A 279,741-nucleotide genomic window follows, 5' to 3' on the forward strand; every position below is an offset into this window, starting at 1 on the left:
AAGTATTTGGTCGATATCAAATGTTCATCTCAATATTTTGTCATTACCAACAAAGGATATATAACAGAGGTCAAACGTTTTCTGTAAGTCTTCAGAAGGTTGTCACACACTGTTGCTGGTATATTGGCCCATTCCTCCATGCAGATCTCCTCTAGAGCAGTGATGTTTTGGGGCTGTCGCAGGGCAACACAGACTTTCAACTCCCTCCAAAGGTTTTCTATGGGGTTGAGATCTGGAGACTGGCTAGGCCACTCCAGGACCTTGAAATGCTTCTTACGAAGCGACTCCTTCGTTGTCCGGGCAGTGTGTTTGGGATCCTTGTCATGTTGAAAGACCCAGCCACGTTTCATCTTCAATGCCCTTGCTGATGGGAGGAGGTTTGCACTCAAAATCTCACGATACATGGCCCCATTCATTATTTCATGTACACAGATCAGTCGTCCTGTTCCCTTTGCAGAGAAACAGCCCCAAAGCATGATGTTGCCACCCCCATGCTTCACAGTAGGTATGGTGTTCTTTGGTTGCAACTCAGCATTTTCCTCCAAACACCACAAGTTGTGTTTCTACCAAACAGTTCTACTTTGGATGATCCAGAAGAGGATTGGGAGAATGTCATATGGTCAGATGAAACCAAATGCTCTCTAGCAAACCTCAGATGGGCCAGAACATGTACTGGCTTAAGCAGGGGGACACGTCTGGCACTGCAGGATCTGAGTCCCTGGCGGTGTAGTGTGTTACTGATGGTAGCCTTTGTTACGTTGGTCCCAGCTCTCTGCAGGTCATTCACTAGGTCCCCCCGTGTGGTTCTTGGATTTTTGCCCACCGTTCTTGTGATCATTTTGACCCCACGGGGTGAGATCTTGGATGGAGCCCCAGATCGAGGGAGATTATCAGTGGTCTTGTATGTCTTCCATTTTTTAATTATTGCTCCCAGTTTATTTCTTCACACCAAGCTGCTTGCCTAGTGCAGATTCAGTCTTCCCAGCCTGGTGCAGGTCTACAATTTTGTTTCTGGTGTCCTTCGACAGCTCTTTGGTCTTCACCATAGTGGAGTTTGGAGTGTGACTGTTTGAGGTTGTGGACAGGTGTCTTTTATACTGATAACAAGTTCAAACAGGTGCCATTAATACAGGTAATGAGTGGAGGACAGAGGAGCATCTTAAAGAAGAAGATACAGGTCTGTGAGAGCTAGAAATCTTGCTTGTTTGTAGGTGACCAAATACTTATTTTCCACCATAATTTGCAAATAAATTCTTTCAAAAATCAGACAACGTGATTGTCTGGATTTGTTTCCACATTTTGTCTGTCATCATAGGTATACCTCAACTATGAGAATTACAGGCCTCTCTCATCTTTTTGAGTGAGAGAACTTGCACAATTGGTGGCTGACTAAATACTTTTTTGCCCCACTGTATATTCATATTTATACTTTTTAATATACCTGGATCCATGTAACTAAAAAATTCTATGCAACCCTGTCATTTTGTAATAACATCTGTCACCAATTCTTCTTGTTTCCAAAAAGGCTCTGCCTTACAATCAAGTGCATCAAATCCATACATGGAATATAATTTCCGTTTACCAAGTATGATTCTGAATCTGAGCGTCGCCCGGCACACAAAGCGCCCGGGCTATGCAACCCGTGGCGGCTTACGGTGTGGGAACAGTCACTATACAGTCTGTGACTGTTCCTCACATTGCGACCCCAGCGGACATGCACAGTCCGCTGGGGAAGCTTGCTGTGTCGGCGGGTGAAGTGGGCTTATGGTGTGGGAACAGTCACTATACAGTCTGTGACTGTTCCTCACATTGCGACCCCAGCGGACATGCACAGTCCGCTGGGGAAGCTTGCTGTGTCGGCGGGTGAAGTGGGCGGCCCCGCTCTGACATGTGTGCGGGCTCGCGCAGGCGCGTCATGGAGGAGGCGGCGCGCACTTAGCCTGGGGGGCCATACATGCCAAAATCCTGCATCCTCTCCCTCCCACACCATCAGCTGTTGCAATTAGCAGCAACAGCTGATTGGTGGGAAGAGGATTTTTATACTGATAGCCCAGCATGCTGGATGTCTATCACACACTGCTGTATGACACCGGTCTGTGCTGTTAGAAGTTTGCTCATCTTTGGAACATTCAGGTAAGACATCTCCTTTGTCTTTTGACTGTTACCACTTCACTTTTGTGCTACTTTAATGTCATACTAAAACACTATCTAAAATTAAAACAATGCTGTTATCCTATTTTGGTAAACTGAAGTAATTTAAAGTATCATTAAGAGTATTCTACCAGGGCTCAGTGCTTTTTTCATTTCCCAGTAAATGGTAACAAATTATAATAAACAAATCTACCTTGTTTCTAAAGGTTACAACTAAACAATAAACATGTTAGTGCATCTGTGATGTCTATATACAAGATTTAAAAATTTTAAAAATTACCAATTAACAGGTGATTTTTCATTTGTTGCTTTTATAGTTACTCCCAATATACTAACAACATCAGTAGCCGGGCCGCTAAATAACTCTCAGGTATGATTTATCGTCTGCACACAAATAAATTACCTTTATTAAAATAAAAACTATAATAAAATAAATAAAAATAGTGTTTGTAATTTCCAGAAAATATGACATTTTTTCTATTATGCCTTTTTTTGCAGTATTTGCCTCTCGGCCTCAGTGTATTCTCAGAAATACTATATCCTTACACCCCCTACTGGCCTCCCTTCCTCTTTTTTTGTTGGAAGGCCAAGGGAGGATCTAACCCCTCTCCCTCACCAAAGATATTTTCGAATTAATTTTTTCATCTCAATTCTCTCCTAATACGGATACCAAACAAGTTTCTAACAACTGAAAATCATTGCTTCCTCTTGGAACCAAGAACTTCTATGGTTGATAGACCGTGTCCCTGCTGTTGTTTTTAATTTTCAACTATATGGAATGCTAAGTCAGCAACACACTACAATAATGTAAGTGTAAAAATACATGGAGATTAAACCATAATTCTATACCCATATATATGTTTGAATGTTGACATATATTTCTATTTTTTCTTATATACCCTTTTTTAGAATAAAAATGTCTCCAAATTACACTCACCCCTGAGGAAGGTGGTATATTTACTCCGAAACGCGTCGGATGCAAGAGTACTTCTGAAACTGTGTACATACATGTAAAAATGTCTGTTATGCATTCCGTGTGGTATTTGTTATACTATTATTGTTTTTAATGTTGAAATTTAATAAATTACATTGGTATTAATATTTTGTAATATTTTCTTCAAGTGCCTTAAAAGTCCACCATTAGGGGGTCCATTGTTTTATTGTTTAGCTTATTACTGGATGTGGCACAAAAATATACAGTAAGCTGCCGTTCCACAACAGTCTCCCCATCCAAGTTCCAAAATAAAATACAAAAAAAACACAAAGGATAAGGACAACTCTCACTTGGTCTCACCAGATTATAAGTAGAAGCAGTCACACTGCTTTGACCATACAGCCACATTTATGGAAGGGTTAGGTCTTTTTGCTCTCACTAGCAGCAGTACTTGATGCACTACATTACCTTCAGGACACTCTCTAGCATCGCCTTTACTGACACCCGTCCACTGACTCTTCTAGCTGAAGGGGACGGCCCTCACTCAACAGCTCCCAAAGACACTGATCTGTACTCACAGTACGCAGAATCAGATCCTTCCTGGTGTCTCCCTTGCAGTCAGCTCTGCAGGACCTCTGGGTTCAGCTTCTCTCTCACTCTCTCTTTAGGCCCCTGGGTCGACCACCCAGGGCCGCATGGCCTCCTCTGCGGAGAGGGCAGCTGCCCCCTCCCTCCTGGACTCTGTTCCCCCGGCTTACTAACTCAACTAGCTCAGTATCCCAACATGCAATGCAGCACTTTTCCTCTGCCAATTGCCAGGGCTGTAACAAAGCCTGTACACTCACTGTCCAATATGCCTCCCTATTGGACCAGTGAGGGACAGTCAGAACAAGCTGAGCTGCACCTGAATACAATGAGCAGACCTAGTGAAAAAATGAAAAAAATCAATGCACCGCGCTATGTGATAAAAGATTAATAAACAAAATTCATAACATTAAATAATAATATTGCAACCATGCTTGTAACAGTCCAAATTGATGTGAAGAACAGTGCTCGTGCTCAGAAATAATAGATCCGTGCTGCTTGGTGCTCAAACAAGGTGCCCCCACATGGATGTAAACTCACCCTTCCGTATGGACCAACTATCACTAGTATGGAAAACAGGCGCGTGGGGAGACCCCTGGAGATATCTTTATGCTGACAATTCCTTGAGTGGATGAACATTATGCAAATGGATATGAAGAAAAGGACCTCATTGCGCAATATTGTTTGATTTTAATGTTTTAAATAAATCTTTAAAGTAATAGAACTCACATGCATGGGTGCCTGTAGCCTGGCACCCGGTGTGAATAGCAGGTGATTTTTAGGGGAAATCGGCCCACATATGATGGAATACTGCTGCTCGATTCCCGGAAGTAAATTGCAGGCGGAAGTATGTCGAAACGACGCGATCAAGCCTCAACGCATTTCAGCCAATCAGTGGGCCATCAGGAAGCTCTGATTCTGCCATCTTGGATGAGGGCATATATACCCTTTACTAGTGGTCACATGATGTGAATTGATCCTATAGTAATTAGTTACCTGCTATTTACTCAAGGGTGCTTACACTCTAAAAATGTATTTGGTAAAGGTGTTCTATTGTTAACATTAAATACATATAAAATCGAAGGAAAGGATATATTATAAATCTTTGCTAAAGATTCTCTTTAGTAAAGTAAATCTTTAATAAATACTTTTTCTATCGGACTTTAATATAGAGAGATGTTTTAATGAATAAATGAATATAATTATGGGGCCATCTAGTGGCTACTAGTGAGAATGGCAAAATAAGTATTAATTAATTCCCACATAGTGGTTCAGTTGCTTGAAAGGAACCAAACCTATCTCTAACCCGGTGGTTTTATGTGTCAAATGTAGCACACCTTAGTGAACCTATGTAAATTGGTTAGAATTATGAGTATACCAGTGTCAGGAAATTAGTATATAAAAAAAAAAAAAAAAAAAAAGGGGTAGATGTGACTCATCCACACTATTTTATCTGAACACTAATACACGGCCCAACAAGAATTCTCTTGCCTTTGTGGCTGTGTGTGAATAAAGAGATGAGCTCAGGCCTATTATTTGGATGTACTGTATTTATTGGTGTATACCTTCACTTTAAGAGGGAAGATTCAGGAAAAAATCTTAAATTTTAAATAAAGAACTGTAAAGCAAAATAAGGGTCAGTGCCCATCAATGCAGCCTCACAAGTGCCATAAATGCAGGACCCCCTTGTCCTGAATGCAGCACACCCCCCTGTCCTGAATGCAGCACCCCCCCCTTGCCCTGAATGCAGCACCCCCATTGCCCTGAATGCAGCACCCCCTTTGCCCTGAATGCAGCACACCCTTGTCCTGAATGCAACACCCCCGTTGTCCTGAATGCAGCACCCCCCTTACCCTGAATGCAGTACCCCCCTTGCCCTGAATGCAGCACCCCCCTTGCCCTGAATGCAGCACCCCTATTGACATAAATGCAGACTCACCATTGCTATCAGTGCAGCCTGATTCATGCACAGTCATCTGCAGCCTTGGAGGAGACAGGGAGGGGGCGGGACGAGCACCCACAGACATACAGGAGAAAATCCTGTTTTATCGGCGGCCTCTTTAATAGAAAGTCCCGCCTCCTGTGATGGACAGAACAGTCATCCAATGGCAACGCAAGAGATGGGACTTCCTTTTACAGAGGTCGCCATGTAAACAGGAAATACTCCTATACGGCACTCGTCCCGCCCCCTCCATGTCCCCTCCAAGGCAGCCATCATGTACATCTTTTGTGGCCCCCGGCGCTCGGGGATTCATTGGGGGCCACAAAAGATATACATGTCAAAATGACCAGGCGGGCCGTACGAAAGCAGAACACGGGCTGGACTTTTAACATACCTGCCTTAAAGCAACTGAACCACTATGTGGAAATAAAACTTTTTTTGCCATTCTCACTAGTAGCCCTCATAATTATGTTCATTAATTCATTAAAACGCCGCTCTATATTAAGGTCTGATTAATAAAGAGAATCTTTAGCAAATACTTTTTATAAGATTCATTTTACTAAAGATTTATGATATATCCTCTCCTTCGATTTTATTTTTATTTAAAAATGTATTTGGTAAAGGTGTTCTATTGTTAACATTAGAGTGTAAGCACCCCCCCCCCCACCCCGAGTAAATAGTAGGTAACTAATTACTATTGGATCAATCCACATCATGTGACCACTAGTAAAGGGTATATATACCCTCATCCAAGATGGCAGAATCAGAGCTTCCTGATGGCCCATTGATTGGCTGAAAGGCATCGAGGCTTGATCGCGTCATCACCACACACTTCTGCCCGCAATTTACTTCCGGGAATCGAGCAGATCAGCGGTATACCATCGTATATGGGCCGATTTCCCCTAAAAATCAAATGCAATTCACACCGGGTGCCAGGTTACAGGCATCCATACGTGTGAGTTCTATAACTTTGTTTTTAATGTTTTAAATAAATCTTTAAAACGATATTGCGCAATGAGGTCCTTTTCTTCATATCCATTTGCATGAGGTTCACCCACTCAAGGAACTGCCAGCATAAAGATATCTCCAGGGGTCTCCCCACACGCCTGTTTGACCAAACTAGTGATAGTTGGTCCATACGGAAGGGTGAGTTTACATCCATGTGCGGGCACCTTGTTTGAGCACCAAGCAGCACGGATCTATTATTTCTGAGCACAAGCACTGTTCTTCACGTCAATTGGGACTCTTACAAGTGTGGTCGCAATAATATTATTTAATGTTATGAATTTTGTTTATTAATCTTTTATCACATAGCGCGGTGCAGTGATTTCTCATTTTTTCACTAGTACTATTGCACAGCAAGGTTGTCACTGCAGCTGATTATTGTTATTAGTTTTTATCTCTGGCGCTTTGGTTTTTTTAATGAGCAGACCTAACCAATATATCCTGCTTGCTAGTAGGCAGAGAACACTCTAAATTTTACCTGACCATCCTCCTGGTAAGCAGAAAGACCAAAAACTATACTCTCTTCTAACACCTACCTAGGAGGGTGGTACAATAACACAACAGGAAAGGCTAGAAACATTTAAAATGCATCTGACCATTCACAATTAAACATTCTGTTAGGGTGCATTAATGCATCTTAATGTGCATAGGGTTAATGAAGCCCTTTTGTGGTGCATTAGTAGCCCCTTCATCATAAAAGAATGAAAAAATGTAACACACCAAAACTCACAGTATACTGTATGCATTGCAGTGCGCTGTGATGTAATGGGTTTTCAGTCTTCACAGTGGTATGTGAGTATTTCTTTAACTGTATCCAGCCACTATTGCTGTTGGCCTTTTCTTCTTCTTCTTCTTCTTCTTCTTCTTCTTTCCCCTTTGACTTCCACCTATACAGTAACTGTCTCATATGTTCAAAACAAGGCAGCTTCAGGTTTGTCATCTGGACCTCTAGTGAAAGGTTGGACTTTATTTGTTGTAGGATCCATTTGTTTGCCTATGATATTCTTGTTCTGCGATCAACTCAACTCCTCGACACTACAGATCAAAGACATCAACACTTTTCCTATCCTACCTCTTAATCATCCACTTTTATCATCTGTAGACAGACAAAACAAAACCATAGCCTAGATCAGACATTCTCAACCAGATTTCCATGCAACCATGGGCGTCCGCATGGGGGAGCAAGAGGCGAGGCATGTCACCCCCCCCTCCCAGGGCAAGCTGTCTGCGCACAGACACCCAGGGTGGTTCCTGGGCGAGTGCCCAGGGTGCACCGTGCCCAGGGGCCGCAAGCAGCCACAAAGGGGGGGGGGGGGCGCAGAAGCTGTGGCAGTCACTTACTGTTACATGCAGCAGCAGCTGCACCACCCCAACTCCCTAGACTCTCTTATTGCACCGTCCACTGGCCTCTCTGCTGCCCGCTGCACTGGTTGCTAGACTGGCCTGCTGCCTGGTGTCTAGCAACCAGTGACATCATGTAATGAGGCCCAGGTGAGGCCCCAGCATTCAGAGCGCAGGAGAAACTTCTTCCTCCTTCGCGCCTGGTCAATTTTGGCTCCACTCACCTCCTCCATCTTCTCCAGGCAGCGTGCCTCAGAGCCTGAGGTAAGTAAGAGAGCACACCTGAAGAGCTGAATGTAAACTGTCCACCTGTACCAGCACCTGCCTGAGGTGTCCATGTTTTTGAGCTCATCTAACAGCATTACTTGTATAATTGCGGTCAAGGTGTTAAATGAATTATTTCATGATAGATATGTGGGAAATATCATTGCTAACCTTGTAAAAATGCTCTTTACCTGGCTGTAATGCTGACCCATGGGTTTGAATGCTTTCTAAGCCAGAGACTGTATGCACATCAGAAAAGTTTAAGGAAAATTAAAAATTCTTATCTGCATACCTCCTTCAGGTTAATGAATATAAATATTGGAACAACAGAGCCGTAGTGCTGGCATTTTTTTAGAAAGAAAAGTCAGTAGTGGAAACCTCTGTAAACATAAAAACAGATTAGAAATTGCTAATCAGACAATGGCAGCTCGATCCCTCTACTATACTTTTGCATCAGGTTTCTCAAACCTTTGCATGCCTGCGCTTTATGTGATAATGACTAAGCCCCTACCCTCCATGACCTTGTCAAAAAAAGGGCGGCATGGGTGACCTTAAAATTTTGCTCCCCCTCTGAAAAAAGTTCTGCGGACACCCATGCATGGAACCCTAGAGTTTCTTCAGAGGTTGCTAGAGGTTCCTTGAGCTGTGACTAATTGACCTCCCATCTGAAGTTGCCCTAATAGTTCCGGGGTCGACACCACTTGGAAGAACCAGTGGCACAGCACCAATAATCTTTCTGATAAGCCATTCCCAACCAAGCTTCCATGGAATCCTAGAATCCCTCCAGGTTGCTAGCTGTCCCTTGAGCTGTGGCTGATTTACCTCCCATTTGATGGTGCTTTCATAGTTCTGGGGCCATGACCACTTGGCAGAGCTAACTACCTAATATTAACAATCTACAGTTGTGCTCATAAGTTTACATACCCGGGTAGAATTTAATGATTTATTAACCATTTTTTTAGAGAATATGAATGATAACACAAAAACATTTCTTTCACTCATGGTTAGTTTTTGGCTGAAGCCATTTATTATCAATAACTGTGTTTACCCTTTTTAAATCATAATGGCAACAGAAACTACCCAAATGACCCTAATCAAAAGTTTACATAACCTGGTGATTTTGGCCTGATAACATGCACACAAGTTGAAACAAAGGGGTTTGAATGGCTATTAAAAGGTAACCATCCTCACCTGTGATCTGTTTTCTTGTAATTAGTGTGTGTATAAAAGGTCAATTCGTTTCTGAACTCCTGACAGACCCTTGCATCTTTTATCCAGTTCTACACTGACATTTCTGCACTCTGAGTCACGTGGAAAACAAAAGAATTGTCAAAGGATCTACAGGGAAAGGTAGTTAAACTGTATAAAACAGGAAAGGGATATGAAAAGATATCCAAGGAATTGAGAATACCAATCAGCGGTGTTCAAACTCTAATCAAGTAGTGGAAAATGAGGGGTTCTGTTAAAACCAAACCACGGTCAGGTAGACCAACTAGGGTTTCAGCCACAACTGCCAGGAAAATTGTTTGGGATGCAAAGACCAACCCACAAATAACTTGTGAAATACAGGATTCTCTGAAAACATGTGGTGTGGCTGTTTCAAGATGCACAGTAAGGAGGCACTTGAAGAAAGATGGGCTGCATGGTCGAGTCGCCAGAAGAAAGCCATTACTGTGCAAATGCCACAAAGTATCCCGCTTACAATATGCCAAACAGCACAGAGACAAGCCTCAAACCTTCTGCCACAAAGTCATTTGGAGTGATGAGACCAAAATTGAGCTTTTTGGCCACAACCATAAAAGCTACATTTGGAAAGGAGTTAACAAGGCCTATGATGAAAGGTGCGGAGGTGGATCGCTGACATTTTTGGCTACAAAGGCACAGGACATTTGGTCAAAATTGTTGGCAAGATGAATGCAGTATGTTATCAAAAAATACTGGAGGAAAATTTGCATTCATCAGCCAGGAAGCTGCGCATGGGACGTACTTGGACATTCCAACATGATAATGATCCAAAACACAAGGCCAAGTCGACCTGTCATTGGCTACAGCAGAATAAAGTGAAGGTTCTGGAGTGGCCATCTCAGTCTCCTGACCTCAATATCATTGAGCCACTCTGGGGAGATCTCAAAACGTGCAGTTCATGCAAGACAGCTCAAGAATTTACTGGAACTGGAGGCCAAGAGGAATGGGCAGCTTTAGCTTCTGAGAAGATAAAGAGCCTCATCCACAAATACCACAAAAGACTTCAAGCTGTCATTGACGTTAAAGGGGGCAATACACGGTATTAAGAACTGGGGTATGTAAACTTTTGATTAGGGCCATTTGGGTTGTTTCTGTTGCCATTATGATTTAAAAAGAGTATACACGGTTGATTGATAATAAATGGCTTCAGCCAAACACTAACCATGAGTGAAAGCAGTTTTTGTGTTATCATTAATATTCTCTGAAAAATGGCCAAGAAATCTGCCAGGGTGTGTAAAATTATGAGCACAACTGTATATGGGTAGTATTCTGATGAACACTGTAAGGGGAGACATTCTTCTCAGTAGCCACAAATGTAAGGACCCTTTTTCCCCACTGACCTCCAATGAATTGGTTTTAGCAAGGGTTCCCCTAGACCTGAAAATTATTTTAAGGTTTCCTCTGGAGTATAAAGGTTTAGAAACAGCCTAGATAATTATGGTTCTCCAGAGCAGTGTTGTTGATAAGAGCACTGTGTCAGTCCACTGGAGACCCAGTGCAATGTCCTCCATATGGAAACAGCGGTCTAGCTCTCCAGTGTGCTGTTGACACAGAGCAGCCTTAACAGTTGTAAGCACACAAAATTAAAAGTGATACGAAACAGAGAAGTGTTAATTGCCATAATTCATTCACATAAATAATATATACGCATATAATGCCACTGTATTTTTTATATTATTTTTTTTTAATCCTCTAAGTACCTTATTCTTTTAACGCTGTTGTGTGGTCACATGATCTCTCCCTGTTCTTTGAAATCTGCAGGGAAATCTTTGGGAGGGACTTCTATTTCGCACTGTAGAGAGCATATTTCAGTAGAGTATCTGTGTCTGGCCAGCCCTGAATTATGTTGTGCCAGTCACATGACAAAAAAAATGAGAAGCACGATTCAAATTAAAAAACAAATATAATAAATCTAGCATTTTTACAGCTCCTAATAAATCTTTATTAAACATCAAATGTGTTTCTGCAGCGTTTTCTTGGCTTTACCAAATATTATCAGAAGTTTATTCATAACTTCTAGTCTCTGGTCAAGCCCCTGACTGATTGTCCCCGTTTATGGCAAACTATGGTTTCCAACCTTCCATGTTGCCTGGCTCATTTGTTCCGCAGAGTATTCCTGCATTAGAGGAGCATCTCCGTTCCACTTGGGCACAAGTCCAGGAGGCTTTACAACATGCTAATGATCAGTACAGACTCCATGCTGACCGCAGACGCCTGCCTGTGCTTTTCTACCAGGTTGGGGACAGGGTCTGGCTGCCGTCTCGCAACCTCCAACTTCGTGTTCCCTCTCTCAAGTTCGCACCTCGGTTTATTGGGCCTTTCCGTATTCTTCGCAGGATTAACCCAGTGGCTTACGCATTAAACCTTCCTTCTAATATGCGCATCTCGAAAGTATTTCATGTCTGATTATTAAAACCTTTGGTCTGCAACCGCTTTACCACCTTGGTACCTCGTCCTCACCCAGTACAGGTTGAGAACCATGAGGAGTATGAAGTACAGTCCATTGTTGACTCCCGTAGGTTTGGTGGGCACATACAGTACCTGGTGCATTGGAAAGGGTACGGTCCGGAGGAACGCTCTTGGGTCTCATGCTCAGACGTACATGCCCCTGTCCTCCTCCGTGATTTCCATAGACGTTTTCCCCTCAAGCCTGGTGGTCCTCTGAGAGGGTTGGTCATTGAGGAGCGAGTATTGTCAGGGCTGGGCTCAGCCCTTCCTTCTCAAAGCTGGCCGTTCAGCTTTCGGCTAATTGCCAGCTCCTATCTCTCCACAATGACTTACCTGTTGATGATATCCTGCTCGTCAGTCCTGCTTACTTAAGCTGTCCAGCCCAGATGATCTCTGTCTTCGCCCTGGTCACATCTCTAGAGACGTTCTCCTGTGTTCCTGTTAAAGACTTGCTTGGCTGACATTCCTTCTGGCTCCAGATCCTGCTTGCTGTTCTACTACGCTCATCTCTGGCTCCCTGATGTTTTGGCTTGTCTGACTATCCGTCCTGAACTCTGGCTATGTTTTGACTACGTTTACCTTTTTATTTTTATTAAACAAGTGTGAATTAACTTTACTTCTGTCTCAGTCTGATTCATGGTTTCTGACAACCAGCTGGTCTACACAATCTCAACCAGCAATGGGGACAGCGAGAATAATGGAGGGACAGCTTAAGGCAAAATCAACCAGGTATATTTCATTCTACACAAAACAAATGCTTAAGTGGCTTTGTGAGTATGCACACTCTGTTATAGAGCATGTAATGAGAGTTGTTCATAGTCTGGGTCAAATGACAATTTAATTAAAAAATATCTAACAAACAGATTCTTCCTTATAGGTTTTTTTCTGGGATTCTATTATTCTGTACTGTGCTGCCACCTAGCGGCCTTTAAAGGAAACTACTTTTCAAGGAAGTCCTGTTAATGCAAGAGGATGGTAAAATATTGTGCAATAGGAATTGAACAAGTCTAACAGGCAATACAACTATTGCAGTGTCAATTTATCCTTCCTTCACCTAGTCAACTCCAGTTGGCACCTGGCTGTTTTTCTGGTTAATCAATTGGCTTATACCTGAATACTTCCGTGTATCTCCATATTGACCAGGAAGTGTTTCTACCTGAAAGTAGAAGAAAGAAGTATATAAAAGTCCCTCCAAAGAAGCCACTACCAGAAAGTCTCCAACTTGTCAGACATCATCCTATTACAATGCTGGGAGAAAAAGAACAAACTGCACGCCGCAGGCTCCGTCTGCTCACAGGTAATAATTGAAGCATGTTTAGACATATACAGGTTTTGTTGAAAATCAAGTTGCAGCACATCTCCTATTTCTACCAGAGATGTACAAAACTGACTTTGTCATGGGCTATTTAGTACTCTGGTATAGCTCAGGTTGATTGTATAATTTCAATATAGGCAAATATAGCTATTACAGCAACTAAAAGCTCCAATGTCCGTTGAATTGTTAGCTTTGGGTCGGGACTCTGATCTTGGTCTGAGCTACATACTTTGGTTGGTTTTAGTAGGACACACAGAGTTATTATTTAATAAAACTATTCAATGTAATAAATACTATTTATAGCAGTATTAGGCAATCTGTTGCTGAAACTCGAGCTGATGCCCTGAGGACGAATGACAAGGAATGTACGCCAAACCGGGTTGTTTGTTTTAATACTCTAACGACACCCGGATCTGGCAGTAGAACGTGCAGGTATTTCATCTACAGTATGTGGTGCTTATAGAATCCATTTCTATAGAATTCATGAGAACTGTCTTCATAGCTGTTGTGGCTCTGCATGACCCTAAATGCTCTTCAAGCCTCCTGACCAGATCACACCCTGATCTGTATACAGTAGGATTATGCAGTGTGTGGGTCATTGTTATGAGATACTAGACACAACTCACTAAGCGATCCGAATATGCGGTAAAATAATGTACAACGTTTTGAAAAAAAAAATGTGTAATTCACAAAGAAACTCTCCTTAAAATCTTGCATGTGTTATATTCCAGAATTAGGCTTTAAATACTGCATGAAAAAATGCGGAAAGTTATCTTAAGCATCTCACAAATAGAGATGGGCCAAACACCGCCCCCCTGTTTGGTTCGCTGCATCTGTAGCATGCATAGAACTTCAAAACTGACATTTCTAAAGGAAAAAAAAAAAAAAAAAAAAAAGTCAAATCCAATTTAAAATGACTAGCGGTTTCAATAAAAGGGAGGACAGACCATATTGGCCCCATAAAGAATGAGGAAGGACATCTGGTTACAAAGGATGGAGAGATGGCAAAGGTATTGAATTTATTCTTCTCTTCAGTCTTCACTTCCTGTGACACATCACAGGAAGTACCTCCATGGTTAACATAGGACAGAATTAAAATTCGACTTGGGAAACTTAACATTAATATGTAGCACTAACCCCCGAAGGAGCTACTGATTTATATCGGGCTGTTACCGTCACCTATTTACCTGCAGTTTCACCAATACAAGAACTTAGAGTCCACGTTGTGCTTTGTATCTGACAATGTAGGCACCAGTCACTTTAGTACTTTTCAATGCTTTAATAAGAGATAACTTGAAGAAGTAGCAGAAAAGAGGTAGAAGACGAGTTGCAGGAAAGTTCAAATTCCTTTTCTTTAGGTCACTGAGGAATTGAAATCTCGTGGACGAATGTACCTTCAGTCCAAGATTAAATCTTTGCCCGCCCGGATAGATCTCTCTCACTGACCTAGCAGCCGGAACGTAGCATGAACATAAAGTCTCTGCCACAGACTTGAGAAGAACAATTTAGCTGTACGATCCTCTGCCACAGGACGTAGTAGTTTTAGAAGTTTTAGATGAACAGCAACACAGTACCAGAACCTTTAAGCCGACCCGGCAGTACTTGTGCGGTAGGTTAAATTAAGATGCGTCCTCCAATCGAGTCACCAGGCCCCTCTTAAGACCAGCCTTCCGCATGGTCCCTTTCAAGATGGGTCCTCCCCTGGGTCGTCTCAATTGTTCGGCTTCTTCCCGCAGGACAGAGAGCACAGGACCATCCCAGCAGTAGTAGGTCCCAGACAGACTTCTGGGCCTACTTGCACGGCTGCAGAGTCGCAGCCCTCCAGCCTGGAGGGCCACGAGGTAGAACTGACCCTCACATACCTTTAGGCCAGGAGGGCCAGCAGGTGAAAGAGAAAGAGAAATGGCGTCTGCCCCTTAAGTACTCTCTCCCAGAATGCATAGCAGCGGACCACCTCCGTTGAGTCACCTCTGGGAAAGAAGAGCACTCAATATACTTCAGCTTGTTGCTTTTCCAACACTGACCTATGGTGACAACGACACCCACAGGCAACAGTGTAGAACTACATGCAACACAGCCAATGCTGGAACAGAGGCTAATTTAGCTATAGACTGAATTTGAACTATGTACAGAACAGATGACCCACTAAATTTACATACAAGCGGTAGATTAGAAATCTACCAGCCCTACAAATAAATCACCGGTACCAGATGGCTTGCATCCGAGGGTACTTAGGGAACTCAGTCAAGTAATTACCAGACCATTGTTCCTAATTTTTAATGACAGTCTACTGACTGGAATGGTACCAGCTGATTGGAGAAAAGCCAATGTAGCACCAATATTTAAAAAGGGCCCAAAATACATCCCTGGGAATTACAGACCAGTTAGCCTAACATCAATATTATGCAAGCTCTTGGAGGGGATGATAAGGTACTATATACAAGATTTTAGTAAAGAGAACGGTATCTTTGGCAGTAATCAGCATGGATTCATGAAGAATCGTTCTTGCCAAACCAATCTTTTAACCTTCTATGAGGAGGTGAATTGCCATCCAGATAAAGGAAGGCCCGTAGATGTGGTGTATCTGGATTTTGCAAAAGCATTTGACACAGTTCCCTATAAATGTTTACTGTACAAAAAGAGGTCCGTTGGCATGGACCATAGGGTGAGTACACGGATTCAAAACTGGCTACAAGGTCGAGTTCAGAGGGTGGTGATAAATGGGGAGTACTCAGAATGGTCAGAGGTGGATAGTGGGGTCCCCCAGGGTTCTGTGCTGGGACCAATCTTATTTATTTTGTTCATAAACGACTTGGAGGATGGGATAAACAGTTCAATCTCTGTATTTGCGGACGATACTAAGCTAAGCAGGGCAAAAACTTCTCAGCAGGATGTGGAAACCTTGCAAAAAGATCTGAACAAATTAATGGGGTGGGCAACTACATGGCAAATGAGGTTTAACCACTGGGCACTTAAACCCCCTTAATAACCAGACCAATTTTCAGCTTTCGGTGCTCTCACACTTTGAATGACAATTACTCAGTCATGCAACACTGTACCCAAATGATTTTTTGTCCTTTTTTTCACACAAAGAGAGCTTTCTTTTGGTGGTATTTAATCACCGCTGAGTTCTTTATTTTTTGCGCTATAAAAGAAAAAAGACCGAAAATTCTGTAAAAAAAAAAATGCATTTTTCTTCGTTTCTGTTACAAAATTTTGCAAATTAGTAATTTTTTCTTCATATATTTTGGCCAAAATGTATACCGCTACATATCTGTTTGTGTAAACAGATGAACACAGAGTCTGGGCAGTGAGCATCTTAAAGTGGTCGGATCCAGGCTAACCTAAGACACCTACCTACTGCATCAGAACAAGACGGACAGTTCGTTTTACCTGGAGCACATTTATATTTCCATAAAGAAAGAAGGTGGGCAACCCCCTTTGTCCCTACATCTCACAGGTACTGCTAAGCAGAGGGATCGCTACAGCACCAGAGAAGTCCCATTTCTACACCATTATACTACTAAGAACAGAGAACCTGGTTTAGATGCCCTTAACAAATTTATCTAAGGTGAGAGTCTAGAGAGCCCGGTGCTACCGGATCACAAAATTCAAGATCATTTTCACTTTTTCACCCTTATCATATGACCCCAGTGGAACAGCACAACAAAGACTCTTAATATTGATTCACAATATGAACTTTTGATTTATTTTTATCGATTTGTATTTGATGCACATAGCACTTTGATGAATTTTTCGAACACGTTTTGTTTGAAAAAAAAAAACAGTTTTGTGCTTTCAAAAAAAACAAAACAGTAAAGTTAGCCCAATGTTTTTACATAATGTGAATAATGAAGTTATGCCGAGTAAATAGATACCTGTCACCCTTCAAAATTGCACACGCTCGTGGAATTGCGCCAAACTTCGCTACTTAAAAATCCCCATAGGAGACGCTTTAAAAAATTTTACTGGTTACATGTTGTGAGTTACAGAGGAGGTCTAGGGCCAAAATTATTGCTCTCGCTCTACCGATCGCAGCGATACCTCACATGTGTGGTTTGAACACCATTTTCATATGTGGGAGCAACTTACGTATGCGTTCGCTTCTGACTGCGAGCACACGGGGACATTGTTCATTTTACTTTATTTATTTTAGTTTGAGGCTTTTTTCCAAAAAATAAATTTTTTGATCACTTTTATTTCTATTACAAGGAATGTAAACATCCCCTGTAATAGGAATATGGCATGACAGGTCCTCTTTACAGTGAGATATGGGGTCAATAAGACCTCACATCTCACCTCTAGGCTGGGAAGCCTGAAATAAAAAAAAAAAAAAAGATCCTGGCTTCGATCGTAGCGGTGAGTCGGTAGAAGCACCTGAGGGCGGCGAGAGGGGGGGTGTCCCCTCTCGCCTCCCGTAAGAATGATCAAGCAGTGGAACAGCCGCTATGATCATTCTTATGGTGTAGGGAATCGCCGGCTGAAAAAGATGATATCTGAATGATGCCTGTAGCTGCACTCATCATTCAGATATCCCCGCACAAAGTCAAGGACGTCGTATGACGGAAGGCGGGCAGAAGTGGTTAAAACACATTTTTTTAACACAAAGTTGTCCATTTATACAATATTTCTAACACATAGCATGTACATACCAAAAATGACACCCCAAAATAGATTCTCCTACTCCTCCTGAGTATGGCGATACCCCATGTGTGAGACTTCCACAGCCTGGCCACATACAGAGGCCGAGTACAGCCGAGCATGGCAGTGTATAGCCGAGTATGGCTGAGCATGGCAAAGTATGGCGGAGTATGGCGGAGCATTGCACAGGGTTGCACAGGATCATTGCAGAGTATTGCACAGGATCATTGCAGAGTATTGCACAGGGTTGCAGAGTATTGCACAGGGTTGCACAGGATCATTGCAGAGTATTGCACAGGGTTGCAGAGTATTGCACAGGGTTGCACAGGATCATTGCAGAGTATTGCACAGGGTTGCAGAGTATTGCACAGGGTTGCAGAGTATTGCACAGGGTTGCACAGGGTTGCAGAGTATTGCACAGGGTTGCACAGGGTCATTGCAGAGCATGGGGGGGGGATGGCTGAGCATGGATGGATGGATGTGACTGTACATGTCACTGAGCTGCGCTGTGGGCACTACACATCCAGCCCACAGCGCGGCTCCCATCCGATCCCTCCCCCTCTCCCCTCGCACTGTACCGATCGGTACAGAGAGGGGAGGGAGGAACCGGCGTCATGACATGGTTTGTTTACATGTGATCGCTCCGTCATTTGACGGAGCGATCACATGGTAAACGGCCGCAATTAGCGGCCGTTTACTGTGATCCGTGATGCGCCGGGTCTGGACCCGGCGGTCACGGATGTTCCCGTGTGCGCGCCGTTTTCTGGAATCACATCATATGACGTGATACCAGAGTTATCCAGTCGCCCTGCAGCCGTCATTTGGCTATGGGGCGGTTGGCAAGTGGTTAATGTAGAAAAATGTAAAATAATGCATTTGGGTGGCAAAAACATGAATGAAATCTATACACTGGGGGGAGAACCTCTGGGGGAATCTAGGATGGAAAAGGACCTGGGGGTCCTAGTATATGACTATATATATATATATATATATATATATATATATATATATATATATATATATATATATATATATATATATATATATATTTTGCAATGGCTGCTGCTAACAAAGCAAATAGAATATTGGCATGCATTAAAAAGGAGATCAACTTCAGAGATAAAATGATAATTCTCCCGTTCTACAAGACTCTGGTCCGGCCGCACCTAGAGTATGCTGTCCAGTTCTGGGCACCAGTCCTCAGGAAGGATGTACTGGAAATGGAACGAGTACAAAGAAGGGCAACAAAGCTAATAAAGGGTCTGGAGGATATTAGATATGAGGAAAGGTTGCAAGCACTGATTTTATTCTCTCTGGAGAAGAGACACTTGAGAGGGGATATGATTTCAATTTACAAATATCAAACTGGTGACCACAAAATAGGGATAACACTTTTTTGCTGAAGGGAGTTTAACAAGACACGTGGCCACTCATTAAAATTAGAAGAAAAGAAGTTTAACCTTAAACTACGTAGAGGGTTCTTTACTGTAAGAGCGGCAAGGATGTGGAATTCCCTTCCATAGGCGGTGGTCTCAGCGGGGAGCATCGATAGTTTTAAAAACTATTAGAATTTAACTGTCACAAATGTCAAGTCTACCTCAATGCAGGTGGTCAGACGCTATAGCTAGCTACTGTGTGCTTCACTTATAGCAGCCCCCCTTCCCTTAAAGCAGAGTTCCACCCATTTAAAAGTCATCAGCTACAAAAATTGTAACTGCTGACTTTTAATAATCGAACACTCACCAATCCCGTGGTCCAGCGATGCTGGCGAACTAAGCCCCGCTCCTCTCTCCCTCCTCTCTCTGCGGCTCCGGCATCACTACTGTGGGCCCTGGCTGCAAGCTTTGATTGGCCGGGCAAACTTCTGTGGCCTGTGACGTGTCCCAGAAGATTGCCGGGAGGGAGGGGGGAAGAGGTGAACTTCCTTCTGGCACCGCAGAGCCGTGAGAGGAAGTGGGAGCTGGATGCCTCTAAAAAGAGGGTATCCTCTCCCCCCCCCCAAAAAAAATGACATGCCAAATGTGGCATGTCAGGGGTTCACCGTCACTTAAAGCAGAAGTTCCATTTTTGGGTGGAACTCTGCTTTAAGACAAGCAGGCCTACCAGTACTTGGTTGCCCCCAGGACTTATACACGATGCTATAGTGCCTGGCCACCACACCAGGGCAAACACGAACAGAGCAAACTGCTAAACTGCAAGTAGTCTGACAGATAGCCTGCCTTATTTCCTGGACCGTCTTAGAACCACGCTGAGTTCAGGGAATAGTCCAATATCCGATCCAATGACAGTCTAGGTGAAATGCAGGCTGAGTTCAGGGAATAGTCCAATATCCGACCCGGGTCATACACACGGAAATCCAACAGCAAAGCAACGCAGACAAACGGGAGGCTTGATCAGGAACAATGAAGGTGATACATAAATTTATGACTCTGAGGATCGGGTGTGTCATTGCCATCATCCCTTATAACTTCAAAAAAACAATATATACCTCAGTTTGGGATTTTTAGGGCAATGCAATGATCAGAAAATTGAATTAAACATTATTTAATTTTATTGGTACAAAAAAGATAATAAGTAGAATACAATACAAGTGAACATATAATTGAATATCTTTAAATGATAAGTGTTTTTTAAAAACCAGGATATCAGATACATAAGAGCAAGTGATGCATCCTACTGCTAAATACAAACACCACCCCAGTTGATACGATGGCGTCCGATAGCAGATTTCAAATCTGCTATCGGACGCCATTGTATCAACTGGGGTGGTGTTTGTATTTAGCAGTAGGATGCATCACTTGCTCTTATGTATCTGATATCCTGGTTTTAAAAAACACTTATCATTTAAAGATATTCAATTATATGCAGGTGGTAAAACACTGTATTGTATTCTACTTATTATCTTTTTTGTACCAATAAAATTAAATAATTTTTAATTCAATTTTCTGATCATTGCATTGCCCTAAAAATCCCAAACTGAGGTATATATTGTTTTTTCGAGGAACAATGCAGGTAAACTGTCTCTATCACAAGCAAGGGAGTGTTCAGTTTGCTTATATCAGGTGACTGATCAGATCAATCACCTTGCAGGTGAACACAGATAGGGGAAAAGCAACAGCCAACCAACACCTGGGGTGCTAGAATGAGGAACAGAGGCACTAAGTGATCATGACATTAACTTTCATATTATCTGATAATGTCCGTTAAAGCTGAACTCCAGGAAACTGCAAAACTACCCCTGCAGTGGGGCTCCCTCTGCTCTACAACAATTAAATGCTGTTTTTTGTCTAGGGTACTGTTAAAAAGCAGTTTTACTTCCAATGCTTTCCTTTTCCCTCTGACACTCCAGGTTGTGGGGTGGGGGGGGCTTTGGCATTCTCACTTTCAATGCAGGATTGCTGGTCCTACACAGTACGTGATGATGTCAGACTGCGACCAAAATTTGGAGATTATCCCTGCTGCAGTTAAAGTGTATGTGTAGGCAAATTTCCTAAAGTACAGCAAATTATCCTCTTAGACAGTAGTCAGTGAACAGGTGTTTTCATTTTAAAGTTTCCCCTCACTTATGTTATGTAACAACTTAAAAATATTGGATTTCTCATTACATCCTGTTTCAGTGACAATGATTACCAGTACAAAATGATTTCCCCAACGGGGAAAATAAACAGCAATTAAAAACTTGGTAGAAGGCATAACCCTTCCCCACTCTACTGAACCCCGGCCCCCCACCCCCCACCCCCCCAAAAAAAACTGAAAAAAAAAAAAAACCCATTGCATTTACATACACTTTAACCTCTTTCCGGGCTCGCTATAGGCAAATGAAGGCTACAGAGTGGCTGGCTAGTTCTGGGAGGCCGTCATAACCAGTGTAAAAGGTACATGTGCACTGATCATCAGTGCAGTCCCAACAGTGCTGCCAATCAATGTTCATCAGTGCCACCTATCAGTGCAGCCTATCAGTGCATATCAGTGAAGGAGAAAAATTACCTGTTTAAAAACTTTAATACTTTTATAAAATTTTGCAGTTTTTTCAAAATGTTTGAACTTTACTTGTTTATTTAGCAAAAAATCAAAAACCCAGTGGTGATTAAATACCACCAAAATAAACTATTTGTGTGAAAAACAATGATAAAAAATTTGTTTGGGTACAGTGTAGCATGACTGCACAAAAGTCATTCAAAATGCGACAGCGCTGAAAGCTGAAAATTGGCCTGGGCAGGAAGGGGGTAAAGTGCCCAATAGGCAAGTGGTTAAAGTGGTCGTAAACCTGTGAAATCTGAACAAAGCACATCATTGTATTTGTCTCTATCCAAAGCACTGAATGTTTTTCTCTCTGATGCCTTCTTCCTCTGTTATCTGAGTCACTTCTGACAGTTTTTCCTGACCCAAGATAATTGGTGATGGTGGAAGGAGCTCCAGCACACAGCCTGTAATTGACAGCCACAACTGTGCACCCCCCCCCCCCCCCCAAAAAAAAAAAAAATAGGGATATTTGCTTTTATATTTATTTTAATTTTTGTATCTATTTTTATATTGCTTTTTGTGCCCCAAAATTACCTGTGGGTATTTTTTACTGAAAATTTGCACTTAATAAATGGTTGTGCTCATATTGTGTGACATAAAATATTGGAACTACTGCCATTTTATTCTCCATGGTCTCTGTTATTTAAAAAAAAAAAAAAAAAAAAAGTGTGATTGTAATGGTTTGTTTAAGACCCCCAAAATATTACATTTTAGAAAGCAAACATATCATACTTACCTCCACTGTGCAGCTCCTTTTGCATAGAATGGCCCCGAACCTTGTCTTCTAGGGTCCCCCGGCGGCTCTCGCAGCTCCTCACATCAGATAACCCCCTAGGAGGAGCGCTCTCTCGGGGGGTTACCTTGCGGGCAAGCTCCCGAGTCCATAATATGGCGCCCATAGCTGCCAAATGTATGACTCGGCCCCGCCCTCCGCGTCACTGGATTTGATTGAGCCAATGGCTGTGCTGCTATCAATCTATCCAATCAGGACACGAGACACCGGCCGGAGCTGGTGTGCTCATTCCTGTTGTGCAAATTTCGGGCTCAGGTAAGTTTAAGGGGGGCTCGGGGGCGCTGTTTTTCACCTTGATGCAAAGAATGCATTATGGTGAAAAATGGTGAGGGTTTACAACCCCTTTAAGAAATCTTCAGGCCTCTGTAGTGATATAGTATAGTGGATAGATAATTAATTAGTAGTTATTATCAGGGCTTTTTTTCCTCAAACAATAGGTGCTGGAACTCAACCACGACCCCCCAAAATCCCTCCCCCCACACACACCCTCCAAATCACATCAAATAGTGGGTGTGGTCATATTTTGAATGGTCCTAAAGGGGCATTAAATATCAGGATTGCATTACAGAGTGCAGAGTTCAGGGGGGTTACACACAGAGTGCAGAGCTGTCACTTGTAAACACAGAAACCAGACTTCTGTGTTTTCAAGTGATTGTGGTGAGCAGGCACCAAAGGGTCTGAGCCAGAGGTGGTGGAACTGAGTTCCACCAAGTTCCCCCTGAAAAAAAGCCCTGGTTATTATAATCTTGATGTAAGTACTCCTCTGCAGCAACCGAATTCTTTATTGATGCACTTTATTGACTTCCAACACAGAACAAAGTCCACAGATGACAAAAATCCAACAGAGTAAAAATAACTTAGAGTCCCATTTTTCCTAGATCTGCGGCTTCATAGTCACACACAGACAAGACTGACTGCCAGCTTGAATAGTCCCCCCTGAAATACTAGTACACTAGGAGGGAGTTTCTGCTAGGTCAACCCAAAATACTCTTTGATCTTATTGTTACCCCCTCAAGTCTAATTACCATCAATAAATATTTCTTCTATGGTCCTTTAAACAATGTATCCTTTGAAATGTTCAATTAGGTTAACAGGCCATACGTGCATAAGATCAACATATTGAAGAGTCATCAGCTGTTCCTTTGATATGTTAAAATTGAGTTGGCTCGAACAACTCAACCATTGTCAAGTGAATTCTGGCCTGGTCAATATTGTACTGTATGTGTACATATATATAATAATATAATATCCCACATAAATCGGCGAACATATTACAACAGCCTCAAATGATTTTTTAGAAATGTGAGCAAAAAAATAAATACATACATAAAATATGCAAAAAATGGTTCTTGAAAAACTTTAGAATGAGGGTGGAGGCAAAGGGTGACAAATGCCACCCACAGGGACATGGGAGGGGTGAATGCCAGCAAGCTTTTACTACGTGTCCCCAGTAGGAAGCACAACATCTAGGCTGAATTGGAATAAAAATTTACAGGAATGAGTCAGGTCTCTGTGCCATAGCATTAAGTGATTAAGAAGACAATAGGCTCAATTCATTCACTGAAGGGAATGGTATTTGACAAGAAAATCCTTACTTTCAGCCAGGTGAGTTATTTTTTTTAATCTCGATGGTTGTTTATTTTCATAACTAAAGTTGGCACAGCTAATCATAACCTTTAGGCCAGGTTTATACTGGTGCTCTGCGGTATGGGTGCAGCGCGATTAATGTGTGTTTTAGGTGCGCTCCCATTGACTTTTCTTAGGCCTTGTGTTTTCTTGAAAGCTCATGACTGAAGTATAGCTGATGTTGCGGCTGCCACAACCTACCTCTACTACCCTTATACCAACCCTAATCCTAAATAATGACGCAACACATTTCTTTGATTTAAATGGCCATAGCAGCCCTTTATTAATAACCATAAATAACATCATAAAACTTGTATTCCATTTTACTTAAACAAGAACTTTACAACCCAAATGTATCAGACTGAATATATGTCTCAGGCAGGGCCATCTTTAATATTGATTGAACCCTGGGCAAACATTTTCTTGGGCCCCCCATTCTGAGGCATACAAAAAAAATAGCAGGTAGACTTAAAATCAGTTTACTGCAGCAGTGATTCATGCAGTGATTGAAATTGGTTGCCAGAGGTCACAGCCTATCATTATCGCTCACTGACTGATTGCTAGAGGTTACAACACATCATTTCTGCTTGATGATTGGTTGATAGAGGTTGCAGCACATCATTACTGCTAACTGATTGGTTGCTAGAGATTACAGCAGATCACTATTGTTCACCGATATGTTGCTAGTGGTTACAGCACATCATTACAACTCACTGATTGGTTGCTAGAGGTTACAGCACATCATTACTGCTCACTGATTGGTTGTTACAAGTTACTGCACATCATTACTGCTCACTGATTGGTTGTTACAAGTTACTGCACATCATTACCACTCACTGAGCAATAGAGCAATCACAAATAATTGAGCAAGTAAAGAAGCACAATAATACACTTACTACAGGAGACGTTCAGAGACTGCAGACATACTACAGCAGATGGTCAGAGACTGCAGACATACTAAAGCAGATGCTCAGATACCTTTCAGAAATGACCAGCTTTGATGTTGTACAACAGCTCGGGGTTTAGGATAGCATTCAGGCAGTCTATGGGGGGGGGGGACATACTTGGCCAGCTGGGCTCATCATGCACTTTTAGAGGTCCGGGGGCGGGGCTCCCACTCAAATCTCCCTCTCTCCTTTTACAGTCGCTCCTTCCCCAGTACGCAGACTGCATGGGGCGGGGTCAGAGCATCAGTGGAGCTTCTGCCCCCACCCCTTCTTTCTGCTGGCTGGGGAATACAGAGGTCTGGGGGCTCTCAGCTCCTACAACGCCCCCCCCCCGAGTACACAGAGTGTCAGTGGCACACCCAGCCCTGCCCCCTCTCTGCTGGCTAATACAGCTCTGTAACCCCTGTCCCCGGTGCGCTCTGCAGTGCCATCATCGGTGCCCCAGTTTGCACACAGCACAGGGAAAACAGGGCAGCTGCTGTGGACCCTCCAACAAAGACAAGGCCCTATGCAGTTGCCCCGTTTGCCCCGCATTAAAGACGGCCCTGAAGTACCACTGAATGAATCTGGAACAATCCCCAGGTAGAGGGTTCCACTGGTAAATACTGATACAGGCTGGACTGATGTAAGTAGAAGCTTTCCAAAAAAACATGGAGGCAGCAGCAAACAGGTGCGGGGATTCCAGGCACTTTGATTCTGTTACCAATTTCTGATATTACCTGCTATTATCCTGAGAGATGACAGGTTGTGTGGTCAGGTGGGCTGAAAGGCAGAAGGCAGGTAGAAGAGAGAACAAACCCAAAGAGAAGCCAGATCAGGTGGGCAGCTGATCAGATAAAGTTCAGTTCAAGATGCAAACTCTAGTCACAGAGTACATATAATCAGGCAATGAACTGGAGGTGAGAAAATAGAGATAGATGTGAAATACACACCTTCTTTCTGCAGTCTAGTACATACAATGCACAAAGTATCCAGCAGATGGCATCATTACAGTGGAAAGGCAAACAGACTGCCCTAAAGGGAGCTATCCACAAGAGGGCGCATTGCCAGGTTTTAGTTTCAAATGATTTGATGAGAATGTTTTAGTGCAGGAAAATGTAGAGTTGTTAACAGACTCTGACTGGATGAAATATTGATTACTAAGGTTTAATACATTGAAGGCTGTAAATGAACAGAATATGGTTATGCTGTAGGAGATGGGCAAAGCTGGTAAGGTAATTCTTTTGGTCCACCCTATAATAATGATTAAATATTTTGCATTGCTTCAATTTTTTTTTCTAGGCTGCATATTTACTTACTTATATAACTGGGAATTATCAGGGTTTTTTTCTGTTTTTATTCTGTAGCAATAACTCACGGTGGAGCTGCTGGTTTAAGCGGGCCTGTCCTCTTTGCTCTACACCCTTCTTAAATTGTTCACTCCCCTTGACACAACTGTAGTGCAGTGTTGAAACAATATGAGCATTAACTTTAACCCACAATATACGCTTACAATTAGGATTACCTCTACCTGGGTGCTGGTAGCTCCACCTGTAGGAGAAATGGCAACACTACACACAAACTTCAATAATGACCAAAAATAACTTCTTTCTTTGAGTAAGTAATATATTTATATAAAGAGTTATTTCAATGAATATACTATCACACCAACATAGTGTGATAGTATAAGAAATGATTATGACAATCAATAACAATCACAGAAATGTATATGTATATATTGGTATGAATCTATACCCGGGAGCTCCCCCTGCTCTAGACCTTAAAGTCACTATACTAAAATGCAGGGCCCTGCATATGAAAAAGAAAAGGTAATCCAGATGTCTTCAGTCTTCACTAGCTTTTATAATTGTAATCCGCAAAGGGTTCCTCCTGGGTGTTGCGCAGTGTAGTATAACACACTAAAATAATTGTAATCCAACAGAGTGACTAGGTGTCTTTATATGAAGAAACAAACATCTAACATCCGCTCTTGAAAACTGAAGTCTATTTGGATGTAAGGCTCTCCGACTTAACTTGTTCCGTGGGAATATCAGTCCCAGCAACACGCTGTACAATTCTAAAGATGTGTGTGTAATACTCAAATAAACTTCTGGGTGTCAACCCTCTCACCACACGGGATCCAGGCAGGTGGATGTCTCCGGTTCAGCAGTTCTCAGTTCCGTATAGAGGCACCACCACGCCATCACACTGTTCCGTTCACAAACGACCGGGAGTCCTTGGTTATCTCCCCACGGGTCTTCCAGAACAATCACGTTTCTTGTTCAGCTCACTGCGATGCGATCGCAGGACACTACAGCTGCTCTGCTCCTTCGCCAGGTAGGCCGCAACCCTGTGGGACACACACACCCACAGAGTTCTGCTGGCAGGCCACGCGTCCCAGGAACAAGAGGCCTAAAATGGCCGCTGCTTGCCCTTTTATATCCTCCCACAATGCAGTTCAGTTCTGACTTTGTCCAGGAGCATTGTGGGTGGGTCAGAGCTACAGTTCAAAAGTAAACAATGCATCACTTCCGTGTCACTAAATCCTGAGACATAAACTTATTGTACTTTATCAATTGTCCACAAGATGGCACTAACATGACTATTGTACTGAATAATACACATAGAGCTAGAAACAACAGTTATCAGCACTACATTCTATACAGAGCCATGGAAGCAAGTCCAGCTAGTTATAGAATGGACTTTCTCCACTTTTTCCCCATGGGGAATGCTTGTTTTTTTTTTTTTTTTGTCTTTTTTTCCCCCCAAGTTATTAACTGCCAGGTGGCATTGGTATGCTCATGCCAGGTGGCCTGTCTACCTGGCTTTTTGGTATGGGCATACGTATTATATTTTTAATTTTCATTATGTTTTATTTTTTTTTCTTAACCTTACAGCTAAATATGTTGACCTCTTATAGGCTTTTTTGCTTTTTCTTTTGTTTTTGTTGTCTTGTTTTTCTCTCCTTTTTTTTCTTCTTTATTTTTTGTATTGTTTAATTTTTCAGGTATTTTTTAGGTCAAATTTTTTCCCAAATGATCAACAACTCAGTATTAAAAATATATGTATACAACATTCCGAGTTTCTATACGATTCAGATACTGCGGCCCAACATGTGGTGGGTCTCCTCTCTTTTCATTTATTACTTGTCTACTTGGTTTGTGTGCATGGACATATGCATGGATATGTACACTAAATTAGCAAAAGTATTGGAACGCCTACCTTTACACGCACATGAACTGTAGCCTCCCTGGCGGTTTTTCCGAGTGTGGCTCGGGGTTAAATTTCAGCACCATTAGCGGTAACCCCGAGCCACGCTCCAGATTGCATCTCAGGATTCTGGTGCGTATACTTACCTTGTCCTCAGGATCCTGCGATGTCCCCCCGCTGTGTCCGTGGGCTCTGTCCTTTTCCAGAAGCCTCTCTGTACCGGGCTCCGTTCCCTGCGAGCGTCGCGACGCACGGGGGCGGAGCCTGGCGGCAAATTCAAAAAAGTGAAAATGCATAACACATACAGTACACTGTAATCTTACAGATTACAGTACTGTATGAAATCATTTCACATCCCTTTTGTCCCCAGTGCTTTGTCCAATGCCCTGCATGCAGTTTTATATGATATATACTGTTTTTTCTGCCTGGAAACTGGAGATTGTCCATAGCAACCAAAAAGTGTCCCTTTACGTCAAAATTGGTTTTAGACCAGCTAGAAAACAGCGAAAGTAAATTAGAACACTTGCAGAATTGAGCGATAGTGAATCGCGGGGATTTTTTTTTTTATTATTATTATTTTTTACAATTATTTATTTATTATATTATAATTTTGTGTTTCAAACTTTATCATACCCGGGATATCTACTAGACTCTTGGTGGACAGATTTAAGTGTGTTATTGTTAAGAATTACAAACCTACAATATAAAAACGTCAAATTTCTATGCAAAATAATTGTACCGCTTTGAGACGCAAAAATCTGAAATAATCATACCTCCAGGGAGGTTAATGACATCCCAGTCTTAGTCCGTAGGGTTCAGCATTGAGTTGGCCCACCCTTCTCAGCTTTAACAAACTTCAACTCTTCTGGGAAGACTGTCCACAAGATTCAGGAGTGTGTCTATTGGAATGTTTGAGCATTCTTCGAGAAGCGCATTTGTGAGGTCAGGCACTGATGTGGAAGAGAAGGCCTGGCTCACAGTCTATGCTCTAATTCATCCCAAAGGTGTTCTATCGGGTTGAGGTCAGGGCTCTTCTGCAGGCCACGCAGTCATGTCGGAACAGGAAGAGGCCATCCCAAACCGTTGCCACAAAGTTGGGAGCATGAAATTGTCCAAAATGTCTTGGTATGCTGACGCCTTAATAGTTCTTTTTACTGGAACTAAGGGGCCAAGCCCAATCCCTGAAAAACAACCCCACACCCTAATCCCCCCTCCACCAAATGATTTGGACCAGTGCACACAGCAAGGTCCATAAAGACATGGATGAGTGAGTTTGGGGTGGAGGAACTTGACTGGCCTGCAATTCAACCCGATAGAACACCTTTGGGATGAATTAGAGTGGAGACTGCGAGCCAGGCCTTCTTGTCCACATCAGTGCCTGACCTCACAAATGCGCTTCTGGGAGAAAGGTCAAACATTCCCAAAGACACACTTCTAAACCTTGTGGACAGCCTTTCTAGAAGAGCTGAGGCTGTTATAGCTGCAAAGGGTGGGCCAACTCAATATTGAAACTTACAGACTAATGCCGCGTACACACGATCGGACTTTCTGGCATACTTGGTCTGGCACACTTTGCGCCGGACTTTAAAACGGACGGACTTGCCCACACACGACCGGACTTTCCGGCGGGCTAAATCCGCCCGCCTTTCCGACGGACTTCGCCGGAGTTACGGCGGGCTTTCACAAACATGGACAAGTCCGTTCATTTTGAACGTGACTCAGGTACGACGGGACTAGAAAAGGAAGTCAATCTTGCCGATTTTATCAGCGAGATTGACACCTTGCGAGCCCCATCGTGGGGCATACCAGGCCCTTAAGTCTGGTATGGATTATAAAGGGAACCCCCTACGCCGAAAAAATGGCATGGGGTCCCCCCTAAAATCCATACCAGACCCCGATCCGAGCATGCAGCCCGGCCGGTCAGGAAAGGGGGTAGGGACGAGCGAGTGGCCCCCCCCTCCTGAACCATACCAGGCCATATGCCATCAACATGGGGGGGTTCCTTGGGGGGGTTCCTTGGGGGGGCCCCCCCACCCCAAAGCACCTTGTCCCCATGTTGATGAGGACAAGGGCCTCTTCCCGACAACCCTGGCCGTTGGTTGTCGGGGTCTGCGGGCGGGGGGCTTATCGGAATCCGGGAGCTCCCTATAATAAGAGGGCCCCCAGATCCCGACCCCCACCCTATGTGAATGAGTATGGGGTACATGGTACCCCTACCCATTCAGACAGGGAAAAAGCGTCAATAATAAAACACACTACACAAGTTGTTAAAATAATTTATTAAACAGCTCCGGGGGGGTCTTCCTCTGGCTTCGGGGGTCTTCTTCCGGCTTCGGGGGTCCCTCCAGTTCCTCTTCTCCCGGCGTCCGGTTGGTTCTTCTCCGCTCCCTCCGGCCTCTTCTCCCGGTGTTCCAGTTCTTCAGCCGGCTCCTCCGCTGTCTTCAGGCCGCTCTTTTGCCAGCGGAGGTCCGGACTTCTGGGCTTCTTGTCTTATTCCCTCTTCTCTTCTCCAGATGTTGACACGATGCTCTCTCCGGCTGGACTGCTCTCTGAGCGCTCCGTTGTGACTTATATAGGCGGAGACCCCGCCCCCTTATGATGTCACAGTCCCTGGGCATGCTGGGACTGTGACGTTTTAGGGGGCGTGGTCACCGGGTGATGTTGACGTTTTTTCAGCGTAGGGGGTTCCCTTTATAATCCATACCAGACCTAAGGGCCTGGTATGCCCCGCGCTCGCTGCAATAGGAAAATTTGTTTTTCCTATTGTCGCGAGCGCGAAATGCAATACCCTGTCCTTGTGTCGTATCTGGTCCGTTGGACCAGCATACAGATGAGCGGGCTTTCCGTCGGACCAGCACACAGACGAGCAGACTTTCCGCCAGAAACTGAGTCCGACGGAAAGATTTAAAACATGTTTCAAATCTAGGTCCGGCGGGCTTTTGGGAAAAAGTCCGCCGGAAAAGTCAGCCGGAGCCTACACACGGTCGGATTGTCCGGCGGACCAGAGTCCGCCGGACCAAGTATGCCGGAAGGTCCAACCGTGTGTACGCGGCATAAGACTGGGATGCCATTAAAGTTCATGTGCCCCAAATACTTTTGATAATATAGTGTATGTGTATGCACATATGGGCACATACCCCAGCTAACCGTTGTACTCATATTCACATATGACTAGTTGATGAAGATTGTTTCTTGGAATGTAAGAGGAACTAATATTTCCCTAACTAATAGACTGGCGTTTTAGGGAACTATTTTTGCAGGAGACGCCCGCCACTCCAGAAATGGTTTGGTTCCTGGAACGCCATGGTGTAAACAAAGCATATCATTCTACATATGCTAGAGGTGTATCTATCGTGGTATACGATGTTGGCGGCTTCTCCTGTGAACGTGCAGAAATAGATAGATATGGGAGATACGTATTAATGCATTGTAGACTTCATGACAAGTGTTTAGTGATTGCCAATGTGTATATACCCAGGCCCGGATTTACTCCCTTTGCCGCCCCAAGGCCGGGCCCTTCAATGCCGCCCGCCCACCCCCCCCCCCCCCCCACACACACACACACACACACACACACACACACACACACACACACACACACCCACCACCAGAAAGAGCCCCCAGACATGATACGGTCAAAGACTGCAGACATGATACAAGAGATGGTCAGAGACTGCAATCATAGTACAGGAGATGGTCAGAGATTGCAGACATGATACAGGAGACGGTCAGAGACTGCAGTTCCTATGGACATTAGTAGATAATGGCCGATAGGCCCTCTCACCGGACCCAGCGATACAGCAACGGTTCCCTCTGATCAGGAGTCGGCTCACTCTGAATTGCCCGTGGCGACTTCGCTGGGTAGCACCCAGATCTGTATTCCTGCAATGACTCCATTCCTTTCTCCACCAGGGATGGCGCCAGGCTGAGTGGCTTTCCCTCTGGTGGCGCAGGGCAGCAGGGTTCTCTCTCTGATGGTGTTCCCTCAGCACTGCCCTCTCCCTCTGGAGTCCTGGGTGTACTTTCCTGGGTGTAGACCCCCCCCCAGGACAAACCACCCCCCTCCATTAGTACAGACCCCCCCCCAGGACAAACCCCCATCCATTAGTACAGACCCCCACCAGGACAAACCCCCCTCCCTTCATTAGTACAGACCCCCCCAGGACAAACGCCCCTCCATTAGTACAAACCCCCCAGGACAACCCCCCCTCCATTAGTACAACCCCCCCCAGGTCAACCCCCCCCTCCATTAGTACAAACCCCCCCAGGACAACCCCCCCTCCATTAGTACAAACCCCCCCCAGGACAACCCCCCCTCCATTAGTACAAACCCCCCCCAGGACAACCCCCTCTCCATTAGTACAAACCCCCCCAGGTCAACCCCCACCCCCTCCATTAGCACAGACCCCCCCAGGACAAACCCCCCTCCCTTCATTAGTACAGACCCCCTCAGGACAAACCCCCCCCTCCATTAGTACAGACCCCCAGGACAACCCCCCCCCAGACAAACCCCCCCCTTCACTAGTACAGAGCCCCAGGACAACCCCCCCCCCCTTCACTAGTACAGAGCCCCAGGACAACCCCCCCCCCAGGACAACTCCCCCTCCATAAGTGAACAGATGGAGACAGGCTTGGGCGGGAGTGAGAGACACAAAAGAACACGCGCCCCCCCGCCCCCCGCACAGAGACCAGCCCCCCCCAATCTCCGGCGGCTGCTCTCCTTCTCTGACAGGAGGAGGAAGGGGGGACGGGCTGAAGCCTCGAAAAAAACAGCAGCGGCGGCGGTGGGAGCGGAGGGAGCCGCATCTGGACACAGAGAGTAGGAGGAGGGAGAGGAGCACTCTAGCGCTTCAGCGCCCCCACCTCTCTGGTGCCCGGGTGCGCTGCATGCTGCTAGGTTAGTGTGGGGGGCGGCCGAGAAGTCATTGCAGGAGCGGCGCCGGGCCGCCCCTGTACCACTGCCGCCCCGAGGCCTGGCCTCGGTGGCCTTGTGGGAAATCCGGCCCTGTATATACCACCTCCATATTCATGTGAGGTACTCCAACTGTTTGTAAAATTTATAGCTGACGTACTACCCCTTCCAGTTTTGTTGATGGGTGACTTTAACAATGTTTTTAGTAAAATACAGGACAGGCTCTCTGCATCTAACCAAGCCAGCGTAGATGGAGTGACCCCCATGGGTAAGTTATGTGGAGAGATGAGTCTGCATTATCTTTGGCGTAAATTGCATCCTGTGGAGGATCAGTATACATGCTTCTCAAGGACCCATAATTCTCTTTCTCATATTGATTTAATGCTGGGTACTTTTGAAATATTTAGGTATATTGTCTTCATTGACATTATGGCTAGGGACATGTCAGAACACTCTCCTCTGCTGGCTACCCTGGTATCTCAACGTGAGCAAGTCGGGCCTTGTGGAAACTTAATCCGTTTTGGCTCTAGATAATTAATACCTATGAATCTATACAACATGCTTTGACCTCTTTTCTGGAAATTAACGTAAATACTGCTTCTTTTATGATGGTGTGGGACACTATGAAGGACTACTTGAGAGGTCTCCTTATCAAAGAAATTAGTCAGGTTAAATCTGACAGCAGGAGGGAGATAAATCAAGTAAATGAAAGAGTGATTGCGGCTAAGACCACCTATGTTTTAGATCCAACTCCTGCATATTGTTCATCTTGGGTAGAAGCACAATCTCATATTCCTCCCACTAACACCAATGATGGGGCACTATTCCTCTCACTTACACCAATGATGGGGTACTATTCCTTTCACTGACACAAATGATGGGGCACTATTCCTCCCACTGACAACAATGATGGGGCACTATTCCCTTGGAATGTTTACATTTTAATGTGTTTTTGGTACACAAACATTGTGCCTTTTATGCTAACCCAGGACATCAGTGCTACAGAACCACGGTTACCGCTTAGACACAGATTGATTCGCCAAATGACACTGTACATTTTACACTGAAAAATATGTAAAATAAACTATCCAAAAAAATCCTTTTTAAATTTTGTGTTGTAGTACTGCTCGATATATTCGTTGCCTCAGCAAATGGAATTGAAACAGAAGTTATTCCTCGCAACCCATTGGAAGGTTACCCTGTTATTATTAATATCATTGGCATCACAGAAGACATACGATTCTCTGAGTGGTACCTTGGAAACAACACATCTGCTGAAAATCAGATTATAAGGTACAACAATGGAGATGGTTCTCAAAATAATGGAACAAAATACTTTACTGGAACCAACATCTATCCTAATGGCTCGTTGGAGATTCAGAAAGTACAAAAGGCATTTGAGGGTAATTACACTGTTTTTATCCAGGGGAAGTCTAATCCATTTCAACAGACTGGTAAGTAAGCAGTTCTTTCACATTTTTTGAAAAAAAATGATTTTAATAAAAGATCCGTTGTGACTTATATAGGCGGAGACCCCGCCCCCTTATGATGTCACAGTCCCTGGGCATGCTGGGACTGTGACGTTTTAGGGGGCGTGGTCACCGGGTGATGTTGACGTTTTTTCAGCGTAGGGGGTTCCCTTTATAATCCATACCAGACCTAAGGGCCTGGTATGCCCCGCGCTCGCTGCAATAGGAAAATTTGTTTTTCCTATTGTCGCGAGCGCGAAATGCAATACCCTGTCCTTGTGTCGTATCTGGTCCGTTGGACCAGCATACAGATGAGCGGGCTTTCCGTCGGACCAGCACACAGACGAGCAGACTTTCCGCCAGAAACTGAGTCCGACGGAAAGATTTAAAACATGTTTCAAATCTAGGTCCGGCGGGCTTTTGGGAAAAAGTCCGCCGGAAAAGTCAGCCGGAGCCTACACACGGTCGGATTGTCCGGCGGACTCTGGTCCGTCGGACCAAGTATGCCGGAAGGTCCAACCGTGTGTACGCGGCATAAGACTGGGATGCCATTAAAGTTCATGTGCCCCAAATACTTTTGATAATATAGTGTATGTGTATGCACATATGGGCACATACCCCAGCTAACCGTTGTACTCATATTCACATATGACTAGTTGATGAAGATTGTTTCTTGGAATGTAAGAGGAACTAATATTTCCCTAACTAATAAACTGGCGTTTTAGGGAACTATTTTTGCAGGAGACGCCCGCCACTCCAGAAATGGTTTGGTTCCTGGAACGCCATGGTGTAAACAAAGCATATCATTCTACATATGCTAGAGGTGTATCTATCGTGGTATACGATGTTGGCGGCTTCTCCTGTGAACGTGCAGAAATAGATAGATATGGGAGATACGTATTAATGCATTGTAGACTTCATGACAAGTGTTTAGTGATTGCCAATGTGTATATACCCAGGCCCGGATTTACTCCCTTTGCCGCCCCAAGGCCGTGCCCTTCAATGCCGCCCCCCCACACACACACACACACACCACCAGAAAGAGCCCCCAGACATGATACGGTCAAAGACTGCAGACATGATACAAGAGATGGTCAGAGTCTGCAATCATAGTACAGGAGATGGTCAGAGATTGCAGACATGATACAGGAGACGGTCAGAGACTGCAGTTCCTATGGACATTAGTAGATAATGGCCGATAGGCCCTCTCACCTGACCCAGCGATACAGCAACGGTTCCCTCTGATCAGGAGTCAGCTCACTCTGAATTGCCCGTGGCGACTCCGCTGGGTAGCACCCAGATCTGTATTCCTGCAATGACTCCATTCCTTTCTCCGCCAGGGATGGCGCCAGGCTGTGTGGCTTTCCCTCTGGTGGCGCAGGGCAGCAGGGTTCTCTCTCTGATGGTGTTCCCTCAGCACTGCCCTCTCCCTCTGGAGTCCTGGGTGTACTTTCCTGGGTGTAGACCCCCCCCCAGGACAAACCACCCCCCTCCATTAGTACAGACCCCCCCCAGGACAAACCCCCATCCATTAGTACAGACCCCCACCAGGCCAAACCCCCCTCCCTTTATTAGTACAGACCCCCCCAGGACAAACGCCCCTCCATTAGTACAAACCCCCCAGGACAACCCCCCTCCATTAGTACATACCCCCCAGGACAACCCCCCCTCCATTAGTACATACCCCCCAGGACAACCCCCCTCCATTAGTACAACCCCCCCCAGGTCAACCCCCCCCTCCATTAGTACAAACCCCCCCCAGGACAACCCCCCCTCCATTAGTACAAACCCCCCCCCAGGACAACCCCCTCTCCATTAGTAGAAACCCCCCCAGGTCAACCCCCACCCCCTCCATTAGCACAGACCCCCCCAGGACAAACCCCCCTCCCTTCATTAGTACAGATCCCCCCCCAGGACAAACCCCCCTCCCTTCATTAGTACAGACCCCCCCCCAGGACAAACCCCCCTCCCTTCATTAGTACAGACCCCCCCCCAGGACAAACCCCCCTCCCTTCATTAGTACAGACCCCCCAGGACAAACGCCCCTCCATTAGTACAAACCCCCAGGACAACCCCCCTCCATTAGTACATACCCCCCAGGATAACCCCCCCTCCATTAGTACAAACCCCCCCCAGGTCAACCCCCTCTCCATTAGTACAAACCCCCCCAGGTCAACCCCCACCCCCTCCATTAGCACAGACCCCCCCAGAACAAACCACCCCTCCCTTCATTAGTACAGACCCCCCCAGGACAAACCACCCCTCCCTTCATTAGTACAGACCCCCCCAGGACAAACCCCCCCTCCATTAGTACAGACCCCCAGGACAACCCCCCCAGACAAACCCCCCCTTCACTAGTACAGAGCCCCAGGACAACCCCCCCTCCCAGGACAACTCCCCCTCCATAAGTGAACAGATGGAGACAGGCTTGGGCGGGAGTGAGAGACACAAAAGAACACGCGCCCCCCCGCCCCCCGCACAGAGACCAGCCCCCCCCAATCTCCGGCGGCTGCTCTCCTTCTCTGACAGGAGGAGGAAGGGGGGACGGGCTGAAGCCTCGAAAAAAACAGCAGCGGCGGCGGTGGGAGCGGAGGGAGCCGCATCTGGACACAGAGAGTAGGAGGAGGGAGAGGAGCACTCTAGCGCTTCAGCGCCCCCACCTCTCTGGTGCCCGGGTGCGCTGCATGCTGCTAGGTTAGTGTGGGGGGCGGCCGAGAAGTCATTGCAGGAGCGGCGCCGGGCCGCCCCTGTACCACTGCCGCCCCGAGGCCTGGCCTCGGTGGCCTTGTGGGAAATCCGGCCCTGTATATACCACCTCCATATTCATGTGAGGTACTCCAACTGTTTGTAAAATTTATAGCTGACGTACTACCCCTTCCAGTTTTGTTGATGGGTGACTTTAACAATGTTTTTAGTAAAATACAGGACAGGCTCTCTGCATCTAACCAAGCCAGCGTAGATGGAGTGACCCCCATGGGTAAGTTATGTGGAGAGATGAGTCTGCATTATCTTTGGCGTAAATTGCATCCTGTGGAGGATCAGTATACATGCTTCTCAAGGACCCATAATTCTCTTTCTCATATTGATTTAATGCTGGGTACTTTTGAAATATTTAGGTATATTGTCTTCATTGACATTATGGCTAGGGACATGTCAGAACACTCTCCTCTGCTGGCTACCCTGGTATCTCAACGTGAGCAAGTCGGGCCTTGTGGAAACTTAATCCGTTTTGGCTCTAGATAATTAATACCTATGAATCTATACAACATGCTTTGACCTCTTTTCTGGAAATTAACGTAAATACTGCTTCTTTTATGATGGTGTGGGACACTATGAAGGACTACTTGAGAGGTCTCCTTATCAAAGAAATTAGTCAGGTTAAATCTGACAGCAGGAGGGAGATAAATCAAGTAAATGAAAGAGTGATTGCGGCTAAGACCACCTATGTTTTAGATCCAACTCCTGCATATTGTTCATCTTGGGTAGAAGCACAATCTCATATTCCTCCCACTAACACCAATGATGGGGCACTATTCCTCTCACTTACACCAATGATGGGGCACTATTCCTCCCACTGACAACAATGATGGGGCACTATTCCCTTGGAATGTTTACATTTTAATGTGTTTTTGGTACACAAACATTGTGCCTTTTATGCTAACCCAGGACATCAGTGCTACAGAACCACGGTTACCGCTTAGACACAGATTGATTCGCCAAATGACACTGTACATTTTACACTGAAAAATATGTAAAATAAACTATCCAAAAAAATCCTTTTTAAATTTTGTGTTGTAGTACTGCTCGGTATATTCGTTGCCTCAGCCAATGGAATTGAAACAGAAGTTATTCCTCGCAACCCATTGGAAGGTTACCCTGTTATTATTAATATCATTGGCATCACAGAAGACATACGATTCTCTGAGTGGTACCTTGGAAACAACATATCTGCTAAAAATCAGATTATAAGGTACAACAATGGAGATGGTTCTCAAAATAATGGAACAAAATACTTTACTGGAACCAACATCTATCCTAATGGCTCGTTGGAGATTCAGAAAGTACAAAAGGCATTTGAGGGTAATTACACTGTTTTTATCCAGGGGAAGTCTAATCCATTTCAACAGACTGGTAAGTAAGCAGTTCTTTCACATTTTTTGAAAAAAAATGATTTTAATAAAAGATCCTTCGATCAACTTTCCTCTTGATGGTGCCTGTACAGTTCAATCATTCCACCAATGAAGTTCTTTGCTGACTACCAATGTAAGGGTGCAGTGTGCACTACACTGTCCACCAACGTATGGCCAATTTTGTCCACTGACCAACGAAAGGGGACTCTTCACTAATAACCACTCATGCAAGGGGTAATTTCTTCTTCCACTGACCACCAATTTGAGGAAGTCCATCTCTGCTGACTACTGCCATGTAAGGTGACTATTCTTGATTGAACAGCACCAATTCTAAATAGCCCTTCTTGACTGACAATCTCCATGTAAGCTGATTCTTCTGCACTGACCAGCACCCCAATGTAAGGGAGCCTCTTCCACTGACCACCACTATGTAAGGTAACTCTTCTCCACTGACTACTACCTTTGTAAGGAGGAACCTTTTAATTTACCACTACAGGTCTTGTCTAACCAATATTATTCCATTTGTTTAATAATATGGTACTTGGAATTATGAGGGGGGGGGGGTGTGTTAAACATACTAGGTACCCCAAATTTCCTAATTTTAGTTCTAAAAGTATATCTACAACTTTTTGATCACACTAATGTACCATAAGCTGTAGATATCATCATTTTTTTTGACTGGGTGTTTCCTGAGAGCTAAAAGATAAAAGGTAGAAGGCTGATATAGATATTGCAAGAGTTTTGACATGTTAACGGTATGTTTTGCCATTGCACTTATGCCGCGTACACACGAGCGGACTTTACGGCAGACTTTGCCCGGCGGACTTTTCGATGGACTTTTCGATGTACTTTACGACGGACTTTCTGAATGAACGGACTTGCCTACACACAATCCACCAAAGTCCGTCGAATTCGTACGTGATGATGTACGACCGGACTAAAACAAGGAAGTTCATAGCCAGTAGCCAATAGCTGCCCTAGCGTGGCTTTTTGTCCGTCGAACTAGCATACAGACGGCGGACTTTTCGACCGGACTCGATTTCAACAGATTCATTTAAAACATGTTTCAAATCTAAGTCCGTCCAACTTTTGAGAAAACAAAGTCCGCTGGAGCCCACACACGATCGAATTGTCCGACCAAATCCCGTCCGCCGGGCAAAGTCTGCCGTAAAGTCTGCTCGTGTGTACGCGGCATTAGAGACAGTTGGTTGACCCAGAGTTAAGTTACTATCCCTCAGTTTTTATTATGTTACTTTAAAACACCATATAAGCTTGGCCCAAAAAAAAAAAAAAAAAAAAAAAGCTTGGCCCCAGTTTTTGTCGATTGAGAGATAAACATTCAACTGATGGGCACCACAGTTATGAAGAGGTGATCCAAACTCTTCCCAAAAAAATGTGACTATGAGGAAGGGATCCCTGTAGTAATGCAGAAGTTCTGCCCTTTGTTGAATGATTTTTCATAAGTTAAATCAGAACTCCAGGTATGATCTTAACTGTGATTGGAGGTCACTGACCCTCCTCTAAGCTTTCTTCAGTTGGAGAACACCTTGTATTCACTGAATCTGTATCTGGGGGGAAATTACTGCTGCAGTTTAAAAACCTGTTTTAGAACAGAATGAGCAGACCATAACTTGACTCGCCTAGGTTAGAAAGTAAGGTTTAATGCAAAACTATGCTAGAACCTAAAATGTAAACAGCTATGCTATACCAAATAGCAGCTAGCCTAAGCTGTTAGGTCAGACCTTATATTTTACCATCTTTCTAGCATTGTCCATAGCCAATCCAATGTGGCAATCACATAATCATTGCAGAGAATAGAAACACCACTCATTTCACAACGAAATGCTTGGTGCCTGAACAACCAATCTCCATAGGCCTTTTGGGGCTTTGAACTGTATTGAAGGAACAGAGTACTTTACAGAAAAGACGTATTCATCTATGCTGCTTGGTCTACCAGTAAAGCTGTACATTGAGTTTTTTTTTTACAAGTTCACTTCAAAACAACATGTAAGCAAGTGGTAAAAGGAGGTAACTGAGTTTCCTTCGTAAAGATGGGCCATATGGCTGTCAAGAAGAGATCTCTCTGATAAAACTAAAACTCTGATCCTTTAGTTGGGTAAAGTTAAAAAAAAAAAAAAAAAAAATCAAGGTGTTCCCTCGAAAAGGTTCCATTTCCACATTTCCATACGTTCTTTGCTTCCACGTTGTATACCGTTGTGTGAAAAAGTATTTGCCCCCTTTCTGTTTTTTTTTTTGCATATTTGTCACACTTAAGTGACTCAGATCATCAAACAAATGTTATTGTACTCAGAGTCAACCTGTGATAGTGAAGGAAAAAACAAAGAGACAATAAAGAACATTGACCTGAGGTGTGCCGGGTTCACGTGGTCAGTATGCCTAAAAGGGGGCATACCCAAGTATGAAATGAAATGAAAAGCATGGAATGAAAAGTAAAAGAAAAAAAGGAATGGGTGGGTGGGATACCAGAGCCTACGACCACAAGGGAAGGAGGCAGAGGCGGGCCGGCTTTATGCAGCCTGACTCCGCCTACAAAAACAGGCTAAGCTGCGGTCAGCCTTATACTTATTACACAAAGATAACCTGAGTAAATCCAAAATGCAGTTTTTAAATTATGGTTTCATTTATTAAGGCAAAAAAGCTGTCCAAACTTGCCTGGCTTTATGTGAAAAAGTAATTGTCCCTAAACCTAATAACTGGCTGTGCCACAACTGCAATCAACTACTTGATTGCAACAACTGCAATCAAGCATTTGCGATAACTGGCAATGAGTCTTTCACATTGCTGTGGAGCAATTTTGGCCCACTCTTCTTTGCAGAATTGTTTTAATTCAGCCACATTGGAGGGTTTTCCAGCATGAACGGTCCGTGTAAGTTCACGATACAGCATCTCAATTCGATTTAAGTCAGGGCTTTGACTAGGCCACTCCAAAACCTAAATTTTGCTTTGTTTGAACCATTTGGAGGTGGACTTGCTGTCGGATCATTGTCTTGCTGCATAACCCAAGTGCACTTGAGCTTGAGGTCACAAACTGATGGCCGGACGTTCTCATTTAGGATTTTCTAGTAGAGCTCACAATTCATGGTTCCATCAATTATAGTAAGTCAACCAGGTCCTGAAGCTGCAAAGCAGCCCCAGACTATCACGCTTCCACCACAATGTCTGTCTGTTGGTATGATGTTCTCGTTATGAAATGCTGTATTAGTTTTATGCCAGATGTAACTTGACTCACACTTTCCAAAAAGTTACAATTTTGTCTCATCAGTCCTCAGATTATTTGCCTAAAAGTCTTGGGGATAATCAAGCTGTTTTTTGGTAAATGTGAGATGAGCCTTTGTGTTCTTTTTGGTCAGCAGTGGCTTTGGCCTTGGAACCCCTCCATGGATGCCATTTTTGCCCAGTCTCTTTCTTATTGTTGAATCATGAACACCGATCTTACCTGAGGCAAGTGAGGCCTGCAGTTCTTTAGATGTTGTTCTGGGTTCTTTTATGACCTCCTAGATGAGTCGTCATCATGCTCTTGGAGTAATTTTTGAAGGCCAGCCACTCCTGGTAAGGTTCACCACTGTTCCAAGTTATCTCCATTTGTGGATAATGGATCTCCCTATGGTTCAGTGGAGTTCCAAGGCCTTAATAATGGCTTTGAAACCCTTCCTAGACTGATACATGAACATTACTTTGTTTCTAATCTGTTCTTGAATTTGTTTAGATTGTGGCATGATGTGTGGCTTTTTGTGATCTGTTAGCGAGCTTCACTTTGGCAGACAGCTTCTATTTATGTGATTTCTTGATTCAACAGGTCTGGCGGTAATCAGGTCCGGGTGTGGCAAGTGAAATTTAACTCAGCTTTCCAAAAAATTGTGGTTAATCACAGTTCATTCATGATTCAGCATGGGAGGGGGCAATTAATTTTTCACATAGGACCAGGCAGGTTTGAACAGCATTTTTTTCCCCCTTAATAAATTAAATAATAATTTAAAAACTGCATCTTGGATTTACTCGGGTTATCTTTGTGTAATATTAAAATTTGTTTGATGATCTGTCACATTTAAGACCCCTTTTACACTGAGCCACCCTGGGCATCGGCGGTAAAGCGGCGCTAAAAATACCGTCCTTTTAGCGGAGCTATTCGCTGCAGCGGCGTTTTGCCGGCGGTATGGCGGCGCTGCCCCATTGTTTTCGATGGGTAGGAGCAGTGTATTCACCGCTCCTACACCGCGGCAAAGAAGCTGCTGGCAGGACTTTTTGTAAGGCCCTGCCAGCGCAGCGCACCAATGTGAAAGCACTCTGGCTTTCACACTGGGTTTGCAGCTAAAGCTATTTTCAGGTGCTATTTTTAGCGCTGTAGCGCCTGAAACATGCCTCAGTGTGAAAGGGGTCTAAGTGTAAGAAATTAAGCAAAAAAAAAAATTATAATCAGGAAGGGGGCAAATATTTTTTCACACGAATGTAAATTTTATTCTTGGCTTGCTTCAGGTTTGCACACCGAGCCACTGACAGTTTGTATGTATCTTCTAAAAATGAAGGAAAAAAATCTGTAAGCTGTATTTTCATAGACAGTACCGTAGTCCCAGGCAACGTTCTGAGATGACAGTATCACCCTTTTTTTGAGTTACTCAGTGACTCAAAAACAGGTATTACCTGAGAAGATTGGGCAGTTCCCAAATAATTAGGAGTAGGACTGACCAAAAAACCACATTGAAAGTGGGCAGGATTAAAGTAGAACTATGAGTAAGACTGGGTTCACACCTATATGAATTGCACGCATCCAATTCACAAAGCAGGAGATTGTGCCTGGCTCTCTATGAAGCTGGTTCACACGTCTCTGCAGCGGCTTGCACAGGAGCCCTTTGCGTCTTTTGGTCCGTTTCAGGTCAGCCTAAAACCCAGCCTAAAACTTTTTTCATTTTGAAAGGGAGGGTTATAGCCCTTGTTTTCGCCATCTGTGTCTCATTGCAGAGATTTCCCTTCACTTCCTGTCCCATAGCCAAACAGGAAGTGAGAGGAAACCCCTGCACATTAAAGGAATTCCTTGGGGACCACCAGGTCACCAGAACTAGTGTCCCCATTGGAAAATTTCTCTTCTATTTCTTTTCTGGGACCAACCCAAAATTTGGGATTTTCTTTTACTTTCACTTTCAATGATAATGACAAACAGGACAAATAAAGAGGGTAAATCTTCCTAGCGGGGGCACAGACAACACAAAGGTAAAAAATAAGAAAAAAGCTGCTGCGCCAACCAAACAAACAAATATAAGTAAATGTAAAAAATGAAAAATGTAGTGGAAAAGGTAAGCAGCCAACACCACCAATTAGACTAATTGTGACAATGAATATAAAAACAAAAAGTGTAGCGCTATAATATTTCGGTCAGCAGCATTGGAATATGCTGAGTGACCAACAGTGTATATCAAAGATTAGATTATATTAGACCACAAATAAAAGAACAATGAACCAGTGAGAAATCTAATATTCCAAAGAAAACCACTATTATCATGTCCTTTGTGAGAAAAACGATGTGAATCAAAGTGTGCGTCACACAAGTTAAACCCAAATCCTTATAACAAAACACAGGCATATAGGGGTGGGGATGAGTGGTAAGTCCCTGAGGTGAGGACAGTTCATTTAGTCAGACGGAGACCTCTTGGAGCATGGACATATATCCAATAACAATGTTGTTATTAGTGGACTCCTCCAAAAATCAGCCCAGTGCAAAAGTAACGTAAAATGCCCTTACCGGACGCGGTGGACTCACAGGCCATACAGCGGTGAGTCATACGAGCTTAAACCGTGTGACACGGTAGGGTTATAGCCAGGGCCGTTTTTAAGGCAGGACAAAAGGGGCAGCTGCCCAGGGCCCTGTCAATATTGTGGGGCCCAAAGCACCTGCCTCATACTTGCCAACTATCCTGGTTTAAATTCCCTCGTCCCTTGAGGTTTTAGTCCTGTACTGTTTCCCAATATCTCAGTGTGAAGTGCTGCTACTAATGCTGCCCAGCTCTGCCCTTTTGTTATGTGCAGACGACTCACCTGCAAACCCTGTGTTTACATGTAAATTACATTCATATGTAAATAGCGGCGGCATTCATATGTAAATAGCGGCGGCTGTATATCATGCCCCCTAAGGTCATATTCACAGTTATCTCTAGCAGCCAATCAACAAGCAGAAATCATGTGCTGTAAACTCTAGCAACTAATCAGTGAGCCGTAATGTGTGCTGTAACCTCTAGCAACCAATCAGTGAGCAGTAATGATACACTGTAATCTCTGGCAACCAATCGCAATAGCTGCCTGATCTGATACAGTAAACTGATTTTGAGTCTAGCTGCTATTTATTGTATGTCTCAGAGCAGGTGGAGAGCGAAACTGCATGGGGGGGGCCCAAGAAAAGTTTTGCCCAGGGTCTAATAAATATTAAAGACAGCCCTGGTTATAGCTGGTCTGCAATTGAATGATCTTGAGAAGAACTCCAATCATGAACAGTCTCCCGATTCATCCTCCAGCACTCACTGGTCTGTGTATCAGCCATATTCCAATGCTGCTGACCGAAATATTATAGCGCTACACTTTTTGTTTTTATATACAGACAATACAAAAACAAAAAAAAAAAACTGACAGGGGTTTGAATCCCTCTCCAACAGTTTTGCCTTTAGTTATACTTTCAGTGTAGGTCATGGGTGACAGGTCCCAGGAACTTCTCAATATTCCAAATTGGAATAATTTAATCACAATTTCCTGGAAACAAGGCTCGGCAGCAGTGGGTGCTGCAGCGACTACCAGCTCAACACTGGCTTTATCACAGATCACATATTCGCCAGTACAGCATGGATCATCAAATATTGTCCAAAATTTTTATTGCAGAGACAACCTTCAATGCATATTTCAACCTTCAAAACATAAATAGAAACTTTAACAGTATTGATGTCGGTGGAGAAAAATTCCACTTGGTTTACCCATTTGGCATACGGCTTGTGTCTGGTACACACAGAATGGAACACCAGAGAGTGAGGTTTTGGCTTGGCTCCAGTGGTGACCCATCCATTAGGGGCGCTGCCCCCCTACCTATGGGTCCGTCCCCATAATCTGCATGCAGGGAGCCGGACGCATGGATTACATTTTTTTTTTTTTAAGCACGTGATTAGAGCCAAAGGTTCCAGTAGGCTTCAAAAGGGGGTGGGCTATCAATTCCTGGTGAAGCTTGTAGGAGGAGTTTTCATACTACACTGAGCTGTCCTATGAGGCTGCAGAGCTCCTGACCCTCTGTCTAGACAGTGCTGATTGGCCCTGTGCTGATCACATGCACTCTCCCAAGAAAAAATTAAGATCTCTCTAGCAATACACACCAAACTGAGCATGTGCAGCCTGACTCCAAAGGCCAAATTTTGAGCACCAGCCGCCACTGCTTGGCAAATACTCAGAAAGTACATTTTTAATACTTGAAAATACCTAAAACCCTGGTACACAGCCTTCAGCACACATGTAGGCAGGTGCAGTCTGTGCTCTCTGTTGTAGGTGGCTCTTTGCTATAGTGGGTATACCGTAGGGGAAGGAAGCTGTGGGGGACCTATATGATTTCTTGTGGTCACCTGGTAGCAGCTGTCCGATTGGACCCTGTGACCCCCGCAGCCATCTTGGGCACATGTCTCAGCAAATGTGAGAGAGTCCCAGAGCAACCGAGGCTCTCGTGCACATCGCTGGATCAAGAAGGAGCTCAGATAAGTATTGGGGGGACTATGGGTGGAGCCTGTAGAACCATTAACAAACTAGGAAATTTTAAGGAACACTTTAAACAATTTCAAATATTCTATTGTATTATCCAATTACAGACAGATAGTAAACCTTTCCTTACATAATAAAATATAAGGTGCAGTGAATTAGCAGCCACAATACTTAAAGCGGAGTTCAACTCATTTATAAGTCAGCAGCTACAAAAAGTGTAGCTGCTGACTTTTAATAAATGGACACTCTGTCTCAGGGTCCAGCGATGTGGGTGCACAAAGCCTCGCTCCTCTCCCCCTTCTCTCCCCGGTGCCTGACATTGTAACTGTGAGCGCCCAGGTGTGGCTTCACAGCCAGGCGCGAGCAGCGCGTTTTGAATGGCCGTGCAATCTTCTGGGACCTGTGATGTGTCCCAGAAGATTGCAGGGAGGGAGGGGGGAGAGGTGGACTTCCTTCTGGCGCCGCGGCTCCAGGAGAGGAAGTGGGAGCTGGGTGCCTGTCAAAACTGGATGTAGCGCCCTGGGGTTTAGTCAGGGAGTTTCTCACAATTTTACTTGCCAGGAGTAGTTACCCTGGTCAATTGCTAGAGATCCATTGATTTCTCCCTAAGTTTGGCCTTGTTGCACTGTTCTTTTCTATCGCTAGGTGGCCCGGTACTTGGTGGTACTAGATACGAGAAGGGCAACCCAAGGTCAGGTTATGGGTATTTGGGTTATCTCAGCCAAGATAGGTCGAAGGTAGAAGGAAAGCTGTCATCACTAAGGGACCAACCACCTTTACCAGGGACCACAGTGAGTAACTGAAGCAAGTACCGGAGCAGCATTGTCACCACACAGGCACAATGGAGAATCTGGGAACTTCAGGCAGTGATCAGGTTAGGGACCCAGCCAGCGGAGGTGACGCTTGCAGAGCAGCCTTGTGAGTCAAGCCAAGGACTGAACAGGTTGACAGGGGTAAAACTTAAGAAACATCTGGAGTGCGAAGCTAGGGACCCAGCAGTGAAGCGTGATTGACGCTTTAGGGAGATACCACCTCAAAGCTCCAGGAATTCAGAGTCAGTGAATCAGAGGGTCCAGTGAGAGACCAGGAGCTCAAGGGGCTGAAGAACTGCAAGTAGAAGTTGTAGTGAAGCAAAGAGGACTGTAACGATTTGTGTTAGGAACTGTTAAAGACTGTTGCCATAGGAGACAGCAATCCTGCACGTGAAGATGTGGTGCCTTTCTCGGAATCTGCCAATTGAAATTGCAACTGCTTAAGGGTGTCCTGGCCCTAACCCTTTTTCCCCTCAAAATGTAAAAAGGACTGTTAAGAGACATAAAATCTCTTTTACATCCAAGAAGTGTCTGGCGCCCAATAACTTTACCACCTTGCACCCACAATGCCTCACAACCCACCACATACAGAAGGATGTCAGCTATCTTTGGCCCTGAAGGTTCTCATTAGACTGGGGGAGGCTAGAGAGTTTGCTACATGAGTACCCGTCCCCCCCCCCCCAAAAAAAAAAATAAAAATTATATGCCAAATGTGGCATGTCAGGGGGTCACCGGTACTTAAAGCGGAAGTTCCATTTTTGGGTGAAACTCCGCTTTAAGACAGTCTTGATAAATGTCCTTTGTAGCTGCAGACTGCTGGCCAGTGGAAAAAGGATCCCCTTATATTGGTGGTCAGTGGGAGAAGGGCCTCGTTAATTGGTCGTCAGTGAGAGGAATTTACCATACATTGGGGTTTCCTTACATTGGCACGTTCCATAGACGTGTGTTTTTATGTGCATTTAATTGCTATGCATTTTTCAGGTTGTTTTTCTTCCTCACTCTTTTACGAGGCAGGAGACAGAAAGAGACAGAGACAAACATATTTTTGTTTTTGGAGAATCAGTGGCAGATGGGGTGTCTAGAAGCATAGAGACAACTGACCGGCCAGCTTTCCACTACACACTCTTTTTATCCCCTTCATATGAGTCCATGTAAAAGGACAAAATAATAAAAATCACCCCCACCCCGGTATGTTGCTGCACCTCAAGTGGTTATACCAGAATGATGCCGGCAGCTGCCGGCATCATCCCAGTATTGCTTTCTACAGCCGACGGTCAGCTCTCTTGTAAAAGTAATCCTAGTGGCTAACTAGCCACTGGATTGCTTTTACAAGCAGTGGGATGGGATGTCCCCCCCCCCACACTGCCGCCTTCCGCAGCTTTTCCGCGATCGCCTGTTGCGCTCGACCAGCCAGCGCATCATTGACTGGGTTGGCTCTGTGCGCCTCTATGATACAGGAACACGGAAGCGTACATCGCTTCTGGGTTTCTCCGGCTGTAAATTGCTCCATTTTTAAAAATGGAAAGCATTTGATCACACTGATCCTACAGCGGTTAGGTGGTTAGCACTTCCACCTGGCAGCACTAGGGTCGTTGGTTCAATATCCAAACCATGGGACCACCTGCATGGAGTTTGCATGTTCTCCCTGTGCCTGTGTGGGTTTCCCACACTCCAAAGACATACTGGTAGGTTATTGGCTGCTGTGTAAATTGGCTCAAGTATGTGTATGTATGAATGTGAATTAGGAACCTTAGATTGTAAGCTCCTTGAGTTCAGGGACTTTCTATACAATATATATGTTATGTGCTGCGTAAATTGACTACGCTATATAAGCACCTGAAAAAATTAAATCTCGGAGTGATCAAAGGGCAGAGGAGGAATCTGGCGTATTGTACACCCCAGATCTCTTCATAAATAGGACCTGTTACTGCCTATTGGTATGGATATTTATATCTCCTTTGATGATAATAAAAGCGATAAAAAATCTTTAAAAAATCTTGTGAAAAATGTAAAAAAAATTTTTTTTTTAAAGCACCCCGTCCCCGTGTGCAAAGGCGATCGCACTCATCGGTCCTGCACACACACAAACAGCGATCGTCCCGCGCATGTGAGGTATCACCGCAAATGTTAGATCATGAATGGTAATTCTAGCACCAGACCTCCTGAGTAAATCTAAAGCGGTAACCTGTAAAAACATTTAAAGCATCGCCTATAGAGATTTTTAAGTGCCATTCCACAAGCGTGCGCAATTTTAAAGCATAACATGCTTGGTATCCATTTACTCAACAGAACATCACCTTTTAAATTTTACCAAACAATTGGGTATTATATAGTATTTTTGTGCATTAATCACTTGACGTCCGTGTAATAGCCTAAAGATGGCAACAGCAGACGGCTACAGCGCGGACCTTAAATGCCGGGAGGGCGTCCATGTATGTCCTCCTGTTCTTGCCTTCAGACTCGGCTGATCACAGAGCAGGGTAAAGGGCCAATCACAGAGTGCTCTTCACCACATAATCAGCTGTCAGCCAATGACAGCTGATCATGGAAGTAAACAGAATGCAGTTACTGGATTTTTTTTCTTCCCGCTGTTAGCATGAAGAAAATAATAAAGCCGGTAACCATCTTTTGTTAGAGGGACATCGGTCCCCTAAGTGCCAACCAGTACTGCAAATCTGTTCCCACCAGTGCCATCTATCAGTGCCCATCAGTACCCACCAGCAGTGACCATTAGTGCCACCCATCAGTGCAGCCTCATCAATGTCCGTCAGTACTGCCTATCAGTGCCCATCAGTACCGCATCATCAGTGCAGCCTATCAGTGCCCATCAGTACTGCCTATCGGTGCCACCTATCAGTGCCCATCAGTACCGCATCATCAGTGCAGTAAAAAAAAAAATATATTAATAAAAATGCCATAAAACGATCCCCTATTTTGTAGATGCTATAACTTTTGCACAAACCAATCAATAAACGCTTATTGCGATTTTTTTTTTTTACCAAAAATATGTAGAAGAATACGTATAAACTGAGGAAAAAAATGTTTTTTAAAATATTTTTTGGGGATATTTATTATAGCAAAAAGTAAAAAAAAATGCATTTTTTTTCAAAATTGTCGCTATTTTTTTGTTTATAGTGCAAAAAATAAAAATTGCAGAGGTGATCAAATACCACCAAAAGAAAGCTCTATTTGTGGGAAAAAAAAGACATCAATTTTGTTTGCGGAGACACGTTGCACGACCGCGCAATTGTCAGTTAAAGCGACGCAGTGCCAAATCGCAAAAAAAACACACTGGTCAGGAAGGGGGTAAATTCTTCCGGAGCTGAAGTGGTTAAGGACTGGTAAGCTGCAATATATTACATTTTTGTTTTTTGTGTTGGCGAAGTAAAAACACATTTGTTATGGTGGCTGTGCCCAGACTTCACGTAGACTAATTATTATACAGGATTTATATAGGCCTCATGCCTAATCTATGTCCTGGTTGCCTGGATACGGAGGCGGATTAGAAACATAAGAGCTCTGGTAGTTAGCTGATCATACAGTATGAAATCCATAGTGACCAGGAAGTGCCATTTGTACAAAGTGAAAGTAAGAGAGAATAAAGGAAGTGGAGTTCAGAGCCACTCCCAGGATTTATACAACCATGCAGAAGAAGACGCTGATCCCCGGGTGTGCAGGGCTGCGTATTCTGGCAGGTAATGCTGACATTACACCACAATGGGCACCCCGGTGACACTGACCCCCACTTAGATCAGCGTGTGACTGTACAGTGTTATACATTAGATTTCCCACACTGGGCTGACCTGTTATTATTCTACAGATCAGCAGATTCTAGTAGTCACCATACACGTTACAATCTGACCGTACAGCTTTATTTTACAATGGGAAAACAATTAATACACTCCTAATCTATCCAATCAGGCAATGCATAGTTGTAAGACGATCTGATCATTATATTCTGATGGGGAGGGAATACAAAAGCACAGTCATTGTCTGCAAGTGCTGATGAAATGCTGGTCGTTAGACTGGCTTCCGTTTAGCAGACACATTATTATTATACAGGATTTATATAGCGCCCACAGTTTACGCAGCGCTTTACAATATAAAAAGGAGACCATACAGTTATAATACAAGAGGATTAAGAGGGCCCTGCTCAGAAGAGCTTACAATCTAACAGACACATCTACTAAAAGTCAGCCAACTCCTGCTGAACCAGCCGACTTTTGGTTACATGTGTATCGGGCTTAAGCCTAGGTCCACATTGCTGCGGGTTAGAAATCATCTGAACTCGCACGATTTCTGCCCGGCAATGCAGTCCGACTTCGGGGGGCGATTTGACAGATCTCTCTGAGGGTCCTTGCATGGATGTCTATACAAATTGCCTCCCGAAGTCGCCAGTACAGGAACTACTTTCGGGAATCGGTGTGGCGCCGCACCGATTCGGATGGTGCAATAGCCGCCGGCATGCCTAATCATACCAATGTGAACCTAGGCTAAAAGAGATTGTACAATTAGATTGCAACATGTGCGTTGAGGTTCAGGATTGCACAGCTCCAGCCACTGCTGAACTACAAATCCCAGCAGATGCTGCTCTGTTGTCCTGTACAGGATGGGTTGTGTGCTGTGCGATCTGATGTGTACTGGAGTTGAGAAACATTGATTTACAGAACAAACAGTACCAACTCAGGATTCTGTGCTGGGATTTATAGTTCTGTATCTACATTCTTATTATGTAGATGATGGTGAACTACAAATCCCAGCAGATGCTGCTCTGTTCTCCTGTACAGGATGGGTTGTGTGCTGTGCGATCCGATGTGTGCTGGAGCTGAGAAACATTGATTTACAGAACAAACAGTACCGACTCAGGATTCTGTGCTGGGATTTATAGTTCTGTATCTACATTCTTATTATGTAGATGATGATGAATTATAAAGCCCAGCTGATGCTGCTGTGTTGTCCTGTACAGCAGTGGTCATCAACCCTGTCCTCAGGATCCACCAACAGGCCAGGTTTACAAGATAACTGAAATACATCACAGGTGATATCATTTCCTGCTCAGTGATTGCAGTATTCTAGTCTGCATCTGCCCAAGGTAATACATAAAACCTGGCATGTTAGTGGGCCCTAAGGACAGGGTTCATGACCACTGCTGTACAGGATGGGTTGTGTGCTGTGTATACAGGCCAATCTTAATACTGGGCAACTACAAGCTCCAGCATGCCCTGTGTGGGCTTCCTCCAGGGATAAGCTTGTTCATCACGTACACCGGACTGTCATTTCATCATCGTTCAGATTTCCTTTATTAGGCAACAGCCACAAATTTGAATCCAGGGTGGGGGTGAGGTACGCGGATATGGGTTATTTGTTTGCTTTTTATAGTCTGTTCACCATCCTCTACAGAAAAAAGCAAACAAATAACCCATATCTGCGTACATCACCCCCACCCTGGATTCAAATTTGTGGCTGTTGCCTAATAAAGGAAATCTGAACGATTATGAAATGACAGTCCGGTGTACGTGATTATCAAGCTGTTTCCTGGAGGAAGCCCATACAGGGCATGCTGGGACTTGTGTATACAGATAAATCTTCTGGGCAACTACATCAGATCACCCAGCACACAGCCCATCCTGTACAGGACAACCCAGCATCATAAAACATAGATACAGAACTACAAATCCCAGCACAGAATCCTGACTCCTTGTTCTGTAGATTAATGTTTCTCAACTCCAGTCCTCAAGTACCCCCAACAGGTCATGTTTTCAGGATTTCCCTCAAATGAAACGGCTGTGGTAATTACTAAGGCAAATCACCTGTGCAAAATAATGGAGAGCATGAAAACATGACCTGTTGGGGGTACTTGAGAAACCTTGATGTAGATCATAGTATCATGGTGGACTACTAATCCCAGCACAGGCTCCTGGATCCTATGATGGTACTATTGGTTATAATATAGATCAGGGGTCTCCAAACTTTCTAAACAAAGGGCCAATTTATTGTCCAGACTTTGAGGGGACCGAGCTGTGGCCAGTGTTAGTTGAAAATGCCCCATCATCTGTGTCAGTGGGAGGAATAGTGTCCCATCATTGGTGTCAGTGGGAGGAATAGTGTCCCATCATTGGTGTCAGTGGGAGGAATAGTGTCCCATCATTGGTGTCAGTGGGAGGAATAGTGTCCCATCATTGGTGTCAGTGGGAGGAATAGTGTCCCATCATTGGTGTCAGTGGGAGGAATAGTGTCCCATCATCGGCGTCAGTGGGAGGAATAGTGTCCCATCATTGGTGTCAGTGGGAGGAATAGTGTCCCATCATCGGCGTCAGTGGGAGGAATAGTGTCCCATCATTGGTATTAGTGGGAGGAATAGTGTCCCATCATCGGCGTCAGTGGGAGGAATAGTGTCCCATCATCGGCGTCAGTGGGAGGAATAGTGTCCCATCATCGGCGTCAGTGGGAGGAATAGTACGCCATCATCGGCATCAGTGGGAGGAATAGTGCCCCATCGTCACTGTCAGTGGGAGGAATAGTGCCCCATCATCGGCGTCAGTGGGAGGAATAGTGTCCCATCATCGGCGTCAGTGGGAGGAATAGTGTCCCATCATCGACGTTAGTGGGAGGAATAGTGTCCCATCATCGGCGTCAGTGGGAGGAATAGTGCCCCATCGTCTGTGTCAGTGGGAGGAATAGTGCCCCATCGTCTGTGTCAGTGGAAGGAATAATGCCCCATCGTCGGTGTCAGTGGGAGGAATAGTGCCCCATCGTTGGTGTCAGTAGGAGGAATAGTGCCCCATCGTCGGTGTCAGTGGGAGGAATAGTGCCCCATCGTTGGTGTCAGTGGGAGGAATAGTGCCCCATCGTTGGTGTCAGTGGGAGGAATAGTGCCCCATCGTTGGTGTCAGTGGGAGGAATAGTGCCCCACCGTTGGTGTCAGTGGGAGGAATAGTGCCCCATCGTTGGCATCAGGAAAAGGAATAGTGCCCTGCAATTGGGGTCAGTGGGAGAAATGGTACCCCATCATTGGTGTCAGTGAAAGAAATAATTGCTGCCACTGGCACCAATGACAGGGCACTATGTCCCATTGTTGGTGTCAATAGAAGGAATAGTGCTTTGTTTCTGTGGGAGGAATTGTGCCCCAAGGGCCGGATCGTGGCAACGGCCCCCAGGCCGCAGTTTGAAGACCACTGATATAGATCGTGGCAGACTTCAGATCCCAGCACAGACTCCTGATCCCCATGTTGGAACTATTTATTATAATATACTGTAGATCATGGTGGACTACAAATTTCAGCAGACTCCTGAATCCTGTGTTGGTACTATTTGTTATGTAGATCATGGTATTGTGGTGAACTACAGATCCCAGCAGACTCCCAATCCCTGTGATGGTTTTATTTATTATATTATAGATTGTGGTGGACTACGAATTCCAGCACATGCACCTGAATTTTGTGACGGTGCTGTTTATTATGCAGATCACATCACAGTGGACTACAAATCCCAGCGCAGGCTCCCGATCTCTATGATGGTGATAATAATTATAATATAGATCACAGTGGACTACAAATCCCAGTAAACATCCGATCCCCGTGATGGTACCAATACATATAATATAGATCATGGTGGACTATAAATCCCAGCACAGCTTACTGAATCCTGTGATGGTGCTAATAATTATGTAGATCATGGTGGATAACAAATCCCAGCAAACATCTGATCCCCATGATACCATTTACTATAACATAAATCATGGTGGACTACAAATCCCAGCAGACTCCTAATCCCTGTGAAGGTACCAATAATTATAATATAGATTGTGGTGGACTACAAATCCCAGCACAGGCTCCTGAGTTGTCTTCTGCTCATTTGATCACACTGAGTAAAATCAGTTTTATGTAGGGGGATTTTTTTATTCTGTATACTTCCTCTCTGAGATGAGAAAGTGGTTCTCCTTATATTACAATGTAGGCAGAATTAGGCTCAATTCACCCAACTGCAATGCGATTTTTATATTCATTTTTTATTTTTCTTGGTTGCGTTTTAGACATGGTTTGCATTATTTGTGGGCCCAATTGCACTGTTAATGGCACCAAACTAGTACAGGAACGTTTTCCAAAATCATTGCATTGATAAGAATGGGCACTATTGAAATACAATGCGATTTCCCTTGTCTGTGCGACTGAAATCGCATAGGAGATCACAGTAGTGTAAACCAGGCCTTGAAGTATAACTAAAGTCAAACCTTTTTGAATAGAATGATATGGGGTTGTAACCTCTGTCAGGTTTTTATTGCTGTCTGTGATTCGATTTCTTATGTCCTGATCATGTCAAAGGAAATGGAAGTAATGGGAAATCTACAATTGTGAGTTGCCACCAGAACAGGAATAGAGGGATATCTTCCAATGGGGACACCTGTCTAATGGTAGCCATATACAACTCAATTTTCGCTTGTCCAGCCCGTACGAAGGCGGAGCCGATAACTTTCCGTCAGCTCAGCTCAATCAATTTTTTAATCGCTTTATGTTGAGTCAGGTGGTGCCTGTAGGGGTAAATCAGCAGTAGTTGCTTGCGGGCATCAGAGCAGAACTAAGCCCTCGTTCACATTGAATGCAGCTTTGAAATTGTGCAACTTCATCTGAAATCGCACGATTTCAAAGCCACATGCCAGTGTGACTTCAGGTGTGACTTTGAAGACATCTCTGCGGCTTCATGTATAGATGTCTAGGTAAGTCGCACCCGAAATCGCCAAAAGTAGTGCAGGAACTACCTTTTTCTAATCGATGCGGCGCTGCAAAGTCAGCGTCACATTGATTTGAACATGGCCATTGCTAACAATGATGGGTCAAATCGCATTACAAGTCGCTCCAATGTGAAGGAGGGCGAACTCCTAGTCTTTATATCCAAGGAAGCTGCTATCTTCCCTTCTGATCTGCAGTTGCTATGGTGTTGCATATGTCCTCAGTTATGACTTGATGGCTTGACAGTTCAGTTGTTGCACAAGCAACTGTGACCGTTACGTTCAAGGCATGCTGTGAATGATAACTGTTATGGGGAACAGTTAAAGCGGAATTAAAATCCTCAATACTTACCTCTCCTTCAGCAGTCTGAGGTCCCTCACCGGTGCCGTCATCTTCTACACAGGCTTCTTCTGGGTACCCGGAGTGCAATCATCTCCATTTGCCAACTCAGATTGACGTCACTTCTGTGCATGCGCAGGATATTCGTTATCCCGGTATATAGGATCTGTCCCAGAATTTAATCCAAGCTGCGCATGCACAGCTCAGTATACATTCTAAAGAAGACTGCAAGCCGGTAGGTAGGTTTATTGTATTGCACGTCTTTGAGCAAGCAGACTCTTGCAGAAGTTTTTTGTAGTTTAAAACTTAAGTTATTTAAATTGATGGATTTAGTTCTGCATTAAGAGAGGATTTCCGTTACGTTGGAAAGATATCTCATTGTTGGGTTTATAGGACAGGAAGTGAAATCTCTCTAATGGGACACGTATGGCAAAAAACTGACAATGGTTTTAACCCCTCCCCCTATTCTAGCCAAAATTGGAAAAAAAAAAGTTTTAGCTTTAGATCATCTTTAATACCGAAAACCCACAAACCCTTCTCCTACGCTGGGTTCAAAATAACAAATGCATTTGCAGATGAATTAAAGATTACGCATAGTATAACCCGTTTGGTAGTTACATAGTACATTTCCTTTCATAGAGGTGTAATCATCAGACCAGAAAAATAGATGACTAAGGGTTCATTCACACAGGTAGCTGAGAAGACTAAATGCCGCGTACACATGATCAGACTTTTCGACCGGACTGGTCCGACGGACTTTTGATGAACTTCCAACGGACTTTCTGAACAAACGGACTTGCCTACACACGATCACACCAAAGTCCGATGGATTTGTACGTGATGACATACGACCGGACTAAAATAAGGAAGTTTATAGCCAGTAGCCAATAGCTGCCCTAGTGTCGGTTTTCGTCCGTTGGACTAGCATACAGACGAGCGGACTTTTCGATAGGAACTGGGTCCGGCGGAGTTCCGACGTAAAGATTTGAAACATGTTCCAAATCTAAAGTCTGTCAGATTTTCGACCGAAAAAGTCCGCTGCAGGTCCGATGAAGCCCACACACGGTCGAATTGTCCGTCGGACCAGTCCGGTCGAAAAGTCCGCCCGTGTGTACGCAGTATAAGAAGGAAAAATACATTTTGGTCCAAAACGGGGATAGTTGGGACCAAAATCTTTTAAAATATTATCATGATGGACATGCTGGGGGAGTATGCGATGTTCTTATCTGATCACACTTTGATCTGAGTAAAACAGACCTACAGTATATGGTACATATGGCTTGTTGACCTATATGGTGCTCATGGCTAGGAAACCTACATAGTGACATGTACTGTATATAGTGCACATGGCTAGCAGACCTATACAGTGACATGGGTTGTACACATCTATGGTGCACATGGCTAGGAAACCTACAGTATGTGGTGCACATGGCCTGTAGAGCTTTATGATTGACTTAGCTTGTAGACCAGGGGTCTTCAAACTATGTCCCTCTAGTTGTTCAGGAACTACAATTCCCATCATGCCTAGTCATGTCTGTGAATGTCAGAGTTTTACAATGCCTCATGGGATGTGTAGTTCTGCAACAGCTGGAGGGCCGTAGTTTGAGGATCCCTGTTGTAGACCTATATTGTGCCCAACATTTGTAGATCTACATGGTGCATATGGTTTGAAGACCTATATGGTGCACGTGGCGTGTAGAGCTGTATGGTACACATGGCTTGTTGACCTATATGATGCACATAGCTAGCAATCACTATATGGTGCACATGGGTTACAGATGTATATGGTACGCATGACTTGTAGACCTATACAGTGTGCATGGGTTGTAGACCTACATATATGGTGCACATGGCTTGAAGACCTATATGTTGAAACAGGGATGGAGACCTATATGATGTACATGGCTAGGTATCCTATATTGTGCACATGGCTTATAGACCCATACTGTATGGTGCCCATAATTTGTAGACCTAAATATTGCGCATGGCTTGTAGACCTATAAGGTGCACATGGGTTGTCTCTAACTGCTTCACCCCCTTCCTGACCAGAGCACTTTTTGCGATTCGGCACTGCATCATTTTAACTGACAATTGCGCGGTCGTGCGACGTTGCACACAAACAAAATATGATGTCCTTTTTTTACCCCACAAATAGAGCTTTCTTTTGGGGGTATTTGATCACCTCTGCAGTTTTATTTTTTGTGCTATAAACAAAAAAAACGCATTATTTTTTACTATTTGCTATAATAAATATCCCCCAAAATATATAAAAAAAATATTATTTTCCTCAGTTTAGGCCGATTTCTATTCTTCTACATATTTTTTGTAAAAAAAAAAAAAAAAAAGAAAATTGCAATAAGTGTATATTGATTGGTTTGCGCAAAAGTTATAGCGTCTACAAAATAGGGGATAGTTTTATTGCATTTTTATTAATTTTTTTTTTTTACTAGTAATGGCGCTGATCTGCGATTTTTATCGGGACTGCGACATTATGGCGGACACGTTGGACAATTTTGACACATTTTTGGGACCATTGGCATTAATACAGTGGCAGTGAAGGGGTTAACACTAGGGGGGCGATCAAGGGGTTAATGTGTTCCCTAGTACGTGTTCTAACTGAAGAGGGGAGGGGACTGTGCAGGGGAGATGACAGATCGCTGTTCATACTCTGTATGAACAGACGATCTGTCTGTTCTCCCTTCAGAGAACCGGAAATTGTGTGTTTACACGCACAGATCTCGGTTCTCCGTGTGTCAGCAGCGATCACGGGAGCCCGGCGGTGATCGTTACGGGGGGGTGTGCGTGCGCGCCCCCCAGTGGCCATAGGGCGAAGTGATGTTACATAACGTCGTACAACTGTGGCGGATGGTCGGCAAGTGGTTAACATAACTGACATTTAGGATACTTACAGTACACAGTAGACTCGTGTCTCTACAGCACTACAAGACCCAGAATGATCTGCCAGATTCTGGTGTTGTCTCCTGATCTGAGCTCACCCTAATCCTTTATAGACTCTTTTTTTTTGCAGTAAACACAAGATCATTGATTAGTGTTTGAAAACCAAAAATGCAGATATAAAAAGAGGAACTATGGCAAAACTTCCTGCGTACAATGCATTGTTATCAGATTACTCAGTTCACCTCTGTGCACTACAGAACATTATGTTGTGGAGGAGAGGAAGGGTGTTCTGTAGTCCCAACACCCTTTTCACCCTAACATGGCAACACTTCTCCACATATGCATTAAGTGTGTTATCACCTATGGGCAGAGAGTGTGTTACCAGCATGATCACCCAAATTGAAAAAAGCCTAAAAAAAATAAAACTAATGCAGCCATCACATCTAAAGACTGGTAAGGTGCAAAATAATAAAGTGTTTGTTCTTGGGTTTAGATCTAGTTCAAAAGGAGAATTTCAGATATGGACAGTTTTATATTTACCATACTTGTGGGATCCCTCTGGAAATCGCTGTAGCAGATCTCCACTAGCTTCTGGGGTTCCATGCTCTGTGGCTGCCTTGCTGTATTCTGAACACAGTTTTCAATTTTCTCAATGAATGCAAAGCGTTCTCTGTCTGGACAAAGTGAAAAGTTAGGGCAGTGACAGCACGTTCTCCACCTCATCCAATCAGAGAATGCCTTGCATTTAATTGAGAAAATGCAAAGCATTCTTCAAATGGTGCTGCAGCTGCTTGGCAAGGTACCCTGGAAGCTAATGGGGACCACTCTAGTTGATGTGTCTACTACAGTGATTTCCAGCTTCTAGAGCATTGGTCTGCAAACTGATGCCCTTTGTTTGCCTTTAGGTGGCCCACGGGGGAACTATTTTTCCCACTGATTTAGGGCCCTGTTCCTCCAAGTGACACCAACAATGGGGCTAGGGTTGCCACCTTTTCTTTACGTCAAACCTGAATACTTTAGCAGCGCACAGCAATTTTCTTTTATAGTATAAACTATACATATATTTTGCTATTAAATAACATTTCTAATCATATGAAGTTAATAACAAGAGTCCCCCTTTACATCAGAGTCCACAGAGTTCCCCTTTTACATCTGAACTCACAAAGTTCCCTTTCACTCTAAGGAGAGACTCTGCAGACTCTGATGTAAGGGAGAACTGTGGGGACTCTGACATAAGGGATGCTCTGGGAACCCTGATCTAAGGGGGAACACTGAGAACTCTAATGTATGGAGAAGACTTTGATGTAAGGGGGAACACTGTGCCATTTGGTGTAAAGGGGAACTCTGATCTAAGAGGTGCTCTGAGAACCCTGATTTACCTTAGTGTACTCTCAGAGGCAGGGGAGAGAAGGGGGGAGACTTCAGTTAGAGACCGGGATGGATGGTGAGCTCACTCACCCCCTGGCAGTCAGCACCTCTCATCCAGATGTATCTGAGGCTGCTGGACTTCATTCCCCGGCGCTGTGCCTCAGCGGGGGCTGGAAATTTGGAGTGTGGGTAGACACAGAGGGGTAGGAGTGGGAGTAAGAGGTGCAGATCGAGCCCTTTCTCCTCTCCCATCTGTATGTGTGTTTGGGGGGGGATTGTTAGTGTTGGCTTTGGGCAGTGTGAAAGAGAGTGTAACAGACATCCTCAGCTTAGACAACTGCAGCCAGCAACCCTGTTGGGAAGTCATAGTCCAGTCTGAATAATGTGTCCGGGTTTCAGGCAGTCTGAAACCCAGACGCATGGTTCCAAACCCGAACTGTCCAGGGGAATCCCGGACAGGTGGCAACCCTAAGGCCGGTTTCACACTGGGGCGGTGGGTGCGTCGGTGGTAAAACGCCGCTATTTTTAGCAGCGGTATTCGGCCGCTAGCAGGGTGGTTTCAACCCCCGCTAGCGGCCGAAAAGGGGTTAAAACTGCCCGCAAAGTGCCGCTGCAGCAGCGCGCTGCCCCACTGATTTTAATGGGCAGGAGCAGTGTACACACCGCTCCAAAGATGCTGCTAGCAGGACTTTTTTCAGCGTCCTGCCAGCGCACCGCTCCAGTGTGAAATCCCTTGGGGCTTTCACATTGGAGACACAGCAGCGGCTGTTTCAGGTCGGTTTGCAGGTGCTTTTTAGCGCAATAGCTCCTGCAAAACGATCCAGTGTGAAAGGGGCCCTAATGGGGCTCATCAGTACATACTCATGCATCCAATCTTTGCAGGACAGGCTCATGATGCTCAAAAAAAAGAGAAGACTGTTACGCAATTCCAACTGTTTGGACAGATTGGGCAACAGTCTAATGTCTGTGTGTAACTCCAAGCCCTGTTGGTTGTTGTTGGAGACCGTTATTAGCCTAACTATGGACTAGGGACTCGATCCACCACCAATCATCCAATACCTGGATATCGTAACGAATATCATGGAAAAAACATTTAAAAACAAAAAAATCAATATTTATTATCGTACAAGGAATTAAAAACACTGTTTATCAAATGAATAGTAACAATATATAACAAAAAAAAGCAAAAAAAAAATTATATATATTATAATACACACATACAAATCCTTTCAGTATTGAAAAAAGTGATTGTACACAGACACAACTCCTAAACCACCAGCAATGTTTTTAAAAAAAAATAGGATACAATCCTCAAAAACATAAACAGACGCAAACAGGGGACCAGCAGGTTGATAATAACTTTTAAATTATAAATCAATGAGGGTATGGGTGTCCAACTCCTCATTTAACCCATGGGGCGAGAGAGAATTTAATTTGTATATCCACACGGTTTCCCTTTTGCATAATAACGAGAATCTCTCGTTATCTGTAAGGGTCCCATTGGGGATATGTTCAATCGCTAGAACTGTCATGGTCTTGAAATCTCTTGCATGATGTTGAGAGAAATGTCTTGGCACACTATGTTAGAACAGGCCTTTTTGTATAAATCTGCGATGTCCGCCTACCCTAGTGCACAACATGCGTATGGTCCGGCCTACATATAACAGATTACATGACAATCCCTTCTCAGAGCAAATCGTCTTCTATGGTCGATATATATAGACTATGTGCTTCTGATTTGGGATTGTCCTCAAGATCTTTTTCTGTCCTTTGTGGAGCATTGTAACGCGAACGATCTGGGTCTCAGCTTCACATATGTTGTTGACCCAGACCAATTGATTTTTCTGGACCTAGAATTGTTCCATGATGCCGGGTCGATCTATACCAAGAACCATTACAAGCCGGTGGCAGGCAACTCTTGCCTTCGTTTAGAGAGTTGCCACCACCCGGCCTGGAAAAGAAACATACCTAAGGGCCAATTTCTCAGATTGAAGAGAAATTGCTCTAAACCTGAGTACTACACATCCCTGAGCCAAATCATAACCAAAAAATTATTGGAAAAGGGGTATCCTCGGGATCTTCTTTCAGAGGCCTTTACATCCTGTGCGGATGGTTCTCCCAAACGTGAACACAATAACACTCCGTCCAAACAGAGTGCTAGATTTATCACAGTGTTTAATAGCAACTATAGAAACATCACTAAGGTCATGAACAAACATTGGCATATTCTCCAAGCTGATCTGAATTTGGGTCCTCTTCTCCCAAAGGTACCCCAAGTTGTATTTAGAGGGGCACGTAATTTGAAAAAAATGGAGCATCTCCAAATCTCGGTGTGACAAACTGACCGATATTAGAGGATATTTCAACAGTAGTGTTGGTATTTTCCAATGTAAAAAGAGGGGGTGTCTAACCTGTCAGTACATCCTCCATGGACACCCTTCCATTACAATTAGGGCGGAAAAGAATATGTCATTTAGACAGTTTATCACTTGTTCAACTCAGTTTGAAGCCTATGTGCTCAAATGTTCATTCAACTGTTTATATGTAGGCCGGACCACACGCATGTTGCGCACTAGGGTAGGCAGACATCGCAGATTTATACAAAAAGGCCTGGTCCAACACAGTGTGCCGAGGCATTTCTCTCAACATCATGCGAGAGATTTCAAGGCCATTACAGTTCTAGAGATAGAACATATCCCCAAGGGGTCCCTTACAGATAACATTGAGTCTCGTTATTATGCAGAAGGGAAACCATGTGGATATACAAATTAAATTCTCTCTCGCCCCATGGGTTAAATGAGGCGTTGGACACCCATACCTTCATTCATTCATAATTTATACGTTACAGGCATACCCCATTTTTAAGTACACACAGGGGTTTATTTACTAAAGATGGAAAGTGCAAAATCAGGCTCACTTCTGCATAGAAGCCAATGAGTTTCCAGGTTTTACCAAAGCTGAGGTTAGAAGCTCATTGGTTTCTATGCAGAAATGAGCCTGATTTTGCACTTTCCAACTTTAGTAAATGAACCCCATTGTGTACTTAAAAGTGGGGTATGCCTGTATTATCAACCTGCTGGTCCCCTGTTTGCGTCTGTTTCTGTTTTTGAGGATTGTATCATATTTCTTTTAAAATATTGCTGGTAGTTTATGAGTTGTGCCTGTGTATATGTGTTCAATCACTTTTTTCAATACTGAATGGGTGTGTGTATGTGTAGGTAGATAGAAGAAAAAAAAAATAGTATAAAGAAAGACATACACACACATACATCTGTTAGTATTTATTCGATAAACAGTGTTTTCAATTCCTTGTAAGATAATGAATTAACATTAATATTTTTGTTTTAAATGTTTTTTCCATGATATTCATTATGATCCAGGTATTGGATGATTGGTGGTGGATCGATTGGTTGTCCCGCCTCGTGACTAGAAAATCCCTGTTCTATGCTGGATCTTGAGTTTGTTACCTGAGGAAGGGGTTAAACCCTGAAACATGTAATCGTATACCGCTCAAGCTCCAGCATCTGCTGTGATACTCATCACATCCCCTGCTCTGATCCATTTGATCCATCAGGCTTTGCTGATGTCTGCCTGCGGTCGGAGCGTGTGACGCGGCCGCGGTGGAGTACTGTGGTATCCGGACACCTTGCAGCTTAGCTTCTTTCTCGCTTCCCCTCCAGCATCCATCTCTGATCTCAGCGGCCACTGCAGAGGCTCTGCCATCTTCCACTCTGGCCATACAGTGATCATTCTTCCTGGATCTGTGCCCAGCCTTTCCCCTCCCTGATGTAGCCCAGCTTTGGTTATGGTCACCACTCCCAGCTGTTGGAAAGTGTTTTCAGGCTTCCCCTTTTTTGGTCTGCAGCCCCCTCTGTCCACAGCCCTTATGGAAGCAGGACAGCCATTTCTCCACCACCTTTGGATCACAGTGAGTTTGGCCATTCTGTCGATTTTTTTCCCATTTGTACTGTGTTTTGGTTAAATGTTTTATCAGCAATAAACTGTTTTACATTTCACATGGATTCCATCTCCAATTGATTCCTTGCCACCTCCTGGATCTGCACTTCCCAATTCTGTTACTGTCTGTTTCTTATTTGATCATCTGAGTGCGGTAGCAGCGGTCCAGCGTGACTTTTATAATTACTTTGGTTCCTTGGTTTACTTTCTGCGCTTGGCTCCCTGTTGGAATTTGCATTATGAGCTTGGCCTTCCGTCTTTCATGAAGGCCTTTGTCATTCTGCTCCTGCGCTACCTGAATGAGTCATTCAAGGCCAGAAGGGAGATCTGAAGAACACAGTCTGGTCAGTAATGATTTGGTAAAATTACAAAAAATCCAGCACTTCCGGGAGAAATCCGGCAAGTTCCCAGGTATGCTAACTGACCAGATTAGAAAACCTGATTCAATCGTGATTTACTTCTAAAGAACTGGGTAGACACTGTGAATTTTGACCAGTTTCTGAGGAACCATTTGAAATTCGCTACATGGGTGGCCATGTCCCCCATCTCCTGCCCAACATTCTTCAATTGAAAATTTCGTACAAACAGTGGCTGCATTCAAACAGTAGGCATCAGCTGCAGTTGTCAGAATACAATAGTCGCAGTAGGATTCCCCCATCCTCAAACGTGCATGGCATTGATCAGGAGATCTGTTCAATTATTTTAATTTAGCTTGCAGGTTGAATGAAAATAATCTATACTGCCCCGTACACACGGTCGGACATTGATCGGACATTCCGACAACAAAATCCATGGATTTTTTCCGAAGGATGTTAGCTCAAACTTGTCTTGCATACACACGGTCACACCAAGTTGTCGGAAAATCCGATCGTTCTGAACGCGGTGACGTAAAACACGTACGCCGGGACTATAAACGGGGCAGTAGCCAATAGCTTTCGTCTCTTAATTTATTCTGAGCATGCGTGGCACTTTGTGCGTCAGATTTGTGTACACACGATCGGAAATTCTGACAACAGATTTTGTTGTCGGAAAATTTTATAGCCTGCTCTTAAACTTTGTGTGTCGGAAGTTCCGAAGGAGAATGTGTGATGGAGCCCACATCTTACGGGGCATACCTGTATACCCGAGAGGTCTTGTCTGCATCATTTATCTCCTTCCTCCCATTTCTATGCAAATAGATTTTCATTCGAGCAGAATGTTCCTGGCTAATCCTGCTGTTTGGGGCTGTCAAACATTGCATGCTCACCTGTCCACCCTCATGGACCTTTTGAAGGTGTACAGGGTTCTCATTCATCTGGATCATATACAGTAGATAAACTATGTTTACACAACATTTTGGCTTAAAGCGGAGGTCCGCTGAAAAAAAAAAATTAAAAGCCAGCAGCTACAAATACTGCAGCTGCTGACTTTTAATATATGGACACTTACCTGTCCAGGGAGCCCGCGATGTCGGCAGCCGAAGCCGATCCTTCCTTCCTTCGGCTCTCGGCTGCTGCCGCCGCCATCCTCGGTAAGGGAATAAGGAAGTGAAGCCATGCGGCTTCACTTTCTGGTTCCCTGTTGCGCTGCGCGTCCTCTCAGGTCCCTGCTGTGTTCTGGGACCTGTGTGTCTCCCAGAATACAGCAGGGGAGGACGGGGTAGGCGCCGGAAGTGGCATATGTCACCGCAAGCGCCGCGGTGATCTATGCCAGGAAGTGGGAGCAAATACCTGTATTAGACAGGTATCTGCTCCCTCTTCCCCCCTGAAAGGTGCCAAATGTGACACCAGAGGGGGGGAGAAATCCAAAAAATGGAAGTTCCATTATTGGGTGGAACTCCACTTTAATTTAATTTTGGGGCTAGCCCTTTCAGCCTCAAATTGGAGAGTTTGCTGGCATTTGTAGCTTTGCAATACCAAAGGACACACATGTTAACCCTATGCAGGATTGTAGTACGAAATACCACTCTGCAGTGGTTAATGAGCAACCCGTTCCAGGCTCCATAGACTTAGCAAATCATTAAACCTCAACTTCAGTCAAATTCTTTGTTTAGCCTTCCATATAGTACTAAAGGGTTGTAATTTAACTTTATTGCTACCCTTATCCCTTTTCTCTATACTTCCTGCTCAGGCCAACACTTAGGGAAGGTAGGGGATCGCCCTAATTCGGATGCAGCCCAGAATAAGGGTTCGTGTGCATGGCCAATGCTTCTTTGCAGCAGCAATCATGTGCATATAATAAATTTCCTGAATGAGGAAGTTTAGCATTTAAGATGCCTACAAATGTCCATGTGCATGAACTCTGAAAATCTAGCAGAGGCCGTCCTACACTTTAAAATATCTGTTTACATTGGGTCTCTGCTGGAGAGATCAAGTGGCAAGAAGACAGCTTCCCCCAATGGAGTCATTGGATAGTATGGATAGTGTGGGGAATGGTTATAACCTCGCTTTTTTTATGCAAACAAAAAAAAGATTTTGGCTTGAGTCTTAAATAAAGTTGGGGCTGTGATTGGATGAGTATGGTTATATTGCGGAAGGTGAGACCATAAAATTTTGCTTCTGGCCAAGCTTGCCGTTTGGCTGTTGATACAAGCTATAGGAACAAGGTTACAGGCAAGCTGAACTACTAAATGGAATTCATAAAAAGTCTTGTAAACACTCTTTAGGATTCTGCCACTCCTCCGCATGACAAATTTTGGTGTCCGCAACAGATTCATATACGTGTTGGAAACCGGTACGTGAATCTGTTGCATGGTGGGGGGCGCCACTGAGGCTGAAGCTACTCTGTCGTCAATCCCCTTTGCTAGGACACTGTTAGTTATGCATTAGACAGCTTTCTAGCAACCAGTTACGCATCAACACCCATTCAGCTGGCCCAGAGATAACCATTATTGACCAAATACTGTATGGCCATTGCCAAATTTGGGTAATTACATCAGCCAACATCCTGCCCCTTTGATGTTTAAAATAAAGTTGGGGCTGTAATTGGATAGGATATGTTTATATTGTAGAAGGTGGGATTATATTTTACTTCTTGCTAAGCTCTCTGGGTGACTGTTGACCCTTGCTATAAGAATAAGGTTACAGGCATGCTAAACTGCTTCCTGGAATTCATAAAAAGTCTTGTAAGCCCTCCTTTAGAATTCTACCACTCCTTGCATGACGAATGTTGGTGCCTGCAACAGATTCATGTACGTGTTGGAAACAGGTACGTGAATCTGTTGCATGGGGGGGGGGGGGGGGGCAGCACTGAAGCTGAAGTGTTCATACCATGGCCACTCTGTCCTCAGTCTTCTTGCGGGGACGCTGTCAGCTTTGCAGCAAACAGCTCCTTAGCAACTAGTGCAGCATCCCTCGCCCCATTCAGCTGCTGGCCAGGAGATTCCCATTATTGACCAAATAGGGCCATTGCTGTATTTGGGTAATGGCATCAGCCAGCATCCATGACCCTTTGTGTACATTCACCTGTCCGCCTGGGAATCTTCCGACTGGCAGCTGAATGGGGCCAGAAATTCATCACTGGTTGCTAGAATGCTGGTGGCTACCGGAGTCCTAGTACCCAAAAATGACAGGCAGGGGGGGGCAGTGGAGAATTGGAGGCCACAGAGTGGCAGGGAATGAGCTGAAGGGGGGGGAGGTGTTAGAGCAGAGCTCTCCAAATTTTCTAAGCAAAGGGCCAGTTTACTGTCCTTCAGGCTTTAGGGGGCCGGACTGTATCCAGTGGGAGTACATGAGAGGTTTAATAGGAGGAATAGTGCTATCAATGAGAAGAATAGTGCCCCATTGATGGTGTCATTAGGGTTAATGGTGCCCTGTCATTGGCGCATAGTGCCAGAGGGCCAGATAAGGGCAAGCAAAGGGCCACATTTTGGAAACCACTGTGCTTGAGCCTGAGGAGGATCAGATGTGCTGCGGGGAGAAGAGTGAGAGGCACGGCACAGTGCTATACGGCATCACTGGCCTTTCTCTATGTTAGCTTGTAGCTGGCCTTCATTACACCCACATTCCTCATCTAGGAACTGGGGGTAATTCTTTTTGAGCTGGTTGCAGTAAAAGCAACCCAGTCTGCAAGTGGTGCAAATAATTACTACTTAAATCAGATGCACATATCGGTAACAGGTACAAAACCGCAAAGCCCATTTCACATGGGCTGGATCCATTTTTCTTAGGAGGGGATCTGTCTGCTGATCCCCTGCTCAGCTGAGCGAAATGGCCAGATGACAGGTCTGTGTCTGCTCTGCTTGTGCAGAACGGACACAGATACAACCCGCTCTGCTCCATGGGCAGTCCGATGTAAACAGACCGGCCACGAAACGGACAGGTGGATCTGATTGGACCGCCTGTGTGAAAGGGGCCTTAGGCTTTCCTTAACTAGGCATAGGAGTGTTTAAAGGGGTAATGTCACCAGTAAAGCTTGGATCAGAGGCAAACAACAAAATTGGGTTTTGCTGCAAAATTCACCTTCAGTTCAGAGATTTTCCCCCGCAGTGTTTTTTCTTTTTTATTCTGCAACTAGAGATTCAAAAAAAAAAGTTCATTTAAAGCAGTTATAAACCCAAAAGCAGGCATTTATTATATTGCAGCTTACCAATTCTTAGATGTGATGACTATGACAGCATTAGTTTTAATTTTTAGGCTTTCTTCTATTTTCATCTGGTGATCCACCATCTACATTATTATTATTATATGAGATTTATATAGCGCCAACAGTTTACGCAGCGCTTTACAACGTATAAGGGGGACAACACAATTACAGTACAGTTCAATACAAAAGGTACAGGAGGGCCCTGCTCGTAGAGCTTACATTCTAAAGGGAGGGGGTGGTGGTACAAAAGGTAATAGCTGCAAAGAATGATTTGATGGGGGTGGCTCAGGGACAGTTATGTGGGTGTGGGATAGGCTTCCCTGAATAAATGAGTTTTCAGGGATCTCCTAAAGGTGGACAGGGTAGGGGCTGATCGGACATACTGGGGCAGGGAATTCCAGAGGATGGGAGAGGCTCTGGAGAAGTCCTGAAGGCGAGCATGGGAGGAGGTAACAAGGGAGCTAGAGAGCAGGAGGTCCTGGGAGGAGCGGAGGGGGCGATTTGGGCGATATCTGCAGATGAGGTTGGTGATGTAGATGGGGCGATGTTGTGAATGGCCTTGTATGTTATGGTTAGCATTTTGAATTTTACACGGTGGGGTAGGGGAAGCCAGTGAAGGGATTGGCAGAGAGGAGCAGCAGTCACGGATCGATTAGTGAGGTGTATTAGTCTAGCAGCAGCATTCATAATAGACTGAAGGGGGGATAGCCTGCTTAAGGGTAGGCCATTAAGGAGAGAGTTGCAGTAGTCGAGGCGGGAAATAATCAAGGAGTGAATAAGTTGCTTTGTGGTGTCATTAGTCAGGAAGGGTCGAAATTCTGGAGATGTTGCGGAGGTTAAGGCGGCAGGATTTAGCCAGTGATTGGATATGGGGGCTGAAGGAGAGGTCAGAGTCAAGGATTACACCCAGGACCCTGGCATGTGTGGATGGACCAATGGTTGTGTTGTTGATATTAATGGTGAAGTCACAGGAGGGGGACCGTGAAGGAGGAAATGTAACAAGCTCAGTTTTAGAAAGATTAAGTTTGAGGAAGTGGTGTGACATCCATACCAATATGTCATTCAGCAAGTTTGAGATCCGTGAGGAGATAGTGGGGGTGAGTTGAGGAGTGGAGAGATAGATTTGTGTGTCATCGGCATAGACATGGTATTGGAAGCCATGGGAGGTTATCAACTGGCCCAGGGAAGAGGTATAGAGTGAGAAAAGGAGAGGCCCAGGGACGCAGCCTTGGGGTACCCCAACAGAACGAGGAAGGGGAGCGGAGGAGATGGAGTTGTAAGTGACACTGAAAATGCCCTGAGATAGGTAGGAGGAGAACCAGGATAATGCAGAATCACGGAGGCCAAGGGAGTGTAATTTGCTGAGGAGCAGCAGGTGGTCAACTGTGTCAAAGGCAGCAGAGAGGTCTAAAAGTATGAGTATGGAGTAGTGGCCATTGGTTTTGGCAGTTATTAGGTCATTGGTGAGTTTTAGTAGGGCAGTTTCAGTAGAATGTTGTAGGCGGAAGCCAGACTGTAGGGGGTCGAGAAGGTTGTTGTCCATGAGGTAGCGACTCATTTGGTCATGAACAAGACGTTCGATGAGCTTGGAGGCAAACGGGAGAAGGGAGATAGGTCTTAAGTTATTCAAACTGGTGGGGTCTAGTGAGGGTTTTTTGAGTATGGGGGTAACCAGTGCATGTTTGAGCGGGGAAGGAAAGGTGCCGGAGGAGAGAGAGAGGTTGAAGATGTGGGTTAGGGAGTAGAGGATAGAGTGGGAAGGTGGTTGCAGTAATTGAGAGGGGACAGGGTCCAGGGGACATGTAGTGAGGTGGGCCATGGAGAGGAGTTTATCAACTTCTTCTGTGGTAACCGGGCAAAAGGAGGAGAGTATTGAGTGTGGTGTTGGACCTGATATGTTGGGTAGGGGAGGAATTTGAATGCTGGATATCTCCTTGCGAATTGTGTTGATTTTGCTATTGAAGTGGTTGGCAATATGTTGAGCGGTAAGCAAGTTGGTGGGTGGGGGCAGTGGGGGGTGAAGTAAGGAATTAAGGGTAGAAAAGAGTTGACGAGGTTTGGATGAGAGGGTTTTGATGAGAGTGTTGTAATAGGTTTGTTTAGCAGTGTGGAGGCAGGAGTTGTATTTGAGAAGGATAGATTTGTAGATGGTAAAGTCTTGCAGGGATTTAGATTTACGCCATGCTCGCTCAAGAGCACGGCTGTGTCTCTTGAGACTTCTGGTGTTGTCTGTTTGCCAGGGTTGTGGCAGATGGGGCCTGGTTCTGCATATAGAAAGAGGAGCAAGTACGTCTAGGGAGGATGACAACATGGTGTTGTAGATGGAAGTGGTTAGGTCTGGGCAGAAAAGGGGTGCGATTTTGTCATAAAGGCCATCAGTAGCAGAGTGAAGAAGGGAAGGTTTGAGGTTGCGAAGGTTCCTGCGGGTAGTGGTTTGTGGGTTGGCAGCATGGGATATAGGAGACAAGGAGAGTGTGAAACGGATAAGGTTGTGATCAGAGAGAGGAAAGGGTGCGTTGGAGAGATTGCAACGATGGGAGAATACAAGGTCGAGAGTGTTGCCGTTGGAGTGAGTGGTGGTTTGTGTCCATTGTGTTAGGTTAAAAGAGGAGGTTAGGTTGAGTAGTTTAGAAGTGGTAGCATTATTAACATTGATTGGAATGTTAAAGTCACCTAGGATGATGGCAAGGGTATCTACATCTAATGCTGGCCATACACTATACAGAAAATCGTCCGAACCCATTTTCGAAAAACGAACGTTCGACCGTGACCGCAAACGATCGTGCCATCATATAATGTCCGATAATCTGTTCAGTGGACATGAATAAATAATTTTGTGTTCGTTTTTTTACATATACCTAGTGCAGGCAGTTCGGACGGGAAACACATTAACCTTGCAATTTATCGTACGTTCGGCAGAAATTTGACAAACATGCCGTTCGTTTTTTTCCACAAAAACGTCACAAACGATTATCGATTTGTACCCACTAACTTGCCGAAAAACGAACGAAGTGTCCATACGAACGATTTTTCGGCCGATTTTTCGTATAGTGTATGGCCAGCATAACACTCTCCCACCCATCAGACTGACAATGCTGCTGTCCAAAGGTGCTCCTTCATCGAGAGTGGGAGCGCTCTAATACAGGAGATCATCAGGTGAAAACCTAGGGAAAAAGCTTTTAGAAAAGAAAAAGAAAACAAATGCAGCCACTACAGGATTGGTAAGCTGCAATATATTGGGTTTAAAGTGATAATAAACACACAATTTACATTGTCCCTTCTATTTCTGTATGTGGATGATTGCACTGTGATTTTTTTTTTAATTAAAACAATTAAAGTACCTTTTTCCTAATCGATATACAGCTGTCACATGACCCAGCCTGTCTGCAGGGATTCATAAGCAGGAGGAGCTTCTAGTCCTCTGCTGCTGGTCACATGTTAAAAAAAAAACCAAAAAAAACGAACAAAAAAAACAGCCTGTGGAATACAGAATAAAAATAAATAATTAATATCAATAAAATGTTTTAAATCATCATACAAATATATATTTAAAATGAAATCTTATATATTTTTTTTTTTGGCAGTAACATGGTGTGAGCGGATTTTTGCCAGTCACAGGCTGTGTCACACCCTTGCAGCCTGTGTCTTAGGAAAACAGGGAGGTGAAGCCTCCATCAATTGACATGTAATATCCCACACCCAATGTGTTTAGCTGGTTACAAATACTGCAGCTGCTGACTTTTAAAATGACACTTACCTGTCCAGGGCGACCCAAACCAGTTATCAGCTCTCTCTCTGATAACCAGCTTGTGATTACTTCCATTATCAGCTGTCATTGGACACATCTGATCACTTAGTAAAGAGATCTGAAGGACTCAGTAATCACAGAGAGCAGCACGATGATGGGAGGACGCCCATGTACGCCCTCCCGGTAAATTAAATCCGCGCTGTAGCTGTCTTTCAGCTATAGCGCAGACAGGAGGGGGTTAATGACACTTTAATACAGCTTTAATAATGCATTATTGAATACAGAGCTGCATTATTTTGTATCTTTTTTTTATCTGCATTAGGCCCCTTTCACACTTATACGACTTGTCATGTGACTTTGCAGTCCCAACTCATGGGACAAGTCGTTCCCCATGATTTCCAATGACTACCATTCATTGCGGCTCCTTCTGCTTGATTCTGAGCATGCATGAACTTTTGTGCGATGGACTTGTGTACACGCGATCTGAATTTCCGACAACAGAGTGAAGTTGGCGGAAAATTTGAGAACCTGCTCTCAAACATTTGTGGGCTGAAATTCTGACAGCAAATGTTCAATGGAGCATACACACGGTCGGACTTTCCGACGACAAGCTCACATCGAACATTTCACTTCGGAGTCCGACCGTGTGTACACGGCATAAGGCCTACCTATAGGTACTGTAAATATCTCCTAAACGTGTGCCGTTTAGGATATTTTTACTGTGTACTGCGCCAATGATGCAATTGCCACATGCGCTGTGAAGAAACGCCCCCCCCCCCCAATGGCGCTTCTTCACGAGCGAGTGACGTGACTGGCAGTCAGTCACAGAGCCGGAGTGCACAGCCCCAGAAGGGAGAAGATGGAGCGGGGACAGCGCAGGCGTCACATGATGTGCTAGTATGCGATGCATACTAGCACATTATGCTTTTACTTTGCAGGGAAAAAGTAAGGAAGTAAAACCCATCAGTGTTTACTTCCTCTTTAAGATCGGTAGGAGGGTAGAATCGCGATTTCAATTCTTTAACCACTTAAGTCCCGGACCATTTGGCTGGCCAAAGACCAGAGCACTTTTTGCGATTCGGCACTGCGTCGCTTTAACTGACAATTGCGCGGTCGTACGACATTGCTCCCAAACAAAATTGACATTGTTTTTCCCCACAAATAGAGCTTTCTTTTGGTGGTATTTAATCACCTCTGCGGTTTTTATTTTTTGCGCTATAAACGAGAAAAAAGCGACAATTTTGAAAAAAACACATTATTTTTTACTTTTTGCTATAATAAATATCCCCAAAAAATATATAAAAAAACTTTTTTTCCTCAGTTTAGGCCAACATGTATTCTACATATTTTTGGTAAAAAAAAAAAAAAAAAAAAAATCGCAATAAGCATATATTAATTGGTTTGCACAAAAGTTATAGTGTCTACAAAATAGGGGATAGTTTTATGGCATTTTTATTAATAATTTTTTTTTTTACTAGTAATGGCGGCGATCAGCATTTTTTTTATCATTACTGCGACATTATGGCGGACACGTCGGACAATTTTGACACATTTTTGGGACCATTGGCATTAATATAGCGATCAGTGCGATTAAAAATGCACTGATTACTGTAAAAATGTCACTGGCAGTGAAGAGGTTAACACTAGGGGGCGATCAAGGGGTAATGTGTGTCCTAGTTTGTGTTCCAACTGAAGGGGGGAGGGGACTGCTCAGGGGAGATGACAGATCGCTGTTCATACTCTGTATGAACAGACAATCTGTCACTTCTCCCCTTAGAGAACCGGAAACTGTTTACACACACAGTTCCGGGTTCTCAGTGTGCCCCGAGCGATCGCGGGAGCCTGGCGGTGAACGCGACCGCCGGGCACTCGCATCGGCTCTAGGGGGCGACTGGTCGGCATGTGGTTAATGATTAATCGTGCAGCTCTAATCTGCATAGCGTTCAGCTTTAAGCTGTTAGTATTTACGTATATTGTGAACTGTTGTCTGTATGGTGTATGGCCAGCCTACTACAATCTCTTTTACATCTACCATCAACAATGTTGTGCAAGAACCTTCAATAGATTGCTTAGGTTTGTCCTCTTATAACTGTAGCAATAACTCTCGGTGGAGCTACTGATTTAAGCGGGCTTGTTACCTTCACTCTCCTTCCCCCTGTTTCACCGGCACCGGGTCTAGGAATCCGTTGAGTTTACCTCTGGACGAAGTAAGCACCAACACTTGAGTACGTTTTCAATGCTTTATTAAACGATTTACTAAGGAAGTAGCAGGAAAGAGGCAGAAGGGAAACTGCAGAAGAAACTCAAATATCTTCTCGTAAGATTCTTGACAAATGTCCTGGTAGAATTTGGATATTATAATAGAATGCGCTCCCCTCGTGGGACACACTCTTTGCTCGCCTGGATAGGTCTCTCTCACTTGCCTAGCAGCCAGTATGTAGCACGAACAAAAGTCTCTGCCACAGACTTGCTTGGGATGATCCTGTACGATCCTCTGCCACAGGATGTATTGGTTTTTTCTGCAATGAACGTCAGTCACAGAGCCTGAACCTTTAAGCCAACCCGGCAGTACTATGCAGTAAGATTACTTTAGGATACGTCCTCCAACCGAGTCACCAGGCCCCTCTCCAGACCAGCACTCTGCATGATCCTTCCATGACGGGTCCTCCCCTGGGATCTTCTCGGTTGTCCAGCTTCTTCACTCTGGATAGACAGCTCAGGACCATTCCTCGGCTGCTGTGGTAGGCCCCAGACAAGCTTCTGGGCCCACCCCTGCGCCGCAGCAACGCGGGCCTCCGGAACGGAGGACCATGAGATTGCTTCTCTAACGCATACCTGTCGGCCAGGAGGACCAGCAGGTGGCTGTAAAACGAACCCCAGAATATGGTGTCTGTCCCATAAATACCCTCGCCCAGAATGCAACTTGGAGGACCACCTCCCCCGAGTCGTCTCCGGGACAGAAGAGCATCCATACGCTTCAACACGTTGCCTTTCCAACACTGACCAGTGATAACAGCGACATCCATCGGTCAGTATGGAAACACACACAACGTCAGCCAAGCTGGAACAGAGGCAAACCTAACCTATTTAACGAACAAGTTACTAAATTTACTAACAGATGGTAGATCGCAAATCTACCAGCGTTACATAACGTAGTTGAGGAAAATTTTACAGGGATTGTACAATCAGATTGATTCAGCACCCAAGAACAATGTTCAGTTTTCATGGCTGGTCATACACTATACAAAGTGCAAAGCACTTGATACGTTTTTTTCCAGCTGGATTATGCACTTTCAACGTCTGATACAAATGGCAATTTATCTTCAGCAAAGACATTGAAAAAAACAAAAAAACACTAAAATGTCTCTTCTTTTTTTGTATTGCAGTCTTCCTCAGTGTATCGATGGCTTCATCCAACACAATACAAATTCAGCTTGTTCGTGGCACACCGGAAGTAAATCAAACTGTTCTTTTTAATGTCACTGGAATCACAGAAGGAATTCGATTCTCTGAGTGGTACCGAGGAAATGACACATCTGCTGCGAATCAGATTATAAGATACAACAATAATGATGGCTCTACGAATTTGGGGCAGAGACCCATTCCGACGGCCGTCATCTTCGCCAACGGCTCCTTGGAGATTAGGAATGCCACAAAGGATCTTGAGGGTGACTACACCGTTTTTATCCAGGGGGATAGAAATCCATTTCAGAGCACTGTGACCTTGGAGTTTGAAAGTAAGTACGTCTTTATTTGTTTAACTCATTGATGTGATACGGACACCCTTTGGGTCCATAAATCAGCAGTCTGGCCTTACCATGGTCATAACGATACTTGGCGTTTTACTATGGATGTTTTTACAGATTTTATAACCTACATATAGAATAACATTTTAAGACCATGTATTGTATTAACCACTTCAGCCCCGGAAGATTTGACTGCTGAATGACCAGGCCATTTTTTGCGATTCCGCACTGCGACGCTTTAACTGACAATTGCGCGGTCGTGCGGCGCTGTACCCAAACAAAATTGACGTCCTTTTTTCCCCCCACAAATAGAGGTTTCTTGTGGTGGTATTTGATCACCTCTGCAATTTTTTTTTTTTTTGCGCTATAAATATAAAAAGAACGACAATTTTGGAAAAAAAAAAAAAGCAATATTTTTTACTTTTTGCTATAATAAATATCCCCCAAAAATATAAAAATATAAAAATATAAATATAAAAAAAACACATTTTTTCCTCAGTTTAGGCTGATATGTTTAGTTTTGGATAGGGTTGAGAGGGATTATAACCCCTGTCAGACTTTATTGCTGTGTCCCCATTAAGGAGATTCACTCCCTCTCCCATTTTCATTGAAAGTGAATGTAACAAACAGGACAAAGTCACACATTTTGGATTGTCTCCAGGACAGTAATAGAGGAGAAATCTTCAGATGGGGATATTAGTTCTAGTGACCTGGGGAACCCCAAGGCATTTCCTTAATTTGCAAAATTTTCTTCTCACTTCCTGTTTTGGTATGAGATAGGAAGTGAAGTTAAATCTCCCCAATGGGACACAGATGGTGGGGGGGGGGGGACTTGCCAGGGGTTATAACTTCCCCCACCCCACCCCTTACTCTATCCAGAAAAAAATAAAAAGTTTTGCCTGTAATTGTACTTTAACCACTTCCCGCCCGTCCTATAGCAGATTGACGGCCGGGCGGTGGTTCAGTTATCCTGACTGGGCATCACATGACGTCCAGCAGGATAACATGCCACCACGTGCCCATGGGGGCGCGCATTGCGGCGATCGGTGGAGCAGTGTGTCAGTCTGACACACCGCTCCACCGATCTTGCTAAACAGCCTCCAGCGGAGGCTCTTTACCACGTGATCAGCCATGTCCAATCACGGCTGATCACGATGTCCATAGGAAGAGCCGCTGAACTGCTTTTCCTCACTCACGTCTGACAGACGCGAGTAGAGGAGAGCCGATCGGCGGCTCTCCTGACAGGGGGGGTCTGTGCTGACTGTTTATCAGCGCAGCCCCCCTCAGATGACCAAACTGGACCACCAGGGACGTCACTAGGACCACCAGGGAAGCGGGCAACATGTGGATGGCCAGGTATGTACCCCATGGCCATCCACATGTGCCCACAAATGGGCACTGATTGGCACCATTGTATTTCAGTGATGCCCAGCAATGCCACCTATTAGTGTCATCAGTGTCCATCGGTGCCACCTGTCAGTGCCCACCTATCAGTACCCATCAGTGCCACCCATAAGTACCCATCAATGCCACCTACGACTGCCCATCAGTGCTGCCTATGAGTGCCCATCGTCAGTGCCACCTCATCGGTGCCCATCAGTGCCTCCGTATCAGTGCCCGTCATTGAAGAAGAAAACAAACTTATTTACAAAAAATTTTAACAGAAACAAAGAAACTTGTTTTTTCTCAAAATTTTCGGTCTTTTGTTATTTGTTGCGCAAAAAATTAAAACCACAGGGGTGATCAAATACCACCAAAAGAAAGCTCTATTTGTGGGAACAAAATGATAAAAAAATTTGTTTGGGTGCAGCGTTGCATGACCGCGCAATTGTCATTCAAATTGCGACAGCGCTAAAAGCTGAAAATTGGCCTGGGCGGGAAGGTGTCTAAGTGCCTGGTATTGAAGTGGTTAAAAAAAAAAACATTTTAATGAATTAGCCAACTTATAGACTTGCAATGTGGGAAGGTGTAATAAAGCACAACCATTATGTAGCACTACATGAGTATGTAATGAGCATATAAGGCTACCCCCATGTATATGTACTGTATAAGTGCAACCTATACATACATACATACATACATACATACATGTTGGTAGTTTTACAAGTTCTGCAGAGCATTGCTGTGACTTGTATTATTAGGCTCCATTCACACCAATGCATTTTTCATGCTTTTTGCAGAAACGCAGGACATTATTGTTAATATGGGGTCCTATGGACACACATCAACGCATTTTTGTGCCTCTGCATTTTTGGGTTCTATAGACTTCAATGGAGAAGCTGCAGAGAAGCATGTAGTGCGTTTTTACCGCGGTTTTGCCGCAATTTGCGGTTTTTAAATATGCCCAACAACAAATTTGCCAAAACAAAAAAAAAAAAAAAGCATAAAAAGCACAAAACAAAAAAAAAAAAAAAATGCAAAAAGCACTGCAAAAACGCTCAAAAGCAAACTGCATAGGTGTGAATGGAGCCTTACAGGCAATGGAGGATAATATATAATTGCAGACAGATCTGCACTGAGATGTTGGGCCCTCCCTGAACCAGGTCAGTATTCTAGTGAGGCGACGTTTGTCATCACTACATTAATCATGTATTGGGTAGTTATTGCATGTATTGCTGTCTTTGGAGCATGACAGAAGGGTTTTTTTTAGCAGATAAGCAGCTGCAGACATACTTTTATCAGTGTAAAGCACATTGATGTGATCAGGCTGAGGACACTCACAAGACAGGCACGTATATACCCTCATAAATGTAAATGCACCAGGACACGTTTTGTATTTATTTCAGGAATTTATATAACCCCGACATTTTACGCAGTGCTTTACATATTGTATGCAGCCCACCTCCAAAGTAACCACTGGCTTTGATGGTCACATTTCCCCAACACACACAGCCAGGCAAATAAGCAGTCTAGGGGTGTCTTTTGTATTTTTATTGCTGGGTAGAACTTGGATATATTTGGGGAAACGCATGGGATTCCCCCCAAAAAAACTGAAATGGCTAAAGACACTTCTCACTTTTCTGTCAGAGGCCACCCACAAAGCTCACTACTTGCTGGGAGAACTGCACACAGTCTCTGGGGTACAGGGTCATCAATTGCTCTGATATCCACCAGGCATTCTTCGGTGAGGGAGATACAGACTCACAACACCACAGGACCAATAGGTATCCTCCAGTGAGCTTCTCCAGTCCGTAAGAAAGAAACCCCAGGCTTTAGATAATAGCCCTCCCAGCTTAGACTATAGTTGAGACCTTGTTGACCTCCAAGCAGCATCTCCAGCAGACTGCCCAGAGGAGCAGAGCCCCTTTGATGGAGGGCAGGGCTGACCCCAGCAGTCTGTGAAACACTGAGCAGGCTAAAACAATCAACCCTTGCTGCACTGATTAAAGAGGAGCCAAACTAAATTTACCTAGCAACCTACACTAACCAGGATGGTGCTACAGGTACATTCACATCAGTGCCTTTCATCTAGGACAGGGGTCTCCAAACTTTTTGAGCAAAGGGCCAGTTTACTGTCCTTCAGGCTTCAGGGGTGCCAGACAGTGGCCAGTGGGAGCAGAAAATGCCTCGACATCAGTGGATGAAAACGATGCCCCATCATTGGTGTCAGTTGGAGGAGTAGCTCCCCAAGGGCCAGATAAAGACAAAGCAAAGGGCCACATCCAAAGAGTTTGGAGACCACTGCCTTAGATTGCAAAGTAGGGCCCTTTGCTTGTCTTTATCCGGCTTTTGGGTCACTATTCTGCCAACTAACACCAACAATGGAGCGCCACGTCTCCCACTGAAACCAGTAATTGGACACTCTTCCTACCCTAATACCAAACGTGTTTATATGTTTATTCCCACTGATGCCAGGAAAATGTACACTGCCGCTGGCCACTGTCCAGCCCCCCCTGCAGTCTGAACAATAAACTGGCCCTTTGTTTAAAACTTTTGGGAGGTCTCTCTCTCACATGCAAGCAAATACATATTAAGACCAATTTAGACAGGAGTCAATTAGTAGCATGGCTTTAGAATGTGGGAGGAAAAAAAGAGCAGCAGCATGCACAGGGGAAACATGCAAACTCCATGCAGATAGTGTCCTGACCTATTGTCATATTTGCCCAGGGAGCATTGCACGCCATACTTGGACACATTATTAGCCAATTATCAACTGCACCCCTTTTCTTTGCACTATGTTAATTTGTGGTATTGTATCTATATAGAAAGACATATTACATATATATATATATATACATACATACACGCGCACACACACACACACACACACATACATATACACACTTTTATTTATTTTCTATTTTTAGACTTGGTTACTGTACCCACAGAGCATCGTCCTCGTTTGCATGGTGGAGTGATAGCTGGCATTGTAATAGCTGCTGTAGCAGTGGTTACAGGTGCAATTGCTGGAGGCGTATATGCATTTAAGTCTAAAGAATCAGGTGAGTAGTAGCATTCTCAATTTTGATTCCATGTTTATGTTTAATAAGGACATGCAGGTAAAGCCTGATAGCCTATGGGCATCTGCATTGTTTGGGGGGTCCTATACAGGGTGAAGGACTGGGGAATGTTTTCTGATGTGGGGAGTCAGGCAGATGATTGACCACTCTGGGGAGACCTTTGGATGTGACTGGTAAAAAAGAAAAAAAAAATGGTACAATTAAAGGCTATAAATTGGGACTCTCTCCTCATCTCCCCTTCCCTCCCAATGGTTGTGGACAGAAACGTTTGGCCATGCTAAGTTTTTGTGTTTATATGGGCAACTACTATCAGGTATGCCTGAGGGTGGCCATCACGCCAGCCCTACTTTCTCTATGACCACCTACAGTATCTCACAAAAGTGAGTACACCCCTCACATTTTTGTAAATATTTTATTATATCTTTTCATGTGACAACAGTGAAGAAATGACACTTTGTTATACAAGCTGTACACTCAATGGTTTACATTGTAGCAGTGTAAATTTGCTGTCCCCTCAAAATAACCTAACACACAGCCATTAATGTCTAAACAGCTGGCAACAAAAGTGAGTACACCCCTAAGTGAAAAAGTCCAAATTGGGCCCAATTAGTAATTTTCCCTCCCCGGTGTCATGTGACTTATTGTTGCTCTACATAAAGATGGCCTAGGCTATAAGAAGATTACCAAGACCCTGAAACTGAGCTGCAGCATGATGACCAAGACCATACAACAGTTTAACAGGAGAGGTTCCACTCAGAACAGACCGCGCCATGGTCGATCAAAGAAGTTGAGTGCAGTGCTCCACGTCATATCCAGAGGTTGTCTTTGGGAAATAGACGTATGAGTGCTGCCAGCATTGCTGCAGAGGTTGTAGGGGTGGGGGGTCAGCCTGTCAGTGCTCAGAACATACGCCGCACACTGCATCAAATTCGTTTGCATGGCTGTAGTCCCAGAAGGACTAATTCTAACTTCTAATGATGATGCACAAGTAAGCCCGCAAACAGTTTGCTGAAGACAAGCAGCCTACACTGGAACCATGTCCTGTGGTCTGATGAGACCAAGATAAACTTATTTGGTTCAGATGGTGTCAAGCGTGTGTGGCGGCAACCAGGTGAGGAGTACAAAGATAAGTGTGTCTTTCCTACAGTCAAGCATGGTAGTGGGAGTGTCATGGTCTGGGGCTGCATGAGTGCTGCAGACACTGGGGAGTTACAGTTCATTGAGGGAACCATGAAAGCCAACGTGCAATGTGACATATTGAAGCAGAGCATGATCCCCTCCATTCGCAGACTGGGCCGCAAGGCAGTATTCCAACATAACAACGATCCCAAACACACCTCCAAGACAACCACTGCCTTGCTAAAGAAGCTGAGGGTAAAGGTGATGGACTGGCCAACCATGTCTCCAGACCTAAACCCTATTGAGCATCTGTGGGGCATCCTCAAATGGGAGGTTAAGGCAGTGCTGGAAAATAATGGTGGCCACACAAAATATTGACACTTTGGGCCCAATTTGGACATTTTCACTTAGGGGTGTACTCACTTTATTGTTGCCAGCAGTTTAGACATTAATGGCTGTGTGTTGAGTTATTTTGAGGGGATGCAAATTGACACTGTTACAATGTAAAGTAGTGAGTGTACAGCTTGTATAACAAAGTGTCATTTCTTCAGTGTTGTCACATGAAAAGATATAATCAAATATTTACAAAAAATGTGAGGGGTGTACTCACTTTTGTGAGATACTGTAGATGTCACACTTAAACACTTTACCTAGCAGTGGCGTCCCTTTTATCTTGGGTGGCGGCAAGGACTGCCCGATCACATGACCACTGCGACTGACGGTCACAGTGGTCACTAGATCAGGAGCCAGTTCTGCCATCCCCTGATCATTACTAGTGACTGGGAGCCATCTATGACAGCTTGACCACTATGATGAGAGCATGCTCACTGAGCTCTCAGTACAGAAACCTATGTCGTCCATGGCTATATATGTGTGGTATATGTACGCATTAAAATGCCCCCTACACTTTCAGATGGTGCTGATTATCATATACACTATAATACAGAGGGAGAACTTTTTAATATTTGGGAATCTTATGAAAATCATGTATGAGAGTAACTTTGTATTACAGTTCATTTTCTAACCAGCTTGTAGTATTAACAGTAGATTTTCCAATTTTGCATCACAGGTCCTCTTTAACCAAGAATATTAGAAGGCGCGTGCTCCTGTACAGCAGTGAACTAATGCTGCACCGGTCCGAATACACTATGCGCGCTTGTACAAAACCATTACGAGTTAAGACGTGAAGAGAGGGAGAAAAGTGCACCTGTCATTTACCAGCAAACATGGGATGTCAAACTGGTGGCCATCCAGCTATTGCGGAACTAGAACTCCAATCATGCCTCTGCCTAAGGGAGTCCTGCTTGTAACTGTCGAACTTGCACTGCTTCATGGGACTTGTAGTTTCGCAACAGCTGGAGGGCTGCCAGTTTGACACCCAAGAAGGATAGGGAAGACTGTTAGATGGATTAAGGGATGGAGTTATAATGATACAGGACACCATCACTGCATCCATCTTCCTGCAGCTAGATCTAGTTCTGATGTATCTTTCACTCATCAGCCTTTTGCTGTACTTGGATGTTATATAGGCACATCTTGTGAATATCTATGAATCCATTACAGGAACCTTTCAGTAGGTGTCCATATAAGTCTGTTGCCCCTTCCCTCACCACTACTTGCATGCATGTTATCTTGACACATCTAAGAGGGTTAGATGTCACTTGTAGTAGTAATTTTCGAAGTTAGGGCTATTTCACATAGAACAGACAGCTGCCAGAGAGGTAAACCGCAACGGCAAGCCCGCCGAATGCAAAACATTCAGACAAATGGGGAAGCACTGCAAATGCCCCACAACTGGGTGCATTGCTGTGCGTTTGTCTGCAAAAATGGGGTTAAAACAGGCAGTGAGGAAACGTCACATCTAGGGCTGCAACTAACGATTATTTTGATAATCGATTAGTTGGTCGATTATTGTTTCGATTAATCGGTTAATAACCTTAAAAAAAAAAAAAAAAAAAGTGTGGTGTATAATTTAGTTAATATGTAAAGTTTAAAAAAAAAAAAAGCAATTTATTCTTAAATCTCTCTATGCAGTGGTAAATATAAACAACCAGCTATATGGTTAAGAGCCCATTCACACAGGGACGACTTGTCAGGCGACCTAGTCGCCTGACAAGTCGCCTCCCGTTCTGTGCTATGGATCCGTTCTAAGGGGAGCGACACAAGTCGCTCCGACTTAGAAAAAGGTTCCTGTACGACTTCGGGGGCGACTTGCATAGACTTCTATACAGAAGTCGTTTTGCAAGTCGCCCGGGCAGTCGTGTGCAGGTCGCCTCACCCGTGTTGCGCCTGTGTGAATGGGGTCTAAGGAGCAAAATATTGAATCCACTCTGAGAATAACAAACAGAAGAGATATACTGTATATACACTATTAGAAGAGAAATACAGTTTTTTGGCCAATTTGTTGTTGGGCAGATTAAAAAATACAAATTGCTGCAAAAACGCATTACATGCTTTTCTGCAGCTTCTCCATTGAAGTATATTAAACCAAAAAAGCACCGTTTTGCGTTTAAAAAAAAAAAAGTCCTTGACCCTTTCCAAATACACAGCGGATGAAAAAAAGCATAGATGTGAACGTGTCCCATAGGAGACCATGTAAATGAACTGTAGTGAGTTTCTGCAAAAAGCACCAAAAAACCACAAAGATGTGAACCAGGTCTAAGACGTTTAGTAACATAATGGAATTAACAAAAAAATAAAATGAGCCCTATAGTACAAAAAAAGCAAATAATCGCTACTGTAAGGGGTTCATTTTTTTACTGTAGAACTGTGAAAGTAATATTTACAGTAGCGATTATTTGCTCTTTTTGTACTATAAAAGGGCTAATTTTATTATTTTTAACCCCATTATGTTACTGGCCGATTAATCGATTATGAAATTAATTGATTACTATTTTCATAATCGATTAATCGATTAGTTGTTTCAGCCCTAGTCACATCGCTTTCTCACCGCCTGTCAGTAGCCTCTGAAGCATGATCCGGGTGGGATCATTGGAGGCACATGTCTAAATCTACCCTTATACTAAAGCTGGCCATACACCTATAGATTATCTGCAGATTTTTTATGGTTAGATGGAAAAAGTGGGAGATTCCTCCATCCACACAGTTTAGCGAACATGGAGAAATCTGTTGCACTTTTTCCATCTAACCATAGAAAATCTGCAGATAATCTATAGGTGTATGGCCAGCTTTAGAATAGCCTACACAATTTCTCACACTAAATGAATTTCCTGGACACACTGCTTACCACACCTTCATTTGTAGGCACCATGAGAATTGTAAGTAATGCACAAAGTTTGGGTGTTAGCTAATCCTGACCCCCTAAATTCAGGGGTCAAAATTAAGTAATGCACAAAGTTCGGGTGTCAGGATTACCAAACTGGTTATCCTAACCTGATCCAGATTTCTCAGTTTGGTAATCATGACCCCTTAACTTTGAGAGTTTATGGGTCAGGATTACCTAACACAGATTTCAGGGGTCAGGAATAAGTGTTGTACAGACTTCAGGGGTCAGGATTAAGTATCGAACAGACTTCAGGAATCAGAAGTAACATACAGCCTTCAGCGGTCAGATGTAAGTAACGTACAGACTTCAGGGGTCAGTAGTAAGTAATGAACAGAGTTTAGTGGTCAAGGTTAAGTAGCACTTTGACAGTGGATGCAAGGGACACCAGCAACAATCTGTGAGGTACTCACTCCTATCCTGACCCCCCTGCACTCAAACTTCTTCTCCCTCACCTGTCTCTATCTTGATCATCCATAAATTCATCCACTGGAGCCGGGCACTATAAAGTAACCATTGCAGTGCACAGTCTTCAACTGAAGTTGCACTGCTCAAGAGTCAGTCCTAGCTGGGGTAGTCTGTGCATGGCAACAAGTGCGGCTTGAGCTACCTGCACAGCTATCCAAATTTCCATTAGTGCTTGTACAATGCAACTTCAGTTGGAGCCTGCCCACTGCAGGGGTTACTATACAGGCCTGGTTCTAGGGGACAAATCTAGGGATGCCCATTTCATGGGGACAGACTCCTCATAAGTGGGACTGTACACAGGGACAAATGATAACCTTGGCCTACACCCCTTCTATGCTGCATTATGTTTACTACAAATTGACAGGTGCTGTTTAAAGAAGAACTTCAGACAAGACACAACATTCAGTAATCATCATATTACAGGAAAAACTGGTTATTCATTTCTGAGTAATGTGTTTAGAAATACCAGTTTTAATATTTACTCAGTTATACCAAAACCATTATTTGCCAAAAGAATAATATATTTTCTGAAAATAGCATATGTTGTGCCAGATTTAACCCAGTGATTTGATCTTAAAGTGCCCCCACCAAAGATCCCTGGTAAATGCAGCTCTGCAAACTGATCCGAACACATCTTTGAGCCATATGTTAAATAAAAGATTTATGGTTACTTACTTTTACTTTAATCAAACTTCCTGGTCTATTGGGGCACTTGTGAAGTAGCCTTCCTGGGGAGCAGCTGTGAGACACTGGTGACAGTCTTCCAGGGGGACAGCTGTGAGGCACTGGTGACAGTCTTCCAGGGAGACAGCTGTGAGGCACTGGTGACAGTCTTCCAGGGGGACAGCTGTGAGGCACTGGTGACATAGTCTTCCAGGGAGACAGCTGTGAGGCACTGGTGACATAGTCTTCCAGGGAGACAGCTGTGAGGCACTGGTGACATAGTCTTCCAGGGGGACAGCTGTGAGGCACTGGTGACATAGTCTTCCAGGGAGACAGCTGTGAGGCACTGGTGACATAGTCTTCCAGGGAGACAGCTGTGAGGCACTGGTGACATAGTCTTCCAGGGGGACAGCTGTGAGGCACTGATGACATAGTCTTCCAGGGGGACAGCTGTGAGGCACTGGTGACATAGTCTTCCAGGGTGACAGCTGTGAGGCACTAGTGACATGTCCAAAGTCTCACTGCTGCTTCCCTGAGAAGGCTACATCACCAGTGCCTCACTACTGCTCCCTGGGAAGACTACTTCACTAGTGCTTCACAATTTTCCCCTGGCAAGGCTACATCACCAGTGCCTCACTACTGCCCCCTGGGAAGGCTACATCACCAGTGCCTCACTACTGCCCCCTGGGAAGGCTACATCACCAGTGCCTCATTACTGCCCCCTGGGAAGGCTACATCACCAGTGCCTCACTACTGCCCCCTGGGAAGGCTACATCACCAGTGCCTCACTACTGCCCCCTGGGAAGGCTACATCACCAGTGCCTCACTACTGCCCAACGGGAAGGCTATATCACCAGTGCTTTCCAGGGAGAAGGCACTGTGGATTTCACCTGTAAACTGCAAGATCATGTGAGTTTCTGCAAGATCTTGGGCTCAAAGCGTGTGTTTTTTGTTTTGTTTTTTTACATTCATAAACAGCACCAGATCTTGTACAGTGCAAGCATGAGATCCCTCTCTGGTATAATCAGTGGGCCATCAGCTAAATGCAGAAGAAGAAGCTGGCCACCTACTACTACTGGTCTACTTTTTAAAATGGTGGAACGGTAGGAGGAGGGGAAGAGGAGCTTAGCATGTGGCAACAAGAGGCAAAAATTATACTTTGATGTGTTTATTCTGCTATAATAAGGCCTCATTCACATGGGCAGCTGGAGGGAGCAGGAGGAGAGTAAAAACAAGCAGTTGTGCCACTGTTTTATTGCCCGTTCCATCCACCTATCCAAAAGAGAAGCATCAAAATGTATACCCCATGTCGTGTTCAGTGGGCAGCACCACTGCCAAATGTAACCCATCCAAGTGGGTGGTGCTGCATTGTAACCACAATGCAATTGTGTGTAAGGTGAGTGGTTGTGGTGCAGTAGTGATAATTTTTAAGGGTTAAAAGAGGCAGTAAGGAATCGCCTCCCAGTCCCCTGTCAACTGACTTCTTAAAGGTGAACCACCACAAATTGCTTATCAGATAGAGGTAGAAGCTGGGGGGTGTCTATTTTAATGTTCTGTGAAGCTTTGGAATGTTAGAAGGAATTGCAGGATGTGTTCTTCATCAGTGGACATAGAACAATGCACTCTCTCAGCTACAAGTGCCTTAAATAAAATGTTTCCCCTCACATAACTAATATGTGACCTCCAACAATTTGTTATTACAAACACTAAACATTAATGGGAGATATCCATACATTTATTTGTCTTGTCCGGAGTTGTCCTTTAAATGTCCCAGCTCAGCTGTGTAGTCAGGAATTCTGCACAAAATGCATGATGGGGTATTTGGGTAAAGTACAAGCAAAGCCCAACTGACTAAAATTGAATTTGCAAAAGCATTCTGTATCAAGAACAATTACGATGTGTGTTTTTTTTAATAAAATATTGTTTTCACCTTGTTTTCATCCTTTGTTGCAAATCAAAACTACTGGTTTCCTACAGCCACTTCCTACCTACGTGCACACATCATTTCTCAGAGTAGGCTCCCCAATGGTGGCAACAGTGGAACATCATGCCTCTGCAATACACAATGGCATGAACGCTTGTAGTCTCCCTTGGGAGAGTGTATGACAGGGTGACAACACAAGTGAAGAAATGGGAGTCGGACTGAGTGTTGTCACCCTATAGCAGGATGTGCCTGCACAAGAAGGTTCGAGGTAGGACCACCAGGTATTATTTTAATGTCCGCTGTAAATGTAAAAATAATGAAGATGACCTCTAAAATCCACATTAACATGTTAAAGCTTATATAAAATTGTTATGGGTTTGTTGAACCCCCCCTTAAATCACCCAGTCAAATATGAAAGCAAAAATCCTTTTTTTTTTTTTTGCCCCTGCGCATGATTGGAAATTATTTGCAAAGTGAATTTTCACCACATTCACTAAGCTAAGTGAAAATTCACTTTGAACCTGATTTACTAAACAAGAAGCACATGTTGATTTTCAGTGAGTCATGATGCCAAACATACTGAAAAATAGATATTAAGTTTACATTCACTTTCATCTTTGAATTTGGTTCTGCTTTAAAGCTACCATTCAGGCTGTTGGTCAATTACACCCTCTCCCTAGTCCAAAGTTGGACTTTGAAATGAACCTGTCCCCAGGAAAAATTACTGGAATTGTCATCTTGGAAAAATAGGATTTTTTATAACAGCTTACCTGTAAAATCCTTTTCTTTCGATGGACATCACGGGACACAGAGCCTCAGCAATTACTGATGGGTTATATAGGTATCACTAGGTGATTGGACACTGGCACACCCTACCAGGAAGTTCAACCCCCTATATAATCCCTCCCCCTTGCAGGGATACCTCAGTTTTGTAGCCAAGCAATATAGTGTATTAGAAGAGGGGCGGGACCTCTGTGTCCCGTGATGTCCATCGAAAGAAAAGGATTTTACAGGTAAGCTGTTATAAAAAATCCTATTTTCTTTCTCGAACATCACGGGACACAGAGCCTCAGTAATTACTGATGGGATGTCCCAGAGCAATGCTATCTGAGGAGGGGGAACCACAACCAAGTAGGGTGCAATCAGACCTGAGGACCCTGTACCGCTGCCTGCAGCACACTACGCCCAAAGGCGATATCCTCATGCCTTCTCACATCCACCTGATAGAATCTGGTGAATGTATGGACTGAAGACCAGGTTGCTGCCTTGCAGATCTGAGCCATAGGGGCCCGGTGATGCACTGCCCAAGAAGCACCAATCGGCCTTGTGGAATGTGCCCTGATCTGAAATGGAGGAATCTTCTGTTTCAAACCGTAAGCTTGAATAATCAATAGTCGAATCCATTTAGAAATGGTAGCTTTTGACGCTGCTTGTCCTCTACTGGGACCCTCTGGCAGCACGAACAAAACATCCGTTTTGCGAATCTGAGCCGTTGCTTCCAGATAGGCCTTAACTGCTCTTACTACATCCAACGAATGTAGTGATCTTTCTTCCGGAGAACAGGGATTTGGAAAAAAGGAAGGTAGAACAATGTCTTGGTTTAGATGAAAATCTGAAACCACCTTCGGTAAAAAAACCTAGGATGAGGGCGCAGTACCACCCTATCCTTGTGTACAATCAAATAAGGCTCTTTACAGGAAAGAGCTGCTAATTTTGATACTCTTCTAGCAGAAGAGATGGCTACCAGAAAAATCAACTTTCTTGTCAGCAAGACCAAAGGAATCTGACGTATTGGTTCAAAGCAGTGATCTTTGCCCGAGGTAGAAATACTTTCTCCTGGCTTGTATCTATGATCAGACCCAAATACTCCAGTCTTCTTACTGGTTTTATTAAAGATTTTTCTAGGTTGAGGATCCAACTTGGTGTTCCAGATACTTGACTGTGGTCCTCAAGTTCCCGTTCAAGGAGGCACCGACCAGTCTATCAGGAGCAGGAGACTACTGTCCAAATTGATTCCATGCAGAAGGATTGAATCCTTAGGAATCGGTTCAGATCCCTTAAATCCAGAATGGGTCTGACATCCCCATTTGGTTTTTGGACCGTAAAAAGGTTGGAATAGAAGCCCAATCCCTGGTCCTTTGCGGGAACCATCATAATGACCTCCTGCGACAAAAGTCGCTCTAACGCTAGAAGGAGCGACTGCTTTTTCTCTGGATCTCTGGGGACACTTGACCTGAGGAAACGAGGAGAGGGAAATTCCTGAAACTCCAGCTTGTACCCTAAGGTTACTGTGGAGATTACCCATCTGTCCTGGAAATCCTCCTTCCAGAGCCCTGAGAACTGTCGCAGTCTTCCCCCCACACGAGCGAGCGGGGGCGCCCCCTCATGTAGAGGTCTTAGTGTTTTGCCTAGTAGGCTTCTTCCCCCAGGACTTCTTTTGTCCCTGGGGTTGACTCTTGTTTCTTGACCCAGACGGAGAAGGCTGAAGCCCCAGGCGCTGAGGGAAAGAGTCCGTTTGAAAGAGGGACGCTTACTCTTCTTCTTTACAGGTAAGAGAGTGCTTTTCCCACAAGAGATTCTCTTGATATAGTTATCCAAGTCCTCTCCAAACAACCTTTCCCCACGAAATGGAAAACCAGCCAGCAGCTTCTTACATGGTGCTTCGACTTACCAATTTTTCAACCATGGGATTCTACGTATATGCACTAACCCAAGCGACAGACGGGAGGTTTGCATGATAGAATCTCTGATGGCGTCAACAACATAACATAAGGCCGCTGGAAGGTTAGCCAACCCCTGGGCCTGCTGTTCAGGTAAAACTTTGATGACCTGCTTAACATGGTCTCTTAAGTATTGACAGACTCCAATCGCTGCTACTGCAGGATGAGCCACTGAACCTGCTAAGGAGAAAACATCCTTCAATAGGGATTCCATCTTGTTATCCACAGGATCCCTGAGCGTCTGAGCATTGTCTACAGGACAAGTCAGACTATTTTTTATGGAGGAAATGGCAGCATCAATGGCAGGTATTCCCCACATTTTAATAAACTTTTCTTCCATAGGATAAAGTGTTGAAAACTTTTTTGGCGGAAAAAAACGTTTATCTCGGTGATCCCACTCAGAATAAAGGAGCTTTTCAAGTAAATTATGAACAGGAAAAGCATGTGCTATTTGAGGAGGTTTCAGTGACCCTAAAGAAGAAGAGGGTTCTTTAACTGATTCAGATATTGGCAACTTAAATGTGGAGCGGACCAATCCAGTAAGGATCTGCACTAAGACTAAGGTCCCTCTCCACCTGATTCCTCCGAAGAGGAATCATCCGTCCCATCCTGATCCTCTGAAAGGGATTCCTTTATCCCAGAGCTCCTCTGCCTGAGGGTCTTGGGGAAACAGAGGAAGGCCTAGTGCGTTTTCTTCCACTGAGTGAAGATGTAATCACGGCCATTAATCTTTCCTCTAAACCATTAATGGTTGAGGAAAAAACCTCCTGTGTAATGTATACAGGGGCTGAAGTGCCAGAAGCAGGTGTAGCCCCTGACCCCAACGGCTCTCTCCGGCTAACCGTCCCTGGCCCCTCAGGGGGGGGGGGGATGCTGCAGACAGGGGGTCCTCTGAACCCGAACGAGATCCCCTAGAGTCTCTGGTTCTTGGGGTGTTTGAACCTCTTCTACCCATATAGTGCAAAGCAACAAGGTGGAGGTATCAAAAAATGAACACCGACTGCTGAGCGATGTAGTCTGGCTTAAAGCCTTGCTACCAAATGCCCAGTCTGGTGTTACCTTAGTAAATGCTGCCTAGGAGAATGCCTGTGTCCCACCTTACATGCGACCGTCAGCTCTGTGTCCCTCCAGAAGGCTCAGTGCACCTGTAATCAGTGCCTTTAATAGCCTGCAGCCGGCCCCGTGGGCGTCTGAGCACGCTGTGCTGACGCCCCCGCCCCCCCTTCATTTTTCGAAAACCGCGTGCTTCCAGCGCGAGCCGACCTTCCGAAATCAGCATGGAGGGAAGGCTGGGGGAGGGGGAGGAAGGAGAGAGGCCGGTAGAGATGGGGCCTGCGCGATGGCAAAAATGGCGGCGGCGGTGAAATTGCAGTGTATAACTGCCTCACAACCCACCTGCGGCCTCCCCCTAGTCTGGGGGGAGATATCCCTAAGGAGAGCCCCCCATCCCATCCTACCTGAGCCGGCCGGAGGAGCTTGTGCAGTGTGGAAACACTTGAGACAGACATCAGCATGAGAAGGTATGTGCTCTTGGCAGCCCCCGGTGGCGACAATAGGCATAGCATGCATTTACCTTAAAGGAGAAACCTACTAGAATTAAAAAATTCTGTGGAATCTCCCCTACCTTATCCAGCCGCAGGGTTCTGTTGCACAGACCCAATCTTCGCCTCTCACGGTGGGCTCCGTTTGAAAAAACCTTCAGAGACCGGGGCCCCCTACTAATAGGGGGATCCACAGTTCTGGCCTGTAAAGCACCCGGCCAGAAATAAGGAAAGAAAACCATTTTCTGATATGTGGGGTCCAGCTCTCTAAAAAGAGAAGCGTTACAGGTAAAACCTCGTTTCTTCGGACACGAGGCCCGGGTACCATCCAATTCGGCCATGAAAGACACTTTGAATGGATCCGGTTCGCCTGGCTTGCCCCAGTATAGAATATAGAATAATCCCTTTGGAGCTCAGCACAGGACATCTTTACACGTCCATCACCTAAGACACTGGCGTAAAAACTGAGGTATCCCTGCAAGGGGGAGGGATTATATAGGGGGTTGAACTTTCTGGTAGGGTGTGCCAGTGTCCAATCACCTAGTGATACCTATATAACCCATCAGTAATTACTGAGGCTCTGTGTCCCATGATGTTCGAGAAAGAAAGTGGAAAGATTGCGCTGGACCCGTAGGTTTTTTTTTTTCTGGTATTATCAAAAAGTATTAATGTTGGTGTAAATTATCTGGTTCCTGGGCAGGTGGCTTCTACACCCCAGAGGGTCTCCTTGGTTTGTGGTGTAATGTAAGAAGGGTTGAAGTTAAAGCGCCACACCACTGCTAAGTGGTACAGATGCAACTTGATTCCATTAAAGGTCAGGGGTATAATTCAAGAAATAGCCAACGTGTTTTGGGAGTCTAAGCTCCTCCTTCATCAGGTCTTTACTGGCAACAAAATGAACAAACTACTAGTGAACTGGACCTACAATGGTACTTATTCCAGTGTGAGTTGAAAGCACAGGCCTAATCAGCAGCTTGTTTAGCTATTTCTTGAATTGTACCCCTGACCTTTAATGGAATAAAGTTGCATCTGGACCTCTTAGCAGTGGTGTGGCTCTTTATTTTCAACACTTCTTACAACATGGAATACAAGGTTACTTTGAGGTCACTGAACCCAGGCCACATGTGATGAGCTACTCAGCAAGAAGATTGTCTGACAAGGGTCTCCCATTGCCTCAGGGATCTCAGTGCCAAAGCAAAGATAATGCCTATGTTTTGGGTGTGCCCAGGTTGGAGATCTACCCAACAGAACAAAATACTTCTCCTAAATAAAGTAACATGCAGAAGAGCCTGCACTAATGTATAGGTGTTAGCTTGTCAAGTTTTTATTTTAATTCATATTTACTTGACAGGATGAGCTTGGGTTCAGTCTAAACCCATATTTGATTGCACCCAGTAGGAAGCTGTTATTCTCAGTCCAATCCACTGGGGCCAGAGCATTACCCATCCTGAAGCTGTACACACACAAATACACAAAGGGTCTGGAAAGCTCATGACATCATTGACCTACTGTGGCCATGTGGCCACCCCCAGCTGCATGTACACAAAGGGGGGGGGGGGGGACGACTCTAGTGACCACATTGCTTTAATTTAACACCGTTGACTTAATATGGTCATTACGGGTCAACACCATTGACCTATTATGGCCATGTGGCCATATTAGGTCAAAGATGTCACAAGCATTCCTGCCCCTTTGGGAATGTCCTGGCTGCAGCAGAATGAGCCTCCACTTACAGCTTCCCTCCAGGTTTGGAACCAGCCCAAGCTCATCCATAACCATCATTGTGATAATATCACTATCCAATGAGCAGAAAGGTGCAAAACCAAACCAGGATATCCTGAGGCTGAGCTGAATAAAAAATCCTTTGGTTCCCATATAGAGTGTATTTTAATTGCTTGTCTGAAGTTCAACTTTGGCTTCCATGCTGCCCATTTCTTGAATTTAATGAGAGAGATCCAAATAACCCTTTCAAGCCATGTATAAGGTAAGCCTGCCTATCCTCTTAGCGGTTGATTGATTGCAACAGATTTGGAATGATTCTTTCTTCTGTCTTTCTAGGTTAATGATTGGGTGACTTTTGAGGGTCAGAGGTGGAAATCCTATCCAAAGCATTAATTACAGAGAAGCTTACTGGGTCTTCCACTTTTCTAAGCATAACTCTATAATGGAGATCTGAGTACATCAAACTTTCAATCAAGCTGCGTTTGACAATAACAATGTCACCTGACTCTGGATGGGCAGATTTACTAAGAAACCAAACATCTCTCTCATTTTTCACAGCGTGAATGGTCTTTAAATGTTCAATATTAATGGATCAATCTGCCCTAATCTGATATTTAATTGGCAGGCTAAGCCACCAGCTAATGAATTTGGGAACGTAATTAGTAAGATCTCTTAAAAAAAATCCAACAGTAAGGCTGGGTTCACACTGGTACGACACGACTGTTGTACGACTGTCATCCTACTTTGCACTGCGACATCGGTCCTACTTCCATCCGACTTGAATGAACAAGATAAGATTTTGCTCCGACTTTGGGATTATTTTGATTGGTCAAAGGACCAGTCAGACTATCTCAGTGTGACATAAATTCCTTTTACTGCTGCTGTATTCACCATGTCGGATGTCACAAGTCGGATGGTTAGGACAAGGACCCGACTTCAATGAAATTCACTGGGCTGAAGTAGGACCAAAGTAGTGCAGGAATCTTTTTCAAAGTCGGACCAGTTAAGGGAATCATTGATTTACACACGTCATGTGACGTGCTCCCAAAGTCGGAGCGTTTGCTGTACATAAGTGTGAACCCAGCCTGAGGCCGGGTTCACACTGGTACCACACGACTGTTGTACGACTAACATCCTACTTTGCCCTGCTACATCGGTCCTACTTCCATCCGACTCGAATGAACAAAATAAGATTTTGGTCCGATTTTGAGATGGTACGACTTGATTTTTGACCAATTAAAACCTAGGGGTGCACCGAATGGGTTTTTTGGTGCCGAAAATGAAAGATACACTAGGCCGAAACCGATACCGAAAATGACCAATACTGAAACTTATTTTTAAAAAAATATTTTTATACAGGAGATGGTCAGAGACTGCGGACATGGTACAGGAGATGGTCAGAGACTGCGGCCATGGTACAGGAGATGGTCAGAGACTGGGGACATGGTACAGGAGATGGTCAGAGACTGGGGACATGGTACAGGAGATGGTCAGAGACTGCAGCCTCACCAGTGCCCGTCAGGTGCAGCCAGCCTGTGTCCTCAGTAGTGCAGCCAGCCTGTGCAGGGGAAGAGAGAGGAGAGCCGCCGCCTAGTTGATTACAGCGCCGGGAACATCACAGCTTTCATTTAAATAGCTGTGTGTTCCCCGCCATGCGCTGTCACATACAGCCCCTCCCTGTCGAATCCTGGGATGGGTGATCTGTCTATCAAAGTTCCCTGGACAACTAGTCGGCGATGGCTCTCCTCTCTTCTGCGCTATAGGACACCCCTGTGATGGGTGGCACCAGGGGCGGGGGCGGAGCCTTGCCCAGGCCCGCCCCATTTTCCGGCTCCATTATCGGGCATTCTTCTTATTCGGCAAATGGCCAAAAAGGCCATTTTCGGCCGATATGTTTCCGCGGGGCCTGAAATTTCGGTGCATTAAAACAATCCCAGTTTGAAATAAATTCCTTTTACTGCTGCTGTATACACCATGTCGGATGTCAAAAGTAGGATGGTTAGGACAAGGATCCTACTTTGATCCTACTTCAGCTCATTGAATATCATTGAAGTAGGATCAAAGTCGGACCAAAGTAGTGCAGGGAGCATTTTCAAAGTCGGACAGACTTGTGTCCTTCCATATAAGACGGCTCCCATAGGGAATCATTGATTTACACACGTCATGCAACATGAGCTCCCAAAGTCGGAGCATTTGTCGTACCAGTATGAACCCAGCCTCAGGCTCGGTTGTAATGCCAGCAGCTATTGGGTGGAGTTGAAAATTCAAATGCAGAGATCTTGCCTCGAAAGTCCCTAAAAGATGGTTGGTTAAATTTCCTACCATTTTCCTAATGACATTTACTCCAAATTAAAATATCAGTTATTGATAGATTGATCGATTCTTCAAAGGGCCACTAAACCTAAGGCACAATTTGCCTTATATAAAAAAACTGAACAATATTCAAAATTACAAAATAAAAAGAATTTGAAAAAAAAAAAAAAATCACAAAGTGAAAATATCTATGCACTTGTGCTTACGTTTTTAATTCAAGGTTAAAGATGTCAAGTTCAAACATAATGCTTTAAACTGTCCAGATTATTTAAGCGAATTACTGGACAGGGAGTCAGTGTCATGCAGTAAAACATACATCCTTATAATTTACTGCGGTTAATCACTTTTTGGAATTTATCATTTTTGGCCCTTTGAAATTTACATATATGCATGTCAAGGTGAAGGCAGATCAAAATGTGCATGTAAATATTCTTTAAGACATTTCTTGAAAGGATTCAATGAGAACTGCAGGTGTTGTCCATAGCAAACAGCGTGCGATTGTCATATTTGTGCAGATTATCATACAGAAGCAAGCAGCTGCATGCTACGGGCAACAATTTGTCAGCTAAGGTGGTCTATTTATGAAAAATGTACTATGTGGATGTCTCAAGCACTTGCACAGCCGTCATGAATAATCCCTGTAATTTGCCTAATATGTTTATTTTCTATGATTGTTAGTTTTATCCAGTGACCACAGTGTGATATTTTCCTGAAATGCTTCAATTGGGACAAATCCACAATTATGGCCACTAGATGGAGCTGACTATCATAGGAAATAAACATATTAGGCAGATTATGGGGATATTTGTCATGGCTGTGTGAATACTAGACATTTTGCAAATGTAAATTTTTAAAAAATATGGGCCCTTAACTGTACTGGTATTCAAATGTCAGTATTCTTGCTGGGATAAATCTAATGGGGTTTTTAGATAAAAGGGAAGAAAACAGAAGTAATTACCTGCTGATCCAGCTTTCTTCCAGTGATGTTCACATTGGTGACTAGCTCCCTTTTAAGTACCAATCACATTACTTAATACCTAGAAGAAAAAACTGGAACCCTTTGGTTGGTCTTTATTTACTCATCCCAGCAAGACTGTTGCTATTTCTTTATGTTAATAGTTAATGTTAGAGCTACATTCATTCTGAACCTGTTTTCAAAATCATGTCTGTATGTGTGTTGTTATGACCTTTCCTAGTTTTTATTCTTTACTTTTCTCTATTGCTAGCTTAAAGAGGAGTTCCACCCGGGGTCCAGTAAAAAAAAAAAAATTAAAAGTCAGCAGCTACAAATACTGCAGCTGCTGACTTTTAATTGAACACTTACCTGTCCCAGGGTCCAGCGATGCGGGAGATCGAAGCCCCGCTCGTCTCCCCCTCCGTTCAGCGGCACCAGCATTGCAACTGTGGGCGCCGGGCTGTGGCTTCACAGCCTGGCACCCACTGCGCATGCGCGAGTGGCGCCGCGCGCTGTGATTGGCCGCTCAGTCACCTGGGACCTGTAATGGGTCCCAGATGATTGACAGGAGGGAGGGAACAGAGCCGAGTCCTTCCTGTGCCAAGGGGGAAGTGATGTCACCAGCCCAGGCACTGGAAGAGGCAGACTACGAGGGACCACCTAGCAACAGGCATTTAGAAGTAAAAAAAAAAAAATATCCAAATGTTTTTTTGTATTTTCTTTTTTTAATTTTTCATGTAGTTTTTTTTTTTTGGGTGGAACCCCACTTTAATATATGAGCGCAGAAACTTTTTGACGAACATCCGTGTGTTATAAGTTATTCAGCCCTCTTTCTTATCTATCATATTTATCTACTGTGGCAAGTGGGTATGCTCTTCTTTTAAATATACTTAAGTATTTTCCTGAATTTCTGAAAATTCAACTATCCATTGCTTAGCATTTTTTATAGTAAACTATAATATGGCAAATTTGGCAAACTTTTTTTAGGTTTAGCTTTTTTTGTTAAGGCTGAGTGGTAAAAAAAAAAATCATCACTATATCTGCCCCTTTTGAACCTCCCCTATAAAATGCAGACAACACCAAGGTAGAGATTTAGCGGTAGAGCTACAGGGGGCATTTTTTTGGTAGCTTTATTGCGCTACTAAAATTGTTGGTTGTCTCTAAGAATTCACTCAGACTAGGCATGGATGCCTTGTACTGTGCTCGATTACGATTGTCCCCACTCCCCCTGCTGGCCTATGTTCACAATGCACTAGGCTTCAGCATGCTTATGTCATATCCATGCCCGAATTCATCTCTTCTAGTGGGCCAGGGCAAGGCAGGCTGAGCTGTGTCCGAGCATGATATGGAGCGACCGTGCTAGTCCAGCCCTTCTAAACTTTTTCAACACAGAAGAACCCTTTAAATAACTTTCCAGTCCCAGGGAACCCCTGCTGAAGATTATTATATTTATAACTCATGGTACATTAGTGTGATGGTCATTGGAAAGAATACTCCTTACACTTGTGGTCATTGGGAAAAATTACCCCCTTACAGATAACTAAAAAGAGCAATGGTGTCAGTGGGAACTTATGTGAGAGGCAGAAATTGCTCATTGCTCAGGAAACCCCTAGCAACCTCTGGAGGAACCCTAGGATTCCATGGAACCCTGGTTGAGAAACCCTGGACTTTGGGGATCAAATGTGCTTAGGCATGATATGGATTCCCTAGTGTGGGAATGCCCTAAAGATTGGTACACACTAATTGTTTTGTTTTTTTTTTCCTTCAACCGCACATGCTAAACAAATAAAAACTGAAGATCTCAGGAGGAGCCTGCTGTACTAATTATGCAATGTTAGTACAGCGATCTCCTCTGCTGAGCTATTGTGTTCTGACAGGGAGGTGGCCCCCCCTGCCAAAACGCATTGGTCAGCACTCTCAGAGCTTGGTTGAGAGAGCTTATCATATGCAGATCAGCAGACCTTTTTCAGTTATGCCCTTTTGACAGAAGTCAGCCAAACGGACGGCTTCTGTCGGACTGGCTACCATACACACGGGTCGAATGTTGGCCGGTTTCTATTGAACCGGTCAATGCCACCCAATATTTGGTCCATGTGTAATACGCTTTAGAGTAACATTAATAGCTAAACAAATGGAACAAATTGCTTCCTATGGCCTAAGTTGCATTAGTAGAGCCTAGCAGCTATTACCTGCACACAGTTGGACTATTGTGCAATCATGTTCTATTCAGCATATGCTCTTTATTCGCCTTTCTATAGAAGGAGGGAATATCTCATTCTCAAGCAGACTATACACAGTGCAAGCTGACTGACAAATCTTATTTAGATCTACCAACACAACTCTGTAGTACAAGTTCTCACCTGGACCTTGCGTTGTATGGACTGTATGTATAGTTGAGCCATAGTTGCGCTCCAACTGCATAGCTTTGGTAAATTTAAGGGATTGTACAGTCAGATTTTAACATGTATTACCAGCTTCAGATCATTCAGACCTTCTCAGCCGTTCTTCACTTTTCCACGGGGTCACTACTTTCTCTACTACATCTTGGGCCACATACCTTTGACAGGACAAATTAAGTTGGCTTTACTTTCCACAAGTAGAAAGGTAGCCAACATCGATTGATAATTTGATCTTGGAAAGCTGGCAAGGTTTAACAACTGTTAGATGACAGAGTCTTTTTTTAAAGTTAGCCCAAACAGAAAATGTGAAAGCATCTATTCATTTCTAAAAACGTGGTTATGGCAAGGTTTCTCAACCAGAGGTCCTCCAGAGGTTGCTAGGGGTTCCTCAAGCAATAAGCAATTCCTAACTCTCAGATGAGTAACTACTGACACCAATGATCTTTTTAGCTATCTGTAAGGGGGGGGGGGAATTCTGCCCAAAGACCACAAATATAAGGAGCATTCTTCCTTGTGACCATCACACTAATGTGATGTGAGCTGTAAACATAATAATTATTGGCAGGGGTCATTGGCCAAAAGGTCCCTCCATGTTCAAAAAAAAAGGTTGAGAAAGGCTGTGTTATTTACTTACAATCCCCCCTCCCCACACACCTTTCCTCTTTAAAGAACCCATTAAAAAAAACGATCAAAAGTCTTAGACATTGCTTGTGTCTCAGCCTGTGCTAGCTTTAGAAATACATTTCCAAACTCTATAATGTATTTTTTGTTGTCGGTATGGTGATGGGCACTGTGGTATTGTTGTAGGTGTTCACGCTGTGCTTCTTAGTAAATCTGCCTTTTGATACTAAATTGTATTTTTTCTATATATATCGTTGAGTTAAAAGGCATTTCATACCCAGGGAATATAATATTTTTTTTAGTGTTCTTTTTATGTTGTTTTTATTTCTAACCGTTAATTGCACAAATGTTTTAAATAGGGGATGCTAACCCTTATCCAATTTTTTTGGGGGGGGGTAATTTCTTATAGAACTGATATTTATAGTTTAGTGGAGTCTTTAGGGAAGAACTACCATCCACCCACCTTCTTGAATGTCTTGTGGATTGTTACTGATCCATTGAAAAGAATCTGGAGGCACTCATAGGCTTAATCAGAGTGGGGGCATGTCCTGTGGAAACCCTGCTAGGAGGTTTCACATGAAGTTCCTGGCTAGACCTAATCTCCAGGAATAAAACTTAAAACCGAGAAATTGGATTTTGCTTAAAGTGAACCTGTGCTTTGCTAATACAGGTAGAGCAGTGGTTCTCAACTCAGAACCCACCAACAGGCCAGGTTTGCAAGATAACTGAAATGCATCACAGGTGATATCATTTGCTGCTCAGTGATTGCAGTATTCTAGTCTGCATCTCCCCAAGGTAAAACTTAAAATCTGGCCTGTTAGTGGGACAGTTGAGAACCACAGGGGTAGAGTAACAGGTTTGCTTAAAGCTGAACTCTGGGATATAAATAAAAAAGCAATGGCATCTCCTTCCGCAATGCAATGGATAAATGCTCATTTTTGTCTAGGGGTGGAGGAATAAGCTGTATTACTTACCTTATTCCTCACTCCCTAGTAGCCAGTTCTCTGCTCTTCTCTTCGATTCTCTGGAATGGGGCGAGCGCTTGCTGTCCTCACATACAATGAAAGGATACTGGTCCTGCATTGTAAGTGAGGATGTCAGCCTGCAATCAGTGGAGCAGCAAACTTAGGAAGCCTCTCTGGACCGGATGTATAGTGTGGTGGGAGCCTCCATGAGTGATGAATCTGATATTATAGCTAATTCCTATTCCCTTGCAGTGCAGGGCAGTGGAGTGGGGCTTTTCCCTTAGGGTTCATTCACAGGGGCGCAGAGGGCTTGCATAGAGAGACGCATAAGGGGCCCCAGACGCAAACTATCTGCGCCCAGAGGCTCCTATTTGTCCCTGTAAACTCTCAGATTCGTGACTACTAATGTACAGCTGCAGCCTGTCATTGATTTGTACAGTCGGCTGTATGCAAACACCAGTCACTCCCGGGTGCAGAGATACACTCGTTTTTCATGGTATATGGCTCCCTGCACTCATGTGAAATGTGAATGAACCCTTACATTCGATTTTCCTTCCATTCGCACTTCTACAGCCCAGTTTACTTCCAGGAGTAGAGAAAAATACCTGATACTTCCAGGTATGGGGGAGTATGTGATTCTCTCTCCGGTACAGCTCTAAGTGGCTGATTGCCACCCAATAACCAAACCGGCTGTCACAGGCAGGGAACAATAGCAAGACCTGTGTAAGTTTAACCAAACCATAACACAAAGATTTTTTTACCATCTTTTCTCCTGCGCACAAAAAGGATGGTGAGTATAAGCAGTGAGGGAGGATAGGAGAAGTATTACTTGCCTTGACTCCTTATGCCCCACCAGGAAGGTGGAAGCACACAGGTTGCTGTGGTAGGTGGAACGCTCCACCATTTTTTTTTTTTTGTTCTCAGGTTTTTTTTTTAGGAATATTAGCAACCATGACATTACCTTATTGTATAAGCCCTTCAAGCCCTCAAAATAGGCAGCTTTGTAAATGCTGTATATATGTTTCCATTATGTAATGTCTAAGACTAAAGCAGGGTTATTTATGAAACAGAGTAAGCTTGTAGAGCAACCAGTCAGATCTCAGCTATCTATTTTGGTGCTAGCATCTAAATGATTGCTGCGGGCAACAGATCTATTATTCTTTCTTCTAGTTGTTCTAACGGTGTTGTTTCATGAGGAAATGTACATGCTTGGGCTGCTGAAATCGTTCTCATTTTTTGTACTACAAATCAGCTTCACACAATAAATATCCCTTACACATCAACAAACGTTTCCTGTATTTTCATTGTCAAGTAGGAAGATGTTTACCCTATCTTGTTGTCGTTATCTGTGCTGATACAAGGTTATTCTGATTAATGCATTAAGCAACTATCCTTTCGCAATAAATAACAGAAACAACGTTTTAATTTTAAAGAGACCTTGCCTAAAAAAAAAAAAAAATTATCTGTAAAAGAAGAGAGTTTTCATATGTACATGTTCTGTCCTTGTGGTCTTAAATCTTTGCACTCATCCCCACCAGCTACTATTATAATGACACAGTAGTGACATAGAAGTAGATGGGTGGAATCTTCAGCATGCAGTGAGGAACAAGGCATCAGACATACCTAGAAGTGTGTCTAATGCCCCAGTGTCCGGTACCTAAATATCTAAAGCCAAACTTTTTATTTTTTTTGGATAGAGTAGGGGAGGGTTTATATCCCTGTTAATTTTCTTTTGCTATCTGTGTCTCATTAGGGAGACTTCCCTTTGTTCCTGTTAGAGGAGCTAGGAGCCCTCTTCCTCTGCACCTAAAGGCACCGCTAGAAAAGCAAGTTGTGCTTCTGTACAGCCTGCAACTGCTCGCTCTGACACACTCCCCACTTGGTTTGGCCAGCAGCGGTGTGCCTCCACAAGTAGCATATCAGCTGCTAGGCTGTGGACAGCTAGTCACCCTGCCTTCTTGCACCCTATTTGAGCATTACAACCCAGAACTCTAGGTTTGTGATAGCGTTTAGATGCCTTGCCTGTCTCTACTGTTGCTTAACTCTCACTTTGGAAAGTCAACTACTTCTCTCTGAAGGCTGTCGCCTTGACTCCAGCCTTGAATAACAGCCCACCTCTCTCTGAAGGCTGCCTGCTTTGCCTTGGGTAACAGCCAACCTCTCTGAAGGCTGCCTGCCTTGACTCTAGCCTTGGATAATGGACCACCTCTCTCTGAATGTTGCCAGCCCTGTCTTCTTCCTGAACATAGCTTTTAATTTCAGTGTACAAACTTTCCGAATCATCATGGTAGTTGAACTGGGAGGGGGTCTGGTGGCATCCCATTTCTATAAATATATTGTGCCCGCGTCCTAGAGGCATCAAAGCACCAGTAGGCATACTTGTGGTTTCTAAAGGTGAAGCAATACCATCGCCATTACTAGTTTAACAGAACGCAAGCTGGATCCCTTACAATTCCCTGTCTCGTAGACTAAACAGGAAGTGAGAGGATATCTTTCTGATGTGAGGTATTGGAAGATTTCCTCTTCATCCCTGTTTTGGTGGCAACTCAAAATGTTGGACTTATCCTAACTTTCATTCCCAGTGACATTGCTTATCTGGACAGCAAAAAAATGCTGAAAGAGAAAGATAACACGAAGAGTGTTAAACCACAAAAGGGTCCAAGCAAACTTTAATCGTTCATCAAATTACTGAAAAGAAAAAGAGCCAACATATTTAGGGGGTCTGAACATTTGTTCTTCATCGGGACATGGATGTTGTAGCTATTCTTGTAAAGATTCAAATAGCACAATTCGCAAACTGCAATTGGCTCCCGGCTACATTTTGGATATTGTGTCACTCACACAAACTACATATACAGTGGGGATAGAAAGTATTCAGACCCCCTTAAATTTTTCACTCTTTGTTATATTGCAGCCATTTGCTAAAATCATTTAAGTTCATTTTTTTCCTCAATGTACACACAGCACTCCATATTGACAGAAAAACACAGAATTTTTGCAGATTTATTAAAAAAGAAAAACTGAAATATCACATGGTCCTAAGTATTCAGACCCTTTGCTCAGTATTTAGTAGAAGCACCCTTTTGATCTAATACAGCCATCAGTCTTTTTGGGAAAGATGCAACAAGTTTTTCACACCTGGATTTGGGGATCCTCTGCCATTCCTCCTTGCAGATCCTCTCCAGTTCTGTCAGGTTGGATGGTAAACGTTGGTGGACAGCCATTTTTAGGTCTCTCCAGAGATGCTCAATTGGGTTTAAGTCAGGGCTCTGGATGGGCCATTCAAGAACAGTCACGGAGTTGTTGTGAAGCCACTCCTTCGTTATTTTAGCTGTGTGCTTAGGGTCATTGTCTTGTTGGAATGTAAACCTTCAGGCCCAGTCTGAGGTCCTGAGCACTCTGGAGAAGGTTTTCGTCCAGGATATCCCTGGCCGCATTCATCTTTCCCTCGATTGCAACCAGTCGTCCTGTCCCTGCAGCTGAAAAACACCCCCACAGCATGATGCTGCCACCACCATGCTTCACTGTTGGGACTGTAATGGACAGGTGATGAGCAGTGCCTGGTTTTCTCCACACATACCGCTTAGAATTGAGACCAAGATAGAACTTTTTGGCCTTATCAGACCAGAGAATCTTATTTCTCACCATCTTGGAGTACTTCAGGTGTTTTTTTTAGCAAAGTCCATGCGGGCTTTCATGTGTCTTGCACTGAGGAGAGGCTTCCTTCAGGCCACTCTGCCATAAAGCCCTGACTGGTGGAGGGCTGCAGTGATGGTTGACTTTCTACAATTTTCTCCCATCTCCCGACTGCATCTCTGGAGCTCAGCCACAGTGATCTTTGGGTTCTTCTTTACCTCTCTCACCAAGGCTCTTCTCCCTCGATAGCTCAGTTTGGCCGGACAGCCAGCTCTAGGAAGGGTTCTGGTCGTCCCAAACCTCTTTCATTTAAGGATTATGGAGGCCACTGTGCTCTTAGGAACCTTAAGTGCAGCAGGATTTTTTTTGTAACCTTGGCCAGATCTGTGCCTTGCCACAGTTCTGTCTCTGAGATCTTCAGGCAGTTCCTTTGACCTCATGATTCTCATTTGCTCTGACATGCACTGTGAGCGGTAAGGTCTTATATAGACAGGTGTGTGGCTTTCCTAATCAAGTCCAATCAGTATAATCAAACACAGCTGGACTCAAATGAAGGTGTAGAACCATCTCAAGGATGATCAGAAGAAATGGACAGCACCTGAGTTAAATATATGAGTGTCACAGCAAAGGGTCTGAATACTTAGGACGGTGTGATATTTCAGTTCTTCTTTTTTAATAAATCTGCAAAATTGTCAACAATTCTGTGTTTTTCTGTCAATATGGGGTGCTGTGTGCACCTTAATGAGGAAAAAAATGAACTTAAATGATTTTAGCAAATGGCTGCAATATAACAAAGAGTGAAAAATTTAATGGGGTCTGAATACTTTCCGTCCCCACTGTACTTTCAGTTTGCTAACTACATGAATATATACAACACCCATTCCCTGATGAAGTGTAAGTGGAAAAAAAGTCCAACACGTTTTAGGGGTATAAACAATTATTTGATGAGCGATTAACGTTAACTTGGATTCATTTGTGGTTTATTACTCTTCATGCCATCTTTCTCTTTATGGATGCTGTTTTTTGTTACCCAAGTTGCAGGTAATGCTGCCTGACAAGAGTAGCCTCACCAGGGTCATTGAGCATTAGAAACTGGTTTGATATTCTACAATATCGCACCATTGATCCAGTATCGGTATTCCATTCACCTTTCAGATAACTATACCTGAGCCATAAAAACATGACAGAGGTTGTAATCCATCACCCCCAGCTAAGTATCAAAATTATTTAACATGGAGCATTTTTAATGTGACAGCTTCCTTTCCCATATCTCTTTCATAAATTGCACAAATGTTACATTTTCAAAATTATTTTAATACATGCCATGTCTTCACAAATATTAAGGTGTGTGTCTTAAAAGGAGAAAAACAAATCAAAATGAGTAAAAATTTTGGAGCACGTCAATCACAGTCTGTAGATCAGTTGGGCTAATTTGATCAGAATTCAGTTAAAGGGGTTGTAAAGGTAATTTTTTTTTTTTTTTTTTAATAACAAACATGTTATACTTACCTTCACTGTGCAGCTCGTTCTGCACAGAGTGGCCCCGAACCTGGTCTTCTGGGGTCCCTCGGCGGCTGTTTCAGCTCCTCCCCGCAAGAACTAACTTAAAGAGGAGGGCCAGTCAAAAAAAAAAAAAAATTAAAAGTCAGCAGCTACAAATACTGCAGCTGCTGACTTTTAATTGGACACTTACCTGTCCCAGGGTCCAGCGATGCGGGGGATAGAAGCCTTGCTCGTCTCCCCCTCCGTTCAGCGGCGCCGGCATTGCAACTGTGGGCGCCGGGCTGTGGCTTCACAGCCTGGCACCCACTGCGCATGCGCGATCGGCGCCGCACGCCGTGATTGGCCGCTCAGTCACCTGGGACCTGTAATGGGTCCCAGATGATTGACAGGAGGGAGGGAGCAGAGCTGAGCCCTTCCTGTGCCGAGGGGGAAGTGATGTCACCAGCCCAGGCACTGAAAAAGGCAGACTACGAGGGACCCCCTAGCAACAGGCATTTAGAGGTAAGTAAAAAAAAAAATATATCCAATTTTTTTTTGTATTTTTTTTTAGGATTTTTCATGTAGTTTTTTTTTTTTTGGGGTGGAACCCCACTTTAATGCGAGCTCCCTCGCATGGTGGTTAGTTCTTGCGGGCGCGCTCCCAGTGATACAGCCGGCGGCTATAGCCACTCACTGTATCACTCGGCCCCGCCCCCCGGCGCACCGCGTCATTGAATGTAATTGAAAGCAGAGCGAGCCAATGGCTGCGCTGCTTTCAATCCATCCACTGTAGCCAATCAGCGGCCAGGCTGAGCGGCGAAATGGATGTCGGGAGCGAGCGGCTGACTTTCGAGGTGTCAGGTAAGTAAAACGGGGGGGCTGGGGGCACCGGTATTGTCAGAAGTTTTCTCACCTTAATGCATAGAATGCATTAAGGTGAAAAAATGTTTACCTTTACAACCCCTTTAAGCTAATGGTATTATTGGAATTGTTGCTGCAAATCCACACCCCATGGGGGTATTGTACCTATTGAGAACTGAACCCACAGCAAGGTCATAGTGCAAATTTGATCAATTCTTTTAATTACATTATGCTCTTTTTACTCTGTAAATGCCTAAAAAACTGACAAGCCTCTCAAAAAAAATCGAAATGTCATTTTATTTTGCATTGAAAATTGAGGTGGTTCCTTTTAAACCTCCTGTAAGTCAGACTGCTATTCTTCACATCACCAGCATAACATGAAGGAAATTACACACATTTGCCCAAAATCAAATTATAAGGCACAAAAACAATGATCAAGCAAGTGGGGATGAGAGAACCTGCCCTGGGGTTAATAACTTTAATAAGCATGGGAGGTTATGGGATGCCCACCTAACTCCAGCAAAATTCAAGGACATCTTCCTATATACAGTCTCCTTCACTTTCCTCCTGCACTTCACTTTCTTGCTCCAGCTGAATCACTCTGGTTTATCTGACAGGCTCCAAGTCAGATTAGCAATGGCCCATTACAGGCAGGAACTCGCAGCCTCTTTTTTGTGTAGCACAGTTGTAGTGAAACAGCTTGTAACTTCTCCTCTGTGGCCACTGATCCCAGCACCACCTCTTCAGGCACTGCCAACCCATCTGGCTGCAGCTGGCCCTTTCACCAGCCCTCCTAGCTGTCCCTCCACACCAGCCCATCCAACTGACTCTTCACCAGCCCGCTCGGCTGAGTCTCAGGAGATCTCTAGGGAAAGGCTGAAGACTTAAAGTGTTACTAAACCCAGGCTACTACATTCACTATGTCTGGTCTCCTACAGTACATGGAAATGCAATCATTTTAGTAATTATAAACTGCTAAATACCCTTTCTCAGGTTCTGAGGCTGCAGGACCCCTGACCCATGGTCTGGACAGTGCTGATTGACCCTGTGCCAATCACATGTACCCTCCTAAGAAAAAACTCGCTAGCAATACACACCAAATTGAGCATGTGCAAAGTGACTCCAAGGCTCTGTTCTATCAGCAGATGGATTGGGGACAGTGAAAGCGGGGGGGGGGGGGATCAGAGAAGACAGGATCAAACAGCCTTTTTACACAATGCGAAGGATTAACCCCTTAGATTCCACAGTGAGTATAACAAACATGCTTTACTGCATTTACAGACTGATTTTACTGTTGTGGATTTAGTAACACTTTAAGCACACCTCTGTCTTCAAGGGGGCTGGTTACATGTGGCAGTCTCCCCCTTGTTAATCCCCACAGCGTTGACTACTCACTCTGTCCTCTCCCTTGCCTCTAGCAAAGACTTACTCCTGTGTGTTTTGGCAGGATCCTTCCAGCACCCGAGCCCCGGCCCAAGGCAGGACACCCCCCAAAACTAAGGGGCACCCGTGAGGGCCACAACAGCCTCATCAACACTGTATTTCCATCTTTCACCCAACTGCCCTTGTTGGCATGGCCCATGTCTATTTATGAGGTGAACTCAGTCCCCTGCCAGCTCTCTACTGGGGATTGGCTGAGGCCTCACAAATATTTGAGGCAGCTCCTCCTAACCCCCACCCTCTAGTTCTAGAAGATTCTCCAACCTTCTAGAACAGGGGGAGGCACCAGAGAGCTGCCAGGATGAGTCATCCAGCCCTGACCTCTAAAAAAAACCCTGACCCAATTAAGAATCACCACGTTAAATTCGAGTCAGAGTTTGGTTTTCCTTCACTCGCTTCTAGCACACACACTAGAGGGTGCTACAGCTACATACAGAGTGCAGAGTCTGGGGGTTCGCTACATACAGCCTCCCCTTTTTCCTGCACCAATTGCCCTGAGCCGCCCCTCCCCCGGGGGAATTGATGTCTGCACCACAAACCGTATTCAGCATTGCTGTATATTTTACCATCAGGTGGTTTGGGCAGACATCAATAGCCAAGACGTCCGGACGCTTTTGTCTTGTATTGTCAATCCACATAGGTTTTATGTTCCCCATGTCTGTGTATGGTTTGTGTTTGATCAATTTAGATATTGATCAATTTTATTAGGGCAGGGTCATATTTGGGTTATGCTCGTGCACATATCTCCATGTTCATGAATTTTGTACCAATAAATATTCAATTCGTATTTAATACATATTGAGTTTGCCTCTCCTTTGAGCCCCGCTTTTCTTCTTAGTCCCCCCCTGTTTGGGACCATTCGTGTAATGTTTATGGGGGTTGGAGGGCAACCATAGCTTTATGGTACTGAATTTATTTACATGATAAAACAAGCCTCATTATACCCCACTTGTTTCATCTTCGCTACATACAGAGTTCAATGAAATGACAAAAACAGTCCGCCGCCAGCAAACTGGGACATATAATGCACGGGAACCTTGTGAATGTCATGCAAGAGCCCAAAGAGCAGATGTGTGGGTGAGCACACCAGGAGGGGTGTGAATACAAGTAAAAACATTCAGGAGCAACCACAATTGGAAGCGCTGATCTAGACAGTTCCCGATCAGTGTTTCCAATTGTGGTTGCTCCTGAATGTTTTTACATACAGAGTGCAGGGTTTAGGGGTGTGCTATGCACAGTGTGTAGGGTTCAGCTCTCTTTCACAGTCTGTCCACCCATCCTTGTCTCTGACCTCTGCACCACTTTCCCCCATCCCTCACCTCTGTACACATCTCCCTCCACAGCCCTCATCCCCCCCCCCTCCCCCAGAAAGCTTCCTCGTATCTCACCTACCTGGCCTGGCTCTAGTTACTTCCCAGCAGCGTAGGCAGCTCTGTCTCTTCCTCTCACTTGCAGGGAGATCATTGGTTGGCATCTATGCAACCCAGGCACAGCTTACCACGTGATGCCCAATCCCGCACTGCACCTGCACCTCCCTTGACCCCACCATGAGCGCAGGGCAGGCAGATATCTGTGAGAGCCGCCAAGAGGAAAGCTTCTCTTGTAAACACAGAAGGCTTCTTTGTGTACAAGTGACAGTGGTGAGGGGGGAGCAGCGGGCAAAAGCCGGAGGTGTCGGAACAGAGTTCACCACGATCCAGGTAAAAAAAAAGCCCTGGGTGTGAGGGCCACATGAAATGGCCTGGTGGGCTTGATTCGGCCCACGGGCCTTGTGTTTGACACGTGATTTAAGAAAACAATATACAGTAAGGCATTGTGTCAGACATGCCAGGAGGTAGATTCTACATTTACATATACTTTAGGTTTGGTAATATTAATCTACAATAAACATTTCTTCCACGTGTAGGTGTCATATAAAACAAGTCTATAAATATATTATTTATGCGTCAATTTATAGATTTCATGTATTACCACTAGATGGCGAAAGCATCCACTTTATCAATTCAATAAATGTTCTCCGTACCGTAATGGGCTGTTTGGTAGTATTATTTCTATAATGAATGTATAAAGTTTAGGCCATTGTATAAATGTATAATGCTTTAGGCCATTTAAATAATATGTGTAGATTTTACACTATACACATCTATCAATAATGATGTTGGAGATAAAAGAGCTTTGTCCATACATATGACTCTGCAGTATATGGCTGTTTAGAGATTAACGCTGTCCCAAGTTATGGTGTGACATGTTGCTTGGTCTATGCAAAATTGCATATCAGTAAAATACTTATAGGGCCTCATGCAAATTGGGTGTTTAACCCTGGTGCTTAGGGTCCTGGCATTTAGCTGCAGGTGGGGGGGAACAGGTGTCCCATTTAGTCCCGCTTAAGGTTGCCACCTGTCCGGGATTCACCCGGAAAGTCCAGGTTTTGAATTATGTGTCCAGATTTCAGACTGTCTGAAACCCAGACACATTATTCAGACTGGACTGCAACCCCCCTCCAACGTAGGTGTGCCAGGGCACGCCCTATTCACCCAGTGTGGCGCAGATTCCCTCTATTGCCCGGGTTGCACACACCTATGCTTCCCATTAACCAAGTACCACAACCACCCAGTGCATAGGTCCCCTCCCTCCCTCCCTTCTCTGTCCTGCCCCTGAGCAAGTGAGTACACTAAGGTAAGGGGGAATCAGATGTAAGGGGGAGCTTTGGGAACCCTGATTTAATGGGGAATGCTGGGAATTCTGATGTAAGTGGGGGCTTTGGTAAGCAGAAACCCCCTTACATCAGAGTTCCATTTTATACCACAGTCCACAGTGTTCCCCCGTAAAAAAAAAAATTGCCGCGTGGCACTAAAATGTTCAGGTTTGGCTTGAAGAAAAAGTGGCAACACTAGTTCCGCTGCCAGCAGACTGTCAAACTCTATGGGAGGTGGACAGCTGCTACAGATGCACCTTGTGGTATGAAAATTTAGAGCATTATGCACCCAGGGATGAAAGCCTGGGTTTGTACTGCTAAGTACCATCCAGCCCTGTACAACCACTGCATTTATCAGACTCTCACAGGCTGCATTCACACATGGGCTTTTTGAATCGTAGGCAGAACTGTTGCGATTCTGACCACGTTTTCAAAACGCTCTGCTAAAATGACAAATCGCACGCTTTTTTTTTATTTTGGCAAGTTACAACAACACCATTATCCTGTAGTTTTTAAGATCAAGGATACATTTAAAAAAAATACAATGTAAAATTGACAAGGGACACCAAAATAGTTGTAACTGCCTACTCCCAAACTGCCATTTGAAGTAAAACACATAGCCAAGTATTATTCTCCACATTTTTTTTATTGTGCATTAAAAAAAAGGAAACAAATAAAATTAGACCTGCTATCTGCCAATAGAACTTAACCAAAAAGTGCATTCTATGCATCCAAAATTATAGAAAATATAACAAATCAAATCATTATTCAACCAAAAAAATAATGTCAAAGCAATAACTCCAAGGCCAATAATAAATAACACGTTATCTCCTCCGATTCCACAACATGGCTGGTTGATGAACGGCCGTTCAGAAACGAACTGAAAAGTGTGAATCAACACTCACCAAACTTCTACTAACACAAAATTAGGAGAAGGCGCCCAAAAGGTGGCGCTAAAGAGCTGAAAAACAACGTAGAACGTCACTACGTTCGTAATTGTTGACCGACATTTGTGTGGCCGTGTATATGCAAGACAACTTTGGGCCAACGCCCTTCGGACAAAATTCCACGGTTCTGTTGGCCAACAATCCGATCGTGTGTACGGCTTGAGAGTTTCAATTTGTATGTAATCAAACAGGCTCTTGCACTACATGGTTTTGGTAAATCTAAAGGAAATCAGACAACAAAAGTTGTATAGTGTGTATGGGGTCTTAGTTTGTGCTCCAGAAATAAATGATGTGCCACCCACCCGTGCTCCCCCCCCCCCCCCGTGGGTATATCCTCACCTCAATATGTGTGACCTCGCACTTGGTAAAACAGTGCTTGTTAGCCCAGGGCTAAATCAAATAGATCTAGCTCTCTCAAATCCTGTACCCTTCCATAAAGTGACTTCCTTGTCAGTAGATAGTATTAGGGTACATTGGGTAAAAAAAAAAACACTAGACACTAACTTTATTAAAACGTACAGAAAAATGAGTACTCACATAATGCTGGTGCTTTCAGCTCACCAGACTAATACAGGCATGTGTGTCCAAAATTCCACATACACCACTTTCTCCCCATGGACTGCTCTCTCCTCGTAAGGCTGGATTCACACCTATGCATTTTCAGTGCTTTTTGCATTTTGCAGATTTGCACTACATTCCATTTAACATGGTTTCCTATGGGTCAAGTTCTGTAGTTAAATTCTGCAAAATGCAAAAAGCACTGAAAATGCATAGGTGTGAATCCAGCCTAAGGGTCCGGGTGACTTCACAGTCCTTGCCCCTCCCCTACGTGTGTCGACACAGGGTCATGTGTCTTCCTACACAATAGAGGAATTTAAAACAAAATAACATGCAATTAATGGGGCTTGAATAAAGTTTGATATTGTTATGATATCACTTAAGTTGACACCTATTGATTTTGTTCTTAGTTATTATTTAGTAATATTCATGTTTTGATTGGTAAGCACAGTGCGGCACTTATATTGATTTGTTTTAGTTAAGTTAAAGAGGAAGTAAACCCTGGTGGGGAGAGTTCAGGAGCCACCAGTCACGGCAACCTCACCTGAAGAAACGGCATGGGCAACCTGCCCTTCAGAGCGCATGCACCAATGACATCATTGGCACAGTAAACAGTAAATATCTCCTAAATGGCACATGTTTAGGAGATATTTACAGTACATGTAGGTAGCCTTATTCTAGGCTTACCTATAGGTACAACTTCCCCATGGAGGTTTTACAACCTCTTTAAAGACACCCCAGGTGTCATTGCGTTTGCATGCACTGGATTGCCGTATGTTTCAAAAAGTAGTGCAGTGTGTTTTCAGCAAAATTCAAAATGAATGGGCTGAAATCGCATTGCACAGAACTGAATGCGAATTGCACAGGACCCGCACAGCGTCCCTGTGCGATTCACATGCAGCACCTAGTGTGAATGGCCCTTATTGGCATCTAGACCCGCATGTTGCCCGAAAGAAACTCCGGATCTTTTTTGGACAATAAGCTTCATGTGATGCAGTTTGCTGTAATTGCAGCGTGATTTATCGCACGACATTGATGGCAGAACTGGTGCCATTAAAATGAATGCCATCTGAAATAAGCGTTGTAGAATTTGTAATTTTAGCAGAGTGTTTTAAAATCGCGGGCAGAGTCACAGCAATTCCGCCCATGATTCAAGATGCCCAGGTGTGAATGCAGTCATAGAGTTTGACAGACTGCCCTCAGCAGGGCTGGACAAGATACCACTCGCAGCTAAATACCAGAACCCCATGCTCCAGGGCTAAACAGCCAGTGTGCATGGGACCTTCCATGCAAACATCATCACTGAGCGGAGCGGACACTACCTAGTATCCCAGGTCTTGTAGGGATCTGCTGTGCCATACAGATACTTTTCTGTCTTATGCCCCAGTCGGATTTTCCAACGAAAAATGTGTGATAGGACCTTGTTGTCGGAAATTCCGACCGTGTGTGGTCTCCATCGGACATTTTCCATCGGAATCTCCTTCACACAAAATTTGAGATCTGGATCTCAAATTTTTCGACAACAAAATCCGTTGTCGTAAATTCCGATCGTGTGTACAAAATTTCCGACGCACAAAGTTCCACGCATGCTTGGAATCAAGCAGAAGAACCGCACTGGCTACTGAACTTCATTTTTTCTCGGCTCGTCATACGTATTATACGTCACCGCGTTCTTGACGTTCAGAATTTCCCACAAGATTTGTGTGACCGTGTGAATGCAAGACAAGTTTGAGCCAACATATGTCGGAAAAAAAACATGGATTTTGTTGTCGGAAAATCCTATCGTGTGTACAGGGCATTAGGCTTAACGTACACGGTATGTTTTTACAACCTCTCCTGAACGATTTAACTTGACAGATAGTAACCCACGTTTAAAAAGTCCATTTTGCCGCGTTTGCGTTTAGAAGCGTTTAATAAAAATGTAATTGATTAAAATATTTTTTTTTTTCAATGAATTTTTTTTTGCAAAATAGCCAACAATGAAAAACATCTGTAAACGAAACGAGGCTAAATGTGAGTTACCGCGTGTAGAAGCGTTTGGCGCTTGAAATGCCTCTAAACTCAGTGTCTGAACTCATTTTTTTGCTTTCCAAAAAAGGCCTCTAAACTCAACTGCCTAGAAACAAGTCTGATTATAAAGGAACCTGTGTACATGTACTCATAATATAACAAAGAGGAGAGTACCTCTCCATAGGCTATCCCCCTCTTCAGTCTATCATGAATGCTGCTGCCAGACTTATCCACCTTACCAACCGCTCAGTGTCTGCCAACCCTCTCCTCCAATCCCTACACTGGCTTCTGATCACCCAGCGAATTAAATTCAAAATACTAACCACAACATAAAAAGCCATTCACAACTCTGCCCCAAGCTACATCACTAATCTTGTCTCCAAATATCACCCAAATCGACCTCTCCGCTCTTCTCAAGACCTCCTGCTTTTAAGCTCTCTCATCTCCTCCTCCCATGCTCGTCTCCAGGATTTCTCCAGAGCCTCTCCCATCCTCTGGAACTCGCTACCTCCATCTATCCGGCTATCTCCTACTCTTGCTACCTTCAGGCGATCCCTGAAAACTCATCTCTTCAGGAAGGCCTATCACGTCTCCAACTAATCTCCTACCACTTCCACCAGCTCATTCCCCACAGTTACAACCTTTTGTACCACCTGCCCCACCCTATTAGATTGTAAGCTCTTCTGAGCAGGGCCCTCTTAATCCTATTGTATTGTATTATAACTGTATTGTCTCCCTTTTATATTGTAAAGCGCTGCGTAAATTGTTGGCGCTATATAAATCCTGTATAATAATAATAATTACAGGAGCAGTTGAAAAAAAACGCTCAACTGCTCCTAAACGTCTGTTTATCAGCATCAGTGTACATGAGGCCTTACAAGCTCTCACGTCCTGGCAGCCTTCTTGGAGCTGGGGGGGGTTGGGGGGTATGCTGTACACCACAGAGGACAAAAATATTTGTCACATAAATCACAGTGATTGAGAATATTAGTTTTAGATTGGTATTGCACAGCTTTAGCCACATAACTCTATGGGACAGATTAAAGCTGAACTATTTTTACTGATCCAGCTTGGCACAATAAATAGTTGTGTTAAAAATAATAGCAGTGTGTTTACAAAGTGAGTAAAGTTCAAAATCCTTATACAGTAAAACCTTGGATTGTGAGCATAATTTGTTCCGGAAACATGCTTGTAATCCAAAGCACTTGTATATCAAAGTAAATTTCCCCCCAAAAAATAATGGAAACTCAGATAATTCGTTCCACAACCATTTATTTATAAGTCCTTCAGTTTATAGTCCATATAAAAAGATTATAGCAATGTGGGTTGTGTAACCATAAAATGTCCATCCACAAATGGAAGCCTCCACAAGGGGATTAGAAGCAAAATCCATCAGGAGCTACAGAGGGAAACATTTTTAAATAAATTTTGACTTGATATACAAGTAGCGTCATGTCACAACTGAGTATAAAAGAGAAGAGAGGCGCCTCTAAGTGTAGCAATATGTTGCTAAATGTACCTTCATTAAATGTAACCATATTGCTACACTTAGAGGCGCCTCTCTTCTCTTTTATACTAATTTGTGACATGACGCTATTTGTATATCAAGACATCGCTTGTGTATCAAGTCAAAATTTAATAGAACATTTTGCTTGTCTTGCAAAAACGCTCTCAAACCAAGTTACTCTCAAACCAAGGTTTTACTGTAATAGCTTTTATTTCCATACAGGCAAATGCATTGGCAACATTGCACAGTCTATTCCAAATTAAAACATGAAGAAAAATGTTTCAAATTTGTTTTCCCTTTTTCTTCACTTTCTGTAAAGTAATATTGGGCTTTCCCAAAACAATATCTTTACAAACTCAAACATATACTGTATAAACTGACAAATACTTGAAGATTTAGCTTTCCTGTGAATCACTGAATAAATATTTAGTTGTATAAGGACTGTATCTGAGAACTACTTCACATCCGTGTTGCATGGAGTCGACCAACCTCTGGCACCTGTGAACAGGTATCCTAGCCCAGGAACATTCCACTACTTTCCACAATTCCTCTGCATTTCTTGGTTTTACCTCAGAAACAGCATTTTTTATGTCACCCCACAAGTTTTCTGTTGGATTAAGGTCCGTGGATTGGGCTGGCCACTCCATAACCCTAGTCTTGTTGGTACTTCTTGGTACTCGCTCCGGTGTGGAGAGTGGGGTCCCCCAGGGTTCTGTGCTGGGACCAATCCTATTTAATTCATTTATAAATGATCTGTAGGATGGGATAAACAGCCCAATCTCTGTATTTGCGGATGATGCTAAGTTAAGCAGGACAATAACTTCTCAGCAGGATGTGGAATCCTTGCAAGAAGATCTGAACAAATTAATGGGGTGGGCAACTACATGGCAAATGAGGTTTAATGTAGAAAAATGTAAAATAATGCATTTGGGTGGCAAAAACACAAATCCAATCTATACACTGGGGGGAGAACCTCTGGGGGAATCTAGGATGGAAAAGGACCTGGGGGTCCTAGTAGATGATAGGCTCAGCAATGGCATGCAATGCCAAGCTGCTGCAAGCAAAGCCAATAGAATATTGGCATTCATTAAAAAGGGAATTAACTCCAGGAGATAAAACAATAATTCTCCCGCTCTACAAGACTCTGGTCCGGCCGCACCTGGAGTATGCTGTCCAGTTCTGGGCACCAATCCTCAGGAAAGATGTGCTGAAACTGGAGAGAGTCAAGAGAAGGGCAACAAAGCTAATAAAGGGTCTGGAGGATATTAGTTATGAGGAAAGATTACAAGCACTGAACTTGTTCTCTCTGGAGAAGAGACGCTTGAGAGGGGATATGATTTCAATGTACAAATACCGTACTGGTGACCCCATAGTAGGGATAAAACTTTTCTGCGATAGGGCATTTAAAAAAGATACACGGCCATTCACTAAAATGAGAAGAAAAGCGGTTTTACCTTAAACGGCATAGAGGGTTCTTTACTGTAAGAGTGGTAAGGATGTGGAATTCTCTTCCACGAGCAGTGGTTTCAGCGGGGAGCAATGATAATTTCAAAAAATGATTAGATAGGCACCTAAACGTCCACAACATACAGGGATATACAATGTAATATTGACATAAAAGCGGACACGAACAGGTTGGACTTGATGGACTTGTGTCTTTTTTTTCAACCTTACCAATTATGTAACTATGTAAGATACTGATCACTTACTGGTGTGTTTGGGGTTGTTGTCTTGTGGAAACACCCATTTCAAGGATATTTCCTCTTCGTCAGAAGGCAACATGACCTCTTCAAGTATTTTGATGTATTCAAACTGATCCAGTATTCCTGGTATGCAATAAATAGGCCCAATTCCATAGTATGAGAAACGTCCCCAGTGTACTGGGGCTTGAATTCAGTGTTTGGGGGTCATCTGACAAACTGTCTGCGGCCCCTAGACCCAAAAAGACCAATCTCATCAGCCCACAAAATGTTGCGTCATTTCTCTTTAGGCCAGTCAATGTGTTCTTTGTTAAATTTTAATCTCTTCTGCAACAGTCGTTTTTTCAACAATGGGACTTTACGGGGGCTTCTTGCCGATGGAAGATGCCTATGTGAAGCCAAGCTAATTCTTCTTTCATCACCCTGGAGCTGATCATTGGCTGAGTCTTTGCCATATTGACTATTCTTCCATCCATTCGAATGGTAGTTTTCCCTTTTCTTCCACATTTCTCCGGTTTTGGTTGCCATTTTAAAGCATCTGAGATAATTTTAGCTGAGCAGCCTATCAGTTTCTACACTACTTTATGTTTTCCCCTCTCCAATCAACTTTAATCTAAGTATGCTGTTCTTCTGAACAATGTCTGGAAGGACCATTTTACTCAGATTTTCATGCTATACCTAGCATGACCATCATGTGCTGCCTTCCTCCTTAAATAAGGGCCACCTGTTTGGCATCTGTTTTTTTTCACAGACTGAAGGACCTCACTAATTAAAACGTGCGTGTTCAAAATAATAGCAGTTATGAGCACTGAACTTATTCTCTCTGGAGAAGAGACGCTTGAGAGGGGATATGATTTCAATTTATAAATACCATACTGGTGACCCCACAATAGGGATAAAACTTTTCAGCGAAAGGGAATTTAATAAAACACGCGGCCATTCACTAAAATTAGAAGAAAAGCGGTTTAACCTTAAACTACATAGAGGGTTCTTTACTGTAATGCCGCGTACACACAAGCGGACCGGACTTCGTCGGACAATTCGATCGTGTGTGGGCTCCAGCTGACTTTTTTTTCCCCAAAAGTCCAACGGACCTAGAAATAAAACATGTTTCAAATCTTTCCAACAGACTCGAGTCCGGTCGAAAAATCCACTCGTCTGTATGCTGGTCCGACGGACTAAAACCGATGCTAGGGCAGCTATTGGCTACTGGCTATCAACTTCCTTATTTTAGTCCGGTCGTACGTCATCACGTACGAATCCGTCGGACTTTGGTGTGATCGTGTGTAGGCAAGTCCGTTCGTTTGAAAGTCCAGCGGACCTACACTGCAAAGTCCGTCGGAAAGACTGTCGGACCTAGTCCATTGAAAAGTCCGCTCGTCTGTACGGGGCATAAGAGCGGGAAGGATGTGGAATTCTCTTCCACAGGCGGTGGTCTCAGCGGGGAGCATAGATATTTTCAAAAAACTATTAGATGAGCACCCGAATGACCGCAACATACAGGGATATGTAATGTAATACTGACATAAAATTGCACACACAGGTTGGACTTGATGGACTTGTGTCTTTTTTCAACCTCACCTACTATGTAAATATGTAAAAAAAATCTATAAAAACAAAAAGAGCCGCGCTAAGTTAATAAATGTCCAACATTACAAATTGGTGCAAAATCCGTGAGGAATAAAACGTATTGACGGCAAAAATGAATGTCCATATAGGTGTCCTTTTATGAAAGTGCGGTAAAATACCGCTTTTCAGTTCTCAGGCATTCTCAGAGGAGATCGCTCTCCTCTGAGTGCCTGTTTATGAAAGTGTGTAGATCGCTTCTCATGTTGAGTTGAGGAGCGATCTACAAACGCCGGGAACTCCTGAGAATGGCTCCTCTCACTATAATCTCGCATGATATAGCGGGATTACAGTATGAGGAACCATAAAATACAAAAGTGTAACACAATTCAGCACACATTATTCCCCAACATATTAATAAAATAATAAAGTTAAATTCCCCCTACACAATATACATTAACCTAATTATAAAAAAAACATTGTTTTTATCAATATTTAAAGATCATACATGTCCCTATTTAAATGTGAATGGTGTATAGTAAATGAATGTAATCCACATATGTAATGCAGCTATACACCATTCATATAAATGCAAAATACATTTATAATCATTAAAAAAATAATTTTAATAAAGTATACAAGTATAAATATTTATTAATAAATTAAAATATATTTCATAATTGATAAACATAAAAATTGATAAACTGGTGCAATGCGAGAACACTGCGAATCCACTGCGGGTTCCCGCATCGCACCGACTCGCATGTCAGTTCACACTGCCATATGCGAATCGCTGGGGAGTGTCAATACATTGTTAAGGACACCCCCAGTTCAGCTTGCATATCGCACTGCGAACTGACAGTCTGGACATGCGATCCGATTCTGGTCCGAACAGAAAAAAGGGTCCTGTGCGTGTTTGCACCGAATGCGGTGCGATATCAGCCATACTACCTGTACAGCTGATATCGCAACGCACAGACATCGCATGTAATGTGAATGGCAGTGTGCTGCGAATTACACACGATGCCTGTGCGATGTCCGGCATCGCACAAGTGTGAACTGGGCCTAAAAGTTAACAACACCCCCAAATCAGTTCGCATATCGCAGTGCGATCTGCAAACTCGGACAGTAATCGAATCGCATGGGTGTGAACACCCATGCGATCCGATTCTGCTGTGGACCAAAAAAAGGGTCCTGTAAAAGTTTGGTCCGAGTGCAATGCAAATTTAGCAATACTATCTGTATGCACAGAGATCGGATGTGATTTTGCACTGCAGTGCGGTGCGAATCACATCCGATCTCGGACACCGCAGCAGTGGGAACTGGCCCTAAATCATATTGCATTTGCACCAAAATGGTACAGGACCCTTTATTTGGTCCGCACTGGAATCGGATCGCATGGGTGTGAACACCCATGCGATCCGATTCCTGCACCATTACATAGTTCGCACTGCGATCCGTGAAATGATCTGGGGGTGTCATTAACTTTACATTGACACCCGCAGTGGTGCGCAGATGTCAATGTAGGTGCGATGTCAAAACCCACTTAGGAATCACGCTGGTTCACGCATCGCACAAGTGTGAACCCAGCCAGAGACGTGAACATCTAAAAATAAAATATATACATATATCTATATATATATAGATATATTGTATATAGAGCTATATAGCTATCTATATATATATAGATATATATATATATCTATATATATATATATATGTAAAAATATATATAATAGATGTATCTATATATAGATATATCTATAGATAGATATAGTCTATACATATCAATAAATATCTATTTATCTATATATATATATATATATATATATATATATATATATATATATATATATATATATATATATATATATATATATATATATATATATATATATCTCTATATATAGAGATATATATATATCTATATATAGAGAGATATATAGATATATATATATATATATATATATATATCTATATCTATATAGATATATATATATATATATATATATATACACACACATATACATATATATATATACACATACATACATACATACATGTATACACACTATAAATTTAACCAGTTTCAGGCTTCTCACTCTGATTCTCCACTTCTGAAATGGTGAATCAGAAAGTGAGAATTCTGTCACAGATCGCCAGTGAGGTGCTGAGATCGCACCTTCATAAACTGGCCGTTTCTGTGAAGTCAGTTACAAATTCTCACTGTGCTGAGATAATCAGCGGAGAACATGTTCTCCGCTGATTATCTCAGTTTCATAAACTGGTAATGAGCTGAGATCAGCGGTGAGACTCAGGATCGCTGCTGATCTCAGTTTCATAAAAGGACACCTTAATTCATATGATGACAGCACCACAGTGACTCACACTGCTCTAGTGTACACGACCACCTTACGAAAAACACGCTTACCAGATGGCAAGCTTTGCAGGCTTGTGGCTATTGCCTAGCCAAGGCCTTGTAAACTCAGAGGTCTCCTAATGGCTGGGGCTGATCATGGGATGGATCACTGAAACCAAGCACTCCCAACTCTCGTAATCAGTCAGTGGAGTCAAACGCCATAGTGTAAGATTGCCTTAAACTTTTATATAGTATAAAAAAGTATTGCACTTACATTTATTCAGTTTAAAACTCATATGGATATAAAGCTATCATCAAACAGCGTGGTGACGTCAACACGTCCCTCCTCCCTCGGTACACATAAAATCTATACCTGCAGTTTCTTCTGATGGGATTTAAACAAGGGTTTGCTACACATAAGGGGGATAACCATTTTATTATAAAGGGTTTTCAGCTGCAAGAAGCAAAACTCTCAAAGTGATTAAATATTAAAGACATGGCTTTAGAATCTTATTTGGGTCACATGTATGCAGCGTACTGCATTGCGTTTTTTGCAAAGGTGCAGGGATTTCTTTACACACAGCACGGCGCATTTTTGGCTCCATGGAATTGCTCAAAAAATGCCAAAAATGCACCAAAACATGCAAGATTTCCTGCACACGCACCTCTTCTACCAACAACACTTCCCAAAAAAATGCAAAACACTTTAAATGTTCTGCAAAAACACATCAACCACACATGCATAGATGCAAACCTATCCTTAGTGATTAGTCACACACAGGTCCCAGAAGACAACGGGGCCATTTAGAAAGCGCAGCGCGACTCGCACATGCGCAGTAAGAAACAGACTGTGAACCCGCAAGGCTTCACAGCCTGTTTCCCCTAGTAAGGATGCCAGTACCTACACCCGAAGCCGATGGACGAATCAGCTAGGGGTGCCGACTTCACGGGGTACCTGGACAGGTAAGTGTCCTTATATTAAATGTCAGCAGCTACAGTATTTGTAGCTGCTGACTTTTCATTTTTTTTTAAATACAGGCTGGAACTCCACTTTGATGCGCATTCACCTTTAAGCCCCTGTTCACATCGGCACGATTTGATATGCCAAATCGCAGCCTATTACCGGCAATGGCACTGTCCCAATCGGTGCAGCGCTGACTTTGCGGCGCCGCACCAATTTTCAAAAGTAGTTCCTGCACTACTTTTAATGACTTCAGGGGCGATTTTAACCACTTCCCATCCAGGCCTATTCTGACATTTCTCTCCTACATGTAACATTCATTTTTTTGCTAGAAAATTACATAAAAAAATCATTAATAATGTTTGGGGGTTTTAACAAAGACCCTATACAATACAATGGCGGTCGTTGCAACTTTTTATCTCGCACAGTATTTGCGCAGCAATTTTTCGAACACTTTTTTTTGGGGAAAAAAACTGTTTCATGCTTTAAAAAAAAAAAATTGCATAATGTGAAAGATGAAGTTATGCTGAGTAAATAGATACCCAACATGTCATGCTTCAAAATTGCACACGCTCGTGGAATAGTGCCAAACTTCGGTACTTAAAAATCCCCATAGGCGACACTTTAAAAAAAATTTACTGGTTACATGTTTTGAGTTACAGAGGAGGTCTAGAACTAGAACTATTGCTCTCACTCTAACATTCGCAGCGACACCTCACATGTGTGGTTTGAACACCGTTTTCATATGTGGGCGGGACTTACGTATGAGTTCGCTTCTGCGTGCGAGCACACGGGGACAGGGGCGCTTTACATTTTTTTTTTTTTTATTGTAATGTGTTTGTTTTTTTAGTTTGACACTTTAAAAAAAAAAAAAAAGATCACTTTTATTCCTATTGCAAGGAATGTAAACATCCCTTGTAATAGGAATATGGCATGATTGGTCCTCTTTACAGTGAGATGTGGGGTCAATAAGACCTCACATCTCACCTCTAGGCTGGGAAGCCTGAAAAAAAAAAATAAATAAAACGATCTCGGCTTCTCAGCCGAGGCAGCGCCATTCATTTGAATGCAGAGGCCGGGCGTGACGTCATAACATCGCGCCCGGCCTCGGAACGATCATAGAGACTCCGGTGACCATCTGGTCCGCTGGAAATCTCTATGGTCACCATCCGGGGGCCGGCGGATCCTGTGTCCGACTCACCAATGGAAGCGGTGATTCGGTAGAAGCACCGGAGGGCAGCGGGAGGGGGGCGTCCCCTCTCGTCGATCATAAGAACAATCAAGCGGCGGAGCAGCCGCTATGATTATTCTTATGGTGCAAGGAATTGCTGGCTTAAAAAGCCGATATCTGAAGGATGCCTGTAGCTGCAGGCATCAGATATACCCGCACAAAGACAAGGACGTCATATGACGTACCCCGGGCGGGAAGTAGTTAATAGACATTCAAATTGCCCCCTGAACTCACACTGAAATGTGGGTTTGAAATCGTGTGAGTTCAGTGTGAATGGCGGCTTAAAGGCATTTCACACTATGTGGAGCTTTTGCTCTTGTATTCTTTTGTGAGGACTTCTGGATTGTTTATTGATTAGCGCAACGTGACTATTGTTCATTGTGCTCATATGTAAATCTTTCACTTTTGACAAATGATTCAATCATGGGATTATAAACTGGTTAATAGTGTTAAAGGGTACAGAGAAAAGATTAGCTGAACTGAATTTATTCTTCCCAGAGAAGAGGAGAATAGTGGAGATATGGTCTATATAATAAACTTGGTGGAATATTGATCACTTTAAGGCTGCACTCCAGACATAGGGTTGTCCCGATACTAGCATCGGTATCGGCACTGATACCGAGCATTTGCCCAAGTACTTTTACTCGGGCAAATGCTCCCGATGCTTCCCCCAATACCCGGAAGTCAGCTGTGATCGGCGCATGGGGGAGTTACAAGATTCTCCCCCAGCGGCTTTCAGCAGCTTTAGTGACATACAGCGGTGATCGCTCACCGCTGACTGTCACTGCATCCTCCTCCATGCCCCTTTCGTTCCTCTGTCCCCCTCCGTTCCTCTCTCCTTCTCTGTGTCTCTCCGCTGTCCCCTCCGTTCCTCCCTCCTTTGTGCCTCCACTGCCCCCTCCGTTCCTCTCTCCTTCTCTGTCCCCCTCTGTTCTCCCCCTCCGTTCTCCCCCTCCGTTCCGCCGTCCTCCTCCTCCTTCCTTTGTGTATGGATAGAGTCACCTGACTCTGTCCATTCACATAACTGAAACATTGTAATCTCCTGTGATTACGATGTGTCCGTTTATGAATGGAGAGGAGCCGCTGTCTTCTCTCCATTCATTCTCAGTGCAGCTGAGGCTGCAGAGAAAGGGACTGGGGAATCTCTATCCTCGGTCTCTTTCTCTGTCTCAAGGGGGAGATATCAGAGGTCTGTTAAGACCCCTGATATCTCAGCAAAGCCCAACAGGGCTGATTAAAAAAACCAAAAAAAAAAACCACATATTGCAATAAAGAATAAAAAAAAAATATTATTGTAAAAAATAAAAAAATTGTAAATAAAAAAAAAAAAAAAACACACACACATACACCGTTCACCCCCCCCCCCCCCCAAAAAAAAAAAAACACTGTCACGTGACATTAAAAAAAAAGTATCAGTAATCGGTATCGGCGAGTACTTATCGGTACTTGTACTTGGTCCTAAAAAAGTGGTATCGGGACAACCCTACTTAAAATACACAAATTAACTTAGCTCTCTATTTAATAATAACATCATGTAATGCATTTTTTTTAATAATGCAAGCAGTGGTAGTATCTAAATTCTTTTTCAGTCCCTGTACAGCAGAGCTCAGACCAGGGGAGAAACACGCTGCACAAGAAGACAACCAGTGGCGGCCGGTCCATAAGGGGCGCAAAGGGGCCGCCCCCCTAGTTTGCATGCGCAGGGGGCCAGGCTAACTAACTTTTCCATTAGGTCTTTTTATTTTTTTTCAAGCACATGATTAGAGCCTCAGGGGGCGCAACCATCCTACTTGTGATTCCAATCAATATTCGCTATTGGTTTCCAGCTTCTCCTCCCGGCCAATCAGGACAGGAGGTAGATCTAACGAAGACCGGGTTGGCTGAGAGGTAAAGCTGGGGAAGCCGCGGCGCCATGACCACTGGAGGGGTGATTCTAAACCTGGGGGGGTTTGTTTGCCGCCCCCCCAAAAATGTTTAGCACCAGCCACCACTGGAGACAACTGTGCTGCAGCTTAAAGGGGAGTTCCACCCATATAAAAGGCAGCAGCTACAAAAAATAATCGGACACTCACCTGTCCCATGGTCCAGTGGTGCCGGCTCCTCTCCGCGGCGCCGGCCTTCTGACTGTGGGCGCCCAGCTGTGGCTGTACAGTCGGGCGCACACTGCGCATGCATGAGCCGTGCTGTGATTGGCCGGGCAATCTTCTGGGACCTGTGACGTGTCCCAGCAGATTGCACAGAGGGAGGGGGGAGAGGTGAACTTGGGAGAAGAGGGTATCTGCCCCCCCCCCCAAAATAAAATGGCATGCCAAATGTAGCATGTCAGGGGGTCATCTTCACTAAAAGCGGAAGTGCAATTTTTGGGTGGAACTCCGATTTAAGGAATATGCTGATGAGAGGAGAGAACACAGTCTGCTGTTTTTTCTTTCACTGTCCAGTAACTGGAGGGGGGGGGGGGGGGTAAAAGCCCTGTAATTGTTAAATTAGGTCTTTTCCACTGCCACATGGGGCTGTGTTTTGTGACAGAGCTGTGTAAATTTCAGGACTGGATAGACAGAAATACAAATCATTTGGCAGGTAAAACAGTTCCTATATATGCATTTCATCTGTCTATTGGTTCTTTGACTGTAGTTTTAGAATTGCTGCAAAAAGACAAGACACACTCTTTGCACCCGGAAGAAAGAAAATGTAACCGCCATATACAGAAAGGGCTCATCATAGTAGGAACTCTACTGTAAAAAAAAAAAAAAATGTAAAACAGAAGACAAAAAATAAATCTGCATTTTGACTTCATGGAGGGGATGAGTGCAGGGAGGTTAGGTCACTTTATGGGAGTGAAGGGCCCTTTTAAGGGGTCTATTCTTTGAATGAATGCAAAACAAATTTTGGCCATAATTTCTGCAATACTATAGATTAATTTCTATGATTGTCATCTCCATCTAGTGGCCAAAATGTGGTATTGGTTTCTGAAATACCTCAATCATGTGCGTGATTTTGGTCACTAGATGGAGTTGACGATCATAGGAATGAATCTATAATAGAAATTCAATCCAAATGACATTTTTTAGACTATTACTTTATAATTAGATAATTATATATTTTTTTGAAGCAATTAATATAGGTGCAAACATTTGACTTGTACAGACTGTACAGTAGATTTCAAGAGGCTGATACCAACAGAGCTCACAGAGGAAGAATCAGCACAAGGAGCTAATCAATTGTACTGCATAGCTCCCAACTGTCCCTGATTTCGAGGGACTGTCCCTGATTTGGAACAAAATCCCTCTGTCCCTCTTTCCTCTTCCCTCCTCATTTGTCCCTCATTTTGGTCTGATCTGTATAGTTGTATATAAAATGCACTATTTATCTTTCAAAAAGTGTTTCCAAGTGCTAAACCTTTCATCTTAATTCTAAATGGTTGCATTTGTAAATTTCAAAAGCCAGTATAAAAGGTATACTAATAGTAGTGATTAAAAAAATGCACTTGTGGGTTTAACTAACCATTATTTTTGTATAATTTTGCTTTAAGGGGGCGTGACAGGGGGTGTGTCCTATTCCTACATACTTTTGCTAATAGGTGTCTCTCGTTGCCATCTCAAAAAGTTGGGAGCTATGGTACAGCAGTGCAAGCAACATGCTGATAGGAGGAGAGCAGGTCAGAGAGATGAGCTCATAAGTGTGTTTCTTCTCCTTTCACTATCCATCAACATGGAGGGGTTGCAGAATGTGAAAGTGAAACTGCAGTAAAAAAGCTTTCAGGTCCCTTTTCTGCTAGACAGAGCTGTGTAAATCCCAGGACCGGATGGACAGAAATACAAATCCTTTAGTACAGGGGTCTCCAAACTTTCTAAACAAAGGGCCAGTTTACTTTCCTTCAGATTTTAGGAGGGCCAGACTGTGGCCAGTAGGAGTAGAAAAGGTCCCAACATCAGTGGGGAAAAATAATGCCCCATTGTTTGTTTCAGTGAGAGTGTAATTGGTTATGAGTGTTATTGGTGTAAGTGGGAGGAAATGGGTCCCATCATTGGTGTCATTGAGAGAAATTGTGCCCCTTCATTGATCCCCATTATTGGTGTAAGTGGGAGGAAATGGGTCCCCATTGTTGCTGTCATTGGGAGGAATTGTGCCCATTGTTGGTATCATTGTGAGGAAATATCCCCTTCATTGGTGTCAGTGGGGGAATTATGCCCCATTGTTGGTATCAGTGGATGAAATAGTGCCCCAAGGGCCACAGTTTGGAGACATAGGGCCACATCTGGCCCCCAGTCCACAATTTGGAGACCACAGCTTTAGTCGATGAAAAAAGCTTCCATATTTGTATTTGACTTGGGTATTCAGCTGTTTCACTGGAGATAGCCTCCTTGCTTGAATGTAGAGTAATGGAAGTGGAATACAAACATACAAAATGTACTTGAACATTTGTAATGCAAATTTGTAAACAATTTCCTTATTACAAAGCTTTAGAATCGTGTTTAGATCTGGATGTGCCCTCAAATGTGGGAGCTGCCCTAATTTACATACTATTACCAGGCAACTGGTTGGTACACATTCTCCTTTGGGATGGCCTGAGATTGTTATCAAAACCCTTAACCACTTTCCGCCCACGCTATAGCTGAAAGACGGTTACAGCGCAGGCTTCCAGTGATCATGCTACTCGCACGCCGGGCTCTGTGGTCATCGAGTCCTTCGGCTGATCTCACAGATCAGGGTAAAAGGCCAATGACAGCGGCCCTTTACCATGTGATCAGCTGTCAGCCAATGACAGCTGATCATGGAAGAAAACAGAAGTCGGTGATCGGCTTTTTTTCTCCTCAAGGTCAGTGTGAGGAGAGAATAAGAAAGACGGTAACCAGCTTTTGTTACAGGGACATCGGTCCCAATCTGTGCCCACCAGTGCCACCTATCAATACCCATTATCAGTGCCACCTACCGGTGCCCATTAGTGCTGCCAATCAGAGCCCATCAGTGCCACCTATCAGTGCCTATCAGTGCAGCTTATCAGTGGCCAGAGTGGCCAGCAGTGAAGGAGAAAATATACCTGTTTGCAAAATGTTATAACAAAACTATGAAACATTTTTTTTTTTTTCAAAATTTTCGATCTCTTTTTGTTTTTTTTAGCAAAAAATAAAAAAAACCCAATGGTGATTAAATACCACCAAAAGAAAGCTCTATTTGTGTGAAAAAAATTATTAAAAAATGTGTTTAAGTACAGTGTTGCATGACTGCGCAATTGTCATACAAAGTGCTGAAAATTGGCCTGGGCAGGAAGGAGGTTTAAGTGCCCAGTAAGCAAGGGGTTAAGCCTAGAACAGAAAATTCAAAGCGATTGTCGATAATCTGATAGTTAGTACACAGCTTTTGAGAGCCAATCACGGAAGTTCATCCAAAATTATCCGAAGGGACAAACACAAATTTTTTTCTCGTACGATACCAGGTCGTATGATTTTCGTTTTATTAGTATATTATTCATCCGAACACAATCGCAAGAGCAAGACCACACATGTTCGAAAACAAAAAAATACATTACTATACAAAACAACACACAAAGTTGTATTCTGTTGTATGAGTATTTTCTTTTAGTAACCTCTTCCTTTTCTTTTTTTTTTTTTTTTTAAATATCTTTATTGAATCAAAGCACAACAACAAACATCTCCAATCGGGAGAACATTTACATATTTCAATGTATGTTCCCTTTTCTTACATCTAAATCTTACAAATTTTTATGTTTATAAAATACATTAAAATACAATAAAATATATTTTTTTCTACCTAAACAATTAACACAAAAAATAAATAAAATAAATAACCAAACGAACCCCCCCCACAATAAATCCTATGATAAGTGAGGGTATGAAAAGGGAGAACGGCAGCGACAGAGGGGAGGGGGGGTGGAGAGAGAGAGAGATAATAAAAAAAAAAAAAATGTGCCTTGAAAATTCATTATAGTCCATTTGTATCCAACATAGTCTAATCTTCAAAAACATTTACAATATAAAAAATATACTCATGTGCTCTATATTTAGTGCATCTTCCTTGATTTAAACATCCCCTTTGAAAAGAAAAAAATATATATATATAAAAAGGGAAAAAAAATAAAAACCTGTGTTATCATTAAGGATGAACACTGTTCATCTAGAGTTCCTTAAATGTGACATATAAATTCATCAGTTTACGTCAATATGTATTCTGCTATAAAAATTCACTATAATCCATTCATGTCAAACATAATCTAAACTTCAAAAGCATTTACAGTATAAAAAAATACACACTCAAGTGCTCTATATTTAGTGCATATACCTTAATTTGAACAACCTCTTTTGGAAAAGGAGAGAGAGAGAAAAAAAAGGGAGGATTCCATCCCTCCCTTTTTCCCTCCCTCTCTCATCTCCTTCTTCCCACCAACTAAATTCATATTTGTGCGTATGTATTCACCCCCTTTGTTATGAAGCCCATAAAAAGCTCTGGTGCAACCAATTACCTTCAGAAGTCACATAATTAGTGAAATGATGTCCACCTGTGTGCAATCTAAGTGTCACATGATCTGTCATTACATATACACACACCTTTTTGAAAGGCCCCAGAGGCTGCAACACCTAAGCAAGAGGCACCACTAACCAAACACTGCCATGAAGACCAAGGAACTCTCCAAACAAGTAAGGGACAATGTTGTTGAGAAGTACAAGTCAGGGTTAGGTTATAAAAAAAATATCCAAATCTTTGATGATCCCTAGGAGCACCATCAAATCTATCATAACTAAATGGAAAGAACATGGAACAACAGCAAACCTGCACAAAAACTCACGGACTGGTCAAGGAGGGCATTAATCAAAGATGCAGCACAGAGACCTAAGATAACCCTGGAGGAGCTGCAGAGTTCCACAGCAGAGACTGGAGTATCTGTACATAGGACGACAATAAGCTGTACGCTTCATAGAGTTGGGCTTTATGGCAGAGTGGCCAGAAGAAAGCCATTACTTTCAGCAAAAAACAAAATGGCACATTTTGAGTTTGCGAAAAGGCATGTGGGAGACTCCCAAAATGTATGGAGGAAGGTGCTCTGGTCTGATGAGACTAAAATTTAACTTTTTGGCCATCAAAGAAAACGCTATGTCTGGCGCAAACCCAACACATCACATCACCCAAAGAACACCATCCCCACAGTGAAACATGGTGGTGGCAGCATCATGCTGTGGGGATGTTTTTCAGCAGTCGGGACTGGGAAACTGGTCAGAGTTGAGGGAAAAATGGATGGTGCTAAATACAGGAATATTCTTGAGCAAAACCTGTACCACTCTGTGTGTGATTTGGGGCTAGAATGGAGGTTCACCTTCCAGCAGGACAATGACACCAAACACACTGCTAAAGCAACACTTGAGTGGTTTAAGGGGAAATATGTAAATGTGTTGGAATGGCCTAGTCAAAGCCCAGACCTTAATCCAATAGAAAATCTGTGGTCAGACTTAAAGATTGCTGTTCACAAGCGCAAACCGTCCAACTTGAAGGAGCTGGAGCAGTTTTGCAAGGAGGAATGTGCAAACATCCCAGTGGTAAGATGTGGCAAGCTCATAGAGACTTATGCAAAGCGACTTGGAGCTGTGATAGCCGCAAAATGTGCCTCTACAAAGTATTGACTTTAGGGGGGTGAATAGTTATGCACATTAACTTTTTCTGTTATTTTGTCCTATTTGTTGTTTGAAGATGTTTTTTTTTTTATTGTGAAGAAAAGTTGTGGGCATGTTCTGTAAATTAAATGATACAAATCCTCAAACAATCCATGTTAATTCCAGGTTGTGAGGCAACAAAGCACGAAAAATGGCAAGGGGGGTGAATACTTTTGCAATGCACTGTATCTTTAAACTTATCTTTTTGGTCCTTAATTGTATATACCCATCATTCTGCCTCCATTATTACATTGACTTCCTTTTTCCATTCCATCAAAGTGGGGCCTCTCTCCTGCTTCCATAATCTTGGTATTAGTACTTTTGCGGCATTCAGCAGATGAGATGTAATGCTTTTTTTTATAAAACTTTTTAGAACATGGCATCCCATGAAACAGAAAGTGAATAGGAGTAACCTCTATGGGTCTAATTGTCAGTTTTTTAATCCATGGTGCAATGGATTCCCAAAATAGTTTAGTCATGGGGCACGTCCAGAACAAAAAATGGCGATCATTCATTCGATATTCTCATTGTGTGTACAAGGTTTTAGCTTGTCAAGTAGGATGTATGTTACATCGATGTAGTGGACAGATCAGGGGTAGGCAACCTTTAAGAGATGGAGATCTACCTGGACAATAATAAAGAAATCAAAGATCACTGGGTTTTTTTTTTTTTTGAAGAAATTAACTAGCAAGCCTAAATAAAAAGACGGTATGAAGAAAATCTAGAAAAATCTACTAAAACTAATGTCACTGTAAAAATATACATTCAGCCTACCTCAAAAGATAGCTTCAGTGAGAAACTCGGCATTCACTTTCATTCACCATTTTTTTCATGCCTGGGGAGTAATTGGTCATCCCCACAAGTCTGATGCCAGCGTTCATCATGAAACCAGAACATCTGGTACTGCAGGCTGCTTTTCTTGACTAGTTTCAGCCCTGGCTATATGCTCTGATTTCTAGACAGTGTAAGTAGTATGTGGGGCAGTGTACAGAGGTCAGTAAAGGTCAGTAGTATGTAGGGCAGCTTACAGAGGTCAATAGCATGTAGGGCAGCTTACAGAGGTCAATAGCATGTAGGGCATTGTACAGAGGCCAGTAGCATGTAGGGCAGCAGACAGAGGTCAGTAGCATATAGGGCATTGTACAGAGGTCATTAATATGTAGGGCTGGGGTCAGGAGGGCAAGGTATATGGGGGTCGAAGGGGCATGGTACTGGGGTGTCAAAAGGGTATGGTGCTGGGGGGTCAGGAGGGAACAATGCTGGGGGATCAGGAGGGCACAGTGCTTGGGGCATCAGGAGGGCATTTTACAGGGAGGGGTCAGGGGGGGCACAGTGCAGGAGGGGGAAGTCAGGAGGGCACGGTGCAGGGGGAGCCTTCAAACCTGATTTCAGGGGACTGCAGACCACCAAGTGATCTGGACCAGATCCCTGTGTACCAGGAAGGGTGAACTGAACCACCTGTGCTTATCTCATCACTGACACAGTTTATCCAGGAGAGGCTGCTCCTTGTCTAGTAGCCCACTAGCTGTTTGTTGCACACTCTTAAAGGGACAGCTACACATACACCACCTTACAGAAGGGCCCCAACGAAAGCCAGCCAACACTGACAGTTACATGCAAGTCACCACCAGGAGTACCCATTTGTCAGGAACACATACGCCTACCTGCTATTGGGGCTGTAGTGTGTAGTGTGCACACAATGACCTTTATTTTTCTGGGTTAGATGATGCCGATACTTAAATCCCATTTGCACCAGTTATAATTTGGTTTAATGTTTATATAGTTTGTTTACAGTGCCTTGAAAAAGTATTCATACCCCTTGAAATTTTTCACATTTTGTCATGTTACAACCAAAAAAGTAAATGTAGTTTATTGGGATTTTATGAGATAGACCAACACAAAGTGGCACATAATTGTGAAGTGGAAGGAAAATAATAAATGGTTTTCAAAATTTGTTTACAAATAAATATGTGAAAAGTGTTGCTCGCTGAGTAGTTCCATGATCATGATGCCTGATTTATCCACACCTGCACTCCAGCCTGTCAGACTCAGACGCCAGGGCAGGTCGGATGTGATGCACAGCTGGACATCGGGGGGCCTTTTTGGGGGATTATTTGTCTTCTTCCAAGTGCCTGGATTAGACATGTGCACAGCCAAAAAAATTGTTCATTTTCGTTTTCGTTTCATTAGGTTATTATTTTTTTCATTTTTTGGGTCATCCGTTATGATCGCGATTCGTAAATTCGTTCATTCGTTAATTCGTAAATGCGTTCATTCGTACATTTGTACATTCGTAAATTCGCACATTCGTACATTTTTACATTTGTACATTTGTAAATTCGTACTTTCGTAAATTCGTAAAATCGTACATTTGTAAATTAGAAAATTCGGAAATTTGTAAATTCGAAGTTTGAAAACCCGAAAATTCAAAAATCTGAAATAGCAAAATTTGACTGTCAGTGAACATAACAAATACGAATTTATCCGAAGTTACGAATTATCCAAAACGAATGCTGCATCTAAACAAATGGAACGGAACAAATTAATAATAAATAATAATAATAAAACGTTGTTATTATATATATTATATATATTATTCATTACGTTCCATTCAGTTTTTTTCGGATCATTCATAACTTCGGATAAATTTGTATGTGTTACATTCACTAACAGCCAAATTTTAAAGGAAATTACAATACCTATAATTTAAAAGTTACTAGTAATTACTAATAGTTAAGTTATTATTAGTTAACTATTATTTCAGATTTCCGAATTTACGAATTCACTAATGTACTAATGTACGAATGTACGAATGTCCAATTTTATCGAATTTACGAATATTTGGAAAAAAATTCGTTAAACGGGTTTTCATTAATTCGGATATTCCCGAATTAATGAATTTGTCGAAATTCGTTAAAAAACGAATTCGGAACGAAACGAATTGCACATGCCTAGCCTGGATGTCATGTGTATATAGCTGTATACGTTACACAGTATACACACATTGTGAGTACATCCGTCTTGTGTAGTGTATACAGCTATATACACATGACATCCAGTATTCCCCTTTCTCCAAGAATGCAGCAGTCAATTGCCAGGACTCAATACAGGAGGAAGGAGCTAAATGACGGAGGGAAGAAAGTCACTAGCCCTGTGTGAGCTCCAACACCATCATCACATCTAGCTTACACAATGTGACAACTCCTGGCTCTGATGGACGAAAGGAGTCGTGGGGGACCAAGGGAAATGGAGCAAAGACCTACCTAAATTTCTAAAAGTATCTGGAGACCCCCTCCAAATGATGGCAGTCAATTGTTTTTTCCAAAAATTTGGAAAGACCCCTCCACATGAAAGCATTCAAGTGTTTTGAAAAGTATGTGGAGACCCCTCCAAATGATGGTAGCCAGGTATTTCCAAAGTATATGGAGACCCCTGCAAATTATGGCAGTTAGGTGTTTCCAAAGTATGTGGAAACCCCTCCAAATGATGGCAGTGAGGTTTTTCCAGGACAGCAGGACAACTCCATATTAACACCCATTATTTTGGAATGGGATCACCAACAAGCTCATGTAGGTGTGATGGTCAGGTATCCACAACGTTTGGCAATGTAGTGTATTGTAATTGTACTGTGCTGTGTAATTCTCTAGAGATGTTTAACAAGCTGTCTTTATTAATCATTTAGGAGATGAGTTGGAGAAACTGAGAATTCTGCCTTCAGATCCTAATTGTTTCTTCCATACTTATAAACATAAATAAGTAGCCCATCCATCGTTTTCCATCACAGTTTGGACGAACGGCCCTATTTCCTCCAGTCCAGAGGATGTGACTTCTTAATCTTTTGTGTCATCCTGCTACTCCTAAAGAGGAATTATAATCGATATTCAGTAACCATGTATTGTGAGCTATCATTACCTCAATGCGACTTTAACAGATTGTCATCTTTGCTGTACCTTATTTTCATTACTGTATTATTTGTACAGGCTTGTAGATCCTCACGTGGCTATCTGCAAGTCATCAGCATCCTTGATTAGCAAGTCCTTCCATGAAATCTCAGCCGCATAATCGATTGCTTTTCATCAGTCAGATCTCACTATATGTGTTCAGTTAGTCAGACCTCACTATATTCAGCCAGTCAGCAGAATGATAGTCTTTTCTGATTATTTAAATAAATTAAATAACTTCAGAACTGTATCTCCATATTTTTTATCCACTCGTGTATGGTGACATATATTGTCAAGCTATTGGGTACTTTCTCCGTACATTTATTGTAGAAGGTGGGGTTTGTTCTGCCCATTACATCTTACATTTCTATTGTTGCTACTGATTGATGGAATAGCGCCACATATCTTTATTTAACTAATTTTTGGGGAGCTGAGTGAACCTATCTATGTTGGCGGCTCTCCATCGGGTATTTTACCGTCAGTTTCAAAATTCCCATACTCACATTGTGGTTTTGCGCACTAGTTCTCACTTATTTAGTTCTTTTCTGATTATTAACATTAAATTTGCAACCGTCATGAGATGAAAATTGTGTGTGATTGATGAACCAAAAACTAAAATGATGTCCCTTTTTTATACACAGGAAAGCCTCAGCCAGACAGTGGAAAGTGGCAGCCAGGAGGTGGCCATCCCCAGTAGCCTGCCAGAATCGCAGGTCCCTCCCCTCCGCCTTCCACCAGAAAGTGTCAGGAAGAGGAGTAACGTGAAGGAGGCAGCAATTGGCCTATTTCTGAAGGCTACAGCGGCCCTCAGAATCCCCCACAGTGTTCAAGAGGACTTTACATACATTATAGCCTGCAAAATGATGGAAATGGAGGAAGGCCAACGCCTCTTAGGTGAGGAAGTAATGTTACAAGCCTTAGTAAGGGGTTGAAGGGCCAACTCAAAAGTCAAAGCCACATTTGTGAATTGAACCATGGTCCTCCTCCTCCACCTCCTGCCACACCTCCAACACCACAGCCACAGCCTGGAAGGAAGCGTCTAAGGAAGACCAGAGAGTGATGGCCTGGGTTCAGTATGGTCTGGCAAAAGATGCAGGCTGTTGTATGAACACAGCCTGGGGCCAGATATGTCATCTGCTGCTGTTCCTGATCTCTTGTAGTCCTGGACCGGATTGTGGTCACTATTATAAGGACTCCTCAGGCCACCAATTTTGACTGTAAAATTATTGATGTCTGCCCTGGGGTACAAAGGCTTGGCAAATTTCACCAGTTTCTCCAGCGTTGCCTTCCTCTTTAGTTTGTTATGACCCAAAATAAATGGATATTTTTTTTTCAGAAATACTTGTGTATTTACGTGTTTATGTGTTTTACTTCAAAAATGACAGGTACATTTAAAAAATACAATGGAAAGGGAGATCAGGCTTGAAAAACAAAAAAGATTATTCAGGAGATCACGAGAAATAATAAATAAATCAGTTTGTGAGATGTCTGTGTGAGCAGCAAAACAACTTCATTCTTCTAGCATTATAAGAAGAAGAGAATCTGCTGCATTGAAAGATGTAAAAATTTGCAGTGTGATGAATTTGCCATCTCCATTACGAACGGTCGTTTTACCAGACTGAGCGTCTCCATCTCATACTTGATTCTGAGCATGCGTGTTTTTTTTGCGCATCGGAATTGCATACACACGAACGGAATTTGTCTTTTGCTGGCCGAATTTCCGATCGTGTGTACGCGGCATTAGTCTTTTTTCTCCCAGGTTTTTTTATCCTATTCCTGTACTTTACCCCCCCGCCTTCCTATATTCTTCCACAAAGTGATATCTTACTTGTCAAATGCAGAAGGAATGGGGGGGGGGGCATTCCCTCTGCATTCCTCTTGTCACCATTTATCTTGGGAAAGTGCCTAGAGCTGAGAAAAGTGGACATCTCCTTCCTAGGCATTTTGTTTGGGGGAAATGTGGGGCACCAAGCCTAACTACATAGCTAGGAAAGGAGACAGGAACTCTCCGGAGACAAGTGGCGGCAAGAGGAATGTCTCAGGAAAGTTTTGAGGTTGCGCTCAGTCTGAATTCATGACTAGTCAATCAAGATGGCTGAAGATCTGGAACCTAGAAGACAGTGAAGTGAAGATTTCGAGGGTGGCATGGGTGTGAGGGGAGGCGAGTATAGTTCCACTTTAAGTGGGTCAAGGCATGCCATTTAGACTCCTCCCCCATAGCCCGCTGCTCCTCCATATTTCCTGCCCATTGTATGTGCAGTAGTGACTTTGGGAGTGATTGGGATAGGTTACTCCCTGGAGGGGTGGAGTTTGAGATAAGACCTCTTTCTAAATGGCCTTCTGGATTGTGGGCCCTTGATGTTGGGTTCCCGTCTCTACATTCTGAGCAATGTACAGGGAGATGAACTGGACACTCTAGACTGATGATTCAGGGATGATCCGATCGCCTTATAGGGTCAGGAAGGAATTTTTACCCCTTTGGAGATAATATGACCAAGGGGTTTTTTTTGCCTTCCAATGAATCATCATAAGGTTTAGGGTTCTGAAGAGGCCTCATCTGTGAGGAGTCAGAGATGGATAGATAGATATGGGGGGGGGGGATATATGGAAAGAAATTAGATAGATAAAAAGTTAAATATAGATAGATGTTAGATATGTAGCGCCCCTACCATTTTGGTAGATGCTTAGTGGTGTTTTTTGATAGAGTAGAAGGGGGTGTGGCTGCCTACACTTGGACTCAGGGATACCTCCTCTGCTTGGGAGTGGACTCTGCTGGCAAGAGAAGATGGGCTGAGACCTGAGTGGCAGGAAACCCCATGTGAGAGAAGTGACCAATAGGTAATTTTTGTGGTCTGGAAGGCGGTGTCTCATAAAAAGGGGGAGGGTCACTTGTGCCTGGGGGGGATTTTTTCCAGGAAAGGGCTCGAGGTCCACAGGTTCGGGGTTAAGAGACCCTGGCGCCTCCGGGGAGGAGGCTGGAAAGCCCGGGAGTTCAGAGATCCCGAAGCCAGATAGCTGAAGGCGACTCTGGGGAGAGAGATAGATAGATAGATAGATAGATAGATAGATAGATAGATAGATAGATAGATAGATAGATAGATAGATAGATAGATAGATAGATAGATAGATAGATAGATAGATAGATAGATAAGCTCCGGTGTTAAGTTAAGGCACTGGCCTCCTCAGCCAGGGATTGTGGGTTCGAGTCCCACCTAGGGCGATATCTTGCTTGTCTCTTATACTAGGATGAAGGGAGGATAAAGAATAAAACCATCAATTAGGAGGAGACCTTTCTCCTCTGTAGTCAAGCTTCTTACCTGCCTGACCATAACCTCCAACATTGGTATTAGTGGGGACAGTAATTGCCCCAGAATAAGTGATCAATTGCAGTAATAATAACCCCCAACATTGGTATTAGTGGGGACAGTAATTGCCCCAGCATGAGTGATCAATTGCAGCAATAATAACCTCCAACATTGGTGTCAGTGGCTGCAATCAGAGGAGGTTTGACTTACCTGTAATTTCCATATTTTAGAGCATTGTTTCTCAACCTTTTGCATGTCCTCTGCATCCCTCTTGTCTCCATTTGTCTCAGGAAAGTTCCTAGCGCTGAGAAAAGTGGACATCCCCTTCCTAGGTATGTTGTTGGGGGAAGTGTGGGGCACCAAGCCTGACTACAAATCTAGGAAAGAGACAGAAAATCTCCGTAGACAAGCAGTGGCAAGAGGAATGCAGAAGGAGAGGGGGCATGTCTCCTGCATTCCTCATATCACCGTTTGTCTCAGGAAAGTACTGAGGGTGCGCTCAGTCTGGCCTCATGGCTAGTCAATCAAGATGGCTGAAGAGCTGGAACCTAGAAGACGGTGAAGTGAAGATTTCGAGGGTGGCGGGGGTGTGAGGGGAGGCGAGTATAGTTCCACTGTAAGTGGTTTAAGGCATGCCATTCAGACTCCTCCCCCATAGCCTGCTCCTCCACATTTCCTGCCAATTGTATGTGCAGTAGTGACTCTGGCAGTAATTGGGATAGATTGGTCCCTGGAGGGGTGGAGTTTGAGATCAGACCTCTTTCTAAATGGCATTCTGGATTATGGGCCCTTGATGTTGGGGTCCCGTCTCTACATTCTCAACAATGTACAGGGAGATGAACTGGACACCCTAGACTGATGATTCAGGGATGATCCGACCGCATTATGGGGTCAGGAAGGAATTTTTCCTCCTTTGGAGATAATATGACCACGGGGGGTTTTGGCCTTCCTCTGAATCATCATAAGTTTTAGGGTTCTGAAAAGGCCTCACCACTGAGGAGTCAGAAGATAACACTGACCGACCTCTGGTGTCCATCATAGCCCTAGAACAGTGGTTCTCAACCTTACTTGTGCCGTGACCCCTTGATAAAAATTTCCCAAACTGTGGGGCCCCCTAACAGTAAAACTATTTTCGTAGCATGGGTTGTCAGCACCCAAGGCAAGACAAGTAATTTGCGCCTCTAACCCACAGATGTTTAGCGCTCCCTGAGTCCCTTCCACTTGTACAGTATTAAAAGCCCTTATGGTACATTTTAGGATGTACCACCCTTTCTCTTTGTTCTCCTTTTTTCCCTTTTATCTCTCTCTATCCTAATTTCTTGTTTTTTTCCCCCCATTCCTCTCTCTAGACGTCTTTCTTGTTCTTTCTCTTATTCTTTCTCTCCCTTTTTCTTTGTCCCTCCCCCTCTTTTCCTCTCCCTTCCATGTATTCTCTATTTTTATTCCTTCTCTTACTCCTTGGTGGGGGGATGCTGGGGGGAGCTCTGATCAGCCAACTTAGGTGCTCTTGATCAAGGTCACCTGCTGATATGAGAACTGTAGTGGGGACTTTTAATGGCAACTCTAATCACAGGTAGTGTTACTACTCAGTGTGTCTCTGACTTTGTGGTGTCTCATAGCACTGACACCTATGCCAAAATCAGAAGATAGGGTCTCCTCCAGCCCCTCCCACTTCACATTCCTCAGCAGTCAGCTGAGCTCTAGTCTCTGCCCCAGCCATACCGTGAACTGAACGAGCAGCTGCAAAAAGGCTAGGAGAACGTTGTGGGCTTTAGGAACAGACCAGGATTCGGTGACCCCTGGCAAATCGTCGTCCCGACCCCCAGGTTGAGAACCACTGCCCTAGAATAAATTTCATTCTATGGATTTATCTCTGATAAAAATTGATTGTACACTAATTGTACATTTCACAAAATAATAACCCCTCCCCCAAAACAAGTAAACAAACAAAAAACAGAAGCAAAGCCCCGTGGCCTAACAGGTAAGGTAATGGCATCCTAAGTCAGGGTTGTGGGTTTGAATCCCACCTAGGGTGCTCGATTCTTTTCTAAACATAAAATACAGACAGAGAACTGACACGCCACCTGAGAGCTTCATTAAATAATTAAAAAACATAAAGACAATTAACACCTTGGTCAGGAGTGTACAGTATAATGTATAGAGTGTATATTGTATGGAGTGCAGAGGTAAGGAGCAGGGCTTTTTTTCAGCTGGAATTTGGTGGTTCCAACACCTCCGGCTCAGACCCTCTGCTCCCTGCTCACCAGTGGCAGCCCATCCATAGGGGACGCATGGGCGCCGCCCCCCTCCAGGCAGTCACAAGAAAAAAAAAATGCAAAAAAAAGTGCACTGTGTTCGGACGCCTGATACAGTGCACTTATGGGAAGCGCCACGTGTAGGCAATCACCAGATTGCAGACGCGGCGCTTCATTTGCAGGCGTTTAGCCTGCCTTGCAGCGCTTTCCGAAGCTCCGAGTAGCTTCCGCCCGGCGCTTGTAGTATCTATTACTACGGCCGGGCGGTTTGATTGACATCTCAGTTTGATGTCACATCCGGTTTTCTTTCTCCCATTGTGCCCGGGAGAAAGGAAACAGGAAGTATAAGAGGAGCGGATGGACCCCTCTACCGTTGTGGAAGAGGACACCGCAGGACAGGAGAGGACAACACACAGTAAGGTAAGTAGTACCGCTGTGCTCCAGCGGAGAACGGGGGGGTCTGACGTGACACAGGCAAGGCTGCATTTGGGGGACACAGGAGGCTGCATTTGGTGAGACACGGGCTGCATGTAAGGACGGACTCCACTGGGGACACCTGATGGCATATGGTGGCAGGCGACGTGGCTAGTGACACGCTCAGGGCTCCCACTGATTCTGCATTATGGTGAGTTGAATGATTTCATTTTATATAACAATGCAATAATAGAAATAATGTGCTTCAATCATCCTGACACCATAACAACCATGGTGGCGGGATGATTGAAGTGCTAACATCAGGTGTTTGGAATATCTTTATCTGCTGATTGTTAAACTTTCTAGAATACACATATTTCTATTGTTGTGTAGGATCTGGGCCTGCTGTCCCTCCATCCCTCTCTTCCTCTCTCTCCATCCCTCGTTCATCTCAGATGCTAACCACACCACCTTAGAGCCACGCCCACTATTTCACTGAAACCACGTCCATTTTCACCAAGTGGGAGTGATCAAAAAGGACGGGCGGGGTCTGGCGCCCCCCATCCTAAAACTTCATCAGCCGCCACTGCTGCTCACCACTATCACTTGGCTTCTGTGTTTACAAGTGACAGCTTTTCTCCAAAGGGCTCCCACAGATGTGATCTCCAGAGTGGAACCCGTCTGCAGACGCTGACTGAATGCCAGGAGATCAACAAACACTATACAGCATGCCCCCCTAAAAAATCTTGTGAGGTGCTAGCTTTTGTGAGCCTCCAGACTGCCTACTTATAATGCTCAGATTCCTTAAATACACCAATGCTGGTCACTATCACTAGCACCTGTGCCTGTGTAGGTCTCTGTCAGTGTTTGTTCCTCTCTGGATATAGTCATACATTACTGCTTACCAGCAACCTCTGTGTCTGACTATTACATGATTTTTATGCTCCTGAAGAAGCGTCTTCGGACGCGCAACATGTCGAGCGATTAAGTGAATTTTGTGTCCGGATCCACATCCTGACCCACAGTACTTCTCACTTACATTCCTACCTGGACATTATCACAGGAATTCTAATTACTGTCCTTCTGAATGTATCATTGTATCTTTGTATCTTACTAAGTGGTGTCAGAGTTTATGTGTGGGGTTTACAACATCAACTTTATGAATTTTATATGTATTTACATGTAATATTTGTTTTTCCAATCAATTTTTTACAAAATAAATCAATGTATTACTTTTAGATGGTTTACCTGTGTGCACATAAAGTCCACGTTTTTAGTTTTTCATACTTCCTCAATCATCATTGACTGCAGATATTCATAATTTGTCCTGTTACTATATATATAGCTGTATACAGGACAGATGATGTATATCTGCAGTCAATGATGATGGAGGAAGGTCTCTATATACAGGAAGGAAGGTGGGGTATATATAGCTATATATGAGACAGCACTGGTGGGCACAGATGAGACTGCACTGGTGGGCACAGATGAGACCGCACTGGTGGGCACAGATGAGACCGCATTGGTGGACACAGATGAGACCGCACTGGTGGACACAGATGAGACCGCACTGATATGGCTGAACTTATGGGCACTGATAAGCAATGGACACCATCCACTGCCCTACTGACATTGTCCACTGCTTTACTGACACAGTCCACAGCCAAATATCTGTAGAAGAGGTTTCCACCATCCCTGTTAAGTTTTCAGTCATTTTTTATGTCTTATTTTCAGTGTGATGTGTATTATATGTGACTTCAATATCACCACAATACCGATCTCTGTGATATGTTAAGTTTATTGAGACTTCCATATATTAGAGCAGGGTTCGGCAACCCCCGGCATGTGTGCCTGATGTGGCACGTGGACACCCTTCGGGTGGCACTCGAGAGCAATCCTGGGAGACCCACCTCGCACACGTGAAAGGCGGTCTATGTGAGCGGCTGTATATAGAAGCAGTGCGCACGTGGACAACTGTCGGGGGGCATGTGAGAACGATCCTGGGAGAAACACCCCCCCGGTCTCGCTGACCTGTACCACTGCAACCTCCGCTTCTAAGCCCGAAAAGTCCGCTCGTTTGTACACAGCATTAACACAGATGTGAGCAGGCTCCAAATAGGGTTGCCACATTTCTTCACGTCAAACCCGAACACTTTAGCGGCGCACAGCAATTCTTTTAATAGTATAAACTATACATTACTTTGCAATTAAATAACATTTCTAATCATTTAAAGTTAATCACCAGAGTCTCCCTTTACATCAGAGTCCACAGAGTTCCCCTTTTACATCTGGATCCACATGAGTCCCCCCCTTTTACATCAGAATCTGCAGAGTTCCCCTTTTACATCTGAATCCAAAGAGTTCCCTTTTACATCTGAATCTGCAGAGTTCCCTTTTACATCTGAATCTGCAGAGTTCCCCTTTTGCATCTGAACTGGCAGAGTTCCCTTACACTGTAAAGGGGGACTCTGAAGACTCCGATGTAAGGGAGAACTCTGGGGACTCTGACATAAGGGATGCTTTGGGAACCCTGATTTAAGGGGGGGATACCAGAACTCTGATGCACGTAGAGGACTCTGATGTAAGGGGGAACGCTGATGTAAGGGTGTCCCTGGTAACCATAGTCCCAATTACATCAGAGTTCCCTGCATTCCCCTTTTAATAAGGTTTCCTACAGCCCTCTTTACATCAGAGTCCACAGAGTCCCCCTTTACATCTAAACTCAGAGTTTTCACTTACATCTGAACTGGTCTAGGACCATCATTGCTGAATAAGGCGCTCTGGCAGTATAGTTCCAGCGCTCGGTAGATTAAACTTTACTACTGCTCACTGCTGCACTTGAGGTGGCCTTGTTACTCTTTATGCTGATTTGGACGTCAAATGCCATCTTATGCCTAGTCCTTACTATTAATCACTTTGTATGCTAAATTGTGTTATTACCATTGTTAATCCATTTTACACTTGCCTACTTATTAACCATATTAGGTAACAATATATTAAGTTTGCCTTTACTACCTGGTTTGATGCCTGTTTTCTTTAAAAGAGCACTACTGTTGTGTACTAAGTATTACTTTTAGTGGTATTGTATGTTTGTACACTCAAGCTAGTGTGTCAGAGGGGCTGGGATTCTTGAGAAGGTCGAGGAAAAAAAACAGAGGACCCATCCTATGCAGAGGCTCCTATGGGGGTAACGGTACACAAGGATTTGCTCTTTGCCAATGAATATTCAGTATATGCCACAATCTCGAGTACATGTCATGTCCCATTTAAAAAAAAAAAATCTTACAATTAGCCTTGATCCTTTTTTTATATAATACCCAATTTGGAAACCACCCTGTGTTAAATTCTTGACACAATGGAGAATACATTTATATGTATATGATACTGGATACATTTACTTTTGTATTTCACTTATGAGACATTTACATGCGAGGTCATAAATTTTTTATATATATATATATATATATATATATATATATAAGATTTCTTATCTTGTTGTGATTGGGTGAATTTAATATCAAAAAGCCTTATAAACAAGGCATTTTTTGATAAAAAGAATAGACCTTTTTTTGAGATACCTTAAGCTTTCAGCATTTTTCCCTATAGAAGCTATTATAAGTCTAAACAAAACACACAAAGACATTCACCTGGAGAGTTTCTATATGTCTGAATAACCACAGTGGGAGCCTGTCCATGCCATAACTCATATCTCCAACTTTCACATTAATACTTATACAAAGGTTGCATACAAAAGGTCTCCTAATTTGGATTTTTCCATTTATTTATTCTGTATTATGTATAATCTGGAAAATACAGCATTATTCCCTTGCATACTTCATAACAACAGGAGACAGAAGGTCTAATGGAAAGATCTCAAGACACCTGAGTACATAATAAAGTAGGTGGGTAAGCCAACCTGATATATGCAATTCTAAAATACTAATTTTGTTATAATAAATACATTATCATTCATTTTTATTATTGGATCTGAATAATATACTTCAAGCTCCACAACTGAACATCTGAGAAGAAAATTCTTCTGATTCTCCTCAATGGAACAGATATGGAATCCAGTTTTGAGAATAAGAGCAAAGTCATCCTTCGGGAGTCTTCACACGCTGAAGAATTAGGACAGAGAATCTGGACTTTAACTGATCCAAAGCTGTAAAAACACCCAATTATTTATAATGGAGAGAGGAGAAGTAGCATGCCTGTCGATCTGTCCTGAAATTTTGTTCTCTGAACACACGCCTGTGAAGTATGTCCTAGAAAAAAACGAACCAGTGAAGTACAGTTAGTGTTATTTACTACAGAGAGTAAAGTGCTAAAAGAGTAAAGCGCAGCTAAAATATGGTGTTTATAGACATCAGTACATTTGTACTCACCTCTTTTGCTCTCCTCTTTCTTGTGGTTCCCTATTAGAAAAGGGTAAATGATGATATCAATCCTGCAGCGGCCAGGAGGACAATGGAAGAAATCTCAAAACGTTTAGCTCCTATAAAACAGAATTATAAAAAGGACCTCATTTAATTGGAATTTTATCAAGGAGGTTTTTTTTCCACATATTTATTTTTGGATAGAGTGGGAATAAGCTACAGTATCTCACAAAAGTGAGTACACCCCTCACATTTTTGTAAATATTTTATTCTATCTTTTCATGTGACAACACTGAAGAAATGACTTTTTGCTACAATGTAAAGTAGTGAGTGTACAGCTTGTATAACAGTGTAAATTTGCTGTCCCCTTAAAATAACTCAACCCACAGCCAATAATGTCTTAACTTGCTGGCAACAAAAGTGAGTACACCCCTAAGTGAAAATGTCCAAATTGGGCCCAAATAGCCATTTTCCCTAACCAATTTCATGTGACTCGTTAGTGTTACAAGGTCTCAGCTGTGAATGGGGAGCAGGTGTGTTAAATTTGGTGTTATCGCTCTCACTCTCTCATACTGGTCACTGGAAGTTCAACATGGCACCTCATGGCAAAGAACTCTCTGAGGATCTGAAAAAAAGAATTGTTGCTCTACATAAAGATGGCTTAGGCTAAAAGAAGATTGCCAAGACCCTGAAACTGAGCTGCAGCACGGTGGCCAAGATCATACAGCAGTTTAACAGGAGAGGTTCCACTTAGAACAGGCCTTGCCATGGTCGACCAAAGAAGTTGAGTGCACATGGTCAGCATCATATCAAGAGGTTGCCTTTGGGAAATAGATGTATGAGTGCTGCCAGCATTGCTGCAGTTGTTGAAGTAGGGGGGGTCAGCCTGTCAGTGCTCAGACCATACTCACTGCATCAAATTGGTCTGCATGGCTGTCGTCCCAGAAGAAAGCCTCTTCTAAAGATGATGCACAAGAAAGCCCGCAAACAGTTTGCTGAAGACAAGCACACTAAGGATATGGATTATTGGAACCATGTCCTGTGGTCTGATGAGACCAAGATAAAGTTATTTGGTTCAGATGGTGTCATGCGTGTGTGGCGGCAACCAGGTGAGGAGTACAAAGACAAGTACGTCTTGCCTACAGTCAAGCATGGTGATGGGACTGTCATGGTCTGGGACTGCATGAGTGCTGCCGGCACTGGGGAGCTACAGTTCATTGAGGGAACCCTGAATGCCAACATGTACTGTAACATACTGAAGCAAAGCATGATCCCCTCCCTTTGGAGACCGGGCAGTATTCCAACATGATAATGACCACAAACACACCTCCAAGATGACCACTGTCTTGTTAAAAAAGCTGAGGGTAAATGTAATGGACTGGCCAAGCATGATTCCCCAGACCTAAACACTATTGAGCATCTGTGGGGCATCCTCAAACAGAGACCATGCGCTCCTCGACCTTCTAACATCCACCAGCTCTGTGATGTTGTCATGGAGGAGTGGAAGAGGACTCCAGTGGCAACCTGTGAAGCTCTGGTGGGGGGGGAGCAGATACCTGTATAATGCAGGTATTTGCTCCCATTTCTGGGCATAGATCACCGCAGGCTCCGTTGTGATCTACGCCATGTCTGGCCTCTCCTCCATCCCCCCCCGTCCCCCCCCCCCCCCGCTGTCTTCTGGGAGACACATAGGTCCCAGAAGACAGCAGGGACCAGTGAGGATGCGCATGAGCAGTAGGGAACCAGGATGCGAAGCCGCAAGGACAGAACGGCTTTGGGTAAGGACATCGCGGGCGCCCTGGACAGGTAAGTGTCCATATTTTAAAAGTCAGCAGCTGCAGTATTTGTAGCTGCTGACTTTAAAAAAAAAAAATTGGTGGATCTCTGCTTTAAGTGTGAAGTGACACTCCCTGCATGTCTGTTTATCAAAAAGTAAGCAGTCTACTTTTATCAGGCCTGACACATTCATGCTATATACTGTATCTGTCCCATAATAATCAATGAATATGATCATGAACTAATCATTTTGTGCAAAAAATAATGTGTAAACAATCATTTGGGTACTTACCATTTAAGACACGGCTAGCCCTTTTTGCGGTTGCATTAAATTCTGCAAACAGGATATAATTGGCTATATCATCTTGAGTCACCGCGCTAAAATATAATGTGCAATTCTCATTGACAGTGGCAGGACCTTTTATTGTTGTTGATTTATTAATGCTACGGACGTACATAGCAATCAGCTCATTGTCAGACATACTGAATCCTTTATACCAGTTACATGCCTGGATATCATTAATGGTTCCTCCATTTACATTGACTGTTAAATTAACTGGGTTATTTAACCCAACCGGATTAGGTGTTTGCTGGATTGTGATTGATTGGCTGAATGTTGGTGTAATCCAAAGACAAACAAGAGCTGAAAAAAAAAACAAAAAGATTTTTGTTATAATAAAAGCAGGTTTGGCAGCCATAGAGCCAGATTTCAATGAACAAATACTATAAGTTATTACTAAAAATAAGCACATTTTGCTGTGGCAGCTGTCCACTGTGTGATCTGTTTCAGAGGGTCAGATAGCTGCAGGTTCACTATTGGAAAAAAAAAAAAAGCCCCTTATAAAGTTTTTTTTTTTTAAAGTCAGCAGCTACAAATACTGCAGCTGCTGACGTTTAAAATATGGACACTTACCTGTCCAGGGCACCCGCAATGTCGGCACCTGAAGCCGATCTGTCCCTCCGCTCTTGGGTGCTGCAGCCACCATCCTTGGTAAAGGAATCAGGAAGTGAAGCCTTGCGGCCTTGCAGCTTCACTTCCTGGTTCCCTACTCGCGCTGCGCTATGCCACTGGTCTCTGCTGTTTTCTGGGACCCGTGTATCTCCCAGAATACAGCAGTGGGGGGAAGTGGCGTAGATACCCGCGGGTGGCTCGGGTATCTATGCCCGGAAGTGGGAACAAAATACCTGTATTAGACAGGTATCTGCTCCCCCCTCCCCCCTGAAAGGTGCCAAATGTGGCACCGGAGGGGGGTAGGAACCAGAAAAGCAGAAGTTGCATTTTTGGGTGGAACTCCGCTTTAACTTCCAAAATTCTGTGTAATTGAATGATGATTGTTCACACATGAGCACTCAGATGCTTTTAGCTCAATGCCTGAAGCTCCAAAAGCTACATGAGCTACTTCTGAGGTAGATTTGGGTTTGTGGCCTCATAGACCTCTATATCAACTACTGAAAATGCTCAAATTGAGCATTTTTTCTAGGTGTGTTTCAGGCATTTTTGAACCCGTAAGAACTGGTTTCCTCCCTCCAGTGCTTTCTATTGGCTAAAACAAAAATGTCTGAAGCTTGAATACACATGGATAACGCTTGTAATATGCTTCTAAAATGCTCATAAATTCTAGCAAAATATCCCCAAAAAAGTGAGAATCGCCTGGAAATCGCTCCATTCAGGAGTGGGGTCCCTTCTAATTCAGTGCTGCTACCAGCATTTTGTATATTGTACCTTACCAGTCCTCAGTGGTGACTCAATCACTCGATCATCCCTTTTATGCATTGATAATTCCTTTTTTTCTGTTCTTACATGTTTTGTAATTCTAGTAATATTTTTTTGGTACAGTGGAACCTCGGATTGCGAGTAACGCGGTTATCAAGCATTTCGCAATACGAGCACTGTATTTTTAAAAATCGTAACTCGGTTTGCAAGTGTTGTCTCGCAAAAACGAGCAGGATTCAGGCCAAAGTGGTGTGCAGTACCGCTTTTGGCCTAAGGTGGGGGGGGGGGCGCTGGAGCCGAAGGTCACGTTCGGAAATGCACTGAAAGACATGAGTACAGCACGGCTGACCTCGGGTAGGAAGTTTTTCCGAGGTTTGCTGAGGTCCGCTGAAGTGCCCTCGGGCCTTTTTGGCCGTTTCCGAGGCTCTCCGGCGCCCCCCCCCCGCCTCTGGCCGCATGTGGTATTGCATCCCATGGAAGTCAATGCGAATTATTTTCGCTTCCATTGACTTCAATGGGAAAACTCGCTTTGATATGCGAGTACTTTGGACTACGAGCATACTCCTGGAACGGATTGTGCTCGTAATCCGAGGTTCCACTGTATTTCAAAAAGACAAAACACCTCCCCTATTCTGGTATCCATTATTTAGAGATTGGAAAGGGGAGGGGGGTTGTAGTTTACAGACAATAGCTGGGAAACCTACGTAACACCATAATAAAAGCAGCTTAACTAATTAAAAACAATAAAATCTCCTCGCAAATTAACAAGGGATTGCAGACCTGTAACCAAACCAGCAGCTAAAGAGGGGTGCAGCTTGTTAAATCCAAACCATAGACTAAAGCACCTGTCGGCTGCCAGCAGCTCAGCCTACTGCTAGCTCCAAATAATTCACAGCTAGATTTCCTTGACAAAGTCCTTAGTGATGAAACGCGTTGGAGGGGGCAAAGCCTGGCGCTGTGAGCTATTTGGAGCTGTGTGAGAGGCAGTGAGCGGCCAATGGGTGTCTCAGTCTGTGGTTAGGGTTTAACAAGCTGCACACCTCCTTTTCTACATTTATGCAATCCCTTTTTAATTGTGAGCAGACATTGTTTTTAATAAACCTTCTTTTATTAAGGTGTTACACTATGTGAGATCTATTTTATTTGAGTGCTGATCTATCCATCCAACCTAGGATCTTTGAGCCATTGATAGGGCTGGGAATGAAGGATTACTCCCTTTGAAGCCCTTTAGGTGGTGTGTGCATCTATTTAAAATAAAACCCATGCTGTATTTGTCTTACCTGTAATAAGATTGCAGACATTTTTTGGTAAGTGCCTTTTCAAACTTTGGTGAAGTGAGCACTTTGGAATACATCCACTTTGGGATTGAAGATTGACGGGTGTATTTTTCAAGACGTGATCTTTGAATTATTTATTGATTTTTTTTTTTTTTATCAGCAATTCACCTTTTGATACCGCATATACACAGCATTACTGAGTTTTGGGTGGATGATTTTTTTGGCATACTGAATTTTTTATATGGATTTAGGAGATTTATTATTTATTTATTCATATAGGTTTTGTCATTCACATTGGCCTCTTGCTTTACACAAAAATTACTTTTGTTAATTGTTCTTCATGTATATGAGTTTATGTAATATACTTTGTGCACTAGCACTGTACTTTAACCGCTTCAGCCCCGGAAGATTTTACCCCCTTCCTGACCAGAGCACTTTTTGCGTTTCGGCACTGCGTCGCTTTAACTGACAATTGCGCAGTCATGCGACGTTGCACCCAAACAAAAATGACGTCCTTTTTTTCCCACAAATAGAGCTTTCTTTTGGTAGTATTTGGTCACCTCTGCGGTTTTTATTTTTTGCGCTATAAACAAAAAAAGAGCAAAAATTTTGAAAAAAAGCAATATTTTTTACTTTTTGCTATAATAAATATCCCCCAAACATATATAAAAAAACAAACTTTTTCCTCAGTTTAGGCCTATATGTATTCTTCTACATATTTTTGGTAAAAAAAAACAAAAAAAAACGCAATAAGCGTATATTGATTGGTTTGTGCAAAAGTTATAGTGTCTACAAAATAGGCGATCTGCAATTTTTATCCTGACTACGACATTATGGCAGACACATCGGACACTTTTGACACTATTTTAGGACCATTGTCATTTATACAGCGATCAGTGCTATAAAAATGCATTGATTACTGTGTAAATGACACTGGCAGGGAAGGGGTTAACCACTAGGGGGCGATGAAGGGGTGAAGAGTGTCCTAGGGAGTGATTCTAACTGTGGGGGGATGGGCTTCAACTCACATGACAGCGATCACTGCTCCCGATGACAGGGAGCAGTGATCTCTGTCATATCACAAGGCAGAACAGGGAAATGTCTTGCTTACATAGGCACTTCCCCATTCTGCGGCTCCGTGACACGATCGCTGGGATGATCACTGTGACAGTTGAGTCTGCCGGTCCCACGGTGTACGCGGGTGGCAGCGCGCGTGTGCCCACTAGCTCCGCCAATTAAAGGGGACGTACAGGGACACCCATTTGCCCACCACGGGCATTGTGCCGACATATTGGCATGCAACAGTCGGCAAGTGGTTAAGAGGAATTTAATAATTCCCTATAAGTTTACAAATATGTGAAGAAACTGCCATCTGCAGACTTGAACATTTGGGTAAATTTTATTTTTTGGTATTTCTCTATAGTACGGCTGTCGGCTGCTGGGGGGGGATGTGTCAGGATTGAGAGGGGAGGAAGGGACCGGTAAATATGTAATTTATCGGCCCCTTCCTTTTCTGAATTGGACATAGAAAGCGATCACTGGCTCCTGTGTCCTGTGATAACTGAGCATAGTTAACTTTGTGTTACTATGCTTCAGTTTATGAATGGACAGGAGCCTCTGTCTCCTGACCATTCATCTTCAATGCTGAGAAAGGGACTGGGGAATCTGTGTCTTCAGTCCCTTTCTCTGTCTCAAAGGGGAGATATCAGGAGTCTGTTTAGAACCCTGATATCTCACCAAAGCCCCCTGAAAGGGCTGAAAAAAAAAAATTAATATATATATATATATATATATATATATATATATATATATATATATATATATATATATACTGTAATTGTATATAGGTATAAGGAGCGCCGCCTCCCTGAAATTAGTTTTTGCAGGTTGGGATGTCTGGCACTGAAATCTATAGTTCTGTTTGCAGTATATTGATCACTGCAGACTTTGAGCCCCAGACAGAAAACTGTTGCCTGAGTAAAGGTAATATACTGTATATAACAAATGCTACAGCAGCCAGAGATAAGCACACATCATTAGAGCTAACTTAATTTTACCGTGCAAATAGCCAAAAATCATTTTTTGGCCATGCCTCAGCTTTAACACTTATGGGTTGTAATGTGCTCTAGAACACGTTATCACCAACACATCTTCTCTACATGTGATGCATTGTAATGCCATTCATTGTAGAATGTCAATCCAAAGCATTGTGCAGTAGAGCGCAATCTGGAATTCATTGCAGTGCACCATTACACACATTCCTTATGTTTAAAAATTGTGCAAGACCCTTTTTTAGCAACACACCACAACTCAAGGTATGGGCTGCTTTAAAGTGATTGTAAAGGCAGAAGCTTTTTTTATCTTAATGCCTTCTGTGCATTAAGATAAAAAAAACACTTTTATGTGCAGCAGCCCCCCTCAGCCCCCTAATACTTACCTGAGCCCAATCCCTATCCAGCGATGTTGCTGTGAGCCAATGAGGAGAGAAAGGGGGCGGGACCAGGCTGAGGCTCCGTGTCTGAATGGACACACAGAGCTGAGGCTCGGCTCGGGTGCCCCCATGGCAAGCTGCTTGCTTTGGGGGCACTCAACAGGACGGAGGGGCCAGGAGCACCGAAGGGGGACCCGAGAAGAGGAGGATCCGGCTGCTTTGTGCAAAACCAACTGCACAGAGCAGGTAGATATAGCATGTTTGTTATTTTGAAAAAAAAATAGACTTTAGTATCACTTTAATAAACTGTAACTCATGTTACTGCACTAATTGCACGGATAGCTAATATTTGAATTCAGCCAAAATGTTGGCATAGAAATCATCCTAAACAACCATTGACTCCTACGCAGTGCTAATTTTTAATTAGGTGTGAGGGAATCTCATAAACACATACAGTACACTTAAATTTAAAGAGGAAATAAACCCTGATGGGTTTTACTTCCTCTTTTGTTTGCTGCAAAACCTGCAAAGTAAAAGCATAATGGGCTAGTATGCATCGCATACTGCAAAGGAAAGAATAACTACATACAGAATAAAATCTCCATTTATTATGAATAAATGTTAACCTGTTTTATTGCTATATATACACTTTTTAATACATAACATGCCCATCAATTATGTAATGTATTATTATGTATTGTTGTAATGTATATTATACAAGAGATGAGCGTGTTAAATATTTTATTGCTATATATGCTTTTTACCATGTACACATAATAAATGAAGATTTTATTCTGTAGATAGTTATTGTTTACTATATGTATTGTGAAGATTACTAAAATATACACTAGAATGTCCCAGCCGGGTTAATATTCCCTCCCTTGGTGGTTTTTATTCAACTTTCCTACACAGTTCTACTAATTATACCACGGGTGTCCAACCTTTTGACCTTCTTCCCAGGTTCACACTGAACTTGCACGCTTTCATACTGGGTTCCTGCACAGATGTCTATTGAAATCACACCTGAAGTATAGAAATTACTTTTGGGAATCGGTGAGGCGTTGCACCGATTCGGACGGTGCCATTGCCAGCAATTGCAGCAAACCCTAAGCCAAATCGTATCAATGTGAACCTAGGCTCCTGGGCCACATTGGAAGAAGAGGAATTGTCTTGGGCCACACATAAAAAACACTAACAATAAGGAGAGCTGATGAGCAGAAAAAGTAGGGCATATCACACGTTAACAAAAAACAAGTTTACGATTTTTTGTTGGGTCGCATATTGGACACCCCTAATTTTAATGTTGATCAAATTCCTTGCACCTTCAGTGAGAATAAAAATGACCTTCTGAGATGTACAAATAGACCCTTTAGCCCCTAAATATTCAGACAAAAAAGACTCCAACTGGCAGCATCCCAATTTTGGACAGAAAAATACCAGACCATCAATATTTTAAGATGCGCTTCCATTATAGGTGCATGTATTTTTATTATACAATTGTATACACATATATTTGCACATGCCTTGTCCAAACATATCATTCTGTTCTGCTATGATTCACGTAAGTGACAAAAAACAAACAAATCCATGAGTTTAATTTTCTGTTAAAGGCAAACTTAGCTTTTTTAATCTTCAATGGTTCAGAAGTGTTACAAAGTAAAAGCAATTCAATAAAATATTATATTATGGTTTTCTTACCTGTCAAGACTATCATCTTAGAGGATATACTGTTCATCATCATTATTGTGAATTGTGTCTCTCCTATGTGCTAAAAAAGGAAATTAAAAGTGTTTATTAAAGACAAAGTGAGTGAAAACCACAGTTTTTAGAGGTTTTACATCTATACATTGTGGGGTTGATTTACTAAAAACGGGAGAGTGCAAAATCCGGTGCAGCTGTGCATGGTCACAAATCAGCTTCTAAATTCTGTTTCTCTATTTGTTCTGTGGATTACATGGAGTCAGGACAGACTCCTAGCCTGAATTGCACCCTCAGTGGAGCACCCCGAATGAGGGGTATAGATAAAGTAGCAGAGACAGTCAGTTTAGGTTCACAGCTTCTAGCTTCAGCTTGTTAAATTAAACTTTGACAAAAAAAAAAACCTGAAAGCTGATTGGATTTTACGCAGATCTGCACCAGATTTTACACTCTCCAGTTTTAGCAAATCAACCCCATTGTCTTTGTAAAAGTCTCAGTATCTAGACCAGTCTTTCTCAACAAGAGTTCTGTGGAACTCTAGGGTTCCTCTAGAGAGGATGCTAGGCGGTCCTTGAGCAATAGGATTTCTGACACCAATAACCTTTTTAACTACTTGCAAGGGTTAATTCTTCCCAAGGACCACAATGACCACACAGGAAGGAAGCATTGTCTACAGTGACTATCTACAACTCATGGTACATTAGTGTGATGAAGTAATTACTAGTCTAACACAGACCCCAGACTGGGCTGGTTGTTTGATCCCAGGTTCCATTCAATGATAGGCACACAGTAGCTCACAGTCACCCAAGTCAGAAAACTGCTAAAGGGAAGCCCAAATCTATAACAACCTAACTTGGGGGCCGCTACACTAGTATTGGTTCCCAAAGTCTGAAAAGTTATTTAATGAGTTCCACCATATTATAAACATTTAGAAACTCTGCTATAGACATTCTTCAGAGACTCTTCTGTCCATCGATGTTGGAGGAAGATGTTGGTCTCAGTGGTGGGTTGAATTAGGACAGCTCAGCCTGTTTGTGTTGATATTCGTAAAGTCAAAATGTTGGCGTTACTCTGCCAGAGTCTTCCTTATGAAGAACAGAATATATTCCTTCCTATAGTAAGTTTGTCGTAACAGTTTTTGAGTTTTAGGAAATATTAAAGTGGATCTCCAGGCAAAGCTTCTCTATCCATTGATGGAAATGGTTAGAATCTCACAATAGTTTTTCATTGCAGTCTGTGTTCCTGTTTAGAAGATTCAGTGATCCTTTCTGTTCTGGTGGTCACTGTAACCAAGACCGAAAGTGAAGGGAACCCTAACATTGTTTAGTTTCATGGAACTGGACTAGAGGGCAAATCTCCTACTGGAAACAGATATTTTGGTGACAGCTGTCATAGGTGTGATATCCCCTCACAAAGAATCCAGCTTTTCCTCACTTTGGCCACAATTAGAAATACTTACTGAATTTGATTTCAATTATTAAGTTGTTTTTTTCTATTATTTTAATACTAATTGGGTTGTTTAGGAAAGAATGAGTATAAACACTTAAATGGTTACTGGTGATACATGTACACTTGCCAAGGGTGTGTGATATAAACCGACTTATAAAAAGGGAGTACTCTTAATTTTAGCTTTCATAAAATTGTACACCTGATTGAGTTTCACTTGAAGAGTTGGACACGTTTTTTTTTTGCCTCATGGTAGGGGGTGTGCACAAACCACTGCAGGGAAATTTTACCAATGTAGTTGCCAAAAAAAAAAAAAAAAGGCACTGTGGGATTGATTTACTAAAACTGGAGAGTGCAAAATATGGTACAACTGTGCATGGTACCCAATCAGCTTCCAAATTCAGCTTGTTCAATTAGGCGATGGAAAAAAAAAAAAAAAAAAACCTGGAAGCTGATTGGTTTCTATACAAAGCTGCTTCAGATTTTGCACTCTCCAGTTTTAGTAACTCAACCCCCATGTGTCTCATTCCACCAATATCCAACAAGAACTAAAATATCAGTTATAGGCGACATTCGACCAAGTCATAAAATTAGATTATTGTAAAGATCAACATGGTGTATTCTATCCAACAACATCAACTACAACACACTTAAAAGATTTTGGCAGGACCTTGCAATCAAAACATCATCAATATATAATAAAACACTGAAATTTTTTAAATTAAAAAAAAAAATTCAAACTTTTTCAATTTTGTATAAAACTAAGAAGGTAGCCAAAAATGACAAATGTTTAGTCATGTATTCTCCTAAGCATTTCTGCTTATGCAGGGGAGGGGAGCTCTATTACTGCAAATAAAAGATACACAAAACTGAGCGCACTGGTATAATGGGGTATCACAGCCAATGTGGTATTGCAATCATATAACAACTGACAATGATCCCTCAAAAGTCAGATCCTTCGGCTTGTGGCCTGCAGCTGATGATCTGGTTAGAAACAATGTGCTCTGTAGTGTGGATCTGCCAGTGTCCTCACCGGTGTTATAAGTGATTTAGGCAGTGGATGAGTGGAAGGTCCAAAAAAGTGTTCCTGATGATTTCTAGAAGTAGCCAAAGATTAGTTTAAGGGTGCCCAGTCCAGAAACTGTACAAGTACACAGATGGATCCACATTACAGAAACACATTTCTTAACCAGACCTCCAACTCCATGCCAAGAGCCTAAAGTTATGAGGTGTCATCCTTGGCTATGATATGATTGTCGTAGTTCATCCCTTTTACGAGTCTAACAAATTGTGTTTTAATCTGAATAAAGTCTGAGATGTAACATTATGCCCGTATGCTCGGAATTATGTTCTGAGTTTTGTAACAACATTTACATTTCAAATAAATGACACACATTAGAATACAGTGTCCAACATTTTTAGCATAGGACTTCTATAAAAATGAATTTGAAGCATATCCATTGGAAACTTATTGAGAAGATTTAATGAAAACACTGAGAGCTAACCATCGATGTCCACAATTCACCGAAAGTACTATATGAATGGATTCTAATTACATAACAGAGATGTTTTAAAAAAAAAAAAAAAAAAGAAGAATAAAAAGGCACTTTGCATGGTCACCACGAAAAACTGAGCCACCCAGGCAAGGAACCACACCAAGATTGAGGCAACACTTGAAGACAAGGTGAGATGGTACACTAAAATCTGGCAATAAAGTCGAGTAAATAATTTTTTACCTCCTGGTTTTAGTACCTCTCTTATGGAGCCTTAGCCTACCTACTCCACACTCCTGTTACCAGTTCAAATCCCAGAACCACCTCCCCCCCCCTCTTCTTTTTCCTCCAACCTCTCCATTTGCTTTTCTGGATTTTGCTGCACTTTACCGACAATGCCTGCTTCTTACTATCCAATTGTTATATTTGCTGTCTCTCTCAATCTTAAAATATTTACAATGCTGTTAAATGCCATCATCTGTTGGATCCTTTCTGCTAAGTTATTGATTAAACCATTGCAAGGGGTCTGTGTTTTGACCCAAACTGTTAACAGTGCTTTTTTTCTATATTTCTCTCTGTAGAGGCTTTTCTTGATAGATGTTTCTATGCATGTGATGGTCTTTGTGTTTCTCAATAAAATATATTAATAGGAGAAAAAGGAATAAAAAATTAGGAGTGAAAAAAAGTGATGAGCCAACAAAACCATGTTACCTACTGTTACCAATGGAAAGGATCACCTTAAGCTATACATCAATGATCAAGAGCCACCTTTTCTGCCTATATCATCTGCTCTACATGTAGCATCAAGTTTGGTAGTTAGAATGCAATCATATGTCAAACAAATCACACTTCTTACAATAAATCTAAAGTCTCTGTAGCTCTACAAAACATTGAAATAGTGAATAGAAAAAAAACTTACCGTACTAGTCTCCTGTTGTATGCTCTTTGGTGCAAGAGGTAAATATGAAAGCTTTGTGATCCCAGCTCTGACTTTATACCTTACTACGGAATGTTTCAGACATTACAATTTGTCAATTTGAATACCTGAGCTCTGATTGAAAGATATATTCATATCAGACTCTGCAACATGCACATAACTGCATATTAATATGTACTAATTATTAGGTGGAAAACAATAATATGACGCATAAGGCACATGATAAAAAATTTTGGGATGATGCCTAACCACCCAATAGGTCCTACAGGTTCTTCCTTTTAAATCAGCTAAATACATAATTACATCAAAGCAAAAGGATATACAACATTTTACAGTTCTTGAAAAATGAGCAACAGCATGAGTGCTGATTAGAAAGCATTGATGTGGGCTGGATTTACCATTGGTGCATGTTATAACTCTGCGGAGAGACTACTGGTTCAATATATAGAGCAAGCTCCTTCTCTACAGCATGCTGGCAGGGGACAGTGTTTTTCACCCTGGTTGGAGTCCCTTTACATAGAAAACAAATTGTAAGATTTTTTTTGCGCACGTTGAAAAAAAAAAAAAAGTATAAAAACAAAGAGTCAGTAAACCCAACCAGGGTAATTTCAAGTAATTAGGCTTATAGCAATCCAGTCACCGAATCACCATAAGGTGGGGTACCTCATTAACTAGCCATACAATGCTATAGACAACAGGCAGTCACAGATCGACCACCTACCAAGTAGTTATAAATGAGGACCAACCACGGTATTACTGATTACATTAGCTTTATTAGTTTACAAAAATTAACCAAAAGGCAATAACACATCTAAACACCAGAATAAAAAAAAGGATAGACAACGTTGTCATCCTAATAAAAAAAAAAAAAAAACAAAAAAACACGAGGGCCCAGGCAACATACGCATGCATGTCAATTCATGGTTCCCTCACTTATGGTAAGTCAACCAGGTTCTGAAGCTGCAAAGCAGCCCCAGACCATCACACTACCACCACCATGTCTGACTGTTGGTATGATGTTCTTGTTATGAAATGCTGTATTAGTTTTATGCCAGATGTAACGGGACGCACAACTTCCAAAAAGTTACAATTTTGTATCGTCAGTCCACAGAATATTTGCCTAAAGGCCTTAGGGATAATCAAGATGTTTTTTGGTAAATATGAGATGAGCCTTATGCCCTGTACACATGATCGGACATTGATCGGACAAAATCCATGATTTTTTTCCGACGGATGTTGGCTCAATTTTGTTTTGCATACACACGGTCGCACAAAGTTGTCGGAAAATCCAATCGTTCTGAACGCGTTGATGTAAAACACATACACCGGGACTATAAACGGGGCAATAGCCAATAGCTTTCGTCTCTTAATTTATTCTGAGGATGTGTGGCACTTTGTGCGTTGGAATTGTCCACACACGGTCGGAATTTACGCGAACGGATTTTGTTGTCGGAAAATTTTATAACCTGCTCCCAAAAACTTTGTGTGTCGGAAATTCCAATGGAAAAAGTCAGATGGAGCCCACACACGGTCGGAATTTCTGACAACAAGCTCCCATCACACATATTCAGTCTGAAAGTCCGACCGTGTGTACAGGGCATAAATGTTCTTTCTGGTCAGCAATGGCTTTGGCCTTGGAACTCTCCCATGGATACCATTTTTGCCCAGTCTCTTTCTTATTGTTGAATCATGAACACTGATCTTACCTGAGGCAAGTGAGGCCTGCAGTTCTTTAGATGTTGTTCTGGGTCCTTTAATGACCTCCTGAATGAGTTGTCATGCTCTTGGAGTAATTTTTGTAGGCCGGCCACTCCTGGGAAAGTTCACAACTGTTCCAAGTTATCTCCATTTGTAAATAATGGCTTTCTCCGTGGTTCACTGGAGTTCCAAAGCCTAAGAAATGGCTTTGAAACCCTTCCTAGAACGATACATGTACTTTACTTTGTTTCTAATCTGTTCTTGAATTGTTTTCTATTGTGGCATGAGGTGTGGCTTTTTGTGATCTGTTATGCGACGTACACACGATCGGACTTTACGGCATACTTGGTCCGGCATACCGGATTTCGTCAGACAATTTGATCGTGTGTGGGCTCCAGCGAACTTTGTTTTCTCAAAAGTTTGACGGACTTAGATTTGAAACATGTTTCAAATCTGTCCGACGGACTTGAGTCCGGTCGAAAAGTCCGCTCGTCTGTATGCTAGTCCAACGGACAAAAAACGACGCTAGGGCAGCTATTGGTAACTGGCTATGAACTTCCTTGTTTTAGTCTGGTCGTACGTCATCACGTACGAATCCGTCGGACTTTGGTTGATTGTGTGTAGGCAAGTCCGTTCATTCGGAAAGTCCATCGTAAAGTCCGTCGAAAAGTACGCCGGACAAAGTCTGCCATAAAGTCCGCTCGTGTGTACGCGGCATTAGCGTGCTTCACTTTGTCAGACAGCTTCTATTTATGTGATTTCTTGATTCTGTGGAGATTCTCAGTTCTCCATGAGGCAGTGAGAGAGATCAGACCTGTAGGAGAGATGCTGTCTCGCAAGTGATCTCTCTGCGCAATTCCGGCCTCCACCGCCAGTCGGGAAATCCAGCCTGAGAGAGGGGGTTCCCAGGTGCATATTGAGGCGCACCCGCACCGACGGTGAATTGTTCCAGTGTGAGGGGAACAATCGGCATACCAAGAGAGTCTGTCTGTACCAGGACGTTCGTTTGGGCCTTGATCCCAGGATTGCGTGAGAGGGCACTTTTGCCCATCTGCAGGGAACAGAGACATTGCAGTGTTCAAATAACTCCTTCTGGGGTGCAAACTTGCTTCAACCTTGTTGAAGAAAACCCTGCCTGTTTCACTTAATAATCTGGGCCAGTTGTGTTGTTTGGTCCTGCTATACAGGAGTTTAAGTGCACCAACAAACGTGGCTAGCTAAAGACACCAAAGCTGATCTTTGCTTCAAAAGGACTGAAGCTACTAGTGCCATACGGATCCGCACACACATATTCAGGGCTCTGTATATGCATTGGGTGTGTGGGACAGTTTATCTATAAAGTTAAGCCATTACTTGTTGACTTGAATAGGTGTGTAAAGTTGGGCTTGTGGTGTCAGGGGACAGAAGAGAGAGGCCTGACACAATGGGAGTCATCCCTCTGCTCTCCTCCTGCCTGGACTTATAGAGCCAACCTGAGTAAAAGTAACCAATCCAATTTAAAGTGCCATATTATGCTTTATTTACCATTAAAGTGTGCCTCTGCTCTTGGGGTCATTCTCAGGTTTGGAATCCCCTGACTACAATCCTATAGTCTGTTATTGATCTCTGATTATTTGAATATATATTGTTACTGTCTGTTATCCTTCCACAGAAATATTGCAGTAAAGATGATTTCTGTGATTTATAATAACGTGTGTTTTTCTCATTGGTCATTGCACTTACACTATTGTCAGGTGTGCCAGAGGGGCCTGAGGCGGTTATTGGGGTTGAGTAACGGACTGAACATACTTAAGGAGCCCCTGCGGGGATAGCACTACATTTATTATTGACATAATTATGTAATGACTAATCCAATACAAAATCATACAAAAAAAGTAAATACAGAAAAGCCAGAAATCTGGCAACTGGGTCATCCAACAAGGGGTATTTCTCATAACGAACTAATCAAGAGCCCAGAGGAGTCAGAAGAGCCGAGTATGTAGTCAATGAATGTGGTATGTCCAGATGGTAAACCATTAGAAATGAGGAGTGGACTCCACAGGTAAATTGTCATATGTTAATATTTACAATTTACTGGGACGAACAAGGGCTTGTATACTCTTCAGCTTGCAACAAGCAGAGATCCATGCATTTTATTACTAGATTTAAAGTGCTGTCAAAGCAATGAAGCTAAAAAAAAGAAAAAAAAGTAGGAGAGGAAAATGTACTTTATACAAAGAGGGTAGAGTACAGGGTCCCAAAGGCCAGTCAGTGTAGCCCTTTGAAATATAGGACCTTTGGCTGCAAACACCCCAACACTGACAATGTGTTCGTCCAGAGTATTGTTTATCCTGGCAGAGAATCGTTTCATAGTATGTACATCTCTGACACATTTAATGAGCTCAAGTTTAGATAGGGGAGTCACTTGGTTCCAATTAGGCTCAATCAAGCATCTAGCAGAAGTAAGGATATGTGAGAAACTCATTTGTCAACCTTGACATCAATGGAAACGTGAGAATAAAAAGAAGTGGGTCAAGGGACATCTGGGGACTATGGAACCTAGATATAACGTCTCTAAGGCTGGGTTCACACTGGACAACACAGTGGCTCACAGCAGGGGTCGGGTTGCGTCACCAGTCATCGTTTCAGCATACCTCCTAACTTTTTGAGATGGGAATGAGGGACACCTATCAGCCTATGGCTATACACTGATAGAAATTTCGATCCATGTGTGGGCTCCCCCACACAACTTCTGTCAAAAGGGACATGTTCAAATTGTTTCCATTGATCATTTGCTGCAGCCTATCAGCAGCTGCTAAGTGTTTTCTGAAAGCGGTGGGTGTTGCTGTCAAAATACAATGCCTGGATGGGGGAGAAGGAGGGATTCACAGTGGATCAAAAGGGTCTTATATTAGGACAGTCACAGAGAAATAAACAGCCTACCGACACACAGCATCTCCAGCATATGTTGACGTGATAGTATTGTAGTTAATGCCGCAGATTTATAAAGATCAAGGGCCGGTTCACACTGGTACAATGCCAGACATCGCATGTGATTTGCACCGCATTGCTGTGCAGATCACATGCGATGTCTATGCAATGCGAATTCAGCCATACAAACTGTATGCATGAATTTGCATCGCATTTAGACCAAACTCGTGCAGGACCCTTATTTTTGTTTGCACTTTTGCACCAGAATCAGATCGCATGGGTGTTCACACCCATATGATCCAATTCCTGACCGAATCAACATTTCGCACTACGATCTGTGAACCGATCTGGGGGTGTCATTAACTTTGTATTGACACCCGCAGCGGTTCGCAGAGGTCAATGAAGTGTATGACAGTGGGCAAAATGAACAAGAGAGGATTGTGGAGGGTATGACAGAAGGCACTATGTATAGGAGAGAAGTGTGGAGGGTATGGAACGATGTACAGGTGAGGAGGGAGAAGGAACCTGGGAAGGAAAAATGTAAAAGTTTGTGGAAGGATGTTTAGGGACTGCGTAGTGGTTAATACATGGATTGCAATTAAGCAGAGACCAGCCATAGTCGATCTATGTATGGGCTAGCTAATTGTACACAAGTCAATCTATTAATCGACTTGAGTACAACCAGCCTGACAGGTTTTTCCCAAAACAGTCAGTGCTGCCAGCTATAGTTAGCAACACTGATCATTGTATTGTGTGGGTAGGGAAGGTTCCCCACTGGCAGAACACAATAACACTGCGGGATTGATTCCCCCATCCACAGGTCAGAGGGTATGTGTGGGGACAGGCTGGGCAGAGAGGTCTGTCAGCAGGGGGGTGTGAGGTGGTCATGGAGGGATATCAATCAGCGGGGGGGGGGAGTAATTGGGAGTGATATCTTTTGGAGTATGGTCTGTCATCTGCAGGTTGGGAAATGGTCACCTGTGATATAAGTTGAAGGGAGGTGGCTAACATGGGAAGTGGCTGGGGAGTGACCTGGTTGGTGGGGAGTGTGAAATGGATGATGTGTTTCAAGTTTCTTTCACATTTGCGGTAATGCTTACTGCCCTCTGAAAAGTGATCTGTGGTGGATTGCTTTTCAATGAGTGGTATAGCAGCAGCTGACAGGTATTCATGAGGTGCTACTGCCTCCTCCTTGTTTTTTTTTTTACATTGCTGAATGGTAGTATTACATTGTTGGACTTTGATGGTACTACGTGCGAGTTTGGCTTGCAGTTACAGAGTGGCCCCATGGAAATCAATAGACGAGTTTGACAGGCGGTGCTGCCTGTCAAACTCTGCAGGCTCCAAGCTGTCCATTGAGCTCAGTGCCTCTGACAAGAAGTGAGAAAAGGCACTGTGAGCTCATCCTCTCTGTCTGCTGCAAGTAAAGTGTGCCAGCTTTATTTAAACTGGCCGCTCTGTATGCAGCTTCTGACAGGCTGCGCAAGGAGCCCCGTATCTCCGGAACCATAGAGGATGGGAGCCCCAAATTTTGACCAATGGTGGGGTAGGTCTTCAGCTACCCCTGGTCATCAAGCCACAACCCTCGAAGTCGATAGTTTTATTTTTGTGATTTTTTTTTTTTTTTTGGCAAATGGGCCTATCTTAACCACTTCAATACAGGGCATTTTCACCCCCTTAATGCCCAGACCAAATTTTCAGCTTTCAGCGTTGTAACATTTTGAATGACAATTGCGCGGTCATGCAACACTGTACCCATATGAAATTTTGATCATTTGTTTCCCCACAAATAGAGCTTTCTTTTGGTGGTATTTGATCACCTCTGCGGTCTTTATTTTTTTCTCTATAAACAAAAATTTAATAATAAATATTCAAATGTAAAAAAAAAAAAGACCAATTTCTTCCTCAATTTAGTCTGATATGTGTTGTTCTACAATTTTTTGGTAAAAAAAAAAAAAAATCGCAATAAACGTATATTGATTGGTTTGCACAAAAGTTATAGCGCCTACAAAATAGGGGATAGATTTATGGCATTTTTAGTATTATTTTTTTACTAGTAATGGTGGCGATATGCGATTTTTATCAGGACTGCGATATTGTGGCGAACAAATTGGACAATTTTAACACATTTTTGAGACCATTGACAATTATACAGCGATCGGTGCTATAAAAATGCACTGATTACTGTATAGATGTCACTGGCAGGGAAGGGTTTAAAACTAGGGGGCGATCAAGGGGTTAAATGCGTTACCTAGGGAGTGATTCTGACTGGGGAGGTAACCGATCAGTGTCCCTATATACAAGGGACACACGATCTGTCTCCTCTCCCCTGACAGGATGTGGATCTATATGTGTGTTTACACACACAGATCCACGTCCCTGCTCTGTGACAAGCAATCGTGGCCGCCTGGGCACCCGCATTGGCTCCCGAGTGACGCGGCACCCCCTAGATGGCCGGGAAGCCGAGGACGTCATATGACAGTCGCCCAGGATGAGAGACCCACCTTGCGGTCGTCATATGTCTATACACGGGATGGGAAGTGGGTTAAGGTAAGGGGCCTGGAGCTGCAGCTCCAATAGCCCCTATGTTAATACGGCCCTGATAAAATTTCCCTTTTAGGTGGACTTTATGTTTTAAAATTATCCAACATAAGTATGTCATTTATTAATACAGTACACATGTCGAGGGGAGTGCATTTCTGGCACATTAACAGGTATCTTTCTGTACTTACAGGCAGGGGTATAACTAGGGTTTGCCACCTCATTCCTTTTAACCCGAACACATATTATTTACACAGGTTCTGTGGCTGATTAAAGCGGGGTTCCACCCAAATTTTGAACAATATCTGTATGTATTCTCTTCCTTGCCTAGATGCTGACATGCCATTTAAAAAAATTTAAATCGCCGTAATTACCTTTTATTTTTCTATTCTTCTTTGCACTTCCTGGTTCTCCTCCCATGGGAGTAGGCGTGTTTCTAGCCTCTCCCAGACTCCTGGGAGCTAGTCTCAGGCTTCCCAGGATGCCACTGAGCATGTGCGGGAATGAGAGGTGAATGCTGGGAGCACAGCATTCACCACCTCCAGGAAATAAATGCTTGTGGGCTTCAAATGCCCACAATGAAGATGGAAACCGCCTGCAGTGAATAATATAAGTTATTCTTTCCGACGAAATCTGACACAGGCGGACATATTACACACAATATGTGAGTATGTAATGCTGAGAAGAAAAGTTTGTGAATGAACTAAAAAAAAAAAAAAAAAAAAAACGATAGATAGGTGGACCCCCGCTTTAAGGTGGTAATTAAACTCACTTGGTGCCTTACCTGCATTAAATTAGCCTCAGAACCTGTGTAATTAATATGTGTTCGGGTTTAAAAGGATGAGGTGGCAACCCCAGGTCTAACCAAGAATTTTATGGGATCCCATAGAAAAATGTTAGTGGAGCCCCAAGCTAATTCTCCCTTCAGCAGCTAGAGGAGTCATCTTTGACAACATGTGTCACTGATCTTCAAGCGGAGGTCCCGCGGCCATTCTTTTTTTTTGTCATTCAATTCTTTTCCCCATTTCAGATAAATACTCACTGTTTTGGTGTTCTAAAACCTCTGCTGTCAGTTTTTGTAAGCAAGGTTAACTTTTAAAATGTGATGAAGACATTTTCCATTTTGCTTGTGGGCAAAGCCCACAAGCACTCATTTCCTGGATGCGGAGAATGCTTATCTCTCAGCATTCACCGCTCGTTCCCGCGCATGCTCAGTGTTTACTGTGAGCAGCGCCGTAAACGTCCTGGTTGCCATGACAATGGGCAGCGTCACTTGAGATTTCGCTGGGCGGCGTTCCGCACTGACTCTTGGGAAGCATGACACTTAGCTCCCAGGAGACAGCGCGGCGCCGGGCAAAGCAGGATACACGCCTACTCCCGTGGGAGCGATAGACAGGAAGTAACCCTTAAAACAGAAATAATAAGGTATTTAAATCGCAAAAAAAATTTTGGAGTGACATTGGAATATCTATGCAATGTACTGAAGGTGAAAAGATATAGTTGTAAATTTGGGTGGAACTCCGCTTTAACCACTTGACCACTGGGCACTTAAACCCCCTTAATAACCAGACCAATTTTCAGCTTTCGGTGCTCTCACACTTTGAATGACAATTACTCAGTCATGCAACACTGTACCCAAATGAATTTTTTGTCCTTTTTTTCACAGAAATAGAGCTTTCTTTTGGTGGTATTTAATCACCGCTGGGTTCTTTATTTTTTGAGCTATAAAAGAAAAAAAGACTGAAAATTCTGTAAAAAAAATGCATTTTTCTTCGTTTCTGTTATAAAATTTTGCAAATTAGTAATTTTTTCTTCATATATTTTGGCCAAAATGTATACCGCTACATATCTTTGGTAAAAATAACCCAAATCGGTGGATATTATTTGGTCTTTGTGAAAGTTATAGAGTCCACAAGCTACGGTGCCAATCTCTGAAAATTGATCACACCTGAAGTACTGACGGCCTATCTCATTTCTTGAGACCCTAACATGCCAGAAAAGTACAAATACCCCCCAAATGACCCCTTTTTGGAAAGAAGACATTCCAATGTATTTAGAAAGATGCATGATGAGTTTTTTGAAGTTGTCATTTTTTCCCACAATTCTTTGCAAAATCAAGATTTTTTTTTTTTTTTTTTTCACAAAATTGTCATATTAGCAGGTTATTTCTCACACACAGCATATGCATACCACAAATTACACCCCAAAACACATTCTTCTATTACTCCCGAGTACGGCGATACCACATGTGTGAGACTTTTACACAGCGTGGCCACATACAGAGGCCCAACATGCACAGAGCACCTTCAGGCGTTCTGGAGCACCCAGGCCAATTCTGACATTTCCCTCCTACATGTAAAAATCATAATTTATTTGCTAGAAAATTACATAGAACCCCAAAACATTATATATGTTTTTTTAGCAAAGACCCTAGAGAATACAATGGCGGTCGTTGCAACTCTTTATCTCGCACGGTATTTGCGCAGCAATTTTTCGAACGCATTTTTTAAAAAAAAACAGTTTTGTGCTTTAAAAAAAAAAACAAAACAGTAAAGTTAGCTCAATGTTTTTGCATAATGTGAAATATGAAGTTATACTGAGTAAATAGATACCTAACATGTCACCCTTCAAAATTGTACACGCGCGTGGAATGGCGCCAAACTTCGCTACTTAAAAATCCCCATAGGAGACGCTTTAAATTTTTTTACTGGTTAAATGTTGTGAGTTACAGAGGAGGTCTAGGGCCAAAATTATTGCTCTCTCTCTACTGATTGCAGCGATACCTCACATGTGTGGTTTAAACACCATTTTCATATGTGGGCGGGACTTACGTATGCGTTTGCTTCTGCATGAGAACACACGGGACAAAAAAAAATTTATTTTTTTTTATTGTTCATTTTACTTTATTTATTTTAGTTTGATGCTTTTTTCCAAAAAATAAATTTTTGATCATTTTTATTCCTATTACAAGGAATGTAAACATCCCTTGTAATAGGAATATGGCATGACAGGTCCTCTTTACAGCGAGATATGGGGTCAATAAGACCCCACATCTCACCTCTAGGCTGGGAGCCTGAAATAAAAAAAAAAAAAAAGAAAAACGATCCTGGCGTCGATCGTAGCAGTGAATCGGTAGAAGCACCTGAGGGCGGCGGGGGGGGCGTCCCCTCTCGTCTCCCGTAAGAACGATCAAGCAGTGAAACAGCCGCTATGATCATTCTCATGGTGTAGGGAATCGTCGGCTGAAAAAGCTGATATCTGAATGATGGCCGCAGCTGCATAAAGTCAAGGACATTGTATGACAGCCGGCGGGCGGGAAGTGGTTAAAACACTTTTTTTTTTTAACACAAAGTTGTCCATTTATACAATATTTCTAACACATAGCATGTACATACCAAAAATGTCACCCCAAAATAGATTCTCCTACATGTGGCGATACCACATGTGTGAGACTTCCACAGCCTGGCCACATACAGAGGCCGAGTACAGCCGAGCATGGCTGGGTATGGCTGGGTATGGCTGAGCATGCCAAAGTATGGCTGGGGGTATCACCGAGTATGGCTGGGTATTGCAGGGTATTGCAGAGTAGTGCTGGGTATTGCTGAGCATGGGGGGGATGGCTGTGACTGTACATGTCACTGAGCAGCGCTGTGGGCACTACACATCCAGCCCACAGCGCTGCTCCCATCCGATCCCTCCCCCTCTGTACCAATCGATACAGAGAGGGGAGAGAGGAAGCAGCGTGACATGACGCCAATTTGTTTACATGTGATCGCTCCATCATTTGACGGAACGATCACATGGTAAACGGCCGCAATCAGCGGCCGTTTACCGTGATGCGCCGGGTCCGGTCACGGATGTTCCCGTGTGCGCGCGGGAGCGGTTTTCTGGGATCACATCATAGTACGTGCTCCCAGAGTTATCCAACCGCCCATAGCCATCATTTGGCTATGGGCCGGTTGGTAACTGGTTAATATAAGATTTGCCTAAATCAAGCACAGGTAGCAGGATAGCTGTCAGCATAGTCAGTGCACTACTAGGGACCACTTTTTAGTTATTTCAATGTAATCAGGGCACTGAAGACACATCCTACAGCCACATGCTGCCCACCATTCAAAAAAAACATAGTGTTGAAGGGCAGGCAGCACCAATTGGAGGGAGAAAATCCATAAAACTAGGGGGAAATTAAGCATAGAATTCTTTTTGTTTCAAATAATTTTTATTGATGAAGCAATAAATGGTACAATAACATTTATCTTAAGGTACAGTCAGCACAGATGTGTCAATCAGGAGCACATTAAACAAAATACAGTGCACGTATATAAACAGTATAATTCATATAATTGCGATGTTTTACACGTAGAAATAATCATACTGAAGATCAGAACAATTCGAAAGAGAGAGCTGTAAGTAACAGTAAAGTAAAATCAGTATTTAACTGTAGTGTATTTATTAGGCCTTGAGGATGGACTGTGTCTGGTAGGTAGATTGAGAGATGTCAGTGATCCATCTCGCACCCCTAATGGGATCAGACTGTGCGAGGGCTACTGCAAGAAAGGTCGCTCAAATCATATCAAAGTTATCAATCTCCCAGTACCTGAAGTTTTCCACCCCAAGCCTATACCAAGGAAGTGGAATTGCGAGGTGTCTAATATTTTGCTTTGCAAGGGGTAGGGGAGCCCAAGTAAATAAAGTAGAGCACTTGTCAGGAAAGAATTGGTACGTAGATTCTTTAGTGAGGTCTTTTTGTTTCTAGGAATTTCTTATTAGTGAGTGGTCGACTAGTATGTTAGGGTTACATATTAGGGGTTGCACAACTCTCGCATCAGTAATGTTATATAACCGGTACCAAAGTAACCAACATGGCATCCACAATAAACCACAGAGTCTGTCCTATATGCGAACGTAGTATTATGAGTTAAGGAGGAGCTCTTGGTATTCTGGAGAAGCCCTAAAGTGCGTCCAGCATGCCCAAATCTTTCCGTATTTAGAGGGATTGTCGCTGGCTTGATGAATTAAATTTTCCAATTCAGATATTTTATCGATTCGTTTGAACCACAATGCTATAGTAGGCGGGTCAGAGCTTCTCCACAATACTGGTATGCATTGTTTAGCAGCGTTCACAAGATGGAGTACCAGGGATTTTTTGTATGCGTATTGTGGAATTGATGAGTGATGTAGTAGGTATTGTGATGGCGTAAAGGAAAGGGTATAAGTCGTGATACGAGTTATCGTTTCATGAACCGTTTGCCAGAATTTTTGGATTCGTGGACAATTCCACCATATATGGAGCAAAGAACCTTCGGCGGCGTTGCATCTCCAACAAAGGGGTGAGATAGACAGGTGATAATGATGTATAATATCTGGTGTTCTATACCATCTCGAGTAGAGTTTGTAGGAGTTTTCCTGTGCAGACACATTGACAGAACCTTTATGGATATGGTCATATATGTTTACCCAATCATCAGAAGAGAGTTCTAAGCCTAATTCCATTTCCCATTTTTGATTAGTTGTATTTATTTTGGGGTCATGTTTACTGAAGAGAAGTGAATATATTGCTGAAATAAGGTGTTTTTGTGGCGAAGAGCTGGTGCAGAGTGATTCAAATGTTGTTAGGTCTCTATACCACTGGGAGATAGGTCTGGCTTCATTCAGGAAGTGTCTGATTTGGAGGTATTTAAAGAATGGTATGTTGTATTCCGGAAGTTGAGAGAGTAGTGAACGAAAGGGAAGCAGCTGTCCGTTCTGGAAAAGTTGTGAGGATCTAAGCGGTGTTTTCTTTTGTAGAAGAGATTGGGCGCGTGGTTGTATTCCAGGTTCAAAGTCAGGGTTGTCAACTAAGGGGGTGAGCGGTCCTGGGGAAGGGTGCCAATGAAGTGTATGGGAGACTTGTCTAAAGGTGATCAGTGTAGGTCCTGTTAGGGGGTGCGAAGTGTATGCTGTCGGTGCATTTCGAGAATTAATCCAAGGTAGATGGGTAAGAGGAAGTGGTGCAAGGGAATCTTCAAGGTCAACCCAATCTTTAGTAGATTGATGGATATGCCAGTCAATTATCCTCGTGAGATGGCATGCGGAGTGGTATTTCAAAATGTCTGGGAGACTCAGACCACCTTTATTTTTAGGGGTGGTTAATTTTTCCCATCTCAGTCTAGGGGATTTCGCTGACCATATGAAGTGTCTACAAATTTTTTTATACGTGTTGAAGAAGGAGGGTGGAAGTTTGATTGGGACGGTCTGTAGGAGGTACAATATTCTGGGTAAGATATTCATCTTTATGATAGCAATCCTTCCAAACCAGGAGAAATGACCCGAGGTCCATTTGAGGAGGTCTTTTTGTATAGTAGTGAAAATCGGGAGGTAGTTGCTATCATATAGGTCATCTAAATGTGTCGGTATTTGTATTCCCAAATAAGTAAGGGCGTGGGGCTCCCATTGAAATGGGAAGTTTAGCTTACATTGCGTCACTGTCTTCTGTGGAAGGGAGATATTAAGCGCCTTGGATTTTGTGAAATTAATTTTAAAGTTGGATAGGCTGTGGAAGGTATCAAAGTCTTTTAATAGATTGGGCATGGAGATCAGGGGTTCCGAGAGGAAAAGGAGAATGTCATCAGCGTAAGCTGCAGTCTTGTATTGTTTGGAGTTTATATCAATTCCCTTTATATCTGGATTTGCCCTGATTTTACGTAGCAACGGTTCTAAGGTGATAATAAAAATGAGGGGTGATAGTGGGCAACCCTGACGGGTACCATTTGAGACGGAGAAGGCGTTCGACAGGCGACCATTAACTCTTATCTTAGCCGTGGGGGATGAGTATAATGTTAGTATCATTTGTACAAAGAGCGTTGGCAATCCTAAGGCTCGTAGCGTTGCGGACATGTAGTCCCATGCCACCCTGTCGAACGCCTTCTCCGCATCAAGCGATAAAAGAAAACCTTGTTGTTTGGCAGGGGAAGACGAGGAAAGATGGTGATGTATGAGGATGGCTTTTATGGTGTTATCCCTGGCTTCCCTACCAGGGACAAAACCAACTTGGTCCAGGGAGATCAATTGAGGGAGGATAGGGAGAAGTCTGTTGGCCAAAATTTTCGCGTATATTTTTAAATCTACATTGAGGAGGGATATGGGTCTATAATTGGTGACTAGAGTAGCATCTTTACCCGGTTTTGGTATGAGGGTGATATGTGCCTCTAACAGATCTTTATTGCCTTGTGTGGACGAGGCCAATGAGTTAAAAGCTTTCGTGAACTGGGGGGCGAGTATATCTTGAAATGTTTTATAGTATCCGACGGTAAGTCCATCCGGACCAGGACTTTTTCCTGTTTTGAGTTGTTTCAATGCCGTCATTGTTTCCTCTACGGTAATGGGGCAGTCAAGGGTCTTTGAGTCCTCAGTAGAGATAGGTGGTAAGCCATATTGTGCTAGAAATGCAGATATGGCAGCCTGTCTGTCTTGGTCGTTGTTAGTCAATTTTGGGGGTGGTAAGTTGTAGAGTTTTGTAAAGTAGTCCACAAATTGCGTGGCTATGTCGTCTGGTGATGTAAATGATTTCCCAGCTGAGTTCTTAATTTCATGTATGTTATATGTAGCTTTCTTATGTTGCAGCGCTTTCGCTAATAGCTTCCCTGATTTATTGCCGAATTCATAGTAGAGTTTGTTCTGTAAAATGTATTTGCGGCGTATTTCTTTGTTCATTTCTTCTCTCAAAGCTTCTCTAGCTTGTAACAGTTCTTCGAAGGATTTAGTGGCTAGAGACAGTTTATGTGCCCTTTCTAGCGTATGTATTTTGGATGAGAGGGTATTAATACGTGTTCTTCTTTGCTTATTTCGGAAAGCGGCAATGGAGATGAAGTCTCCTCTTACCACACATTTATGTGCTGCCCATATGATGGGTGGGCTAGGTTCGTCCAGTGAGTTGTCTTGGAAGTAGTGGGTAAGTCGGGTGGAGATTCGCTGTGTGAGATCGGGATCTGTCAGTAGTGAGCCGTCTAGTCTCCATATCGAATGGGCCCGTGGAGATAGTGAGAAAGTCAGTGAGATTGTGATGGGATTGTGGTCAGAGATTGTCATAGGTTCTATGGTTGCTTGTTGGAGCATGGGAAGGTCAGTTTGGGAAATGAAGAGGTGATCTATCCTAGAATATTTGTTGTGGGGGGATGAGTAGAAAGTAAAATCTCTATCGTTGGGGTGCAAGGTACGCCATGTGTCATGAAGGGTCAATTCCTGTAGTTGCTTTTTAATGGCTCTGAGTGCCCTGTAGGGAAGCGAGGTTGTGCCCGTGGAGGAATCTTGTTGTGGGTTTAGCGTGACATTGAAGTCTCCACCAACCACCAGAACCCCCGAGTGAAATTCAGTGAGTGATTGTAGTGTTTCTCTAAAGAATGTGACTTGTTGTTTGTTAGGAGCGTATATATTTGCCAGGGTGATGGGTTTGTTGTACAAGGTACCTTTGAGAAAAAGGTATCTGCCATTGGGGTCTTGTTTAGTGTCTGAAATATGTATGGGACAGTTTTTTGAAATTAAAATCGAGACACCTTTCGTTTTTGAGGTGTCATTGGAAGCATGATAGTCAGTGGGATATCTATAATTTCCTAGTTTGGGGATATTATTTGTTCGAAAATGTGTCTCCTGGATGAAAGCTATGTGTGTTTTGAGTCTCTGTAACGTGTATAGGAGTTGTGACCTCTTTTCCGGAGTGTTTAATCCTCTGATATTTAGTGAACATATCTTAATCTTTAATTCCTTCTGAGGTGTTTGAGGGTCGTGTTTACCATGTTGAAGGGAGTTTGTAGCTGCCATGTCAGGTGTGAGGTATGTGCGTCTTATTGAGAAACGGGACCAGTAATAAGTGAATTTCCTATGTTTACAGTATAGTACCGGTAATGAGAAGTAGTAGACGCACAGGTACAAGATGGATTGGGCTGGGGTATGTGGGTAAGGGAGAGGTACACTTTACTAACCTATCCTATATTGAGATAGGTCAGATTCGTACAGTGCTGTATCTCTGGAAATTCGAACAAAACGGGAACTGGAATTTCATACAGCACTGATGTGGGGTTGGGATGAACCAAACGTAGGAGATAGGTTGTGAGTTGTGTAAGGGGGATGTGTCCCGCCGTTGCGATCCACGAAGTCGCATAAGTGGAGATGATCCTAGTGAGAGGTATGAGTATGCCTATACATATAGAGATAACCGCCGGACTTGAGTGGATGATCACTTAAAGGTGCTTTGTCTGCGCGCCAATAGGTGGAAGGGTGAATAAGGATATCTATTCCCTTGCGGGGATGTGATAATCGGGATAGGTGAGGATGAAAATGATTGAGATACAGGAAACCTCAGGGATCAGGTCCCGAAGGGGTAGTTGTCATCTAAATCAGTAGTATGTTATTGATGGATGTGAAGGTCGTGTAATATTATCTGCAGCATAGTGGGGTCAGTCATGAAGAGGGTTGTCTGTATGGCTGGCTGTGTACAGATCGCCGGACAAGAAATGATAAGAAGAAAATGTAACCTTCGTTTAAACAGTACTAAAAGGATAAGTTCAAAACAAAACATAACTAGCAACAAAACCAGATTCTACGTATGTATTAATGAACCAATGTATTCTGCTGTAGGGCCGTGGTCTCTTATCATATTTTTCTGGGGTTTGATTTAGGTATATAATATATTATTATATTATTTTTTATTTTTTATTTTATTTTTTTTTTGTTTTTTTTTTCTTCTTTTTTCCCCCCCGTTGTATTGCTTAATAAATCAATTTTTTTTTTTTTTTTTATCTATATTAAAGAATAGCCCCCGTTATCCCCCCGTTATCCTCCCCCTCATCAGTCCCTGTCATTTTGTACGATAATTTCATCTCCGCATCATGGGGTGATGCGGAGACAATAAACAATGTATGTTTTGAACTCTCCAGAGATCCAGCCTATGAGACTGTGTCGACAGGGGGTGTGTTATTAAATGAGGGAAGCACAGTATGAAATTCGTCTGTGATTAAACATATAGGGAAAGATATACACCACGTGACATCGAGGTTAGCGTGGTGTAATGATCTCGTGTCATTGAGTTGTGGCCGATAGCGTACTGGTCCCTTGAAAGCATAAGTGTAGCCGAAGGGAAGCTTGCGAAGGGGTAGCCGTGAGGGAGGTGGAGTTAGTTGGTTAAGGAGGGGGGGGAGGGGTTTAAAGCGAGCAGAAGACTTATGCAGAGTCGCTTACTCGATATGTGTGGGGATGGGCTGAGGGGTGGGCCTGTCACAGCATAGGTTAAGTGATTTCTGGAGATCGGTTGTTAATCTCTAGCATGCAGTACCATGGAGAAATGATCTCTGTGTCCATACATAGATAAGCCAAACAAAACAGATCCAATGGGGAACTATGGCCTCTAATCTTTATGTGAGCAATGGTACCCCTGTCAAAACATTTAACAGTTCAACATTACCTAAGCCCATAAAAACGACAATAAAGCTTGACTGTAGAGAAGTATTGTCCGGGTGTGCAGTTTTCAGTTGTTCGCCGAGCTGTTGTCTGAAGACTGTCTGGCGTAGGTGATGAAAGAGGAGGTCTGTTTTCCATAGGCTCGGGTGATCGTTCTTGTTTGATGGGAGCTAACGTCCTAGCAGCCGAGGGGCACTGCTGATCTCCATGTGCCAGGTATACAACAGCCAAAAGTGTTAGCAGGTAAGCGATATGCCAGGAGTGGGCAGGTTGGAAGGTGTTCTCCTGGTAGATGCCAACTTTGTGATGACAGGTATAAGTCCAGAAAGAGAGACATTAGTGGGGAAATCTTGGGACGGTCTCCGCGTTATACAAAGGGGAGCGTGGCTGCTGCGGGGAGCCATGTAACCCGGCAGTGTGTTTGGGGGCTCCGAGAATTTGTATAGTGTAACGGACCTTAATAGTCTCTACGGGCTCTCCGGGCCCTTGGTGAGGTCATGTGGCCGTTACTGCGTTGGGGTCCCTGAGAGGTCGCGTGGGTACGGTCGGCTGATGGGGATCTCCGTCGGCGATATTGTGAGCCTTGCGCCTCCATCGGTTCTGCGTGAGGAGATTGTTTCCCACTGGTGTAATGGCGGAATTCCGCATACCATGCTGGAACCTCCACCAGGGGTATGCCCAGGCTGTCACAGAAGTACGGTAAGTCTTCCGGCACTTTGAGGAAGGCCGTGTGGCCTAGATGAGTGGCTGCTAGGCAGAACGGAAATTTCCACCGATAAAGAATTCCATGGGTGCGTAAGACATCAAGCAGCGGTTTGAGATCCCTGCGGTGTTGTAGGGTGATGCCTGATAGGTCCTGGAAGATCTGGATATGTGCGCCTTGGTATTGTAGTGGATGTTTGTTTCTCGCCTGCTTCAAGATATCTTCTTTTAATTGGTAATCTACAATACAGCAGATAATATCTCTGGGGGGGTCATTTTCTCTGCCTTTTGGGCGCAGCGCCCTATGGATCCTTTCCATGTCAATTCTGGTTTGAGGTGGTCTGTCAAGTAGGCCATTAAACAGCTCAGATACTGCAGGGGATAAGTGTTCAGCATCAATAGCTTCTGTCATGCCTCGTATCCTGAGGTTATGCCTGCGGCCGCGGTTATCGAGGTCCTCAATGCGGCGTTGAGCTTCCCTAAGCTGTAGGGTGTGTGTGTCTATCTTCCTTGTGGCTTTGCGGAGGACCGTGTCATGTTTAGCAGAGGTTTTTTCAACGTCTGCCACCCTGTCATTTAGTGTATGAATATCCATTCTGAGTTCAGCAATGGCGGCTGACAGAGTATCTTTAATATCGTTAGCGATTGCTTTTAGGTCATTTATGTTAAGACCGGGATGTTGAGGGTTCTCTGTCATTCCCGAGGTTAGGGGATATGGTCCCTGAGGCGTGGGTACTTGTCCCGATGTGTGTGTTCCTGAGTCCTGTGAGGAGCTGTGGCGGGACGGCGCCATATTGCTTCTCTGTGTCCTGAACATTTCAGGGATATTTTGACTCGGATTCCCTGGATTTTCGCGGGGTGAGCGGGACCTGGAGGCCGATGTGTGACGGGAAGACGTTCCCATTATATCTCGTGGGTGTAAAGCGAAAGTTACCTCCGTAAAATCGGTGATAAGGGATGCAACGGCGGGAGCTGTTCTCTTAAGCTGCCATCTCCTAGTTCGTCCAGGCCACGCCCCTTCTAAGCATAGAATTCTAAGGACAAAGACAGCCCAAAAAAAAAGGAAGCAGGTATCAATGTAGAGGAAAAGGGTGCTGGCCTTGGGGGTACGGTTGCCACTTCATCCCTTTAAACCCGAAAACATATTAATTTACACAGGTTCTGTGGCTGATTAAAGTGGTAATTAAACTCACTCTGCATTTAATTAGCCTCAGAACCTGTGTAATTCAAAGGTTTTCGGGTGTAAATGGATGAGGTGGCAACCCTACTTGGAGGTAGTGTGCAGCAGGCACCGCTGACATGCCCTCATCCTCTCCATCTCCACCTCTATCATTTCTACAGAGGTCTTACAAGTGCTCTGATATACAATGCTGGGTATGGAAGAGAACAGCAGCAGTCTTTGAGGTACTGAAATACCTGACAAAGATGTTGCTGAAAATGTATTAATAAAGTTTTGCAGTGATAACAAAACATTCACTACAACTCTCATATTTAGTGGACAGTTCCCGGCCTAAGTGGACCCATAATAAAATTTCCCCTGCTGCTGTAACAATTCTTTTATTATTTTCAAAATATTTTTATACATTTTATTTCAATTCTTTTAACCAGGGCAGGGAAAGCCTGGAAAAACAAACATGGGCAGTTATTGCAAACTGGGAGAAAATATTTGTGGCTGGGATGAATGCTGCAACATGGACCACATTAGATTTTGTGGGACTACTGCTGGTCAATTATTTCTGAAGTGTCTCAGGTGATATGCTTGACCTGTCTTGTTTGTGTTTTCACATTTCAGGCTATTATACCTGGTCATGTTCACATAGGAGTTGAGTTATTTAAAATGGAAAGTGCAAAATCAGGTGCAGCTGTGCATGGTAGCCAATTAGCTTCTAACTTCAGCTTGTGCAATTAAGTTTTACGAAAAAAAAAAAAACTTGGAAGCTGATTGGTTTCTATACACAACTGCACCAGATTTTGCACTCTCCAGTTTTAGTAAATCAAACCCATACTATCCTGTCTCCGGTCAACTTCTACCAAATGATAAGAGAGAGACATTACCAAAAGTACTGGGGCGCCTGCCTGCGCACACGAAAATACAGTTATAGGCGCAAAAGCTAGGTCTCATGTATCTCCTAATTACAATTATGTCATTAGATACACAGGCTCATCTGATACAAGTAAGGAAAGAGAGGGGTATATTTGGGGAATAATGTCCAGTGACTCTTAGGGCTGCGGTCATTGGAGAGCAGAAACCATGTTCCAAAACTGCAAGAAAGTCAAGGAGAGAGGCGCCTCTAAGGCTGGATTCACACCAATGCATTTTTAGTGCTTTTTGCTGCTTTGCACTACAGTTCATTTAACATGGTTTCCTATGGAACACGTTCTGTAGAGCAAATCTGCAAAATGCACTAAAAATGCATAGGTGTGAATCAAGTGTAAACACTTTAATGAGCATATAGTTTATGCACTCACATTTGGAAGTAGTATCATGAGCATATCAGTCCCAATAAGTCTAGACTGCTTTAATCTCTAAACAAATTATGTGCAGCAAAGTGATGATAGCACCACTATTTGTACAAGCAGCCGGTGTCTTGCCAAGAAAGTTCCCTCGGCGGATAAGTTCCCCCCTGTACTGCGCAGGGCCTGCGCAGTACGAACTACTGTCAGCCGCCGGAGATAGCCGAAGCTCAAACGCTTCAATCAGCTGTACACGGCGCCTGCGCCCTAGGTCCAGGTTCCTTCCCCACCATCCAAGTGGACCTAGAGGGGGAATCTAAAAGAGCCGAGCCCGAAGCGTTGCGAGCCCGCGAGGGGCCCTCTTACAGGCGCCGTGTAAAGCTGATTTTCAGCTGTTCCGCTTCGGCTATTTCCGGCGCAGCGCCTGCGCAGTAGAGGGGGGAACTTATCCGCCGAGCGGAACTTTCTCGGCAGGACACCGGCATCCATCCACAATGGAGTGAGACCCTCTCAGACAGCACCGGAGCAACACGGACGGAGGGAGCAGTTAGAGGGAGCTGCACCTAAACTTATTGGGACTGATATGCTCATGATACTTCTTCCAAATGTGAGTGCATAAACTGTATGCTAATTAAAGTGTTTACAAGCGTCTACTCTTAGAGGCGCCTCTCTCCTGGTCTCTCTTTACATGCACATGAACAGTCATAGTCTGGGTTCAACATTGAGTTGGCCCACACTTTGCAGCTATAACAGCTTCAACTCTTTGTTGCAGGCAGTCCACAAGGTTTAGAAGTATGTCTAGGGGAATATTTGACGATTCTTCCAGAAGCACATTTGTGAGGTCAGGCACTGATGTTGGACAAGAAGGCCTCGCTCAGTCTCTGCTCTAATTAATCCCAAATGTGTTCTATCGGGGTCAGGACTCTGTGCAGGCCAATCAAGTTCCTCCACCCCAAACTCGCTCTTCCATGTCTTTATGGACCTTGCTTTGTGCACTGATGCCTAATCCTACCATGGACCACCATTCTACTAATACACCAGGATGTGATCAATCATTTGCCTCTAACCACTCTGTCAATGGAGACTACAGTTGGCTATGCAAATGCACATTGCATAGGCTTATTCCACTTAAAACCATTTGGAATCGCGCCCTGTGAAAACCCACATAACGATTTACCATTAAAAACATGCCCTGTGAAAAATCTCATAAAGCCATTGATGCAGTGCAGGTGGACAGGCAGAGGCTCTAAAGAGGTTAAAGGACATCAGCGATATCTAAAAAAAAAAAAGGTGAAAACATTCCCCCATCCACCAACACAGCATTTAGCTAACTACACGGCATTCAGTAAGGGCGTACATCTACTTTAGCAGGCCTACAAGCCCTACACTAATCCCTCCCTATGCAGTTTCTTGGCAGCACTTCCTATGCTTTCCTAGTCACATATAAAGCACATGTTCAACATGGCTGCTAGGGCCTCACCCTTTTATAGTGAGGGGGGTGTCTTAGCCAAAGGCCTCCTTATTGGTCCTTCTAAACCACCTGACATAAGTTCACAGGCCAGGCAGTGCATCATGGTTAATGTATAAAAAATGTATGTGGGTCTAAAAATAATAATAAAATAAATAGCACTCCCAGAAACATGCTACAGCTGATGCTAGATAATCAAGTGCAAATAATCATCAACATGATAAACAGTAATAAATATTCATAATACAAAAAAGGTTCAAGAAAGTGCAAACATGGAAATAAAGTGCAAACAAATCCCCCAAAAGTGCTGATAGCGCAATAAAAGTCCAGTACAAAATAGGAAAGAATAAAAAAAAAAAACTCCAAAGTGACAGTTCATATAGAAAAAAAGTGCATGTGCAGAGCAATCGAACGAAATCCAATTGATATCACCATCCATGGTGCGCCACTCATAAAAAGACCCCTACAGGTCAAATCAAGCCTTGGTATGGATATACACTGAATCCTCAGCAATCGATCGACTCCCACAGATATCCACAGCAATGCCGGTACCAGAATGACTACCAGGCTCATCAGATGCAGTATAGTCACAAAGAAGAGGGGCTCCATAGTGTAATAATTCAATCCCATTTATTAAAAAACAAAGTAGTAACTTACAGTTCAAATACATAGGTACAGCTATGTGAGGTACTTCTGGTCTCGGCCGCAACCGGAAGTGACGATAATAAATGGGATTGAATTATTACACTATGGAGCCCCTCTTCTTTGAGGCTGGGGCAAATGAGTGGCGCACCACGGATGGTGATATCAATTGGAGTTCATTCGATTGCTCTGCACATGCACTTTTTTTCTACATGAACTGTCACTTTGGAGTTTTTTTTCTTTTTTGTACTGGACTTTTATTGCACTTTTTTTTATTTCTTAGAGTTAGCGCCACATACCTTTTTTATACATTTGCCATTTTGTGTGGGAACACTTTTTCTATGTTGGCAGCGTCTCAATTTAGTCATTAGAGCCAGTCCAGGTTTGCGCATTAGTTCTTTTATCTTTAGTGCATCATGGTTGCTAATAATTCAGTCTAGTGAACTTTTGCATAAGACTTGGTGGGACTGAAGTTTGAACCCACTAGATGCATTGTGAACCCATGGTAGTGGGGAGTTTGCAATTATCTAGTTATGTTCTGGAAGGTCCAGAACTTGTGATAATGTTTAGAGACAGCCAAAAAAAAAAAAAAAAAAAAAAAAGGAGGAGGTTTGGGGGGTAAATAAATAATAATAATAAACAAAAGCAGCTTTAAAGTTCACCTTTGAAATATGTTACATGTCCCACTTGTTTTTAGGGTGGAACACGTAACATGTTTTAGCATTTGCAGCCTCTCTCCTCAATCCCTTCTCCTTGACATAGCGGGCAGCCGATCTTCTCCCTGCACCCACTGTCAGAATTTCTAAAACCGCGGGGCTCTGCCCACACGACGCATCATTCATTCACAGTTTCTTGTGAATGAATACCTACAAGTACCGCGGCCATTACGGCTGATGGCTCATAGTTCTCAATGACGTGCAAGGGCGCTGGTGAGCTTATCCTTTTACTCATCTCCTCTCCATTAATGTCTTTCAAAAACTCAACGATCACCCGATTCCGCTCCATGCATCTTCCAGGTTGAAAAATGCCAAGCATTGTCCAACCACTTTAAGTCCAATCCATCATAAACACTCTCCCTGAGTAAGAGGCATCACACTGACCTGTTGTCGGTAAGACACAAACAGTAATAACAACCTTGAAGAAAGTGTGACTCTATGTAGGGTTACTGAAACAAAAATGTTTTATTATGGTCGGTGTGCCGGCTAGAGATATTTCCTATCACATCCTGTCCTGAAAGGAAGTGAGAAGAAATCAGCTCTATGGAGACAAAGATCTCAAAGAAAAACCTGACAGAGGATATATCTCTTTCCCACTCTGTCAAAAAAAAAAAAAAAGTCTTGACTGGAATTGGGATTTTATCATCGGTGGTACAGAGAATGAAAACCAGCTTGGCATACATGTTCCCTCCCCAAGTGTGGATGCTGTTACTTCAAAGGACCTTCTTATTTATTACAGGGGGAGAAGGGAGGGGAGGAGAGGAAGGGAGGAGAGGAGGGAAGGGAGGAGAGGAAGGGAGGAGAGGAGGAAAGGGAGGAGAGGAGGAAAGGGAGGAGAGGAGGGAAGGGAGGAGAGAAGGCAGGAGAGAAGGGAGGGGGAGGGGGAGGGAGAGAAGGGAGGGGGAGGGGGAGGGGGAGGAGAGAGGGGGAGGGGAGGGGGAGGAGAGAGGGGGAGGGGAGGGGGAGGAGAGAGGGGGAGGGGGAGGGGGAGGAGAGAGGGGGAGGGGGAGGAGAGAGGGGGAGGGGGAGGAGAGGGGGAAGGGGGGGAGAGGGGGAAGGGGGGGGAGGGGGGGAGGGGGGAAGGGGAGGGGGGAAGGGGGGGGGGGAAGGGGGGGGGGGGGAAGGGGGGGGGGGGAAGGGGGGGGAAAGGGGGAAGAGGGGGGAGAAGAGAAAGGGGGGGAGAAGGGAGGGGGGGAGAGAGAAGGGGGAGAAGGGAGGGGGATAGAGGAGGGGGATAGAGGAAGGGGAGAGAGAAGGGGGAGAGAAGAGAGGGGGGGAGAAGAGAGGGGGAAGAGAAGAGAGGGGGAAGAGAAGAGAGGGGGAGAGAAGGGGGAGGGGGAGAAGAGAGGGGGAGAGAAGGGGGAGGGGGAGAAGAGAAAGGGGAGGGGGAGAAGAGAAAGGGGAGAAGAGAAAGGGGAGAGAAGAGAAAGGGGGGAGAGAGAAGGGGGGAGAGAGAAGGGAGGGGGGGAGAAGGGAGGGGGGGAGAGAGAAGGGGGAGAAGGGAGGGGGATAGAGGAGGGGGATAGAGGAAGGGGAGAGAGAAGGGGGAGAGAAGAGAGGGGGGGAGAAGAGAGGGGGAAGAGAAGAGAGGGGGAAGAGAAGAGAGGGGGGAGAGAAGGGGGAGGGGGAGAAGAGAAAGGGGAGGGGGAGAAGAGAAAGGGGGAGAAGAGAAAGGGGAGAGAAGAGAAAGGGGGGAGAGAGAAGGGGGGAGAGAGAAGGGAGGGGGAGAGAAGGGAGGGGGGGAGAAGGGAGGGGGGGAGAGGAGGGGAGAGGGGGGGGAAGAGGAGGGGAGAGGGGGGGAAGAGGAGGGGAGAAGAGAGGGGAAAGAGGAGGGGAGAAGAGAGGGGAGAGGGGGGAAGAGAGGGGAGGAAGGGGAGAGGGGAGGAGGGGGAGAGGAGAGGAGAGGAGGGGGGGAGGAGAGGAGGGGGGAGAGGAGAGGAGGGGGGAGAGGAGAGGAGGGGGGAGAGGAGAGGAGAGGAGGGGGGAGAGGAGAGGAGAGGAGGGGGGAGAGGAGAGGAGGGGGGAGAGGAGAGGAGGGGAGGGGGGAGAGGAGGGGGGAGGGGGAGAGGAGAGGAGGGGGAGGGGGGGAGAGGAGAGGAGGGGGAGGGGGGAGAGGAGAGGAGGGGGAGGGGGGAGAAGGGTGAAGAGGGGGGAAGAGAGGGAAAGAGAGGGGGGAAGAGAGGGGAAAGAGGAGGGGAAAGAGGAGGGGGGAAGAGAGGGGAAAGAGGAGGGGGGGAGAAGAGGGAGGGGGGGAAGAGAGGGGAAAGAGGAGGGGGGAGAAGAGGGAGGGGGGAGAAGGGGGAGGGAGAGGGGGAGAAGGGAGGGGGGAGAAGGGAGGGGGGAGAAGGGAGGGGGGGAGAATAGGGGGGAGAAGAGGGGGAAGAAGAGAAAGGGGGGGGAAAAGAGGGGGAAGAAGAGAAAGGGAGGGAAAAGAGGGGGAAGAAGAGAAAGGGGGGGAGGGGGGGAGAAGGGAGAGAGGGGAAGAGAGGGGAAGAGAGGGGAAGAGAAGGGGGAAGAGAAGGGGGGAAGAGAGGGGGGAAGGGGGAGAAGAAAGGGTGGGGAAGGGGGGAGAAGGGGAGGGGCGGAGAGGAGGGGGGAGAGAAGGAGGGGGGAGAGAAGGGAGGGGTGGAGAGAAGGAGGGGGGAGAGAAGGGAGGGGGGAGAGAAGGGAGGGGGGAGAGAAGGGAGGGGGGAGAGGAGGGGGGAGAAGAGAAAGGGGAGAGAAGAGAGAGGAAGAAGAGAAGGGGGGAGAGAGAAGGGGGGAGAGAGAAGGGGGGAGAGAAGGGGGAGAGAAGGGAGGGGGGAGGGGGAGAGAATGGAGGAGGGAAGAGGGGGGGGAAGAGAGGGGGAGAAGAGAGGGAAAGAGGAGGGGAGAAGAGAGGGGAAAGAGGAGGGAGAAGAGAGGGGAAAGAGGAGGGGAGAAGAGAGGGGAAAGAGGAGGGGAGAAGAGAGGGGAAAGAGGAGGGGGGAAGAGAGGGGAAAGAGGAGGGGAAAGAGGAGGGGAAAGAGGAGGGGAGAGAGAGGGGGAAGAGGAGGGGAAAGAGGAGGGGAGAAGAGAGGGGAAAGAGGAAGGGAAAGAGGAGGGGAAAGAGGAGGGGAAAGAGGAGGGGAGAAGAGAGGGGAAAGAGGAGGGGAGAAGAGAGGGGGGAAGAGAGGGGGGAAGAGAGGGGAGAGGGGGGGAGAGGGGAAAGAGGAGGGGAGAAGGGAGGGGAGAAGAGAGGGGAGAGGGAGAAGAGAGGGGAGAGGGGGGAAGAGAGGGGAGAGGGGAGAAGAGAGGGGAGAGAGGGGAGAGGGGAGAAGAGAGGGGAGAGGGGGGAAGAGAGGGGAGAGGGGAGGAGGGGGAGGGAGGATGGGGAGGGGGGGAGGGGGGAGAGGAGAGGAGAGGAGAGGAGGGGGGAGGGGGAGAGGAGGAGGGGGGGGAGGGGGAGAGGAGGGGGGAGAGGAAGGGGGGGAGGGGTAGAGGAGAGGAGGGGGGGAGGAGGAGGGGGAGAGGGGAGGAGGGGGAGAGGAGAGGAGGGGGGGAGGAGAGGAGGGGGGAGGAGAGGAGGGGGAGAGGAGAGGAGGGAGAGGGGGAGAGGAGAGGAGGGAAGAGGGGGAGGGAGAGGAGGGAGAGGGGAGAGGAGGGAGACGGGGAAGAGGAGGAGAGGAGAGGAGGGGGGAGAGGAGGGGGGGAGGAGAGGAGGGGGGAGAGGAAAGGAGGGGGGAGGGGGGAGGGGAGGGGAGGGGGGAGAGGAGGGGAGGGGAGGGGAGGGGGGAGAGGAGGGGGGGAGAGGAGAGGAGGGAGGAGGGAGGGAGGACAGGAGGGAGGACAGGAGGGAGGAAAAGGAGGGGGGAGAGAGGGGGGAGAGGAGGAGGGAAAGGAGGGGGAGAGGAGGGAGGAAAGGAGGGGGAAGAGGAGGGGGGAGAGGGGGAGAGGAGAGGACGGGGGAGAAGGAGAGGAGGAGGAGGGGGGAGGAGGGAGAGGAGGGAGGGGGAGAGGAAGGGGGAGGGGGAGAGAGGAGGGGAGAGGGGAGAGGGGGGAGAGGAGGGGGAGGGGAGAGGGGAGAAGGGGGAAGAGGGGGAAGAGAGGGAAGAGAGGGGGGAAGAGAGGGGAAAGAGGAGGGGGAAGAGAGGGGAAAGAGGAGGGGGAAGAGAGGGGAAGAGGAGGGGGAAGAGAGGGGAAAGAGGAGGGGGGAAGAGAGGGGAAAGAGGAGGGGGGAAGAGAGGGGAGAGGGGGAGGGCAGGGGGGAGAGGAGGAGGGGGGAGGGAGGGAGGGAGGGGAGGGAGGGAGGGGAGGAAGGGGAGGGAGGGGGGAGGAGGGAGGGAGGGGGGAGGGGAGGGGAGAGGGGGAAGGGGGAGAAGGGGGAGAAGGGGGAGGGGGAGAAGGGGGAGGGGGGAGGGGGGAGAAGAGGGGGAGGGAGGGGGGAGAAGGGGGAGGGGGGGAGAAGGGGAGGGAGGGGGGAGAAGGGGAGGAGGGCGGGAGAAGGGGGGAGAGGGGGGAGAAGGGGGGGAGAAGGGGGGGAGAAGGGGAGGGGGGGGAGAAGGGGGGAGAGGGGGGAGAAGGAAGAAGAGGGGGAGGAGGGGGAGAGGGGGGAAAAGAGGGGGAAGAAGAGAAAGGGGGGAAGGGGGAGAAGGGGGAGAGAAGGGGAGAGAGAAGGGGGGAGGGGAGAAGAGAGGGGGGAGGGTGAGAAGAGAGGGGGGAGGGGGGAGAAGAGAGGGGGGAGAGAAGGGGGAGAGAGAAGGGGGGAAGAGAAGGGGGGAAGAGAAGGGGGGAAGAGAGGGGGGGAGAGAAGGGGAGAAGAGAGGGGGGGGAGAGATGGGGAGAAGAGAGGGGGAAGAGAGGGGAGAAGAGAGGGGGGGAGAAGAGAGGGGGGGAAAAGAGAGGGGGGGAAGAAGAGAGGGGGGGGAAAGAGAGGGGGGGGGAAGAGAGGGGGGGGGAAAGAGAGGGGGGGAAAAGAGGGGAGAGAAGGGGGGAAGGGGGGAGAAGAAAGGGTGGGGGAAGGGGGGAGAAGAAAGGGTGGGAGAAGGGGGGAGAGGGGGAGAAGGGAGGGGCGGAGAGGAGGGGGGAGAGAAGGGAGGGGGGGAAAGAAGGAAGGGGGGGGAAAGAAGGGAAGGGGGGAGAGGAGGGGGGTGTATTTTACTGTAGCACTGTTTACAGGTAAATATTTCGTATCAAGGAATTCACAACAACATCATAACAAACTATGAAACCCTCAGGGGCGGCAGGCTACTCATTCACACTATAAGAATTTTAATTCGAAAATATTTGTTTTTGGAACTTTTTTTTTGTTTATCATTTTTTATTTACCGGTGGGGTCAAATCAGCGTTATTTTTGGACCACACTGACAAGAAAATTTGAAGGAGCAGGATGGAAATTTTTTCTAAACAAATGAATTTCTAACAGTGGATTTGGTTTTCATTTAGGAAATCCCATACATTATAAAATTGATTGTTTTGGTGGACACCATATGACATTCTGATCTTTAAGTGGTGTTATCTGGATGATGTTTGCAGATGCAGGCATCATTCAGGTATCATTTTTTTCAGCAGGCGATTCCCTGCAATGTAAAAGTAATTATAGTGGCTGTTTAGCCGCTTGATTGCTTTTACAGGTAGGGGGAGGGGACAACCCCCCCTTCCCCCCGCCATCCCGTGTGATCAGGGAGCCAGAGAATGAATCAGCCAATGGTGACGGTTTACCATAGAGCTGGCTGGGGACCAGATGGTCCCCAACCAGCTCTCGCTCAATATTTTTATTACGTTTGCATGAAAAGATTACAAACCATTACAAAAGGGTAAAATGTGAAAATTAGATATGGCCTGCAAGGCCCAAGACAACCAAAGTAGCATGAAACGAAATTAACACATTTGTCAATATTTCAAACATGGATCAGTGACAGTGAAGACCATCTTCCTGAGTTGCGGGTACGCTAATTAAAAGTGAATTCTCATGGAGGTTTTAATTAAGTGAATTACGTCTCTGGAGTAAGTTATATTGAAATGGGATTCTTTCTGGTAGGGAGGCAAAAGCCGACCACTACCCGGTAAGATCCCCACCCCACCCCTTATGGGATCATACTGTGGGGTGAGAGGTCTCACCAGATAACATACCCACCCAAACTCACGTTCAGAACCTCTGATCTCATCCTGAGCTCGGAAACCTCAGCTCCAAATTGGGGTTTATATCTGTCTGAGGATAGAGGTAAGGGGAGCCAGTTTGTCCGGGTAAATCGATTTGGATCAAGACTAAGAGCCATCTGCATCCCCCCAATGTGAGATCCGCAAGGCATTCACCCCAACCAGCCATGACCCTCGGAGCCTGAAAGCGACGTCATGAAAAAAAAAAAAAAAAGCACCCCCATCCCCTCCTGCTCGCATGCAGATGTGAACACATACGTAGGTCGAGTGTGGTTTGAACACTGTTTACATATGCGAAGTATCGCAGTGAACATTAGAGCGAGAGCAATAATTCTAGCACTAGACCTCCTCTGTAACTCTAAACTGGTAACCTGTAAACATGCTTAAAAAGTAGCCTATGGAGATTTTTAAGTACCAAATTTGGCGCCATTCCACAAGTGCGTGCAATTTTAAAGCGTGACATGTTAGATATCTATTTACTCGGTGTAACATCATCTTTCACATTATACAAACAAATTGGGGTAAATATTGTGTTGGGTTTTTTGAATTCATGAAAGTGTTTTTTTTCCCCCAAAAAATCACGTTTGAAAAGTTGCTGCACAAATACCATGTCACATACAAAATTGCAACAACCGCCATTTTATTATATATTATATATATAATATATATATATATATGTATGTTCAGGGGTTCTGAGTAAATTTTCTAGCAAGAAAATTATGATTTTTACATGAAGGAGGGGAATGCCAGGATTGGCTTGGGCTGAAAGTGGTTAAAAGCACAAAAGGTCATTTCATATGGCATTTTATGCACACATGATTATATAAAAATGGGCCAGTGTATGGCCAGCCTAACTGTAGTGTCTCTTATGCCGCGTACACACGGTCGGACTTTTCGTCTACAAAAGTCCAACGGACGCTGACGGACTAAAGGTGGCTGGTAATCCGATCGTGTGTGGGCTTCTCCGGACTTTCAACGGACTTTTTTAGCCTCAAATCCGACGGACTTTAGATTTGAAACATGCTTCAAATCTTTACGTCGTAAGTACGACGGACCCCGAAATCCGCTCGTCTGTGTGCTAGTCCGACGGACAAAAACCCATGCTAGGGCAGCTATTGGCTACTGGCTATGAACTTCCTTATTTTAGTCCGGTGTACGTCATCACGTACGAATCCGTCGGACTTTTGTGTGGTCGTGTGTAGGCAAGTCCGTTCGTAACAAAGTCTGCCGCAAGTCCGCCGAAGGTACGTCGGAAGTCTGTCGGACAGGCTGTCGGACTTTTGTAGACGAAAAGTCCGACCGTGTGTACGCGGCATTAGACGTGATAGGAAATCATTCCTAATTTTCATGTTTGAGATAAACATTAACCACATCCATCTGTTTGTTTTCTGACTACTTCCTGAATTTAAAACAGGTAACAGAAGGTAATAGGTAATTTATGGGTGTGGGTTTTTATTATAGGGTGTATGTTTTCTCAAATCTTTATTCTAGGATTCATTGTTTTCACAGAAAACATTTTATTTATTTAGGATTAACACATTGGGTGGATTCTTTTCAATGAATGCAAATTAGTGCTAAATTTATCCTGATATCAATGCTAATCATTGTTACATTAACATCTTTTACTTGCAAAGAATTTTAATTGAAGTAAAGGATAAATTTGGATCAGGTGTTTCAGTTTCGGGTAGATAACATGATTAGTGTGGATCAGATGTCCCCAACTTTCCTTTTACCTGTCCGACCATAAGTACTCACCCCCCATCCCTTCTCATTACCTAGATTAACGACATGAAATGGAGTACAAATGGCCATAGCAGCCTTTTTATTAACAATAACGCTTATTCAAATAACATTTTTTACTGCAACATCTGAAACCAAAATAAATAGTCCTCAGGCCTGTTGGTCTGTGAGGGCAACCCCAACATTCCAAAACACGTTCCACTGCGGGACCTTTACCATGATAAGGCCTCCAGCCGTGATCACCAGATCAGAGACAACCCTACTACCCGCAGTGCAACCATTACCCTATTCCAGCTAAACCATGTTAACTGGAATCCACCAGAGGGGCACATACCACCGATGAGTCCCCCACACTTCCATCTCGTAAGTAATTTCTTACACCATCACAGACCAACGTCAGGGTGACACCTTACCCTTAAGGGCCCCTCTACACCCTCAAGGCACGTTAAATCCCATCCTGCAACCCCAGGGACCACAAATGTATCCTCACCACCGATAGATGGACTCCATTCCCCCTTGGGTACATCCTGGTATCAGATTCTTATTCCCTATGGCGAATGACCCATGCCCCTGCCAGTGACATTTATACAGTAATCAGTGCATATTTATAGCACCGATCTCTGTATAATTTTCAACATTGTCAAAAATGTCCGATGTGGTCGCCATAATGTCGCAGTCACGATAAAAAACGCAGCTCGCTGCCATTACTAGTAAAAAAATAAAAAATAATAAAAGTAATTCTATCCCCTATTTTGTAGACGCTATAACTTTTCTTTTTTACCAAAAATATGTAGAAGAATACATATCAGCCTAAACTGAGAAAAAAATTAGCTTTTTAAAACAAAAAAAAATTGGGGATATTTATTATAGCAAAAAGTACAAAATTGTGTTTTTTTTTCAAAATTGACGCTCTTTTTTTGTTTATAGTGCAAAAAATAAAAAACGCAGAGGTGATCAAATACCACCAAAAGAAAGCTCTATTTGTGGGAAAAAAAGGACATCAATTTTGTTTGTGTACAACATCACATGACCGTGCAATTGTCAGTTAAAGCGACGCAGTACTGTATCGCAAAAAATGCTCTGGTCATCGAGCAGCCAAATCTTCCAGGGCTGAAGTGGTTAATCAATAGAAATGTGCCATAAATGGTTAAAAAGTCCACCAACAGTAGATGATATTCATCAAATAGTGAATTCAATATAATAAACATTAGTGATAAAGCACATTTTTTATTACACACACTCATATTTGCACCACTAGAATGCACTTTGTTTAATTGGGCTACAGCCCACTAATTAGCGCCCCTCACATTAAAAAAATTGCTATCTAAAGTAGTACCTTCTACCTTAGCTAGGGGAGAAGCTGCTTTTTTTAATTGTTGTAAATTGGCGCGAGGTATTCATTTTTTTTCTACCACATGCATGCTGCCATGGATTGGTGCCAGGAAAGAAAAATCATGGTATTTGATTTCATTTTCTGTTTTAGCTTAGAGAGCTCACCTAGAGACTTGAGAGTCAGTGGGTGACACAAATAACAATAAACCTCTCTTATTAGCACCCCTTCAGGCTGTGAAAGCCCAAAAAAAAAAAAAAAAACCCCTTGTGAACACCCATGCGATCTGATTCTGGTGCGGACCACAAAAAGGGTCCTGTGCGAGTTTGGTCTGAATGCGACGTGAATTCAGCAATATTATCTATATGGCTGAAATCGCAATGCATGGACACACACCGCACTGCAGTGAACCGGAACTTAGACCCCTTTCACACTGAGGCGCTTTTCAGGCGCTTTTGCGCTAAAAAAAGCACCTGAAAAGCTCACAAAAACCTATTTTCATTTAGAGCCCCTTCACACTGGGGCGGTGCGGGTGCTGGCGGTAAAACGGTGCTATTTTTAGCGCCGCTTTATCGTCGGTATTCGCCCGCTAGCGGGGCAGTTTTACCCCCTGCTAGTGGCAGAGGAAGGGTTAAAAACCACGGCAAAGTGCTGCTGCAGCGGCACTTTGCCAGCGGTATAGCCACGCTGCCCCATTGATTTTAATGGGCAAGAGCGGTATACACACCACTCCTTCACCGCTCCAAAGATGCTGCTAGCTGGACATTTTTTACTGTCCTGCCAGCGCACCACTCCAGTGTGCAAGCCCTCGGGCCCGCGGCACTTTCAGGGCGCTTTGCAGGCGCTATTTTTAGCACTGTAGTGCCTGCAAATTGCCCTGAAAGAGCAGCTCCTCACACTCCAGTGTGAAAGCCCGAGGGCCTGAGGGCTTTCACACTGGAGCGGTGCGCTGGCAGGACAGTAAAAAATGTCCAGCTAGCAGCATCTTTGGAGCGGCGAAGGAGCGGTGTGTATACCGCTCCTGCCCATTAAAATCAATGGGGCACCGCGGCTATTCCGCCAGCAAGGCGCCTCTGCAGAGTCGCTTTGCGGTGGTTTTTAACCCTTTCTCAGCCCCTAGCGGGGGGTAAAACTGCCCCGCTAGCGGCCGAATACCGCCGCTAAAAATAGTGGCGCTTTACTACGTGGAAGGGGCCTTAGTGTCATTTCTCTCTGCTGCCCTGTTCCACTGCTATCTGTATGAGTCACTTCTGACAAGTTTTCTTGACATCATGTAAAAAGGTAACAGGGGAGGAATCTCCAGAACACAGCCTGTGATTGACAGCCTTAGCTCTCTCAAAGCTCCCAACTGTCCCTGATTTCGAGGGACAATGTCCCCTCATTTGTGCCTCATTTTGTCTGATCTAATGTACATAAATGTACTTTTTATTTTTCAAAGTGTTTCCCAATGCTAAACCCTTCATCCAAATTCTAAATTTCTGCAGTTTAAATCCTTTATATTTGCTTTTAAAATTTAAGAGTGGTAAATAAAAGTCCCCGTGGATTTAATTAACCTTTTATTTTTGGTAAAGGCCCCTTTCACACTGGGGCGGTGGGGAGCGTCGGCGGTAAAACAGCGCTATTTTTAGCGCTGTTTTACCGCCATTTTTGCGGCTGTATTCGGCCGCTAGCGGTGCGGTTTAACCCCCGCTGGCGGCCGAAAAAGGGTTAAACCCGCTCGTACAGCGTGGCTATAGCGTGGCTATAGCCGCGGTATTACCGCGGTATAGCAGCGCTGTCCCATTGATTTCAATGGGAAGGAGTGGTTTAGGAGCGGTGAACACACCGCTCCTTCACCGCTCCAAAGATGCGGCTCGCAGGACTTTTTTTACCATCCTGCCAGCGCACCGCTTCAGTGTGAAAGCCCTTGGGCTTTCACACTGAACAAACAGCGGAGGCTGTTTAGAGGCGGTTTGCAGGCGGTATTTTTAGCGCAATAATGCCTGCAAACCGCCCCAGTGTGAAAGGGGCCTAATTCTCCTTTAAGGGGGTGTGGCAAGGGGTGTGTCCTATGCCTACATACGTTTGCTAGTAGGTGTCCCTCATTCCCATCTCAAAATGTTGGGAGGTATGCTCTCTTCCTGTGTGAAGGGGGTAGGGGTGTCCCTTCCCTTCCGGCTCACATCTAAACCGGTCGTGGATCGCACAGCAAAGCTGTCCGTCCCTGTTCTCCATTTCATGGACGAATCAGGGCAGAATCCTTGTCTGAATTTGGCCCTGAAACGGAGGCAAAGACGCACAGCATTTCTGTGCAGTGCGCTCTGCAGCCGCCCCGGAGACATGTGAAGCGGCTCCATAGATGTGTAAATTGAATGCGGGGAAATTTGCATAGGTGTGAACCCAGCCTCAATCGGCTCTTAGAGCTCTCCTGAGTTCTGCTGAGTGTGATTTCAGCTTTCAACCCCCTTTTTTTCTGACAGCTCAGACAAGCTTTATAAATGTACTTTGAATGGATGTAGAGAAGAGAGGGCTGTAGATGAACAGGTACAACTTATTTAAGAGGATTTGTTTCATCCCTGTAATACCGGGAGCCAGTCACTTCACTGGTGGAGTTTGGAGTGTGACCATAGCGGGAAGCAGCAGCGGATCTCTCTCATGGACTGAAGGAGTCTGCTGAAGTGGGCATCAGGTCCAGGGGTTTGCAGAAGGGGCTTTATCACTAACAAGCATTTAACTCTTGCAGTTTTAGGGGAAGGGCCACTGCAAGGGTAATTTTTTTTTTTTTTTTTGTGCTCAGAGTTGGGCTTAAACAATTGAAAATGATTTGTTATATTTGTTCAGCTCCTGAAGACTCTAAAGAATCTATGACATCATTTGCCTAGACATGGAAACCTGAAAGTAACTGATATAAAAGTAACAAACAAAAAAAAAAAAAAAGTTTAAACAAGTAAATATTAAATACTTTCCTATATATTTACTAGTGCTAGCAACATACGGATTAAGGATAGGCAATGTTGATTGGAAGAGTGAAGTTCTGCTTTAACTCTGTGGACTAGAACAGTGGTTCTCAACTTCAGTCCTCAAGTACCGCCAACAGACCATGATTTGTAGACATGTGCAATCTGTTTCGTAACGAATCGAAATTCGGCTGAATTTTGCATCTTTCGGACATTCGGATGCATCCGAACTTCTGAATAAAAAGATAACGAATTTCAACTAATACGAAAGAAATTAAAGCGAATATAAAGAATGAATTCGACATGATTTGGTAATTTGTTAAAGATCTAATGAAACAAAAGGTCAACTCAAAGTAAATCTTACAGTCCAATCAGCTGATTAATTTTTTGCTGGAGGTTGGATTACTGGCAAAGTGCATTCCTGAGAACTGAGTGAGAAGGGTATTGTATTGTATCAGAGGAGAAGAGATATTGTCATTGTGTGTGTTAATGATTCGTAGTTTGGAAAGTCGTTTGTTTATTGAATCTATTATCACAAATATATATACATACATAAATATCGAATTTCAACTAATACGAAAGAAATACTGAATCTCGAATCATGTTGAATTCATTCGTTATATCTGCTATAATAACGAATATCAGCACTCTACAGAAATAACGAATTATCCGAAAACGAATTAATGTAACAAAAAACGAAATTATGTATTTTGCCAATGACAACGAACCAAAACGAAACGAAATTTCCCGTTATGCACAAGTCTAATGTTTTGGGTATCTCTCTAAAGCCTCGTACACACGATCGAATTGTTGGCCAACAAATCCGTGGAATTTTGTCCTAAGGGCGTTGGCTCAAACTTGTCTTGCATACACACGGCCACACAAATGTCGGCCAACAATTACAAATGTAGTGACATACTATGTGGTTTTTCAGCTCTTTAGCGCCACCCTTCTGCTAATTTCGTGTTAGTAGAAGTTTGGTGATTGTTGATTGGCGCTTTTCATTTCGCACTTTTCGGTTAGTTTCTGAACGGCTGTTCGTCAACCAGACATGTTGCGGAATCGGAGGAGATAACGTTTTATTTATTATTGGCCTTGGAGTTATTGCTTTGACATTATTTTTTGGTTGAATAATGATTTGATTTGGTATATTTTCTATATTTTTGGATGCATAGAATGCAATTGTTGGTTAAGTTCTATTGGCAGATAGCATGTTTAATTTTATTTGTTTTCTTTTTCTAATGCACAATAAAAAAATTGTGGAGAATAATACTTGGCTATGTGTTTTACTTCAAATGACGGTTTGGGAGTAGGCAGTTACATTTTAAAAAATACAATGTAAAATTGACAAGGGACACCAACATAGTTGTATCTTTGATCTTATAAAATACGGGATAATGGTGTTGTGGTAACTTGCCCAAATAAAAAACAAAAAAAAAACCCAAAATAATATTATTATATCAATTTATAATATAATATAATATAATATAATATAATATTATTATATCACTTGAAAAAAAAAAGCCTTTGAAAATTCATTGGTAATAACTCCATCAGTATCACCAGCAAAGAAGCTTCATTATTATCCCATTATAGAAGAAGAGAATTGTGCGCTGCATTTCGAGATTTCATAATTTGCCACGTCACGAATGTTAATTCTCCATTATGAACGCTAGTTTACAAGACCGACCGCTTCCGGCTCATCCTTGCTTCCGAGCATGCGTGTTTGTACTTTGGACTTTTGTCCGACGGACTTGTGTACACACGCTCGGAAAATCCGACAACACACATTTGTCCGCGGAAAATTTTAAAACCTGCGATCCAACATTTGTCCGCAGAAAATCCGACAGCAATTGTCCAATGGAGCGTACACACGGTTGGATTTAGAGCCAACAGCCCGACATCGAACATTTCCTGGTCACGTTTACGAGGCTTTATGCCGCGCACACACGAGCGGACTTCTCGTCGGACTGTACTCCGAAGGACTTTTCTATGGAGTTCCAACAAAACGGACTTACCTACACACGATCACACCAAAGTCCGATCGTTTCGAACGTGACGACGTACAACTAGACTAGAATAAGGAAGTTCAATAGCCAGTAGCCAATAGCTGCCCTTGCGTCATTTTTGGTCGGTCGGACTAGCGTACAGACGAACAGATTTTTCGATAGGAATCGAGTCCGTTGGAAAGATTTGAAACATGTTCTTTTTCTAGGTCCGTCGGAATTTTCGATAGAAAAGGGTCCAATGAAGGTCCGATGAAGCCCACACACGATCGAATTGTCCGACGGATTCGTTCCATCGGACCTTTGATGCCGAAAAGTCTGGTCGTGTGTACGTGGCATAAGAGTCAATGGTTTGGTATTTTGGACAGCTATTTTATCTATTTTGCACAGGTGCTTTAAAGCAAAGGAAAACCTGCAAACATGGCCTGTTGGGGGTACTTGAGAACTGAGGTTGAGAACCACTGGACTAGAAAACACCCCTCAATAGGGAAGAGAAGAGAAGCGTTGGAGAGTTGACACTCTAGGACAGGAAGTGCATGACTGGCAGAATCACCAGGTGAAAATAAAAGGGAAAAAGCATTAAAGACAAATTCAGCCAACAATGACTGGTGAGCCTTAGGATATTTAATGTACATGTACTGCGGCAGGGTGGCCCTTAGGTGATGACGTACAGGTACGTGATTATGCGCTTGTCGTTGGCACTGGGGTGCAAGCACGTGCCGCCGGAGCTGCACTCCTGCTGTGATTAGACGCAGCGGGAGCCAATCCGCTGGTCCCGGCGATCGTTTGTAGGAGAGGCAGAACGGAGGTCTGCCTATGTAAACAAGGTAGACCGCTGTTCTGTCAGACAAGAAGAGAGAGATCGTGCTAATCAGGAACACAGATGTCTCTCTTCCTCCAGTCAGTCCATCCCCCACACAATTAGAAATCAAAGGTTCAGGTGTGCTCCTAGGGAGTGATCGCCCCTGATGTTAAAGGGGTTGCATCCTGTGCATTAGGGTGAAAACATTTCTGACAGTGACCAGCCCCCAGTTTTACTAACCTGAGCCCATTCGTTCCCCCCGCTGGAGACGCGCTGTCCCTCTGCCCGGGGTTCTCGGCTCTTGATTGGATAGATTGATAGCAGCGCAGCCATTGGCTCCCGCTGCTGTCAGTCAAATCCAATGATGCGGGGGGCGGGGCCAAGTCCGGCATTCTGTGTCTATGGACGCAAATGCTGGACTCTGGAGCGCGCCTACAAGGTAACCCCCAGGGAGAAAGCTTCTCCTAGGGAGTTTACCGATGCAGGGAGGAGCCACGAGCACCACCGGGGGACCCCAGAAGAGGAGGGTCGGGGCCACACTGAGCAAAATCAACTGCACAGTGCGTAATAGTAAGGAGTTTATTGCCTTGATTGACCATAGGTCTTATACAAAATACAAGGGTAAAAATTTAAATTAAACAGCCGGCATAAAAACAAAGGCTAAACGCCCGTGCAAACATAGGATGCGTGATGGCAAGCACTGCGAGGCCACGCCCTACATGTTTCGTCATACGTGACGTCTTCTATGGGGCACCCCGTAGAAGACGTCACGTATGACGAAACATGTAGGGCGTGGCCTCGCAGTGCTTGCCATCACGCATCCTATGTTTGCACGGGCGTTTAGCCTTTGTTTTTATGCCGGCTTTTTAATTTAAATTTTTACCCTTGTATTTTGTATAAGACCTATGGTCAATCAAGGCAATAAACTCCTCACTATTACCACTACACTATCGGAGTTTTTTTTTTTTCCCCTTCTTCTCCCTTATCTATGGATCTTTTGAATAACGAGTCTCCCTCCTGACGCTGAAGCAGAGAGATCAGCTTTGAGTGGGTGGCGCTCATAAACAGGACCCGGACATCGATATCCATCTGTCCCTGCAGAGGGTTAGATCTGCAAGCTCGTATGACCTCGCTACCTAGGAGGTCCAACAAGTGCGGTAAGGGTACATCCATTACTACTCTCCCGCAACTATCGGTGGTTTGGAAGTGTTCTTACATCTTTCACCTCTCTACCCTGATGCGATATACCAGGGGAACGGCTCACCTTCTTCATACACCTTCTTCTTGCAATTTTGTTTTTCACGGACTGTATGTGGTGTGTTTTAAGCGATTTGGAGTTTAATCGCATTTTTGAACTTTCACTTTTTCTGTTTCACAATTTTTCTTCACGGAGATGTGTTATAAGGTTTTGTCATTTTGCGGCACTGGGGTTTAAATATACTACAGCTTCTGGTATTATTTCAAGGAGCTCTTTCAGTTGCAGATTTAAATTTCATTACATGATATATCTATGCTAGCGCACAATTTTAGTTTTTAAAGCTAATAAAGGGTCTGGAGGATCTTAGTTAAGAGGAAAGGTTTGAGCACTGAACTTATTCTCTCTGGAGAAGAGACGCTTGAGAGGGGATATGATTTCAATATACAAATACCGTACTGGTGACCCCACAATAGGGATAAAACTTTTTTGCAAAAGGGAGTTTAACAAGACTAGTGGGCACTCATGAAAATTAGAAGAAAAGAGGTTTAACCCTAAACTACGTAGAGGGTTCTTTACTGTAATGCCCCGTACACACGGTCGGATTTTCCGATGGAAAATATCCGATCGGAGCGTGTTGTCGGAAATTCCGACCGTGTGTAGGCTCCATCGGACATTTTCCATCGGATTTTCCGACACACAAAGTTGGACAGCAGGAGATAAAATTTTCCAACAACAAAATCCGTTGTCGGAAATTCCGATCGTGTGTACACAAATCCGACGGACAAAGTGCCACGCATGCTCAGAATAAATAAAGAGATGAAAACTATTGGCCACTGCCCCGTTTATAGTCCCGACGTATGTGTTTTACGTCACCACGTTCAGAACGATCGGATTTTCCGACAACTTTGTGTGACCGTGTGTATGCAAGACAAGTTTGAGCCAACATCCGTCGGAAAAAATCCCAGGATTTTGTTGTCGGAATGTCCGAACAAAGTCCGACCGTGTGTACGCCCTATTAGAGCGGCAAGGATGTGGAATCCCCTTCCACAGGCGGTGGTCTCCGCGGGGTCATTGATAGTTTCAAGAAACTATTAGATAAGCACCTGAATGACCGCAACATACAGGGATATACAAAGTAATACTGACATATAATCACACATAGGATGGACTTGATGGACGTGTGTCTTTTGTGTCTTTTTTTTCAACCTCACCTACTATGTAACAATGTATATATAAATAACATGCAAAGTGTTTGGAGGGAAGCTTCAGAATGGCAAAGATGTTTTTATTACAAATTATGTGAGCAGACTGCAGTTCCTCTTTGAATCACTGTCCTAGAATGTGTATGCAAATAAGGACTTCTGGCTTTTTGAATGACTTTGCTGAACTACATATTTGAACCACAGCGTGTAAGGTCTCTGATAGCTATCGGATTGTCAGGTGGTTTAAAGTGGACCTAACATCAAAATGCCAGGTACTGCTATTCAGCAGAGCCCATCCCACCATGTAGAAATGCTAGTAAAAAAATAAAAAATACATTGGGAGAAGAAAAATATAGTAACCTTGCACCCCTGCGTCAAGTCACCAGTGACGTCACTCCAGTGGGATCCTGGGAAAGCTCAGGACCCCAAATCTCCCAGGAACGCACTCCTCTACTGAGCAGGTAATACCCCAAACTCAACACTGCAAACTGAATTTTAGTGAATAAAGAGAAGCTATGAGCATACAGTTTCCAAAGAAGCAATGTTAAGTCCCTGACACTCCTACAGCGTGCACATAGTCCTCTCATCAAATCACATTCTTATAGTTCCAATGCAAACACTTTAAATGATGCTTTTTCTTGCCACTGTAAATACAGACTGCCATTTGCTTCTACTAGTGTCTCCTACTTATTTACTTTCATATTTCCTCCCTCATCAATTAATCATAAACATTCTCCTTCTTTCTTCTTCCAGTAATTAATCATGAAATATCTGTCCTCCCTAATTCTTTTCCTTTCTGTGAGTCATATCAATTACCATCCAGATTTTACTCTGCATTTACAATGTGTTTTTTTTTCTGTAGCCTTAACCTATGTACCAAGCAAACCATAGTTTTTTATATATATTATTTATATAGATTAGGGGCCGTGTGCATGGATTAGGGGGGCGGCGCCCCTGCATATATATATTTATTTACAAAATTCTCACCACATAGCAGTGGCAGCTTCCCCATTAGGGGCGCAGTGGCTCCGCCCCCCTAATCCATATGCAGGGCACCGGACACATGGATTCCAATGGGTTGTTTTTTTTTTTTTTTAAGCACATGATTAGAGCCTGAGGCTCTAATTGGTTTCCAACAAGGGTGGGCTTGGGGCGCAGAGCACTGTGCCCCGAGCCCACCCAGTTGTATGACATTAGCGAATTAATATTCGCTAATTTCTTTCTGCTACTCCTCTTGGCCCCATTAGGAAGCGGATCCTGAAACCCAATTGGCCAGGGAGTCTTAGGACTCCCTGCCAATTGGGTCTCAGGACCCACTTCCTGTTTGGCCGGGAGGGGAAGCAACGAATGTGCAAGCTTGAGCGAGGAGCAGGTAAGGCCGGACTGATCGCTGCCTTCCCATCTGATCGCTGCCTTCCCGTACTTCCCGCGGCGGGGGGTTTGGTGGCGGGTTTGCTAGTGAGGGGGGCAGGTTTGTTTGCTGCCCAACAAAAAAATATTGAGCACCAGCCGCCACTGCCACATAGTTATTTTATTGTCAAATTGGAATTTGTAAAATTTTTAAAACATATTGTATTAAGAGAATGTTCATATTTTACCAAAAAAAAAAAAAAGGCACAAAGATGTTCCAGCCTGAGCATAACAATGGACGAAAAACAAATAGTGACCATAGAATATATCAGATCTAATGGGTTTTTCAAAGACATTTGACAGCCAGTAAAAAGGCAATATGTTGCCTCTTCACAGTCTGTTTTAACCCCCTAAATGCATCATCACTATGCTGCACAATGCAATGCACACAGTTGAGGGGTGGTTGCAGTGCAGCCCCATTCACCTAGGGCTATGCTTCAAGGGTGCCCTGACTGGAAAAAGATTGAGAAACACTGGCATAGAGGAACCGATCTCTCCATTTTGCTCCTGAGTCCGCTGAATGCCTGCGGGAGGGAGAAGAGGAGAAGCGGGGGGGGGATTGAGAGATTGGTTCCTTTTATATGCAGCCAGCCCCACAGCTTCTCCTATGCAGCTCGTTTTTGCACCCACCCCCACCTGTGCTTTTTTCTGCTACCCCCACTTGTCCCCACAGCTTAGCGGGGTTCCCCCCTTTCCTGTTGGCTGCTGCAGGGAATTTGTCAGGATGAAGCCTTTTCTGAAAACAGTTAGTGATCCGTACCGATCACTGACTCTGTCTATTCATAACTGAAACATAGTAAACTGTGTTTCTTATGCTTCCGTTTGTGAATGAACGGGAAGCTCTGTACAGAGCTGTTCCTGTCCATTCATTCTGTGCATCTGAGGCTGCAGAGAAGGAGATGGAGGGCTGCGTCCTTAATCTCCTTTCTCTGTCTCAAAGGTGAAACATCAGACGTCTGTTTGGACCCCCAATATCTCACCAAAGCCCCCAATGGGGCTCCTAAAAAATATTAAAAAAAAATATTTTAGAAAAAAAAAAATTAATGAAACAAATGGTCGCAAAATAAAAAAAAAATAAAAAACTACTGACACCAGTGGCAGAACTACCACACAAACGTCACACTTGCATTCCGCCACCGGGCTCGGAGGAGGTTTCTTCCATCGGTGCCCTGAAGGTTCTAGCTACGCCAGTCGGATTCCAGTCATTAATGAGTCTCTAAAAATTAGATACAATGGCTTTGAAATGACAGAGCTCAATTTTTTTAGGATCCGTGGGTGGATGCCATCAGGTCCAGGCACTTTATCCACCTTTATTCTGTCTACATATATCTGGACCATATCACTTTTGAGCCATTGTAGATCATTTGGGGCTATGTCACTATCATCCCCATTATGGACATGAGCTGCCCCATGCTCCTTTGTATACACAGAGCTGAAAAAAGTATCTCATAAATTGGCCTTCTCTTTGTCCCCACTCACCCACTCTAGATTATTTTGTAAAGGGCCTACATGCTCAGACCTGGGTTTGTCCTACCATCTTTTGCAGTCTGCCATTCGTTTTGAATTTTTGCACCCTTGATTTCCTTTTTACATATTCTGTTCTATTATTTGTAACATTTAAACGATGATAGTAACAGTGAGTGAAGGACTGAGAGAGATCCTGGGGAAACTGTCACTGTTTTTTTTTTGTCCTCACTGGCGAGGAGGCTATTCCAGATTTGCTGGCTCAGGGCTGTTTCCAGTGTGAGATCCCCCTGAGCTGTATGTCCACAACCACTTATCCTAGAGGCCTTCTTTAAAGTGTTACTAAACCCAGGACCCTACATCCACTATATCTAGTCTCCCACAGTACACAGAACATGGAAATGCAATTATTTTAGTAAATATAAACTGATAAAAATCTTTTCTCATAAGCAGTATATAGCAGTCTTGTGACTTCTATCAGTGTGTGGTTAAAGCTTGTAGGAGTTTTCATGCTTCCATGATTGTCCTATGAATCTGCAGGACCCCTGACCCTCTGTCTGGACAGTGTTGATTGGCCCTGTGCTGATAACATGCACCCTCCCAAGAAGAAAAACAAAATCTCTACCAATGCACACCAAACTGAGCATGTGCAGAGTGTTCCCTGTCTCTGTAAATATCAGGAACTATATTGGAGTCAGTGGAATAAGGGGAGGATCAAACAAAATGCAGAGGATTAACCCCTTAGGCTCCACAGTGAGTATAACCAGCATGCTTTACTGCATATACAGACTGATTTTACTGGTGTGGGTTTAGTAGCAATTTAACTGAGGACACTCTCTAGTAAGGATTAATGCTGGTTTGGTTCTGGAGTACCCCAAAGCTTACCCTATCCAAGTTCTTCAAACCATAAACCCCCCAAAAAAGAAACACATGCCTCGTTATTGTGTGGAGAGACTGAAACCTGACGTGGGCCTGGCTGCTGTGCGCACAATAGGGAATAGAACCTGGGACAAACAGCGAGAGCGGCTTGGGGTCTGCACTACATATGCCGATTTCTTCTGATAGTTTATTTATTTTTGTTTTTTTTGGGGATAATAGTATCTGATTGTATTATAAATTGTACCACAGACAGACATCATGTGAATACATTTATATAAATGTTATAGCTTTGTTTATTTTGCTAAAATCTATTAAACACAGATTTGTTCTGTTAGTTTAATTATTGTTTGTTTTTTGGGTTCATAGAATCTGATCTTATACATAATAGATCTATACATATGATTTCCATTTTGTGGTATAATTTATTCTATTTTTATAGGATTTATACCTTTGCTTATTTTGCTAAGCCATCTATCATATGCAATATAATAGATTTGTTCCCTACATTTCATTATTGTTTTTCTTTTTGGGTTCCCAGAATATAAACAATTTTTTTTATCTACTATACCACAAAAATAATTATCATATGTATGAATGGAATAAGAAGAAATGGAATTGGGAGAGAGGGGACTTTTAGGCTGGGTTCACACTGCTGCGGTGCGGGAACGCAGCGAATTTACTGTTCCCGCATCGCACCAACTCGCACGGCAGTTCACACTGCCATATGCGAACTGCTGGGGAGTGTCATACAATGTTAATGACACCCCCAGTTCAGCCCGCATATCGCACTGCGAAATGACAGTTCGGACATTTTCGGATCGCATAGGTGTGAACACCCATGCGATCCGATTCTGGTCCGAACAAAAAAAGGGTCCTGTGCGAGTTTGGACCGAATGCGGTGCGATATCAGCCATACTATCTGTATGGCTGATATCGCACAGCACAGACATCGCATGTGATGTAAACAGCAGTGCGCTGCGAATCACATACGGTGTCTGCCACCGCAGCAGTGTGAACCCAGCCTAAAGGTGCCAAAACAAATGAAACTATAACATGCATAATAAAAAGGTTTTTATTGTACATAGGTTAAAAGGGTATAACAATCCCAATGAGAAACCTTAAGATCAGACCAAATTATTCAAGGATATTTTGTATTACTGTACAAAAACTTTATTCTCAACATGTTTCGCTAGAGTATATAGCTTCCTCAGGTGATTCGTAATTATCTGTGTATAGAGTAATCACTGCAATACATAAAAAATAAACATAAGACAAACAAAAAACAGGTCCTGCATAGAACCTACTAATATAAACAATGTATAAAAAAAAGAACAAAAAAATATAATAAAAAAAAGGGGTTTAGGTACTTCTTACCCCAAAAATAATTGTGGGTCAGTATGCGAACACATCAGGACAACCGCACTGCCACATACTAGGATATCAGTGTGTCATAGGAGAACCATTAGGCCTATTTGAGAATCTAGAAATGTCAAAACATAAACTGTAACATATGCTCATTGAAAAGAACCCCAAAATACACGCCCACTGACATCTACAATGTAAACAAATTAGTTAAAAGGTGATTACCTTAATTGCATACAAAACTGATTTGAAAGACTTGGAAGCTGTTAATTTCCTTTCTCAACCACTAGAGGGAGCCAGGACATTGTGAAGACAACAAAGCTGAGAGTATCACAAAAGAAAAGAAAACCCTTTAGTAAGTCTGGTGACTCACACCTGCATCCAGTCTATCAGTAAAAATACTCAACACTACATACTGGTTCTTACCTTCTAGCTAAATTAAGCCAAAAGAAACAAACACCACATGATTTCTCTATGTGGGCTGTCATCAAAGGCATCAGATTTTAATGGTTCCAAATTCAATAGGTCTGCAAGGCATAACAAAGTTTGCCAGAGCAGCTAGCACAAAAAATGGCCAAGAAAAATGATATAATACAACATATAAAGCCTCAATTCATTATATTGGAGACTGCAGAAATTAGTACAGAGCTCCTGGATGGACACATGGAAGGTGATCTTTACAAATTAAGCCACCTCCATACTGGGCTATTTATAGTCCTCCCACTTGTTAGCAGATGAATCTGCCAATCAGGTGCAGACGTCTAGAGGTGCCGATTGACACCCTGTAGGCCATTTTGGAAAGTCTGAACTCATATCAGTGAATACAGCATTGCCACACTTGACAATAACATTGAGGCAATACAGAAAATAGTCTGAAAACCACCTGTATCCCACATCCAACTCACAAAGAAAGGGGAAAACAGAAAAAGGCAATAAACCTATAATCAACCAAGGCCAAATACAGCCAACAATAATATGCCGGAATAATTCATTAAAGGGCCAGTCACCAATATAATCAAAAACCAAAAGGATCAAAAATTAAATCCAAGAGATATGAGAAAATTCTAAATAAAGAGCCAAAGTCAGTTTAAGCCTCCACATTCACTGTTGCAGACTATTTATCAAAAGGCTAGATCGGGGTAGGCAACCTCGGCCCTCCAGCCTTGGTAAAACTAGAAATCCCATCATACCTCTGCCTCTAGGAGTCATGCCTGTGATTGTCAGGGTCTTGCAATGTCTCATGGGACTTGTAGTTTCAAAACAGCTGGAGGGCCGAGGTTGCCTACCCCTGGGCTAGATGGTATATAAGGGTAAATCAGCACACTGGGTTGGCACCACCCGAGAAGAACCAATAATGATTCCTCCCACCGCGACAACCCGGGCGTCCGTATGACTGCCCCTTTAAATTAGCAATTAGAGCCATACCTGGTGGTCCCAATAGGGTTGCCACCTCATCCCTTTAAACCCGAACACATATGAATTATACAGATTCTGAGGCAAATTTTATGCAGATAAGGCACCGAGTTTAACTACCACCTTAATCGGCCACAGAACCTGTGTAATTAATATGTGTTCGGCTTTAAAGGGATGAGGTGGCAACCCTAGGTCCCAAGCATACAAAGAGCAAGCTGAAATTCAGAAACAATTTAATCAAAAAATTGTACAATATAAATATATATATGAAGTATATGTGAAATAGCAAGCAGAACAACCTATTCAGAAGAAATTGAATTGATAGATATATACCAACAACCTGAGTGATAATAACTGCCCCTGATGATGTATATTGTGTATATCCAACACCATGGTCAATAACCAGAAGAGTGAACACAATGAAACTCGACCATAAGACCACACAACGGTAGTTTTTTGTGTGGGCTGGGCTCTGAGGAAGAGGGTAATCCTTCGAAACACGTCAGCCGGCAGCGGCCCTAAAATCTCCTCTGTTACCATCTGGAGTCTGTTGTCATTTAGACCAATTGCTGTCATTTGGAGATTATTTGTATTGCAAGTTTTCTTCCATACGTTTGTGAGTAGTTTTTACTATAATAAAATATATCGAAGGAATTTAATGCACAAGGTTGGTACACCCTTTTTTTCTTTCTTCTCTTTTTGTAGTTTTTTTGTGTACATGATGTAGTAAATTTTATCTGCCTGCAAATAACAAAACAATATAGAACAAATTTGATACAAAAATAACTGAATATAAATATTTGTTCTGGACAATAACAGTAACAGTTAGTTATGTAAACATATGGTCAAAATTTCTAAACTAATGTATGTTTTTTTATGCTCTATACCAGGCATGTCCAAAGTCGGTTTTGAACGGCCCGCCTGGTTACTGTATTTGGACATATATATCTTTTGTGGCCCCCGACGATCTCCCAGCGCTGGGGCCACAAAAGATGTATATGCCTTGGAGGGGACAGGGAGGAGGCGGGACAAGCGCCATACACACACAGGAGAATTTCCTGTTTATGGGCGGCCTCTGTAATAGGAAATCCCGTCTCCGATGCTGTCATTGGACCACTGTTCTGTCCATCAAAGGAGGCGGGACTTTCTATTAAAGAGGCCGCCATGTAAACAGGAGATTCTCCTGTAGGTAATCTTTGGCACTCGTGCGTGCATTCCTGGCACTGGTGAGTGCAATTCCTGGCAATGGTGAGTGCAGTTCTGGCAATAGTGGGTGCTGCATTCCTTGTAATGGTGAGGCTAAATTCATGGCAATGGTGGGTCTGCAGATGGGCACTGACCCTTATTTTGCTTTACAGTTCTTTATTTAAAATTTAATTTTTTTCCCCTAAAACTTCGCTCTTAAAGTGAAGGTGCGTGTTATACGCAAATAAATACGGTATATCCAAATAATATGCCCAAGCTCATCTCTTTACTCACACATTGCCCAAAAAGAATTCTCTTGCCTTTGTGACTGTGTATTAGTGCTCGAACGAACACACTTAGACCGAATTTTAATGGTCCAAAGAATGTCACGCAAAATGGTCGGCCCTCACGTATGTTCACTTCATCAAATCTGGCCCTCTTTGAAAAAGGTTTGGACACCACTGCTCTATACCCTCACCTATTTTACCAATATCTATTATATGCAAATACAAATTTGTTCTGTTAGATTCTATCAATCTAAAAAAAAAAAAAAAACAACAACAATAATTAAAAAGTTATATGATATGAATGAATAAGTTATACATGAAATGTATGGTAATATCAATAAATGAATAAGTATAAAACTATGCATATCTATAAATTAGCATTTTGGGGCATCATTTATATTTTTGAACTAGCATCTCTAGCAAATGTTTAGCACTATTTTGCAATATTGCAGTCCCACTATTAATTGCTGATCGCCGCCATTACTAGTGTAAAAAAAAATCCAATATACCATTAGTTTGGTTTGCGCAAAAATTATAGCGTCTACAATCAATATACGCTTACTGGGATTTCTTTTTACCAAAAATATGTAGCAGAATACATATTGGCCAAAATTTATGAAGAAATTCGATTTTTTTTATTAATATGTTTTACTTTCTGCAATAAAACATATCCATTTTTTTTTAAATTGTCGATATTTTGATGTTTATACTGCAAAAAATAAAAAACACAGTGGTGATCAAATACCACCAAAAGAAAGCTCTATTTGTGGGGAAAAAAATTACATAAATTGTATTTTGGTACAGCTTTGCATGACCGTGCAATTGTCAGTTAAAATAACACAGTGCCATATCGCAAAAAATGGGGGGTAAATCTTCCGGAGGGCAAGTGGTTAAGAAAATACTGTCAATTCATTGGAAACTACACAAACTGGCCACAAAATTTGACCAGAAAAAAAAGGTCAAAGTACAACAGTTGACCACAACAATTTCCTGTGTATGACTTTGGCCAAATATATATATAAGAATTGGCCAGAGGAAGAAACAACATTTGGCCACAATAATTGACCTAAAATAAGCAAAAACACCTGCTGTGGCCAATTGCTGTTTTTTACATTAGCCAAATGTTCTAGACAATTTTGGTTTATAACCCACATAAAGAAAACACAATTTTTCAAAATAAACTTTGAATTTTTGCTTTTGTTTGTTCATTTTTTTTACTCATTTATTAAACTGAAAAAGGAGAAATTTAACTAAAGTTCAGACATAGTTATCGTGCCAATCTACTCGCCCTTCTGGGGAAACAATGTAATCTGCAAATTGATCTTTTGCGTAATTAAATATTTTTTGCTGATGGTTTAGTCCATGGCCACCGTAGGGCCGCATTATGTTCTCTGCAAGGCCATAAGCCTCATCTTCCATGAATACAAAAGGCAGTGGTGAATGGGAGAGGCCCTGTAGATGGAATCCTGAGACGTTTTTCATACATACAGTGGACGACCCAACACACAGATTCTCTAAAGATTTTGAAATCTCCATGACTCCCATAATGTCAACGGAGATGAAACTCAGGTTTGCATCCGCCAAACCCAAAAGAACAACTGAAAAGTGTTTTTTACAATTAAAATACTTTGATCCTGACCTTGGGGGAATTTTGAGTCCAACATGTTTGCTGGGGGGCTCCAGAGCTCCAATACAATTGAGGAAATTTAGTTTTCCTCTAAAACTCCTTTGCAATCTCTTTCCAAATAGTCATGGGGGGGGGCGGGATCTGGGGTCCAGATTTGGATAAGTCACTCCCGCACCCCCAAAACCAGGCGGCCAAGGCTGTGGGGAAGAGGCCCTTGTCCCCCCCTACGTTGAGGCCTTGTGGCCAGGTAAAGTTCAGGATCGTCACCCCCCCCCTTTCCTGGTATGCCAGGCTGCATGTTTGGATAAAGGACTGGTATGGATTGGGGGGGCCCCCACTCTATTTTTGGAGGGGCCCCCACTATTTTTTTTCTCAATCTTTTATTGCCGGCAATTGTTTGTTATCCATTCATTGTTAAGGTTGCCGGCAGCTGCCCACTCCTTAATAAATATGCTGCCGCTTCTAAATACTTTTGAAAACACTCCTAAACACTGCAAAAAATCCTGGCAAAAAATGCTAAATATTCCTGTTTTTTTATCCAGCTTTTTTTTTTTTTGCATGCTTTTTGAGCGTCTAGTGTGTATGGAACCCAAGTCCTATAAGTTGCCAGGTGGGGTCTCCATGGATTGGACTTGTTTTTGCAGGACATCCCACAGATGCTTGATTGGATTTAGATGCAGAGGCCAAGACAACACCTTGAACTCATTGTTGTGTTACTCAAACCATTATTGAACCATTTTTGCAGTGTGGTGCAATATCCTGCTGAAAGAGGCCACTGCCATTGGAGAATAGCATTTTTTAGGAAGGGGTGTACATGATCACCAACAATGTTTAGGTCCGTGGTACGTTTTAAGTAACATCCACATGAATGGTAGGAGCCAGGGTTTCCCAGCAGAACATTGCCCAAAGCAGCACACTGCCACCACCGGCTTGGGTTCTTCCCATACTACATCCTGGTGCCATCTCTTCCACCAGCTTGGCTTCTTCCCATACTACATCCTAGTGCATCTCTTCTGCCAGCTTGGCTTCTTCCTATACTACATCCTAGTGCCATCTCTTCTGCCAGCTTGGCTTCTTCCTATACTACATCCTAGTGCCATCTCTTCTGCCAGCTTGGCTTCTTCCTATACTACATCCTGGTGCCATCTCTTCCGCCAGCTTGGCTTTTTCCCATACTACATCCTGGTGCCATCTCTTCCCCAAGTAAACCACGTGCATACACCCAGCCATCCACATGATGTAAAAAAAACATGATTCCTCAGACCAGGCCACCGTCTTCCATTGCTCTGTGGTCCAGTTCTGATGCTTATGTGCTGAACTCCAGGGAACTGAAAAAAAAACTACACTTGCAGAGGGGCTCCCCTGCACTGCAAGGGTTATTTGCTTGATTCCTCCTAGGGTACCAGGACGGGTCCTCAAAGTCCTCACTTACAGTGCATGACTGTTGGTCTTGCATTATATGTGATGATGTCACAGCTGTGACCGCCAGACGGCGTGCTGCAGAGAGAGACTTCAGGAGAGCAGAAAGAAGAGTCTATGGAGGTGAGGGATAAGGTAAGTTAAAAGCATATTTTATTGGTACCCTAGGTACCCAGGTTCTTCTTCCATCACCCACACCAAAGATGCAGCATGCAGGAGTTTTGGTGCGCTTTCAAAAAGCATACCAAACACATGTGAAACAATATTACTCTATGGGAAAGCACGGCTAACTCGCTCCAAACACACAGGTAAGCTACGCTGCATGTGTAGCGCGGGAAAACTGCACCACGGTGGTGTGAAAGTGCTAAGAAACTGTTATTCTGTATTATGCTGCCACACGGTGGCCTTTTTTGGGAACTGCCCATAGGCAGCCCTGTTAGGCTACATTCACACTGGGGATTTAGGCATAAACATATACAGTAAATCCTGGTGTCTGTGCTAACAAGTGTATGACACATTTCAGCCCTTGCTGCTTCCTCTCATGTTGTGCACTGCTACAAAGATACAGGGCTGTGATCTGATTACTGGGGGAGTAGAGAATGAGGCAATGCTTGCCTGCAGCAAACTGATGACATCCTCTTAGCTTAGGCAAAGTCACCTATTTCAGTGTCCCTTGTCTTCAGTTTATTCATGCAGACTTGTAAAGTTACTGAAAATTCCACCTTAAACAGACATTGATAATATTTCTGTACCTAACATTACAAAGTCAGTCCCTATTTAAATGCAGCTTTGAAGGCTGTTTGCTTCTTTTTATGACACTGCTATTTTTAGATGTGTCACATTTGTTGTTGCACGCATAGAAATTCTAGCAGCTTCCTCTGTCTATTGTGTCTCCTGCTATTTGCCATTCCAAATTACCCCTTCAAGGAATTATATACATATGCTGGGGTTATTGTTATTATAGGATGTCATACTATTCAAAGAAACGGATTACTAATTATACCCAATCATAGGTGTGTGCTGCCTATTGCATTAGGGTGTGCACCCCAAAGCTCAAGCACACTTATGTGTGTGTATGTACAGTATATATATATATATATATATACATATATATATACATACATACACACACACACACACACACACACACACATACACACACACCCAGAACCCCTGTGAACGAGCCCTTAATTGTTTTTTACATTTATGTATTGTTACTTTTTTTGGTTTTTTTTTTTACAGTTTTTTTTTTGTGGTGTGGGGGGTTGTTGAAATATTAGGCGTCTCACTCTTGAGAAAGGAACTGAAGAAACACATTCCCCAGTTCCTTTATGCAGCCTTAGCTGCACAGAGTAAATGGACAGGGAGAGCTCTGCATGGCCTGTTCATTTATAAACTGAAGCATAGTAAGCACAGCTTATTATGCTTCAGTTATGAGTGAACATAGTGACTGAATGGTACCGACCAGCTGGGTTCATTCAGAATAGAAACTGACCATTAAATTACATATCTACTGGGCCCTTCTCCGATCTCCATCCTGAAGATCCCCCTGTGAAGAAAAGCTGGCGGGAGAGGAAAGGAGGGAAGATGGCAGTGCTTTGGGGGGCACATGGGAGGCCCGGGCAGCAGGGGGAATCTGATAGTGCAAAAGACAGGGTGCAATTACAAGAATCTATCCTCAGTATGGTTCTCTATGCAGCAGCTGAAAGCCACTGGAGGGAAAAGAGGAGAAGCCTGGTTTCATCCACTGCATGGAGAGCCATATAGGGGATCAATTCTTGTAATGGCCTGCCCTCCATTGTGAGAGGGAGCCATTATGGGCCCCCTCGGACCATTGTGACCCCTGCAACCACTGAAGCTGCCAGTGGTGATAATGCTAATGCGCATAGGGGTATTAGGGTGTGCCCAGGCACATCCAGCATACCCCGTGCACACGCCTATGTTGCCAATTTAAACCAGAATAACAATGTTTTTTGGTAGATAACACTATGGGGTTTTGTTTTCTAAAAGTAAATAGACTGTTCACTTAGCTTAGAAGTTATCAGAGCTAAGTGAAAATTCCCTATCATCCAATCAGGTGCAAGCAAAAATACTTTTTGTTCATTTTCCTTGCACGTGAATATTCTTTGTAAATTTAATTTTTACCACATTTAAATTTTACCACATTTTACCACTAGGCTCAGTGGAAATTCCCTTGCAACGTGAACAGCCTATTTGTCTCTGATAAATCAACATTTTTGTATGTCTCTTCTGCCAAAACAACATCTTCTGCCAAAGAAATCTAGTTCTGCAAGTTGTACATTTCACAATGCCAGTGCACTGTACACTCCTGGCATCTTTAAGATCCTGAGAGAAGAATCAAGTATCGCACCAGCATTATATCATCAATGGCTCCCCAATGGCTGAAGAAACAAGAGACCATGCCGGAAGTAGGATCTGAGAAAATGGCATCGGTGACAATGGTGGTGGTGGTGACAGCGTTATATCATCAATGGTCGCCCAATGTTTAAAGAAACAAGAGATCATGCTGAAAGTAGGATCTGAGAAAATGGTGACAATGGTGGTGGTGGTGGTGACAGCGTTACATCATCGATGGTCACCCAGTGGTTGAAGAAACAAGAGATCATGCTGTAAGTAGGATCTGAGAAAATGTGGGGATGATGGAACATCACTAGAGAATGGCAAACTAAGAGGTACGTTTGTTATTGTGTGCATACCATGTACATTTTAGTAAAAATTTGGTAAAAACAACCTATAGTCCCCAGTGGTATCCAGATGCCCAAGTAAGGAAAATCTCCCTTTAAAAAGTTGTCACTAGTTCCCCTATTGGATTATTTTCCTTCTTTTTTGATTCTGGTAACAACTCAAAATGTTGGGGTTACTCTCACTGACGAAGGGTGTTGAGTTATAGCCCCTGAATTAAGTTGGCTTTTAAAGCTAGTGTGACATTGGAATAAATTTGTATGTGTGTTGTACTAGTCGGTGTGGTGCTCCAATTGTAGATTCACTTATATCTATCACAACAATAGGTGATCACGGGAACCCTTTGATATGCAGAAGCTGCCAGCCCAATATTCAAATGCTCTGTATATGCACCAGCACCATATAAGTGGATGATAATAATATTGTAATTCAGGGGAGTCTAACATTTTTGACCTTCCTGGGTCATGTTGGAAGAAGAGGAATTGTCTTGGGCCACACATAAAATACACTAATAGTAAGGAGAGCTGATTAGCAGAAAAAGTGAGGCAGATTACAGGTTAACAATCACTGATATAGATAATGTACGTAAGTGATAAAACTGCATTTTTTGGTAAATTTTTTTTATTAGAAAAGTAAAAGAGGGCAACATAAAACTAGTGCAATTTTTGACACTGTCTTTGATAAACGAACACATCAATATCTGGATGGATGGAGTAGCAATTCTGATAATCTTCATCAGTGTCCTGATTACCAGTGCAGCCCCAATAGTGCCTATCAGTAGGGATGGGCTGAACGGACTCCTGTTCGGTTTGCACCAGAACTTTCGAACACCGCAAAAGTTTGGACTCGAATAATGAACCCCATTAAAGTCAATGGGACCCAAACGTGCCCATTTTGAAGGCTTATATTCAAGTCATTTGGCATACAATAGTTATTGGGATCTAGGGTCTGGGGCCTGCCCTGAGGAACATGTATCAATAAAAACATTCATGAAAAATGTCATTTTTAAATGAGGAGTGATTTTTTGATTTTTAAAGTGAAAGCATAAAAATGAAAAATTCCTTCCAATATAGTACCTGGGGGGTCCCCTTAGTCTACCTGTAAAGTGACAGATCTGTACCATGTCTAGAATCTGCTGCAGCAATAATTGCATTTATAAAGCCAAAAATAAAAATGAAATTTTCCCTGCAAGCTGCCTTTATTTTGCTCAGCAACAGCTGGGGAGCCAGTGTGTATGATGAGGTCACAATGTAGTGCACTGGTAACAAGATTAGAGATTTTTTGGATACATTCTGGTGTCACTTCAATTTTTACGCACCCGTTACTTCTATCCAAAGTCGGTCTTTGGGTGTCGGTGGCGCCTTCCCACCGTAACCCTATAGAGGTACTCTTGATGAAGGCAAAAAAAATTACAATGATATGCACCTGTCAAACAGGTGCTGAAAAATTGGTCTTTGTTTTTGGAATAGGTTTCATGGGCACAATTAACACCCATTTTTCCAGATGAAAAGATTGAACACCCTCAAAGCTAGGCAGCCTCGAAGTCCTGCAGAGATTCCACATCCCAAACAGACTTAATCAGTGACATCGGAATCAGGGGCTTCATAGCTGGTAATCCAGGACTGATTCATTTTTATAAAAGTCTAACAGTCCATAGGGTCTGTGGACAGATGCATTCTATGATCAGTAGTGAAACCTCCTGCAGCACTGAATACCCGTTCTGAAAGCACGCTGGATAGCACGGGCAAACTCACTAAACAGAGGAAATCATGCCCTGCTTGAGGACTAACCATCATATCCACCTTTGCCTGTGGACATATTTGTTGCTGGCCCCCTTACAGTGCCAAGGGAATGTCTGCCTCTCCTTGTTGCGACATTATTGGGAGGGAGGGGGCGGTGCTTATAAGCAAATGTAAAGAAGAAGTTGAAATCTGTACCTAGATGCACTTTAATCAATGTAAAGAGGTGTTTAATGCACTTTAATTTGAGTACTCACACTACACAGACACACTCCAGGGATACACTATAATATACTGCAATATAATGCGCCAAACGTGCAGTGAGGCACAGAACTATATGGCATTAAACTGGCAGTAATGCACATAGAAATAAATGGCCTTCAACTGTCACTACACTGACGCTATCTGAACTGTCCCTACTCTAGCTATAATGTCAAGATTACTGTCTCACTACACTACACTGAAATTATCTGAGCTGTCCCTACTCTAGCTGCACACTATGCAAAGCTGAATGATGGTCCTCCTCACTACACTCACACTATCCCTGGACTGACACTAAACTAGTATTCTACACTGACAATTGAAGCAAAATAGCACAGTATAGCACACTAACTAATAGCACTGAACAGAGCCCCGTTCTATCTCTCTCCACGCCGAAATCACACTGAAAATGGCTGTCATTGAAAGTATAGTTTTATACTGTGGGGCGGGAATGAGAAATGAATGGATAAAGTCATGATAACAGTGTCCAATCATGACTCTGACAGTGCTCTGTGCCCTGATTGGCTGAAGCTTTCACTGCTTCAGCCAATCAGGGCTTGCATTGCACTGTTCAGCACCGCGATGCATTGTGGTTGGTCCGGGGGGCCAAACAAACTGTTGAACATCCGAACAGCGAAAATTTGGCCCGAACTTATGATCAGTGCCCAGCAGTGCCCATCAGTGCAGCCTCATCAGTGCACATCAGGGAAGGAGAAAAAGTTTCTGTTACAAAATTTTGAAAACAGGTGTTTTTTTTTGTTTTTTTGTTTTTTTTTTTTTTTTAGTAAAAGAGAGAATTTGTGTGAAAATAAATGATAAAAATTGCATATGGGTACAGTATTGCATGACCGCACAATTGTCATTCAAAGTGTGAAAGTGCTGAAAGCTGAAAATTGGCCTGGTCAGGAAGGGAGTGAAAGTGCCAAGTAAGCAAGTGGTTAAAGAAAAAGTAAACCCTGATGGATTTTACTTCCTCTTTTTTCCCCTGCAAAGTAAAAGCATAATGTATGCATCGCACGCTAGCCCATTATGTGGACCTTACCTGCAAACAAAGCCTGCGTTCTCCCCACTGGAGGCCGCATCCATCTTCGCCCCTCTTCCTTCTGGGGCCACAGACTCTGGCTCTGTGACCGTCCGGAGTCGCGTGATGTCCCTCCCGCGCATGCGTGGCAGGATCCATCAGTCACAGCACTTGCTAGTGAAGAAATGGTACGGAGGGCTGCTTCTTCAGTGCGCATGCACCGATGATGTCGGCGCAAGTGTCGTTGGTGGTTGGTTAATCACCTATACACGATAAATATCCATCTTCCTTGATATTCCCCTTCTCTATTCAGAGTATGGTTCATTATATTTATATATTAAATAAATGTAGCGCTAAATCAACTTATATAAGTAATAAATGTGCACGTGCATATAATGTCCCAAATAATGCCGTGTGGCTGTCAACACAAAAGTCCACAATCAGGGTAAATGAACCATGGGGCAATACATGCAACTTCTCAACGATGTACTCAGAAGTCTTCAAGGTAAGTAGAAGGATGGAATACGCTTACCAGCTGTGTTGGATTCTATTGCCATAAGCATAGAATCAGTAAGACTTTGTGCCACCAAGGGCAGAAACATGAGGTGATGGAGGCAAGGGTAGAGCCTCTATGGTGGAGGCAAGGGTAGAGCCTCTCTCGGCTATGGATGTCCCTTCTGGTCCACTAGAACTGGGTCAAAGGTGATTTCCACAGATCAATAGTTCCTATTGAACTTGTGACCGTTCACTCCAGCATCCAGCACAGAACTGTTCTGTGCTGGATGCTGGAGTGAACGGTCACAAGTTCAATAGGAACTATTGATCTGTGGAAATCACCTTTGACCCAGTTCTAGTGGACCAGAAGGGACATCCATAGCCGAGAGAGGCTCTACCCTTGCCTCCACCATAGAGGCTCTACCCTTGCCTCCATCACCTCATGTTTCTGCCCTTGGTGGCACAAAGTCTTACTGATTCTATGCTTATGGCAATAGAATCCAACACAGCTGGTAAGCGTATTCCATCCTTCTACTTACCTTGAAGACTTCTGAGTACATCGTTGAGAAGTTGCATGTATTGCCCCATGGTTCATTTACCCTGATTGTGGACTTTTGTGTTGACAGCCACACGGCATTATTTGGGACATTATATGCACGTGCACATTTATTACTTATATAAGTTGATTTAGCGCTACATTTATTTAATATATGGTATTCATTCTTGTCACATGGTTTGTAGCAGCTTACTCACTCACTGTCCATCCTCATTTTTTAGGGTAGCGCAATAATTATTCTCTTCCTTGGATTCATTATATTTATATAATCCATAGGAATTTGTCGCATTTATCCTCAGCCCAAACCAGAGATGGAGGCACTTCATTGCGCTTCATTTAAAGTCCCAAATCCCCCCCTAATTTCTTACCTATAGGTAAGTGTAAACATCTCTTAAACGTGTACCGTTTAGGAGATATTTACATTACATTACATGCAGCCAGTGATATCACTGGCGCATGCAACTTGAAGGAACAATCACCCATGCCGTTCCTTCAGAGCCCTGTGCCATGAACAGCGGCTCATGCGCGCATGTGCAGGAGTGACGTCATCGCAGCTCTGGCCAGTCACAAAGCCAGAGCCCACGAACCCTGAAGCAAGATGGGTGAAGATGAGAACCCCTGCAGTGCCGACATCACGGTGCTGGAACAAATCCATTTTAAGGTAAGTTTCACATAATGTGCGTAGTACAGTCCCTGACAAAAGTCTTGTCGCTTCTCTATTTTGTAGAAACTCCTGCTATTAACCTGACTTTTAATTAATCAATTGGTGTTAGAAATAGCTCATATGAAAAGCTTAAGCCCTCCCAAATGATGTTTAATGCACTGAAATAAATTAGTTTCACTGAAAAAAGATTTATCATTTAATCAAGACAGACAGGTCAAATTTTGGCAAGACAAAAGTTTTGTCGCCTATACAGAAATTGAACAACTTTACTGAAAATCCAAAAATATGTCAGCAAATTAAGTAGTGGTGCTGTGAGATCCAAATGTAATATCTTGTATGACTTCCATAAGCTTGAAGGACAGCATCCATGCAGTTTGGCAAGGATTCATACAATTTATTGATGAAGTCATCAGGAATAGCAAAGAAAACAGTCTTGCATACCTCCCAGAGTTCATCAATATTCTTTGGTTTCGTCTTCAATGCTTCATCTTTCATCCTACACCACATATGTTCAATGATGTTCATGTCTGGTGACTGGGCTGGCCAATCCTGGAGCATCTTGATCTTCTTTGCCTTAAGGAACTTTGATGTGGAGATGGAAGTATGCGATGGAGCACCATCCTGCTGCAAAATTTGGCCTTTTTTATGGTTGGGAATATAAGAGGTAGCTAAGATTTCTTGGTATTTTAGACTATTGATGTTGCCTTCCACTCTGCAGATCCCTCACACACCCCCATACTGGATGCAACCCCAGACCATGATTTTGCCTCCACCAAACTTCACTGTTTTCTGGGTAAATCTCGGCTCCATGCGGGTTCCAGTAGGTCTCCTGCAATATTTGCAGCGACTGTCGTGTAATTCAACAGAAGATTCATCTGAAAAATCCACCTTCTGCCACTTTTCCAGAGTCCATCTTTTTAGCAGGCTGTGGCCCTTGGCAAATGCCACACGGTTTTTCAATTGTCTTTTGTTTAGTGCTGGCTTATGGGCACTGATTCGACCATGGAGGCCATTTCGAGACAGAATCCGACAAACTGTTCTGGTTGACACAGGGACTTCAGGTTACCAGGTCTCGTGGAGCTCTGCTGCAGTGGAAAATGGGCTGGCCTTGGATTTTCGAGCCAACAAACGGTCCTCTCGAGCAGTTGTCTTGCGGGGTCGGCCTGACCTGGCCTTGTCCAAAACATCTCCAGTCTCTTCAAATCTTTTTTTATCCTCTGAACTTGATGCTGAGACACATTGAAGGTATCTGCCACATCAGCAGTGGATCTGGTCTTCAGCCTCTTGATAATCAACACTTTAGTCTCCGGGTGAATCTTAGGCATGTTTGCAGAGGTCTAGTTGCAGTTGAGAAGATCTAGTGTACTGGTGTTCTTTTTATACACACCTGAGACCTAATTGATCCATTATTAGTCTCAGGTGAAGCTCATATAACAAGGCGACAACACTTATGTCTTGGCAAAAATTGACTCAATGGGATTTACCAAGCTGTGAATATTAGAATACTTTTTGTCAATTTCGTTTTGCACTGAAACATTATTACAAAAGCTGTTGGGATTAAAATGACCCATTTCTTGTAACAAAATCTTGATTAGAAATATATTTTAGCGGCACTTCAGGTCAATTTGTACACAAGCGACAAGACTTGTGTCAGGGACTGTATGTGATGCTTATATTATGTGAAACTTACCTTAAAACGAAGCTGTTCCATAGCACATTATGACTTTACCTTGCCGGGGAAAAAAAAAAAAAAACCTCCAGCAGTATACAACCGCTTTAAATTCATCAGTCAAGATGGAAGCTAGGATTTGGACATTCTGGGGTTTTACACTATAGGCATTTTTTGAGCTTACATTTGGATACTTACAGTATACAGTATGTACTATAAATATATTATACTGATATTATGTTAATTGATTGATTTTATTTATTGATCCAAAAGAAAGGGTAAAAAACATTACCCTTGCAATGCCCCCCTTCCCCAAACACACTGCATGGTTTAAATGTTCAATAAGTCTAGGAGTTGAGCAACCATTTTTAACCAGGGTTGCTAGGGGATCCTTGAAGAATGGTTAATTGACCTCCCATTTGACGGTGTTTACGGAATTCCACAGCCAATGGCAGTTGGGATAGTCAGCCACATGACACAGACATCTAAAAAGATCACTGGTAAGGGTGGAATTCTTCCCACTGACTACCAAGGTAAGGAGCATTCTTCTCACTGACTACCAATGTAAAGGGCATTCTTCTCACTGACCACCACCGTAGGGAGCATTCTTCCCAGTGACTACCAATGTAAGGAACATTCTTCCAACTGACAACTGTAGAAAACATTGCTCCCTATGGTGGCGGTCGGTGGGAAGATTTTTCTCACGGTTTGATTGTATCAAACCAACAAAATGGCGTTTTTATCTCTCCTAAGGATTGTATTTTATCCCTAGGAGCGACTCTTTTGTCCCACCAACAAAATGGCCGCTATGCCAATTTTGATTGGTTTCCTGGAGGGGTGTTTCCTCTCCGCCCTCTATTTAAGATGGCTCAACTAGCCGGAAATTATGTCCCTGATGACGCCCTGTGGGAGGGCGAAACGTTGACGCTATTTCCGGTATCACTGACATCACTTCCGGTCCTGTGGAACGCACGCCAAGAACAGTGTTTTTACACCCACAGCTCCATTTTGAGGCTTGTTTTTATTATACTTGTTGTAAGTACCCACTCCCTTCTTTAATAAAACCTTTTTAATGGTACTTCACTACCAGTTTCCTTCTATTTTTACTTCTGTCTACCTGCTGTGTTCTGGCTGAGAAACTCTTTAAAGCTTGGTAAAGAATCCTGGGATGGCGGATAAGATGATATGCCTTCAGGTCCAGAAATCCTTTAAATGACCCACCAGACTGAAAAGCTGGGGGTTGTTGTGATCTGGTGAGTGGGGATACATGAGGGGGTGATGCACACCTGAATTTCTCTGAGGTAAATATAAAGTGCTTCACTGTGGATTGGAGAACCTTTAGTTGATTTATTTGGACTTTATTTCCACTTATTGTATTTTGGCCTTTCTTTTGGTCAACAAATTTTCACTTATGTTGTTTGCAAGCGCTATATTTATTCTTATATGATTTTTCTCACTGATCACCAATGTAGGGAGCATTCTTCTCACTGACCACCAATGTAAGGAGCATTTTTCTACACTGACCCCCAATTTAAGAGGCATTCTTCCTACTGACCATCAATATAAGGGGCATTCTTTCCATTGACCATCAAGGTAAGGAGCATTCTTCCCAACGATCACCAATGTAAGAAAAATTCTTCCCTGTAACCTCCAATTTATTGGTTTTAGCAGAGGTTTGCCAAGACCTGAAACTTATTTCAAGGGTTCCTCTAGGGTAAAAAGTTTGAGAAAAGTAGGCATAGAGGAATAACGTGTAATATTGAATAAGGTAAGTTATCCTCTATCCACTAGACTGAGAGAGCATTTATCCCTTGCAATAAAGGGGGACCCATTGCAAGGCTATTTTTTTTTTTTGTGATTCCTGGAGTTCAGCATTAAAAGTACATACCTTTTTTTTTTTTTTTCTCAAGTCCCACCGTTCAGCCTCCAGGAGGGAAATTAGATCCCTGTGTAAGCTAGAAGGCCCAGCGTAAGCTAGAAGGCCCAGCATTAGCACATGGACTGAGCTACATGGCTATAGGCAAGTGCAGTCTGTATTCTCCACTGCAGGTAGCGCTCTATGATTTCCTCAGTCACCGGGGGGGGGGGCAGATTCCCCGTCTGTCAGGGACAGTGATTAAAGATGGAAAAGGTTCCAGAAGAGTAAAGAGAGTGTAGGGGCTAGGTCTACCTCTTCTAGGAAGCATTCCCTTTGGGTGTGGACCAGCCAGGCCACATTCCACTCATCGTGGCAGATGGTGTAGGCATCTTTCAGTCTTCAAACCGCTGTTCTACTGCTGTTACAATTGTAAATGGCTCCAGACGGTCTTGATTCCCCACTGGGCATGTTTGTAGTTGCTGAACATTTCCACAATAAATTGCTATTGGAAAACTTAGACTCTGTATTCACTGCCCGCTGCACCTAGACCACATGGTCTTCTATAACCAGAATGACCAAGTATTTTCTGTGGCTCCCATGCTGAATGGAGAGGTGAGAGAGTGATAAAAAGGCAAGTATGTGCTGCCTGGGATGGGGTGGGCAAAGCAAAGGTTTATTTTAAAGCCAGCAAACTAATTTAATGACTCATAGGAAATAACAAGTACAGCTTTGTAACCACGTCCACCTATGTGACACCCCGTGTGCTGCTATAGTTTATATTTATCCCCTGTATGTCGTTTCTGGGAGAGAAACGACCAGACAATAAACTACAATGACGGGTTTGGCTGTTACAGGTGAGTTCCTTTTTCTCAGAACTTGAAATATAATACATGCCTAAGCAAAAAAGCATACCAGCCCTTTTTAAATGGGATTTCCAATCTATGGTAAAATCTCATAACAGCTTCTAGGCCCCTTTGGTTCAATCTTTTCTTCTTATATTTTTCATGTTTACATACCACTGATTCATGTGTATTACTTTTTCATCCATATAGCATCACACTTTGTTTCTTGGCATAATTCTATTGTGTGGTGATACTTGTGGGGAACAGACAAGCTAGTCCAGGGTTTCTCGACTAGGATTCCATAGAGCCTTAGGGTTCCTGCAGAGGTTGCTAGGGGCTCCTTGAGCAATTTCTGCCTCTCAGATAAGTTCCCACTGACACAATTGATCTTTTTAGCTATCTGTATGGGGGTAATTATCCCAATGACCACAAGTCCACTGACCATCAAACTAATATGTCATGAGTGGTAGATATAGTAATCTTTAGCAGAGGTTCCCTGAAATTGGAAAGTTATTTCAAAGTTCCCTCTCTGTTAAAGAGGTTAAGAAAGGCTAGTCCATTAAGTCTGCTCCTTTTTTTTTTTTTTTTTTTTTTTTTTGAAGGCGGTTTATTTCTTTTAATTAACATGTTATCTAAAGTATGTCTAAGTTCACGTACAGTTGATAGACTTAAAAACAGACTTCAGCAGAGGTTGTAAGCATTCACTGCTCTTTTGGTAAAATATTTTTTACTTTTTACCATTACTCTTGAACAATCTTCCTGCTAGTCCAAAGTCATGCTCCTATGTTTTTTAGCTATATTTTATGGAAAAAGCTAAATTAACCTAAAACAGGGTTTCTCAACCAGGGTTCCATGAAACCCTTGGGTTCCTCCAGGAGGTTGTTAGGGGTTCCTTGAGCAACTTCTGTCTTCCCACTGAAACCATTGATCTTTCTAGCTATCTGTAAGGGAGTAATTCTTCCCAATGAACACTAGTGTAGGGAGCATTCTTCCCACTGACCATCCCACTAATGTATCATGAGTTGTAGATAGTAATTTTAGTAGGAGTAATTCACAATAAGGGTCATTTACTATAGAGCCGAAAAATGATCCTGCAGTCCCAGAAAATAGCGCCCAATTAAGACTTCAACTCTCAGAAACTGGGCACTAATGTAAATGGAAAGCTGCACTCTTGCCAGCAAAAATGCCTGTCAGATCACATATGCAGGAATAGTGGAAGTCAATGGGGCTTGAACCTGCAAAATCCAAAGTTCTTATTGAAGGCTTATATGCAAGTTCTTTGCCATAAAAAGTGTTTGGGGACCTGGGCCCTGCCTCAGGGGACATGTATCATTTGGAAAAAATGTTTTTAAAACGGTCATTTTCATTCAGGAGCAGTGATTTTAATAATGAAACAATAAAAATTCCTTTAAATATCATGCCTGGGGGTTGTCTATAGTATGCCTGTAAAGTAGCGCACCTTTTCCGTGTTTATTACTGTACCGCAGCAAAATGACATTTCTAAAGGAAAACATTTCATTTAAAATTGCTTGTGGCTGTAATGAATTGCCAGTTCCTGGCAATATAGAGTTAAATTCAAAGAGAAAAAACGGCGTAGGTTCCGCCCACCAGTCCATACCAGATCCTTAAGGGGAACTCCACGACAATTTCTTTTTAACAATGGCATAGGCCCCCCCCAAAAATCCATACCAGACCCTTTTTTGAAATTTTGATGCAGGGTTCCCCTTAATATTCATACCAGACCCAAAAAGCCTGGTAATGGACCCACACCATTTTTGTTAAAGTTTGGTGAGGGGGGGGACCCCATGCAGTTTTTTAGCAATTTTTTTTGCTGGCATTTTTTTGTACTTTCAGTGGGGAAGCCTCTGACAGCTGAAGATTCATTGGTTGTTAGCTTCCCGGCCCCCCGTTAGCAACCAGCTATATACAGTGTTAAAATAATAACCGCAAAACGCATCAAAAATCACATCACAAACGCAACAGTTGCGTTTCTGGTGCAGTTCCATTGAAATCTATTACCCGTAAATCGCGTGAAAAAAGTCCCCGACCATTTCCAAAAATGCACTGATGTGAACTAGTACCATAGGAAACCATGTTAAATGGACTGTAGAGCATTTGGCAATTTTCAGAAACACACTAAAAAATGCATAGGTGTGAACCTAGGGTCAGGGCCAGTTCACACTGGAACGATGCGGGAACTCTGCGAATCCAGTGCGGGTTCCCGCATCGCATAAAACTCGCAGGCAGTTCACACTGCCATATGCAAACTGCTGGGAGTGTCAGTAGAAAGCTAATGACACTTCCAAATCAGTTTGAATTTGCAGTTCGCTCTGCGATATGCAAACAACACCCATGTGATCCGATTCTGCTGCGGACCAAAAAAAGGGTCCATTTTAGTCCAAATGCGATGCAAATTCAACCATACAATCTGTATGGCTGAGTTTGCATCACACAGACATCGCATGTGATTTGCAGTGCGGGGCAAATCACATCCTATGTCGGACAGCACAGCAGTGTGAACCAGCCCTAAGGCCCTTTTCACACTTGTGCGACTTGTCCTGCGACCATAGACCTCAAGATTACACTGGTATTGCTTCAAATCACATCAAATTTGCTGCAAAATAGCGGTACTTTCAGGTCGCACAAGTGTGAAAGGGTCCTTAAGGACCTCAAGTTGTATGAGAAGTCGGCCAAGTGTGAAAGGAACCTAATGAGATTCATTGTTAACACCTTTGAATTAAGCCCCATTTGCACTTGTGTGACCAATGCCTGTGTAATCTTGCTGTATATGGACGTCAAGTTGCATCAAAGTCAAACCAAAGTAGTGCAGGGACGAATTTGACCCACTTGCAAGATGCACAAGTGAGAATAGTGCCTAATTCAAAGGTATTATCCATGAATCTCATTCATACTGCTGCGACCTGAAAGTCACACTATTTTGCTGCTGCAACTTGGCCCCAACTTCTGGGAATGCCTGTGTAACATTGCGCCCTATGTACCTCAAGTCACATGAAATTCACACCAAAGTAGTACAGGGACTACTTTGAAGTTGTTGCAACTTGAAGTAGCACAGATATGAATGGTTATCATTGAGAATCATGGGGTACAACTTGTCATACAACTCGAAAGTCCAAATTTGCTGGAAAAGTCGCCCAACTGTGAAACGTCATATATTTTAATAGAAAGGAGCTCTCATTTATATTTGCATAGTCCTTACTGATTTACATCAGCAGAACAAATGCAGGAAGTGAGGTGTGCACATGGGCCAGAAGCAAATGTATGGTGATGCCAAACAAATCAATGAACCCCACATTGAGTAAGCACAAGTACATATCCTACACTTACCTGGCAAATGAGCAGCACCTCCTCTTTGCTAAAGAGGAACCTCGCCATGTCCACCTAAACGGAGATCCTGACCAGCACAGGAACTTACGGGTGATTATAATAATTTATTTCCGGGTCAGAAGGTGAAACCATGCTCTTTTGATCGCAACCGCAATTGGAATTTTTTTTATTTTTGTTTATTTGCAGATATGCAAATCTGTATTTCTACATATGATATTTGAAGGTAAACTTAAGGGAGTTCAATAAGAAATGGTGTCCCTGGGATAGCAGCAGGTTAATTACAAAGACAAAGCCCCAGTTTGAGCCCTGGTTCACACTGAGAGCGGGAGGAAATCGTGCGAGTTTAGCTGAACTCACACAATTTCATTCTGCGGGAGGAATTTGAGAGACATCTGTGCAGGTTTCTGCACTTGAAAAAAATAAAAATTATATATCTGCGCTAAGTGAGAAACGTTTAAGTGATATGAAAAATTATCAATTAATGTCCTGTAGCTAAGTACTATAACCCAGATATAGGGCACAAAGTAAAAATACAAAAGATAAAATGCAGCGCTAGGTTTAAGCGCAAGATAACCCTGTGCATGAAAACATATGAAAATAAATATAACACTGTGTTATTAAAGTGCAATATGACCATAAATTGCGTAAATTCAAATAAAGTGCAACTATGCTGTGCAAATGTGATAAATTGTGTTATATGCAACCGAAATATGAATTTTTAGTGCAATCCTATGCAACAATGCAGAAGTCGCACAAAAGTGCAAACAATATGTAAATGATAAAGTGCAAATCACAATAAATCACAAAATGACCCTGTGCACGCAGGTTTCTGCACTGTCCAAAAAAAATCCCACCCAAAGTTGCCAAAAAGTACAGAAACTACTTTTGGAAATTGCAGCGCCGCAGCAATTAGAACGGTGCAATTGCCACCGATTTGACATGTCAAAACGCACCAATGTGAACCAGGGCTGACACATACAACACAGCCTATCCAACCAGCTGAATTCATTACTTGCAATTCTCCATAGCTGATAGGCTGCTTTCACACTGGGGCATCGGCGGTAAAGAGCTGCTGTTTTTAGCGGCGCTTTACCGTCGTTTTTGGCTGCTAGCGGGGTGCTTTTAACCCACGTTAGCGGGCATAAAAGGGTTAGACCGACACACAAATCGCCGCTGCCTATTCAATTCAATGGGCAGGAGCGGTCACCACTCCAAGGATGCTTCTTGCAGGAGGTTTTTTTTTTAACATCCTGCCAGCCTTAGTGTGAAAATATATATAATATATATATAAAGATTCCATCTTTATCATTTATTTGCAGGTGTGCTGAAGAGATTTTTTTTGGTGCACAAATACATATAGAAATTATGTGTAAGTTCCCCAAAACCACCACCCCCAAAACTAATTAAAAAGAAAGAAAAGAGAAAAAACAAACAAACACGCTCAATAAATGTACTTTTATTTTGCCAGCAGAAACAATTATGTACATTGCTTTACTAGCTTCAAAAAACTTTCTACAGGATATATGGTGCTACATTTAGCAAAACAGTTAGCAATTGGGTTTTAAGGGCTCTGATCATAGGAGCTTACAATCTAAAATTTGTGTAAACCTTAGAGTGAACACAGCTTTACTTTCAGTGTATAACGGGCAACACATCACATTTTTATCTGCAAGATTATAGAAACATACTTAACAGTCATTCTTACAAAGCATTCCAACATAATAATAAAAAAGGCCCATGTTCAAAATATAACACCCGCCACCACCCCACAAATCCACACATACATAGATAGGTGACCATGTTCTGTTTGATCTCATTGCTTAATTGTGTACACAGAAATGGAGCTTCTAAGAGTAGAAGGTCAGCACATGCTCCCAAACCATGTTTACATAGTCAGACAGGAATACACACAAAACATTGACAGCATGGCCACATAAACCCACTGTTTGCTTAAATTCTGGTGCATTTTTTCAATAAAAAAAAAAAACAGCCCTAAATGGGCATTTGTCAATAGGCACAATATCATTCCTTCTCCCCCCACAAATCACAGCAAAAAAAAACCTGGCCTTCTCAGGCCAAACGAAGCAGCCCCCCCCCCTTCGTGTATGTCTAAAGTGATTGCACCTGATGAGCAGGAACACATAATAGTATTTGTAACTGTGTTAGCCCTTGGCTATGTGCATCAAATCTCCAACTACAAGCCATAGATCGAAGTTTATTTGCATGCACATAAACAGTTTTCTAAGCATATGTACCTGTGCAGTGTAAACCCTACAATTTTAAATGTCCAGGTCCCTGGGCATGATTAGTGCTAATAAACATTAACATCAGTCCCTGGCTGCAATGAGCTTCCAATCTAAAGTCCAAAACTAACTTTCTTACATTAGAGACTATTTATACAGGAGACAAATAAAGTGCCAGCATGTCGTTGGAGTGTGGCGAGAAACCCACACAGGGAGAGCATATAAACTTCACCACAAGCATTAGCATGTTGGGGAATTGAACCAGCAACTCCAGTGCTGCTAGACAGAATTGCTACCCACAATTGCTACCCGCCAGCAGGCAGCCTCACACATGTTCTCTGCATCTCTGTGGTGTGAACCAGCCCTAAGCCCATAGCCATGCTCAGTGTCACAAGCAATATACACTATATTGGCCTAAGTATTGGGACGCCTGCCTTTAAACGCACATGAACTGTAATGACATCCTAGTCTTAGTCCGTAGGCTTCAAAATTAATTTGGCCTACTCTTTGCAGTTATAACAGCTTCAACTCTTCTGGGAAGGCTGTGCACAAGGTTTAGGAGTGTGTCTATGGGAATGTTTGACCATTCTTTCAAGTGCATTTGTGAGGTCAGGCACTGATGTTGGACGAAAAGACCTGGCTTACAATCTCCGCTCTAATTCATCCCCAAGGTGTTCTCTTGTGTTGAGGTCAGGACTCTGTCCAGGCCAGTCAAGTTCCTCCACCCCAAACTCACTCATCCATGTCTTTATGGTCCAAATCATTTGATGGAGGGGGATTATGATGTGGGGTTGTTTTTCAGGGGTTGGGCTTGTCCTCTTAAGGGCCGTACACACGATCGGACTTTTTGACAACAAACATGCAAATTAGCTGTTTTGGAGCAACATCCGACCGTGTGTACGCTCCATCGGACAAACTTTTTCTGTTTCCATCAGACTTTTGTTGGCTGTGCGAACGCATAAACTTTCCGGCAACAAAATTCCGATGAAGCAAAGTCCGATCGTGTGTACACAAAACCATCGGACTTTTGTACAAAGTACAGTACGCAGCCGTGAGAATGTTTCCAGCGCGATCCCATCATGCTGGTTCACAGCGACAGGGTACTGTACATCTCGCGCTGGCTGCAATAGGGAAAAACACATTTTCCTACTGCAGCGGGCGCGAGAGGGAATTCCCCTCTGGGGGAATACCAGGCCCTTCGGTCTGGTATGGATTTTAAGGGGAACCCCCTACGCCGCCTCAAACTCCATACCAGACCCTTATCCAAACACGCAACCCGGCTGGTCAGGAAAGGGGGTGGGGACAAGCGAGCGCCCCCCCTCCTGAACTGTACCAGGCCGCATGCCCTCAACATGGGGGGTGGGTGCTTTGGGGAGGGGGGCGCCCTGCAGCTCCCCCCACCCCAAAGCACCATGTCCCCATGTTGATGAGGACAAGGGCCTCTTCCCGACAACCCTGGCCATTGGTTGTCGGGGTCTGCGGGTGAGGGGCTTATCGGAATCCGGGAGCCCCCTTTAATAAGGGGGCCCCCACCCTATGTGAATGAATATGGGGTACATCATACCCCTACCCATTCACCTAGGGAAAAAAGTGTCAATAAAAAAAACACACTACAGCTCCGGGGTCTTCTTCCGACTTCGGGGGTCTCTCCGGCCTCTTCTCCCGGTGTCCGGTTCTTCTCCGCTCTCTCTGGCCTCTTCTCCTGGTGTCCGGTTCTTCTCCGCTCTCTCTGGCCTCTTCTCCCGGTGTCCGGTTCTTCCCCCGGCTCCTCCGCTATCTTCTTCCGCTAGTGGCCCGATCTTCTGCGCCTTCTTCCCTCTTATCTTCTTCCGATGTTGACACAACGCTCTCTCCCGCTGGAATGCTGTGTGAGCGCTCCGCAATTTCTTATATAGGTGGTGACCACGCCCCCTTATGACATCACAGTCCCAGCATGCCCCAAGACTGTGACGTCATAAGGGAGCAGTGTCACCACCTATATAAGTCATTGTGGAGTGCTCACACAGCATTACAGTGGGAGAGAGCGTCGTGTCAACATCAGAAGAAGAGCAGAGGGAAGAAGGCGACGCAGAAGTCCGGGCCACCGCTAGCAAAAGAGCGGCAGAAGAACCGAACACCAGGAGAAGAGGTCGAACACCGGGAGAAGAGGGCGGAGAGCGTGGCAAAGTCGGAAGAAGACCCCCGGACCTGTCTATTAAATTACTATAAAAACCTGCTTAGTGTGTTTTTTTTTATTGACACTTTTTTCCCTGGGTGAATGGGTGGGGGGCTGGGATCTGGGGGCCCTCTTATTAAAGGGGGCTCCAGGATTCTGATAAGCCCCCGCCCGCAGACCCCGACAACCAACGGCCTGGGTTGTCGGGAAGAAGCCCTTGTCCTCATCAACATGGTGACAAGGTGCTTTGGGGTGGGGGGGCCACAGGGTTCCCCCCTCCCCCAAAGCACCCACCCTCCCATGTTGAGGGCATGCGGCCTGGTACGGTTCAGGAGGGGCGCTCGCTCGTCCCCACCCCCTTTCCTGACTGGCCGGGCTGGTAAGTTAATTGATCGTCTTTACAAATTTTCAGAATTGTCTTAATAGACATGTTGGTAAATGATTATATGCTACCAATTGTAAAAAAATAAAAGAGGCATCCCGGGATTAGTTGTTAGACTGATGTTCATAGCCATCTCTTGCCTATAAAAAAATTAAACATGATAATAATAGCAAGAAAAACTACCAGTTTAAAATAATGCTAAATAAAAGCAAAGGAACTGCACAAGCATTCGCAAACACCCTTATTTTGTGAATAATTTTTTTGTGAAGTGGGTATCTATATGAGTTCAAATAAGTGCTTACAATGCTCACAATTGAATATGGGTACAAGTGTAGATCTGTATAAAATACATAAATAAGTCATTTTATTCTTTTATCCTTATCTAATGACTTTTTGTTTACAAACTTTTTTATTTGGTACAAAAACTGGTACAAAGCAGTTTGACAGATATCAAGAGAAGTACATATAAATGTAGATAATCATACAATAGATTATATATATACGTTTACAGTGGTGGTACATTTTAGTGCATATATATCAAGTAGTTCCTATAAAATGTTTTAACAAAAGGAACAGTAAAAACTCTTAATCCAAAGTTATAAATTTGCATGAGTGAACCAAGGATTCCATTTTTTGTCAAATATATGTTTTGAATTATTTAGGGTATGAAATATTTTTTCCATAAGAAGAATATTGTTGATTCTTGTTTTAAGTTGGGAAAGAGGTAATAAGGGGGATTTCCAGTGATATGCAATGAGCCAGTGAATGGCAACGCATATTGTGTGTACCAGTCTCATATGTAAAGAATTTAGACCAATGATAGGTGAGAATTAGGCTCGATTCACACCTATGCATGTTGCTTTTGAGCGTTTTTGGAGTTTTTTTTTTGATGCTTGCCACGTTTTTGAGCAGCGTTTTTGTAGCGTTTTTGCAGCGTTTTTTACAGCGTTTTTGGTGCGTTTTTGATGCGTTTTTGCCTTTTTTTTTTTTTAACCACTTAAGGACCGCCTAACGCCGATTTACGTCGGCAAAGCGGCACGGGCAGGCAAAATCACGTACATGTACGTGATTTGCCTTCCGCGGGTGGAGGGTCCGATCGGACCCCCCCCCGGTGCCCGAGGCGGTCCCTTTCTGTTCCCCGGCGATCCGAGATGAGGGGGAGGCCATCCGTTCGTGGCCCCCCCCTCGCGATCGCCGCCGGCCAATGGGAACATTCCTTTGCTGCTGTTTGCTAAACAGCAGCAAAGGAAATGATGTCATCTCCCCTCAGCTCGGTATTCCGTTCCAGCGCCGAGGGGAGAAGACATCAATGTAAGTGCACAACACACACACACACAGTAGAACATGCCAGGCATACAAAACACCCCGATCCCCCCCCCAATCACCCCCCCCCATCACCCCCCCCGTCACAAACTGACACCAGCAGGTTTTTTTTTTTTTTTTTTTTTCTGATTACTGCATAGTGTCAGTTTGTGACAGTTACAGTGTTGGGACAGTTAGTATTACCCCCCTTTAGGTCTAGGGTACCCCCCTAACCCCCCCTAATAAAGTTTTAACCCCTTGATCACCCCCTGTCACCAGTGTCGCTAAGCAATCATTTTTCTGATCGCTGTATTAGTGTCGCTGGTGACGCTAGTTAGGGACGTAAATATTTAGGTTCGCCGTCAGCGTTTTATAGCGTCAGGGACCCCCATATACTATCTAATAAATGTTTTAACCCCTTGATTGCCCCCTAGTTAACCCTTTCACCACTGATCACCGTATAAACGTTACGGTTGACGCTGGTTAGTTCGTTTATTTTTTATAGTGTCAGGGCACCCGCCGTTTATTACCGAATAAAGGTTTAGCCCCCTGATCGCCCGGCGGTGATATGCGTCGCCCCAGGCAGCGTCAGATTAGCGCCAGTACCGCTAACACCCACGCACGCAGCATACGCCTCCCTTAGTGGTATAGTATCTGTACGGATCAATATCTGATCCGATCAGATCTATACTAGTGTCCCCAGCAGTTTAGGGTTCCCAAAAACGCAGTGCTAGCGGGATCAGCCCAGATACCCGCTAGCACCTGCGTTTTGCCCCTCCGACCGGCCCACCCAAGTGCAGTATCGATCGATCACTGTCCCTTACAAAACACTAAACGCATAACTGCAGCATTCGCAGAGTCAGGCCTGATCCCTGCGATCGCTAACAGTTTTTTTGGTAGCATTTTGGTGAACTGGCAAGCAAGCACCAGGCAGCGTCAGGTTAGCGCCAGTAGCGCTAACACCCACGCACGCACCGTACACCTCCCTTAGTGGTATAGTATCTGATCGGATCAATATCTGATCCGATCAGATCTATACTAGCGTCCCCAGCAGTTTAGGGTTCCCAAAAACGCAGTGTTAGCGGGATCAGCCCAGATACCTGCTAGCACCTGCGTTTTGCCCCTCCGCCCGGCCCGGCCCACCCAAGTGCAGTATCGATCGATCACTGTCCCTTACAAAACACTAAACGCATAACTGCAGCGTTCGCAGAGTCAGGCCTGATCCCTGCGATCGCTAACAGTTTTTTTGGTAGCGTTTTGGTGAACTGGCAAGCACCAGCCCCAGGCAGCGTCAGGTTAGCGCCAGTACCGCTAACACCCACGCACGCAGCATACACCTCCCTTAGTGGTATAGTATCTGAACGGATCAATATCTGATCCGATCAGATCTATACTAGCGTCCCCAGCAGTTTAGGGTTCCCAAAAACGCAGTGTTAGCGGGATCAGCCCAGATACCTGCTAGCACCTGCGTTTTGCCCCTCCGCCCGGCCCAGCCCAGCCCACCCAAGTGCAGTATCGATCGATCACTGTCACTTACAAAACACTAAACGCATAACTGCAGCATTCGCAGAGTCAGGCCTTGATCCCTGCGATCGCTAACAGTTTTTTTGGTAGCGTTTTGGTGAACTGGCAAGCACCAGCGGCCTAGTACACCCCGGTCGTAGTCAAACCAGCACTGCAGCAACACTTGGTGACGTGGCGAGTCCCATAAGTGCAGTTCAAGCTGGTGAGGTGGCAAGCACAAGTAGTGTCCCGCTGCCACCAAAAAGACAAACACAGGCCCGTCGTGCCCATAGTGCCCTTCCTGCTGCATTCGCCAATCCTAATTGGGAACCCACCGTTTCTGCAGCGCCCGTACTTCCCCCATTCACATCCCCAATCAAATGCAGTCGGCTGCATGAGAGGCATTTTCTTTATGTCCTCCCGAGTACCCCTACCCAACGAACCCCCAAAAAAGATGTTGTGTCTGCAGCAAGCGCGGATATAGGCGTGACACCCGCTATTATTGTCCCTCCTGTCCTGACAATCCTGGTCTTTGCATTGGTGAATGTTTTGAACGCTACCATTCACTAGTTGAGTATTAGCGTAGGGTACAGCATTGCACAGACTAGGCACACTTTCACAGGGTCTCCCAAGATGCCATCGCATTTTGTGAGACCCGAACCTGGAACCGGTTACAGTTACAAAAGTTAGTTACAAAAAAAGTGTCAAAAAAAAAAAATATATATAAAATAAAAAAAAAATAGTTGTCGTTTTATTGTTCTCTCTCTCTCTATTCTCTCTCTATTGTTCTGCTCTTTTTTACTGTATTCTATTCTGCAATGTTTTATTGTTATTATGTTTTATCATGTTTGCTTTTTCAGGTATGCAATTTTTTATACTTTACCGTTTACTGTGCTTTATTGTTAACCATTTTTTTGTCTTCAGGTACGCCATTCACGACTTTGAGTGGTTATACCAGAATGATGCCTGCAGATTTAGGTATCATCTTGGTATCATTCTTTTCAGCCAGCGGTCGGCTTTCATGTAAAAGCAATCCTAGCGGCTAATTAGCCTCTAGACTGCTTTTACAAGCCGTGGGAGGGAATGCCCCCCCCCCCCACCGTCTTCCGTGTTTTCTCTGGCTCTCCTGTCTCAACAGGGAACCTGAGAATGCAGCCGGTGATTCAGCCAGCTGACCATAGAGCTGATCAGAGACCAGAGTGGCTCCAAACATCTCTATGGCCTAAGAAACCGGAAGCTACGAGCATTTTATGACTTAGATTTCGCCGGATGTAAATAGCGCCATTGGGAAATTGGGGAAGCATTTTATCACACCGATCTTGGTGTGGTCAGATGCTTTGAGGGCAGAGGAGAGATCTAGGGTCTAATAGACCCCAATTTTTTCAAAAAAGAGTACCTGTCACTACCTATTGCTATCATAGGGGATATTTACATTCCCCGAGATAACAATAAAAATGATTAAAAAAAAAAAATATGAAAGAAACAGTTTAAAAATAAGATAAAAAAAGCAGAAAAATAATAAAGTAAAAAAAAAAAAGCACCCCTGTCGCCCCCTGCTCTCGCGCTAAGGCGAACGCAATCGGCGGTCTGTCGTCAAACGTAAACAGCAATTGCACCATGCATGTGAGGTATCACCGCGAAGGTCAGATCGAGGGCAGTAATTTTTGCAGTAGACCTCCTCTGTAGATCTAAAGTGGTAACCTGTAAAGGCTTTTAAAAATGTATTTATTTTGTTGCCACTGCACGTTTGTGCGCAATTTTAAAGCATGTCATGTTTGGTATCCATGTACTCGGCCTAAGATCATCTTTTTTATTTCATCAAACATTTGGGCAATATAGTGTGTTTTAGTGCATTAAAATTTAAAAAAGTGTGTTTTTTCCCCAAAAAATGCGTTTGAAAAATCGCTGCGCAAATACTGTGTGAAAAAAAAAAATGAAACACCCACCATTTTAATCTGTAGGGCATTTGCTTTAAAAAAATATATAATGTTTGGGGGTTCAAAGTAATTTTTTTGCAAAAAAAAAATAACTTTTTCATGTAAACAATAAGTGTCAGAAAGGGCTTTGTCTTCAAGTGGTTAGAAGAGTGGGTGATGTGTGACATAAGCTTCTAAATGTTGTGCATAAAATGCCAGGACAGTTCAAAACCCCCCCAAATGACCCCATTTTGGAAAGTAGACACCCCAAGCTATTTGCTGAGAGGCATGTCGAGTCCATGGAATATTTTATATTGCGACACAAGTTGCGGGAAAGAGACACATTTTTTTTTTTTTTTTTTGCACAAAGTTGTCACTAAATGATATATTGCTCAAACATGCCATGGGAATATGTGAAATTACACCCCAAAATACATTCTGCTGCTTCTCCTGAGTACGGGGATACCACATGTGTGAGACTTTTTGGGAGCCCTTCAGGCTTTCTAAGGGCGTGAATATTTGATTTCACTCTTCACTGCCTATCACAGTTTCGGAGGCCATGGAAAGCCCAGGTGGCACAAAACCCCCCCAAATGACCCCATTTTGGAAAGTAGACACCCCAAGCTATTTGCTGAGAGGTATAGTGAGTATTTTGCAGACCTCACTTTTTGTCACAAAGTTTTGAAAATTGAAAAAAGAAAAAAAAAAATGTTTTTTCTTGTCTTTCTTCATTTTCAAAAACAAATGAGAGCTGGAAAATACTCACCATGCCTCTCAGCAAATAGCTTGGGGTGTCTACTTTCCAAAATGGGGTCATTTGGGGGGGTTTGTGCCACCTGGGCATTCCATGGCCTCCGAAACTGTGATAGGCAGTGAAGAGTGAAATCAAAAATTTTCACCCTTAGAAATCCTGAAGGCGGTGATTGGATTTTGGGGCCCCGTACGCGGCTAGGCTCCCAAAAAGTCCCACACATGTGGTATCCCCATACTCAGGAGAAGCAGCTAAGTGTATTTTGGGGTGCAATTCCACATATGCCCATGGCCTGTGTGAGCAATATATCATTTAGTGACAACTTTATGCAAAAAAAAAAAAAAAAAAAAGTGTCACTTTCCCACAACTTGTGTCAAAATATAAAATATTCCATGGACTCAATATGCCTCTCAGCAAATAGCTTGGGGTGTCTACTTTCCAAAATGGGGTCATTTTGGGGAGTTTTGTGCCACCTGGGCATTCCATGGCCTCCGAAACTGTGATAGGTAGTGAGGAGTAAAATCAAAAATTTACACCCTTAGAAATCCTGAAGGCGGTGCTTGGTTTTCGGGGCCCTGTACGCGGCTAGGCTCCCAAAAAGTCCCACACATGTGGTATCCCCGTACTCAGGAGAAGCAGCTGAATGTATTTTGGGGTGCAATTCCACATATGCCCATGGCCTGTGTGAGCAATATATCATTTAGTGACAACTTTTTGTAAATATTTTTTTTTTTTTTTTTTTGTCATTATTCAATCACTTGGGACAAAAAAAATAAATATTCAATGGGTTCAACATGCCTCTCAGCAATTTCCTTGGGGTGTCTACTTTCCAAAATGGGGTCACTTGGGGGGGTTTTGTACTGCCCTGCCATTTTAGCACCTCAAGAAATGACATAGGCAGTCATAAACAAAAAGCTGTGTAAATTACAGAAAATGTACCCTAGTTTGTAGACGCTATAACTTTTGCGTAAACCAATAAATATACGCTTATTGACATTTTTTTTACCAAAGACATGTGGCCGAATACATTTTGGCCTAAATGTATGACTAAAATTTAGTTTATTGGATTTTTTTTATAACAAAAAGTAGAAAATATCATTTTTTTTCAAAATTTTCGGTCTTTTTCCGTTTATAGCGCAAAAAATAAAAACCGCAGAGGTGATCAAATACCATCAAAAGAAAGCTCTATTTGTGGGAAGAAAAGGACGCAAATTTCGTTTGGGTACAGCATTGCATGACCGCGCAATTAGCAGTTAAAGCGACGCAGTGCCAAATTGGAAAAAGACCTCTGGTCCTTAGGCAGCATAATGGTCCGGGGCTCAAGTGGTTAAACTGTAAAAAAAAAAAAAAAAAAGCAAAAACGCACCAAAAACGCTGTAAAAACGCTGCAAAAACGGTGCACATGCGTTTTTGGTGCTGGTCCATTGAATTGTATTACATGCAAAACGCTGCATTTTGCATGAAAAAAAGTCCCTGACCCTTTCCAAAAATGCAGAGATACAAAAAGGCATTGATGTGAACATGTTCCATAGGAACCCATGTTAAAAAATTCCCATGCATTTCTGCAAAATGCAAAATGCATCAAAAAACGCGCTAGTGTGAATGGAGCCTAAGGATCTAATGACTTTTTGTAATTTTTACACTTTCATCTTATGTTGTAGCTCTGATCAAGGGGGCATTGTCTGAAATTAAAATACCACACCAAAGTCCAGGTGTTTCAAGATTCAGAGTCTAAAGTAAGATTTTATTCAGACATTCTATTGGGCACAAAAGTATTAGATTCCCATCCTGAGGTTCTTGTGGTAATCCCTCAGTGCATGGTATGGAAGCAGCCCAAATATTATCCCAATGCCCCATAGGGATGCTATCAGCACAGCCTTGATAAACTACATTTTGAGTACTAAAGCATGACTTACTTATGCCTTTTTTACACTAGAGGTCCGATTGGGTCCACCTATCCGTTTTTTAGGTGGACACAATCACACTCTCTATTCTCCTCTATGGAGCGGCGGATGTAAATGGGTTTGTGTCTCTTTACAACCACCTACCTCCAGCAAAAACAAACAGAAGGGGATCCATTCTTCTCTGTCTGGCCAGATCTGGCTATCCTAGGAAAGGAAGCATGCTATGGGCAGGAATACCAGGTGAAAATAGAGGTAAAGAAGAAAACTAAAGCAGCCATCACATCTATGGACTAGTAAGCTTCACTTTCGTTCTTAGGTTATGGATTTAGGTATATGCTTTAACTATTACGGTAATCATTCAACTCTTCAATCAATCAATTCAACTCTTTAAAAAGAATCTTCACCAGTCCCGCCATTTTTTTCTTCACCCACTTACTGAGTGGTGTGTCAAGTACATTTCAGGTGCTCATCCACCCAGAGGATCCAGTGTTGTCCTACTGAGATCCTCTCATCTTTTGCCACCGCTTGGTCCCATGATGCCATGGTATGTAAGACGTCATCGAGAGGCCCACCAGCTGTTCCCGATTCATTTGGCATGCCTCCTGATGATGCGGTACTGGGCATGCCCCCCTGCTCTTTTGTGAATGAAGGGCTATGCCTCTGGGCACATGTGGTGTTCGTATCCCAGGAGGCACAGAGAGCACATGGAAGGGGGGGGGGCGCACTGTTTGTATCCGCTTTAACGAATCAAACAACTTATATATTCTTTGCTGAAGTTACATTAGTTCTAACGTGGATCTCACTCTTGCAGTTCTCCTCGGTGTGTTGGTGGATGTGTCCAGTGGAATGATGAGTATTTCGCTGATCCCTCAGTATCCGGTCATCCAGGGATCTGTCACTCTGAGTGTTACTGGGAATACTGGGACAATTCAGTCTTTCTTCTGGTATAAAGGATCAGAAACGTCTTCTCCATGTCATATTCTTTCATATTCACCCCATAAAGAAATACCCCTAACTACTGGACAGATGTACAACCATCGACTTACAGCTTTTCCCAATGGATCACTACTGATCTACAATCTAACATCCACAGACCAAGGTCATTATGTAGTGAGAGCAGATTTGGAGAAAATGGTAGATGAAGCCTTTATATTGCTGCATGTCTATGGTGGGTATCATTTCTACTTCAATCAGTCTCAACACTTGTGAGCGGCATTTAAAATGTACATATGGACCCAATAAAAAACATATTTTTTGCATCACTGCAATAAATACACATTTCCCCATGTTTTGTCTCTAAAGCTAATGTAAGAACAGAACACCCCCTTTACTACAGAACACCTTCCATGGTGATAAGAAGCGCGGGAGGGGTTTTAAAGAACTTGAAAAAAAAAACTCACAGACAACACTACTTAATGCACGCAGAGGCAACGTTGTCAGCTGCTGGGAATTTGCTTCTTGTTTTTGGCAGAACAACTAATATTTTTCTGCACTTACGGTATTTTAAAAGAAACAGAACAGGAATATGTGTAGCGATAAGGTTGTGCCCCAGCTTAGGCTTCTTTTCTTATGCTCTGTCTGATTTCTGCATCAGGTCATCAGGAAATGCTGTCTGGCAACTGTTCTTGTGGCAGCATTTCCTGTGGAGGAGGTTGGTTACCACAGCCGGCTAACTCCACAGATCACCTGATTTTAATGAGTTTGAGTTATTTTTGTTATTTTTTTTTTAAAGTTTATAAACATTTAAACAGAAGATTTAGATTTATGTTTTCATATATGTAAAATTCCTATTGTATAGGGTCAGGCCTGTCTTTAACATTGATTGGACCCCGGGCAAGACTTTTATTGCTCCCCATGAGCCGACTCTGACCCCCCACATTGCTATTTCCCTCTCCACCTGCTCTGAGACATACAATAAATAGCAGCTAAACTCAAAATCAGCTTACTGCAGCAGATAAGGCAGCGATTGTGATTGGTTGCCAAAGGTTACGGAATATCATTACCACTCACTGACTATTTGCCAGAGGTTACAGCACACATTAACCTCCCTGGCGGTATGATTATTTTAGATTTTAGGTGCTGAAAGCGGTACCATTATTTTGCATGGAAATTTGGCGTTTTATATTGTAGGTCTGTAAATCTTAACAATAACACACTTAAATCTGTCCAAACCAGAGTCTAGTAGATATCCCGGGTATGATAAAGTTTGAAACACAAAAACATAAATTATAATATAATAAATAAAAATAAATAATTAAAAAAAATTTAAAAAAATAGTAATAAAATAAATTTCCCCACAATTCACTATCGCTCAATTCTGCAAGTGTTCTAATTGATTATCGCTGTTTTCTAGCTGGTCTAAAGCCACTTTTGACGTAAAGGGACACTTTTTGGTTGCTATGGACAATCTCCAGTTTCCAGGCAGAAAGAACAGTGTATATCATGTAAAACTGCATGCAGGGCATGGGCCAAAGCACTGGGGACAAAAGGGATGTGAAATCATTTCATACAGTACTGTAATCTGTAAGATTACAGTACTGTATGTGTTATGATTTTGACAGTTTTTTGAATTTGCCGCCAGGCTCCGCCCCCGTGCGTCGCGCCGCTCGCAGGGAACGGAGCCTGGCACGGAGAGGCTTCGGAGGAGGACGGAGCCCTCGGACACTGCGGGGGACATCGCAGGATCCCGGGGACAAGGTAAGTAACGCCGCCCCAGGATCCTGTAATGCGATCCCGAGTGTGGCTCGGGGTTACCGCTAATGGTACTGAATTTTAACCCCGAGCCACACTCGGGAAAACCGCCAGGGAGGCTACGGCTCACTGATTAGTTGCTAAAGGTTACAGTACATCATTACTACTTACCTATTGGCTGCTAGAGGTTACTGCACATCATTACCACTTGATTGTTATATCTTACTGCACATCCTTACTGCTCACTGATTGGTTACTAGAGGTAACTGGACATCATTACTGCTCACCCATTGGTTGCTAGAGGTTACTGCACATCATTACTGCTCGCTGATTGGTTGCTGGAGGTTCCTGCACATCATTACTGCAAACTGATTGGTTTCTAGAGATTACTGCATATTCTTACCAATCAGTTTGCAGTAATGATGTGCAGGAACCTCTACTGCATATTACCACTCACTGATTGCAGTAATGATGTGCAGGAACCTCTAGCAACCAATCAGTGAGTGGTAATATGCAGTAGAGGTTCCTGCACATCATTACTGCAAACTGATTGGTAAGAATATGCAGTAATCTCTTGCAACCAATCAGTTTGCAGTAATGATGTGCAGGAACCTCTAGCAACCAATCAGTGAGTGGTAATATGCAGTAATGTAGCCACTTACTGATTGCAGTAATGATGAGCAGTAACCACTAGAAACCAAAACTGATTGGCTGCTAGAGATCACTGCATATCATTATCACTTACTGATTGGTTGCTAGAGGTTACTGCACATCATTACTGCTGATTGGTTGCTAGAGGTTACTGTACATCATTACTCCTAACTAATTAGTTACTACGGGTTACTGCAAATCATTACTGCTAACTGATTGCTTGCTAGATTGATGTGTTTTTATAGCATAATCTAACAGTCCCCTTTCCAAAGTAGAAGTGTTCTCTTGCAGCAGAACTGAACATGTGACAGAAAAGATGAGGTTAATGAAGCCGACCAGGGGTACATTGAAAACAGTACTGTCAATGAGCATAGCAAGCAGAGATAATTTAGTTTAGTGGCAAAAGCAGTGAAAGTTCAATACAACAGGGCAAACTAGCTAATTCAGATTGTTAATCACACAACATACCAGCTGTCTGATCATCCGAGCCGACTGACCAGCAAGCAGAGGGGCAGAGAAGGACGATAAAAAGCCAAGCACAAGTTCTCATTCAGATGTAACTCCTGCCGCCCACTGGCTTTCTGCTCATCCATGTCGTCTATGTCATTGCCTCCTCATAGCGATCCTCCCTCACTCCTCCGGCCCCTGTCACTGCTCGTCAGTGTGTCTTTCTATTCGGCCCGCTCTGCTGTCAGGCATGGACACCGCAGCTTACTAATTACCTGCAGCTGCACTATGTGACAGGGATGGATTGTTAGGGTTTTGGGCCCCACAACCTTGACAGGGCCCTGGGCAGGAGCCCCTTTTGCCTTGCATTAAATATGGCCCTGTATAGGGTGCACCCATGACAGGATTCACAGAGCGTTAGGGAGAACAATTTGATGGGTTTCATGGGTTTTCTCTCTCTGTAGAAACTAAATAATTATAACTTCAGCTGTAACATCTATAAACCGGCTTAAGTTAATAGTAGCTTGAGCTATTGAGCTTTGTAAACAGCAGCTTTTGTTTTTGTTTTTTCAGCAAAGCAGTTAAGAATAATCTGGAAAATGTGAAAAGGAGATGAGAGCTCCACTTACTGGCTTGAAATGAAAATACTACATATTAATATGCAATGTTTTATATATACACACACCTAATCAAAAATAAAAATTTTTGAACATATTTTTTTAATCATGACCATAATACAGTTAGAAAGAAAAGCAGCCATACATTCCGTTAAAGGGTTGATTAAAGGGAACTAGGTATGGCCTAAAATGTTCCTAAATAGCAACAGGCCTGAAGTACAGGAATTTTGTGGTGCCTACAAAATACCTTTGTAAAACTAGAGAACTTTTGTACCTACTGTAAATTAATAGGAGCATGGCTTAACCTCAGGAGGGGGCAGGTCTTAAATTAATACTAATGTCTCAGTTTTTCTTTTTTTTAAAAATAACATGTTATACGTACCTGCTCTGAGCAGTGATTTTGCACACAGCACCCTAGATCCTCCTCTTTTAGGGTCTCCCGCCGGTGCTCCTGGCCCCTCCCCCCTGTTAAGTGCCCCCACAGAAAGCAGCTTGCTATGGGGCACTCGAGCGGAGCCGCTGCTATGTGTGTCTATTCAGACACAGAGCCATGGTTCAGCCCTGCCCTCTCTCTCCTCATTAACTCACTGACTTTGATTGACGGCAGCAGAGCCAATGACGCCACGCTGCCATCTCAGCCAATGAGGAGCAAGAGTCCCGGGCAGCCGAGACTCTCCTGCAACATCGAGGTGGGCTCAGGTAAATATTGAGGGGGCTGCTTCACACAGAAGGTTTTTTTTTATCTTAATACATAGAAAGCATTAGGATAAAAAACCTTCTGACTTTGTAACCACTTTAATCTCTGTGCCTGTAAGTACCTTTGCAAGTCCTTTGTATTGGTAAACAGCACTTTGGTTTCTCTTCAAGTTACAATTAAGCTCCATCTACTCCCACAAGTCCCATCCACTGTCATGTTATCATATTGTAGAACATCAGTAGGCAGTAGAACCTCTGCAGTTTAATGGCTAAATGAATGGCAGTATGGCTTACCCCAGAAGGGGACAGGCCTTAATCTCTGTGCCTATAAGTACTGTACCTTAGTAACTCCTTCATATTAGTAAACAGCACAATGACTTCTCTTCAGGTCAAGGTCAAAATAAAAGTGGAATTCCAGGCTTTACCTAACTAATATTAAAAATTCCTATGCTGACTAACCTGTGTAAGAAAATATGTATATACTTAACTATGTTAAGGCCACTCTACTCTAGGCACTTGATTAAACTCCTCTGTGTCAACCAGTGGAGGTTCAGGGGAGAGGAGGGAGAGCTGACGATCAATGGACCATAGGAGTGTGTGGGTGAATCACCACCCCCAGGCATTCCAAACGTTGCAGAGCGCTCTCTCCTCTTTCTTGCAGCCACCACTGCCTGGAAGAGGGGCGATCATGTGACCGGACCAGAGCAGCCTGCAAATAGAAGTATATGCATCTTTCTTACACAGGTTAGGCAGTATAGGAGTTAAGAAGAGGGAGCGAGCATTTTTAAGATTAGTTAGGTATAGCCTGTAACTCCACTATGAGCTCTATCCCCTACCACATTAAGTTTCATCCACTGTCATTAAGGTATCAAATGGTAGACCCTCAGTGGGCAGTAGAACATCTGCGGTTTGAAGGTAAATGAATAGAACCATGGCTTAGCCCCAGGAGGAGGCAAGTCTAAATCACTGTGTCTTCAAGTACCTTTGCAAATCCTTCTTATTGGTAGACGGTAATATGGCTTCTCTCCTAGTCAAGATTAATCTCCATCCCCTCTTACATTATGTCCCACCCCCTGTCATTAAGTTATCAAATTGGTAGAGCCTCAGTGGGTAGTAGAACCTCTGTCATTTTATGGCTAAATGAATGGGAGCATGGTTTAGTCTTGGAAGGGGGGATGGTCTTAATCTCTGTGCCGACAAGTACCTTTGTAGGTTCTTCATATTAGAAAACAGCACTATGACTTCTCTTCCAGTCAATATTAAGCCCCATCCCCTCCCACATTAAGTCTCATCTCATGCCATAAAGTTATCAAATAGTAGAGCCTCGGTGGGCAGTAAAACCTATGCTGTTTGACAAATAAATAAATGGGTGGGTGGCTTAGAGAGGGCAGATCTTAATCTCACTTTAAAGAGATGTTGGGGGCACTGTGTACAGCCTAGACCTAGAATCCAAAGGACTCTACAGGGATTTAGGGTTCAAATTGAAAGTCAATACTTTAGATACTTTTTAGATAATGAAAACTTGACTTCCCTTAGGGTGAACATTAGGTCTCCTAAGGCAAGGTTAAAAGTTAAGGATAGGTTAAAGGTTATGAACATCCTATAATTTACACTTGTTCATGTGTATTTTTTATAAGTATATTTTTTAATGCAGTACTGTATTATATGTTGTTTTTATTAGCATGTTAAAGCGGACCTTCAGTCTTGTTTTCAATGTTCCATCTATTAAATCTTCTGCCCTTGTTGTTTTAACTTTGGCTAGTTAAACATTTTTTTCTGCCAGTAAATACCTTATACAGCCCACTTCCTGTTTCTTGTCTGGTAAAAAGCCTAGGCTTATGACATCTTGCACAGCTCTCTCTCTCTCTTGAGAGTTTGCTAGGAAGGGAGGGGGGATTAGTCATAAGAGGGCCAATGAAAGCTGCAGGGCTGCAGAGCTGGAGGTGTGCCTCTGGCTGCATCCATTCTAACTGTTCACTTCCTGGATTTACACAGACTTAGTGGAGGGAGATTTCTGCAGCATATTTGACAAGTACAGAATCACAGTATATATAAAATAATATGCAAAGTGGTTGGAGGGAAGCTTCAGAATGGAAAAGATGTTTTTATTACAAATGATGTGAGGAACTGCAGTTCCTCTTTAAGTTCACCTTTAAGTGCTGGTTTAAGTAATGTTAATAAGGCTGGTTTAAGTGGTTTTAGTAAGGTGTCTTTCTTGATACCAAATAGGCAAACACAATGCAAGAAGGACTAATCAGGACCTGTTCCTAGATGCATTAAATTCAGAGGCCAGGATGTCAATGGAACACAGATATATGGGTCAGGAATGGAACATTGCCAGGGCATATGAAGAGTTACCAAAAGCTAGGTGCCAAACAGAGCCAAGAAAACAGGAGAAAATATCTGGATTTGGGCAATAATAAAGTTAAGCTGGCCATACACAGTTAGCTTTTTTTTCAAACATTCTTAAAAAAAAAATTTATCAGATCGTTCTTTCATGCCAGCGTTGAGTCAACTAATTTAATTTGAAAACCCTTAAAATTGTGTCTAGTTTAACGCTGCTAGGCTTTGCATTCCAGTTCGCTGGAAGTCAATCTGTCCTTCTATGAGGAAATGTCTTCAAGGCATTACTTGTATAGCGGAGATGATCCACACCTCTCAAGATAATAATTCTAAATTCTCCCACACTTGGGCATCTTGGATAGTCTTTAAGGCTCTCTGTTGTATCATGCTCTCTTGCGAGATCATACCTGAACCCTAGCAGGGTTCTTGCAGTCCACTTGGATCTTTTCTTTTGATATTTACATGCTGCACCACAGTTGTGGCGTTTCTGGATTTAGTTATGGAGAGGGCAGATGGTGCTACACCCCTTTCTCCTTCTCCATTATACCACATCTGCCCTTTTTTTAACTTTTTTTTCTACCCCACTCTTTCTGATTTTTTAGTTTTGCTTTTTCCAACTTTCTTTCTTCTCTTTCTTTCTCTTCTGATCTAGGAGTGAGTTTTCCTATCTCTTTGTACCCTAAACCAGTGGTGTTCAAGTACCCCCAATGGGCCAGGTTTTCCTTTACTTTGCACAGCTGCTTTGAATCAATATTAATGACATGGTATTGATAAGAGCTATTTTATCTAAGGGAAGTTCCCAAAACATGTCCTGTTGTGGGTACTTGAGGACTGAAGTTGAGAACCACTGCTCTAAACCCCTTATGAACAGGAAGTTGGGGGGTTTGCTGGCCATTTTTTAGGTCTTAAGAGAACTTGAGCCCTAAATACCTTCTGCTCTACTCTTTGTTTTATTTGACTCTCTCGTCTGCAGGTTTCCTCTATTAGGTGTTACTCAAGTACACATTCCCAATCTTAAGCGACATAACATGATGCAGATCTTTCTCCTTTTTTTTGTGATTTTGTATACTCATGCTTTTTGCATTTTGCAGATTTGCACTACAGAACGTGTTCCATAGGAAACCATGATAAATAGATTGTAGTGCAATTTTATAATGTTTCTTAAATGTTGTCCACACCTGTAATAAAAATGGAATCATAGATATGAAATAGGTTTCATTAAAATATGCATGATTTTTAGCCAGATAGAAACCACATTAACATTTAGATTTTCTAATGGTTAGTGGGGTCAAATCGACATTCAACATAGCATTTTTCTCTTAAGAATGCAATTCTAACAAATGTGCAGATCAGTTTTGGGCACCAGTTCTCAAAAAGGATCTCTGAGAACTGGAGAAAGTACGGAGAGGAGCAACCAAACTGATAAGAGGCATGGAGGAGCTCAGCTATGAGGTAAGATTAGAGGAATAAGGAGGCACTCTTTACGTCTAGAGGAAAAAAGATTTAATCTCCAAATACAGAAAGGTTTCTTCACAGTAAGAGCTGTGAAAATGTGGAATAGACTCCCTCCAGAGGTGGTTCTTGCAAGCTCAGTAGATTGCTTTAAGAAAGGCCTGGATTCTTTCCTAAATGTACAGAATATAACTGGGTACTAACATTAATAGGTAAAGTTGATCCAGGGAAAATCTGATTGCCTCTCAGGGGATCAGGAAGGAATTTTTTCCTCTGCAGTAGCAAATTGGAGAGTGCTTTGCTGTTTTTTTTTACTTCCCCTGGATCAACTGTGGGTATAGGTTTGTGTATATGGGATTGTATTTTTTTTTGGTTGAACTAGATGGACTTGTGTCTTTTTTCAACCTGACTAACTATGTTTTAAAAATGAAACATTTTGGACAGAATTCTACTGGTTTATGCCCAGCTTTAGCAAGGCGTCCTCTGAGTAGTACAGAGCAGAGATAGTTACAGAAATAGGCCCAGAGTCTTACATAAGCATACAATGGTGACAGAAATCTAAACTCTGGTAGCCTTTTGGCAATATAGACCAAACATCAAGAACTTAAATTGACAAATAGAACAAGTGTGACTGTTAATCATCTGCCAGTTGCCTCCAGTTCACTTTAGTTTTAATTTTAGAGGTACTGTATGTAACACAATTATATACTTCCAACTTTTTCTCCCTTTTTCTGTAGATGTGTCTCCTGATAGCAGTAACGTTAATAAGCCAGCTGGATGTAGCATCGGATCCATTGTTGGGGCAGTTTTGGTTGTTGTTTTCGTGTTGATTGTTGCAGGTTTCCTGGTATACTATACCTATAAAACAAGGAACCGGAACAATGGTAATCATTGCTTGTACACAAATTACATTTAAAGTGTATATAAACTCTAACAATGAATTTCTCATATACGTTAGACTCCCTTTTAGTCTGGTAAACATACCATTGAAAGCACTTTGGCATATCTGTTCGACAGTTAAAAAAATACCTGTTCGTCATGTCAGAAATCCAGTGTTGTCTTGTGTCTGGTGCACTTTGTAGTGTTACCCTTGTTTTAAGGGTGAGGCAAGAGGGAGAAGATTTGTAGTCCTAACACAAACTAACAGCAGGTGATTTTTACAAGAGGACAGGGCCGGAAAGTATATACAGACCATGCTTTGTACGGCAAGGTCTGCTATAAGGTTATACAAAATAATAATAAATACCTGCGCAAACCACCATTGAGAAGAGCTTCGAGTCTTACAGCTACAAAGCTAGATAGTAGTAACAAAATTCAAAGACAAACCGCACACCTCAAAACCACTCTGAATAAAACAAATCTATATATAAAGTGCTAAACTGGAAACCAAAATGAAATACACTATCAATAATTAATAATACAATTTGTGACAACCAATAAAGTAATGCGTGTTGATCCAAAAAATGTGCTTGGTGCGAATCACATAAAAGTTCATACAAGAAGATCTTTAAAGCCCTTTTAGGCCTGATTCACATCTATGCATTTTTAGTGCTTTTTGCATTTTGCAGATTTGCACTACAGAACGTGTTCCATAGGAAACCATGTTAAATAGATTGTAGTGCAAATTTGCAAAAATCACTAAAAATGCATAGGTGTGAATCAGGCCTAATAAAGTGCTTGCTGTGTTGCAATACCAAAATAGTGATTCAGTGATCAGAAGACTCCACAAATCTGTACTATCAAGTGACAACACATTCTTTGCGAAAAGAGGTCAAATAATTCTGGTAAGTGTGTCCCCAATTGAAATGTATAGTTACTCCTCCTTCGATATCCTGGGTAATTTTGGGCAGTAATGGATCAACACATCATAACAAAATATTCCTCTGTCTTAAACGGTCCTTAAGTGGCCTCATTGGCAAGGGGGAGACATGAAAGATATCCTCATAGTGTAGTAATTCAAGTTTTTATTCAAAAATATTAAAAATTCCACTTACACAGTAAGTGAAGAAATGAGGAATGCTGGTTTGCGCTCCACCTGCATTTCGTAGACCGGAAGTGACATAAGCCGGAAAGTCCCACTTTATTGGTTGTCACAAATTTTATTATTAATTTCTGCTATAAAAGGTTGCCCGAGTCTAGGTCCATTAAACAATACAAAATTATTACATTTTATACCATTTTCTATTGAACTTGCAGGGCTTTCAGTTGATACATCTATCCAGGTGCCCATTTATGAAAATACTGCAATGGTAAGTTACCATATAAATACATGTATTATAAATATGAATATCTGTCATAAATAATAATATTATTGATTACTTGATGCGTACTGCCTATGTTTGAAAAGGGACCCACTGAGGATAGACTATGGCTACTCCAGCCTACAGATGGCAGAGTGCAGCTAAACAGTACTTGGCAGGCGTCACCTGCCACACATTGTGGATTGTCACTTGCCACGTCACCTGCCACACGTAGCGGATTGTAACTTGCCACAAAGTCACCTGCCACACGTTGCGGATTTTCCCTTGCAACAAAATCACCTGCCACGCATTGCGGATTGTCACTTGCTGTGTCCCAGAGTGAAGGCAGGTAGCAGAGAGATGATGTAATCTCTCTGCTGCCCGCGGCTGCACAGTGATGGCGGAACTGCAGTGATACAGGGTGGGTGGTGAGAGATTATGTCATCTATCTGCTTCCCCGCCCATCGACCCGCTGATTGGCCAGCAAGCCCGACTGGCCCAACCGCTTACTCAGCCTCTGACCCACCCAACTGCTGACTGCTCCCCCCTGGGCAGCCAGTGTTCTGCTCGCACACTCCTGTCACCTAGGCACTTGGCTGCCTCACAGTGGGATAAGCAGCGGAGCGGGCAGAACGTTCGGGCTGGCGGGCGGCAATTTGCCGCCCACCTGAAAGTGCCGCTCGGAACCGATGGTCCCACCGGGTCCCATGGTAGGGTCGGCCCCGGAGAGAGAGAACCGAGGCTTCGGGCGGCCGCATCGCTGGACCGTGGCACAGGTGAGTGTCTGTTTATTAAAAGTCAGCAGCAGCGGACGACTTTTAATAAACATAAAAACAAGTGGAATTCTGCTTTAGCTCAACACAGTAGCTGAAGGTGGTTGTACCACGTGTCACGTTTAGCCAGCAGTACCATTGTCAAGTGCATTCCATTCAAGTGAATGAGGAGCACCGCAACCACCCTGCAAATGAATGCAATGCACATGGCTACAGTGCGGTGGTGCGGAATAAAGTTAAAAAAGGCGCTGAGAAGGTGACATATCACTTCCCAGCCATCTACCATCAAATCTACTAATAAAACAATTTTAACACTTATCTAACATCTGCTTTTTTAGACTGTGAAAAGCGTTCTGCTGCTGCAAGTGTGAAAAAGCTTGTAATTTAGATGATAAGGTGTGAACAAGACATGAAAAAGCTTACATCGCATTTCCACTTTTGCAGCCAAATTTGTGTTTATTATATGTGTACATTCACAAAGCATAACTTTAAAAATTTTGAAAAATTACTGCTTATGTTTTTACTTGCTTAAAATCTTACCTAGCCATCTCCTTTTATGTAATGATAAGGAGAGGGCTGTGGAATTATGTTTACCATGTTTAACTTTACAACTGATAAAGGGATCTGCCAGCACAATGCAAACTAGATTCTAACACTATCTGCTCTAACAAAGGGTTAGACAGCTTGAAGCGGTAGTAAACCCCGATGCACAAATCCCCAGAAATCATAAGGCTACTATTTTCTCCATGTACCTCAGTACTAGCTATCCCCATAGCACATTTCTTAATGCATTCTTCTGCTTGACTTCTTGTTCCCGTCTTCTGGCCGATTCCGGTGCCATATTTGCGACGTCCCAATCCGTATAGCAGTATGCTTCCATATTTTCTCTTGTGTCTGTGAGATAATCTTGCACATGCGTAGTGTATAATATGTAGCACCCCCTAGTGTGCCACTAGAGTTAGTGTAGGCAAATTTATGTTCTGACTCATAGTAAATTTGTGAGTCTTAATTGGGTCATGGGATTACTACAGGTCAGGCTGGATGACTCATGCAGGCAGGTCTCTGGTGCCTCCCTCTGGTTCTGGAAGTATGGAGAAATTTCTAGAACCTTGGGGGCGGAGGCCAGGAGGGTTGATCTGCATACTTAGGGGAGCTTAGCCAATCCCCAGGCAGTGGGCCTGGCATGACGGCTGAGCCAGCCCTTAAATGTGGATGAGTCATGCTGACAAGGGAGTCGTGTGGAAGGTTGAGTGCTGTGGAGACTGTTGGTGGCTCTTGACGAGAACCCCTGGTCTGGGGGGAGGCTCTACCTCGGGCTGGCTTAGGAGTATCCTAACAGTATTGCAGTTTGGTAGGAATCTTGCCTAAGAAGCAGTGGGAGCAAGGAGGACAGAGTGTCAAATCCCTGACTGTGCTGATGAACTCAAAGGGGAAAGACTTCTACATGTAGCAGGCCTGTCTGGAAGACAGCATTGTTCTTAATCTTTCTTTCTCTTGCCCTGGGAGCAGCCAGGTAGGCTGGTAAAGGTACAGCTGGGTGGGCTGGTGAAAGCGCAGCCAGATGGGCTGGTATTTCCTGCAGGCAGTAGGACTGGGATCGGTGTGTCTACAGGGGAGTTGGATATACTCCGGAATGCAGCCTACAACACTTTGAGCTTGGTTTTTGACAGTCTTTGATTATAGAAGATGCAAAAGCCCCTTTAAGGAATAGTATCTCCCAGTCCCTTGGAAAATAGTACAAAGACTGTTCTTTGAGTCTGGAGAAAGTGTGAAAAATGCTTGTTGTAGCACTACCCCCAGCACTGCATTTATTAATAGTAATGTGTCTGAACTCTTGAAGGATCGCTATGCAATGCCCTGGAGTGCTACGATGAAGGCACGGTACCTCTATGAATAGAGTGACGGCACAATGAGCGTGCCCTCAATGGGTAACAAAAATGCGCATGTGCCAGTGACGTTATGCTGACAAAAATCAGGCAAAATCTCTTAAATGGAGCAAATTGGAATAACATGCAAGAAACCTAGATGTATGTGACTTCACAATGCTTTATATGGTGCAGAGTAGGTCAGGAGACTTTACTACTTTACAGCTTAGGTGATACTTTGTATGTTAATGGACTTTCCCTCAGTTTATCCCTCTAATTGCACTTTCTAATTGCAATTGTTCAGAATAGCTTGCAGTCCAATATAAACCTGCTCCAAAGAAACACCTAGAAAGGTAAGAAATATTTTAAAAATATATTTTTAGGTATGCTGTGCGAATGGAAACACATAGCAAGCATATAACTACAAAAATGGAAATGGACTTTAAGCATCTTTACAAATGCACACCATAGGTATATATATTCACAGTAATCTACAAGCACATTTTATTTTTGTAAGATGTGCTCTCTTGTATAAGTGGGGAACGGAGTTTAGTTTTCATTTTATGTAAGTTCTCTCTCTTGTGCTTATTTAGAAAAATAAAATAAAATAAAATAAAAAAAGTGTCCCTTGCGCTTGTGCCAGCTGTTATACTTGAAATCCACCATCCCCTTTGCCCTCCACGTTCCCTAATCTCATGGTGTTTCCATGTTTAATACAGCAGTTGGGTCATAGGCACTCATCAAGAGTGACTACTATGTCGTAGACACTTGTCAAATGTGCCGACTATGCCCACCCTTTCTCCATTCATAGGAGCTGTAATATAGCTTCCATGAATGAAAAGCACTTTATGAATGGAGAATGGGCGAATTAATGAAAGCTCCACCTCCCTAATCATAGAGCACTTTTCATTCATGGAAGCTATATTACAGCTCCTATAAATGGAGAAAGGGTGGGCATAGTCTGCACATTTGACAAGTGTCTACGACAGCTGTAAACTCCCAAAGCACTGCCTGTAGGGTTTGGGGTCAGGGAACAAAAGATTTTTAACTAGGACAGCCAACATCAGCACAAGAGACACTTCTTATTAAATGTAAGTTTTGTCCCTTGTGCAGATTAAAAAAAAATGTTTCACTAAACTTAGGGAAGGTAAATGATTAAAGCCTGTCTTTGCTTCTTGGACTTAGCTTTTTAGTTTTTCTCTATTGCTAGTTATGCATTTCACCAATTATATTACAGTTACATTTCATATTATTGAATTTACAGGATCAAGGTGCAAGCACAGACTCAGATTACACAGTAAGTTAATTTCCTGACCACATGAACAATTATATAAAAACAGAAATGCAAATTAACTTCTTCATTACAAGTTTTTTTAACATATGCTTCCAGGACCTCCTCATGTCAGACTACCACGAGTCAGCTCTGTCCCCTCTAGGACAACCTCTTAACTGACTGAGGGTCACAGCCACACTTGTTTTTTTTTCGTCCCGGACACCTGATTTTAGGAAAAAAAAACAAAGCTTTAAGGAATTTTTTGCTTTTACCTTTTAGCATTATGTCCCTACCCAGATTCAGCCTCTCCTGGGTCAGAAGACACCTCGTATGGCCTGTAAATCTCCCTTGAAGTGGGTTCCTTAGGTGCAAGGATTTGTTAATGGCAGTATAAAATCAGTACGCAAGCATAGAAGATCATATTTCAGTTCCAGGGCCTCTTTGCCAGCTCAGGATGAAGATTTGGCTTGTTGGGCCTGTGCGGCTCAGGCGTTGTCTGGCAAATTAATATGTGCATCTTGCCTCAAAGAGTTGGCACACAATAGTGCTGCACCGTGTGGTAGGGTTAAGTCTTACAATAGAAGCGCTGTGAAGAAGAGGATATGGAGCGCGTCAAAAAAGCATCCAGGAGGCAGTATGTGGTCTTGTCCTCCCCAGATGAACCTGGAGCTTTGGACAGGGTTGGTCCGGTTGAACTCAGTGTGTGTCCTTTGAGCCAGGAATCTCATGTTTTTATTTTTCTTTAGTTCCCTCTTTAGTGGAGGCAGTAAAGGAGGCTATGAAGATGAAAGCTCTCCACCCGTGAAGCAGTGCAAATACTATCCAGATCCAAAAAAATCCATCCTGTCCTTTCCTCTCATTTACGAGGTTCAAGGATTGTTTGAAGATGAATGGGCAAGGCCTGATAAGAAATTAAATGTTCATAAAAGAACATCTAAATTACAGTATATCTTTTTCGGGAAAAGGTTACCGACTTGTGGGACTCTATACCTAAGGTGGACGCCTCCTTGCAAAGGCTGGCCCGTCAGATTACTCTTCTGCTGGAAGATTCAGTATCGTTTAAGGTCACCAAGGACCATAGATCAGAATTTATTCTGTGATGGGAGCAGCTTGCAGGCAACCATAGCTTTGACTTCTATTGCGACGGCCCTAGGAGTTTGGGTAGTGGATTTGGAGTCCTGGTCTTCGGGAGAAGTAGGTGAAGATGATGGTTCATCTCCACTCCTTATGGGGGTATCTCCGCCCAGTCCTCTCAAGTGGGAGCAAGGCTAGCTCTTTTCAGAGAGGCTTGGGTGGAAGAAGTCAATGATGCCTGGGTTCTGGACATTTTCCCAAGAGGGTATCATTTTTAGAGTTTGCGAGAAAACCCCCTCAAGCCTGGTTTTTAGAAACCCGTATTCCAGTGTGTCCAGTAAAATTGCAGTGCTTGCGAACATACATAAAGGAATTGTTAGTGGCTCAAGCCATTCTGTCAGTTCTGAGATGGAAGCAGGGAGAAGGGGTTTATTCCCCTCTGTTTCTGGTCTCAAAATCCTCAGACCCGTTTTGGATCTAAACTACCTCAACTCCTTCATGAGGGTCCCCCCTTTCACAATAGAAATTATAGTTTTAATGATTCTATTTTGAAAGTGGGAGATTGGATGGCCTCCATTGACCCGGCAGATGTTTATCTTCACCGCTTCCTCAGGTTTTCAGTAGAAGGATTGCACTTTCAGTTTCAGTGCCTGCCATTTGGGCTTTGCATGGCCCCCAGGACATTTTCGAAGATGTTTTCGGCCATCATAGCAACCCTGAGACTCAAGGGCATCCAGATCTTTCACGACGATATTCTTCTGTTGGCCCTGTTGAGATCTCTTCTCCGGGAGCATGTGGGCCTCACCGGCAAAACACTCAAAAGATTTGCATGGATGATCAGTTACCAGAAAAGTCATGTACAGCTGTCGCAGGTCCTAGAATATCTTGGGGTCCAGTTCAATTCAGCTTTAAGCCGGTTTCTTCTTCCTCAGAGGAAGGTCCAGAAAGTCCAGAGTCGGACAAAAGACAGGTGATCTCCAGTCTTTTCGTGAGAGCAAGACAGTGTATGCAGTTCTTAGATCTCCTGTTCTCCACGATTCCCATGGTTCCATGGGCCAGGTGGTGGAGGCAGAAGTTTCAGTTCAGCTTTGTCAGCCAATGGGATCGGCACTCATTGTCAGAACATTTTCATTCCAGCCCTGATACCCCAGTCATTGACCTGGTGAACGGTGTCTCGCAACTTATAGTGTGGAATTCCTCTGGTCTCTCCAGACTTAATAGTGGTAACTACAGATGCAAGCCTACTGGGCTGGGGAGCACACTGCCTAGCCCATCAAATTCAAAGCACACGAAGAACTTTTCTGTACAAAGTTCATACATGTTAGAACTGGAAGCTGTTCAATGCGCTATTCAAGTTTAAGCATTCCAGCCTCTGCTGCGTGATCAAGCAGCAAAGAATCTGTCAGACAACTGGACAGCAGTAACTTACATGGTTTGCCAGGAGGGGTACCAGGAGTCTCCCACTCCTCTATCTTCCAGGATCGAAGAACATCCTAGCAGATCGGCTAAGCAGGATGTTCATAGACCACAATGAGTGGGCCCTCAACCCAATCTTCGAGACATTGGGAACTCCAGCAATTGAGCTGATGGTGTTGGAAATGAACTTTCAACTTCCTCTCTAATTCTCCCAATACTGGGGTCTGCAAGCCCTGGGCCAGGATGCCTGGTCCAAGCCATGGAATTTCCATATGGTTTATATGTTTACTATGACTCCATTAATTATAAAGGTACTACTCAAGATTTAATGCAAGAGAGTTTGTGCTATAGTGATCCTTCCCTTTTGGCCCAGAAGGCCATGGTTTACTTTGGCTTGGAGGATGAAGGTCGGTCAGCCAATCCCACTGCCTTTCTTGTCAGGATCTCCTGGTTCAGAACAGCGTGTTTTATCGGAACCCCAACAGTCATTGCGGTGGCTGTTGGTCATTAAACTCTTTAGCAGCATTGAGACTCTGTGTTTTCCTTTCCTTCCTATTTGTAGTGGTTTCCCTTCCTTATTGATGGGCATTGCTTGTTACATCTCGTAGAAGGCTGACAAGTGGAGGTCCAGGAATAGGGAAAATTGTTTGCCTACTTAACATATTTTCCTTTCCTGGATCTGCCTTATGTCAGCCGGGGATTCCCCACACAAATTCCGTCATAAGGTGGGATATTAGAACACTGACTAGGGGGTAGCTTTACAGGCTAGTTAAGAGGTTGTCCTAAAGGGGTCGGAGGGGGCAGAGCTGACCTGTGGTAGACTGACATGAGGAGGATCCAAGAAAAAAAATTACGGTAAGGCAAACAATTTTCCCTAATATACAATATACTATATATATATATATATATATATATATATATATATATATATATATATATATACATACACACACACTATAATTCCCCTTTTGAAGGTGTCTGGTATGTCCAAAGAGGGCTCACACCTACAGTAGCAGCCATGAGCTTGTTTCTCTTTCTAATCAGCAGGCTCAGTTCTTTACTGTAAAAGTGATCTATGGATCTGCCCGATTACTTTTGTTCGAATATACCTGAATGGAGGAGTTGAAAAGCAAGTGCCTCCACCCAATCATCACAGTATGAGGCAGAAGGGTGACACCTGTACTGCCAGATTTAGCTCTGCAGTCTTTGTGGCATCTGAGCCAAAACACTTAGACCCAAATGTAACAATGGTTTGTAGCACACTCCTAGTGTAGAGTAGGCTGCTTGGTAAATTCAGTTTGGTTCCCCTGTAATCAGAGGAGAAGAGGTTGATTATTTAGGGCTGCTCAGTGTTTCACAAGGTGCTCCTCTGTTACTTCCCTGTGTTATAGAGGATTCTAGAATCATAGCGGGAGGAAGGATGGGGCATGCAACCTGAATATTTATGGAACTCTAGCTAATACCTGGGGATGTGTGTCCAGTAGGTGGGGAGAGAGCCCATTAATAGTATGAGGCCTGGGCAGTAGAATGCAGTGTTCCTAGGTCCAGTGCTGCAGGAGGAGACCCCTGGTGCAGGATCCTAGAGAAAGTCTTCAGGAAGATACCAAGGTCCCAGCTAGGCTAAGCTGGAAAGCCTATTTGTAAATCTGCATCCGGAGAACAAGTTGGGTCTAAAGAAGCTCACTGGAGAGAGCCAGGAGGAAATTAGTGGGAAAGAGTCCAGCTGTCCTATGGTGGTGTGAGTCTGCATCTCTCTCACTAGGAAGAGCCTGGTGGATATCTGTAGGAGGCAACCAATGGTCCTGTGGCTATTAGAGTAGATGACCCCAGTACTGAAGAATAGTGACTGTGTGTAGCTTTTAACTCTGTTAGGAGTACAGGTTACCAACTGCACAGAGATCCTGTGGGATATTCATATTTGTGAAGTGCAGCCAGAAGTTGCGGAGTCCTTAGGTTGTTTAGTTTTACAGTTTTTTAGAGTATCATCGTACCCCAAAAAACCCCAAAAGAAACCCCTAGACTGTTCTTTGAAGCCAGTGCAAGAGTGCAGAAAATGTGGTGTGCCTGGCTGTGTGTGCTCTACAGGGTAAATAGGAACAAATTCAACAGCGGCTCTTTAGGGGGTGCGCTACAGGTTACAAGTGTAACAAATGGGTAACGGAAGTGCTGAAATTTGCATATGGGGCATTCTGGAGATCATGTTTCCCAAAAAGATAAATACCAAGCACATATAACAGTATTGATTTTGCTTTCCTTGATTGAAATTCTGCTTTAATGGTCCTATCCATTTTACAGAGTTTGCAGTTCAAGTCAGAAGACATATACACAGCGCTAAAAGAACTACCACACAACGAATTGTCCATGTAATGGACAATCTTCCCTATGACCATATTGAAAATGCTTGTAATAAAGCAAGGAGAAATATAACATTATGTAATATTATTGTTTTTGTTATTATTTTTACGTATGTTTTCACCGCCTGTGAATAAAGGTAATTTATTCACCCTGTTCGTGAGTTTCATTCTGCTGCTTTACATACATTTTTAAGTGTTTTTTTTGTTTAATTTTGGATAGTAGGGAAAGGCTAAAACACTTGCTAGATTATTGTTTGCCATCTATGTACCATTGGAGACATTTTCTTTCATTCGCTGTCCCAGGAAGGCAACAGAAAGGAGGAGATAATCTCCTAAAGTGAGAATTCCCCTTATAGACAGCTGTCCATGAAACACATGTCAGCACTGGAAGATTTCCACTTACCTCTTGTTCTGGGGACAACGCAAACATTTTGGATTTTTCCTCATTTTTTTACCGAGTGAAAATGGTAAGCAGTACAAACAAAGGCGTGAATCTCCTCAGTGGGAGCACAGACAGCTTTAACCACTTCAGCCCCGGGAGAATTCACCCCCTTCCTGCTATTTTCTGCGATACGGCACTGCGCCGCTTTAACTGACAGTTGCTCAGTTGTGCCACATTGTGCCCAAACAAAATATACGTCCTTTTTTTCCCACAAATAGAGCTTTCCTTTGGTGGTATTTGATCACCTCTTCAATGTTATTTTTTTGCGCTATAAACAAAAGAAGAGCGACAATTTTGAAAAAACACAGTATTTATTACTTTTTTGTCATGATAAATATCCCAATTTAAAAAAAAAAATGAAAAAAATGTTTTGATCGGTTTAGGCCAATATGTGTTCTTCTACATATTTTTGGTAAAAAAAAAAAAAAAAAAATCGCAATTAGTATATATTGATTGGTTTGCACAAATGTTATCACATCTACAAAATAGGGGATAGATTTATGGCATTTGTATTATTATTTTTAATTTTTTTTTACAAGTAATGGCAGCGATCTGCAATTTTTTTTTGGGACTGTGACATTGCGGCTGACAGATCGGACACTTTTGGGACCATTGACATTTATACAGCGATCAGAGCTAAAAATAGCCACTGATTACTGTATAAATGTCACTGGCAGGGAAGGGGTTACCACTAGGGGGGCGTTTAAGGGGTTAAGTGTGTTTCTAACTGTGAGGGGATGTGACTGGCTAGAGGAGGAGCCAGATCGTTGTTCCTACTTAGTATGAACAGACAATCTGTTTCTCCTCCCCTATCAGAACAGGGATTTGTGTGTTTACACACACAGATCCTCGTTCTGTCTCTCGTGCTTGCGATCGCAAGTGGCCGGCGGCGATCGCGCCCGCCGGTCACACACATCGGTGTCCCCCCGCTGTGCAGTAAGTGCGCACCTGCTATGGCTCTTAAAGGAGTCGCCTTATATCATATATATTTATATGGCGATTCGCGCAGGAGAGCCATCCTGCCACCATATATGTACAGGAGTCGGTTGGGAAGCGGTTAAAAACTAAGCTAAACTTGCTTAGAGGGTCTAAGCCTTCACCATTCTATTGAAAACTAAACTAAAAAACAAACAAAAAAAAAAGCACGTTTTTGCCTACACGTATTATAACTGGTAGTGCCTACACAACTGAAGAATCCGTAGCAGGGCAGGAGCTGCCAATAGCCTTGGGGTAGCAATTGTAAATTTAGCGCTACCCCTGATGGACCAGTTGGAAATGTGCCCAGGTTCTTTTCTCAGTAGATTACCCCACAGCCAAGCACACAATCACAGTTATGCCCCATACACACGGTCGGATTTTCCGACGGAAAATGTGTGATAGGACCTTGTTGTCGGAAATTCCGACCGTGTGTAGGCTCCATCACACATTTTCCATCGGATTTTCAGACACACAAAGTTTGAGAGCAGGATATAAAATTTTCCGACAACAAAATCCGTTGCCGGAAATTCCGATCGTGTGTACACAAATCCGACAAACAAAGTGCCACGCATGCTCAGAATAAATAAAGAGATGAAAGCTATTGGCCACTGCCCCGTTTATAGTCCCGACGTACGTGTTTTACGTCACCGCGTTTAGAACGATCGGATTTTCCGACAACTTTGTGTGACCGTGTGTATGCAAGACAAGTTTGAGCCAACATCCGTCGGAAAAAATCCTAGGATTTTGTTGTCGGAATGTCCGAACAAAGTCCGACCGTGTGTACGGGGCATTACAGTTTGCCCCGAAAACCAGTCTAGGGGTGTTCTTTTTTGCTGTTTTTATTTTTGGAGTAACTTGGATAGGATTGAGCGTATTGAGTGGGATACTCCAAAAAGAGAACTATGTACAGGTTGAGGACAGCAAACTCCTTTCTGAAAAGTTGAAGCAGAAGTCCTTGCATATAGCAAACTGATTGACAACCAATCTGATTTTAGTTAGATTAATACATGATAAATTCAGATTTCTCTCTGTGCTATTGTGCTTTGCCTATTGATCTCTGACATCCTTAAAGTTTTTCATTTCTCTGTGGAGTCCCCTATAAACCTCTTTAAATGAATAGATGTCCTGGGGTTGGCAGAGGCCTCATGGCTTTCTGTTATAAGGATACATATACTTGTTCATAATAAGAAGGAGCTTTTTTAGAATATTTTAAATAGAAATGGGCTTATTTAGTCTAGAGTTAGGCTCTAGAATGTATTTTATTTCTTGAAATTGTCCCCAGGCAAAAAGCTCACCTTCATTCCCTGCAGTACCTTTTTTTCCCCACAAGATGTCAGTCTTCTGGCTTGAATAATATCCAGCATCACTAAACTTGAAAGACTGAGTGCATAAGGTGAGTGCAGTTTGTTACTGACCCACTTCCTGGAAGTCCATAACCAGAGCACCCTTCACTCACAGTGTACTAGTGAAGAGAATGGTGAATGTGGATGTACTTAAGACTTCTGAAACAGTAAATATCAAAACATAAAAAGTACTGGCATTGGGGGCCACAAGAGAGGGTGGGGGATGAAGCTGGGCTTTTCAGTGAATGTACTTCGTCCATTCCATGTGTGGGGGGTACACTGCCTGCCTAGGATTTTTTGTGTGGAAAGGATATACTGCACAGGGTAGGCCACCTGGCAAATCTCTCTGGAGGTAATGTTGCAGGTATGCTTAAAATATAGAAAAAATGCTCAATACAAGGAGGAGTCTATTATGGAAAATGCACTGAATAGTGGTCAATGCTATGGCTGAGGACTGAAGGCATTGTAAATCATATACCTTGTATTGCTAGTAAAAGGTCTGTGATAATTTACAGTCCTGAAATACTGCAGAGTTTTATAACTTTAGATCATGTAATTTCATCATGAATGTTAAGGTCAGGTCAAGCAGAGCTGGCCAGGATTTGGTTTGTGCAGACAGATGTTTTGAGTCCCTGGCATGTACAGTAATTTAATATCATGCACATTATATAGACAACAGAAAACAATTTGCTGCAATCAGATATCCAGCGGCTCCTTTGGGAGTAAGCGCTACATATTTGCCTTGGTTCTTCGCCTGTGGATTGCCCCGCTGCCAGACACACAATCTCAGACACACTTTTCCTCAATAACCAGTCTAGGGGCATTGTTTTTTTATTTTTAGAGAACTGGGATAGGGTTGAGGGAATTAAGTAGGATACTCCAAAAACAGAACTATTTACAAGTTGCAGAGGGTGAACTCATTTCTGTAAAGCTGAAGCAGAAGTCCTTGCATATAGCAAGCTATGGACTTGGCTTGTAATGGCTGCAGTTAAAAGCAGACTTCTTTCTTTAGAGCACTAGGAGAAAATACCCTTTACAAAGAATCAGATAAACTAAGCTCTTCAAGACAGCAGCTGACGTTCCCTTTAGCAAACACCAAAAGTCCCTTTAGCAAAACCCAAAAGTTTCTAATATCTCTCAGCAGCCTCTACTCACAAAATGTCCACTGAAAGTTGGTTACCTCCTTCCAAGCAACACTTTCCTCCAGTGATACCAGACTAGATATTCAGCAGACAGCCCCTCAGTCAGCTCTCAACAGCTTCAGCATCCAGACCCCCCCCCCCAGATTGTCCACCTGAGGCCTCACGAACAGCAAGCGCATGGCAGCAAGACCTCCAGGCTGATCTTCTCCAGGAAAAGACCTCAAGCCCAGTGTCTTCAGAGAATATTTACAGTCCCCCCAGCATTCCATCAGGGTCCAGCTCTCTGGGATTGGCCAGGGCTGCATGAATATTCATTCTGCCATCTTCCTAGCTCCACACCTATGATCCAGAAAGTTCTCACAGCTTTTCTGGACAACAGCGGGAGTAAAGAGGTCTGCTCAGTGTTCTTAGCTGCTGCTAGTCTAACTACAGTAGTCAAAGGCAGCTGCACTGAATACAGTGTGACAGTAATAAGGAGAGACGGCAAAACTGTAATCCTTGAAGTGACGTTTATTGGTACATCAGAGTGACAATAAAACAATAAAGCTGACGCGTTTCGGCAATAGCCTTAGTCGTAGCTAGTTTGAAACAGATATGGCAAAATATATATATACTCACATACACACATGCAAACTCCATCTCTACAAAATTGGCCTATCAAGTTGGTGTCACAGAAAATTAACATATTTAATTGATACCCATTATTCAAGTGGTTAGTGACTACACCCGTTTTTAGCCAGCATGAGAAGAGGGAGAGGGAAAAAAAGGCAATATTAAAAAAGTTATTTTGTTGAGCCAAAAAGTAATGTGTAGAAAAAATGCTACATGGGATATTGAGACCTTATTACTCCAAGGGAGAAATATATTCCTTAAAGGAAAGGAAAATGTTCAAAGTGTTTAAATAAAATACTATGTAGTAGCAACAAAATCTAGAGTCAAGATTAATGGCAGGATCAAAAGAAGGAAAAGAAAAAAAAAAAAAAAAAAGGGGGAAGGGGGGGGGGGATTCAATTTATGGCAGGATCAAAAAAGGATGCAATTATGACAGGATCAAAGAAGAAGGGGATTGGATTTGTGACAGGATCACAAAGGAGGGTGTTGAATCTATGGCAGGATCAAAAAAAATAAATAAAAATAGATATAACAATTAAAAAAGAAAACAATGAATAAAGAAGGAGGGATGGAATTATGGCAGGATCAAAGAAGAGGGGGATTGGATTAATAGCAGGATCACAAAAAAAGGGGGTTGAATCTATGACAGGATCAAGAAAGATACAATGAATGAAGAAGAAGGGATGGAATAATGGCAGGATCAAAAAAAGGAGAGGATGCAATTTAGGGCAGGATCAAAAAAGAAGGGGAATAAATTTAAGGCAGAATCACAAAAAAGGGGGATTGAAATTATGGCAGGATAAAAAAACAGATACAATTCTTAAGAAAAAAGGGATTCAATTAATGGCAGGATCAAAACAAAAAAAAAAAAAAGATACAGTGTATGAAAAAGGGGGATTCAATTAATGGCGGCAGGATCAAAACAAAATAAAAAAAAAAATACATATATATATACACATATATACAAACATATATATATATATATATATATATATATATATATATATATATATATATATATACATATACACATATACACACACCTATGCCTGTTTTCCTTCCCTTCTCCTTTTAATTTAGAAAAAAATTTAGAGGGCAGAAAACAAGCACTGAAGGAACATACTGAGACAAAAAGACAAATACTGAAGCAGGTGACAATAAAACTGAAAATGGGATAGGAAGATGTCATTTGAGAAATAAATCCACATCCCATCTGTGGTTCATGCCTGTGGGGATACGTGTCCCCAACAGGAAAATCCACTTAACTTCCTGTTCCAGTAGCTTTCTATGCTTGTCTCCTCCACGTACCAACATTTTGATTTTTTGAACTGCAGAGAAAGAGAAGGAATCCATGTTACCATCATGTATGAATTTAAAGTGTTTAGATACATTGGATAACCTTCTCTCATTACTATATGCTGCTCCGTTGTAGTGTTCGCTAATCCTTGTGCGAAGGGGCCTAGTGTACACTAGTACACTGAATACAGTGTGACAAGCTAAATCAAGACACAACTCCACAGAACACAGTGAGCCAACACTAAATCTATCTATCCAATCCTAGCAACTGTTTAGGAGGGCGCTATAGATATTTCTCTTCAAATAAGCTGGAGCAGTTGGCTTATTTTTTTATTTCTCTGTTCACTCACATACAAATAAAAGACAGCAAAATTATTTTCCACACGCCTTTACCACGATGACCAGAACTGGAGTATTTTTAATCTTTTCATCTGCTGCAGCCAACACACCACATATGTAGAGAAAGGAAATGGTTTTACTATATTCACACTTCTTTGTTTCTCAGTAGCTGACAATGAGAGGCACAGGACAGAAAACAGACAACAAAAACAAAATAAGGGAAAAAATAGGCTTTTTAGAAGTTGTTATTATCAGACATTCCACCTAAAAACATGTATTACAATTATGGTTGGTGACTAGACTCAAGTTCTTCCAATTCTTCCAATTTCCCTACCATAGGCCTAAATTAAAAAAACATTATTGACTTATAAATCTGGTGGTTGTATAGTCTTACCAATAGACTTTTCCCTAACCCTGTTTTTGTTCGCTACAGATGATGTGTTGCAAGAGAAGTGTAATTATCACAAACAAGTCAATGCAAGTCGCCTGAAGTCGCCCCAAAAATACTACAGGAACCTTTTTCTAAGTCGGAGCGACTTGTGTCACTCCTATTAGAATGGTTCCGTAGTACAGAACGGGACGCGACTTGTCAGGCGTCGGTGCACGCCCGGCCGTGAAGCCGTAAGCTGTCACGGTGAGGTGCCCACAGTGGCTATGTCGGCGCCGGCAGAGAGGAGGGGGAGAGAAGCGAGACTCCGGGCGGCCGCTTCGCTGGACCGTGGGACAGGTAAGCAGCTATGCTTTTTTGTAGCTGCTGACTTTTAATAAACTAAAAAACGTGTGGAACTCCGCTTTGAAGTTATAGTTGTTATGGTAAATTGCATATAGCAGAAGGATTGCTATGAGCTCCCGGTATGCAAAAGGTTGGGTAACCCTAATCATAACCTTAACCTTATAAATAAAGATAATTCTAACAATAACTATAACTCTGTTGTTCATTGAAAATGTCATATGATCACATTACTGATATAGCGATTATAAGCCTTATTCATAAACAAACCAACTGATTATCATAAAAGCATTGACATGTCAACTGTAGATAAAGCCATATCTCTGTTAGTCAATAAATCCATACCACATAGAGATGTGGTCTCACAGGTAGGAGCATGGTTCTGGATTTAAATGAGAATGATTTTTTTTTTTAGTAAATTTTACCAAGTAGTGCTGCATGGTGAAATTATATACCAACTTCAGCTAAAGCAAAATAGCTGTATTTGAAGCAAAATCAAGTTTAGAAAAATCACAAACTAATCACTCCTTATGCATTCTTTACTATCTGCATTGTTTCAGGTATTCTGGATAGGAATTAAAGAGAGACTGTCAAAGCCTAAACCTAGCCCTAAGTACATATTAAAACAAATTTATTTTGTAAGCATAGGCCCAACCCTATAATTCAAACCACAAATTAAAACAAGATTTCACATTAAAGGTCACATTAAACCTGAACCCCCGGCAGATATAAAGACACAAACTAATGCAGGCCTCTACTCATTAAGCCTGGCCTTAGATCTTGTCACTGGGTTAGCAGAGTTAAAATGTTCTGTTAGCCAAAACTCAAGCAATCTACTTATATATACTGTGAACTATGTACTGTGTGCATTATACCTATCTATCCAGCAGGTGGCACTGTATTGTGTGTCTATGGTAGTGTAATCAGAGGAAGTGTTATCTCTCTCAGTATATGTAGTTGTATCCTCCTTGTTCCTGTTTCAAGTCTACATCATGTAAAGCCATGATAAAGATATCCTCCATGAAAGTAAAGATGTATACTCTGCATACAAGAAGCTTCCAGCGCTTATATCAATGCTCTGCATAACAGTATACACTAATAAGATTTGTATACAAAGGTAAGCACAGGGACCCTAGAGAAGTGTGATTCAATCTTGGTGGGAACATACATAAGACAAGCAAAGTTCAGGAAATATATTGCTTTTCTTTTCTGGGGTCTTGGATATTGAGTATTAGGGATTAGGTCGGACACTGGGTTAAATGCTGTTGGAAGCTAGTCCATAACCAAAATTCTATCATCTCAAGAGATTGTCCTGCTTTTTCTGGAAGACTAATTATCTCTACATTGTTTAGTCATAGATGATTTTCTAGGTCATCAGCCTTCTGCTGCCAAAGGGTCACCTGTTAACTCTTATCTGATCAGATGACCCTGATGATCTAACAGTATCTTCTGTTCCTTTTGCACTAGTCCATTTTTTGCACATGGCCGCATATGCTATTACTTGTTAAAGACATTATTTTGTCTTCTGGTATTTCTATGATGGTTTATACAACTTGTTTTGGTATATTTGGACATACCTTCCATCAGGACTTACCTTGGTTATTAGAAAAGCAAACAGATGAAAGGGGTGTGTGGCGCTACCTAATAACCAAGAGCACACAGGTTTTTTGTATGGGGTGGGTGAGAGGACTACAGCATAAATGTAAAAGCCTCACCGACGTGCTTCTCCTGAACCCCAAACTAAGAAAATAAATAAAAACTCAATACCTCATATATAGGTATCCCAGTGTGATATATATGTGTATAATAGTGAAAGGCATACGTACTATCAGGCGTGTACGCGAAATGCAGTGCAGGTGCACCCCTAATGTGGAAGGTAAAACCACGATCCAAAATTACCTAGTACCTGTGTATGCACCCCTAATGTGGAAGGTAAAAACCACAATCCAAAATTACCTAGTACCTGTGTATGTGCAGGCCTAAAAACTAAAAGAGTAGTATGTACATCCGAACAACTACATATCACAAGTGCATGACAAGTGTTACATACAGTACATTAAATGTTGATTCTAACTGATATTAATCCAACTGTCAGGGTGAAAAATAGAAATAAGCAAAATACATATAAACAGGGCTTTTTTTCAGCAGGAACTAGGGGGAACTCAGTTCCACCACCTCTGGCTCAGGTCTTCTGCTCACCACTATCACTTGGTAACATTGAAGTCCAGCTTCTGCATTTACATGATAGCTTATCTCCCAGTAGCTCCCACAGGTCAGATCTCCTGCGCAGATCCCACTGAGTGCTGGACAGGGACAAGGGAGATACAGAACAGGTGCCCAATGTTCAGTGCAGTCATGGGCAGGAGAGGGTGTGTGGTAGGCTGCACCCTCTGTGTTCTTAATTTTTTCCCTGGTGACCAGTTGTTGAAGCTCCTACTGCATGATCTCCCTTGCAAGTGACTGTAGTATAGTATAGTATGCTGGGAGGCACTACAGCCGGATAGGTGCTTTAGCTTAATACTGCAACAAAGGTAAGACATATGACAGATGGTGGAGCTTTTAAGGAGGGGGGAGAAGATAAGGGCAGTGGAGGGAGGGATTGTATGCAGAGGGAAGAGCTACTATTTGATGTCATTTGGCAGGTACAGTGGGGCAAAAAAGTACTTAGTCAGCCACCAATTGTGCAAGTTCTCCCACTTAAAAAGATGAGAGAGGCCTGTAATTGTCATTATAGGTATACCTCAACTATGAGAGACAAAATGTGGAAACAAATCCAGACAATCACATTGTCTGATTTTTGAAAGAATTTATTTGCAAATTATGGTGGAAAATAAGTATTTGGTCAATATCAAAAGTTCATCTCAATACTTTGTCATTGCCAACAAAGGATACATAACAGAGGTCAAACGTTTTCTGTAAGTCTTCACAAGGTTGTCACACACTGTTGCTGGTATGTTGGCCCATTCCTCCATGCAGATCTCCTCTAGAGCAGTGATGTTTTGGGGCTGTCGCTGGGCAACATGGACTTTCAACTCCCTCCAAAGGTTTTCTATGGGGTTGAGATCTGGAGACTGGCTAGGCCACTCCAGGACCTTGAAATGCTTCTTACGAAGCCACTCCTTCGTTGCCCGGGCGATGTGTTTGGGATCATTGTCATGCTGAAAGACCCAGCCACGTTTCATCTTCAATGCCCTTGCTGATGGGAGGAGGTTTGCACTCAAAATCTCACGATACATGGCCCCATTCTTTCTTTCATGTACACGGATCAGTCATCCTGTTCCCTTTGCAGAGAAACAGCCCCAAAGCATGATGTTGCCACCCCCATGCTTCACAGTAGGTATGGTGTTCTTTGGTTGCAACTCAGCATTCGCTCTCCAAACACGAGTTGTGTTTCTACCAAGTTCTACTTTGGTTTCATCTGACCATATGACATTCTCCCAATCTTCTTCTGGATCATCCAAATGCTCTCTAGCAAACCTCAGACGGGCCCGGACATGTACTGGCTTAAGCAGGTGGACACGTCTGGCACTGCAGGATCTGAGTCCCTGGTGGCGTAGTTTGTTACTGATGGTAGCCTTTGTTACCTTGGTCCCAGCTCTCTGCAGGTCATTCACTAGGTCCCCCCGTGTAGTTCTGGGATTTTTGCTCACCATTCTTGTGATCATTTTGACCCCACGGGCTGAGATCTTGCGTGGAGCCCCAGATCGAGGGAGATTATCAGTGGTCTTGTATGTCTTCCATTTTCTAATTATTGCTCCCACAGTTGATTTCTTCACACCAAGCTGCTTGCCTAGTGCAGATTCAGTCTTCCCAGCCTGGTGCAGGTCTACAATTTTGTTTCTGGTGTCCTTCGACAGCTCTTTGGTCTTCACCGTAGTGGAGTTTGGAGTGTGACTGTTTGAGGTTGTGGACAGGTGTCTTTTATACTGATAACAAGTTCAAACAGGTGCCATTAATACAGGTAATGAGTGGAGGACAGAGGAGCCTCTTAAAGAAGAAGATACAGGTCTGTGAGAGCCAGAAATCTTGCTTGTTTGTAGGTGACCAAATACTTATTTTCCACCATAATTTGCATAATTTTGTCTCTCATAGTTGAGGTATACCTATGATGACAATTACAGGCCTCTCTCATCTTTTTAAGTGGGACAACTTGCACAATTGGTGGCTGACTAAATACTTTTTTTGCTCCACTGTATGTGTTTGTGTGGCGGCATGGTTGAGTTCCTGCACCTTTTCTCTGAGAAAAAAAGCCCTGCATGTAAATAAGTGAAAACACATCCAAAAGGAAAGAAATTGTTTGTGTCAGGTGGTCACAGGTATGCTAACTCCATTATAATCATGTAATACAGTCCAAAAGGGTTAAGCCACACTGTAAAGGCATGGCATGGAATCGGTCTTCAATTAGGTTAGTAAGGAACAGTTCGTATAAAGTCTAGATCTGGTAGTGCTCTGTGGTGAGGCAGAAAAACTTAAGGGTGACTTGAGTGCTCGCAGTGTCCTCAGGTGACTTTTGTGCTCCCCATCAAGGATCCCCACTCACCCCAGCAGGGGCAACACACATGGAGATATAGACAGTACGATCAGTTCACCACGATGTCTGCTGTGTCTGTTTCCAAAGCGTTCCTCTATCTCCAGGTAGAATGGGAGTAATCCTTGTTAAACCCTGCGACAAAGTACCCCGAATTAGTGGGTCCTACTCTAGTAATAGAGGAGTTCAGCTCCCATGGTTGAGACAAAGGATCTTTCATTCTATGTGGGAGAACTGAAGGGGATACCTGGGTTATTGCTGTGTTTGGCTTGTTAGGCAGGTTGGGATTCCAGCTTTCTACCTTGTGGAGCTTTAGCACCTTATTCACCCATTGTGGTTTTTTAGGTGGGGTGCTGGCTCCTCAGGGTACAGGCAGGTCATTTTCTCTTCTTTTATTTTTACTCCATATTGTTTTTGTATCTGTGCAGGTCGATAGGTAGGGAGTAGGGGGGTCTGGGTGGGGGAGGGTCACACCAGCTCCCACTGCAGGATTTTACATTATCAGGAAGGGTTTATATTAGGGAAGGAATCAGCTGGTTAGGGTTGCTGTGTGTAGTGGGGTCCACATGGGAGATCATTGGGTTTCGATGCTGACTATTTTTGCATTTTACATGCCAATAAACCTTTGTAGAGGTAACTCTTTAAGGGTGTGTTTATATTTTATTTTTTGTTTTTTATTTTTTTCTGACATTTGAATTTCTATTACACCCTCCCTATATCCATACAGGGGAGTACCTCTCCTTTCTGATTGATGGTGCAAAGCTCCCAGGACTACTCTCCTCTTTTTTTGCTTTCTATGATATACTAACCTGGAAGTGATGACCCTACATCACTTGCGGTTTAACCGGATGTAAGAGGCACCATTTTAAAAAATGAAAAGCATTTGATCACACCGTTCTTGGTGTGATCAAGTACTTTAAAGGGCAGAGGATGGATGTGGGGTCTTATAGACCCCAGATCTCTCCCTACCTGTCAATGCCTATTGCTGTCACAAGGATGTTTACATTCCTTGTGATCAAAAAAATAAATAAAATGAAAGGCGACAGTGTAAAAATATAAATAATTAATAAAAAAAAGAAAAGTGCCCCCGTCCCCCCACAGAAAGACGAACGTTTGTGTTGGTCCAGCACGCACGCAAACAGCAATTGTCCCACACATGTAAGGTATCACTGCTAATGTCAGATCATGGGCAGTTATTCTAGCACCAGACCTCCTGTGTAAATCTAAAGTGGTCACCTGTAAAGGCTTTTAAAGCGTCGCCTATTGATAGTAACATTTATATTGTTTGTTGCTGTTGCACGAGCATACGCAATTTTATAGCATGACATGTTTAGTATCTATTTACTCAGTGTAATGTCATCTTTTATATTTTACCCAAAAATCCGGTTATGCATTTTGTTTTTTTGCATTAAAATTTAAAAAAGTGTATTTTTAAAAAAAAAAATTGCATTTGAAAAACCGCCACTGGTCCACTGTAAAAACCACTGGTCTAAGTCTAGTATAGTAGATTGTAAGCAGAGTGTAGCCACGTAGATCTGGTCATCTCTGCCACTGATTCCTGAGAAATAGATTTACTTGTTTTAAACGGTTTTTTTTAAAAATATCTTTGGGTTTTTTTTTTTGTGCCACGTGGAGTGCACTGAGGTATGGCTGCCGCGACACTGGAGGGGGGGCAATTTTATAAGGCAACTGAGTAAGAGAGAATCTTACTGGATCTTCGAAACCAGGGTTCTTTGCCCTGAGGGGTTAAACGTTGATTTTGATACAAATTGCTTTATATCAGATCGCTGAATTTTATTTTTATTTTATTTATATTTGATGACAGTGGCCGCGGATGACTCACTTCTTATTTTTATAACATTTTTATGGTGTTCTGAAAATTTATGAATATTTATTTTTACAATGATAATACTTTTTATATATATATGTTTTTATATATATATATTTTTAATATCTAATTTTTTCCTTGGTATGGTAATATTCCATTTCAGGAATTATGCACTTGTCCCTCCAGGATTGATGCGTTTTATTGTCACAGATATGCCTTTTCCTATTGCTTTTGGGAGAGCCATTTCCGTTTGTTCTGTATTCCTGTATAAGGGGTTACGTCCGGATTTAGTTCCGGGTGATCCTTAGGTCAATTCCGTTTAGTGTACTGTAGCCATGGTTACTTACCTGGTATTTAGCGCGGGTGCCCACGACGTTCCTCATCTGCTGATGAAGTCCCCGCCCACTGGGACGCAACGCGTCCAGAACGAGGTAGCGTCGTGACGTCACCCGCGGCCACTGCACATCTGGACTGCTGTTCGGAGGAACAGGAGATCGCCACTACTGCTTGTCTGCTATTACCAAGTACTTCACTTGTGAGTGTTTTACCATTTCTTATATAGTAATAAAGATCATTTTATACGGCGAGCACTATTTTCGCCAATTTTATTTCCTACATGTCCTTATTGGAGTGTCCTATATTGGGTCCTTGATGGTCATTGATGAAGATTTGTGTAGCCGCATAATATTTGCATATTATATGCCAAGAGCGCTTTTGACCCTCTATAATTAAAGGGTCCACGACACCAGGTGAGAGGCCATTTGTTTCTGTGGTGGTGGGCTCCTGGAAACACCATTTGCAAACACACAGTCCTTTCTACCTTGAAGATCTGTTTGGACCTGATTATATGGACTTTTTATCTTTACACCGTGGTGGATTGTATTGTGTTTTATCTCAATTTTATTCTATTTTCTCCATTATTTAGCGCTGCACTGTCTGTTTGTCGCCGCGGCACCATGTTGGCTCTCTGGCTGCAAGGCACCCTCTTTGCTCTTATGGGTCACCATGGTGTTGTAGCAGGCTCGGGGCAGCTCGGGGACTGGCGGCAGGTAGTGTGGAACATGGGTGAGCCAAAAGATCGCTGCTATGAGGCTGGAAACAAGATCGATGCAGGAGTAATGCCTGGAGCACTGCGAGATGCGTCTGCTCACATGCCACTCTTAACCTTAACCTTTTTTATATCTTCAGTTGCTTCCTGGTTTCTGGCCTAGGCCAAAATGATGTCATTCATCCCAGGAGTCTACATGGGAGGAGGGGCTTTCGAAGCTAAGCACACCCTCCTGCCTGCATGCCTCAGCTAAGTGCAGATGGATTCCAGAAAGTAAATGCTACATGCAGTGATGGCTGGTGCTCAAAATTTTTGGGGGGGCGCAAACAAACTGAAAAATTCTGAAAAAAAAAACCCATCAATTGCAGCCTCACTGTACCATCAATCGCAGCCACTGTGCCATCAAACACAGCCACTGTGCCCATCAAAGCAGGCTTGAATGGAGGAGAAGATTTGGATGCCGCACACTGGATGTAGTCAAAAAAACTTCACTTTATTGAAAAAATGGGATCATCAAAACAACAAGACTGTCATGCAGAAAGTACAGGTAAGCTGACGCGTTTCGCACTCAAGACTGAGTGCTTACTCATAGCTGTGCCCATCAAACGCAGCCACTGTGCCATCAAACGCTGCTACTGTGCCATCAAATGTTGCCACTGTGCCCATCTTGTGCAGCCACTGTGCCCATCATATGCTGCCTCACTGTGTCCCATCATATGCAGCCTCACTGTGTCCCATCATATGCAGCCTCACTGTGTCCCATCATATGCAGCCTCACTGTGTCCCATCATATGCAGCCTCACTGTGCCCCATCAAATGCAGCCTTACTGTGCCCTATCAAATGCAGCCTCACTTACCATACATGCAGCTCCGCTCGGGCTGTGCGTTTCACGGAGCTGTCGACGTCACTTCCGGTTTCCCTGTTACCGGAAGTAACCTCTTAACTAGAAGAACAAAGCTCCCGCCCATAGTAACACTATGGGCAGAAGCTGCTCAGCGCTTTGGTTTGCACCACAAAGCAGGTCAAAATCCTGAAAATGTAGCACCTTATCTGCAATCTCGTGATTGCATTGACGTGGCGCTTCCCATAGAGCACTGTTTCCAGCGCCCGAACACAGTGAACTGAAAGAACATTTTTTTCTATTTTTTTTTTTAGGGGTCTTTTTAAAACTTTTTTTTTTGTGACTGCTGGGGGGGGGGGGGGGCGGCGCCCGTCGCCCCCTATGGACGGGCCACCACCGCCACTGGCTCCATGAATTATCAGCCATTACTCAAGATAGCTGCTGTTAGAAATGCTAGGGGGTGATTTCTGATGATTTTGAAGTGATTTCTCAACAAAACAAAGCATGGAGACATGGATGGATGGGTGAGTTTGCTCTGGATATTGGCACCTCCCTGCCCTTTAAGAAGTTTCAGGTACTGGGAGGTGGAGGCAGCCATTTTAATCATGTGACCGCCGTGATTGGCTGTCACAGCGGTCACATGATTGGAAAGCTCCCGATAGCAACTAGAGTTTGGGAGCTTTCCATCAGGGGTGTCTTAATAGCATCATGGGCCCCTGGGCAAAGTAATGCTCTGCGGCCCCTACATTGGACACAGCGCAGGTAAACAGACATCAAGTAGGTAGGAGGCAGACAAGCAGGGCTTCCCCTTTTGGGTGGAGCTCCGCTTTAACTACACGAACAATCATTCTGTACAGCAAAGAAACAGTGGGAAAATACTACATAAAGTAACAAAGTTGTCCTGTGCATATAATATATCTGCTAGACTGATGCCTCCCCAGCACTCTGTACCCCTCTACACCCCAGATATCCCCCCAGCACTCGGACCCCTCTACATCCCCCTAGCACTATAACCATATACCATAAGATACCCCTTGTACTGTGACCCCACTACAACCCTGATACCCTCTACACTGTGGCCTCTCTACATCCCTGATACCTCTAGCACTATAGTCACCCAAGCTGCCCTAAGCATTGCTACCCCCTATACACCCCAGATCCCCCCAAAGCATTGTTTTCCCCCATACACCTTTATTCCATCCATGTAGTACCCCCTTTTCAAGTGGACATACAGTGCATGTAAACTTTTGGCTATGTGCCCACCTCCAGCACTGGACTCACCTATACCAATCAAGCAGGCAAAAGGAGGGGTGGAGGAGGGAGCATCCCTCCGGACATTCCAAGCCCTTCGGTGCAAACAGTGCTGGACACAGCTGGGCTCACCATGACACCATCCACAATGCTACTTCCCAGACGGGCTCTCAGTGCTGCCGACTCAGCAGCTCCCACTCCAGCTCCTACCCCGTGGCCTCCGAGTCCCCAGCATTTAAGTTGCATGGGCGGGGTCAGAGCATCACTGGTGCTCTGCCTCCGCCCCTCCCTGCTGGCTGTGAAATAATAGGTATCGTTCTGCACAGCACGGCGCACCTCTGCCAGCCTGCCTCCCCTCTGTATCCATCACTCTCAGTGCCATCATGGGGCCCCCAATTTCGGGGCAGCATGGGCTCAAGGACCAGCTGCTTTGGGGAAAGTGCAGGGGACCCCCATGCAGCTGGTGTTCCTGGGCTATGCCCAGGTGTGCCCTCTCATTAAGACAGCCCTGCTTTCCATTACCCGTCAGCACAGCATTGTTTAAATTTTTGCACACATATATGTGGCCTCTCGGCGTGAAGGCCTACCCTCCGAGAGGCTGCATATATGTGTAGGGATGGCTTGAAGAGGTTACGAATGAATTAACTAGCGTTTTCAGTTTGTGGTTCTCAGATACAATTTAGTTCGTGCAACCTTTACCATGGACTGAGACAATTCGACAACATGTTTTGCAGCCACAAAGCAGTAGGAGAAAATTATGAAAAGTTACAGGAAGAAGGTTTTATTAGCTCGTCCGTCTTATAGTAGAGGTCAGAAAGTTGCTACCACATCCTTATCTTGCTAGTACAGTAAAAAAGAAACTGGCCTTCAAATGAGAAGAAGCAGTTTCATAGTTCACAGTGACAGCTGGTAATGGAAAATCAGGATCACCTTTCCGTTTAATGGTGAATTGTGCAAAATGTTATTATGGTATGGCTCCCAGGGAAAAAAGCAAATCTTGCTCACCAATTGACCTGCAATCGGCATAGGTGTGCGCAGCCTATTGTATTAGGGTGTGCACCTCAAAGCTCCAACACTTATGCCTTTCTGACATATTAACCGGCCTCTTCCCCACTCGTCATCCTAAAACTATGGGGGGGGGGGGGCAGGTGAGCACACAGGGGGACCTGGGCAGCAGAAAGAAAAGGAACTGGGACAAGAGGGGTGGCATACATTGGTACCAATCCCCTGTATTTTCCTCCTGTGGCAGCTGAATATTGGCGAGAGGTATATGAGGAAGCGCCTACTTTCAGCTGCTGCAGAAGAAAATACAGATCGATCTATTAATTTCCACTCCAGCTGCCTATCCTGTCCAGGTTCTGGGGGTCGGCAAGTAAGGATCGTGGCTTACCTGTCACCTGCCCACAATTGATGGGTTGCCAACTCCAGGCTTAGGGTGTGCCCAGGCACACCCCTTGCGCACGCCTATGGCAATTGGTCTGGTAGGAAATCTAGATTAAAGAAAGCTGGTGTAAGTGAACCTGTGTGACAATACACCAGTGGAATTTTGTAAAAAAAATTCATTTTAGAAATATTAATTTGACTTACTAGTAATTAATGGAGTTATATTGACATTTATTTTCAATTGTAGTGACGAGAACATTTGAAGGAGCAGGATGGTCAAAATGTATAAAGTGAATGTAGTTTTGTTTGGAAAATTCCATTCATTCCAAAATCAAAACAAAAATCCAAATCAAAACTTTTGAAGTGCTTTTGGATGACACTTTGAGATTTTGTGTGAACGTTTGCAAAAAATATACCAGTGTATGGCCAGCTTATGGATGGTCGACTATTTAAATATTCTTATGCCGTGTACACACGGGCGGACTTTTCGGCATCAAAGGTCCAACGGTCTTTCAGACGGACTTCCGAACCAACGGACTTGCCTACACACGATCACACCAAAGTCAGACGGATTCGTACGTGATGACCCACAACCGGACTAAAATAAGGAAGTTCATAGCCAGTAGCCAAAAGCTGCCCTAGCATCTGTTTTTGTCCGTCGGACTAGCATAAAGATGAGCAAATTTTTCGTCCGGACTCGAGTCCGTCGGAAAGATTTGAAACATGTTCCAAATCTAAAGTCCGTCTGATTTTCGACCGAAAAAGTCCGCTGCAGGTCCAATGAAGCCCACACACGGCTGGATTGTCCGACGGATTCGTTCCATCGGACCAGTCTGGTCGAAAAGTCCACCCGTGTGTACATGGCATTAATCACTTCATGACCGCCATATAGCAGTTTTACTGCTACAGGGTGGCCGATGTGCGCAGGATCTAGTGTATTTATATATGCAGCGGGAGCCAATCAGCGGGTACCGCGGACTCTATGTCCACTGGCACCCTCTGATCATTGGTTACACAAGGCAGATTGCCGTTCTGTCGGTAGGGAAAGCATTGATACTGTGTTCCTGCAAAGCATCCATGCCTCCCTTAGTAAAAGCACCTCACACAGTACACAAACACTGGCTAGGCACACACTTAACCCTTTGATCGCCCCTGATGTTAACCCCTTGCCAGCCAGTGCCATTAGTACAGTGACCATGCACATTTTTAGCACTGATCACTGTATTTGTCACCGGTTCACAAAAAAAAGTGTCAGTTAGTGTCCAATTTGTCTGCCGCAATATCGCAGTCCTGCTATAAGTCGCTGATCACTGCCATTACTAGTAAAAATAAATACAAATTCCATAAATACAGTATATCCCATAGTTTGTAGTCGCTATAACTTTTGCGCAAAACCAATCATTATTTGCTTATTGAGATTTTTTTAACAAAAAAAATATGTATAGCAGAATACATATTGGCCTAAATTTATGAAGAAATTTGATTTTTTACATTTTTTTATTGAATGTGTTTTATAGGAGAAAGTAAAAAATACTGTTTTTTCAAAATTGTCTATAGCGCAAAAAAAATAAAAAAACGCAGTGGTGATCAAATATCACCTAAGGAAAGCTCTATTTGTGGGGAAAAAAGGACATCAATTTTATTTGGGAACAGCTTTGCATGACCGTGCCATATCGCAAAAAATGGTCTGGTCAAGAAGGGAGTAAATCTTCCAGAGCTCAAGTGGTTAATAAGTGAACATTTCCTGCAGTGTGGCTTCCCATATATTTACAAATGTAAGCAACAAGAACTTCTCTTAAAGAGTATGTAAACCTAACATTTCATATTCCTGATATTTGTCTGCTGTACCATGTACTTGTATGAAAAAGCATCCTGTTCTCTTTGTATTGCTTCCTTTGTGTGAAATCCCTGGTGTCCCTGCCAATCCCTCTGCTTTCCTATCAAAATGTAACCACACTATGCATGGGAGCACAGCATGGACAGTTCTCTAGTTGTTCTGAAAACTTAGCCTGCTCTCCTCCAATGACCAGTCTTGTGCTGACCCTCTGCACAGCCATTCACTTGGAAGACCAGTGTGCTGCTGTTTCTCCTCCCCCACCTCTCTATGCAACAGAGAACAGGGGAAAAAGGGGGGGGGGTATATATATATATATATATATTTTTTTTTTATATCTATACACAAAGGTTTTACCTTTCTATTCTATTTTAACCACTTGATTACTGGGCAGACCAATTTTCAGCTCTGTCTTTGAATGACAATTGCGCAATCATACAACACTGTACCCAAATGAAATTTTTATAGGTTTTTTTTCACACAAATAGAGCTTTCTTTTGGTGGTATTTAATCAACACAAGGGTTTTTTTTTTTTGCTAAATAAAGAAAAAATTATGGAAAAAAAAATCATGTTTCATAGTTTGTTATAAATTTTTGCAAACAGGTAATTTTTCTCCTTCATTGCAATGCGCTGAAGAGGCAGCACTGATAGGCTGCACTGGTAGGCAGGGAGGGATAGGCACAGATAAGATGGCACTGATGGGGCCTGATGGGTGGCACTGTTGAGGCACTGATTGTTGACATTGATTGGTGGCACTGGTAGGTGGCACTGGAAGGTGGCACATGTGGACACTGATGAGCTGGTGGCTGCTCTCCTTGATCGGGACCGCTGTCCCTCTGACAGGCGCCGGTGATCGGCTTTTTTTTTTCCTCCTCACGCTATCAGCGGGAGGAGAAAAAATAGCCGATTACCGGCTCTGTTTATATCACATGATCAGCTGTCATTGGCTGACAGTTGATCGCGTGGTAAGGGGTCGGGATTGACCCCTTACTCCGATCTGTGATCCAGCGAGTCTCATAGACTCGCTGATCACAGGGGGCGTGCAGGTCGAGCACGGGAAGACGTCTATTGACACCCTCCCGGCAAAGTAGGTCTGCGCTGTAGTCGTCATTCGGCTGTAGCGCGGATCTGAAGTGGTTAAACTGAATGGGTTGTTATACAAGCTGAAGGTTTACATATACTTTAATATCGTAATTGTTGAAACAGTTTAAAGCTGATCTCTGGTCTAATGAAAAAAAAAATTACCAATTTCCCCCACTCCTAAAATCTTATGCCCTGTACACATGAGCGGAAATTCCGCCAGCAAAAGTCCGATGTGAG

General features: G+C 43.4%; 2 protein-coding genes across 11 annotated transcripts; both read left to right on the top strand.

Annotated features, from left to right (window-relative positions):
* The first annotated feature begins 12,911 nt into the window (after positions 1 to 12,911).
* Positions 12,912 to 137,903, top strand: LOC141110647 (cell adhesion molecule CEACAM10-like). Of its 7 annotated transcripts, none has more exons than XM_073602121.1 (6): positions 12,914 to 13,212; positions 34,483 to 34,815; positions 38,629 to 38,961; positions 76,495 to 76,845; positions 81,183 to 81,296; positions 95,091 to 97,245. In XM_073602121.1, exons 1-6 carry the CDS (start codon positions 13,161 to 13,163, stop codon positions 95,093 to 95,095), a joined length of 1,188 nt encoding a protein of 395 aa, XP_073458222.1. In that variant the 5' UTR covers positions 12,914 to 13,160; the 3' UTR covers positions 95,096 to 97,245. The 7 variants fall into 7 exon arrangements, with proteins under 7 accessions (XP_073458223.1, XP_073458222.1, XP_073458217.1 ...); XM_073602116.1 differs by lacking the exon at positions 95,091 to 97,245 and adding an exon at positions 137,204 to 137,903 and having other exon boundaries at positions 12,917 to 13,212; XM_073602119.1 differs by lacking the exon at positions 95,091 to 97,245 and adding an exon at positions 83,503 to 88,776 and having other exon boundaries at positions 12,917 to 13,212.
* An 85,452-nt stretch (positions 137,904 to 223,355) lies between these two features.
* On the top strand, positions 223,356 to 258,978 carry CEACAM19 (CEA cell adhesion molecule 19). Of its 4 annotated transcripts, XM_073601267.1 has the most exons (7): positions 223,356 to 223,443; positions 239,744 to 240,100; positions 248,567 to 248,713; positions 250,026 to 250,078; positions 253,012 to 253,060; positions 253,972 to 254,004; positions 258,766 to 258,860. In XM_073601267.1, the coding sequence occupies exons 1-5, from the start codon at positions 223,422 to 223,424 to the stop codon at positions 253,054 to 253,056; spliced, it is 624 nt and encodes a 207-aa protein (XP_073457368.1). In that variant the 5' UTR covers positions 223,356 to 223,421; the 3' UTR covers positions 253,057 to 253,060; positions 253,972 to 254,004; positions 258,766 to 258,860. The 4 variants fall into 4 exon arrangements, 3 of the variants coding, with proteins under 3 accessions (XP_073457368.1, XP_073457367.1, XP_073457369.1); XM_073601266.1 differs by lacking the exon at positions 253,012 to 253,060 and having other exon boundaries at positions 258,766 to 258,978; XM_073601268.1 differs by lacking the exons at positions 248,567 to 248,713; positions 253,012 to 253,060 and having other exon boundaries at positions 258,766 to 258,978.
* The last annotated feature ends 20,763 nt before the right edge of the window (positions 258,979 to 279,741 follow it).

This window comes from Aquarana catesbeiana, linkage group LG10 (genome assembly GCF_042186555.1).
Source record: "Aquarana catesbeiana isolate 2022-GZ linkage group LG10, ASM4218655v1, whole genome shotgun sequence".
Taxonomy (NCBI): Eukaryota; Metazoa; Chordata; class Amphibia; order Anura; family Ranidae; genus Aquarana; species Aquarana catesbeiana.

Bases quoted from the DNA above. Each gene is read 5' to 3' on its own strand.
- CEACAM19 (XM_073601266.1), top strand. From the start codon at position 223,422: ATGACGGGTTTGGCTGTTACAG. The intron at 223,444-239,743 runs GTGAGTTCCTTT...TCACTCTTGCAG, and splicing joins GACGGGTTTGGCTGTTACAG to TTCTCCTCGGTGTGTTGGTG. The intron at 248,714-250,025 runs GTAATCATTGCT...TTGAACTTGCAG, and splicing joins AACAAGGAACCGGAACAATG to GGCTTTCAGTTGATACATCT.
- LOC141110647 (XM_073602115.1), top strand. From the start codon at position 13,161: ATGCTGGGAGAAAAAGAACAAACTGCACGCCGCAGGCTCCGTCTGCTC. The intron at 13,213-34,482 runs GTAATAATTGAA...TTTGTGTTGTAG, and splicing joins CAGGCTCCGTCTGCTCACAG to TACTGCTCGATATATTCGTT. The intron at 38,962-76,494 runs GTAAGTAAGCAG...TTTGTATTGCAG, and splicing joins TAATCCATTTCAACAGACTG to TCTTCCTCAGTGTATCGATG.